This window comes from Bemisia tabaci, chromosome 2, assembly GCF_918797505.1.
Source record: "Bemisia tabaci chromosome 2, PGI_BMITA_v3".
In the NCBI taxonomy this organism is placed as follows: domain Eukaryota; kingdom Metazoa; phylum Arthropoda; class Insecta; order Hemiptera; family Aleyrodidae; genus Bemisia; species Bemisia tabaci.
In genome coordinates, this window is record NC_092794.1 from 25,629,518 (window position 1) to 25,862,836 (window position 233,319).

Consider the following 233,319-nt stretch of genomic DNA (forward strand, 5'->3'; position numbering starts at 1 on the left):
ATGGGTTGATGTTGTCTAATAAAATAATTTTAAGACGCTCGATGGACGGGGTGAGGAAGGGGAGTAAGAGGAGTAAGAAGCTGCCTTTGGGGGCGCACAGTGCCCCGGAGATTGGGCCGCGTAGCGGCCAGGGGGGGGGGCTCCTAGTTAGCATATAATTTGTAGGATTGACGGTCGAATTTAGCGATTAGGTTTATCGCAATTGGCGGTTGACCGTAAACCAACAAGATTTGAGCCTGGTTTTTGGATTTTTTTATTTTCTCTACGATCAATTAAACTCATCTCGTTCTGCTATTATCTCACCCGAAGAGCCTTTTCGCCTCTTTTACTTCCGGGATAAATTAACTGTATCGACGCCCAAATGTCGGGTGCATGGGCTCCGCTCTATCGCGCGGCCGGCGCGGCGGCGGCGAAAAATAAGAAAATCATGCCAAAGTGATAAGAAAGCGAGGTAAAAATAAATGCAGGCGGTATCTCTGCCGAGTGCCGAGTGGGTGACACTTGGGATCCGAACCGGTCGGGCTACCTCACGTCCTCGCGACGAGCAGACGGCGACGAACTGCACAGACCGTGCCACGTTCCAACGTAATGGTAGCGGCAGACTGCCGAGCCGAGGAAAAACGCCGTATGAGCCTTCAGATGCTGCCATATTTCCTTCAATAAAAGTTAAATATACCGAGAAAATTTTGAATACTTTTCTTCAAATTTTCCAGACAATTTTGTTCGCAATTTAATCCAAAATATCTGAAAATTGTATGGAAAAATATGCATAACTTTCCTTAGAAGTGCATGGTTTATCCGGGGAAATTTGGCAACTCTCGAATGATCATACGGCGTTTTTTCTTAGCACGGCAGTAGAGGAGAGCGCTGCCGTGCTAAGGAAAAACGCCGTATGAACATTCGAGACTTGCCAAATTTCCCCGGATAAAACGTGTATTTTTGATACAATTTGAGCATATTTTTCATTGAAATTTTCAAATATTTTAGATTAAATTGCGCACAAAATAGTCTGAAAATTTTTAGGAAAAATATTTACAATTTTCCCAATAAATTCGGGTTTTAACGAAGGAAATTCGGCAACGCCTGAAGGCTCATACGGCGTTTTTCCTTAGCACGGTAGAGTGGCAGAGCGGTGCCTCTCATCTAGAGGGTGGAGCGCCCTCGCCAGCGCCCGGTCACGGCCCACGGGGAGAGGTGTTCCCGGGGGTGGGTAAACAATACGTCATCGGAGACAAGCTGGAATGCCGACTTGGCGCACGGCTCAAGTTGGCATGACTCCCCCGCCCCCGCCGCCGCCGCAGCCGACATTTAGATTAGGAAAGCAGCAAAAAACAAACGGATGAGCCGTGGAAATTATCTACACCATTCCGTTTAATAGCACTCCACGGAAATCTGATTAAGGGTGGAGTTTTTGGTTCGTGTTCGTGGTATTTAGACGAATAAACATATTAGTTGGATTATTATACATTGTTGCGAAAGTGATTTTACGCCTGCACTATTCGAAAACGAACGATGCACGGAAAACCTAGCGATAAGGCCAGAACGGGATGAAAAATACTTATAAAATATCATCGAATGAAAAAAGTATAAAAATGTATGAAATAAAAATAATTTTACAAATTATTGCAATGAAAATACGTTGCTTCCCGGACGAAGGCACGTAACTTCATTCCAAGGTACCTCAGCAATTTTCGTCCAAAATTTGCCCGATTTTTACATGGAATCAAAAGAAAAATCAGTAAGATTTTCAGTTAGAAATGCCCAAAATTCCCCTCGTAAAATTAAGATTTGCGAAGGGAAATTTGGCAACGCTGAAATTTAGTTACGTTCTTTCGTGGGGGAAACGACGAATAGTCATAAGAATTGATAAATTAGATTAGGGCTGGGCCCTAGAATTGCTTTACCTCATACCCTATAGGGGCCTCAGGCCCTGCGCGGGTAGGGCCCAGCCCTACCTGGAGAGGGTCCAGCCCTAACCAGGTAGGGCTGAACCCTGAAGCAGGTGGCTGCGCCCTAACCGTTCCGGGCCTGCCCCATGGGGTATGAGGTAAAGCAATCTTAGCTACGCGGTTAGGGCTGGGACCTTTCGCGCAGATCCCAACCCCAAAGTCTTTTTTTCTTTAAAGGAAGAATAATTTAAAATGAATTGACAGATAAAAGCACCGAAAAAACCAAATGAGTGCGTAGGGGTGCTTTTGAGCCCAACTTCTCCCGTGCCATTAGATCCTCTACCTCCTTATTTCTCTGCTTCATCATTACTTATTTTCCATTTCTTTCTCTTTTTTTTAATTATAAAGAGTAGTCTCAACGAACGGCTAGGTAAGCCATTGAAATTGTAAAAAAACTCCACAAAACTCGGAGTGTATCTCGCGTAGGTAGTTTTGCAAAATTTTCTCTTTGCGCTAAACTTTTTCACTCGTCAACTTTTTTCCTATCTCTCGGCAGCTTTGAAAAAAAAGGAGGGAAAAAATTTCCACTATTTCCTCGTGATTCACGCGATAAGTTGCCGAATCTCCTTTCAGTCCGCGCGTTCAACCCATGTGGAGCTGATACGAAAATAAATCGAACGAACCTTGGTTAAAAATCACGACCTACATTCTGGACGAGCTGCTCGAGTGATTTGGACGTATTTACGCTAAAAAGAACTATGCAGATATTAATTCAATCAAAAGGAACTAAGGAGCACACCTAATTCTATACACACAGTTCACTGAAAAACCATTCTCGGCGTTTTTACTACGGTCCGTTGGTACCTTTACCATCTCACTTTCTTTACAAATTGTTGGTAATTTTACAGACTGGTAAGCTTACCTAAAAACCGGTATTTTTACTGGGTTTTTTTTTCAGGTAAGATTACCACTTTTATTGGTAATCAATTCTCGGTAACTTTGCCATTTTATCTCGGCAATTCTACCACAGTCGATAAAAAATATTGGCGTTTTTACCAAGGTCCAGTAAAATTACCGAAAAAGTTCAATAATTTTACCGAGATTTCTCGGTAGAATTACCAATTCTATAAATGGTAATTTTACCAAGAAAAAACTGGGATCAAATAGAACCCTGAATTCTTGGTAATTTTACCCTTTTCTTAGTAAATATACCGAGATTTTTTTTTCAGTGTTCCTTTTCACTCAATTCAATTTAACATAGTTCCTTTCAGCACACATAATTACGTCCATTCCATTAATTGACGCTGGCAGTTTTGTTCAGATGGCGCGCTTTAGCCACAGAGATAAGAGTTAAAAAGGCAAAATTCCCAATTTAGAAGATGATGATGACGAATCTGAGTCTCGAAGTTCAATGCTGATTGATTAGTTGGTCATATCGCTAATTTTCACGTGCACCCGAAGCAGTTCACACGAGTTCGTGATTTGCTTTTAGCCGTCCACTTGAGGTGAATCATATAGAATCGAGTTTTCAAAGTCAATGGGGCACCAGGCAAGACCGAACCAAAGTACCTCTTCGAGTTCCTTTTTTTTTATTTAAATTTAAATTTAAGTTTGAGATTCAAATTCAAAATTTAATTCAAAATTTATTTTGAGAATTTTTCCCACGACCGGATTTTTGGTAATCAACTCCTGAAGAAGATGGAGGCATTTGCGAATAACATTAGTTGAAAGGCAAAAACCCGCGAATATAAAGTAATTTTTGCGTTGTTCCAATATCACATGTATGTACATGTCAATATCTTGCTTAGCTCAGAACTTCCCGTTGAGTGGATTATGTTCTTTTCACAGGAAATTTCGAATAGGAATCATATAACCCAGCAGGGCCGAATTTACCTACTTGCCGCCCATGGGCCGCCTGTAATTTTCCGCCCCCTTCTCATTCGTTTTGAAACATCAATAGATCGTATTCGACAGTGGTTCGATGTATCGTTTGGTTCAAAACAATAGAACATAACCTCAAACAAAAATTTTGGGATTTAATTTGGAAAAGCTGAAGATGAGAATATTCCTAACAATTTCACTTCTCATTGCCATTTGGCACTCGAGAGAATAAAAATTCGATCACATGAGACCCGTTACCTAAATTGACTTTTGAGGCTGTGGTTACATATTGAATTAATCAATATCAATAAAATTTCACCTGTGTGATCTGTCGAATACGATCTATAAAAACCATTAAGTGAACGTGCCGGTGGGGGAGGGGTGTATGAGACGCGTTCACTCGTGTTGGGCACATTTTTTGTGAAAGCCCCGTCAACACTGACAAAAGTTCAGTTCCGTAAAACCATCCCTGTTTGGACAAGGTCTTTCATTTAAAAAACGAACGAAAAAATTATGAAAGAACAAACATTAATGTGGTTAAAAATTTTAACTTCCACCGCCGCGCTGACCGCACTGTATTGGCGCAATGCGTGAAGTATTTATGCAGTCTTGTAGGCGCTATGCGTTTCACGCCGACCGCTGCTAACCACACTGTTTGGCGCTATGCGTGAAGTGTTCATGCAGTCTTGTAGGCACTATGCGTTTCAAGCCGACCGCACTGTGTTTGACGCAATGCGTGAAGTATTCATGCAGTCTTGTAGGCGCTATGCGTTTCATACCGACCGCCGCGCCGCTCCGTGCCAGGTTAAATTGCGTGCTTGGTTTCTCTCTTAACTCGACTAATTAAAGGTGTTGTCTCTTGTATCACCGAAAGAAGACATAATTAGAAATTACTTTACTTTTACTCTCAGGAAATGAGAGATTTTGTCGCCTCCTCTCGTTTGTAATTTATTTTCTGAATCCGATTTTTTCTCTCTTTTTTTGATACCCCAACATTCAAAGAGATTGTAAAATTTGCCGCCCCCTGCATTTTGCCGCCATGGGCCGCGGCCCATGTGGCCACCCCCTTGGTCCGGCCCTGTAACCCATTGCTTTAAATCATCGTAAAAAATCAACCACTTTTGAAGCCAGCTCTGGGACACTCGAGCTGAGAATAACAGAAACCAAGTCATAGTTTGAACAAAAATTAGTTAGGAAAAGGAAAAGTCTTTGAGGTCAAATAGTTGTAAACTATTTCTTGTCAAAAGTTCAAAGTAGGTAAAGAAAAAATATTTTAAACATAAAAATGGTTGTTAAACTTTGTCCTTCCTTTAATTCCATTAATAGTACCTAATTCCATTCCAAGCAAATTTTTTCGATGAGTAAAAATTCACTTCACGAATTGATGATCACGGAGTGATGCCGATTTTTTGGTGGAGTGGACACTATGCAAACAATTAGAGTTGAGAGTGGGTTGCTTGGTAAAGTCTTGAAGAAATTGGGGAAACAGATGATTTGATTCGCGAGAGAAAGGCGGAGATGTACACATCGCCGACTGGGACCATACTTAGTTATTAATGACTAAAAGGAGAAAAAATTGGATGCTTAATAATAAATAAGCTTTAAGATTGCATACCATACCGTTACGAGTTGGGTACTAATAATTAAATAGTGGCACAGATTCGGGCTCGGAAAATTATTTGATGAAGTTCGTTGACCCTGCAGTTGACAATCGTGCTCTGAATTCATAACCGCGAGTTGAACTCAAAGTGATCAATGATGTAAATTTCACCGGTTTGAGACAAGATCGCCATAAACGCCAAATTTGATTGTAAAGGGGGGGGTAGGGACAATTTTCGTAGATAATACAAAAGAAAATTATACATTCAATCGCAAAAATTTGATTTCATTTCCTCTGAACAAATATTTTATCCCATGAGTTACCCATGGGTACTATAGGTACGTAGTTATGGATGTAACTTTTGAGAGCCATGTCCACCGATTTCCGGCACTTAAATCCGGATCTACCAAATTATTTAATTATATAGATGAATAAATATCGTGGTGCTCATTTTCTTCCCTAATCTAGTGGTTCATTCCCCTGATAAAGTAAAATTGGACGTATTCCTACCAAAAGGAACTATGAGCATTATGACGTGAGTCCTGTTATGCATATATTCTCATGGGTCTCCGGGCTCATGCTTCAATGCACATAGTTCCGTTTGGCAGAAACACGTCCAATTGAGGGGCTTGGAGGACAAGGCGCATTAGTGCAGTTTTTGAAAAAATTGAGATATTAATGATTCCATGTAAAAATAGTTCTAATGCATATTGTGAGAAAAATTCACTCCCAAATTTCAATTTTCAAGCACCGAAAAGTTAGTTTGAACTTTCTTTCCGCCATGAGGATCCATGAAATTTCGAAACTTCAAACACGCATTTCTCGAGATAGCAAAAACTGCACTTATGCGCCTTGTCCTCCAAACCCCCAATTATAATTTATGGGGGCGATAATTTTGGCGACTTCAGGGATGAGGGGATCAGTTTTCTCCAATTTTCGGAGTCAAAGCCAAAGCTGCCGAAAGTATCGCCTCTGCGGGCAAGTAACGAAATACGCGCGTCCTCGAGGAACAGCCTTAACAACCGCGTCACCAGTTGCCCAACCCCAACCCCCATCCATGACGTCATCGCACCACTTCTGGAGCGGGTGAGCGCACTTCCAGAACCATCCAAACGGAATCGCCTTCGTGAGGTATTTCAAGGGGTTGTTGTCGGTTGCTGGGGAAGGGGGTTAATGGAGGAATCCACAGGATAGGGGAGCAGGGGGGAAGACGGGGGAGCAGGGGGGAGGAAGTTGTAGTGGTGTTTGGGTGCGGCGACGGCGCAAAGGCGCTGATCGATGTCAGTGCCACCCCGCTGTGGAAGAATCGCGTAGCTTCGATCGGAATCGGGGGAGGATACGTCGTTCTGTGGAAGGGGCTAACCACCCCCTCATCCCCCCGTCCCCTCCCTGTCGACCCGACCATTTAAACGCGGAGCTTTCGCAGCTTCGGTGTATCGTAGGTTATTGCTCGTAGCACTTCCGCCTTTTTACGTGTAATGAAACAGATGGCGACTGCCTCGGCCTTCATCACGGGGGAGGCTTTTAATAAACCCCACGCTCTTAAGCGTAATCGCCGCAAACAGTCGCTTATTGGGGTTTCAACTGGGAAAGGGAATGTCTCTATGGGTCAGTTACACAAGTCGCATAATCGCGTTTCACAGTTGAAGCCTGCAAATAGTTAAAAAAAAAAAACTAAATAAAATTAAGGTATAAGTAACGGGAATAAAATCAATAAACCGCCAAATATGGCTGTACAAGTGGGAGAAAACCGTAATCCATAGGAACTTGAAATTGAGTAGTGCATACACCAAGAGGAAAACAAAACCCAAATCATTTATTAATATAGGAAGAGAGGACAGAAAAAGACCCAAGTCACTGGCTTATTCTGGAGTTTTCCATAGGTTTCCCATTATACTTCATGCCAGAATCAACGCAAACTGCACAGGAAAAACCTAAAAGTTCGATAAATTTGTGTATCACTCTCCGTCTCCATATTGTCAGAGAGTGACCCAAGCACCCAAATATTTTTCACATTAGAGAAAAATGTTTGTCAGAAGCCAGCGCTTTAAGGATCTGAAGTTACCGGTTAAAAAACGTTGTTTTGAAATATTTGCCAGTAATACTCAACATTTCCAGAAACATCAGTTGATCACCGGAATCACTCTGATATCGGGCAAAAGGTACAATGTCAAGTGAATATTCACCCGAAGTATTCAGTATTTTCGGTTGCATCACCTGATCACCACAGGGACACCTGATTGCGTGCGAAAATGTTAGCGTTCAGTGAAAATTCGCCGGAAGTATCCAGCATTTTCGGTCGATTCCAGCTGATCGCCACATATGTACTCTTTGGTGTCGCGCGAAAGTGCACAGCTTCAAATGAATATGTACTGGACATATTCAGCATTTCCTGATAATATTTACTCAATGCCAGGGCCGGATTCACCAACTTGCCGCCCATGAGCCGCCTGTATTTTGCCTTCTCATTCGTTTTGAAACTCGATAAAAACCATTAAGTGAACGTGCCAGCGGGGGAGGGTTGCATAAGACGCATTTACTCGTGTTGGATACATTTTTTGGGAAAGCCCTGTCAACACTACTAGCAAAAGTTCACGGAACTTTGCGCGAAAGTTAAGTTTCGTAAACCTATCTCTGTGTGGACATGGGCTACCATGTTTGACGCAAAGCGTGAAGTATTCAGACAGTCTTGTAGGCGCTATGCGTTTCACGCTGACCGCACTGTGTTTGGCGCAATGCGTGAAGTATTCACGCAGTCTTGTAGGCGCTATGCGTTTCATGCTGACCGCAATGACCGCACTGTGTTTGATGCAGTGCGAGAAGTATTCGTGCAGTCTTGTAGGCGCTAATATGTGTTACATGCCGATCGCCGCGCCGAGGGCTTCTCCTTTTCATCTCAAGTCCTTGTTATCATTTCTCTCGAAGTTCCAGGCCAAATTGCGTGTTTGGTTTCTCTCTTCACTCGACTAATTGAAGAGACTGTCTCTTGTATCACTAAGAGACGACAAAATTAGAAATTACTATACTCTCAGTAGATGAGAGATTTTGTCGCCTTTTCTCGTTTGTAATTTTTTTGTCAAAATCCGATTTTTTTTTTTATACTTATACTTAAAAAAATTGCAAATATTTGCCGCCCCTTAGATTTGCCGCCATGGGCCGCGGTCCATGTGGCTACCCCCTTAATCCGGCCCTGCTTAATGCTGTTCAGGTTTACTTTCACGCGCAATTGGAGATATGTATCGGCGATCTGCGGATGTAACCAGAAATGCTGATTACTACTGGTAAAAATTCATTTGACGCACCTGTTTTGAGAAAACGTTTTTTGGGATCTGGAGGTATAATTGCATTGAACCAGTTTTGTCAGCCTCATCTTAAAAAGAGTCATTTTTCGGCATCATCGTCACCTTCAGAACTTTACCGCGGCAGAGCGCTCCAACGGGTTAATTGTAGAAATTGATAGGCAAAGCTATTATAGACAAAGAAGACAAAATATGAATGGAGGGCGATCCTATTGGTGGAAACAGATGGTTGCAATGGATAAAGGAAGTAGGTAATAGACTAACTAAAGGCAACCGACGAGAGAACTTATAGTTATTCCATCATTTTCTCTCTTAGTCTAGGAACCACCCATTTCAACCGATAGGGCCCCTCCATACTCCCTATGTCTTCGTTGTCTATGGATTTGTCTATCAATTTCAACAATCAGCCTGCAGTTCTGGTCAAACCGACAGCGGGGTTTGAGCTCAGGAGGAAAATTGTTATCGATTTTCGCATTTTTTTTCCATTTTGAAGTGGAACATCAAAATGGCAGCGACCTCCTGGTCTACATGGACGGTCACGAATAAAGAGAATAGTACAACGACAACCGTCAAAGCGTCAAATTTTTAAAACCGCTCATTGAAAAACAGAGTGATTGACGTCAATCATCGCAATAGTGCGTGCCACAGCTTCACCCACTTCGAATTGGGCGTATTTCTGCCAAACGGAACTATGTGCATTATGACGTGAGCCCTGTCATGTATAGTATTCTTATGGGTCTCGGAGCTCATGTCTTAATGCACATAGTTCCGTTTGGCAGATATACGTCAAATTGATCAGTCAGTGATGTACACGCTTACACGGGTTGCTTCACGTGTTCCACTGATAAAATCGAGGTGGTAAAACCCGAGGTATGCGCTATCCCGGTGGCTGACGTCCATCACGGTGTTCCTCGAAGAGCTTTTGCCTCAATTAAAATCAGAATTAGAAAATTGATGCATGCTCTGGTTTACGACGAAGGCGACAAGGACGTTTAAAATAAGAGGAAGAAGCGTTTAGGTTTATCCGTCATTATTTTCACTTGTCCATACAAGTCCCAACCATCAAAACACGACTCCTCAGTTTGCTCAAATAAACCCACATCAGCTACCACAATTGGATCGAGTTTAACGGAAAGGAACCAAGCCACATCAGCTATTGCCGAGTGTAACTGGGCAATTAATTTTTTTACGAGAGAACGTTTGTTCGGATTTCTTTGAAAATTTTAAGGAATTTGCTTCGCACCATGGAGAATTTTCACTGAAATTTGCACGACTATCCGCACAACAGTTTTCATGTAAAAAATTAAATCGCCCAATTAAATTTGGCAATAGCTGATGTGGCTTGATTCCTTTCTGCTTAACGCGGTCCAATTTAAACTGGCAAGTGGCGCGCTTTTATAATCTAATCCGGGATTTCGCTCATTTTCTTCAGGGTTTGGCTGAAAATTAGATGCTCGATTCTGATTGGTCAAAATTCCATCGGCAATACAACAGTCATCTATCCAAAAAATTGACCAAATCCAGTCGCAAAAATCCGCGTGATGTGCGACAGGCAATGTCGTTTCCGCGCGAGCCGATTTAATTTGAAATCCCCGTAGAGCATCCAAAGAGCCAAGAGTCAACAAGGGAAACTTCCTATTTGTTTACCACGGCTCCGCAGACTCACAGTTGTCCATTCGCGTAGGTATGCAACGCGTAAAGCTCAAACAGTCCGAATTATTGCAAGCGCGACGACAGAGCGTCCTTCAAACTGTTTTGGAACTATGAACATACATCGTCATCCGCATGTGTCAGCTGTCATGCTCGAACGTATCACTCTGGGCGAATTATTCGTGGACGATGCGACGGAATCCCGCTCCGCCTGGCAACAGTAGCCGGCCCGGTCGACCTCCAAGTAAAAGTGTTCCCGAATGAAAGGAGGAGAGTAGGAAAAATAAAAAAAAAATGTGTAAACAAATAAATTAGCCGGCGATGCGATGGGCCGAAAATCACGAGAGAGAATGGAAAGATTAATAGGTGTGTCCTCTCGTTCCCCGATCGCGAGTGATCTCAAGGAGGAGCGAGGAGATTATTAGGACGTATTTCTGTCAAATGGAACTATGTGCATTATGACATGAGCCCTGTTATGCATATATTCTTACGGGTCTCAGGGCTCATGCCTTAATGCACATAGTTCCGTTTGACAGAAATACGTCCATTAATGCGATTATGAGCGCTTTTTCGGAGATGCTAGTTGTTTTCCGAGCTCGATGATAATGCCGGTATGCTCAACTACCGTCGCGTCGCACTATGGTCCGAATAGCCGGTTTAAGCGGCAATAAATCGAAAAAGTGAAGTTTGGAAAAAGTTAGATTTTAAGAGGTAGATCGATAGTACATACTGTAGAGAAGACTCCTGTAAAATTTCACTTCGATTAAAGCACTAATAAAGATGTGACAAGCCTGGGAAGTGCGGCGCGCGGAGCACTTTATGAGTGCGATTCCAGTTACCGAGCGGCAGTGCTGTGTTTAAGGGCTTGTTTTTGTCGTTTCACCGTACCTGAAAGTGTTTGGGCACTTGATTCACAAAATACAAGATAAGTTTAAAATGTTTTATGCTGAAACTATTCTTTTTTATCATATCTAATGCTCTAGATTAACCATTAGACATAGTCAGTTTTATCAATAAAATCGCAGAAGTAGGACCCAAAAAATATACTTAGCACCTCTGAGCACCTCGTAATTTTACTCGGAAGTTATTGTCATGACTCTAGACTATCTTTTAGTCTAGTGGCAGAACCATAGTCCACCATAGCCTCAAGTTATTTCTCATGAAAAATGACGTTTTCGCGTTTCTTATCACTTACTACAATTAGCTATCATATGCCATTGACGATGACTTTTATCATGTTCCATTGTCATATTCTAGCAAATCGAATGCATTAGAGCCTAAATCTGCCCAGGCAGAATAATACGAGTTGATGGGGTTGATCGGGACCAATTGAAACTTTGTGCTCAAGAACAGCAAAGAATCGCCTCGAGAGGCTACTTTGAGGCCCCGTAAAAGTTTTTTTTTTGACGTTTTAAGTGTTTCAAACATATAATCTATCAGTGTAGATATATGTTAGCATAAGTTTAGCTTGACAGACGAAAACAAGTCTAAACGGTTGATCGGTGGGACTTGAAAGTAAGGCTCCCGAGCAATGAAATTGTCTTAGGAAGCCACTTTGAGGTCCCGTAAACGTTTTTTTTGACGTTTACCCATGTTTCAAACAAATAGTCTATCAAAATGGATATATTTAAGCTTAAGTTTCGCTTGGCAGACGAAAACAAGTTCAAACGGCTGATCGGTGGGACTTGAAAGTAGGCCTCTGGAGCCATGAAACGTAGAAGTATTATCCTGAGCTGTCTTTTTCAAGTTCCCTTGACAGTAGTGTTTGACGAGGCTCTACTTTTAGCTTCTTATAGTCCATCCAATGTAAAATTAATTTTTAAACTTATAAAAAAAAAAAAAAAAAAAATTTCCGAGAATCGAACCCGGGACATCAAGAAGATTAGTGAGACGCGATGCCAATTGCTCCACCGCTTCACCTCGGATCAGTTACCTCAATTTAAGGTTTGTGAACAAATTATTACCACAGTTATATAAAGTATAAAAATGTTAAAAATGGATTTTTCCTGAAGAATATTAGCATTTTTGCACTCAGCGACCCTAAAAACCCCTGAAAACTCATGTTGCGAGGTTTAAACATACGTATCTGATTTAATGCCGCTTAAACCGGCTATTCGGACCATAGTGCGTCGCTGGGAGGAAAAACGCCGTATAGCTCTTCTGACGTTGTCAATTGGACGCATTTCTGTCAAACGGAACTATGTGCATTACGACGTGAGCCCTGTTATGCATGTATTCTTATGGGGTCTCAGGGCTCATGTCACAATGCACATAGTTCTGTTTGGCAGAAATGACGTATTTCTGCTGAAAGGAACTATGTGCATAGGGTTTGCGTGCAAAATAGTTTCTTCTGGCAAAAATACGTTCGATTTCGCTTGATGAAATACGCTTTTCCAGGGAACTTGGGGAATATTTTCCTTCAAACTTTATACTTAAGGGTCGTCTAATCATTATATGTCGTCACCTTCCGGCCAAAGTATCGCAAGCGCCATGCGACGTTTCAAAATTTCTGCCGCCATTTTATTTTTTAACAGAGAAATTGCTGGTAGAATATGTTTAAAAATTTTACGGAATTTTATCGGCAGCACAAAGAAAATTCAGTGAAATTTTCGGACAGCTTCGTAGAACAATTACTCTGTAAAAAAAAAAAAAAAAAAAAAAAATGGCGGCAGAAATTTTTAAACGTCGTGTGGCGATTGTGATACTTTGACCGGAAGTTGACGATGAGAGCTTTTTAAGGGTAGGGAAAAGAGTCTGAGCTTGCCTTTACAGGGTCCTCCGAGGAGGAAGAGGGATACATCCCAGTCTAACATAACCCTTCCACTTTAAAAAAAAAAGTTGTATTTTCCGATAAAAATAATTGTTTTGGTTGTTTTTTAAGCTTTTTCCACGATTTTCTGAAAAATTGGAAGGAGGCTCAGACGAGCCTTATATAATTAAAGAAAAAAGGAGGGTAAGAGGTTGTTTTAAAGGTGCTTTACAAGCGGTTAGGGGGGGGGGGTCGAAAAGTTGGCCAAAATGCCGCACCTACTACGTGAACGATCTATAAACTGAAATATCTCGACGTTTCAAGGGAAAATATTAAAAGCTCTTCTCAAACATAAATGTTAAGTCTATCGATGGAAATTTGGCAACATTCGAATTTTTCCACGGCATTTTTCCTTCAGCGCGGCTGTGAGCCGCCCAACGCTCTCAAGGGCCGATATAAGTGTTTTTCTACCTTTTTCGTGTTTGCATTTTAAGATGTCGTGAAAAAAACGAAGTTAACGAGTTGGAGACGGGATAAAAGTGGGAGGGGTCGAAGGAAGAAGATAGGAGGAGAAATTTAAAGAGAGTTGATATTACAGGGAGAAAATAGGAGAAAATAGGAATGGAAGAAAGAAGGTGTTTTCGCTCACTTGTTGCTGAACCGATGAATGTTTGCTTTACTTCTTCTCTCTATACCTACGATTTTATGTATTTTATTTAAATATTCGTTAGATTTTTAATTTCCTTTTCATCTCTCCCCCTTTTAACTTGTTCAAGAGTAGGCATGAGAATCGGGTTTATTAAGGTCTCTTGTTTTTCTACATAACTCCTTATTCTAAAGTAAAATGTGTTGTTATACTCCTAAAAGTGGATCGACCTGTTAAATCATCGTCGTAAAAGTTATCCTAGCGTTTTTTTGCAGGTGTTGAGACAGTATGAAGTTTTCTGACACTTCTTTATTCGAAAACAAAGCCATACTTTTGTTCAATATTTTGAACCAGTGATATGATTTTATGCCATAACTTAAAGACTACACGTGCACTTAGACAGCCGTAATTTTTTTCATCAACTTATTTACCGATTAAGGTCTTTCGACATCAATGCTGCCACCATTATAACACGGCCGTCGTTGAATTGCATACCCATAATTTTGAAGGCGACTTTTCCACACGCGTTGAAAAATGAGCAAGTTTGCGCAGCCCATCTATCCATTCTTAAGGGCTCGGCATGGGCGTTGCACACGGTTGTTATGGATTAATGGAAAAATCACGTGCGTCGATGACTCGGAAAATCAGTTTTTTAAAATAGATTTTATTCTAAGCCGCTCACTGTCGAAGCTGCAGTCACCGAAGTTTGAAAAAATCAATATTTTTTAATGGGCGTGACAACGTTTAAGAAGAAAAGAAAACGAACATTGGTATTCGGATATAATTTAAAGCGCTTAACATCCCACCCTCCTCCCTTGTGAGTTTACTCGTGTTGCAGATAAAGTTACTCGTTGGAATCTGAACAAGCTTTCATCAAGTCTTGATTCGATTCTTTGCTACCTCCTGATCATCAGTGTTTTACGGGGCAATTTCTGAATTTCATAATGAGGCGATTAGATACGAGGTATCGTTGGTTTGTTCAAACTCTTAATCTACAAAGATTATCAGCCCATTAAAGAATAATCCTAGAATATCAATTTACGTGCCGATCTTCATAACACACATTTAGCAAACGTCAAATCCCGGGGGATCCTTTCATTAACTAGTTGATTAATTAATTGATAAATAAAATACTAAAACACTTGATAAATGTCTCTCCTCTGAAATTCGCTGTTTTCTTGAACTTCGCACTTTCAGCTGATGTGAAACGACTGTCCATCACATAGTACTATCTGTAGTTTTACAATAACTAATTCTATAGTTAAGACTATGTATCCCAATCACGCCAATGGCCAACGAACAACCATACCGATGAACAACCACAGCAACGAACGAACCCACCATTCATGCACCTACGTGTGAACGTACATCCAAAAAAGACCTTATAGTTCACGGAAGCAAAATTTTAACTACAGTGATTTTTCCACGCCATAGCGATGAACCGGATTTTTATACTTTCAGGAACAATTTCTCTCTAGCGTTTTATTGAGAAAGAAGTTGCGAGCGGCTCAAATCACTTTTGAGCTGATAATGGAGTAAAGTTTCATTGAAATTCAAAAATATTATGCCCCAGGTGAAGCAGCGTAGAATGCTATAAAGCTTTTTCTCGGAAATACGCATTTTAAGCCATACAAATTGCGGAACCGTATCAACTGCAGATTCATTGTACATTTTGGTACTTTTTCGCCCTAAAGCCATCACCGAACACTCCAGCTTTTTAGAGTGACAGCCTTTTTTTTTTTTTTTTTTTTTTTTTTTTTACAAACGCCCCTTTTCGCATGGACCGCCACCGCCACATGTGATGAAACAAACAAAAAAAAAAAAAAAAAAAAAAAAAAAAAAAAAAAAAAAAAAAAAAAAAACGGAACAAGAGGATAATATACGCAAGAACTGCAATAACTAAAAGCAGCTCTCTGAGAAAAAGAAAAGTGAAGGCTCGCTGGTTGGAAGAAAAAAATTGTAGAGCTATTACAACCAACGATTAATGGATACGAGTCGAAACCCACTTAATTTTGGAGCTTATCAGGGTATTGATCTAGCAATGAGCCCCTCATAATTTTCACCGTGGCACTTAAATTTTGCGCCGATGCCGCAGGCGATTAAAGAAACCATCACAGTGGTCTGAAAATGTACTCGATAATCATTGCGTCACCTATTGCCCATTTAAATAGATAGCAAAATTGGGAGTAATGTCAGAACGTGAAGTGCAATTTGATTTACATCGAATTCGGAGGTCACGAGCTTGCAAAGTCGAACTTGTACCTACCAATCCCATCAGTCATCGACGAAAGACAGCAGCTAGGTTTACTTTCGCTTTTGCGTTGACGTCATCGCGTTGCGAGAAACCAACCGATTTTCACTTCGTTTAAATAAATAATTTGTAAAAAATTCAATGATGGAGCAAACATTGTGCAGTCATGAGGCATAAAGTTAAAATCATCCACCTCCTAATCCTAGGCACAATAAAAAACACCCTGGTAAAAATTGGCGATAGGAGCTGCGTTTCAAAATACTATAAGAATTCTTATAGCCGGCTAAAGAAGGCGATAGAAAATCAAATAGCTGGCTGTAGAAAGCGGAGAAAATCCTAGAGCCGTGCTATACGAGGAGATAAAACATTATAAAGGCGGGCTTTAGTTCCTATCGCCGGATTACACACTTTATCGCCACCTGCTATGAAAGGCTATAAGAAATTGTGTCAAAAATTCGTGTGCTTTGAAAATCATTAAGTTTGATACGGAACCACCTTAATATTTACAAAACACACATTATATTTTCCTCTAATACATATTTTGTTTAATCAATTAAAATGAGAATAATCCATACAGAGCGTGCAAACATTTCAAAGTCATGAGTTGAAAAACGCTGACTCCGCCAGATTAAATATTAGAGCCTAGCACGAAGCGGAGCGGCGACGCACTGGCGCCTACAAACCTAACAGGGATACTTCACGCATTGCGCAACGCGTGAAGTATCCCTGTTAGGTTTGTAGGCGCCAATGCGCGTCTCGCGCTGGCCGGCCGCCCGCCGCGCCGCAGCGTACCACGGCGCTTGAAGCAACTATTTCACACCAGAGGTATTGCACTGTATCATACGAAATTGAAGGCGCAATAACATATTAGGAATGGCAGGCATCCGTCGAAAGTACAGAGCTTTCCTCGCAAAATAAATCAAGATACTACGGCCCAAAAAGAGAGCGGTAGTCCAAAAAGTCACCAAGTCCTATATAGCATCCGTAATTAGTAACGTTTAGCATACACTTTATCGCCTGGCTATTGCTTAATCGCCATCGGCTATAAAAGGCTATAAGAAATTGTGTAGCCGGCTATAGAAGCTATTGGAAATCTTACAGCCGGCTGTAGGTCTATGGTATTTTGGAACAAAGATTCTACTGCCAATTTTTACGAGGGCATAAGTGAACAAAATGTTGTGTGTTGTGTTGATGTGAGAAACAGAACACAGTGTATCACAAATTTGGGGTTAATTTTTTTTTTGGTTGTTTTTGCATTCGGTTGAATTCGCCAAATTTTTCAGTTCAGTGGACCAACTCTTATAGTTGGAAGTATCCAAACCTGTAGCAACTAGGTTCGGAAGGCCAGGGTGTACAGAGTGTACTAGGATCGCTCCAGACTCCTTATGTCTTCTTTGTCTATAGCTTTGTCTATGAATTTCAACAATCAGCCGACGGATGCTACATCCGGAACTTTCGGCTCCTGAGTCCGGAACGCGGATGATATGCTGCCGTGCTAAGGAAGAACGCCGTATAAACCTTCAGACGTTGACATATTTCCTTCAAGAAAAACTGAATTTACTGAGAAAATTGTGAAGATTTTCCCTTAAATTTTTCAGTCAATTTTGTTCACGATTTAATCTTAAATTTAATTAAAAAATGAGCGACAACTCTTGGGTATAAAGTAACATCCTAAAATGTTATTTTGACAACATCCAAGAGTTGTCGCACATTTTTTTCATATTTTTTTTCCGGTGCGGGCATAGAACTTTGGCTTTCCATTTTCCACGTGAACCGTAGTTTTTTCTTGATGTAGCGCAAAAAAACTTCGCTGCTCTCTGATTGGTTGCACCTCGTTTGAGCCTCTTTGCCCCTGATTTGGGAACAATGTAGACAAACAAGATTGCGACGGAGTTCAAGACTTGGTAAGAATTTTTTAATCTCCAACTTTCCAGAATGAGTTTTGAACAAACTCCAATGGACATTTCTGCCGAGAATTGCATGTTTCCCGCGGGAATCTCATCGATGGCAGGAATACATTCGGCCAGGATTGGTCGCATTGGGCTTCAAGGCCCCTTCGAAAGGCGTTAACCTGTCGGTGAACCAATCAGAGAGTGTAACGCGCATGGCAACACTCTCATACTAACCGAGGCTTCGGATTGAAGGCCTGTCGAGCCGTATAATACTCCAGCAACCGTTACCAGGAAACCTCATATTTTTAGAGAAGCACAAAAAATTGTTTTCCACCATACCCAGCGCGGTAATGTGAGTAAGCTCTGCGTTAAAGTGAAATTTATTCCGTGGAATTCGCCGCGGCAACTTTTTCGCCGCTTACTCGATGATTCAGATTTCCTTATTGCAGCCACTGTATCATTGTGTCATATGAATTTAAGAGGTAAATGGGTAAGAGATTTAATGGTCTGTATTACTACTAACAAGGTTTAAAGTAGCATATAATTTTTTTTAAATTTTTAATGATCAATCGCAAATGAATCAATATCATGGCCGGATTTACCTACTTGCCGCCCTCTTCTCATTCATTTTGAAACATCAACAAAAACCATCGATTGAACGTGCCGGGGGGAGAGGGTGCATAAGACGCGTTCACTCATGTTGGACACATTTTTTGCGTAAGCCCTGTCAACACTACTAGCAAAAGTTCACGGAACCTCGCGCGAAAGTTCAGTTCCGTAAACCTACCTCTGTGTGGACAAGGCCTTTCATTTGTAAGAAATGAACTAAAAAATTAAGAAAGAACAAACATAATTGTGGTTTAATAATTTTAACTTCCGCCGCCGTGCCGCGCTGACCACACTGTGTTTGGCGCAATGCGTGCAGTATTTATGTAGTCTTGTAGGCACTGTGCGTTTCACGCCGCGCCGACCGCTGTTGACCGTACTGTGTTTGACGCAATGCGTGAAGTATTCATGCAGTCTTGTAGGCGCTAATATGTGATACATGCCGACCGCCGCGCCGAGGGCTTCTCCTTTTCATCTCAAGTCCTCGTCATCATTTCTCTCTGCGCCGCGCCGCTCCAGGCCAAATTACGTGTTTGGTTTCTCTCTTAACTCAACTAATTAAAGGTGCGCAGTCTTTTGTAACACCGAAATACGACAAAATTAGAAATTAATGAACTCTCAGGAAATGAGAAATTTTGCCACCTTTTCTTGTTTGTAATTTTATTCTGAATCTGATTTTTTGTACCTGCATTTAAAAAAAATTGCAAAATTTGCCGCCCTCTAATTTTGCCGCCATGGGCCGCGGCCCATGTGGCCACCCCCTTAATCCGGCCCTGATCAATATTATTGACCAAGTTTCGATGATCCTCGCAGTCCGTTGGATGTACGGATTCAGGACGCGGGTTTTCTTTACAATATGTGCAGCCCACTCCAACGGTACCTACCTTTCCTCTACTTATACTTTTCATGTTTTTTCTCCCCCTCCCTCTCTTCGATGTCTCTTCTCTCCTTTTTCCTCCCATTTTTTCTCTTTTTCCCCCTTTGCCGTGACCGGCCCCCTGGAAACTTCCGAATTTTCCAGTGGGCCAATCTGCCTCCGCCTCACTGCGTGTCTCTCGCTCACCCTAGTTCGCCTTCAATAATCCTGATGGCAATATGAGCGGCTTCGGAGCACGAATAGTTGCTTGCAGCAGCTTTGCCACATTTCCTCCATCACGGCATGGAACAAACGTTCATTACACCTCACTGGGTACACCTCATTAGCCCTAGTTCTTATAGTGGTATTGTTACTGAATAAGAACTATCAAATTCAGAGCCAACTGTTTGGAAATCAGTGCCCAGATATGGAACCTAGCAATTCTTCCAGTGAGTTTACGATAAAAATTTCAACGCTAAATCATTTATTGTAAAAACTACTGTAAAGTCCCATGCTATTGAGGTTATGACGAGCAGACGATTGGACGTATTTCTGCCTAACGAACTATTTACGAGTGGAAAAGATGGGGTGTGCTCTAGGAAGCTGCATAAGAAACAATGTGAAAGTGGGCGTGATTCCCTTTGGAGTAAATGGAAAAGTGGGATTTTACATTTTGTCAAACGGAGCTATGTGCCATAACTGAATGCGGCAATCAAAAGCCATAGGAATAGGAAAAGACCGTTGTGGATAGGGCTCATGAGTCAAGGCTGCGTAAGAGCGACAACGGAGACGACTTCGTTGCCGCTGACGTCACTGGCGCTTTATAATTCCCATTCATTCTTGCGGTCCTCAACTGACGAGCACACCCCTTATTCCCGACCTGCCTCTGGTTTGACAGAAATACGTCAAAATAATACAGACGGCCTACGGAACGGCCTCTCCATGTGTGAGACGTTTTTTCGTAGGCCACCACCAATCTATACTTTATCTATAGTTGAGTGTTGCCAAAGTGTTGCCCATCAAATTTCTCATCAATCGTCATTTGGCGAAAAATAGCATTGACCTCTGAATTCAAATTTTGCCTCCCTCGATTACACTGCTTAGCCCATATTTGCCCAAAACTATTTTTTTTTTCAATTAATTTTTTATTTACTTATTGTTTTTGATGCTATTTAGACAGGGTAGACACGTGTTGAGGCACAACAAAAACAAAATAGGCTTGCCTACATCCCAGACATGGATTTTCCTTTGTTGAACAAATGAAATTCCCTAAGTTACACTAACACTCAAAGTTAAAAACTGCGATGGGTCGTTAACGACCTAATGGTCATATATGGGTATTGCTGGTGCGGCCGAGTCTCTAAAAATATATCGTCTCCGGTCCCTGCAAGCGCCTTTGACTGCACCATCACCATCAGGATGTCATATTATTTCGCTCGTTTCAAAATGAGAAGAAAACGCAATCGAAAGCCGATGAGAGGTCGTCGCGGAGCTTGCCCTCGTCCTGATGTTGCCTCAATTTATTCCGCGGCGCCGACCCAGGAAGAACCGCCTAACTCCCGCAGATTCCCCATGCGGATCCGCGGTTTCGCCGCGGTTCGCCGGTGTTCCACTCGGATCGGAGCGGTGACGAAATAAGAGGGAACCCCGGACGAGACGGCAATGCTGCGGCGCACAATAGATCGAGTCGATTAGAGAAGTCGGACATGATTTTTTTCATTTAAACTGCAAATTTTGACGTTTAATTCGTCTAAATTTAGATTGTAAGGGGTGATTCTAGAGGACAATTTCACGAGGAAACCAATGGACCAATTTTTAGAATCTCAAGGTTTTGTATAAATAAAAGTATAAGCGTTTAAAGTTTTCAAACTTTGTCCGACCTCGCCTATTGACTGGATCCACTGTGCGGCGCATTATGACGCAACCGGCACACTAACCGCGGTCACTGAGACTGAGACAGGACGCACCGCTGTGCGCTTTGCTGCTCTGTCGGCCCGTCGTCGTTCTGGAAAAACGTCATATGGTCGTTCACGCGTTGTCATATTTCCTCGAATAAAAAAATCTTTTTTTTTTTTTTTAATCAAAAACTTTCTTTTGTACCGTATTTCTCTGATCTACTCAAAGAGGGACAAGAAAATTAATGAAGGGCTTGGAGGACAAGGCGCATGAGTGCAGTTTTTGCTATTTCGAGAAATACGTGTTTGAAATTTCGAAATTACATGGATCCTCATGGCGGGAAGAAAGTTCAAACTGACTTTTTGGTGTTTAAAAATTGGAATTTGGGAGCGAATCTTTCACAGGACAAGTTCAAGACTAGTATTACTTGAAGTCAGTAATATTTCGATTTTTTCAAAAACTGCACGCATGCACCTTGTCCTCTAAGCCCCTCCGTTAATTTTTCGGAGAATTTAATTTAAAAAATCCTCATAGCATTCCCTACCGGAAATTTTATCTTCTCTTCTTAATACTTATTACTATTACTTTATTAGTTATTACTACTTATCTTATAACTCAAAAATTTCCCTCAAAAGAAATCCTCTCTTGCGGAGAATTGGCGTCAATTGAATGCTTGTACGTACGGCGTTCCTCCTTAGCATGAGGGGCTGTCCGCAAAATGCGGTGGAACACGCTTCCACGGCCACAGGACAAGAATTTCAAGGGTCATGGTTGTGCTCGTAATCGGCCGTAAAGCGGCTCCTCTTAACAGAGACTCAAATATTCGGCTTCGAGAGATAATTAAACTCCATCGGAATCGCTGCGCGGGAATGTATATATAACTATGTATTTATTATGTAAAGAAAGAGTTAGGCATGCTCAAAGACAAGATACACGCCACTGGTCTCTTAGCGACAGGTGGAAGCTTTTACTTCAGGGGATTCAACACTTCCTTATGGAAAATTATACCTAAGAGAGCAACAGTCATCACTCTTTCTCCGGCTGTTGACCTAGCTACATTGTGGATGATGAGCTTCGGGTGACGTCATGAGCCACAAAAGTTTCCCTAACTTTGGCCTGTTTGCAAAACGAAACTTCCAACACGTTGTTAACTTTCAACCAAGTAGGTAGGTCAACAGTTGAATGTTGAAGTCCCGAAAGTAAAAGCTTCCACCATTGCCAAGACACTAGTAAGGGGTCTCTTGTCCCTTGGTATGCTTCGAGCACCCATACGGCCGTATTTGTCCTTCCTATGCACGGAAAAGCTTTGACACTACGATTTGTCTCAGGTCATGCAGCCCTTACAAACGAAGTACTCAAGCAAACAAAAGGTGCGTCTTATCCATTGATTGGCTTCAGGCAAAGTTTATGCTTTACAAGAAAAATGAAGAACTTCATACAGATAGTTTAGTTCGAAAAATGCCCATGTCCATTTGCAACGGTTCAAAATTTCCAATTTCGTTCCATTTTTTTTAAGGGAACCAGTCAATATATCTTTTTGAAATTTTATGTGAATAAAGTAGGAATTTTCACAAGTCAAAAAAACTGCCGTTTTTTTTCTTTGAAAATAATAAAACATGCTTTAGAGGTTGCAACCGGAGTTAGGTGTTCATCTTTTCGGATTTCGCGATCGGCCTTACCTTTCCCCAATCTTATTCGCAGGGATATGTACAAATAAAGGATCGTTATTACATTATCCTGTTTCATAAACCGCAATTGTTAAGGTCTGGCAAAAACTTTAAGAAATCCTTGCTTCTACCATTTCCACGTGAACTGTGCTCAGTTTCCACCGCTGTTAAAATCTGAAAATTGTCGAAGAAGTACCTACACTTCAAGTCACATCGAAAGTGCTTCCAGAATGAAGGTAATAAAATTGAACTGGCGGAGCATACATACGAGGAGATTATAATCTGTTGCCGAACATTTTCAGAAGGCGTCTTAAAATTTTACCCGCAGATCAGCCACAACAGAGCGTGCAGTTGAATGTTACCCGGTCAGGTTCCACCCATTCCACGCGATGCAGAGCGCGCATCTTTCGGGTCAAGTCGGAATCCTCTTCACGCTGCAATTTATTATCTAATTCTTGAGAGATAAGTCCGTTATTATTGACCAATCCTTTGCTGGATTAACGAAACAAAGAGGAATTTTCCATTCCGCGATGCCTGCCGTGACGTCAACGTCCATCCAGGTAACGTCGATTGGAATACGTCGCGATAATGTTATAAAATTATTGAAATTTTACCGCCATAAAATGTCCTCATTTTTTTTGGATACAAAAATTGCAATTTCGTTGTCGCTCTTGATGGAGTCTCAGATTAACTCAGCCATAGTTGTTTACCCATTGCTTTTCCTCCTGGTTTAAAGAAGAATTCTCTAAAATCAGTTCTGACGCAGAGAAATATTTAGACGGCAGCGTGATTATGTAAGTTTCAAAGAATATTATAAATGGAGCCATCCAGTGCGATGAATTTATTATTTTGTCGAGCGTTTATCCTCAATGAGGAATCATTCTTTTCGGCTGTAGCTGGTGTCGATTGTAAAAAACAAGTTCTCGGACAAATCTCCTCGTCAGACAAAGAGCGTTGACTCCCGGAAATAACTTTTACTCTTTAGACGTCGTCAGTGTTACGCCCCAGAAAATGCTATGTATATCGATTTATTCCCATTGGTAGTATTGAAAGCGGCTAGGTCATCGTTATCATTTGGATCCAATTTGACATAATGAAGAATCTCTATGGTGACGTCACTATTACCAGAGCCCATGGGAATAAGATCAGTGCGGGGTCCCTAAAATATATTGTCCTCACTGGTGATTAGAGTCCCTTCATACAGAGAGTTGAGACAGCGCGGCCTATGGATGTCACAAACGGGAGAAAAGATTACACTAATCGGACTTTTTTGTAATCTTTGATCAACCCATTCCCGGATTCCTGTCTCCGTCCCCTCTCTCATTCCATTTGTTCCTTGCCGTACCCCCGATTTCCCGGTCCATTCCAGTTTTTAATCTTCAAAATTGGTACAAATGTAATCTTCATTCCCGTTTGTGACACTGTGAAGGCCTAAGATACGGGAACCAATCAGAAATGGATACACATTGTCTTTACTCTCAGTATAAAGGGGCTCTACTGGTGATCCTCGCAGCGGCTCAAATTCGCGCGGAGACGCGTAGGGCGAGACTCTTATCAGCTGTCTGCTCCGGCTGACGTCACCAAGAGAGGCGGGATGCGCGGTGAGGAGGGACTGGAACACTTAAATCAATATTTGGCGTTACGCGATTGCAATTTGTCCCATTCATGAATTTACGTCGAGTAAAGGGACGTACTGGCGGGGGCTCGGCGGGGTGAGGCGGGGTGGGGGTGGGCTGGTGGGAGGCTTGAAGTTCGGGAGGGAGGGGGAGGGGGGCTGGGGCCAGAGACGCGCGAGCCGTGCGCATAAAATCTGTTGACGTAGAATGACGTCGCCAAGCGTGTGCGGCGATAATCTCCCATGCTTTAGGGGGACGGGGAACACCGCGGCGTATGGGCACTCGGATGTTGTCGAATTTCCTGCAATAAAATATTTATTTGGAGGAAAAATTAGGTATATGTTTATTTAAGATTTTAAGATTCACTGAACTGAATTTCGAATGAAATTTTCAAAATATTTATTTGTAGGGAAGTTTAAGAACGTGTTTCCTTCAGATTTTCAGATTCACTGGACTAAATTGAAAACGAAATTTTCGGAAAATTGGGGGAAGGAATGGGCGTATTGTCCAGGAAGTTCATTTTCATTGGAGGAAATTTGGAAATTAACAGGCTTGGTTCTTGATTTAAGCTTAAATGTGATTGAATCAAGAGTATTTTTTCTTGTCGATGTTTTTAAGAGTCTGGACTCTAGATCCAATGTGTTTTTTTTTTTCCAGTGTATGAAGCGCATTCCACTCTTAATTCATATCAATTAAATATTCCCGGTGCAAAAGAGACTCCGAAGAGAAATACAGTTCAGATTTTAGTCCGAGACCCCCAACTGTGAAAGCTCTGGAGAACACAGAATCCTTGCATTTTACCTACAAGAGTTTGTTCATCGTATGTTGAGTATGAACTTGTATTGAACAACAGTGTATTGAGGTCAGGGTTGGATTAAGGGTGGTAGATGGAGGGCGGTTGCACCAGGTGCCATCACAATATAAGGGTGCTAAAATGAGAGGACCAAATATGGGGGAGAAGAGCGAGAAAAATATTTGTGAGGCGGGGCCGGATTCACCTACTTGCCGCCTATGGGCCGCCTGTATTTTGCCGCCCCCTTCTCATTCGTTTTGAAACTCGATAAAAACCATCAAATGAACGTGCCAGCGGGGGAGGGGTGCATAAGACGCATTTACTCGTGTTGAACACATTTTTTGGGAAAGCCCTGTCAACACTACTAGCAAAAGTTCACGAAACTTTGCGCGAAAGTTAAGTTCCGTAAACCTATCTCTGTGAGGACAAGGCCTTCCATTCATAAGAAATGAACGAAAAAATTATGAAAGATCAAACATAAATGTGGATTAATGAATTTAACTTCCGCCGCCGCGCCGCGCACACCGCACCGCACCGTGTTGGACGCAATGCGTGAAGTATTAACGCAGTCTTGTAGGCGCTATGCGTTTCACGCTGACCGCACTGTGTGTGGCGCAATGCGTGAAGTATTCATGCATTCTTGTAGGCGCTATCCGTTTCACGCTGACCGCAATGACCGCACTGTGTTTGATGCAATGCGTGAAGTATTCGTGCAGTCTTGTAGGCGCTAATACGTATTACATGCCGATCGCCGCGCCGAAGGCTTCTCCTTTTCATCTCAAATCCTTGTTATCATTTCTCTCTAAGTCGCGCCGTTCTCGGCCAAATTGCGTGTTTGGTTTCTCTCGTAACTCGACTTATTGAGGGTGCTGTCTCTAACATCACTAAGAGACGACAAAACTAGAAATTACTGTACTCTCAGGAAATGAGAGATTTTGTCGCCTTTTCTCGTTTGTAATTTTGTTTTTATAAATCCGATTTTTTTTATACCTACACTTTAAAAAATTGCAAATTTTTGCCGCCCCTTAGATTTACTGCCATGGGCCGGGGCCCATGTGGCCACCCCCTTAATCCGGCCCTGTTGTGAGGAGTAAAAATAAATGTCAAATCTTCCGGGAAACACAAATGCTGATAAGATACTCGAAAATATGGTCCTGGTCCTCTCGCACTCGCTGCATGCTTCGGCAGAACCAAGAAAGGATATGACATCCAGGTATCGTCGACTTGACCCTTACATAAATTTCTGTGCATGAACAACAAACATAACTAGGAGTACGAATCTTTCTATCATATAAGCTCCGAGACTTCCTTTTGCGTATCTGGTAACGCTTACAATTAGTTCCAGCGTTTAACCGGGCCGATGTTCATGATTTTTGCGGTTATCGACAGTTGATAGTCCCTAGATGAGCCCGCTCTAATCAGATTTTGGAAATAGGACCCGGGTTTTTTTTTAGGTAAGAGTAGATCAGGGAGCTTAAAAGGGGGCAAAATGTAAAATTCCTCCCAATAAAAGTGGCGGGAATTTTGAATTTCGCGGAGTGTTGAATCTTGGTATGTCAGCAGGGTAAGGTAAGTAAATCTAAAGTATACTTCTTTAGTACAGACTACCTATCCAAAAGCGACGAAACGCTCCATTCCGTTCGTTCCGTTTCGTTATAGTCTTGGCGTGAAAGAAATAAGTGCCCACTTTCTTATTCGATTATTTTTAGTCCAGTCGATCCCGGCTAGAAGGAGATTTGACAAATAGGAGTCAGGTATGAATATCTTTTCATTTTTATTGGTCGTTCTTTTGTCGAAGCGGGCCTATAAGAGAGCGCGAAGCGCCCTTAGGGGGCTGGGCCGCGTAGCGGCCAGAGGGCTTAGCTCCCTAGTAGTTATCTGTTCGGAAATGACACATTAATATCCTTCTATAAGCTTTGAAAGAACCTAGACTATGTGTAAGCTTACGGACAGGTATTTTCTTCTTGCGGCTCCCCTTCAATTTTGCCGCAAAGGCAACGTATAAGTCTGGGAGCGCGGGTTACCTATTTTACCTAGTTACCTATTTTAAAAACACATTTATATCGCTACATAAGCTTTGATCGAATCGATAAACGATGTTACTGACCCATTGGTAAGTATCGTCCATTTGCAGTTCGCCTTCAATTTTGCTGTGTAGACAACATAACTACCAAGGAGCGCGAATAGTTGTCTATTCAATTTTCACATAGTTGCGTATCGTCTTCACGCCCCGAGTTCACGCCTCGCGCCATCGCGCCTTCAATTTTGCAGATGCAACGCGGACATCCATAATGTACGAATAGTTGTATCTCTGCGCCGTCGTCAACGCGCACCCTTTTCCCTCGTTCTATGCTTATATTGTGTTTGTTTCGTTTGCCTCATTTGTAGATGTGGTTCAAGGGCTACGTATGAGGAACACAGCCGAAGATAGGAAAGAAGTAATCCGGCCTGGTAACTTTCCTCCCGAATCTCGCTAGCAGCGTAGAGAAGAGTATTGCGAGTTGAGGCCTCACGATTCATGACATCGCGCCTTCTGCAATATCGACACCCATTAAGCACGAATAGTTGTATCAGGCACCGAAATCGTTTTAAGTTTTTAGCGATTAAATTATCCATTTGCCTTTGCTAAAAAATTATGATTTTTTTTCATGATTTTTTTTTTCTTGCGAGAGAAGTTAATGGATTCTGAACGTATTATTATTTGTCTCGCTCAAAGTAGCTCGAAGTTACACACAAGTACACACAAAGATAACAGAGAAGGTTAGCTTAGGATTTGTACCCACCGACGTTTTTTACACCCAAAAATCAACCGAAATGATGTGTTCAGACACTTTTTCCGACGTTTCCAGTTTAAGATTTTTTTTTTTTTTAGAATAAGGTCTTGATGGTAGATTTGCCGTTTTCGAGGTATTTGCGATTGAATTTGTAACAGGTGACACCATATGGCCGGGAAAGATACTTGCAATCGTCATTTGTTATTCCTCTTTGCCGGCGTGCATAATGAATGTGCAAAAAGTGAATGTGGCCCAGTAAATTTCAGTCTACATTTAGTCACAAAATTCAGCAACACGCTTGACTCACGTAGCAGCAGGACCCACAACAGTGTGATGTCTTTTCACGATCAAGTTTTCTTGCCACTATCAAACCTCCTAAATTTCATCCGAAATATTTCTGCTCGGAGGAAGATTTAAACGAGCATCTACAATGGACCACTAGATAAGGTACGAATTTCAGCATTCTGATACATGTTTCTTGACCAAAATTTTACGTAAAACACGATGCACACAACGAAAATTACTGAAATTAACTCCTTACGAAGATATTTAATGATTCTTGATGCGTGAATTCAAACACCCGCACGGAAAAAAAAGTGGTCCGCTACGTGAGCGGACCTGCTCGTGAATTTGAGGTACGAGCTTGAGGAACGACTGTCTGATAAAGACCCAGGTGACTCCTGGTTGTCAACCCCGTACTCAGGTCGCCTGTGGAACCCGGCTGTTCGGGTCTGAGATGAATAACCGTAACTTCAGTAATGACGAGCGGCTGGTCGGCGCCAACGAACGGGGAAAGTCCACCCCGTGGATACCGGACGCATCGACCCCCGTCGGCACAGAAGAATCAGGGCTCAACCCGCGTTGGTCCGCATTCCGCATGTCTGTCCGGCCAACTAATTACCGTTGGCGTGGTCTTTGTCCACTTACCACCGCGCGCCATATTGGTGTTTGACTTCCAACCGTTCTGACCGTTTTAAACTGCTTTCCAAGTTTCAGTTGGAATATTAATATCTGTGTGAACACTGTGTTATTTTCTGTTTTGTTTTTGTGTACGATGTTGATGTATTTGAAGAAATCTGAGACGATTCTACGAGAGCTGTAGGCAGTTAAGGATTAAGTGTATTGTCAAGGTGAGTGTGTTTATTAGGCCATTTTAAGCCCTCGAATATTCTAGATTTTCAGAATTCGTCACTCATACATTATTACTCACATTTTTATCTTTCTTATTTCATTTCTCACATTTTGCTTCACAGAATCATTCAATTTTTCGTATCTTGGATCTTTATTGTTTTTGCCCCATCACACCTGCAAAACAAGTGCACACCTACTTAATACATATATCAAGTACAACGCGAGAATATTTACCATTTGAGTTACGCATAGCTGGACAACAGTGAGGAATTTAATGTAACTAATATTCAATTTTTATTTGCATTCATTCATTTTTAATGGAATCGATGGTTTTATAATGCTTGTATATTTGTTATTTGGTAACTCATTTAGAAATCAATCAATGATAAAATCCGCAATTTGAATTTTTAAGAATACTGGCATTTCATTACACATTCACGACATTAGTAACGCAACTATTAAGTCCCACTGATTTATTGAAAGGCTGAAATCCAAAGAGAGAAAATACTGACATCGACAAACGCGTGATGCACGTTAACTTCAAAGCAAATGTGTTACATGAAACAATTATTTCCCCCCATTTTTTGCTTATTTATTTATTTATTTAGTTAATAAGTAACTAAAGGGTGACGAATTTTGAAAATTGGTAGAAAATTCATGACGGTGTTCAATGACTGATAAACACACACATCTTTGAGCTTTTGAACAGCTTTGACGCCTGACAGCTCTTTTAAAAAACTCTCATCTTTCGGAAAAACTATCAAAATCAAACAGAAACTGATACAGGAGCACCAGATCTTGATTGCGGGACTTTTTTGGGTTTCTGACTTACATCATGAACTGCGCATGAACGGGAAGTACGAAATTGCTAAAACGGATGCGAACCTGAAGAACTAATAAACTCTTATTCCTATATAGGAACAAGAGCTTTCTCAACGAATAATAACTGGTCTAATGCACAGGGAAAACCTAAGGATCCCTGGAGCAGCAGGGCTGAGAAGGGGGGGGGGGAAAGAAAAAGAAATTCGGTACTGTGATTACATCAGTCTAGCTCTGCTACAAAATTCGTCTTGGTCTGATCTAACGAACGAATAAGCCCGCATGAACGACCGGGAGTTCCGGTATTCACAGCGGACCTCCCTGGAGTGGTGAATGAGTAGGACGGTCGGCGTAGCGAGACATTCGCAGTTGTCCACTCCGGCATAGTGACCATCAAATTCACAGGTACTATTACAGTCGTCAACCCCGGTAACCCTCTATAGCGCTATATTCACAGGAACTTTCCTGCAACCGGTACGGACTAGTCCGCTCGGGTAGCAGCCCTTTTTTTTCCCGTGCGCTCATGAAAACTCAATGCTCTACGTGATTCACATCGCGCGCTAAACGTTATCATGACAGTCTTCTGCAATATAAAAATCTGGCAACCTCAATCTTGACGCTTTGGCTCATTATAGCAAATTGCTAATAGTTTGAACAACACATGATGGGAAATGAAACATTGCTCGATCGAGGAAGCTTGCTGAAACCGTTGTAGTGGGCGATTTGACTCACGTAGAGCTTTGAGTTTCTTGTGAGCGGGCAGTTCAAATTCCTCGTAACCAATGTGAAATAAAAACGTTAATATCTTCATTAGGAGTTTGTTTCAGTAATTTTCGTTTGTGTGAATCGTTTTCTACGTAAAATTCTGGTTCAGAAACATGTATCAGATCGCTTTAATTCGTACCTTGTCTAGTGGTCCATTCTCATCCGAGACGAAATAGACTATGTCCTCTGGCTTCATTTGGCGTCAAATGTCAATGTACTGGGCGCCTTGTCGCACAGTGCACGCATGTGTTTTCATGGCCCCTTTTTTCCTTCTTTTTCCTGTTTTTTTTTTCGGTGCATTAAACAGCGCAGTACGTTGCTCTCAACGGAGCATGTCACAGTAGGTACGGCGCAATACTCATTTTGAACAGACAGAAATAGCGCGAAATCTCCTGTCGGAGCCTCCCAATGAGTGCGTGCTTCCGTGGAAAATGATTTTCCGTGAGCTAGTAATGAGAACCAATTGAAATGAGACTTAGCAGTGCGGATGAAAATAGACGAGAGACTAATGGAAAACTTGCACATCACGATAGCATGCAAAAGCTCGTCAGCTAAAAGTCAGGGATGATGGTAGAATTCGAAAAAACATACCTCGTTACAGTGTTCTATTTCCGTTTTTCATCTTTTTTCAGGGGGTTACTAATCAACACTTCAAGTGGCATAATTTTTCGGAGAATTGTGTTCAGAGATTGCTCACGAAGGACGTTCTACGTTCTACGAATTAATCGATAGTATTTAACATCGATGGCTGACGAACAATACCGTCTATCTGTGAACTGACGATTTTGCAGAAGGAAGAGAATATACTTCGCCATTTTTGTAATTTTCAGGTTCGATTTGCAATTTCTCCAGACCTCACAGCGATATTGAAACGCTCCCCTGCAAAATTGGAAAAAAACTAAAATCATCAGCTTGCGTGTTTTATACTGCTGAAAGCGGCAAAGTCGCTGACTCATTTTTCCCAAAATTGTCAGTTAGGCTGTATTGTTCGTTAGCCCTCGATCAGTGGCGTGGCGTAAATGATCGATTATCAATATCTCCCCATGTGAAGCTATGGTAAAGAATCGATTATTAAGGTGTTCGTTGCGAACGCCCTTTCTATCGATCTTTTTCCATAGGTTTAAATGACAGATCAATCGATATATCGCAAAGCACGCCACGCCACCGCCCTCGATCTATTTTCTCCGTACCAATATTTTCTTAAATTTCATGATCTTTCATTGAGGAATTTAAAATGTGTATAGATCTAAGAATATAAAAATCAGAGTATTTTTCCCCACTTTTTTTTTATTTTTCGTTGACATTTCATTCAGGTTTAATTTATGTGTAAGTGCGATGTCGCTTGTTCTTTTCATTTTGTGTTTTCTGTCAGATTAAAGACTTTCTGTTTGAGTTTATAAACTCGTAATAATATGTTTTGGTTTAACAAACTTGAGAAACAAGGTGTTTATTTATTTGGTTACTTGGGCACATTGAGAAATAACATTTACCATTTTTACAACTTCGGGAAACAAAGTACCTCCCCCCCTCCTCTATGACGACCGGCATCGTCAAAATCGGAATTAATTTTAAAATCGGTCAAGATGTTTGTCTTTGCGATACAGCTTTACGCGCCGCCAATGATGTAATAGGAACAGATGCGCGACAGCTACAGAGTGATGCACCTTTGAACACCGTATTCATACTTCTCAAAATTATGTTTAATGAACAATTTTGGCAATTTTTTGCGATCTGGGAAACCTTTGACTGTGAGTTCAAATACTTACTCGTTGTCAAGAATAGTCCATTAAAACAAGAGCTTTTTGAAAAAAAAAAAAAGTTGAGTTTTTCATTTAAAATTATAAAGAGAATATTAATGGCACTTTGATTTAGTGCATGTAAACGTATGAAGGAGCGGTAATCAACTTTCCCGTAAAATATACATTTTTTTCGGAGGGGATTGGGCACATTTGAATGAAAAGAGACCATCTCCACTTTAACGTAAGCTTGGGCCCTATCATACACGTATTCTCATGGGTTTCAAGGCCCGGCAGGCCGATTATTGAAATTGATGGACAAAGCTATAGACAAAGATTACAAAAGAGTTTTGGAAGGATCCTATTGGTGGAGGCGGATGGTTGCAATGGACAAAGGACGTAGACGTAGATAATAGATTAATAACGGCAACCCACGAGAGACCCGACAGTTACCCATCATTTACCTACCAACTTAGTCAATAAGAATCACCCATTTCAACCAATAGGATCGCACTATATTCCTTATGTCTTCTTTGTCTATAGCTTGGTCTATCAATTTCAATAATCGGTCCGCAGGTCACAAATTAAGACAGTTAGTCCATCATTTACCCCCTTAGTCTATAAGAATCTCTCATTTCAACCAACATGATCGCACTATACTCCTTATGTCTTCTTTGTCTATAGCTTGGTCTATCAATTTCGATAATCGGCCCGCAGGTCACAAATTAAGATAGTTCGTCTTGATGTAAATGCGTACAATTGGGCAACATTATGGCTTATCCGGCGTTCTTCCTTAGCACGGCGGAGACGGTCAGTGATGCAACAAGAAGCGCTATTCTGGGATTAAATTCCATGACGCTACACCTGATGTGTGTAAATTGCGCTGTCAGTTGCATGTCTGGATTGTGATTTTCATTTTCGGCGGCCTTCAATTTGAGGCTCGTCCGCAGCTTAATGACTCTGGAGCAGTGATTTTAAAACCAAGGGCCCTCCCCAGAATTTAAGCTGCAGGACCCACGTTTTTGTGGAGATTATTACCATCTGCATGTCTTCATCGGCTCAAAATGAGTGTGCCCCAGGCAGAGGAGCCAGGTGGAGCCGAAGCACATGCGAAGACATTCCTGTTGTGTTAATCCTTTTCATATTTCATTTATAAAGTGCTACAACCTTGAACGCTCTTGCACATATCAGGTACCCTCTCATTTACGAAGAAGAATAAAACTTGCTTCTCTCCGTCGTCCCGCCCTTGTTTTGAAAATTTAAAGTGGCTCTAGTTGTCGTTGCTGCAACTCGACGAGCAAAGTCGAAAAGTGTTTACCTCCGTTGCAACATTTCAAAATGCATGTTTTACTCGGCTTGAGAGATTATCAACCATCTTAACTCAAAAATTTATTGTTCGTCGGTACTTTTGGATGCGTGGAGAACATTCATGAACAGTTTAATGAAGGGCCGTCAGATGATTTTATTTTAATAAAAAAAGGAAATGAAACATACGTGAAAAGCGGAGGTATGCATTTTTGAACCTTAGCCATCGATCTGCTATCGTTCCCATCAGTAGAGTCCACACCAAGTAAGTTTACGCACTTTTAGACTGCGACAGAAGATCCGCCATCTTCCTTGTTGCATTTTCTTTACATGCGAAAGTGACGTCAAACGATCTTCTGTCGCACTCTAAAAGTGTGTAAACTTACTTTGCGTGGACTCTGTCGAGCTTCGGACTGATGAAGTATTAGTGGGATTCCACTTTCTGTCTTTGGTTCGGAATATAATCACTTTTCTTTTCCGCACAAAAAAGCGATGCCGCTCAATGATTGTTCGGTATTTCTTCCCCGTCCATGGAACCTCTCTATCATGTTAGAGGCCAATGAAAAGGAAATAAACTAATAAATAATGAGATTTTTAGACGTAATATCCGAAACGCTCTGATATATTAAGTTCCAAAGAAACTTGAATGGATATTTTTACCGATGATTACACGCCTGCGCGCCTGACTACTAACTCTGGGTCAGTATGTCCCGGATTCGAGTGCCGTAGGAACAACTACTTGCACAGCATGGGTAGAAAGAATTTATTGAAACAGATTCTTTTTGGCCCTACCCCTAATCCCTGAAAATTTAAAAACGCTTAGAGCGTAAATGTGTCGACTATCCTAGTACCCTCTACTATTCCCTGGCAACTATAGGTTCCTTACAAAATTTGAGACTCATATTTGAGACAACATTTTTACCCAGAAAAATTGGTAAGGAAAAGTTTTACACTATCCTGATAAATATAATCGATAAAGTAAATCAAAGAAGTAACGCAAATTTCTTATTCAACGTCCCTGAAAAGCTCGTCTCGTTGTGAGCTGCGGGGATTACTGCGAAGATCTAAAATGACAGAGTGCCCTCAATTCCTGACTTATTAATCGAAGAAATTCTTAGAGGCATAAATAGTTGCTCAATAAATCTTGCTCAGCACATCGCAGTATCAAAATTGAGGCGTAAAAGACTCTCATATCTTGCGCTTGAATCATCCTGAATGCAACTATTCGAACCAAGGAGATATCTTTGTAGTATAAACAAAGAATTGAAGGGATCTGCAATTTTGGGCCCTCGGCGCGGCGGTCGGCATGTAACACATATTAGCGCCTACAAGACTGCATGAATACTTCACGCATTATGCGTCAGACACAGTGCGGTCAGCGCGAAACGCATATCGCCTACAAGACTGCACGAATACTTCACGCATTGCATCAAACGCAGTGCGGTCAGCAGTGGTCGGCGTGAAATGCATAGCGCCTACAAGACTGTTTGAATACTTCACGCATTGCGCCAAACACAATGCGGTCAGTGCGGCGCGGCGGTGGAAGTTGAAATTATTAAACCGCATTTATGTTTGTTCTTTCATAATTTTTTCGTTCTATTCTTGTAATGGAAGGCCTTGTCCACACAGAGATAGGTTTACTGAACTTAACTTTTGCGCAAAGTTCCGTGAAATTTTGCTAGTAGTGTTAATGGAGCTTTCGCAAAAAATGAATCCAACAGGAGTAAACGTGTCTTATGAACCCTTCTCCTCCGGAACGTTCACTTGATGGTTTTTATTGATGTTTCAAAACGAATGAGAAGGAGGCGGCAAAATACAGGCGCCCCATGGGCGGCAAGTTGGTAAATCCGGCCCTGTGAATGACCGCGCAAAGCAACAAATAAAAGGGAAAACTGGACTGCAGTGCCTCTACGTAAATAAAAGCTTTTCTTATTTTTTTTTTTTGAAAAATCGAGGAATCTTAAAGGCACGACGTGCGGAATTATTTCGAAGAATCTGATCAACTTCTGCAAATCCTCAGACACATCGCTATGCTCAAGAAAAAATCGTTAGAATTAACCTGATAGATATGCAGATAGATCTCACTACGAGTAGCACAAGAAATTGTCTCTTTTTTAAACATAAGTGCATAGTATTCCTCATTGTGAAAGAATGTAAATCCTTTCGCTTCGTGGTCTGCACCGAACAAATCTCTCTACATAATATTATTTTCATAACAAGCAGGGCCGGATCAGGCAACATTGGCTACAGCCCATCATAAGGGCGCATTACTTCGAGGGGCGCAACATATTTGGACTTCCTTCCAGACCGTCAGCAAGTACCTGATATGTATTGCATTTTAATTTTTCATGTCTTTTGTCAATTTTTATTTTCCAAATCCAGTTCATTCTGGCATCAATATATTTCAAAACTGCATAAAATCATGTTTTTTTTAAGGGTGGATCACAATTATTTCCTTTTGCATCTCACGCACCTAACATCCTCCTCTGGGTAGGATGGAGGAGGGGACACCCCTTTCGACCCCCCAAAATCACGACCATCAGGGTGCCAACCAAAGTTCAGCCCGGGGCGCTAAAACTGTAATCCGGCACTGATTACAATAGGTATTCTTTTCAGGCCTGTTGATTCCCGTTCAATGTAACAGTTGCGTAACCCAATTAACTCCTGGATGGCGTTTACAAGAATAATTTGAATATCCTCTTCCCCCCTCTCATTAGAGGTTACCCGAAAATAGCGTGAGAAGATTTGGCAGAGCCGCGAGTGATCCGAATCCGAGAGAAAGGAACTTCCTTTGAGGTGGACGAGGACCGCTGCTGCGCTGTTTACACTCTCAATCAGTCCTTCTTATCGCGGCATCCGGGTGGGAGGGGGGGCGGGAAAGGGGGGTCACAGGGAGAGTGAGAGTGAACTACCTTGACAAGGACGTTTCAGCTGCCCCACTCCGCGCCTGCGCGCGCCTTCTCCTCCCGTTTTTTTACGCCAGCGTTGTCGTTACGTCCATCGGTATGCAACGTTTTTCTTCTTGAGCTTAGACTAATAAACAGTAGCGAGCACTGGGAAAAAAAACCACATTGGATCTAGAGTCCAGACTCTTGAAAACATTGACAAGAAAAAGGACTCTTGATTCAATCAGATTTAAGCTTAAATCAAAAGGAAATCCGCTCAAATTAAGAGGCTTGGTTCTTGATTTAAGCTTAAATCTGATTGAATCAAGAGTATTTTTTCTTGTCGATGTTTTTAAGAGTCTGGATTCTAGATCCAATGTGTTTTTTTTTTTTTTTTTTTTTTTTTTTTTTTTTTTTTTTTTTTTTTTTTCCAATGAGGCGTGAATGATCGATTTTGATATTTCTTCATTTGAAGCTATTGTAAAGAATCGATTATTAAGGTGTTCGTCGCGAACACCCTGTCTATCGATTCTTCTCCATGGGTTTAAATGGCAGATCAATCGATTTATCGCAATACCTACACGTCACGGTACTAAATTGCAGCTCTCGTGTTTCGTACTCTACCTTTTATCTGTCCCGGTGATTTCCTAAAGTGCAGAACCATGTGATGAAAGAGAGAAAGGGAAAAAATTAAAATTTAAGGATAAAAAACACGTATTATATTCAGAGGCGAGGCGCGAATGATAGATTTCCGATATTTCCCCATTTGAAACTATGGTAAGAATCGATTATTAAGGTGTTCGTTGTTAACACCCAGTTGATCGATACATTTCCACAGGTTTGAACGGCAGACCAATCGATACATCGCAAAGCACGCCAAGACACTGATCGTATCCGGGCCAAAATTCGGACACAGATGGACCGAGGTTGGACTTCTGGGTGAGACAGTTTCGGTTAAAATTTTCCGTGCGTTTTGATTTTGGTAGAGTAATTCCAAAATTATGTCGGGATTCTCGACTTTCCTTCTTTTACCTCCCTAAGGGAACCCGATCGGTGGGGGGAGGGGGGGTTCTGGACAACGAAATTCTGAGCCCTTGGGATCCCTTTCGAATTCGAATAACCGAGAACAAAGCCTGGTACAGATGGCCCGAATCACCGTGTATACATACACACCAAAAAATAGTCGGCGCTGATAACAGAACCTTCTGTTCACAGGGCTCCTGCAATTTCTTTGTTACACTGACAGATATTTTCTGTTGAGAGAACAAGGCACGGCTTCGGTCGTGAGTACAGAATACGCTGTCCTCATAACGGAAACTTCTATAGGTAGCTGCAACATAGAGAGTGCAGGAGCCCTATGAACTAAACTATTTCTTTAAGTGTAGGTATGTACTCAAGATCTCCTAGTGGCCATACTCACTACGGAGGCACTCTAACGGTGAAGGGGGATTTTCGAGGAAATTCGGAAACCCTGCTTCACAGCTCATGCACACGCCTCGGGCCTCGGGCTCGGTGCAGGGAGTAATTTGCGCACTCCAGATGCCGCGTCGCGACGGCCGCGCCGACGTCGAGACGTCGTCGTCGCGCACCGTGCACCCGACCGGGGGGAGGGGGAGGGGGGTGGGCTGCTCCTGGAACCGCGTTGCGTCGCCGCTGCCGTAGCCGGGCAAGTGCTGACCGATTGACCACCACCGACACAAACCCATGGGCGATCCACATTCCAGTCCGAGTCCGAGTGCCAATTCGCCCGACTACGAAATACGACCGAGGACAGCGTTGGCCGCGCCGCCGGTTGCCACTACCGTACCAGTAAAAGGACAGCCAACGGCCCCGCAGCCCGGAGCTCCTGCGGGCGGATTGTTGATATTGATAGACAAATCGATAGACAAAAAAGATATAGGGAGTATGGAGCGATTCTATTAGAGTAAGGTTGGACTAAGGTTAGACTAAGATTCTTATAAACTAAGGAGGTGATTGATGGACTAACTGTCGGTGTCGGGTCTCTCGTGGGTTGCCGTTAGTTAGTCTATTACCTACGTCCTTTGTCCATTGCCACCAATAGGATCCCTCCGTAACTCTTTTGTCATCTTTGTCTGTAGCTTTGTCTATAAATTTCAATAATCGGCCCGCTGAGAGCGCTATGAAAGCAGCATTTATTTCTGTACGCTAAAAGATAATTCAAAATTCCAGAACGTTACGTTTCATTAGCTTCTTTGCCGTTCAATTAATCGTCAATTTACTCACAGAACAGAAAAAAAGAGAAAAAAAACCGCGGCGGTCTCTAGTTTGAATGAAACTTGAGACACGACGATTGCAAGAAATGACCCTCCCGAGCTACCTTTTTTTGAGAGGAAAATGAGACCTTCAAAAAACCATTAAAGCACTAGAAATTATATCAACCAAACTGCCTCATGGACAGTTAAAAGGTTCTCGGCAACTAGAATCTCTGGGAAAACACCACAAGGGAATCCTTGTGAAAACGGTCGGCCGCAAAATGGTTGCTCTTTGTGAAGTATAAAATTAAAAAGAGGAGAGAGAAAAATTAAGCAGACATAGATCAAGGCTTATTGCGACTGCAGAGGGTATTTAACCACCACCACCACCAAACTACCTCAATATCAAAATAATGATGTCAGCTGATATAGAAACGCCTTGATTTGTCGCTATCACTGCTCCATGAATATCTGTGTTGCCTGTCGTTGGAAAATGAAGGCGTTTTAAATCGCCGTGGGCTTAGAGCGCGGTAACGCCCGCTAACTGTTGCTGCGTTGCTCGAAGTAGATGTGGAGATAAAGTTTGGAGGGAAAAGGGTTACCAAAATGACACCCTAAGGGAGAGCACGCGCCGCGCTGGGCCACTTTGAAATAATAGCCTCCGCTGTAACCACGTAACGTTGCTGCGCTATGAACGTCAGAGCGCCTTCACTTTTATTTATATGCAAAACGGACAACCTCAGAGCAGTATTAGTTGCATCAGGTTTCGTCATCGTCACAAGCATCACCCACGTTGAGTAACAGCACGACACAATCAATATTATCTTGTGTTATTTTTGTTGACTGGTGTGGAGTGTCATCAGCTGCCTTGATTGATTTTTATCCTATGTAAATAAAACGCAAGGATCTTCTTTTTTTTACACTGCCAGGATCATGCTGTCAGAACTGATTTGTTCCATCGTAAAGGAGGGAAATCCCGTTAGAAGTTAATTTCTTTGAATGAAGTACCCAATGTAATTTCCACGCGCGATGAAGATAAGGAGAAAGGAAGCAAACACGTATTATTCAAAACGCCTCATGTGCATTACAAAAATGTAAAATTTTTATCAGTAAAATATGTTTATGCAAGAAAAAGTTATAAATATTTTTCTTGAGATTTCCAGATACTTTAGACTTTTGATTATAATTGAGGACAAAAGTCTAGAAAAAAAGGAAGAAAAATATTCTCAAGTTTTCTTGAGTTTTTATAGCATGGAAATTTTGAACGTCCTATGGGTTCTTACAAGATTCTTCCCTAGCACGGCAGGATATACTTCTGTGTGTATGAAATCACCTTGGTGTTGAAAGTCATTAATGTTTAGAGGTTCCAACCCCCCTCACTCCTCCGACCATTCGTTTATGACTGATTGGACTACATTTTGCAATTTGGAACCGCAATAAATATCTCTGGCTTCTGGCTCAGTTTAGAAACGACGTATACATTAGTATCCCTATGCACATGAGTGCTTTTATAGGTGGGCTAGAAATTGTATAGTTCTGAACATTGCAAAATGTAGTCCAACTATAGTCTCTCACACTCCTCCCTGCGCGCGCCAGATTTAAAGAAACCCCTTCTCGTAAATCTAGGCGCGGGTTAGCAGATTTCATTCTTTTTTATTTTTTTAAAAAAAAAAAAAAAAAAAAAAAAAAAAAAAAAATTGTCTCTCTTAGGAACATAATAATCTTCTATGAAAATTTAACATTTAAATAGAGGTTGCTTTTTTTTAACCAACATACTAGCAAAAGCTCACGGAACTTTGCGCGAAAGTTAAGTTTTGTAAACCTATCTCTGTGTGTACAACGCCTTCCATTCATAAGAAATGCACGGAAAAATTATGAAAGAACAAACATAAATGTGGTTTAATGATTTTAACTTCCGCCGAAGCGCCGCGCAGACCGCACCGTGTTTGGCGCGATGCGTGAAGTATTTCGACAGTCTTGTAGGCGCTATGCGTTTCACGCCGATCGCTACTGAACGCACTGTTTTGGACGCAATGTGTGAAGTATTCACGCAGTCTTGTAGGCGCTATGCGTCTCACGCTGACCGCACTGTGTGTGGCGCAATGCGTGAAGTATTCATGCATTCTTGTAGGCGCTATCCGTTTCATGCTGACCGCAACGACCGCACTGTGTTTGATGCAATGCGTGAAGTATTCGTGCAGTCTTGTAGGCTCTAAGTCGCGCCGTTCCAGGGCAAATTGCGTGTCATGTTTCTCTCTTAACTCGACTAATTAAAGGTGCTGTCTCTTGTATCACTAAGAGACGACAAAACTAGAAATTACTATTCTCTCAGGAAATGAGTGATTTTGTTGCCTTTTCTCGTTTGTAATTTTTTTTTTCTAAATCCGATTTTTTTTTTCATACCTTCTTTTCTTATCACTTCTTTCACTTTTTCCTACTTTTGAAGAAAATGTTAACTTATTTTTTCTCGACTCTTTAAAGGTCTAATGCTATTACTTACTCATTCATATTTTTTTTTTTTTTTCAAAACTCTATAAAAATAAAAGTTGCACGAAGCGACGCGACGCCAATTGGGGGAGGGCAGAGGGGCTCCCCCCTCCCTCTGTAAATTTTAAGTTTAAATTATAATCAGCAATTATTTTAGTAATTTTCTTTCTTTTCTCAAAATCTTTCTTACCCCCCCCCCCCCCCCCCCAAGATATAGCTGAAATGACGCTCCAAGATTTAGGCGCAAAAGTGAAAACTAATTTTGATATTGCTAACGTAGAAGAAGCTCTTCTAGCAAGAAAATTAGCAACCGAAAAGTGACAACAGTTTACTATTCCGGATTATTCTCATTAAAGTTGTATTATTCCATTTTTTACGTCGTTCACAAAGATGTTCAGAAATGGTTTCGTGAAGAGCGACTTGTTTTCATATTTTCGCGCGCCAGAAAAGTTGAATACCTGTACGTCATCAACATGGCGATGGTGTATCAACCTAGTACTTACGTCATCTCCTTCGCTTGATTTGATTGGCTGTTGGTTTATGTATGTTATCAGTTGTTCAGTTCATGATTTAATAATCAATAAAATGTAAACAAATCGAATTTGAATTTTTTTCTTATTCATTATTGATTTTTACCGTTTTTATTTGTTGTTTCGGGAAAAATCATTGCGTCTCGCATTCACAATGTGACAGTAAATATTTTTATTAATACTTTTCAGGTAAGAATTCTTTTTTACGTTCATTATTTAAAAGTCATCATCGATATCTCAAGAGCCACTTCCCCTGGACCTTTCATTTCCCACACAAGAATTAGATACCTTCTAATTCATAAACCTTACAGCATGCCCTGTCATTCCTAAAAAATTATTTCTCATTGATCTGAGATTCTTTAAGCTTGTATACACCCTTAGCCTAGTTCATCTCTTCCCTCACATTGGTCGGCTAAAGGAAAGGGGTCGGCCACTGTTGAGTGATTTGTAGTGTCGTATCTCTTCCTGCAAACTACTCTAGAAAATAGCTTATGGAGGACTTAATATGCAGTACTTTAAATAAGTCATACATCAACCCTGTCCAGAAAGAATGAAACAGAATATAGCCTATTTCTGTTTTAAGTACCAAGTAATTTTCACAGAATTTGGTTTGTTCTAGATCAGAGAAAAACCAAGTTGACCAAAAAATACTTAAGCCGCCTCAGATATAGAAGCTGTAACTTACTGGTTTTGATCCTCAAAAACATTAGAAGTAGGATTTCTTCATTAAACTATTTTTACTTACCCTCCTATTTTAAGGCTGAAGTGAATTTTCACCAGAAAATTGACTATGAATCGTGCGTGAAATGTCTTCAATTCTGTAAAGGGCAGAACTTCAGAATCCGACTCCTCCCGAGTTTCATTGCATCGCCTAGCTCAAGGAGTCTATTTGGTTTTACCCGTCATCTAGAACTTTTCCTTGGAGATGTATTTTTGATTCCTATTCTGAAGGCTTCCATTTTTTAAACTAATCAATTTTTTATATTGTCAGGATCTGCACCGCACCAATCTGAGGGCCTAAAAATGATGCTGGGCAGGAAGCAGAGCCTCAAAGGTGAACAAGTTTTAGCCGACTATGGTCAGGAGGAGTCGCTAAATGAAAATGCAGATATCGAATGGGTGAACAAGGTTAGTTCCTCTCTATCGAGAGTGTATTCGATGCCAGAAACTTAAGTTTGCACAGGTTTAGATTCTTCTAGAAAATCTGTTGTCATTAGTCTAGCACTGAAAGTAACTTCTAGAATCAAGATAACCATTAGCCATCGGACAAACTCTACCCGAAGGGCTGAGGAAAAAATGAATAATGGAAAGAAAGAGAAGATACAACGTCTCTTCTAAGGACTGCGCATGGAATAGTAAGAAATCTGGCGCCAGGTGAGTTTCAGTATTTTCTGATCTGATGTGCTTTGCAGGCGCCTTAGCACAACGAGCTTTCAAAATCTAACTTTTTATTTATCAATATTGAGGAAATTGGGGCTGAAAAGGGAATTTTCCAACCTTCTTACATACACATGTTTTCTAATGGAGATTTGAGTTGTTGCAGTAGCGAGGCATGAATGATACATTATCAGGCAAAGAATCAATTATTAAGGTGTTCATTGAAAACACCCTACTCACCTGTTGGTTGGTTGATCCTTTTCCCTAGATTTACCTAAATAGCAGATCAATCGATATATTGCAAAGCATGCCATGCCATCGAGTTGTTGTTATAATGCAGTTGTCGTTTGAAAGAATTTAATTCTATTCATTCGTCTGATCTGCATGGCCTGCCTTGAAACTCAATTTCTTCTTGATCATCAGTCAGATATTGCAACATTTCCACTAGAAAATGCCAGTAAATTCACTTTTCAGCCCAGTTTCTCTCAGGCGACAGTTCGATTTCAAAATCGTATTGAGCTCCAAAAGCTGTGAGGAACATCATATCGAAATTTAACTGGCACCAAATGTCTTGTTACTCTGTGTGCGACCCTCTCTATTCGCAATGCTAAATATTTTAAAAGTCCTCAAGGATTTTTTCATGTAGATTGTCACATTTTCTTTGCCTCACCATATTCTTCTTAGAGGTAGCTGTTTACCCCAGTGGCTTGACCATTGGGTGGAGGGGTCCCAATGACCTAATTCGAACCCCCTCTGCCTTGAAAAAATTCTGTTCACGCCATCAATTCTGAGCCACCAAGTAGCACAATGCAAATGAAAATATTGAAATAAAGGTAAAATTTTATGGAAAAAAGACTCACATTTTTTCTTTATGAAATTGCTATCTCTTCACATCATCTCAGCAATGAATGTCAATTTTAAATGATTAGTGTAACAAGTTCCATGTATTAGAAAGACAGACAACGTGCGATAAAAAAAAAATAAAATAAAATAAAATAAAAAAAAACCTACAAGTCCTGCAACTTACCTTAATGTCTTTGCAGTAAATTTCAATAAGAGGAGCCCCTTCAATTAGTAGATAGGCAACATAAACAACACTCCTAAGCAGAAGGTCTATTAATTTGTCCAAGTAATTGCACTTGCTTTTAATCTATGCTACAGATGCTATGCTATATGTTATTTGGGTACTTAGTAGGTGGTGACTCATTCTTTATTCCTGGTTTTTGCAGCGCTCAGTGAGGCTCTTCAATCCTTTAATAGTATTCTCATGCTCCTCTGTCTGGAATTATTTGTAAATTATAGCATTTACAATTTTGAATTTTGTAAGAATCTGTAATTTCTGTTTAAATTATTCTCTTACACATAACTGAAATGATTTTTTCTTGAAACCTAAATTATTTTTATGACTATGTGTTCTAGATGTGGGTTCGAAGAATCATGAGAACCTGCGCCCTTTTCAGTCTGGTTTCTGTGAGTCTCAACACACCCAAAACTTTCGAGCGGTATCCACCTCTGCAGTATGTAACGTTTGTGTGTGATCTAATCATCACTTTTCTCTTCACTGCCGAAATGATCGCCAAAATGCACATCCGTGGAATCTTGCAGGTTTGATGATAATCAGATTAATCTCCTCTGAATTTGACGATACTGATTTAGAAAGAAAAATTTATCAGAGAATTTAGATTGACTTTTGACCACTATTATTTCATTTTAAGTAGTTTTTTGGCATATTGCCGCCCCCCCCCCCCCCCAAAAGAACATAATGATTCTAAAAATGGCAGCAGCTAAGTAATTTTAAGGCATAGGCATCTCTGTCCTAGCCTAGTTTGCGTATGGTGATAGTATCACCACACAAGTATCACCAAGATACTCTCTGTGGTGCAGAATCAATGCTGAATTGATAATGACGTTTGAAGAAGGGTGTATAGTGTTTCAAAGTAAATGCTTTTGAACGTGTGAAACTGTGAAATGGTTTCCCCAAACATTTTAAAGTCATAGAAATTTTTCTTCCATATTTTGTACTTTTTGCGGTGGTAAATCATTGTAATCCCTTACAAAGGCCCATTTCCAAAGTTACACCGCTGATATTCTCTTGAGATTGGCAAAAATCATCTCTTTTATGATGCCATTTTGAGGGCTCCCTTTAACCTCCCTCATTCACAATGTAAACCAGATGGAACTTCCTAAGGAAACGATCTGTTTGAGAAATGGCCATAAGTATGGCCCTAACGTAAGTAGCATAATCTCAGTTCTTTTTTGTCTTAAAACACATTTGTAAAATATTGTCAACTTCAGTTAATCCTCTGTTTTTTTTTTTTTTTTTTGTTGATAGGGAGAGGTTCCGTATTTGAAAGACCACTGGTGCCAGTTTGATTCGAGCATGGTGTTTTTTTTATGGGCCTCTGTCATCCTTCAAATGTTTGAGATGATTGGTGTCGTCCCTTTGTTCAGTTACCTGTCGATTCTTCGAGCGCCCAGACCTCTCATCATGATTCGTTTCATCCGTGTCTTCCTCAAATTCTCCATGCCAAAATCGCGAATTAATCAAATTTTTAAGTAAGCATTGTAGCTACATGTATCATGTTGCATGTGTCTACAATGTGAAATTTGTGTCTTTGTGAAGAAAAAATTTGAAAAATTTCCCTCAAATTTTCGTTTGGGTGCTGTTTAAGATTGTTGTTGAGTCTTTGTACCTCAAATTTTGGATTAATCCAAAGTTGCAGGGGCAGTTCAAACTGGAAAACATGCCATATTTTGAGAAGAGTGAGGCATACTTGGCCTAAAAGCATCTTAACAAGATTTGCCTCATGCCAATGTTTGGTATTTTTAATCATGGAATTTTTCTTATTCTCTGAAAAGTTTCATAATTTTGGTACGAGTAGCCAGAGCTTTCATCAGCAATGATACAGAGTAATCAGAAATGTTTTGCAAATGTTGTGAGGATTTTTTTTTAATATAGAGTCAGGAAATTTCAAAAAATTTTACCAAACTATTGACCCTGAGCTCTACCTCAAAAATTCCATTTTTTTTTTTGGAGAAAACTTGCTTAATTTTCAATCTAGCTCCGGCTCATAACTGGATTCACACTAATTTCAAGTTTTATTCTCCTGTTTTTCCCTCAATCAAATAAATTGAGGATTATTTGATTAAAAATCATGTTAAATCAGTATGAGATTATATTAACTTGTGATAATTTAATGGATTAGGTAAATGGCTAAAAAACAGGAATAGTCACAACCGAACCATATTTTGTATTCAAAGAAATCTCGGAACTTAGAATTTATGTTCTGTGTGCTATGGAACAATACAACATGACATCATTACTTGACATGTTTTGTCTTCGGCTTTTCAGGCGCTCGAGTCAGCAGATTTACAATGTCACGTTGTTCTTCCTATTTTTTATGTCTCTGTATGGCTTACTTGGTGTTCAATTTTTTGGCGAACTAAAGAATCATTGTGTGCTGAATGATACTCATCCACGGTAAGTCAGATACATCCCATCTTTCATCATCTGCTGTGTAGCTGTTTACAAATTACCCTGAAAACTTAGACAGAAGTATTTCAGACTTGATCAATGATCTACTTCAAATGTAATACCAAAACTTCAGTTAAGTTGCCTTCATAATTTAGAAATCACGTAAATTATCTGTGTCTGGTTTTTAAAAACTTTCCTCTCTCCTTCAATTCAATGTACTAATCATTTGTCAAAAAAAAAAATTGACCCATTAAAAAACTTAATGCAACAATATTTGTTTAATGCGCAGTTTAACTCATACAGGCTTCGGTTTTTAAGAAACATAACGTTTAAAGAGACACATACAAAAAATTCAAATTTGGTTTAAGAGTTGATTTAGGAGATGTACTTACAATTTGCACATTACATGTATTGGATCTGCTGAAAATTTTTCTGAAGAATCGTAAAACATATTACTTAAATTGAATCTCTCAGTTCGAAAACGGCCCAACTAGGGTTTTTTACGATGTTCATTTTTTTCATAGAATCACTCCTCTCCTGGCTATTGTGCAGTTTTCATTGTTCCTGAAATTTTTTTTTTCAAAATGGGTCGTTTTTGAACTGAGAGATTCAATTCAAAGATATACATAGTCTGGTTATAAAGAAAATTAAGCTCTCATCCAACATCCTCCATTGCAATTTCTCTGATACAACTCTAACTCCACACGGTATGTGTGTGTCAGAGTCTGTACCATTTGACTCAGGGTGGAACGTCACAACGCTGGAAGGTGTTTTTGGTTTCTTCTGAACTTCTTCAATTTTTTTCTTGCCGGTTAAAAGCTAACTTTCAATCGCTCTTCCAATTCCAGACACGTCACACTCAACAGTCTTGCCATTCCAGATACATTTTGCTCCATGGATCCAGATTCTGGTTATCAGTGCCCACTTGGAATGAAATGTATGAAGCTTGAACTGTCACGGCACATCATTGGTTTCATTGGTTTTGATGAATTTGGTGAGTACTTGTTTTGTTTATCTATTTATTTATTTTTTGGATCAAGAAGTTATAATAAATCTTGAATCCATTGGATTATTCTTAAAAAAAAATCTTAAAGAAAGCAAATTGACACAAAAGAGTGATTGATCGGAAGTCTATACCAATAGGTTGAAGACTGCCATATCAAATATTTCATTTAAATTTCCCAGGGATTTTCAATGACGTTTTCTGAATGGTTAATGAAAGGACCAATGAGAAAGAAAATCGGCTTAAAGATACACACAAAAAGCTGCTTATATTTTTTTAATATAATGAGATTTATTTATTTTTTGGATTGAGAAGCTGTAATAGATATTGAATCCACTGAATTATTCTTTAAAAAAAAAAAAATCGGTGCATATTTTTGCTGCAGAAAACTCTATTTATTCGAAGAAATCTGGAGAAAAATTAGTGGAAATTTTAGGTTTCCATGAAGGAACTCAGCTCAGCTCTGAAAAAACAGAGAAATTAGTAAAAGAATTCAAGACTTGTAATTGCTCCAAAGATATACTGTCTGTCATCCTTGGTAGATATGATAAGATTTAAGTATAAAAAAACTCCTGTACTGTAAAATTCCATCAAATGGTCATGCTAAACTAAATTGGTCTTGCCCTGCAGCAACAAGTATTTTCACCGTCTACCAAGCAGCGTCACAAGAAGGCTGGGTTTTCATCATGTTTCGCACGTACGACAGTCTTCCTGCATGGCGAGCTGTCTTCTACTTCTGCACCATGATTTTCTTCCTCTCGTGGTTGGTCAAAAACGTTTTCATTGCTGTCATCACGGAAACATTCAACGAAATCAGAGTCCAGTTCCAGCAAATGTGGGGAGTTCGCAGTTCCATTACAAATAAAACTGCCTCCCAGGTGAGTAATTGCAAAGAGCTACAAAGCTGAAAATTATCTGAGCTTTTAATCTATGGAACTATTCGTGCTAAATTGTGATGGAAAAATGGCTTCCCATTTTTAAATCTAAAAAATACTTGGTTCTCCACCATAAATCGTGTAGGAGACTGTTGGTTGAAGTTAACACTGAAATCAAATGTAAGAGTCAGGAGGTTAATTTTTTTTTAAAAAAACAAAAAACAAAAAAAAAACATGAGTATCCAAAGTTTATGAGACATAATTGGCCCTGCAATACATAGTAGTTCACAGCGTAATTTGCAATTTCAGACCTCTGTATCTCATTGTAAAGGCAGAATATAATGAGGTAAACATCAGTTTACTCGCATAGAGTTCTAGCTAGATTTGTCAAGATAGCAAGGAACTATGTTTCCATCATTATTACTCACAGTAGAATCCAGCATTTCTAGAGTAAGCCACCTCTTTTTCTCTCCTCTACTAAACCCTTTTCTTTCTCTCATAGAAGAGACTAGCAGCTCTAAGTGCATCTTTCTTGTTTAAATACGAAACCATAAATGATAGGCACCTAATGGGTTGGATTAAAAAAATTACCTTCACATAAAATGAGATTGCGTTTTCTCAACCCATTCAATTCAATTTATCTTTAGATTTCAGCAAAAGGTTATCTATCAATATGTTTGATGTTTGTGTCTGAGTTAAATGTTTGCTAATCTGTATTTAATTTACATGGTTTTAATTTTCTTCATTTTCAATTCTTTTCAGATACTAGCAGGAGATGATGTAGGCTGGAGATTAGTGACCGTAGATGAAAACAAACACACAGGGCTTGCCCCTCCTATCTGTCAAGCGATTCTGAATTCTCCCTGGTTCGATCACTTATGATGACAGTGATTCTTGCTAATGGTTTAGTAATGGCAACAATGAATTTCAAGCATGACCAGCGGCCAAGATATGTTTTTTACGAAAAGTATTACTATTTTGAGGTAATTCCCTGTTTTACAAAATTTTCAAAAATCACTTAGATATTTTAAAATCGCTAGAATCTTCAAAAAACTCAACAAACCTTTGAGTAATTCTTTCAACCGTTTCTCACAGGAAATGAAGTCATTTTTAGATACAGGAAATTTTGAAATCTGCTTTTGAGAGAAGCTTTTCATTCATATTATTCTCGTATAAACACTGCTTTCTTGTTCAAGATATGAACGCTGTAACTTTGTGCTCAACTTTCCAATTTTTTTCTGGCAAAATGCTTTATTGCAAGAAAACCATCAACATTTATCCCTCATGTTTTCAAGATTGCAGTACTATGTTTTGGAGATTACTTACAGAGAAAATCAATTATGAAATAAATTGACTGTATTTATTAAATATAGGTTTTTTTTCATAGGTAGTTTTACATCTTTTACTTCTTTAGGGCAAATACATCTTTTAGCAGCTATCAATTTTAAATGTGGCTCAACTTTAAAGTGTTCTCACTTTGGACAGAAGTACTTTATTAATGATGTGTGATTATTTTTGCCGAAATACTTTTTCAATAATTAACTCTTGACTTTTCAGCACAGAATTTTTTTTTTTTTTTTTTATTTCAGGTTGTTTTTACAATTTTCTTCAACCTAGAAGCATTGTTCAAGATATGGTGCTTAGGTTTCCGTGGCTATTTTGAGCACTCCTATCACAAGTTTGAACTAATGCTGGCAATCGGTACAACTCTTCACATTATTCCAAGCCTATACTTGTCTGTTTTCACTTATTTTCAGGTTTGTATACTCTGCATTGTTACAACATTTTAATTTTGCTATTATTTCTTTTGTGTCCATCAAATCATCCAAGTGCATTTCATTATTCAGGTTGCCACGGTCAGGGAAAACCGGAAAATGTCAGGGAATTTGAAAAAGTCAGGGAAAACTTGGAAATGTACGGGAAAAAGACAAAAAAGTTAGGGAAAAATTGTTAAGTAACCTTTAATTGCTTTCCAGAATAGATTTGACAGTTCGAACAACAGATTTTGCGTTGAAGCTATCTCAAATTACATCTTTTAAATAATCTGGCACATCAATGATCAATGAGAATTTCACCAAAATGTGTCAGGGAAATGTCAGGGAATTTTATTTTCTAAATTCTGCAAAAACCCTGAATGTGTTTTCCACCATCAAAACTTTCAGTAAGAAATTTTTTTCCATAAAAAAAACACGAAAAATATTGCTTGACTATAGTAAAACATTGCCTTCATGAAAATTACTACCTGTTGAGCTCCTCTGAGCCCAGACACATTGCTGGACCTTGCTTGGATCATCCACCAAAAAACTTAGGTCCAGCTGCCTACGCCGGGGTCACACATCTTAAGTTCAGTTGATTCATGGAAGTTTCAACGAAAGTATCAACTGAATTTCAGATGTGTGACCTGAACCTCAGCAGCTAGAACTCAAGGTTTTGACTGCATAAGTCCAAAAACTTCAGAGATCAATGATCAATAAACTTCGGGTCTCACGCTTGAAGTTTTTTTCTCAGTTCAGTCGTTTGGTCAATCAACGGAGATATTGAATAATGAATTTCCCACAAGCAGAAGTAGGTGGACAATTGTGATAAGGTCCTATTTAGATGAAATTTCCCTTTCATGGTCAATTTTCATAGAATTTCTAATGAAAGATTTATTCACAGGTCCTTCGGATTGTTAGATTGATTAAAGCATCCCCAATGCTTGAAGATTTTGTGTACAAGATTTTTGGACCAGGCAAGAAGTTGGGAAGCTTAATCATATTCACCATGTGCCTCTTGATCATCTCATCTTCCATTTCAATGCAGCTGTTTTGCTTCCTGTGTGATTTCACAAAATTTGAAACCTTCCCTGAGGTATGTTTTGTATTTTTTTGGTTATTTTTTTTTAAAAAATGTTACTTTTATATCAATGGCTAAAGTAAAAAAAGATATATGTTTTTCTGTTTGTGACATAGCAAGTCTCCGTTAACGTTTTATTTTTTTCCTCAAGCGAACGATCTAACAGTTTCTCCAAAATTTGTCTCGGATTCTTTTTCAATAGTTCAAAAATATTGAAATAAAATTGCAAAGAAACATTTTATTTAGTTTTCTGGGAAAAGAATAAAGTATAATCAGTGATTTTTAAAGTTGTAATGGAGATACAATTTTTTTAACTCCAGCCATCAATATGTTCTTTTATGGTAAAAAGAATTCCATTATTTATACGAATTCGAAAAATCGTTGGCAGGTAGCTCTTTTATGGCGTGGTAACAAGTTGAAAACTTACTTCAGGAAAGAAAGACCTATTATTATGACCTGTTTGGCACAACAACAAAAAGAGATCACTTTGACCTGCTCAACAAGGAACATGTTAATTGTTTTCTAATTCAAGGATTACAGCATCGATTACTTCTGCAGTAATATGAATCACATAATCTTCTGAGTCTCGAAAAACATGGCCTGCCGTTATCAAAAGCTCGCTTCAATGCCAGTCAATATGGCTGGCTTTAATACCATTCAATATGACTTACGTAGTACGTATTTGCTTTTTTGAGCTTTATTTCTCTGTTTTGTAGGCTTTCATGTCTATGTTCCAAATTTTGACACAAGAAGCATGGGTTGAAGTCATGGATGAAACTATGGTTAGAACTCGAGAAACGCTCACTCCGTTGGTTGCCATTTACTTCATTTTGTATCATCTGTTTGTAACTTTAGTAAGTTGAATATCTTAAATCTGTCTTATATTGGGTATCCTTTTCTTCAAAGCAATTATTAATCACAAAAGTTTGCTACTATCATAGAATGTCATCAGGCGATGTTCGAGTATTCTCTTCTGTTACTATTTATTAAAATCCTGTTCATTTGTCAGAAGAGTAGCAAATTCAACCAAAATATGCTTAAAAGACTACACTCTGCTCTCATTAAATATATTTTTGAAAGTCCAATTCACTACTATTTTCCTTCAGTTTTAAATCCTAAAGATGGTTGAATGAATTCTTGCACAAGTGCAGCTTTTGAAAAAAATGATATATTAGTGATTTCAAGTAAAACCAAACTTAATGAAAATTCTATGAAAAATTCGCCTCCAAATTCCAATTTTCAAGCATCAAGCATCACAAAGTCAGTTTGAACTTTCTCTCCGCATAAGGATCCATTTAATTTCGAAACTTCAAACACGCATTTCTCAAAATAGCAAAAGCTGCACTTATGTGCCTTAATCCTCCAAGTCCCTCCATTAGTTGTCGACCAGTCTAGTGAATCTCCTATCTTTTTGTTTTTTCCAAATGAAATGTTTATCATATAATACAAAGCATTAACCTCTTTTTCAAAGGTTTCATCCATCAGTAATTTTGTTTGTCCTGTTCTAGATTGTGTTAAGTTTGTTCGTTGCTGTGATATTAGATAATTTGGAATTAGACGAAGATATCAAAAAGTTGAAGCAGCTTAAGTTTCGTGAGCAAAGTGCAGAAATCAAAGAAACATTACCATTCCGTCTCCGAGTTTTTGAGAAATTTCCGGATAGTCCACAAATGTCAACCATTCACAAAGTACCTTCTGACTACATTCTCCCAAAAGTAAGTAAACTTGTAGAATTTTTAAATCAATAAATACACCCAAAATAGAAAGCTGGCTTACAATGAAAAAGGTCTAAGGTGAAGGGCCATAGCAAAATCCCTCGCCACTGCTCTAACCCTGCCATGCTCTTGAGACCTAAACACACCAGTCTATTTCTCTCATTTTTTTCCTCTCTCAGTTTTGACAAAAGGAGCACTAAGTCCCAAAGTGCCACTCAAGACGTGAGCGTAGCATTGGGGGTACTCCCTAGATGGCGAATTTGACATCGGCATAGTATGGCTTGAGTGTAATTTGCCCTTTGAAATTTTTTTTGTTTATACTCTCCATGAAAGACAATTAATTGTCTATGGCATGAATTAATTTTGGATCTTAGATTCTGGGGGACACTAATCTATGTTGTAGTTTTCATAAGAAAGAGACATAGAGTACCCATTTTTTTTTCAAAATTTAAAATTTTTGGCAATCAGTTATTCAAAAAAAAAAAAAAAAACTATTTAAAATTTCCAAAATCATTCCACAGAGAATAGATTCAATTTTTAATAACCCCAAAAATATGTTGTTACAAATTTGTAGCGTTATGCCATAGAGGGTTGAGTAATTTTAAATTTTTGCCTGAAGTAAATTTTAATTGTGTGTCTTTCCTGCAGGTACGTGAAAGTTTCATGCGCCAATTTGTCTACGATATGGCAGATGATGAAAGCATCTCTGAAAGCATAAAAAGACTGAACGAAGTCTTGAATACACGTGTAATTTACCAAAAGCAAAGACCATTGAAATTGCTGAGCAATTTGCAAAAAGTTCGAACCATCACCTCTGAACTTCGGAAAGCATCAATCACAGCAATCATAAAGTAAGCCTGATCTTTTTTCCCAAAATTATGCAAATTTGGTTCGATCTTTTCCCTTTATTCACGGATATGAACTCTCTGTCAAAATAACTGAGTTGGGGCTGAACCAAATTTTTCCAAGCTTCATTGAGCGCCAGTCTACCTAGTACAACTGGAAATTTCTTCCGCTCTCAGAAGTTTAGGGATTTAAAATAACATCGTATGTGTGAGGTGTAGACCTCTTTCTACTTTTGGTTTATTAATCAAAGTCATCATTTTCTGTCTGAAGAATTTAAGTGCGTTTTTTTTCTCTTGATTTAAATACAAAAGAAAGACCAAATTAAACAAGATGTTGACGGTAAAGAAGTATTGTGCCCATTTTTTCTAGACCATAAGTTTTTTCTTTTACTTGTTCAGTGATTCAAACAATCAACGATTGATGCTTGGGGACTCAGCTGTCTTACCAATGCCTGGTAAAGGCACTCTTCACTCACAAGGGACCATTAGTAGTGCAAAGCAGTTGCGTTTGGATCAAAAGAAGTAAGAATTAATTCTTTAGCCCTATTTTTACAAACAGATTTTTTGTTGTTTCTCTTTTTTATTGTCATGATATACCACAAAGAAACAGATCCTAAAGCGGAATTATCAAGATTGAGGTATAGGCACCACCACATGGAAAAGCATTTTTACCGACATCTTGGAGTAAACACTGCCTCAAAATTTCAATTTAAATTGAAATTTCAATGGTTTGTTTAAAATTCTTAGTTCAGTAAACCTACTTTTGAAAAAGACATTGTGAATAATTTAGTAGATTCTCCACTGCACACTAGCTATTTAATTTTTTTAGTTTTTCGTCTGCTTTCTCAGTATCCAAAAATGTTGGAAGTCTACAGTCTATTTTGTATAGTTTCATTATTAGTGAAGTTTAATTTTATCTTTAAAAATCTCATACTGAGAAATAATATTGTAGGAAGATATTGCACTATTGATTGAGAAGGAAGGAAATATTGTTACTATTGTAACTTGTATTTGAACTTGCATATTTTAACTTCATCATTTTTGAGTTTCTTCCGCAGGTCGGTAAGAAGAAGCGTCCGGAGCGGCTCGATCAAGCTGAAACAGACGTACGAGCATATGATGGAAAATGGAGACATAGGTGCAATGAACAGAGTAAGTGCTGCAAGAAGTCGTCCTCACGATTTGGACATCAAACTACTACAGGCCAAAAGACAACAAGCAGAAATGAGGAGGTATCTTCATTTTTCCTCAATTTGCACATTTAATTCCTGTCACTCATAATCATAGTACTTCATGTCACTTCATAGTACTTAGTGTTAGATCACATGTCACTGGCTGTGTGGAGTCTAGCATCACATTTTAAGCTCTCTATTCACAAAATTTCTAGAAAAAGACCTAAGTTTGCAGACTGTTCCTATTGAATCTACCATTTTTTTGTGCTTTTGGTCCTTACGTTGGACCTTTAACAAAGAAAAATGATTCCCTAGCATCATTGCGATAAACGCAAGTGCGAAAGCACAGGGTAAAAGATCACCAAAGATGAAGACACATCAAATGGATCGATAGTTTCTTTAAAAGAGCAAGTCCAAAATATTGAAAATCGACTTTAGCATATCTTGATGAACATATAATTCTGTATGTCCTCTCAGAATTCGCATTCGCTATGACCGGCGACACTGCCAAAAAGTGGACGAGTTTTTCAAAGAATATACCTTTGAAAGCTTTGCAAGAATATAGTGAAACATGCCCAGGAGATGTTTGATACTTTCAAGACTCAGCCAACTTTATTTTTGATTACATAATTAGAATTATTAACCTCTCAGGAATTTTGTCCTTGTTAAATGCCAAACCACTGTTATTATCATTGTTATGTTGACCTATCATTGTTGTGGTGTCTAAGCACTGTTGCTATCACTAAAGATGTCACTGCAGATGTTCCTACCAATATATTTGATAATTTAATTTTGCTAACTCATGTGTATTCATAACCATTTTTAGGAACCAGCGTGAGGAAGATCTCAGAGAAAATCACCCTTTATTTGACACGCCTTTATTTCTCGTGCCGCGGGAGGGAAAGTTCAGGAAAATATGTCGCTCAATAGTTTACGCAAGATATGATGCTCGTCTTCGAGATCCCTTGACTGGCAAAGAGAGGAAAGTCAAGTATAAGAGTTTACAGTAAGTATTTATTCACCAAAGCCTTTAATTCACTTGCAAATCAAGGGAAAGTTGAAAGAGAGTCCATATATTTGACAGGAGGGTTTAGTTCTGCTCAAATTGTGTCCTTATTTCTTCTTTACACAAATGGATTCTTTAAAATGGTACTGAGGATAGAGTGCAGAGTGAAATAGGTTAAAAACTAGGTTGTTAAGTACTTAGTATCTAACTAAAATGTTAAAGAATTTTGTACTTCATGTCAGACTGAGTTCGTGTCCCAAGGCCATTTCATATTTTTTCACTTTTAAATAGTCTGAAATTGTTTTAAAGAACCCCACACAGAACATGGGGTCAGCGGCTCTCGATGAAAGTCGATGAAACTTTAATAGATTGATATAAAGTTCATGATTAAGGGAAAGCCAAAAAATTAGCTCACTTTTGCGAGTAGAAGCTAAGATATTCGCGATTGAACCTGGACTATTTTCTGTGCGGCGGAGGTGAATTCTCTGTGTCGCCTTACCTTACTTGAGCACTTCGGCCAGGAAACCCCCTCTCCCCACCAGGTAACTAGGATGTCGCATTGTTTACACTCACTCCTTTCATTAGGACGCTCCGTTCCGGCTGTGCGATATGGAGTTCCCTGCTTCTCGCATCTCTCCCGTTCCGGCGCCGCCGGCCGGTTTAGTCTGAAATGTAGTTGCTGAAACAGAATTGACAGATGCGGGGAGAGGGAGGGAATACGGCATTCGCACTGGCGCATAAGCACCTATCTTCACGTGAGTGACGTGAGGTCTGATCAAGAACGCCGAACAACGAGAGGAGAGGGGACTCGAAATTCTTCCGCCACGCTGCGGCATGATAGGAAATAGTCCGGATTCAATTGCGAATATCTGGGCTTCTACTCGCAAAAGTGAGCTAATTTTTTGGCTTTCCTTTAATTATGAACTTTATATCAATCTATTAAAGTTTCATCGACTTTCATTGAGAGCCGCTGAGCCCATGCTCTGTGCGGGGTTCTTTATTTTTCTGTATGATAATAATTCAATAACATTTGAGGACAATGTATTTTCTATTTCAAAGTTTTGCTTCTAAATACGATGCTCACTTTAATCGGTATTATATCGCTAATATTCAACAATAGGTTTTGTAACTTTACCTTTGTCATCATAGTAACATTCCTATCATTGGTTTACAATCAAACAATTTTCCTTTCAGTAACTTTCTAAGCCTAGTGTCCTATCTCGATTGGGTGATGATCTGTGTCACGACACTTTCATGCATTTCAATGATGTTTGAAACACCGTTTTACCGAGTCATGGAAACGCCTGCTCTTCAGGTTGCTGAGTATGTTTTTGTGATTTTCATGAGTCTGGAGTTAGCGCTCAAGATTCTTGCAGATGGAGTATTTTTCACCCCCAAAGCATACATGAAAGATGTTGCATCGATACTTGATTTATTCATTTATGTTGTAAGTAATCTCTAATTATTCTTTGATTGATCAAATGATTTATCCTAAATTCAATGTGGCTTTATATCATCTTGTATATTTTTTGTAGGTACTGTGCTAAACTTCAGCATTAATTGTACATCTGAATTGATGTGATTTAAAATTTTCACTTTTTTAATAGATCTTATCAATTAATGTGTCAAGAGGGAACAAAAGGAAAAAACTAATATTTTTGTATAAATGGATGAAAATTTGACACCAGAATATAATCATACAAAATTTCTTGCATTTAAAACAGGTCTTCTGCATTGGAATTAAATGTAGCAGAGCATTTGCAACACTGCAAACTGAGACACATACATATGTGTTTTCTTGATCTCACCATCAGTACGCAAGAGCTTTAAAAGCCTTACAGAAAATGGCACTTAAAATTGGTGTGAATATTTTTAATCCCATTCGGCATGTACCCAAGGATAAAGCTAATAATAGCTCCTGAATATGGGAAAAAATCAGTTTGAATATCTTTAAGCAGCCTGTGATAGAATGTAACATATTTTTAATATATAAGAAAGGAAAATATAAATCAAATATATACACTTTTTCAATGTTTCATTGCATTCAAGTAGTGCCCTCTTTGTACCCAACGCCTTTCATCTTGCAGTTTTTTTTTATAACCGCTGCAGATTTTTCTTTTTTTCGCCTGTATTACTTACTTAAAATTTGTCGTTTTCCAGACAAGTCTTGTATTTTTAAGCTGGCTGCCTCGAAATGTCCCACCAGGCTCTGGCCGGCAACTTCTCATGATTTTACGTTGTGTCCGTCCACTGAGAATTTTCACTCTCGTACCTCACATGCGAAAAGTCGTCGATGAGTTGTGTCGTGGTTTCAAGGAAATAGCACTGGTAACTCACAATAAAATTCTACATCACACTAGTCTAAGAAGAGTGCATTTTTATATAGAAAAGAAAAGGAACCTCCAAAAATTGAATTAAAGATGAGATATGCAGATTTCATTTTCCAGTATCTCCTTTAAAGCAGAAGTTTTTAGTTCAAATTCAGATCTGCTCTTACAGCACTCTATAATTTTTGCAAAAAAGAGAAGAAAATGTGCCAAATGATGGTTCCAAAAATTAATGTATAGCATTATTTCATCTCAGTCAGGCACCCAATATAAACCTTTTCGTGACTTGGCACTGTCTTTTTTGAAGAAACATAAAAAAAGTGCATTGAACATTATTATCTTGTGCTAATAAAAAAAGCACCTAAATAAGTACTCAATAAAATTTGAACATTTTTTTACAGTCTTATAATTTTGAAAGTGGAAAGATAGTAAATAGGCAATGTACATAATTAAAATTGCATTTCTGAAGATGATGAAGTTTATGTACCACGCATCCGTTAATAATTTGCTTTTCTCTCTTATAGGTATCAATTCTCCTTATTGTCCTGATGTTCGTTTTTGCAAGTTACGGAGTCCAGCTTTATGGGGGTAGACTTGCTCGATGCAATGACCCTGAGGTCTTATTTAGAGAAGACTGCATTGGTGTGTTCATTCGCCGTGTGTCGGTCACCAAAATGAAACTTGTACCTGGAGAAAATGAAACGTATCCATCCATGCTAGTTCCTCGAGTGTGGTAATGCTGTTTTTCATTTGGTTACCTCTAAGACTTTTTTATCCGTTTTTATTATGCTCAATATGTTACAGATTTTATTTTTCAGGTTTGTCCTTATAGTATCATTATCCTGTCCAGCATTGAGAAAATGGTTCATATAGACTTAATGTTCATACCCAGAAAGCAAATGTTCAATGGGTCAGTTGCACTGGTCACAGAATCGTGTTTCAATGCTTGATTCTCGTAGATTAGCTAAAAACAAAAAGATCTGTCGAAATAGCAACTTTCTATGTTCAATATTAACGGAGATATCGCGCTTTGAAAAGTCAGGTTTTTTACATCATCCACCGCGGTAGTGACACCCTTGGTCTCTTCCACCTTGCCTTCACACTGAGTCAGTGAGATGCACTTTTGCACTGGGTACTCAATGTGAAACTCAGATGAAAGCAAGGTGAAAGAAACCAAGAGTGTCACTACCGTGATGGATGATGTTAAAAACCCTACTTTTCAAAGGGCGATATCTCTGTTAATATTGAACGCAGAAAGTTGCGGTTTGGACAGATCTTATTATTTTTAGCTAGTCTGCAAGAATCGAATATCAAACCAAGATTCTGTGATCAGCGTGACTGAACTATTAGACAATTCATCAAACAAAAAGTTGAATGATAGCCGATCCATCATCAAAAAAATGGGACCAGTGCTGACGTCAAAGTCTGCTCTCCTCTAGGTTCATTGTCCCATTAGTGGTTTAAAATTTTTATTACAGTTTCCCAACATTGGGTCATATCTACTTTTCCTTCAGTCCTAAAAAATTGTCTTCTGGCAGGCTCCTTATTCATTTTCAATAATATTAAAAATATTTACAGCAATATTTTGAGACTAGTCACATTATCGATAATGAAACTGCTGGAAAGCATATATCGATTTGCAACATCGTAAGCTTCCTGTTGCACTTCAGTTTTTAGATGAAAATATACTCAAAATCATTTCTTGAAAATTTTCCTGTGCTTTTGTTTTGTATGGGAAGAATATTCTGTAAAACTTTCAAGCAATAGTGTTGAATTTTTCTGTTAGATGAGCTAAAATAGGAGCAGAGATTTTAAAACACTGCAAATGTGATATGCGTTCCTGTAGTTTCATTGAATTGGTAATGAAAATGATGTTATTATGGAAAAAATGGAAAATTCTCCAATTTCATGATATTCTCTCAAGCAGTTTCTGTGCCGATACTCTCTGGAATGATTTTCATGTGCTAATGTCTCTGTTTTGTATCTCTCTCTTGAATCCATTAGTTACCTGAAAACACTCAAAGTAGCGGCTGTGTGCTCCTCACAATGTACAAGCTTTCTATCTGAAGTTCACTAGCTTTTGTTTCATAATCGAAAAGCTATCCTTCTTTTTAATGGGAACCAACTGCGAATTATGCTTTTTGGGTGGAGGTGCTCTAGCTAGGTCCTTAGCACAAATTAAAAATGTGTAACCTGCCACTGAAAAAGGGCCCGTAATTTCCTTGTGCAAAATTTTTAGGGACTTGGATTTGGCATTCGAGCAGGTGGAAACTATTCAAACTCTTATAATTTTCCACAGATTACGGTGTAAGCCTTTGAAAAAAGGGGGCTTGATAGTCTATTCCCTTTTTCAAAATGTTGCGTTTTAAAAGAAAATAAGAAATCAAATAAAAGAAAAAATTCCATTTTTTCATTTTAAAATCTGAGATTGTTTAATGTAGTCGATGTATAAAATGTTTGGACATTATTAAGTTTAAAATACTCTTGAACAAAGAAAATATTATATTCATTTTCATTTTCATTAATAGGGAGTTACTGGGTTTTTTCTCATGGCAGGTGGCACTCATAGTTTTTTGCCAGCTTTTCCCCAACTTATTTACATTTTCATGGTTTTAAAAGTTGAGACAATTTAAAATCGGAATTAGTCGCAAGTAAGTCCAGGAAAAACTGTAATTTTTTCTTCAAGTGCCAAAAGTTTCAGCCAATTTGTTTTCTAGTAGTTATCATGAACTTTTTTTTCATACCTTTCCAGCTTTTTCATAGTTTCGGAAGGAGAGCTTGTTCCCCATCTTCATTGCACCATCCTTAATCTTCCTCTAAATAATGAAGCAATTTAGTTCAGCTCATAAGTCTACCTCAGATTATGAAATCTTTCTATCGCCTCTCTTTCCTCTGTAGGGTGTCTACAAGTTTAAAAAATCCAAGAAGTCAGGAAGGAGTCAGGTACTTTTATGATGGGCCCAAAAGTCAAGAAAAATGAAAGAAATCTCCTCAAAGGTTCTGTAAATAATATTTAAAAACTTGCATTGAAGTGAGTTGATTGAACAAATTTTTCTCAGAGCAGAAAGTACTGATCAGCACAATTTGACAAAATCATCAAAATCGTAATCGCACTCCTTCCTCTCCATAAAATGTTAGAAATTAACAGTATGTTTTCCCATTTGTTTATCCTAAAAACACTTAAGTCTGGAAGGAGTTTAGATCTATCGGTTTTTCTCAGTGTTTGAGAAGTGAAAAACATGCTCTCAGAGTTTTATGTGATCCATCAAAAATAATTGGAGTTTTAAGTTACATAGTAAAACTAGTGGGAGGTTTGGAAAAAATTGAAAAAAAGTTAGATTAAGGTTTTGAATTTCATTACCAAAATTCTGTAGACACCCTGATCTCGCTCAGCCTTTCTTTCTGTAAAAAATGGCTAACACCTTCTATTGCAGCATACCCTTAAATGACTCTAGTTGCTTGTTAAAAGTGGAGACAAGTTAGGAGAAGATAACAAAAAGAGGACAAAAATCCACTGGGTACCATAGCGTATCTGATTTTGCAGGCGATTATTTTGAAATGCATTTTGTTTACAAATCTGCTCTAATTACCCAGTACTGGAATGAAGGCAAAATTTTCAAAAATTATCTAAATAATTTCATGCTGAGGAATTGAAAGGTATCTGGAAAGAGGGAGTTACGTGACATTTTTTAAAAATTTAAGATTTTTATTATTGCGAGTAAAACTTTTTTCTAGGTATACTTGATCAAAAATTTGAGCTTTAGAGTTTGAAATTTTACCTCAATAATGAAGTTCCAAGTTTATTAGTATCTTAAGCTGCTACTGCTGTCTTTAATCATCTTCGAATTTCTTCATCTAGAAATTTTAAAAATGTCACTTAACTGGTCATTTCTTGGATGAAAGAATGTAACTACATACATTTTAATGTAGCAAAATTCCTGTTTCCAAACTATATTTTTACATGAAAAATATCAGGCGTTTGAAGCTGATAATTTCACCAAGTTTTCTTTGGAATACACACAAAAATCGGCAAAATTTTGAAAAAAAATCGCCTAGTCATATCCTTGCAAAAAATTAATTTGTCTAAGTCAATTTTGCAACCTTGTACTAGAGTTCTGTTCTTTTGTCTGAGAAATGACAAACTGCTTCATCCATGATATTCTTGTCTGTGGTTATGTTATAAGAAATTTTTACCTATCCCAAGAATTATTTCAAAATCTTTTTTTCCTAAAGACAAGTCAGGGATAATTTGTTTCTATTACTTTGAAACAGTTTATTTTTCCCTTTTTTTCATCCCTCTATTTGACTTGTGTAGGATTTACACTAAATCAGCTGATGGTATCATTATTAAACTCATTCTGGCTTTCTACAATCAATCGTCTCTAAAATAGGATCAAAAGAGCCTCGCCAAGTTTCGCCCTTTTTTTTATACCCGAGTTGGTCAACCGGACAGTGCTCAAATGAAAGCCTATGGTAAGGCATACTTCCATGCAAAGTTTCAACTTGAAGTGACCCTGGTTTAGGCTGTACAGCGTTGCCAATTTCCAGTTTCATGTGCTAAAATCAAGGATATTGGACTATTAGTCCGGTGCATAAGTAGACTAGTACACCCAAGTTGGTCAACGGGACAGGGCTCAAACGAAAGCTTATGGTAAGGCAAACTTCCAGGAAAAGTTTCAACTTGAAGTGAAACCTCGTTTAGGCTGTACAGCGCTGTCAATTTTCCATTTTTATGCGCTAAACTCACGAAATACTGAATCGTCATGGTTCAACAGACTATTATACCCGAGTTGGTCAACGAGACAAGGCTCAAACGAAAGCTTATGGTAAGGCAAACTTCTGGGAAAAGTTTCAACTTGAAGTGAAACCTCGTTTAGGCTGTACAGCGTTGCCAATTTTCCATTTTTATGCGCTAAACTCACGAAATACTGAATCGTCATGGTTCAACAGACTATTATACCCGAGTTGGTCAACGAGACAAGGCTCAAACGAAAGCTTATGGTAAGGCAAACTTCCAGGAAAAGTTTCAACTTGAAGTGAAAACTCGTTTAGGCTGTGCAGCGTTGCCAATTTTCCATTTTTATGCGCTAAACTCACGAAATACTGAATCATCATGGTTCAACAGACTATTATACCCGAGTTGGTCAACGGGACAGGGCTCAAACGAAAGCTTATGGTAAGGCAAACTTCCGGGAAAAGTTTCAACTTGAAGTGAATCCTCGTTTAGGTTGTACAGCGTCGCCAATTTTCCATTTTTATGCGCTAAACTCACGAAATACTGAATCATCATGGTTCAACAGACTAGTATACCCGAGTTGGTCAACGAGCCAAGGCTCAAACGAAAGCTTATGGTAAGGCAAACTTCCGGAAAAGTTTCAACTTGAAGTGAATCCTCGTTTAGGTTGTACAGCGTCGCCAATTTTCCATTTTTATGCGCTAAAACTCACGAAAATACTGAATCATTGCGTTCGGAATTTAATTTTCTCCGTCTGTAGCGTTCAATTACTATCGAGTCGTAATGTTTAGCCCATACTCATCAAAGTTATAGCCCATGAAGGTACGTTTTCCCCCAAAAATCTCGGAAAAACCCTAATTTTATGTTAAAAAAATTAATAATAAATTGGCAACACTGCTTCGAAAAGTTTACGATGGCCTTTAGTTGCGCTTCTTAACGATCTCAGGGTAGTATTCAATTCAGCTCGTAGACCGATGAACTAGTTTGTTTAATTATGATGCATTGGACTATTAGTCCCGAATTTCTTCATTTTGGCACATAAAAATGGAAAATTGGCAACGCTGTACAGGCTAAACGAGGTTTCACTTCAAGTTGAAACTTTTCCCGGAAGTTTGCCTTACCATAAGCTTTCGTTTGAGCCTTGGCTCGTTGACCAACTCGGGTATACTAGTCTGTTGAACCATGATGATTCAGTATTTCGTGAGTTTAGCGCATAAAAATGGAAAATTGGCAACGCTGTACAGCCTAAACGAGGTTTCACTTCAAGTTGAAACTTTTCCCAGAAGTTTGCCTTACCATAAGCTTTCGTTTGAGCCCTGTCCCGTTGACCAACTCGGGTAAATAGTCTTGTTGAACCATGATGATTCAGTATTTCGTGAGTTTAGCGCATAAAAATGGAAAATTGGCAACGCTGCACAGCCTAAACGAGTTTTCACTTCAAGTTGAAACTTTTCCCAGAAGTTTGCCTTACCATAAGCTTTCGTTTGAGCCTTGTCTCGTTGACCAACTCGGGTATAATAGTCTGTTGAACCATGATGATTCAGTATTTCGTGAGTTTAGCGCATAAAAATGGAAAATTGGCAACGCTGCACAGCCTAAACGAGTTTTCACTTCAAGTTGAAACTTTTTCCCAGAAGTTTGCCTTACCATAAGCTTTCGTTTGAGCCTTGTCTCGTTGACCAACTCGGGTATAATAGTCTGTTGAACCATGATGATTCAGTATTTCGTGAGTTTAGCGCATAAAAAATGGAAAATTGGCAACGCTGTACAGCCTAAACGAGGTTTCACTTCAAGTTGAAACTTTTCCCAAAGTTTGCCTTACCATAAGCTTTCGTTTGAGCCTTGTCTCGTTGACCAACTCGGGTATAATAGTCCTGTTGAACCATGACGATTCAGTATTTCGTGAGTTTTAGCGCATAAAAATGGAAAATTGACAGCGCTGTACAGCCTAAACGAGTTTCACTTCAAGTTGAAACTTTTCCTGGAAGTTTGCCTTACCATAAGCTTTCGTTTGAGCCTGTCCCGTTGACCAACTTGGGTGTACTAGTCTACTTATGCACCGGACTAATAGTCCAATATCCTTGATTTTTAGCACATGAAACTGGAAAATTGGCAACGCTGTACAGCCTAAACCAGGGGTCACTTCAAGTTGAAACTTTGCATGGAAGTATGCCTTACCATAGGCTTTCATTTGAGCACTGTCCGGTTGACCAACTCGGGTATAAAAAAAGGGGCGAAAAAACACCACTTTTTGGCGAGGCTCTTTTTCTCTCCAAAAAGCAAATTTTTCATAGAATACTGCTGTTGTCTTTTATAGCTCTTGAACATGTTTAACATTTTGATTTTTGAGTATCAATTGTGTGTATCAGGGCAAATCCACGTCGATTCAATTTCGATAACATAGGATATGCAATGCTTGCTCTTTTCGAAGTTCTGTCATTCAAAGGTTGGCTGGATGTCCGCGACATTCTCATCCGCGCTCTTGGACCAGTAAGTGGCATGACAGCCACATTATTGGTGTCGCCCGCCCGTCGCAAAGTCAAACCGTGCATTTTTGTAGTACACATTTCAATGTCATGACCTTATCGTTGTATCCACGTTACCCAACTTAGTTTTTTGATGTACCTGAAGAGAGAGCCAAATGAGTAGATGTTAGCCTTAAATGTAATACCAGAGCAGCAAAACCTTTTCAGAGGACTTCAAATGTATACCTTATAACTGTATCTCTTGGGGGGGGGGGGGATATCTAAACAGATTACAAAAACTTATACTTCAATGTTTTCCAAAACTTAAAGTTCTGTATTTTAATATTTAAGAAGGTGGATAAATTACTCACCAATGAACTTGAACAATCTATCTATCAATGAAATGACCAAGCTAATATTATTTCAGCCTGATTCCAAAAAAGATATTACAATAGTCAAATATTGAAGAACAATTTGAAAACAGGGTGAAGTCTTAAAATCATCCAAAAAGAAAAAAGAAAAAAAAAGAATCTGTCAGCTTTTAGAAGAGCACTCAGGCTAGACCTTGGGAAGCACCGTGAATTTTCCCCAACTATTCTCAAATTTGGGTGTAGGAAATTCTCAGCGGCCTGAAGGTTTTACTGCTCTCATCAGTTTTGCATGATCATTTTCATCATTGCAATATTTCAGAATTTATTATCATAATCGGTTTTTTTCATGTACACAATTGAAGGATTGTTAATCTTGTTTTATGAAAATATGGCAGCATATTTCATCAATATTAATGAGCCCAAGAAAACTAAAAACATTGAGATTTACATAGTTAGACCACTCTGTAATATTGAATATGTAGACTGACTCACCAGCATTCTGATTGCATTAATCAGAATACCATACTTCAGCTACGTTCCATTGCAGGAAGTACGCAATTTTTTAGGTCTCATGTGACTTTTGTCATTTTTGTCCAATTATCCCTTGACTTTCGCATTGGTGCTTCTAGCTTTATTATATTCTTCTATTCTATTTGGGTTCTTCATTGATTATTTCATCAGTGCCACTTAATGTTGCTTGTTTAGCTTCTTTACTCTTCTTTTCTTCTTTAACTTAATTTAGGTGTAATTACTCATAACGTTCCTAGTTATAATATCTGCACCGCATCTCTACTTTGTATGCTCTACTAGTTCATGCTATTCTATGCATTGCTTTGCTTTCATCTAATTTCTCTACTTTTTTCATTTGTAGTCAATTAACATTTTTGCATGTCTCCATGGCGCTTCAATGAAGTAGCACGTTCCCTCAAACATTTGCTGTTTGCAAAGATACATATCATTCTTACAAAGAACACTTTAAATATAGCATGGAGAATGGAAGCATTAATATCTTAATTTACAGCAGATTTTTTTAGTGAAGGAAGCAACACAAAAAATTGAATCTGGGGATCAATCAATCAAATGCGAAGAGTGTGAAAATGTTAAAGTGCCAAAAATTATGTACAGCTCAAATGAGCACTAGTGATAATACAGTCTCCTTGATTAAGCCATCAAAAACGCACGTTGCTTTTAATGGTTAAAAGTTCAATCCAAAATGTGAATTTCTTTCATTTTTTTATTAATTCAGTAAATGATTTATTAACATTGGATTGATTGTATTTACAATATTACAACAACTGAGGTGGGTTCCTGAAGAAGGATCCTTATCAGTTCAGGTGTGCTCATTCCTTCAAGCAGCAGATGTCCAGACAAACGGCTGTGTAGACGAGGCCATTGCCACCTGCCCCTTCAAATACGACAAATCCGAGAAAAAAACTCGCATGTGTTATGGGCCCTTCCTCTAGAACTCTTCTCAATGATGTATGACTGACTGACTATACAGCAAGTTTCCAACATATCAACGAAGGAAATTTTGCATAAATTAGATTCTTACGATGGGAAGAAGCCGAAAATAGTGAGGAAAATAGAGAGAGAAAAAGAATGTGAACAATTCATTCCAACACATGAATTCCCAAGGCAGTTCTTTAGCATGGTAGTTAGATGTATTTTCACACTTGTTATGCATCGACCCTAAATTTTTATCAAGTTTCTCCGCAGAGAAATCATTTGTATATTAGCTTGAAAATCGGCGTTTTACTGTAGTAAAAATGTAGTACTCCAAGTCTCTGATCAGATTCTTCTCCGGTACTCATGTAGTAAGTTATTCTTCTGTTGTGCCAAGAAAGAACGTCATATGAACTTTCTAGAGTTGCCAAATTTCCCGGGATAAAACATGTATTTTTGTGGAAAGTTATGGACGTATTTCCTTGAAATTTTCAGATATATTGGATTAAATTGCAAATAAAATTTTCTGAAGAAACAGGTATAAAAATATTCACAACTTTTCCAATAAATTCACATTTTTTCAAAGAAAATTTGGCAACGCCCCAAGGTTCATACGGCGTTCCTCCTCAGCACGGCAGTTTGTAACCGTACCCTGATCAAATCTTTCATCAGTCACCAACCAAAAGTGCTTTTCTAGTTTTCTATGTTTATTGTTCATTCATGTAGTTGTTACAAGGATCCTCATGGTATACCTCTCTTCACAATTTATTTTAGTTTATTTCTCTGATGCTATCCGTGAAATGAAAAAAAAAAAAAAAATTCAGGCGCATTACTTCGTTAAATTTTTCTATCCAAGCAAAGGCATCACAAGTAGCACCATTGTTCTAATTTTACCTTAAAAGTAAAGGGGAAGGGGGTTAGGGTAGCTGAATTTGGTATTTTCAGTTATTAAAGAAGATCCGTCCAAAGTGAAGCTTAGAAAATAAGACCAATCCACACAGGTAAGTTGTTCCCAAAGACAAGTTTTGAGAGCCTACTGCATGTTGTTGGCTGGAAGTTTATAAATGCAATGCATTTCTCATGGGAGCAGCTAATGCTGCGTCACACTGGTTGTAGTCGAGTGAAGGCTGGGTGTGCATTGCAAAAAGATGTGCAATGATTGACCTGTGTGGATTTGTCCTGTCCATAAGCTCAGAGTAGTACTTGTATGACAATCCGCTAGCTTTTTTTGTTTTGTGTTAAAAATATATTTACTTCGGAATTTTCAGCAAAATCATTCAGTTTAAGAATAATTCATAACGTAATTTGTATCTCAGGAACTAAAAATGATACCTAGAACAAATCTGTAAAAGTTCTTGTTTCTTAATTTTCTGAGCGCCCTTAAAGTTCAAGTTTTTGGAATTTATACCAGTGGTCCGCAAGAGATCAGATTTTTATGCAGCTCCTGGCAGCTTCTTTGTTCTGTTCACCAAAGAAGGAACCGAGTATGCTCATCTTTCTCCAATTTTTTTTAATACCATTTTTTGGGTAATAACCTCCATTTAAACTCTATTGGAAACATTATTGAAGAAAAAAGCCGGTCAAAGGGTCATTTGTGTGACTCTCAAAATCTCTCTCAAATCAAACCAGAATTATTCTTTTTCATGATTATGTCTGCAAAGAATTCGAAAATTTGCCAAATTCGGCTGTCTTTATGAAAATTCAACGAGATGATATGAATAGTTTGATTCCAACATCAAAATTTTTTAACTGCTTTGAAAGTTTGGACACAATTACATCCTCTTCTTTGAACAGATTCCGAAACACCAGAGCAAGTATTTTCTTTATTTACCAAGGCAATCGTTTCTCTCTGAGAGCACAGCCTAGTTAATTAAACATAGGTAGAGAAAATAGTTTTGACATTTTTGTCCACAGTCATTTTAGAGACCTCTGAAAATGTATCCCCTCTAGCACATTAATACTGAGCAATTAGGGTTAACCAGCAGATCTTTGCCTTCAACCATTTAAAAGGAAAGTGGGAATCAGAGCTGAGCTTAGTAAACTGATGAAATCTACTTTGCAATGCTCAGAAAGCCTCTAGTTGCGAAGTCTCTTATTCATAGAGTTTTTTCTTTCTTTTTTTCAGGTCCATGCCGTTTACATCCATGTTTACATTTTCCTTGGTTGCATGATTGGATTGACATTGTTTGTCGGTGTGGTCATTGCAAATTATTCAGAAAATAAAGGCACCGCTCTTCTTACCGTTGATCAGCGGCGATGGTGAGGGTTTTTAAAAATGTCACCCCTTTTATTTGATAACCTAAGAAAGTTATTTCTCCTGATGCTCGAGTAATAAGATTGTTGGACAAACCAAAAGACGTAGGAATGAATAAACCGGATTCAACCTTAGAATAATGCATTCTCAGTTTTTATCTTAAATAATTGATTGTTTAAAGATCAATTTTTATATTTAAACAAAAATAGTAAGGACAAAAATTAATGAAAAGATTTTACTCTCAATGCATATGGTTGAAAATTTTCTCTCATCGATGGTAATAATTTCAGGTGTGACTTGAAGAAACGGCTGAAAATTGCTCAACCCCTTCATCTACCTCCAAGACCTGATGGTAAAAAACTTCGAGCTTTTATCTACGATATTACCCAAAACATAACATTCAAAAGATTCATCGCTGTTATGGTGATCCTCAACAGCAGCCTTCTTTGTGTTTCGGTTGGTATTCAAACTTTGCAAGCATGTGGTGTATCTTATTTTCACTTTTTTTTAAACACTAAACCAAGCTTAGGCACAAGAAATTTTAATTATTGTGCTAATCTTATAATAAGGCTTTTGAACTGAGTTGTGTGAATGCTTTACAGTAGAAAAATATAACCGATGCCCAGACAGCGGCCATAGTTTAGTCAATACATACTCAAATTTTGTAGTTCCCAGATAGAGTGGTTGAGTTTAAAGCATTTCTTTTTACTCATAAGCAATAGAAAACTCGAGACCTTTGTAATAATCCTTTCAGTTCAATAAAAGCAAAACTGATGATATTGGAAGACGAAAAATCATAGAAACTATCATTGGACTTCAGAATCTTTGATAACATTGTAATTGTACTATTCAACAGAAAATATTTTGAAATTCCTACAGATAGTAGAGTCTAAATTCTTTCAATCTTGAATTCTCCACAGGATTTTGCATAAGTTGCAGCCCAAAAAACCACAATTTCTAAGTTTTGTCATAATTTTTGCCAAAAAAATAATTTTCTATCAAGTTGTTCATTTTTTACAGACTTTAAGTCCAAAAGAGATTGATCTGAAATCAGGTTTTGAACAATTTTGCATGAATAATTTGTTTTATCAATAATTTTGTAAAAATTTGTGTTTGAATTTGCTTTCTAGTGGCGAGAATCTGAGCCACATACAGATCCTCTGGCGTTAATTAGCACTGGACTCACTCTGGTATTCGTTGTTGAGGTTGTGATGAAGAATATTGCCTTCACGCCACGCGGATACTGGCAATCTCGGCGAAATCGATATGAGCTGTTTGTGACAGTGTTCGGTGTTGTATGGATCTGTCTTAATTGCACACTCAGGGTGAGCGATCCTTTGCGTTCCCTTTATATTTCAACTAACTAATGAACTCTCAGTCAATATCCGGTTGTTTTTCCATGATATGTTCAGTTTTTCTTTCTATCAGAATAGATGGTTTCATGATTTTGCCACTGAGAGCCAAAAAAAATGTATTGCTCTTAAAATTCGCAAAGCGACAAAATATGTTTTCTCTCTCTTTTTGATGCTTGAGAGTCGCAATTTGATCTTTACAAACAGATCATTTCAATGTTAATGCTGCACTACTTTGCCAAAAATCATTTTAACCCTTGATCTCAAGATGCGCATCTCAAACCTCAAGAATTCCATACTTTAAGATCCCTTACCTTTGTCTCTCTTTCATAAATAGTTCACTTCAAGAAGATCTCCTGGTAACTGCTACATGATCAGCATTTATTAGGAAGGGACCTAGTCCATCCCTGTGTTTTCAAAATCGTGCAATTTTTCCCTTCCTGAAAAACTCTCAAAAGTTTGAACATTTTTTATTTTTCCACCAAAAAAGTGTTAGTTTTAAGTGTAACAAGCCCTGTTAATTTTATTATTGTACATGCATTCAGTTTTCAGTACACTAGAGATGAAGTTACATAACTTTTAAACACAGCAATAAGCTTCGCTCCTTTCTGATGACCGCTGTCCACCTCTGAGTCCGTCTAAGTGGGACTGATTAAAAATAGTACAGAAATAATTTTTTCGTCTAAAATATTAATCATAAGCTAATATCCTAACTCCTCAGAAATGGAATCCTAGTGTCAAGCATAAATTTTTTAAAGTAGATAGTTATGTTAAGTATTGATATTTAGGTTAAAATTCCTATCGTTTAAATTGTAGGACAGCCAGGGAATGTGGTGTTGGTCCATTTTCTGAATTGGTAAATGTCCATAATTTTTGCATTAAAACTGTTAAAAGTCAGCAATAACGATTTTTTTTTTTTTCAAACGTTTCATTCAAAACTTAGTGTACAATCAAAATTTTTACTCAATTATTTTTTTCCTTTCAGAATGAGCTCTCGTACTCAGTCGGCTTTGTGGTTGTTATTCTCCGATTTTTCACCATCACTGGCAAGCATGCAACTTTGAAAATGCTCATGTTGACCGTCGGTGTCTCTGTCTGCAAAAGTTTCTTTATCATATTTGGCATGTTTTTATTGGTTTTCTTCTATGCTCTTGCCGGTACCATTTTATTTGGCACTGTCAAATATGGAGAAGGAATTGGACGGTAAGTCTACCTTTGTCCGCTATCCTTTTAAATTTTGTAGCCTAGAATCGAGTACAGATATTCAAGATAGTCAGTATCTCAAACTTTGGATACAGCCTTTAATGTAACACAATCAAGAAGCAGGCAGTTGTAGTTTTTCAAAAAATTGCATCTCCTACGTTTTGTGATCAAATGTATTGATTTAACACAGCCACTGCTTTGCTGATCGATTTTACAGGTAAAGATGTGTTCCACGGGTACGTTACAATTAGCTCTACCATGACTAATTTCTTCCTGTCATCTGTGCCATCATGTGATTCGTTCTTTCGAGCAAACTTTTAGTGTTGTAATATGTCCAATGAATAGCACAACTATTGTTCCTCCTGTTTTTTTGAAAAAAATGAGGATGTTTTTTCATAAATGCCAAAGAGCCGGGGAAAATACGTACCTAAAACACCATGGCAAGAACTTGTTAAGGTAAAGCCTATTTACATGCTTTAGTGGAAAAAATTTTGGTTTTTAATTCAAGGAAATTAAGCGGAATCAAATTATTATCAGCTTCATTGATTTTTTATTGTATGGCAGGATTTAGAAAACTAGGATTAATTGTATGGTTCTAATTTTGCATCCTACCAAATAATTCATGGCATTTATTATTTTGGTTTCAGCTTGGCTAACTTTGGGTCGCCTGCAACAGGTGTAGCAATGTTATTTCGAATTGTAACGGGCGAGGATTGGAACAAAATCATGCATGACTGCATGATTCAACCGCCATATTGCACTCCAGCTAACAATTATTGGCAGACTGACTGCGGTTCTTTTATCGCCTCGCTCCTATACTTTTGCTCATTCTATGTCATCATCACCTACATTGTTCTCAACTTACTCGTTGGTAAGAAGTTTTGATCAAAGTGAACTTACAATGATTTTTTCTAAAATAATTCATGATGGGTGTTGAATGCCTTTCGGCACATTCTCCGGAAATGGGGTTTCCCCAACTGATCACTTGTGTTCCGAGCTTTCATGCAATCGCCAGTTGAATCATTTTTATGAGTCTCTAATAGATTTCGATACCAATCAAAAATGTTTGCTCAAACACCAGCTCTTTCATAGCTATCTGATCGCAAAAGCACCAGCTTTGACCACAACTTCCATCATGCAGTTGCCAATCGTTCGAACACTGGTCGTCTATATCAAAGAATAACTAACTAAAACTTGGTCAACTTACAGGGAAGTAGAATTTTGTTCATTTGGAGCGCACCCTTTTCATTCCTATAATCTAATGTTAAATAACATTAAAACCTTCAGTTAATTAGTTTTTAGAACCAGACCGAAGGTATTTTAAGGATACACTAAATTATTCTCTAAAATTATTGTTTCTTTGATTTGCAGCCATTATCATGGAAAACTTCTCCCTTTTTTACTCCAATGAAGAAGACGCTCTTTTATCATATGCTGATATCAGAAATTTTCAGAACACGTGGAATATTGTTGATGTTCATCAGAGAGGTGTAATTCCTGTTCGCAGGGTATGCATAATTTAAACTTTATTGAATTTTCATGGTTTTTATTTATTTGTGAAAAGTCTATTATGAGCTCATTTCTCATCCAAATCAGATTCTATGAATTTGAATTGTGAACTACAGGTGCTGATTTGTATCAATCACCAAAAAAAGCTTCAAAACTAGTTATTTCATTCGCAGAGGAAACTTAAGCTTAATGTCAGTAATCTGTAGAAATTGAGTTTTATCAAGCCCCCATTTGTACAAGACTCCAAACATCTTCAGTCACAAACAGCATTCTTTAATCTTTTACTACCTAGTATTTTTTGCCCAGAATATAGTGAAATCAGGAAAACATCTACAATGATTCCATACTCTCAAAATGTTTGCCTCGATTGTATTTTTTGGTCTCATCATGTAACTTTTTCTCTCATAATTTTTAGAGAATGGGTCAGTTACAGTGATAACAGAATTGTGTTTTGGTGGTTTAAGCATAAAGATTAGCAAAAAATATTAAGTTCCATTTACACGCCAACTCTCTACTTCTTATATTAACTGAATTATTGCTTATCGTAGAACACGGTATATGCCTTCATCTGCTGAGGTAGATCTTACCATCATATCTTCCACTTTGGTTTCATCAATTCGTGATACTCACATTTGCAATGGTTACTCGATGTAAAATTTCAGATGAAATTAAGGTGGGGAAACAACAGTACGCCTTACCATGGTGGATGATGTCATACACAGCGTCTTTCGATGGATGATCTCTCCATTAATATTGGATGCAAAAATCTGGTGTAATCTTCCGCTGTGGAGTTACCAGTTTAATATATGTTTGATTTACCAAGTCTTCATCTTTCATAGTAATTTATTTTGTATAAAAGAGATTTATCATGAACAGGTTGCATTAGCTGCATTTTGTTTTGATATCACCCCTGAATTTATTTTGTTCTCAGGTAAAGTTCATTTTGCGTTTATTGAAAGGGCGTTTAGAAGTAGACCCACAAAAAGATCGCCTTTTATTCAAGCATATGTGTTATGAGCTAGAGCGATTGCATAATGGAGAAGATGTAACTTTTCATGATGTTTTGAAGTAAGTTACAGTTTTTTCTATTCTACACTGTTTATTCTCAGAGAATCGTTAAGTTATAAGACAGAATCGTCTTTCAGTCATTTGGGGAACTCCCTATTTTTGCTCAGTTTCCTCTGAATGGGCCAGTTGGGCTGGTAACAGAATCGTGTTTTGATGCTTGATTCTTGTAGATTAGCCAAAAATAAGAAGATCTGTCCAAACAGTAACTTTCTACGTTGAATATTAACGGAGCTAGCGTCCTTTGAAAACTTTTGTCATCCACCGCAGTAGTGCATTACATGGATGTACTACTGTGGTGGATGATGTCATAAATTGAGTTTTTCAAGGATATATCAGTTAATACTCAACATAGAAAGTTGCTGTTCGGACATATCTTATCACTTTTAGTTGATCTGCAAGAATAAAGCATCAAAACACGATTCTGTGACCAGCACAACTGACCCATTCTCCCCAACAGAATGAAAATTGAAAGGTTCTCTTGATTTTATTTTTCAGTTAAAATAGCCAATTTTTTAATGCCCTGCCTTTCTCTTGTCAACCGCCTATTTTTAAAATTTTTTGATTACATATTCATATAACATGCTAAGTAGCGTCGCTAACAGAGCAGTGGCAGGGAATTTTTTAAGGATTGTAAGGCAACTTTTCTTCAATGAAATTTTGTAAGAAATCGAAAAGTTTATGAAAAAAGTTCAAAATATTATTTCTAACAAGAGGAAAAGCTAATCAAATTATTATTTCTAGCAAGAGAAAAAGCTAATAAAAATCCAACCAATCCAAAGAGCCTGCCAAAAATATCATTACGAACGAGTTCCATATTTGATATTTTTAAAACAGGGTTTCTTTGCCATTTCGGGTTCATAAAAAATCTAAGAAAATTCCTTGAAGCTTAGTTCCAGAAAACTGTACTTCCAGAAAATGAATTTCAAAAAAATGGCTGTCACTATTATATAGTGCAAAGTTCTTTGTGTAGTTTAAAATTTAACATCTACGTTCATTTACGTAACATTTCATTTACGTTTGCTTATTTTGCAGCATGTTGTCGTATCGATCAGTCGACATCCGTAAAGCACTTCAACTAGAAGAATTGCTAGCCAGAGAAGAATTCGAGTTTGTGATCGAGGAGGAAGTAGCAAAACAAACCATTCGAGCATGGCTGGAAAAATGCCTGAAAAAAATTCGAGCTACTAGTGTTAATGTGAGTCACACACGAAAATCGTTCATGAAAACTGTTGGCAGTTATTTTAGTTCTGTTTTAGATCAACTTAAAGTAAACTTCTCCTTAATTGACTCACGTTCTCCAGAACGAAGTTTTTGTTTCTAAAAGTTTTTAAACTTTCGAAAGTGTGAAAAGTAAAGGCTACTATTTATTTTTGACTATCCCCAATGGAAAGACACATGTGGAGCGGCGCCACATTTTTCAGAAAGGCAAATTGTATCAAGTTGAAAAAAAAAATTAGCATCTGAGTACAGAAAGCATAATCCACCATTCCAATTAATAAATTGTTACTAGTTTTTTTTATTTTTTGGTAATAGGGGGCGTATTCCTTTCTTCATCTCTGTGAATCTGACAATTTTGAGCCCTCCGCATTGCACTTGAAAATTTTCGAAAGTTTTCTCTCAAATTATAGTCATCTCATCTGTCTAACATTCCTAGATATTTTTTTGCGAAACAATCCGTGGAATACTCCTCCCAGCAGTGACGTCAATATAATAATTTCGAGGTTTTTAATACTGAAGTCCTATTTTGTCAAGATGATGACATTTATGAGTTTTATTATTATTAGTTTATATTATTCACTCGTGTTTCCAATTAAATTAGCTACTTCTTATGTAAATGTATTTCATGATCGTGTTTGAAAAGAGACCCACACATAGATTTATGCAAAAAATGTCAGCATCAGCATCGTCAGATACTTAAAGCCACTCTGGCAATGGTGGTACGCGACACCTTTCTCATGAATTTATTTGATGAAAATGATGTCATGTATAATTTATTTTTGCAGAAGCAGCAGAACAGTCTGTTAGCAGGACTGAGAGCAACTAATGAACTTTTGGCTACAATGCAAGATCATAATGAAGAGAAAGCAAAGGAAATTGGTGTTGAGAGAGATGATGACAATGAAACAAAGGTAGGTTTCTTGCCTGTTTGCTATTGATGCACTCTTCCTGCCATACTTTATCCTACAATCGGAGAACTAAGCCGTGTAGTTTCTCAAAGATTTCCATGATTTATCTTCTCTATATGAAGAATAAACTGTCAAACAATGAAGTTCGTTTGCTTCTCTTTAGAAAAATATCAAGGAGCAAAAATATCCAAACTTGAGAACTATGGACAAGGAAAAGACGAGTTCGCAGCCGGGTAGGTCGAGTGCTGAAGGACTTCACCCGCAATGCCTCAAAACAGCTGATTTGGAGTCGGAGACATTGAAAACTTCCCATCATTATTAAGTTGCTGCTGGGTTATCAGTCGTCAGGGATAAGAATTTTGCTGCAGCTGGCTTTTTAAAGTACTTTCGCAAAAATTTTCTACCTTCATAATAGAGTCTTCTAAGACTCTCTTCCGTGGAGATAACGTTCTAACGTTATCTCCACGGTTAGTCACTGAGGTGGAGTTTTTAATAATTTTGCAATGCATTAGCTACCAAAGACAGGTTTTGCTGGTATCTAGCCACTACTTATGTTACTTATACTTGGTTTGGCCACTACCTATAGTCTACCTGATGAGAAATCCTGGCAACTGTCAATAATTTCCCTGCAGAAGCCAACTGGTCGAGCCGTTTTTTATACAATAAGTCAAGTTCTATTGAAAAGATTTATCTAAAATCAGCCTAAATATATTCAATATTCTCTCTTATTCATGAGGAAACCTGGAAACATAACACCTTGAAACTTCCTGTTGATTTCCATTAGATTATAGAAAACATACTCATAAAATTTTCAGGTCAAATTTTGGTCAGCTTTCAAATAGAAAAATGAAAGACGAGAAGTAATTACGGAACTCGTAATGTGGTGAGGTTGATTTTAGTAAATCTCTTTTCATTTTGAAAACCGTGAAAGCTACTTTAGCAATTTTAATTACTAACAATTCTTGAATCTCAGCAGCCTGCTAAATACAATGCTAATTTTTATTTTATTAATATAACAGTTTGGAAACATACTTATCAGAGCAATCATGCTTCAACTATCAAATTTTTAATTTTTTTTCAGGAGTGGGATACCAAGCCCCGATCGAAAACTGGTGGTGTAACGAAAGCAGTCGGCATTCCAAGATCCGATAGCGTTGGCAGTGGATCTGGTCGAAAATACCTGGCTCCTACCCTATCTGATCCAGCTTCACGCCCTGATAAGCAGTCAGCCATGCCAAAAAGTCGGAACAGCAGATCAGCCAGTAAGATTTTTTTTTCTTTGAATTTCCCTGCATACCTATTAACTTCTCACTCGTCATTAAGATTGGTGGGAAGAAAGGGTTGCTCTTTTCGAATTACATATGTAATTTTTCTCTGTCCTAATTACTGTGTTTTTGGTTAAGAAGTTTTTTGAGATTTACCATGTATCCTTAGGTATAGTTTGTGATTCTGAGAAATGATACTGGAGACTGTATGAATTTCAGTTTCAAAAATAAAGTAATTTTGCCACCATTTGCTTTATTCAATGGGGTAAATGGCCTCACCATTGATTCTTATGGGGAGTAAACAAAAATGTAACATTTTCCGTTTGCTGCTAAAGAAAACTGAACTGACTGATAAAACTGAAGTTAAAACCAATATTCTAAATTGTCGATTGTAAGTGCCTCCTATATCAATAATGGGAGAAACATCCGTATCTGTTTTTGTTTCCTAAGACTAACTTCGGATTTTAATTTCTCCTTTTCTTTATTTTGCTTCAGCTTTGAACAAGAACAGCTTGTCTCATCTGTCAGAAGGACTAGAGAGCTCTCGATCATTCCGTGATATGTCGAACAACAAAGCAATGTTGGCTCGAATGTCCCACATTAGCTCAGAGGTACGTGACTGGTGGAATGAACAACTTGACCACAGCTCAGATTCCAGCGATGATGATTGTAGTTAGCCCACTAAATGAACTGTTCCGACAATTTAAGTACAATTAGTTAGTATAAGTAATCTAAAAAACTGAATAATGAGCAGAAAATCAAACAATTTTGTATAATCATTTTTTGTAAAATGCTGGGGAGTATGGAGGGTTCTTAGAAAGTGGGAAACCAGGATTTTCTTTTCCTTTCCACAAGAAACTTCGAAAATACACTGCATTTAATTTTTAGCTGACTAAATAATATTCACGGCAAAATCTGTCTGCTCTTCTATTTAAGTACCATAAAATTAAAGAAGGAAACACAGAATTTGGAACGTAGTATGAACTATCTAGTGGAAAAAATCTTTAAGATTCTTAATTATTCAGTCCCTCCAGATGTCCAATTGACTTCCTTTTGAATCAGATGGGCAATACATGTCTTGGATTCTTTTAAAGCCATAATATCTTCTGAAAAGAGATTCCCTGCGTTTAAAAATGCCTTGCATTTATTTGTCTTTACATTAGTACATGCAGCAAGGTGATATTCCATTTTCTAAGAAAACCGCATGACGTCAATTTTCCTCCAAGTTGACATGTGGTCAACACAATTTTTGTTATTATTAATTTTAAGCTTCAGGTATTCTGAATTTTAGGATAAGTAACTTGTACATAGCCTTTAGATTTATTAAGACCACAGTACTTTCATAAAATTTTAAGTTTTTATGGTTTTATGTATTTCCTAGAGCGCGAATAAAGTGTGAAAGTTGCATGTTTTTGGAAAGATTTGCTTTTATTGTATACCACTCATTCAATCCTTGGCCAAAAAAGAAAATATGGGAGGAAAAAAAATTGCATCAGTAATTCATCTTGTTCAGTCTTTCTTTGTGAGTGTCATGTGTTTCCCAAATTAACTTACAAATTAAAATATTCATATGCAGGAATTTTATCCCTTAGTGTTTGCGAGGCACTCATTGTCAGTGTAGAAGATGTTCTCCAAGCATGTTTTGTTTTGAAGAATTTTTTTTATCAAAATTACACAAATTTTAAGTATGGGGGATATACAATAGGAAACTTTGCATATCACAAAAATTAAGTAGAGTCAAGGATAAAATTTCAAGTTACTCCTCAGGACTCCCGTGAAATCATTGTTTTGAGCATTTGTTTAGGATTTCGATGCTCGTACAAAACCTCGAAGGAAGTTTCAAATTAAGGTGGTGAGTCTTGAAATTTTGACCCAAGAGCTGCGCATTCAATTGTTCTGCTTTTTATAGAGGAAATTCAGGAGGAAATGTCCAGTTAAGATTAGTGGCCATTTTTTGCATCTTCTAGTAACATGACGAAATATGCCACTAGAAGTTTCTGAATTTTAAAAAAATTATTCAAAATACAGCGAAATTTATGCCAAAAAAGGCAAAATAAGAATGTGGAAGAGACAGTCAGTGTGAATGGCACGTGGGATTTGAGAGTTATGTTCAAAGTTTCAAATTGTTACTTTACATATTGGGGGGTCACTTTTTTTTTTGAGAAATCCCACTTTTTTCCTGAAAAATTTGGTAAGATCTTGAGATTTCATACGTTAACACAGTTTTGAATACTATGAATCCAAACAGTAATCTTCTACAGAAACGAACTCTGTTCGCACTTGTCTTGCAAAACTTTTCTCAATACAGAAAGTCATCATTACTTACTGAGGACAAGTTTTTATGATGATTTTCTAGACATGCATAATTTTTGGTTCTGCTTACTTCTATTATATTATTATTTCGTACAAAACTCCAACTGACCACTACCTCCCATATCTTCCCCAAAAATAGTTTTTGATGTTCGGTTGAAGGAAACTTATAGAAGGGAAAAAATAATTTAATACATGAGCACTTGTGTACGGGATAAATTTATTAACGCTAAAACACAGCCTGAGGCGTACCTTCCAACATACATTCATAATTATCAATTTCAGTCTTCTTTCACAAGGTTGAAATGTTCAACAGAAAAGGGATGATATGTATATCTCATACTTCTATGTATTCATGAGACATTTATGGAATGTGTTTACATATACAATTTTGGGAATCATGTCCCTTGATTTTCACATATTTCACTTTAATTCAACAAAATAATATGAACACGCAAAAATAGAACTAGGAAGACTTTTCAAGTCAATAATTCATCAGAAGAAATTAATTACCTACGTTTCGAGAGATAAAGTCCAGTCTTTAAAATTGAATGTGCACACCTTAAAATATAAAATATGGTGTTTTTTGATTGGACATACGTGTATTTTCACGAGGAAATACACAAAGTGGCATGCGAACTTTAATCAAACCTTAAATAATTAAAAACAATGTAGAACCACAAAAAACAACATCCTAATCATCTATTCTTGAGACATTTTTTAAAGAATTGTGCTGTTCATTTCCAGTTACTCGAAAAGATTTTGAATGCTACTTAAGAACAATGAAAAATATACAAGCCATTTTTGCACGACGACTTTTCAAACTGCACAATTTATGGTCCAACAAAAGCTGCTTTGTGCAATTCTAGTATTTCTATCAAAATCAAACAGTAGATGTAATTTTTCAAGGATCCGAAACTTCTTCGACCTAGTGACCACCCAACAGTGAGAAAAATGTGAAGGCAAAAGCAATAAAATGCGTGCTTTACACAAAATTTTGATAAGAGGCCCAGGGGGCATCGGAAATTCTTCACTGAGGAGAGAAAGGGGGTAATTGAACAAAAAGGACAACTCTTGGAAAATTTTGGATAAAAAGGGCATTAAAAAGGGGAATATCTATTAAAAAAATGGTAAGGCCAGGGTCTTTCTACATCCCAAGACATAGTGGGAAGGAAATTCCTAACAGCATAAAGTTATGTGAAAAATTGCTTAGTGCTTTATTTCAGATGTGTGAAGTTTTTAAGCGCCCAAGAATTACCTGGTGTAAAGGAACCGTGCTGCAATTATTTATGTGAAGAGAGTTGTGAAGCTTGTTTTCAGTGCACTCCTGAAAAATCTGATAGCTTATTTCATAAAGACAAAGGTAAGAAAGTTTCTGGACCCTTGTAATTTTTCAGTGTTAATTGAGCAATTTAGTACAGTAAAAACTTTTCTAGCATGCTAAAATGTAGTTTAAAAAATAAGAACATGACAATAAAAAAGTTATATAAAACGTAAGTAACCACAAAATTATTTTCCTCAGAAAAAAGGGCACTCATGGCCCCTGGCATAAGAGCTAAAAATTAAAAACTAATACAATCCTAAAACAGCCAAAAAATTTAAAAATAACAACCGGAGAATTGAGATATTACAAAGCAATCTAGTTGATTCATTTTGGTTAAAAAAAAAATGTCCCAAAATTTCAAATGGTAAAAAAAAGAACTTGCCTCCTTGCAGCTTAGACATGGTTGACATTTTCTTTTCCTGAACAGAGGCTAAGTCTTCCTTTAAATGTAGGAGTGGCCTGGAAAAAAAAGAAAATGGGCAATTAGAGCTGAAAAAATGTACTTTATGTCCTTTCGGTGATGAAGCTTGAGACCTTATCCCTCCCTTTTCTCCTCCTTTCAATATACGCTTGATAAACATCAATTTACACAAAGTTGAGTAGAAAAGTTGAGTTGAATTCTCATCTTTTCAAATGCAATTCAATTGCAAAGAAAAAACTATTAACAGAAGAACAATAACAGTGGCAACACCAAATACATGCAGCAGAAAATATTGATTTGCAAATGGCTTTGTAAAATGTCAATAAAAAAATTTAACAGAGGAAATTAGCTTAAAAAACAAGCAAAAAAAATTATAGGAATGAGAGAAAAAAAAAATGATAATAACAATAACTTACAATCCTGCTTTTGGGCGAGAAACCGCATTCCTCTCTCGTTCTTTTGGGGGATCCTTGAATGAGCCCAGGTAATTTACTGATCTGAATACAAAAGCAAAAACGGGACATTGATTTGCAAGAGGCATGGAAATGAAGGCTGAGAGTTTTTTAACATTGTAAAAAAAGTTTATCATCATGATTCAAATGGAAAATTTGGACTAAATTTTGCAATTAGGAACATCAATTTCTGGCTCAGTTTAGAAACAACGTGTGTACCATTAGTTTACTTATGACCTAAGTGTTTTAATAGATGAGCCGGAAATTGTAATTCTTGGTTGTAAAAAAGTAGTTCATTTGATGCTGTTCATTAAAGAGTACTTCTACAGATGCAAAATCCAATTAATTAAAATTGACATCAGTCATATGTTTGGATGTGACCAAGGTACATAATATGTTGTTAAGAAATGAATGTAATGGCTAGATAGGAGTGTAGACGATATTAATAGAGCGAATCCACTCAGTTGGCAAGCTGCAATTGGTGGCATGCACAGAGTTTCCATAATTTCTCTGCTAGGTATTCAGATTCCCTGACCTTTGACCTAAACTTCTGCTTCGATTTTTTTTCTTCTTTAAATTACACTGACTTCAGCTAAACGATGCTTGATAATTTCCTGGCTTATGCTGTGTAAATACCCTGATTTTCCAGGTCCCTGGAAACCCTGATGCAGAAGCCATTGAAAATGCCATTCAACTTAAAAACAACCTACAAGGTTTTCTTTCTCCTGCGATTATGCTCCTGGGATATGTAAATGCAATTCTTACTTATATCATTAGTTGCATAATTCTTCAAAAATATCAAGAGTGAAAACATTTCATCTGCCCCGGACCATTATTAAAGCAAATCAACACTTAATCTTGCCCCAAACCCAGCCTTGATACAATTGAATTTATACCATGGGAGGTGTAAAACAAAGATAAAACTAGAAAAATTCTGAGAGATTGCAATGAAAATGGCACGTTTTTGTATCGGCCGATTCGGTGGTACAGAGCGACTGTCGGTGAATTAGAGTGATTTTATCAGGTCTCTTACCGGCGTGGGTGGTTTAATGCCACCGATAGCTCTAGATGCTGAGGATGACCTTTGAGAGGCTTTGTTCTCTGGAGTAGAATTCTTGAATTGATAAGAGTTGCTCCGTCTATGCTTCAACGGGCTGCGGTTGTGTTTGCTGTGAAAGAAAAAGAAAAGCCAATATTCACAATTTTTGCAAGGAGGTTATTATAATGTGAGACGTATAAGATATTTTTTTTAAGGATACGTAGTATCACTACAGTAAGCACTAAAGCACCTTGTTGAGAGTTTCCATTTCAAATGACTTGGAGAATGATTTACACCATGGGAAGATTCGAAATCAACTCCTGAGCGAGATTTTAGCAAGTACATTTGGAAATAATGGTATGGAACACAAATTAAACCAATGACTATATCAGTACTTTTGCTATATGACTTGAGATAATTATAAATGCTTTTGTCAACATCAGGAGTTGGATTTTTCAACTTCCCTTGGTACGAGTCATTTTTTGAATAACATCTTGAAGATGAAACATGCAGACGTGTGCTTCAGCTTATACCTGTCTTTGTGTGCCCAATTGTCATCCCCCTTAAAAAGCTTCTTGTCTGATTATTCATCGATTACTCTTCTTCTGTTATGAAACATGAAATAACTTACCTAGTTGTAGGTGAATTCTGCGCATTATTCTCTGCCAGAGGTTTTCTATTGCGTTTCGGCGTGGAAGACGCAGCTGGTTTTATTGATGACTTCTTAGCAGTTGAAGCTTTCTGAGTAGGTGAGTTCGCCTTCGTTGAACTATTATCTGTTGCAAAAAAAAAAAAAAAAAAATAATAATAATCAGTTAGTATATTTCTTTACATAATATTCACTATGTTCGAATATTATCAGAGTTTTGAAGATACAAACTATTCCAATTTTTAAAAGAGCCACCTAAAAGCAGACTAGTAGTTGAAAAACTGCGGAAGATTTGAAAAGGAATTGGAAGACCTATTGCATTGTCCTCAAAAAAATTGGAATCTAAAGTTAGAAAACCAGACAAAACTATTTTAAACCTAAGCTTTCATTGATGTCTTTTGAAAAATATGATGTTAACCAATAGGTCAGTTGCGCTAGTTACAGTATCATGTTTTGAGTGTTTAAGCTTGGATCAGCAAAAAAAACGAGCATGTAACGCCTAGCTTTTAAGTCCAATATGATACGGATATTGTTTTTTCAAAAACACTGGGTTGACATAATCCACCGTGGTAATACTACCATGGTTTCTTCCCCCAGTGATTTATTTAGGATTAGTTATTAAGGATCATTAAAGAACTAGAATACTAGAAAATGGCCAATTTCCACCTTCTGGCCCATGTTGAAAAAAAACATTTTTGTTAGTTTAAATTTACTGTTTCTCAGAGGCGTGGCGTGCTTTGCAATATATCGACTGTTCTGCCATTTAAACCTAAGAGAGAGGATTGATAGACAGGGTGTTTGCAACGAACACCTTAATAATTGATTCTTTGCCACCAGTTCAAGTGGGGATATATCGACAATTCATCACTCACGTTTAACATTGCTGTTTCTTTATCAATCTGTCCGTCAAACCAGCTCTCAAAAACGAGCGCCACAACAGTCTCAGAATTTTTTTACTTATTACAGTTGACCATAAATTTTCAGAAATATTTGAGTTATTATATCTTAAGTGGATCCCCGTATTACATTAAAAGCACATCACATGTCACTTTTGAGCTTAACATGAAATCTGGGGTAGAGAACTGAAAAAAAAACACCTTTTCCTGGAATTCAGACTTTGGGCGTCCAATATAAGACTTAAAGAAATAAGTTTTACCAAGGCTACAATATTTTTAGATGATAGACATAGGTAACTGCGGAATACAAAAAAAACTGTGAAATTCTGAGTGGGGGCAGATTTTGGCTCTCACCAATATCCATCTCTTATGCAAAAAATTCTGGAGAATTGGGCTGGCTGATTCAGGATCTACTATTAAAGCTGCTTTAGTAATGTTCGAAATTTAGACAATACCTTTCCCCCTTAGCATATTCTTCAAAGGAACCAGAGCTTTCATCGGTCCACGCCTTATTTTTTCTGGTTCTGGATTCTTCGGCCGCAATTTCGCATCCTCCAACTTAGAGATGGGCAAGGCTGGTTGCAGATTAATATTAAGTAATTTGGTAGATAGCTGCTTCAATGCTGAGTCAGAAATTGCACGATCAGCACTGCGGCTACGCTGCTTTACATGTGTTTCCTGGAATCAGTAAAAATTGTTGCAGGTTAAAATAGTTAAAAATGTATGGGATCAAATCAGTGGCGTGGCGTGAATGATCGATTATCGATATCTCGCCATTTGAAGCTATGGTAAAGAATCGATTCCTAGGGTGTTCGCTGCGAACACCCTGATAATCGATCTTTTTTCATAGGTTTGAATGGCGTATCGATCGATAAATCGCAAAGCACGCCACGCCACTGGATCAAATAGAATGCATGGAGGTTGCTCTTCCAGTATTTCTAACGTTTTTGACATATGTAAGAACTTCCTCTTCAAACGGTAATTAATTAAAAATATTTCTACAAAAATCAATTTAATAGGTTGACAAGAAGGAATTTTTTGCAGCCAAATATGGCCAAAAACTTCAAAAGATACATTGATTCACAATCAGCTCTTCATTTTTGTCCTTGTAATTTAGAAATTTTATTTTATCATTCCCTCACTTTTTCTCATGAAATTCCCTGACTTTTTTATGATAACAAAAGGGTACTTAATTAATGTGGTCAAAACGTTGCTAAAAAAACGATCGGCTGGCCCGCTGTGAACCCAATTTTTACATGGAGCCCAGCTCCACAAAAAATTCCTTGACTTTTTCCGATTTTCTTGGTCGCTAGCCACCTTGTTTAACAGATGGAAGATGTTTTTTATAAAAGCAAGAATTACTGAAATTTCCATAACTTACTTTTGATTGGACCTTGGCACAAGGTACGCATTAAAGCAGTATGATATTAAACTTCCCACACATATTCTACTTGGTTTAATTCGCACATTAAGCATAACTGTCACCATCTCTGTCATTATGAAAATAGGGCAACCTCAGTCTCCACACTTCGGCATAGCTGTTGCACGCTATTAACGCTGCCAAAAGCACAGGGCAGGATAGGCAACACTGCTCAATTGAGAAGCGTGCCAAAACCATTACAGCACAGGAATTGATTAACATAAACGCTGGTTTTCCTTGTGGGTGGAAAATTCAAATTTTTCGTGACTAGTGCTAAATAAAAATGTTACTATCTTGGTCAGAAGTTAATGTCAGTAATTTTTTGCTGCATGAATCGTTTTCTGGGTTGAAATTTGAGGAGAGAATATGTAAAGGAATGCTTAAATTTGTACCTTGTCGAGTTATCTATTCTTTTATTTACCCCTCATGAGTGGCATGTTAATGAATATACAATAAATAATAAGTTAAGATAAAGGAAAGTTGATGAAAAAGTACCTTTTCTGGAGTTGGCTCTGCAGAGGAAAGAAGACTTAATCTTTTCTTATATTTCTGGAGCGACTCGGAATCCAACATTCTTTGTGGTGGAGTGGATATGCTGGCCGGGCGAATATTCAGTCTTAGGCTTTTGAAACTGTCATCAGAGCCGTCTCCATCAGAATCAGAATCTAGTGTTTCCCATTTTGGTTTGATTGACAAAAGATCCTCATTGTTATCTGCCGTCAGAAATACATAAAATAAGAAAATAAAACCGAGCATTTTCAAAAAGAGAGAAGACCTAGATAGATTTTGAGGGACTTCGAAATGTGCGATGCACACTGTTAATAAGAGCCTTTCCTACAGTTTGTGCTGCGACATATTTTGTGTTGTAAAATTCAATTCACATTGACAATTCAGATTTTTTTGTATATGATTATGCCAAAAATTCGAATATCACAATGAGGCTATTGCATGGTTCAGGAATCGATTTAATACCAAGTGATGCAGGCAAGGATTTTGGAGAGAAACGGATTTCCAAGCTTAGAATAGCTCAAAACAATTGTTTTTAACTGGAAAGAAAAAAAAGATTGAAAAAAGGTTGCAGTAATGAAAATAAATTTTTTTATTGGTCTAAGGCTAATGAGACGTTTGACTGAAGGTGAGTCAAGCCTAGACAACCACCGAAAGGGGGCACCACTTTGGGCAAAATCTGAAACAACGCAAAATACCCTTTTCTTTTAAGCTTGGCAGTCGCTGAGTGTATGTGTTCCGGCCAGCCCTGGCTAATAATTACATAGGATGCGATGATCTTAGGTTTCAACCACTGTGAATACTATAAGATGGAGCAGCCTATTGATTCAGAACTGATGATTTTCTCCAGAAACAACAGAAAGAATATTCAGTTCAGACAGCAATGATATTGAGAGCATGGTTGGGCTTCAAAATCTCTTGTTACAGTTGCAACCGTAAAATAAATTAATATATGCGGATGAAAGTATACACAGCAGTCAATTCTCTTTGTAATTGTAATGTCAAGAGATATTTGGGGCAATATTTTTTCTTCTGAAACAGGGTTGCATTTTTCAGTGACCTGAAAAGAGATTTCCTCAGCAAAAATTTGATTAAATGAAAAACTGAAAAATAAAAGTATCCCAACTTTTTAAGTACTTCCTGAAAACTTACCTAATAAATTTGCATAGTCTGTTGACCCAACTGAAAATGATCGACTTAATCTTGTTGCCTCGCGCAGGATTTCTACAGGTGGAGACCGGAATAGGGAACTGTTGACCTGGAAAATTTTTAAGAAAATTAGGATTAATTTGAAGATACATCTCCAATTTTCTTTCAATCACTGATGTACTAATGGGTAGTAAATCCTCAAAAGTACAATAACTTCTCTAACATGTGACCGTAAAATGGGGGAACCATGATGAGAATGAGGTAAACTAGGAAAGGTCTTCAGATTGTTTTGTATTCTTTTTTTTATCACATCTTCGCAGAGGAAAAATCTAATTTCCTGGAAGATACGTATTTTCTTCTTTTTTTTTTTTTGTTAATTTAATCCTCTGTCGGAACTTGTCAAAATTACATTTTCATTCACATTGAACTTTACATTTTGAAAGCTTTACCTACCCAATATTTGATATTGATGGTGTAAGTCGGCAATCACATAACTTGGTTAGCGACGTCGCAGACTTCCTGTCATAATTTATTTTTTAAACAGAAAACTACCTAACAGCAATTCTTTAGAACTGCCAGGATTTTTCTTCTCCGTGCAGAGAAAATTCTGCATAAACTTCAAGGAACGATATTAATTTGTTCTCCTTCAAAAAATAACATAGAGGCTGAAATTTTTCGACACCGCAAACGAGATATGTGATTGCGGACTTATGCCATTGATACACTTCAAAATACCAAAAATGGACACATACAAGAAAAATGAACATTCAGAGGTGACATACCTTGTATTTTTCAGAGAGACTAGGTGCTTTCAAATCATCAGCGGCTGTTTCCGAAATTTCATTGAAAGTATTATCTGAAGTTAAACTTGCAGTTGTTTTTAAGAAACCTTGATTCATTGAACCATATGATTTACTTGAATAATCTGAGACAGCTCTTGTTTCATTTCTATCAGGAGAGCACCAACCATCAACGGTAGACACAGACTTTGCAGTGCTTCTACCTTTTGTTGTGAGATCCTTCTTTTGATCAAAGCCTGAGAAGGATTTATTCAGTGTTTTCTTGATAACGTTCTGTATTCGAGCAGCGACAAACTCTTTGATATTCTGATCAGAGCTTAAGGAATCGCCTAGGAATACAGAGTTTTCACACTCGTTGTTGGAATTTGCTGAAATACAATGCAACGATGACAGAGCTGAGATATTTATACTTGTGCTGGATTTCTTTGAACTTAAATCGTCGGAGCCTTCAAGAGAATTGCCGTTGTTCTTGGAATAGCAAGTAACTTGCAATTGGTTTTGCGGCATAATTGGTGAGTAAAAAGAATCATTTTTTGAATCATTGCCACTATTAACATTTGATGGGACTAGATTTGAGGTTTTGCTATATTTTGGAGTTACGCCATTGGTGGTAGAGTTATTTTCATCAGAATCATCTAAAGATACAAGATCATAGCGGACTTCGATGTTGGTGTTTGTTGACTTATCTTCACTGAATGCTTTTTGCAAAACCATTTCAAATGGGTCTTGCTTTGTAAGCTCAGCGACAGCATCAAAGGGATTGTTGTCTGGATTAACCATGGTGCTTGGTGCAGGGATCAATGGTGGATTCTTATCAACTTTTTCAATAGCAGGTTTTTCCAGATCAATTAACGGGGTATCTTCCTCTGAAAAACACGACAAAAAGACAGAAAATTTAAAACTGACATCTAAAATTGTTTTAAGTAAGGTCTCATATTAAAAATAATCAGAGTTAGTCTTCGCATGTCAGACTACTTATTAGATAATTTATGAAACTTAGTTACATTCTCATAGCAAGGTAAGAATATGGAGATTATGGAAAACAAACTAAAGTTTGTACAGAAAATGTAATTGCATACTTCTAATTTGTAGATTTAATAAAAGTATAATCATTCGTTCAATAGTAAAAACTAGAACGTCTAACTTCAAAATAAAAGTTCTAAAACACGGGGAGAAAAGTATAGCAATCTAAGAAGTTTTCAAATGAACCGTCTTGGTATTTACGTCATGCCAACATTCCGTGTTGTTCTTAATAACTGAGTAACCTGCAGTTCCAAACAAGAGAAAATTATTTCTCTCCCTGTTTCTTAACTGTGTTTTCGTCCAACTTTAACTAAAAAATTGCATGATAGATAGGCATATTTTTTTTAAAACTCTAGAAGATACGAAGTTCTCATGTTTTTTTCAAGTGTATGTTAATCAAAAGACATATTGCTCCCTGAGATTGGATTTTAGGTAAGTGAAGATAGTTATGCAAGGCGGCTCTGAGAGTAGAGAAGATAAATTATTCTTGAACATGAACTAAAGGTCACTCCCACATCTTACTATTCGTTATTAATGAAAGTAAGACTCAGGTCAGTCATTTCTGTAGACAAGGTTTGAGACCTTGGCAGAGGGAAGTTTAAATGCAATGCCTTTCTTATGGGGGAACCAATTTTACATCAAACTGGTTGGGGCCGAGTGATGGTCGGGCAGGGGAGTGCATCTCAAAAACATGCGCAGTGACTGACTTGTGTGGCTCAGTCTTAGATAAAAGCAATACAGTTAACTTCCTCTGAATCAAACTCTTTTAGGGATTTGTCCAATTTTTCATAAGAACAAAAAATCCTCTAAGAGGAACTAACAATCTGGACCCAATGCACACTGTTAAAGAGCCTTTCCTACAGTTTGTGCTGCGACATATTTTGTGTTGTAAAATTCAATTCACATTGACAATTCAGATTTTTTTTGTATATGATTATGCGGATTCGGTGTTGATCTTTCGAACTGTGCAGACGTGTTTTGTAGAGCGCTCGTGAGACGGTAAAGCTTTTGGTTCGGCTCGCGGCCCGGGCATCGCGGCGCGCAGCGACCGCGAGATAACGTAAACAAAGTGCGGTTACGGCCGAAACTTCTATGTCGCTGTTGCCACACAAGTGTAAACATGGTGTGTATTGTTTTTGGAGAGACGATCAGTTCATCGGCTGTCAAAAATGCTACATCAGAGGAAAACTTGACTTCCTGAAATCGAGTCCAGCAAGAGTGAAAAATATGACGGATAAAAATCCGTTTGAGAAGAGTTCGCTCCTTTCAAGATCGCCCCAGGGGACAACCACGAGGACGAATACCGATGATAAAACAGATGATATAGCCACACCAGTATCAGTTGAAACATCGAATCAGACTCACCCTGAAATTTCAGTCAAGGAAATATTGGAAAAGGCTGAGGTGGTGATCAAAGAGGGTATTTCCATCACTCACAATGATACGAAAGCCATAAATCAGGTGCAAGGCCTTAAAAGCACGATTGAAGGACTTGTTAACATCGTTAAAAAAGAGGAAGAAAAAAAAGAAGAACAAAAAAAAATAATTGATGACCTTCAAAATAGATTGCTCGCGCTTGAAAAAAAGGAGCAAAGACATTCTGAAACTCGGAGAGAAATCCCCCAGCCTCAAGCAACCTACTCAGGGAAGTACGCAATTCTTAGCAATGATGGAGAAAACAACGAGGATGATCCAATGGACGATGAAGACCCAGAAGATCAAATCGTGGAAGAAGAAACTGACTGGATACTTTGCAAGCAGAAGAGGAAGAGAAACGAAGGAAGTGACTCATCCCCACAAACAACTCAGGCTAAGAAAGGAAGGAAAGCGGATACAGCGCGGTCCGGAAGCAGAGGAGGTGCCGAGAAAGTCGCCACATCTAGTAAAAACACCAATGGTTCGTTCAATAGCTCTAATGATAAAGATAAAAACAAAGGTACTAAAAATACTGAAAATAAAAAGGAAAATGAGGTGAGCAAGAAGCTAGTTCCTCCTCCATTTAAGGTTACCCAATTAAAATCAATCAGCGAGGTTAAAAAATTTGTTGAAAACATCGATTCTGATAAGTATAAATTAACAGCATTAGTTGGCAACGTCTGGAAAATTAATACTGCAGACCACGAAACTTATAGATAAGTTAGAGAAAACCTTGAAAAACATAATGCTAAATGGTACACATTTTCAGACAAACATCTTCGTCCAAAGGTTTTTGTAGCTAAGGGGATGCATTCTACCACTGATCTAGATGAAATTACAGAGGATCTTACATCCAAAGGTTTTAATATTGTTAAAGTTGTTAATTTGCTAAGCAAAAAAGACGAAAATGGGAAGAGGAAAGGTCTTCCATTACATCAAATCATATTCGATAACAAAGATGATACTAAGAAAATCTTTGAAATTAAATTTATAGCACATCAGAAAGTAGAAATAAAAAATGTTAAGCACAATCCGGCAAGGATTCCTCAGTGCCACCGTTGCCAGGGGTTTTTGCATACTCAAGCATTTTGTCATAAAGATCCTAAGTGTGTTAAATGTAGTGGACCTCATTTGAGTTTCTTATGCGCTGAGAAGAAAGTGGATAGTCCAAAATGTGTGAACTGTGGTCAAAATCACACAGCAAATTATTCCGGTTGCGAGATCGCTAAGTTTTTCAAAGAACGTAGGCTGGCAGATTTAAACAAGAAAAAACAAAAAAATAGTGGTAAAGAAAATTCAGGAAATAAATTAAGTCAGAGACCAGTCAGCAAAAATGTATCTTTTGCTAGAATGGCTAGTGATGGTAAATCCAACGATAAAGAAAATTCCGAGAGTCTGATGGAGAAAATACTTAATTTCTTAAACGAACAAGCAACTATTAATGCTCAAATTCTTTCTAGGCTTGATGCTCTAGAGGGAATACTTCTTGGCAACGATGGCACATAGGGTGCCTCATAGCAGAAGGCCAGGACCTCCTTCGAATAGTTTCAAAAGAATTCCTGGTAGTCACTTTGACAGGGATAAAATCCCCACTTACGTTGAGTCTAATTTAAATTGTATTGAAACAATTAAATTTGATAAGATTAGAATTGTAGCATGGAATGCTAACGGACTGACGGCAGAGAGGAAACTAAAATTATCAAATTACATAGATTTTTACCAAATTGATGTGGTTTTGTTGTCAGAGACTCACTTTTCCGACACTAGTCACTTTAAGAAGCGTGAATTTAATGTCCACTGGGTTAATCACCCTTCTGATAATGCTCGCGGGGGAGTCGCTATCATGGTCAGAAAAGAATTTCAATACTTTATATGCAATGAAACTAAATCTGAAGCGATTCAATCGATAGCAGTTACTATGAAAACAGAAGTAGGGGATATAACAATTGCTTCCATTTATTGTCCTCCTGGACCTAAGATTAAACATAATGATTTTTCGGAATTCCTAAAAACTCTGGGGAACAGATTCATTGCTGGCGGGGACTGGAATGCTAAACATATAAGATGGGGTTCTAGAACCACCCTAACAAGAGGAAGAGCGTTGAATTCTGCAGTAAGAAGCATTAATGGAGACTATGTCTCTTTTGGGAGTCCCACACATTGGCCGACTGACCCAACAAAAAAACCAGATGTAATAGATTTTTTTGTAGTTAAAAATATTGCTATGAACTCAATAGATTGTGGTGAAACCGATATAACTAAGGAATTAGACTCTGATCACTCTCCCATTAATATGGACATGTATAATTCAGCTATTTTAAAAGAGGTAACCACTTCAATAACAAATAAAAAAACGGATTGGAAAGCATTTAGAGAAGAACTAAATTCAATTGTTACGTTAAAAAATCCTATAGATACACAACAGCAAATTGAAGACGAAGTCGCACTTATCACTGAGCAGATCATTACAGCAGCAAAAAGAAATACTCCAATTGTTAGACGAACGAAATTAGCCCCTAAAGTTCCTCATGAACTTCTGGAAATAATTAGCGAGGCCAGGAAGGTTAGGAAATTATGGATGAAAGAAAGAACTAATGCACTAAAAAATAAATTAAATAGACTAAATAGAGAGGTCTCAAAAATGAGCTGGTTTTTTAAAAATAAAGAAACTGAAAATTTTCTGAAACACTTAACACCTACGGCCCCTACTGATTATTCCCTCTGGAAGGCGACAAAGTACCTTAAAAATCAGATTTTTTATTCACCGCCCATATTAGATAAACATAATGTTAAAGTAAAAGACGATGAAGGGAAAGCTAAAGTTTTCGCTGATCATTTGGAAAGTATATTCACTCCTAGGAAAAGTCTTAAGGACGAATGCGATCTTGCTGACAAATTGCTAGAAATAGAAGAGCGAGACAATTTGGAAGTTCCTAAAATTACAAAAACAGAATTATTTGATCTAATTAAATATAAAGTTAAATTAAAAAAAGCCCCGGGCGCTGATGGGATCACTGGTGAGATTCTAAAACAGCTCCCAATGAGAGTGATTGCCAAACTAGCCGAAATTTTTAATGCAATTATTACAACAGGATATGTGCCAGAATCCTGGAAGACTGCGGAAGTAATTGTTATCCCGAAACCAAATAAACCCATGGAAAAGGTAGATTCCTACAGGCCGATTTCATTATTATCAGTGGTAAGTAAACTATTTGAAAGGGCTTACTTAAAAAGACTATTGCCAATTTTAGAAGAAAGAAAGATAATACCAAATCACCAATTCGGTTTCAGGGCGTCACATTCTACCATAGAACAAGTGCACAGAGTTGTGAGTCTTATAGAGAGAACATTGGAAAATAAAGAAGTATGTTCGATGATTTTTTTAGATATTTCAGCAGCTTTTGATAAAGTCTGGCATCTGGGTCTTCTCTTCAAAATACGAATTTTTTTACCATTTAATCATTATAAGCTAATCAAATCTTACCTGGAGAACAGAAAATTTAGAGTTAGATTTAATAATTGTTATTCAACATATAGAAGAATAAAGGCAGGAGTACCGCAAGGATCATGCCTGGGCCCATATTTATACAATATCTTCACTAGCGACATCCCAAAACCGAAGAGGGGCTTTATCGGCACTTTTGCAGATGATACTGCCTTAGCAGAAAGAGACAAAGACATATTTATCTCTAATCATAGATTACAAAAAGCTATCGATGAAATGGTTGAGTGGGTTTCTGACAATGGCGCCACGCTCAACGCATGTAAATCTGCTCATACTGTTTTTACAAATAGGAAAATACCACAATTACCAGTTCTCATAGAAGATGAACAAGTTCCTTACGTTACAAGCGCTAGATATTTAGGAGTTTATTTAGACTCTAGACTTACTTTTAAAGATCACATCAGAATCAAGGTGAAAGAATTGAAATAAAAAGTATAAAAAAATGTATTGGTTGTTAGGCAAAAGATCAAAATTGTCAAAGAAAAACAAAATTTTGCTGTATAATCAAATATTAAAACCTATATGGCAGTATGCTTCACAACTATGGGGTTGTGCAAGCAAATCTAATATAAATAAGGTAGAAAGATTCCAGTCGAAGGTTCTACGAGAAATTATTGGAGTACCATGGTTCGTAAGGAACGAAGACATAAGGAGAGAATTAGAGGTACCCACGGTTAGACAAGTAATTGCTGAGACAACGAAGAGATATGAATGTCGTATTGAAAAGCATATCAATGTAGAGGCTTTAAACCTTTTAGATAGTACAATACCTGTGAAAAGGTTAAAAAGGTGGGAGACCTTTGAACTCCCATCAAGATTTAAGTAGTCTGTAAGGTATGAGTGAGAGTGTGAATGGAGTGTGAATGAGGGTGAAAGGAAGAATGCAAAACCATTAAACTAAAAACCTTTATGTTATAATACATTTAAGAAAGAAGGCAGAGAATTTACAATTCCTGTTCTTTTAGATAATCATAGTATTATCTAACGTTAACATATAAATTAATGCAGTTTGTTAAGTTTTAGTTTTAAGCCACGTAGATAGATACAAGAAACACTTGTAGTAGTTACGATATATTTAAATAAAATTTCTTTTTAAAAAAAAAAAAAAAAAAAAAAAAAATGATTATGCCAAAAATTCGAATATCACAATGAGGCTATTGCATGGTTCAGGAATCGATTTAATACCAAGTGATGCAGGCAAGGATTTTGGGAGAAAACGGATTTCCAAGCTTAGAATAGCTCAAAACAATTGTTTTTAACTGGAAAAGAAAAAAAAGATTGAAAAAAGGTTGCAGTAATGAAAATAAATTTTTTTATTGGTCTAAGGCTAATGAGACGTTTGACTGAAGGTGAGTCAAGCCTAGACAACCACCGAAAGGGGGCACCACTTTGGGCAAAATCTGAAACAACGCAAAATACCCTTTTCTTTTAAGCTTGGCAGTCGCTGAGTGTATGTGTTCCGGCCAGCCCTGGCTAATAATTACATAGGATGCGATGATCTTAGGTTTCAACCACTGTGAATACTATAAGATGGAGCAGCCTATTGATTCAGAACTGATGATTTTCTCCAGAAACAACAGAAAGAATATTCAGTTCAGACAGCAATGATATTGAGAGCATGGTTGGGCTTCAAAAATCTCTTGTTACAGTTGCAACCGTAAAATAAATTAATATATGCGGATGAAAGTATACACAGCAGTCAATTCTCTTTGTAATTGTAATGTCAAGAGATATTTGGGGCAATATTTTTTCTTCTGAAACAGGGTTTAGTCCAGTCATTTGAGGATAATAATGACCCCTATGCGGTTTTAAGAGCGGAACTTTTTTTCTCACCTGATTTCTCATCCATAGAGGGTCCTTAACGAGAATCCAAATTTGCGACATCGAAAAATTATGGGAACCCCCCCAAAACCCCAAAATCGCAAAAAACGGCCAAAAATCGGCGATTTTCTCTCGTTTTTCGGCTAATATCGCTAAAATCGCTGGTTTTTTGAGTAAGTACGTAAGGACTAATCTGAAAGTAGATAAAATTACGGACATTTTCCACCCGGTCCGAAATTTTTCTGATGAAAAATATGCCTACTAAAAGGTTGCCAAAAAAAATCCCAAAATGTTCAAAATTTCACTTTTTTAAGGTTTTTTGCTTGTAATTTTTTTCCAGCAATTTTAGGAGGTAAGTGTATACGTCCAAATGAAAGTACATCCAAAATGCTACAATTTCATGTATCAGACTTATCCCTAGGGCGTAACGAGACGGCTCCGCGGCGTTGCCAAAGTTGCGATCTCCAAGGGCATTTTCCGCGGCGGTGCATTTCACGCAACCGCTCCACTCTCCCACCGGTCCAAGTGAGAAAACACGGGGTTCGGGGCCGCATCTCCTGCTATAATAGACCCCCTTTCTACCTCATGGACGCCTTCTTATTTGTATACCTCTCCCCTGCCTTCGAATGAAAACTTGTCCTTCACACTTTATCCAGGCTTAGGACTGGCGCAGAAACGGTGTAGTTTAAGTACATGTTTTACGTTTCTGGGCGTGTTTAAAAAGTTTTTTTTTGGGGTTTTTTTGGGTTTTTTAATTTTTTTTTAATTTTTATTAGTTTTTTTTTTGGGGGGGGGATATTTAATTAATGAAAAACCTTATACATGGTTAAATACAAGTGTATCGGATTAAATTTTAAAGTCATATTTGCTGTTTAATGCATTTAATACTGAAGATCTTTTACCGCCGTAATTTTGGTCTTTTAACATTTGATGGGCTCGCTTCCTCGGTAATGTCGATCTCATGTTCAGATGGTTCTAATAGAGCTGGTTCAAATTCCATAGCGGCTAGATTCACTGGCTCGATATTCTCCTCTGATTCTGTAATTTCAGTTTCATCTTCGGAAAATGGGACAATGTCCGGGTCGTCCGCGTCTTCTTCTTGCTCTTCTCCATCTGCGATGATTACGTCATCAGGAATGTTTGTGCACGAGTCACGGCAGTTGGCACATATTATTGTACATGGCAGGCACTTTTTCTGCAGGTACAAGCTGCCTGACATCCTTTCTTGCATTTGCAGGAAATCATTTTAGAATTTCTTCAGGAGCAGGAGGTTGTAATGTTGTGATTGGTAGGAGTCCGTGTTTGCTAAGTTTCCAACCCCAATCACAAGCGTTCAAATTTACACCTCTCCACATTTGAACTTGATGGTATGTTCGCAATGAATGTTGTTTCAGAGCCTGTTCTGTTGGTGGCAAAGCCGCAAGATTTTGTTTGCTTCTGAATGCTGTTTTTATGAAGCATTTGTACCTCAGCTCATTGATAGATATCTCTTCAGATCCGGTGTAACCATACAAATAAAGCATAAACTTATGACCGGCGTTGGAAACGCTTTCAGCTGTAGCGTTTGCGTCGTTAAATATTTTTATGAATGATGTAAAGCTTGGATTTTTTGTTAATAAAGTCAGAAATTTGTTTTTGCCTTTTCCAAAAAGGGCGCAGTTCGTGTCGCAGCCGCTGAAAGCGTGTAGGAAAAGAATGTTGTCGGCGATAGTTTCATTGCCAATACTGTCTCTGTTATACACTTTTCGAGGCATTTTCCCTTTGCCTGGCTTCATAAAAAAAACGTTTTGAATATTTTTGGAGTGGAATGCCAAGAGGACAAAGAGATCTATGTCTTCACCGACAATGAACACCGAATTTTCAGTCACCAACGCCTTTTCAATTGCTTTATTCACGATCAAGGTGTCTGCATCTTCCACTGCTTGCAAAACTTGAATACCTTCCGCTTCGAGATGATTTTTCATCATCCTAATTAATCGATTTTTATTTTTACTATTGGCTAAAAACTTTTCTTGAGACACGGTTGGTACCATACTTTCATTGAAAAGTATGTCTAAGGACATTTTTTTTCGTTCTCTTTGCATCCTTTCTACATGTTTCGTGTTTCGCTCGATTGCATTTTCAGGATATCCATCAAAAATGACCATAGAATCAGCGGAATAATGCGCTTTAACGTACTTGACATAGCTCTTGCAAATAGATAAGAAGGTGCTATTTCTAGGCCATACACAACGGTGCAGCAAGAACCCACCATCAACAACGAACGTTGCATTTTTTTCCATTATAACAGCAGAGCAAGGTGTAATCTTTCCATAAAGAGATGACTTTTGGGTTTTCCTCATCCCCGCTTCGGTAAACAGGGAAAGAGGAAACGGTGCAAGTTCAAAGGACAGAAAGCTTTTCAGTTCATCGTCCGATTTTTTGGCAATGCACATTCTACTCAATATTAATAGTGGATCAATAGGAATGACGTCACCATCAACTTCGATTGATGTTTTAAGGCAACTTAAGGGCTTGCAGCGATTTTTTCCGCTGAAATTTCAGCGATTCGAAGTCTATATCAACAATTTTTAATAGCCCGCTAATACCTAGTTCCTCAGCCTTATGACAATCAATATGTTCATCAGCTATTATGCCAGAGTCTATACACATAAGATCTTTCAGCTCTGGAAACGGAGAATGCTGATCAAACCAATCTTTGAGCACCTGCGTATCCTTATTATCACGCTTTATCCGCGAACTCCGTAGCTGCACATGCTGTTCAGATGTTTCAAAATTCACGCCGCAAAACTTCTCAACGCTATCACAAACATTATGTAAAGATACCATTCCCATGATCCACGTTGCAAGTGTACTTTCGCTAAATCCTCTGCCACGAGTGAGTCCACCACTAGTTTTCATACTTTTCATAAGCGACTGCTCAATCAGCATATCGGACCAAACCGCACTCCAGAATTTATCAGTGCGCCGAACTGTAAATTTGCCTCCTTTAGTAAAATTTTCGTATTCTACAGGGTCCATTATATTTTCGAGATCGTGCATCTTCTGCAAGTAAATTAAACAGCCTCGGGTGTACGGGAAGCGCCCATGATGGGGAAGGGAGGTGGGCTATTCTGCTGTGCTAAGGAAAAACGCCATTTATAACAATTCGAGAGTTGCCAAATTTCCACGAATAAAACACGTATTGTTGAGAAAAGTTATTCATATTTCTCCATGAAATTTTCAAAATCAAATTGTGGACCAAACTTCCTGAAAAATTTGAAGAATATTATTCAAAATTTTCCGAATAAATTTTGCTTTTTATTGAGGGAAATTTGACAACATCTGATGGCTCATACGGCGCTCTTCTTAGTACGGCAGTAGTAGCAGGAGATACGGCCCCAAACCCCGTGTTTTCTCACTTGGACCGGTGGGAGAGTGGAGCGGTTGCGTGAAATGCACCGCCGCGGAAAATGCCCTTGGAGATCGCAACTTTGGCAACGCCGCGGAGCCGTCTCGTTACGCCCTAGGGATAAGTCTGATACATGAAATTGTAGCATTTTGGATGTACTTTCATTTGGACGTATACACTTACCTCCTAAAATTGCTGGAAAAAAATTACAAGCAAAAAACCTTAAAAAAGTGAAATTTTGAACATTTTGGGATTTTTTTTGGCAACCTTTTAGTAGGCATATTTTTCATCAGAAAAATTTCGGACCGGGTGAAAATGTCCGTAATTTTATCTACTTTCAGATTAGTCCTTACGTACTTACTCAAAAAACCAGCGATTTTAGCGATATTAGCCGAAAAACGAGAGAAAATCGCCGATTTTTGGCCGTTTTTTTGCGATTTTGGGGTTTTTGGGGGGTTCCCATAATTTTTCGATGTCGCAAATTTGGATTCTCGTTAAGGACCCTCTATGGATGAGAAATCAGGTGAGAAAAAAAGTTCCGCTCTTAAAACCGCATAAAGGCCCCATATGACTGGACTAGTTGCATTTTTCAGTGACCTGAAAAGAGATTTCCTCAGCAAAAATTTGATTAAATGAAAAACTGAAAAATAAAAGTATCCCAACTTTTTAAGTACTTCCTGAAAACTTACCTAATAAATTTGCATAGTCTGTTGACCCAACTGAAAATGATCGACTTAATCTTGTTGCCTCGCGCAGGATTTCTACAGGTGGAGACCGGAATAGGGAACTGTTGACCTGGAAAATTTTTAAGAAAATTAGGATTAATTTGAAGATACATCTCCAATTTTCTTTCAATCACTGATGTACTAATGGGTAGTAAATCCTCAAAAGTACAATAACTTCTCTAACATGTGACCGTAAAATGGGGGAACCATGATGAGAATGAGGTAAACTAGGAAAGGTCTTCAGATTGTTTTGTATTCTTTTTTTTATCACATCTTCGCAGAGGAAAAATCTAATTTCCTGGAAGATACGTATTTTCTTCTTTTTTTTTTTTGTTAATTTAATCCTCTGTCGGAACTTGTCAAAATTACATTTTCATTCACATTGAACTTTACATTTTGAAAGCTTTACCTACCCAATATTTGATATTGATAGTGTAAGTCGGCAATCACATAACTTGGTTAGCGACGTCGCAGACTTCCTGTCATAATTTATTTTTTAAACAGAAAACTACCTAACAGCAATTCTTTAGAACTGCCAGGATTTTTCTTCTCCGTGCAGAGAAAATTCTGCATAAACTTCAAGGAACGATATTAATTTGTTCTCCTTCAAAAAATAACATAGAGGCTGAAATTTTTCGACACCGCAAACGAGATATGTGATTGCGGACTTATGCCATTGATACACTTCAAAATACCAAAAATGGACACATACAAGAAAAATGAACATTCAGAGGTGACATACCTTGTATTTTTCAGAGAGACTAGGTGCTTTCAAATCATCAGCGGCTGTTTCCGAAATTTCATTGAAAGTATTATCTGAAGTTAAACTTGCAGTTGTTTTTAAGAAACCTTGATTCATTGAACCATATGATTTACTTGAATAATCTGAGACAGCTCTTGTTTCATTTCTATCAGGAGAGCACCAACCATCAACGGTAGACACAGACTTTGCAGTGCTTCTACCTTTTGTTGTGAGATCCTTCTTTTGATCAAAGCCTGAGAAGGATTTATTCAGTGTTTTCTTGATAACGTTCTGTATTCGAGCAGCGACAAACTCTTTGATATTCTGATCAGAGCTTAAGGAATCGCCTAGGAATACAGAGTTTTCACACTCGTTGTTGGAATTTGCTGAAATACAATGCAACGATGACAGAGCTGAGATATTTATACTTGTGCTGGATTTCTTTGAACTTAAATCGTCGGAGCCTTCAAGAGAATTGCCGTTGTTCTTGGAATAGCAAGTAACTTGCAATTGGTTTTGCGGCATAATTGGTGAGTAAAAAGAATCATTTTTTGAATCATTGCCACTATTAACATTTGATGGGACTAGATTTGAGGTTTTGCTATATTTTGGAGTTACGCCATTGGTGGTAGAGTTATTTTCATCAGAATCATCTAAAGATACAAGATCATAGCGGACTTCGATGTTGGTGTTTGTTGACTTATCTTCACTGAATGCTTTTTGCAAAACCATTTCAAATGGGTCTTGCTTTGTAAGCTCAGCGACAGCATCAAAGGGATTGTTGTCTGGATTAACCATGGTGCTTGGTGCAGGGATCAATGGTGGATTCTTATCAACTTTTTCAATAGCAGGTTTTTCCAGATCAATTAACGGGGTATCTTCCTCTGAAAAACACGACAAAAAGACAGAAAATTTAAAACTGACATCTAAAATTGTTTTAAGTAAGGTCTCATATTAAAAATAATCAGAGTTAGTCTTCGCATGTCAGACTACTTATTAGATAATTTATGAAACTTAGTTACATTCTCATAGCAAGGTAAGAATATGGAGATTATGGAAAACAAACTAAAGTTTGTACAGAAAATGTAATTGCATACTTCTAATTTGTAGATTTAATAAAAGTATAATCATTCGTTCAATAGTAAAAACTAGAACGTCTAACTTCAAAATAAAAGTTCTAAAACACGGGGAGAAAAGTATAGCAATCTAAGAAGTTTTCAAATGAACCGTCTTGGTATTTACGTCATGCCAACATTCCGTGTTGTTCTTAATAACTGAGTAACCTGCAGTTCCAAACAAGAGAAAATTATTTCTCTCCCTGTTTCTTAACTGTGTTTTCGTCCAACTTTAACTAAAAAATTGCATGATAGATAGGCATATTTTTTTTAAAACTCTAGAAGATACGAAGTTCTCATGTTTTTTTCAAGTGTATGTTAATCAAAAGACATATTGCTCCCTGAGATTGGATTTTAGGTAAGTGAAGATAGTTATGCAAGGCGGCTCTGAGAGTAGAGAAGATAAATTATTCTTGAACATGAACTAAAGGTCACTCCCACATCTTACTATTCGTTATTAATGAAAGTAAGACTCAGGTCAGTCATTTCTGTAGACAAGGTTTGAGACCTTGGCAGAGGGAAGTTTAAATGCAATGCCTTTCTTATGGGGGAACCAATTTTACATCAAACTGGTTGGGGCCGAGTGATGGTCGGGCAGGGGAGTGCATCTCAAAAACATGCGCAGTGACTGACTTGTGTGGCTCAGTCTTAGATAAAAGCAATACAGTTAACTTCCTCTGAATCAAACTCTTTTAGGGATTTGTCCAATTTTTCATAAGAACAAAAAATCCTCTAAGAGGAACTAACAATCTGGACCCAATGCAGTTCGACTCAGAGAAAGCTTACTGGACCACATTAAGCAGAAAGGAATCAAATCACATCAGCTATTGCCAAATTCAATCGGGCAATGTAATTTTTTACAAGAAAACCGTTGTGCGGTTTTTTGTGCAAATTTCAGTTAATTTTCTGCATATTACCAAGCAAATTTCTTAAAATTTTCAAAGGGACTCGAACAAACATTCTCTTGTAAAAAATTAGATTGCTCAGTTAAATTTGGCAGTAGCTGATGTGGCTTGGTTCCTTTCTATTAAACACGCATCCATTTGGGTCCAACTGTGACAGATTTTATTGCGCTTCATGAAGAGAATCTGTGATGGAGTCTTCATAATAAAATTATTTATAGACCACAATGTGTTTGTGCTGCAATAATCTCATGAGGCAGCAGTATAGTAGAAACAATGAGGCTGAGACTTCTTTTTGAAGTCTTCTTTCGAAAAACAATTTCTGTTTGAAAGTTGGATTTAGTCCATTAAACAAAAATCTAGGTACACCCTTAAAATCATCTATGTAGTAAAAGTCTTCTGCATACAATTTTTCAAGGGAAGAAATATAATTCCTAAACTGTCAAGTACTTGGCTTGGTGCATCTCTGTAAATTTTATATACAAGCAAATACTGGATTTTAAGGTAATGAGAACTATGAACAAAGAAGACTAATGCTGTAGTAGAGCCTTCCTTGACTTAGATAAAACTTATTATAATGAAAACAACATATAATAGGAGTTACCTGGGTTACGGGAGCACTTATTAGAAACATCCATTATTAGATCCTTTTTCCCAGCACGATGGAATGCTATGGTTTTCCACAAGAGTCTGAAAGGAAGAAAGAATAGGATTGATTGAATTATTTTTCTTTCTTACTTTTACTTCTTGAGAAGTTTGATTTTTTCTTTTAGTAGGTAGATTAAAAAATGGAGGGGTTATTAATACTACAATTTGGTGTTGGTAAAATTTTCATTCCTGCTATACATGATGTTCTAACTGTTGGACTTTATGGGCCTCATAAACTTAGCCATGTCAGTGTCAAGAAAGAAGTAGAGTAGACGAAGAACTTTTCATGACATTGACTTTTATTGGAGAATGCTGTACAGCACTACTGTTGAGCCAACAATCTGGATGGTTTCTGGCTTTTTCTCACTGCACAGACACACTGCATATTTTTGAGTTTTTCTTTGATCCATGGAATGCAATGCATTCGGTCCTCTGCATTTCAGCTAAGGCTAGGATTGCATGTAAGCACTCGCAACCCACCTCAGGAGACAGGTGATAGATCTGATCATTTCACTGAAATGCAAGAAACAGGCTGGACCATGCCAGTGAATCAGGATAAATGATAAAATAGTCCATTTCAATTCGCTGAGGTTCGGATAAAAAAGAAGCACTCATGAAACAAAAACCTAACTTGATGAGAAGTGAGAGATGAACTCGCAGATTAGGGGCTGAATAGAGAATAAGGATAATTTCAGCGACACTTGATGAGATGTTATGGAAAAAGTCTATTTCTTTCTTGGAGATAAGTAGAACTGGGGAAATAAAAGAAGAGACATATGTCACATCAGAGAACAGTACCATTCAGCATAAATTTAAGTAGTAACAGATAAGCCAACTGATGATAGATGCATTCAGGTTGATGTGACATATGTCTCTTCTTTTCTTTCCCGAGTTCGACTTGGTACATGATTCAGATGGCACAATAGATACTTAAATATCGACCACGAGAGGATTTGACTTCAGTTGAAATTACAAACCGCAGATAACTGGAAGATAATGTAAGAAATGAGGACCAGAATTAAAGCTCAATGATACAGGCAAAGACCATAGACAACCTATGACTATTTTGCTAGGGATATTAAGAAAGATTTGCCGAGAGAGTAGGTCAGCTGTGCAGAGAAATTGGGCATTCACTTAAATAAAAACAAACATTTAAAGCGGTAACGGGTATTCTTTGCGCAACGAATCCAACCTCTATTAATAGCAAATGGATGCAAGAAAGTAATTTCACTTTAGTAAAGAATAATGGGACATTTCACAGCAGCATTACTGTCGAGGAAAAGTTGAGTTCGAAGATCTGAACCATTGCGATAATGAATACTATCTGCATGGCATTTTTTGGTCGACAGATGCAAGTGACAAGAATTTTACTGGTAATCAAGAGAGAGAAAGGAGAATGATGAGTAGAAAATTTGTTTTTATTTGAGAGTGAGCATGGGCACACAAGATCAGTGTGCCTGTGCTGAGCGTAGACCAAAATTGGACCTGTCAAAAAATGAAGAACACGACGAAAGAGAAGAGAGTCAATGGTAATTTTGAAACTTACGGCTTTGTACTCTAGTTGGAAAACTTCGGTGGCATAAATTACTTCTTCCAAAATTTTAAAACGAGGGGCAGCTTATCAAAGATTGGTCGATGTCGATGACCGTTTCGGTTTGAAAAACAGAAGGAAATTCAAGGTTAAAAATGTTTTCATGTAGATAGTAGCAACTGCGCTGCGCAGAAGGCGTAAATTGAGCCTCTGCGCATGCCTCTCAGAACGTAAATAAACAATTGAAGAACGATGTTTTTGTCACGGAGCATTCCTTCGGGCATTTGCATGAGATTGTGGATAATTATTCATTGAAGTTATACTTTAATTACAATTTTAAGTGTCTTTAAATTTATCACATGGTGGGCTTTTTTACACTACAATCAGATTCTGCTTGAAACGCCCTTATGTTTCTTTAGCCTCGTGATTGGCAAGTGTGCAACTCTGAGTGCAACAGGTGGTTGGTCGTATCTTCAACAACTTTTAGCAATACATCTCTTTAGTCTTTAAAATTGATAAGTTATATTCTAATTATTACTTATTCATGAAATTGAACCCTAGCTCTTTTGACTTACCTTTGATAATTGAATTAAGTATGTCATCATCGTAATGGATCAGTCTTACCTCCCGGATATCATTGGAACTCTCTGTGCAATTTTCAGTGTTGCACTCATCATACTAATTTTGGTCTACCGATATAAGTTTTTCAAGCACACAACGCATCAGTATATTCAGAAATTAGGATGTAAGAAAACTAGGTGAGTGTAATAACTTATCATAAGTTTAGTACATTTAATATCCATGCGGATCATGTGAGAGTGAAACCTAAAGCCTGAATTTAAGGGCCAAGGAAGCTGCCCCTTTTTTGCGCATTATATTTTGGGACATGGTATCTAAAATTTTAAAATGATTACAAAGTAGACAGTCATTTAAGTTCGGCTATTATCTGTGATAAATAGCTAATTGGACAAGCACCCAAGTAAGAGCTGTCATCATAAATTCAAATGGTAGGGATCGTCATAGAGAAGAAAAGAGCTGGAATTTAAATTGCGGGCCGAGTGGCTCTGATTGGCTGATCTGCCTGGTGCCCACTTTCTGGAGTCCTTATGAAATATATCAAAGGGTTAATTTTCCATGGAAAACATTTCAAAAAGAAGGAAAAACTTATTTTTTGTAGATTTCAGAAATCAGCTCTCCAGGTTATTACTTATGACGAGATTCATGGGTAATAGGTAATACATGACACTTTTTTCTCAAACACACTGAACAGCTCAACCTGGAATTTTGTTCTCTCAACTTTAAATATGACACTTGGTGTCATGTAAAAATAAAATTCCAGGTCGAACTGTTCAGTGTGTTTGAGAAAAAAAGTGTCATGTACCTAACTCATGAATCTCTTCATAATAACCTGGAAAATTGATTTCTGAAATCTACAAAAATTAAATTTTTCCTTGTTTTTGAGATGTTTTCCATGGAAAATGAACCCTGTGATATATTCTCTAAGGGCTCCAGAAAGTGGGCACCAGGCGGATTAGCCAATCAAATTTTGAATCTCCAAAATTGATTTTTGAAGAAACTAATTTTTGTAGTGGATTATTCAATCATATATCTATTTTTTTAATTTTTTGAATTGATTTTTTTTTTTTTTTTGAAATTTGTTACCTCCTTTTATACCATTCTCACCTCCATCATGCTGTATTCTTTCAGGCTAAGTGTTCATCTGATTGATTCTGGTGAAGTTGAACTTGGTGAAGTTTGTATTCATCCAGAAATAGAGCAAATTCTAGCAGACGATAAATGGATTGGCGATGCAACTGGTCTCATCCCACACTGTCTTGCTGTTTTAAAGACATGCCATCTACTCACCAACAAAATTGCAATGCTGAGCATGTCCGACATCAACTGTCAAAACTCAAAACATGCAAGCCACGAAATTGTTCAAGTGAGTGTATCTCCTATTATTCTATTACAGAAAGTCAAGAAATTTTAATGATTAAGTTTAGGCACCATATAAACATCTACATAAGTATTAGTTAAATTGTTTGAACAAACCAAAGATGCTGGAAAATTTAATTAAATAAAAATTAAAAATGACACAGGGAATAGTCATGAAAAAATATTTCATTCAATTCATGGCAACTAAAGAGTACCTAAAATCTTTTGCTTCATTTCATCAGTCATGCAGTAAGAATCAAACTGCAGTTTCATCATTAATGCTTTCAAAGAAAAACAAATTTCGGGAACAGATGGGTGTGGACTACATTTTGCACATTACTGCAGTGCACTCCTCCATTTTTTATCTATCTGTGACGGAGTTTTTAGTTTTCAAATTGCTTTCTCGTGAATTCATCATACTAGTTTCACGTCAAAAGTGTATAAACATTAAACAACTATCTATGTTAAAGAGAAGAATTTTTTTGTACATACAGATTGCGCGTAAAATCACTCCTCGAGCTGACGACGTAGTGCGGAGTATGTATCCACCCCTGGATGTTTGTCTTTTAGAAGCCAGAGTTGCTGCTTTGATTTTAGCTGTCACTCATCTCGCATTGGTGTCCAAGCATGAGCTCTTCAAGAATAAATCGAAACTATCATGGATTGATGAAGCATTGACAGAGATGAATTCTCACTCCTTGGTATGAGTCAAGAATTCATGAACAAATTGACAAAAATAATAGGATAACCCCCCTGCTCGAACTCTTTCATTGATCATTGCTGCCCTGGGGTCATTCAACCTTTCTCTTATTTGATGAAAAAAGCGTGAAGAGTTCAATATACAATTGGAGGATCTGAGAACCGAGGCCCTCTATGTTACATTCAAGTTATTTTTAGCGAAAGTCACCCACCTGTCCTTATATCTTTACCCGAGAAGACTCCTTTAAAGAAATTCAGGGCCAAGATTAATTAAATCTTTTTCATATTAGGTTCCTCAAACCCTTCTTGATATGAATTTAACTAGAATTCTCTATACCAAAGGTATTGCCCCAGGATATGATAACCCCCGTTTTTTGTTTTATTTTCAAAGGACCCCAAAATTATGGGTGCGTACGATAAGCGGGTAAATATGATAATTTTTCAACTCATCCATCTATGTACACTGATGAAAATGATGAAGCATTGTTGAGGTGAAGGTCAAATAGTGGTATTTTTACATTGTTCCAAGATGAATAGACAAATACTATGTCCCTTCAAATCTCGAATACTCACCTTCCCAGCACAGCAGCAGTGCCATCACTCCATACTTGAAATAAAAGTGCCAAATATTTTACATTTAAGTGCCAATTTTCTCAAAGCTGGCACGTAAAAAGTTCCCGTTTTTAAATGTTTCTTTCAGGAGGTCTTAGAGGATACAATATTTATAAGTAACAAAAAATGGGATTTGCATTTCTTTGATTTTTGATTTTTTGACCTTTATCCTTCCGGTGTAAATGTCAAGTGAAAGGATACCCACTGCCTTAAAATAATGCATGCATTGCTGGGCCTTTTGTAGGAAAATGGAACTCTTGAAAGTGGCTTTCTTTATTTTTGTGGGGCATATAATCTTCTGTGGAACATGATTTGGATTTTCCATTATTTTAATAATATTCAAGAGTCTAACGAACGGATTTTGATCATTGAATGAGGAACTGATGTTTTTTTAAGTATAATTTTTCTCACTAACATTACTGTAAGTACATTTCCTCACAGTCTCATTTTTTTCATTCTGCTCCGTTTGGTAACCCAGCTGTTACACATCTCTCTAGCCGTTGTTTTCTTTTTGATAAGTTACATAGTTAACTTAAGTTTCAAGCTTATCTTATTTCGACTTTTCAGGTGCTCCGAGAGGCAGCCCTGGCACAAGAAGCCAAAAATAGGATCCAGCATCTGATGCCTCTAGCTGATTTACTCCAATCTTAGAGAAACCTGCATGACTAATAAGATACATGGTTTACATTGTATTGTAAAACACTATTAGGTATTTGATTATCAACAGAAAGTCCATTATGTAGCACTTAAAAGGAATGCCTGACTCAGGCTTGAGGAAGAAAAAATGTGCAGAATGACATTCCCACCAAAAAAACTCCTCCCGGACATGTTTGACTTCTCTAGCACTACAATCCTCTGTTTTAACTCAGTCCAGACCATGACCTTATACATATCAGTTAAATTGGCATGCCAAAATAGCCAGACCGTTCCTCTAGTTTTTTAGTCTGAAAAGATTTAAGTTTAGAATGATAGTTTTACAAGCTATATTGTTACTAGTTTACTATGTTTTACTTCGTATCTTTCTATTATTTAGTTTTGTTCTTCTTTTTTTAAAAATAAGTTATATTTTAAAAATATATATTTCTGTATTTACATTGTTGGAGAACTTTTTTTTTTCAAGGATGGACTTATTGAAAAGGAAAATATCGAGACCGTGCAATTCCATTTCAGACATTGCAGATTTCTGGTCACATTTTACTTTTTGGAAGGATGAATAATCCTAGTTATTGGATAAAATTTTGGGTAGTTTCTCTTTGCCTTTTCAGAATATTCAAAGAAAATGTTACAAAGTATTCTTCTAAAAAATTATTTGAAATAATTGGTAAAATTCTTTGAAAAAATGAAGAAACTAAGAAAAACTGACAGAAATTTTGAAACACTGCGATCAAGATCCAAGTTTTTTTAGTTTCACCATCTATAAGTGTCCACCTTAATCTTTGTTCTATCTTTCTTTCTCAACACTTCATGGAGGTATGCCATCCTTCTTAATGTAAATCAAAATAGAAGTACATACATTGAAAATTATTATAGCTGAACTTGACCTGGATGAATATTTTCAGGATGCAAGGTATCCCAGTGAAGAGACTAAGTAAGTAAGTAAGTAAGTAAGGCCGGGCTGGCCGGCGAGGCGCCCTCAAGGGGCCAAGGCAACTGGCAACTGCCGTCGTGCACCCCGAAGTTGGACCGTACTCCTTAACATATCTTCGTACTATTGACACATTGAGTATCATCTATATTCCCGCAAGGCTCAGCGGCCGTCTGATAGCCAACGGAAGGTCTTATCAAAGACTGTGGCAGACGCTGCAGAGCACGGACTTTCGGAGCACGGCCATGCCTCCACCGAGTTGGACTGTGTTGTTGCAATCTACACTGATAGGTAGCGCTGGCAGTCGCGCACACTACGAGTGATTACCGATATTTCACAACCCAGTCGAACAGTGCAGACGGATTACTTACTGGGTGACTATGTCCCTCCCGCACCCTGTAACCTCGAAGGGTCAGGGTATTGGAGTGGCATAGTCGTCCACAGTCACGATGACTGATATTTGAGTGTCCTCAAATATCAGTCACCTCCGGGGATTGAACCCGGGACCTCAGTGTTGGCAGCGAACTGCCTTGACCACTACACCACTGAGGCTGACCAGTGAAGAGACTACTGTAACTAGGGTATACACCATTGCCAAATTATGCTGAAAATTAGCATTATCCCCATGAGACTCTGTAAAAATGCTGATTTGTCAGCACAATTTTGCAAATGCGTTTGTAACTAACTATCCTCCATTATTCCTAGCTGTTTACGTTAGAGATCAAAGTTTCTCAAGGAAGGCAAGGGACATGAGTAGGGAAATTCCTGGAGACTCTTCAAAGTATGAGTGAATACCTTGAAGAACGCATGAGAGTGTTGTCTATCAAAATTTTGAACAAACGATACATCATTTGAGTAAAGTAACTTTATTAGTAAAAAATATACACTAGTCACAGGAAATTCTCTCAAGCTGACCCCTCATTAGAATAGAGGGGCTAGCAAAAGTAAAAGGTCACAGCTCAGCTGTTTTGCGATAGAAACTGAAAATAAGAGTGCGGTTTGAAACAAATAATGATACATTAAAAAAATAAACAAATAAAAGGTACTATAAATTAAAGAATAAACAGGAAAGACAGAGAGTTACTTTACACATTTTTGTATAAAAAAAGATTATTCAGCAGAGTACATAGGCATCAGTGTTGCGTAGTGACCAATGATAATTATAAAAGAAGGGCAACAATACCCCCTCAAAATCTGTGCTTTTGTCGACATCTAAACTGAGCTGTCAGATTTTATGAAGAGCACATTTATGAAATCATCCAAAAAGGATGATAAATTCAACAACTCAGCCCGGTGAAACAAAAATATTCATGCATGGCCAGCTGAAAGGATAGGACACAGGGAAGCGTTCTGAGAGATACCGGGGACAGGAAATGAGTAAACTTGTATCGATAATTAAATCCTTACTTCAGTAGTTAACAATTTTAAATTTTCAGTGATTCTTCTCTCCATAGACAAGCTCCTGCAAAACAGCTCGGTGCTGCCAAATGTTGACTTCTGTAACTAGAGGGGTATTTGTCGTATTCACTTCTTTCTGCTTCGTGCTTTTTCTGCAGCAGCGTTTTTCTCGTTGTTCTTGAAAATTTTCTCTTTCAAATGCTGCTTGTAAGCTAGGATGTCACCCTGCCATTTCGTGACAGTGCCATTCTCACAGACCCAAATCTCTTCAGCAACCTGCAAAACACGCAGTAATTATTTACAAGTTATACAGAAACATAACACATGACACTTTTTTTTCTTATTCCCATTTAAAGTCTGATTATCACATTGTGATCTTAGATTTTTATACAGCAATTCTTGGGTTGGAAGTTGATTCTCATAGATAAATCCACATTCACCACAGAGGGAGCGTCAAGAGAAAATTAAGCTCAACTTAATTTTTCAGGCAGAATTTTTGTGATTCTAACCTAACCTAGCAGAGGATTATTTATGTTGGCCAGTGAGATTTGACCTTTAATCACTTAAGATGATTTCATGATTTTTTAATCATTTCGTAATGGAGAAAAGTAATGTCACTGAATTTATTCTGGTGTCAATGAATACATTAATGGATCATCAAAGTTGTAATGATGAGGAGATGAATATTGTAACAGATTTTACCTGGCTAATGAGTCGGAAATCGTGACTAACAAGGACCATGCCTCCTTCAAAATCATTGATGGCATCTGCCAGCGCATCGATGGTTTCCATGTCCAAGTGGTTAGTAGGCTCATCCAGAAGTAGAAGGTGAGGTGCTTGCCATGCAAGGTATGCAAAAACAACACGGCACTTTTGACCATCACTCAGTTGTCTAATGGGGCAGACCTACCACAGACAAAGAAATATTGAATTGAACTTTCTGTTTCATATAAAACGTAGCTTAAAATTGAGATGACTCAAAGAACTCAAATATTTTTATTTTTTGGGGGGAAATGCATGTTAAAAATACCAGCTTAGGTTCGGCTTGAATATCCCCCCCCCCCCCCCCCATGGAACCTTACAAGCCCCTGGAAGAGAATTAGTCAAATTAATCCAGCATAAAAAAATTTACGATCAGCATATAAAAAAAAATTTGTAAAAGGTCAAGCTCAGTTATGGTATTTGCACACACAGGTGCAAACATTTCTTGACCACACAACCAGGAGGATTGCAAGCAAAAAAGAGAAGGCCCCCCAAAACAGGTCATGAAAATGGGCAGGCCGGCGAAATCACGTTTTATGTTGCAACACAGTAAAGAAAACCATGTGTTTTGGCCAAGAACACAGCTATTTACGCGTACAGGGCCAAACAAAAGTCATAACTTCGATGTTTCAGAGAAAAAACGGTTTTAAATAAAAATTAAAAATTGGAAGGTAAAGAATTTCATGTATACCTGTTTGTACAAATTGAGAAGAGTTAACAAAATGCAATTACCTGTTGCCTTCCAGTAAGCCCGTATCGACCAATGATTTTCCTCATTTCTTCTCTTTCCTTGACATCTGGGAACGATTTCATCATGTATTCTAGGGGAGAAAGATCTAAGTCTAGGAGCTCGTGCAGATGCTGATGGTACTGGGCAAATCGTAAATGCGAGTTTTTCCGTATCATTCCTTCCGTTGGAACTAGCTGTTGAGAACATTTAAAAAAACTAATAGAGACACTTCATCGGCAAAAATCAACAATTTGCTGTCAGGTATTTAATGAAGAAACTAATCTACTATCAAAAGGGATAAATGCAATACAAATTTATAAATCACCGGATGAATGTATTGAGTTGAGGAAGATACGGACTAATTACATAAAATGATTGAAGAAATACATTTTGAGAGAAATTGCTTCTGATTATCACTACAACTCTACTGTCCCAATCAAGAATGCCGTAACTCCACTCTCCATTCACTGATTTCTTCACTGACAAAATTTTCTTTTAACTTTTTGCAAGGAAACCAGCAAAAAAGTATTGTATATTACGAGACCAATCCACATAGGTAAGTCACTGCATATTGTTTTGATCTATTGAGCACATCATCAAAGGCTTTTATTTCCCCAGTTTTTGCTCATTTTAAGGTGCTGTTTAAGTTTAATATTTTTATTTTGAATTTCTGATTCCCTCTTGTACACTTCCCATCTTTTTTTGTTTTCTCCTTGTCAGTGGAATTCTTTCCCGTGTAATACGTAAATAAAAAAATAAATAAATGGATAGATAATTTGATAAATTAGAAAATGAAAAATTTAGAATGGAGTTGGGCAGCAGTTGGTAAAAAGGTAGACTCCTAAGGTCTACTAAACTATGATGTCAGTGTTATAATGTCTAGTAAATCATGTAACTGCAATTTCTGAAATTTTGGGATAATTTTGTACGTGTATCAAAATCCGTCCAATAACTAATAGCACAGCTAAATCAGGCTACTTAAATAGTAATGTTAATAATAACCATACAATTGTAAAATCGGTAGACTAATGATGGTTTCTAATTAAAAGTAAAAGATGAGTCGTAAATGAGTTACAAGATCTTCAACCTTCCTAGTCTAAGTGACTGTTAGTGTTTGTTATTCACTCCAGCATATGTTCATCAAACTGCACTATGGTCTGCACCACGAAAAGTGGCACAGGCTATATGCAGTAAGAACATTATAATATCAGGGTTTAAAACTATTTTATTCCATAGTCATTACAGTTCATAGGTTTTTTATGCCATGATTACTTAGCTTTGAAGGAGCACAGGTAAAAACAGATTGGTAGGGCACACGCTGAACACTTTTTATAAAATGTAAGGAGGTTCAAACTAGAGAAGGAAACTTACATCTCCATAAAGTAGTTTTAAAAGAGTACTCTTTCCGGCTCCATTCGGGCCTACAAGAGCTAACCGGGTGTCTAAATCAATTCCAAACTCAAGGTTCTTGTAGATATACGGCGAATCGTCTGAATATCTGAAAGACACATTCTGCACCATAATGACAGGGGGAGGGATTGTTCCGCATGATGGAAAGTAGAACGTCAGTAGCTTATCATTGGTGACTTTTTCTGTTAGACCTTGCGCCACCATCTTGGCCAGGGTTTTCTCTTTACTCTGGGCTTGACGGGCCAACTTGGCACTTCCGTGACCAAATCTTGCTATGTAGTTCTTCATGTGGGCAATTTGGTCTTGCTCCCAGTTGTACTGTTTCATTTGGTTTTCTAACAGTTCCATTCTAGTTCGAACAAATGCATCATAGTTACCCTGGAATCAAAATTAAGTGTGTTGTGAGAGAGGCTCAAATGCATTTGAAGTTTTTACATTAATTTTGTCCATCTTAAGGCATTGATCAATTGATGGTTCTTACATTTGAGGTGTGAATAATAAAATGTGCTTTCACTTCAAACATATGAGAAGGAAATTTAAAGAATACATATCTTAGGTATCATAAAAATAACGATTTTAACACCACAAGTTTTTTGGACTCATTTGGTCCATCATTAGGGCATTCACCAACTACCTGCTATTACACATAATTAAAACACAATAACATGTTTTACATGACACTAAACGTAATTACATAATTTTTTCATTATGGCACTAGCCTGAAATTTTGGATCTACACAATGTACACTCCCTAGTTCTCTCTTTTAAAAAAAAAGGGGGGGGGGAATAATGGAAAAAAGAAAATGAAATTTTGCTGAGCTACTTACGGTGTAGTTTTTCAGCCGTTGCTTGTCTAAATGAATTGTGTTTGTACAAACTCCGTTGAGGAAATCTTGTGAATGCGATATTATGACAAGAATACGTTTGTACGTTTTCAGTTCCTCCTCTAACCACACACAAGCATCTAAATCTAAGTGATTAGTCGGTTCGTCAAGAAGGAGTAGATGGGGTTTCACATACAATGCTCTGGCAAGAGCAATTCTCATGCGCCAACCACCTGAGAACAAAATATAAGTGTTAAAACTCTACCTGTGAAGTAATGAGCTGAAAACATTGGAAGCATACTCGGGGGCAGAATACTTCAAGCTTCCACATTTTCACGTCCCCGCAGGCCAGCTTTCCACGAAATTCCCCACCAATCTAAAAAAAGATGACCTTCCCCTTCTGTTATCTTTTGATATTTGACTTTAGACCCTTCTAGATGTTCCCTCCTTCCAAATTTTTGGGGACTTTTCCATATTTTCACTTGTCCGCCCGGATGCGTGATCGAGCATTTTCTGCACTCTTGCTAGGGTGGTCTGCATTTGTCCCCAAACCGAATTAAAACGCAACTTCTACAAATGGGCTCTGCTTTGCATGAAGTATGAAGTCAAACTAGTTGAGGGATGGCTCTCACAATTCATTGAATTTGCTGAAGCTTATCATTCATTAATCTCCTTCAGGGTTGTGTATACAAGCACATTAAAACAGTAATAAAGTTAGTATCCTATTGCACGTAGATTTCTTGGAGATGGCATATTTTAGGATTTTACCTCTTTTTAAAAAGATTAAGAATTTTTTTTTTTTTTGGAAGTTACTTCATACATATTTTTTTCAAAAGAGCATTAAAAATCTCAACAGTAATCATAATGATCAATATCAATAGCTCTACCTCTAATCCATTAACTGGGTAACTTATTTTATGCATAAAAAAAGTTATCTGTAAAAACAGGGGAAGTGATCTTTTTTGAAAATCACTGTATCTCCTTGACATTTCCTTCAAATATGAATTTCTAAAGCTCATCTTTAGAGGAGGATTAGTTCTATAATACATTTTTGAAAAAATCCTATTTGCTGCATGGACATCAAAGTGCACAGCTTTGAAAACTTTGAACGGGATTTTTTCAAAATTTCATTTCAAGATTGGGCGTTTAAGCACCCCTGCGCCCCTAAAGCAAGTTTTAATTGAAGTCCCGAACATCTTTGGGAAGTTATGTCCCAGTTGGTCTCATCAATCACCAAAACCAGTGGACAGCTTTGTTATCAGATTCGATCAATCAGATCCGTTGGTTTTCGATAGGTCGAACCTTTTTCAGAACCACCGTGTAAGGTAGTACCAAAATCACGCACCAATGTTGCAAATTGTTAGTCACCAAATCGGAAGTTCCGAACTCAAATAGAATGATAGCTTGAAGGTTCGGGCACAAAAGTAGTACTGAACCTCTAAATAAAATTCACTCCTACAGTACAACTGCTACTACTAGTGATATTAAATCTCTTGTTTTTGCTGAGAGGACAGGTATGAATTCTGATCTCGAAAAAAAAACAATGGCTCTCAGTTTTGCTTGTATTTTTTGGGTTGCTGTAGACTGCTATGAAAAATCTTGAAAATTGGAACATATCAGGTATTAACAAACAAAAGAAATCCACCAATGTCTGATAAAATGCAAAAATACTGTACCAGAGAAATCTTTTGTTTTCTTTAATTGCATTTCTCGGGTGAAACCTAAACCGTTGAGAATATTGGCAGCTCTTGCTTCAGCAGTGTCAGCATTCATGTCGTCTAACCTCTCGTAAACATCCATCAGTTGTTCTTGAGACTCTGTTCCAAATCAGAGAAGAAAATAAATTTAGTAAACTTATCATCAAAATTAATTTGTGCAAACAATCAGAAGAGGAGAAAATTCAAAGTAAAAAAGATTGTATGTAAAGAAATGTAAAGTTTTTAGAAATTCTTGAAAACAACCTTTGAACCATTAAAAATGGATCAGGGGTGCAAAACTTCCACGACCAAACGAACAATTGCAAGTCGCAGTTGGTGGCACAAAAAAATGTGAAGGCAACCAAAAAGGGGTTTTTTTAAATGTGAAGGCACCTAAAAAGTGAAGAAAATGTAAAGGCAGCGCGACTTTTTGTGAGTGAAACTATGCTAAATTACTGTCAGTGAAGGAAACTGTGAACTGTGTGTTTTATGGGAAAAAAATAGAGAAGGGACTGCAAAAATACTGTACCAGAGAAATCTTTTGTTTTCTTTAATTGCATTTCTCGGGTGAAACTTAAACCGTCTGCACTGTCTTATGAGGACAGTAATGGATCAGTTGCGCTGGTCAAAAAATCGTGTTTTGATGCTTGATTCTCGTAGATTAGCGAAAAATAATAAGATCTGTCCAAACCACAACTTTCTAAGTTCAATATTAACCGAGATATCGCCCTTTGAAAAGTCAGGTTTTTGACGTTATTCACCGCGGCAGTGAAACCCTTGGTTTCTACCTCTTTTGTTCGATCAGTGATGCAGAGGAAGCGACGCAAAACTTCAGCGATGTTAAACGTGAACAAACTTAAGAAACAGACGGATTTGCACTTTAAAGATCTTCTTATGAGAAGATAATGCACTCGCCGCGAAGAGATTAGGCGGTCAGTCAGTTAACCTCAGTTTGTTTACATTCAACGTCGCTGAAGTTTCACATTGCACGCTCTGCATCACTGATCAAACAAAAGAGGAAGAAACGGAGGATGTGACTGCTGCGGTGGATGATGTCAAAAACCTGACTTTTCAAAGGGCAATATCTTGGTTGATAATGAACGTAGAAAGTTGCTGTTTAGACAGATCTTATTATTTTTAGCTGATCTACAAGAGTTAAGCATCAACTATTATGCTTCAAAAATTTATCATAAATTTATGTAAAAACTATGATCTTACACGTATTCTGCTAGAAAGAGGCAACTTCAGAAATAGATTATTGGATTCTAGAATTCAACAATAAAACCCTCTTTTCCTTACCATCATCCTCATTCATAACCAGAGTTTCAGCTAACTTTTCCAGCCTTACTCTCTCTTCGTCAACTTCCATGACGCACTGAAGAGCACTTTTATCAGACGCCGGCATCTCTCTTGAAAGGTGGAAAATATCAATGTGGTCAGGGATTGGAACTTCCCGGTTACCAACAACTGCAAGCAGGGTTGATTTGCCTGAAAATGATAAGATAATTAAAGGCATTATGAAAACGTTCATGCTATCGAGTTTCTCAGACTGACTGTGAACAGTCAACATTCCTTTCCCTCAACCAATTGTCTTAATTCATCCATTCACATCAGAGTTCTGTCTCTTCTTCATAAGCCAAATGCGCCTAAAAAAGGGGAAGGGGGGCGCTGAGCCTAGAAAAATTGACGCACCCTGTCAATTTTCTCTAAGCTCTCACTCGCAAAGCAGAAGCAAAGTTCTTGACGCACTGTTTGTAGTGCAACCCTGCAACAAGAAGGTTCGACAATGGGAGAGAGACTTGGAGCAAAAAAATATTGTGCCCCATGATGTGAATGCAAAAAGTTAATTTGGCTCCTAAACTATTGTAAATGGCTCATAAAAATTAGGATTTCTGGCCGAGGTTGCTTCTAAAATTTTAGAGGGAAGGTAGAGCACTGTTTATTTGTTTATATTACTCATTTATTTTCAAAAGAAATTTCAGACAAACATTTTTTTCACATTTTAGACAAAAAATTAATGAAAAGATTTTTAAATTCTTCAAAAGGACAAAGAAGAAGGAATTACAGTTGAGAAAATTGAATTATTCAAAGTTAAGAAGAAAATGGTTGTTCAATTCAAAACATCTTACCTGAACCATTGAGTCCAAGAAGACCATATCGCCTACCACAGTTCAACTCAAGAACAGTATCCTGAATCAGTTCACAACCATGAAACGTAACAGAGAAATTTTCGATTTTAATATCACGAGACCTTGGATGAACTGCTAGGGAACCTGTGCAAGACCTAGCCTCAGCATTCAACCTGGCATCCATTTCCAGCTTCAAACACAATGCCTCTGAAACAGAAGGATAGGTACATTAAAGAACACGCAATGAAAACCTCACAAAAAATGACAGATTATTTTAAAAATTAAATATCTGGTTGACGTATACGAGAGATAATGGGCGCTGAAGGAACAATTGTGCATGATATCATGACCAAGCAATTGGTATGGTATGGGCATGTGCAGAGAATGGCTGATACCAGGTTGCCCAAGACGGTGTTCGAGTGGGTCCCTCCTGGTAGGCGATGGAGAGGGCGTCCAGCCAAACATTGGGTAGAGGGCATCCGTGAAGAGATGGAGAGATGCCAGCTTCCGGAGGATCTCTACCATGACAGATTCCTGTGGCGGGTAGGCGTCGCAAAGCGCCCTAGCGTGCTGTAACAGCGACTTATATATACATACAAATATCTGGTTGATACAGATCACTCTTAATCCTCCAAGGAATGTGACTGACAAATTACTTTGTATTTTTGCTGCATTCACACTTGACATTGGTTTCTACAGATGATGAACTATTGCTAGCCTTTTCCCAGCAATTATCAAAGCATTGAGAGCAGAAAATGATGAGAATTAAATTATTTTATTAAATGTTGAGGAAATTTTTTCTGACCTACCTAAATGCTTAAAATAATATTCTTTATGACGGAATTTCATTCGAGGCTAAGAAATTCCAGTAGAGGACTCATAAATAATTATACGAATGGTGCATTAGATTGCATAGTGCTAGAACTGGTGAATGCTTCATTAGACAGCAACACTTGGATTCTGAAATCGGTTTTAAAATATAATGAACAGCCTTGTTGGGTTGATGAGTTTGCATTAATCACAGGAATAGATAAGTAGGCACAGGAGAGCAGGCAAATACTAGAGAACTCTCTGACATTTTAGAACTACTTCAGATTAAGGTATGTTGATAGCAGTTCCTGGCTTCTTACCTTCTGTACAAGGGATGTCTTGGTTGCAAAAAGTTCCAAGGTTTCCCCAAATTTCAATCAACCCTCCTCCTATTAAACCAAAATTCATGACCCTTTCCCCTGAAGATTAGAAAAGAAATAACAAAACAATCTTGTACCCAATAATTGTACTATTATACCACTAAAGCACCCTATATTTCACTGGGTTCACCTGTTTTGTGGGGGTTCCCCTTTCTTCCTCTTACCGATGGGCCTCCCCCACTTCACGCAACCGGCATGGTCAAGAAGTTTCTATATATCTAGCAGATGCCATTTTAATGGAAATGCGGTTCTGAAGATACTGAACTTTAGGTAATGAGAGGGGAATTTGACTGATAAGAGACTAATAAAATTTACCTTCAGCACTGAGCTCCCGTCCATTTTCTTTCCCGTTGACTTTGGGATCATCCTTCTTAGGAGGGGCTTTTTTGTTTTTACCACCTAGTTGACGAGCTTTGGCAGCTTCCTTCTTCTTTAATTGTTCCCTTTTCTTTGCGTCAGACGGCATGGTTGCTCTGAAGGAAAGAGATCACACACAACAAAATGAGAAAATTGGACATGAAAGTGAAAATTCAGTTTAGCTAATTGATTTCATTTTCGTTTCTTCATGATGTAAAGAAGTCAACTCGAGGAGGAAAAAAAGAATTGATAACGCTGCCTTATCCAGCAAAAGATTAGGTAGGTAGAATTGCCAATTATGCATTTGAAGGAGGTGAAAGTTTGAAAGATTAAGTCAAAGTGGTGAGAGCCATACAGTTTTATGATAAGGAATGTTAGCAGTGATGTACTCTCGATTTGAGACTAATATCATTTTCACAGTCCCCGGATAAATCTAATCAATTATTCCTTGTTTACATTCTCAGTCAGTACCCACTTACGGTGAAGAACATGTTTTAGCAACTGAGACAAGCATCAACTATTCTTTAGAGATGTTTCAAGTATGATAAACGGACTCCTTTCAGGTATAAGATGGGATAAATATGGGGGACAATACATGAACAACTTGAGCATTAACAGTTCTAGGATCATCATGATACGGTCGAGACAGGAGACAAGGCGTCAGTGAGAGAGGCTGTGGCAGTGTTTGATGGGCAATCAACCTTCAACAAATGCTATGTTCGTAATTGACATACTAAGAGAGGATAGAAGCGATTAGTTGACGAGATATTAATTTAGTTTCAGAAATTCCGGTCCGGAAAAGTGAGAATTAGGCCATGAGGAGTCCTCACCTTACTGAGCTGCTTAGTGAAAACAAAGTAAAGGAGTAGAAGTTCTTAAATTAAATCCTATTTAGAACGTCGATTGAAAAGAGAAAGCTGAAAAGAACTTACTTACACTTACGTTATACGAGAAATAACAAAATTCCTGGGAAATCAACACATGTAAAATTAATTCGTCAGTACTTGGAGTACTTTACGAATTGAAGATTTGAGAAAGAGAGAGAGGTTACGTACCTACGGCACGGTTTATGGTTTACGGTGTATGCTGTGTCGCGGATCGAGATCGATGGCCAAAGTGTGAAACCACGTATCTCCATTGCGATGTGTCAAACTTGCCTTAATTATTTTACTTCTGCAAAGGTAGAAAGCATATTTTAAAGCTTGGAATTTAGACAGATTATTTTGTTAACAACGAAGAAAAATCATGGAATTTTTCAAGAAAGTGCAGTCTCTGGAATCTCAAAAAAATAATAGAGCCTGTCAGGGAGTCTGAAACGTCGCAAACGGAGATCTGTGGTTTTACACTTTGGATGGTCATGTTCTCTGTGATCCCGTTCCGTGATATCATTGGTCTGTCCCCAACCCAACCCCATGCATGCCTCATGTCCATTGTCCACAACAAGAAATCAGTTGAATGAATGTCGAATATTTTCTTTAATTAGTTAGTGCGCAAATAACGGTGATTATTTATGTAATACAAATAAAGTGCAAGGCAGTAATGTGATTTTATGACAAGTTAAACCACTTTTACTCACGGTACGCACCATTCGTTCATCCCTTAGTGCCAAGTGTCAAGTCAAGGAAAAAATTTTCTTGTGTGAACTAATATGACATTCAGTATTTTCATACTGTTATGCAACAATTTTGTCAAAATCTAGTCTTATAATGTCGCGTATTTACAGGAAGTACATCAAGCTTCTAGAGAAATGGCCTCAGGACTCTACTAAATCAGGAAGGTAACAAGATTTTCTTCCTTCTAATCATCGATCTTAATATCTTGATGTTATGCTGTGGATTTGCACCTGTCACCAGAATTCTCGTAATCTGCCATTTGTTGAGTTAGCAGGAGCTTAATTTACTCTTGAATGAATGAATAATGATAGCGGTGTATCCTCTAAATCAATGTCCACACTAGAGCAAACTACTGCACCGCAAAACAAACGAGCATTCAGGTGTGAGCTCATGCAGTGCAGGCTACTCAATTTTCCGCAACACAACTTGCATCATATAGTGCATGAGCACCATTCTGTGCCATATCAGCAAGCAAGTTCAGCCAAATTTCCTTTGATTAAGGTTAAGAAATCGCCTCCAGAGCACGTATCGCTACTCCGAGCGAAATTTTCTCATTCTCTGTGCTGTGCTATTCATACTACTTACTTACAGCACAAAACTGCTGAATTTGTGTTCAAATTGTGTGATCAGACTGATTGCTCTAGTAGGGACGGGATTTAAAGTATTGAGGCCCATGAAACAGTTGATAGATGTTTCAATAAATTAACCCATCCTTATTTGACGAGTATACTCGTCATCGCGCGCGTGGGACATATCTCAGTTGACGAGTTAATTCATCTATCGGCGTTGCTATGCGATTTTTTTGCCAGTGGTTTTTCAATTTTCCGATAGATGGCATCTCAAGCGTTGGAATGCCGAAAATGGCGCGAATTAACTCGTCAGCTGAGATGATGTCCTAGGCGCCCGCTGATGAGTAAACTCGTCATGTGAGGCGAATGGGTTAAGAGGAGGATAATCAAAGGTTACATATAATTCTTGATCACGCGAACATTTTTGGTGAGAAAATGCGGAGGCCTTAAGGATCTTCTAGAACTATACTTTAAAAATTGAAGTTAATTCGTATTGAATTGAAAGGATAATAATCAATTTTACATGGCAGCATCAATAATTGCGTTCGGTTTTTGTAACAAGTTTTAAGCCCCCATACGGACAAAACTATGTCTAGTACCTTAATCAAAGAAGGGATCACAAAATTGTGGAAGTGTTTCTCCAATTTTGCCATTAAAATTTTTCGCGCTATATTGCGGAAGCTTAAAAGAATGTGCACCCCTGGATTAATCCAGGTGTTCAAAAAGTTCTGTGTGGAAAAAATTAGCCGCTATTGTAGGCTTGGAATTTTCTTATTCTTAGCAAGAATCCTCTCTCCACATACCTATAGGTTTTTTTATGCACTGAACCACCAAACTTTGAAAATCAGCGAGTTTTTCTGTTTATGTATCTTAAAATATCCCTACTTGTTGTGGCTGATTTCCTTATGCCATGCACGAGCAGGAGCTGAATTTTGTTGGTCCTTTCACCGTACTTAAATATACTTAGGATGAGTCGCAACTGCTTTTTAGTCCGCCCCCAGGCTTCTGACTGATCGGTGGTGCGGTTTGGACGTATCGATAGATTTTGCACCCATATGTGAAAGAACAGACAAATTTCGGTGGCAGAAGCTCACAAGAAAAGGTCAAACTTCTTAGTTCTTTTGGACAATTGTGGGTAACCAATCTATTTTACTGCCAGGCTGTGATCAAACTAGTTTTCAGCGGGCTGCTAGTTTAGCCAAATAATCTGTACGATCTTTGAGTTTTTGACCAATATACAGCTAATCACCTTTTTTAATAAAAAACGATTGAAAAATGCCCCCAAAAGTAAACAAACTATTTCAGAACTTCCTGTGTAAGTGGGTATTTTCTGCGTTATGGCGTCAAATTCTGACCACCAATTTTTTTCTCAAGCCGGCAGTTGCCAGCATTATAAAGTTAAACTTAATTTATTTCTTTGCCCTTGCTGTAAGTATCTCTAGTTTGGTAATCACCTTCTGTTTATTTTTGTTTTTCAGAGATCTTGGTACGCATTTACGTGAGGAAGTCAAAAAAGTGTTCGGTTCAGGCGTCAGTTTTACAGGTAATGAGCAGCAGTGTGAAGAAAATTACGCTAGTTTGAAGAGGATCGTTGATAATCATTATTTTGAGAAGTACCCTCGCACCTACAAATCTAGTGCTTCAGGTCTGAGCGCTGAAGACTGCAAGGCAGCCATAAGTGACGACTTCTTGGAATACCTTGAACACGAGGCAAAACCAACCTGGAAGCTCTGGCTAGAAAATTTAAGAAATAAAAACGTCTCGAGTCCTGCAAGTCAACCTCCCATAAATCCTTAGTTTTTGTCCACCCATATTGACTTTTGTAAAACATATTAATTATTGTTTTTATCATGTTCCTGGGTTTGACTGTACTTTCAAAAGGCTCAGGAGTCTTTTCTCCTATTCGTAGGCTGAGCTGCTCTGTGAACCAGCCTCATGTTCCTGTCATGGCAGATGAAGTTGTCAGCTATTTAAGCCCTGTAAGAGGCCAAACCCTTCTGGACATGACGTTTGGTGCTGGTGGTCATACCAAACGTTTGTTAGATGCCGTACCTGATCATGATGTAACTATTTTTTGTTTGGATCGGGACCCTGTTGCACACTCTCTAGCTCAAGAAATGGCTAAAAAATATTCTGGCAAACTTATACCTCTTTTTGGGAAATTTAGTGAAGTACCCGAACTCTTGATGGCTCATGGTGTACATTTTAATAGTTTTGATGGTATTCTCTTCGATTTTGGATGCTCCTCGATGCAATTTGATGTTGCTGGAAGAGGGTTTGCTGTTTCCAAAAATAGTTTCCTTGACATGAGAATGAATCAAAATTCAGACACTCCTACTGCAGCTGACATCCTTGCCAATGCAGAAGAGAACGAGTTGTACAAAATATTCAAAGTTTATGGTGAGGAAAAAAAATCCAAACAAATCGCAAGAGCAATCATAGAAGCTAGGTATTGCCTCAAAAAAATTCAAACTACGCAAGATTTAGGTAACTTAGTATGTTCCGCAACAGGTAGTGATTATTATGAAGACAAGCTTCAGAGACAAGTTCACCGAGCGACTAAAGTGTTCCAGGCATTGAGAATATTTGTCAATGATGAGTTGAATGAAATAGACTTTGGTATGGTCATTGCTGATAAATACCTGAAAGTTGGAGGAACTCTAGTCACTTTGTCGTTCCACTCACTTGAAGACACCATTGTCAAACGGCATATCAGAGGCAATATTTTAGAATCATCAGCAAATCCATTGCCCCTGAAATATGTTAGCAGCTCTCTTTGCCTTAAAGCAGAGGATATCTCTGATATTTTCCGCTCAAATTGGAAAATGCTAAGCAAGCATGTTATACTTCCAAGCCCTACTGAAATAGAACAAAATCCTAGGAGTCGCTCAGCAAAATTGCGAGCTGCTGTCAAAATTCAATAATGTATTGTAGAAAAGAATTGTTCATTGTTTTTGTTTACCTACTTGTGTGCTTATAAAAACACATTCTCCTACAAGTTTGTTTTATTTTTTGACTTTTCTAATCTTTAATTACATTTTTACCCTCAACATTAGTATGCAACCTGTTCAATCAACTTCATCTACCAATCTGGATCATCCCACCGAAATTTCTTCCAGCATGCGTTCTGGCTTACCTGTAAAGAAATTACTTGTAAGCAGTTGATTCTGCTATGTTAAGGTTAGGCTTAGTCATGAAGGCAGAAGGGCCAAAAGGTAAAAATCTCATCCAGTTTTTTTGGCGTAAAATCAATATTCAATTTGATCATCAAACAGATATTTTCATTATGAGAAATTTATTAAATTGTAGTTGGATAAAATTCTTTGTTTGGCAGAATTGAAATGAGTAATTTTCAATGCACAAAGAAAGAAATGCACTTTATTACTGGAGCATAATGATTACAATGTATATTTTTTTTCTTTTTTTTTTTTTTGGAAGAATCGTCTTTTATAATCAGCCTATATTTTTAAATACCTAAGCCTTTGTTTGATGTCTGAATTGACCGCTTGAAACAGAAAAAAAATGAGCCTCTTTCCTCCCATGCTCTACCTATAGATTTAGACTGTAATGTCTTTATTCCTTATATAAACGACCTCAGTTGGCACTATAATCTAGTTGGCACTTATGTCTTGAGGAAATCTGTATCTTGAAGGGGAGTCATTAGTTAATTTTGATAATTTTTTTTTCTCTGTTCTTCTGTCTGATCGAATTCTATTACATGCGTTCTTCTGTAATTCAAATCCAAGAGCTTCAAAATCCGATCATTTAATTTGTCAGTGATGCAACATTTTATGATGCACGAAGTAAATTCAATGCAGCACCCTAAGAACGCCACTGCAATGTGCATCCAAAACTTTGAACAGATTTTTCTCAGAACAACATTTTTTTATTTTCAGGTAGACAATTTTTCAAGATCTACTTGATGTGTTCCCAAAAAATGGTAATTTTTTTCCTCTTAAAATTTCAACGTTTTTCTCTAATTACAGGCGAGAGGAAAATTACTTATTACTTACTGCTCTTCAAAAAACAAAAACAGTCCAAACAAAGGTCTGAAGTTAGGGTGAAATTCTCTTGAAAAGTGCTCAAAATTTTATGAAAATTTTAATTTTTTGAATTTCCAAATATTCTCATGACCAACGCACAAAGAAATTTCCTTTAAGAAATCTAAAAGTAACAAGAGATTTTAAAAATTAATCCTGTAGAATCTATATGGAAAGTGCACCTCAGCATCGGTAAATTTTAAATTGACTCATGACTCCGCTGAACAGCTCGACAAATTTAAGGACTTCTCCATGAGGAACCACTCAAGCAGAGTAGGTATTTAAACGTAGGATCGTAGCAAAATCATTTACATTGGCTCTGCAGGATCTAAAATGAAAGATGGGAATTAATGGAGGGTTTTGATGGACTGCTTCCTAAAATAACTTGTTGAATCCCAGTTCACTTTTTCAAGTGATGGCTCCATAATGCCTTGAGGTGAATAAACATAGAGAGATTCTGATACTTACATTTTGAAAAAGAAAATAAATTACTTTAAGTCAAACTTGTGAGTTACTTTAGTCCTGACTTGCAATGTTTCAATATTATTCAGGCACCTACCGGCCAAAGTATCACAAGTGCCATATTCGACGTTTCAAAATTTCCGTCCCCATTTAATTTTTTTACTGTGAAATTTTTGGTTGAATCTGTTTGAAAATATGACTGAATTATATCGGCAGCACAAAGAAAGTGTTCAGTTCAATTTTCGGACAGCCTCGACTAAGCTTCGTTGAACAATTTCTCTGTATAAAACCAAAATAGCGGTGGAAATTTTGATAAGTTGCATGGCGCTTGTGATACCTCGGCCGGCAGGTGACGGTATCTCAGCCCCAGCACGAAAATTTCAAAAAATTTTCAGCAAAATTAATTAATTTTGCATCGGCGTAAGGAAGTTGCAACGGCGATAGAGCGGAAATGGCCCGAGCGGAAGCCATTATCGCATTTGAAACGCTGCGGAAGTGCAATGATCAGGACCGGATATTGGTTTTTGGCGCCAAAAATTATTGGGCATGGACACTGAAAGTGGAACTTGCAGTGACATGCCGTGGTGAATAGAAGTTAATTATTTTAAATGTGTGTAAAAAAGAATTGAAATATCAACCATACATCGGTCATTTTCAATACTTGAAAAAAGCTGGAGATAATACCCAAAATAAACAGATCTATATTTTACTACGTCAACAGTGCTGCGAGAATGGCCACCTGGCCAATACCCCAATACCCCTACCTGGCACCGTTGCCATGTTTTTGTTGTCTAGTTCATTCATGGCTTGATTGTTGATTGGCTCGATTGATGTATTTATTACCACCGATAACGCATTGGAACAGATTCTAAAACATTTTAAACATGTGTACTTTAATTTTTGTGTGAAAGAATAAGTGACCTTTTTGTCTCGGCGTCAGACAAAGTTGAAACCTTTGAAGAATGGGTCCTGCACCAAGTTCGCTGATGGCTTTTCTATGACAAACCCTTATCAACGCACACATCTGCATACATAAATCCTGGAATTTCACCCGGAATTTGTAAGTACAAATCCCTTTATCTGTTTGGTATGCTAGCAACCAACCAGACATTTTGTCCTGGCATCAATTCACCTAATCTCAGGAAGTGTGAGGAAGGAAAATCAGTTACATTCTGCGTAGTGAGGTCATTTTTTTACCACTGGTGGTCTAAGTAGTACTGTTTCGTTTCATTTAAAGGTAGTTTGCCTTGCACACTATTGCGAAGGATCCATGCACCATTACAACATGAAGACCACAAATAGGTGACAAGATGAATTTGGCGTCTGAACTGGATTATATATAGTTGATTGTTTATCTTGTCCATTGAAATCGGTGAATGTGAGTTGCCGAGCCTTGTGAGACGAACCGTAACAGAAGCCCTGCTGCCTCATGCATTCACAGTATCAGAAGTAGTATGATGATCTGCTTGCCTAGATGAAGTTACAACAATTGCTGCTCGAGCTGTCAGATTTCATCCTCTTTCTTGAATAAAGTGAGGTTAGGTTATATCTATGTTCTATAGAACTCCATGAGCCAATGTTTTTTTTTTTTTTTTTGTAGAGTAAGAATATTTAGCTGAAGCAAGCAAACCTTGAGATAACATTTGCAAATTTTGCCATAATTTTGGGTTCTCATACATTTTTTGTTAAAATAAAATACCCATCAAATACGCTAAGGGGTATATTTCAGCCGTGTCTAGGAGTGTTCAAATGAATTCTTGCTGGAACGCTATCGGTATCGTCGTAAACTGATACTGGTAGTTTTACTGATAGTGGTGATAATATCGTTAACAGCCAGCCTTATCGAAGTCCTTAAAGCTTGCTCTCAATGCACTGTTGCCCTGTGTATTGGTTTGTCAGATTGCCTGGCGCGGCGGTGCGTAAGATAAATGTATACATGGCAACAGCTTATTTTTGTCAGCTCCAAAAACTCAGATCGTCATTGGTAAGAGCGCTCATATTGTAACTTTTTCTTAACAGAATTGTTTTGGTAGCTTACCGACAACCGATAGAACAGCCCTAGCTGCGCTCCTCTTGGAATCTATTTTGAAATTAGTAAAGCTGCAAGTATGCAATCTCCAAACTACTTGTCCAATTTGACTACTTCAATGTAATATATCACATAATCAGTCATCTTCCTCCATCGATGGGACCATGGCTACTTCTAAAAACTGTCATGCAACCATCAGCTGGATCACGGCTGATATCTGGGACCTGCCAACAAAGCGTGCCAGGTTTGAGGGTAAAGGAGGTTGCGCTCAAGGAGCTCTTTCCTGATTCAGGTGCGTGAAGCAGATTCTCTTTCCACTGAAATAATAAATCTAAGGGTGAAAAAAGCAATGTGAGCCTCTGCATTGGAGCTATCATTTATCGGTGATTATTTTATCATTTTCTAGTTTTTGAGAAAGATCTTTTTTGATGTTTCAGAGTCAGCAACAATGAATAGCGGATCAAGTGGGTTTGATGATAGAACGGAGGAGGATGAATTGACTCTGCCTCGAGCATCGATAAACAAATTGATAAAAGAAATAGTACCTCACATCCGAGTTGCAAATGAAGTACGAGAGCTCATCTTAAATTGTTGCACAGAATTCATCCACTTAGTGTCTTCCGAGGCCAATGATATTTGTAATCAACAACAGAAGAAGACAATAAATGCTGAACATATTTTAGCCGGTAAAATTTTAACCACTTTTCACACTATTAATGATGATTTAAGTAAACGGTGTCCCCTACATATATCTGAATCTAATTTAGATGCAACTTTCTTCATTTCAGCATTATGAAAAGTGTGTTTTAATGCATTGAAACCAAATCCTAACAAGGTGGTTAAACACGATTTTAACTACACAAATTTTTTTAGGTTCCAGAGTTAGATTTAGAGTTGCGGGCTGAGGTCCTGGGTGACAAATTGGTGAAAACAAGGGACAGCTTTACAAGAAATGATCTCTTCTTTGCTTTCCAGTCTTGCGACATCGCCAAGAGAAACCCTCACAAAAAAATTCGAAGCCCTCATGAGAGCGGTAAATTTTTGTAAAATTGTAAATCCATCCCTATTAGGCTCCTAAAACGTTCTCTCTCGGTATGGCAATGTGCAAAACCTCTTGATATATCTGCAGAGCAGGAAATACAAAGATCTTATAAACAAAAGGAGAATTTATGGACCATTTACACTCTCAGCCATTACGCATGGGTGTATAAATTGATGTTTTTATTACCGGCACCAATTACTTAACTTTTTATTTCTGATTTCAGCTTTAGACAAATTAGGCTTTGAAGATTATCGCAGTCATGCTGAGCTCGTCCACCATAACTGTAAAGCATTAGCTGCCAAAAGAAGGAGACAGAGTACAAGACTTGAAAATCTAGGTATCCCAGAAGAAGAACTTCTTCGGCAGCAGCAAGAATTATTTGCCAAAGTAAGTTGTTGTCGCCCAGATAAGTAAATTGATTTTCAAATTTAGAGTTACTCAGATGTTTATCAAGTCCGACAGTAACTATCTATATTTAAGCTCTGTACAGTGAAAACAGAAAAAAGTCATCCTAGGATGATGGGTCTAGCAATTGAATGCCTTTAAAGTGAATTTACAATTATTTTTGTAAAAGAAATCTTCAAAGCAGTGAGCCCAGCAGATCAAGTTCCATTAGTACTTTAATATTGATTGATTGTTCTCCAACATCAACCAATTTTTGATAAGTGATAGGTGAAAATTCAGATGAAAGTGCTGTGGTAGGTGGAATGCCAAAAGTTCCCTTAAAAGTACATCCACTTAGTTACATAGTGATATCTTAATTTGAATGTATGGTATAAAGATTAAAATGGGTCGGATTTCTGCATTTGGATGAGTTTGCCAGAAGAGAGGGATGTACGTAACGTCATGCCAAAATCGTCCGTCAAATAAAGAAATTGCGCCGTAAGTCAGTGTGATTCATTAAAATATTGAGGAGTAATTCACCTAGGGTATCTATCCTGAGTGAGAATAAAGTGGCTCCGCAACCTTCTGGACAATCCTCAAACTCATATCGAAATGATAATTTTCTGTTGTGACAAAGTGTTTGTTGTCATAGGCCCAAATGGTCTAATAAAATCAATTATTTGAATGAATTGCAACTTTGAAACTGACCTGAGACTGCGCGATTTTATAATTTGTGTTTCTGGAGAAACAAAGAAAACTTTCAAACGCAATTTTCTGAAATTTTGTTTTTTGCCTTTGTCCCTGTTTGCCGGCAACTAATTCAATTTTAGTTTGTTGAATCCAAAAGTATAGGGTGTCATATTCTCAGTATCCTCTAACGTTGACAATGACAAAGAATCAGATGATTATTAATTACGAGGAAACTAATTTTCCATTCTATTTTATAAGTCATCCATTTTTTGTATCATATTTTTTTTATTTATGTATACGAATGATAGTTCAATTGAAGTGCGAAAAGAAGAATGACAAAATAACTCAATTAAACTAGTAAATCAGTGCACTGAATTTTCTTATAACAAAAGACAGGAAATTTCGAAATTTCTGGTCTTCTAGATATGTAATCTGTATTATCTTAGGTAATTTGGTTTCTTAAAACTTTGGTGAATTTAATTTATGTAAAGAGATACAAGGCATGTATAGTTTTTGTAGCATTTACAATATTTTTAAATAAAATTTGTTAAAGTAATGTTCAAGTAAAAAAGAAATCATCGATTTTTAGGCTCGAGAAGAACAAGCAGTCGCTGAAATGAACCAATGGCAAGAGGTGCAACAACTGGTGAGCCAAAAATCTAATGTGGACGATGACGAAGAATCAGATGATTATTAATTACGAGGAAACCAATTTTTTCCATTCTATTTTGTAAGTCATCAGTTTTTTGTATCATATTTTTTTTTAATTTCATTAGCCAAGAAGCAAATTCTAAATGAAAGTATTTCTGTGTAAAGTAATCAACGGAAATAGAGATGCAAAAGAACCCCGCACAGAACAAGGGGCTCAGTGGCCCTATATAGATGCTGATTAAACTTTAATAGATTGATATGAAGCTCATCATTAGCAGACAACCAAAAAATTAGCTCATTATAACGAGTAGATGCCGAGATATTCGCGATTGAAGCCGGACTATTTTCTATCATGCTGCAGCATGGCGGAAGAAATTCAAGTCCCCTCTCCTCTTATTGTTTGGTGTTCTAGATCAGACCTTACACGCAGCTAGGTGCTCATGCGCTCGGCCGGTGCGAGTGCTGTACTCTTTCCTTCTCCCCATATCTGTCAATTCTGTTTCGGCAACTGTCATTTCAGATTCAACCGGCTGGTGCCGGTGCAATAAGGGATCGGTCTGCTACATCATCTGGTAGGCGTCGCTCTTCATGATATTCTCAATCTCTTTCAGCCATGCCATGCTTGCTGGTGGTGTGAAAGGGGGTTTTTCGGCCGAAGTGTTCTAGCAAAGGAGGGCGATGAGGAGCGCCCATTTACCTCCGCCGTACAAAAAATAGTCTGGGTTCAATCACAAATATCTCGGCTTCTACTCGTTAGAATGAGCTAATTTGTTGGCTTTCTGCTATTGATGAATTTTACATCAATCTATGAAGGTTTAATGAACATCTATAGAGGGCCACTGAGCCCCTTGTTCTATGCAGGGTTCTTTCATGAAACTTTATAAAATTAAATTTTTTAAAACTTCTGCAATGGACTCAGTTTGCCACAGCAATGCATAGAAACAGTAGGCTCTTAATTTTGAAATTTCAAAGAAAAAAATGTATCAAGTTGAATTTTGAAGTTTTTTTTATCAAATTCTTGGATTGAAAAATCGTTGAAAGGAGAGGTATCGATAAGGGCTGTATGTTAGCTCTCACCAGCTGAGATTTCCTCAACTCAACGATTTTTTGCTCTTTTATTTTACAGGGTGCATCATGATTTGGTGATTTCCAGTCTCTCTTCAAGCCTGATGTTGGTCTGAGTAGTCCAATTTTTTGCTAAAATTGACCATCAGGCCTATGTTTCGACCAAAATCCGACCTATAAAGAAACCGGAAATGACCAAGTCATGATGCATTCCTCATAATATAGACCTTCAATGAGGAAAAAATCGTAGATTTGAGGAAATTCAGGGCAAAAGGAAATTTAATGAAACGTCATTTTGCACCTCCGAGCAGGAATCATTTCATATGTAAACTGCAAAATTCAATCATGAGAGATTAACTTTCTCCCCACAATTTTGCTAATCTTTAGGTATTTGACTTGTAACCTTCAGTTTTTCCATCAGAAAATAGAATCATTCGATTTCCTGTTCGGAGGACATAATATCACATAAAGAAATAAAATTTGTGTTTGTCTTCTCTTCTACTAGTCAAACAATATCCCCCAAGACTGCATCAGAAAATAATATAAGTAATAAGATTTGCAAAGGAAAATGTTTATAAGTGAAAATATCTCTCTTCTCTCCAACGCACTTTAAAAAATCTCAATAACCTTTTTCAATTTTATTTTATCTCTTTTTTTTTATTTGTTTCACTCTTTACTCACTCAGTCTAGTTCACCATTTTCCTTTTTGAGAAAACGTCCCTAGCTTTTATGGAAATTGCCATTTCAAAGAAATTGTTTGGTCCTACTTACAATTATCACTGATGCAATCCTAATTTGTAGGATATTATGTCAGGTTTTAACTGAAATTTGTTTAAACCTTTCAGCTCTCAGTTCCTGTTAAGTTCAACTCTAATGTTTGTGCTCCTCTTCTCATAGCTTGCATTTTGTGGTGATTCAAGACCTTTCAAAATTGATGTGAGTTAGCTCCAACTTAGAATTTTACTTAGAATCAGTATGTTTTGTTTTGATTCAACATTGATGTTCTTTTTTCTTGTGAAGGAATGAAAAGCAAGAAAATTTTGCAGTTGAGTACAAATAGTTCATCGATTTAGGGTGTGAATCGCCAAACCTTACACTCAAGATTTCATCAACTCAACTCCTAAAATTAGGTGTTGCATTGACTCCGTTTATGGACTTAATTTTCATCATTGTAAGGGTACCTTCTCGATGTTTTCTCATAATGAAAAACATCCAAGGTCACATTTTGCAGAAAAACATTAGTTATCCACCAAGGAGGAATGAATGCTTTTCTAAGCAAGAGGAATTTCAGCTATTTGGGAGGTTAAACCAGAAAAAGACATATTTTTTTACAACACACCTTTAGATGTTTTTTTAAGTTCCAAAATTAAAAAAATGACACTATCCTGAAGATATTAAACAATAGAACTCGTGGAGTACTAAAATGCAGTTTTGGAATTTTTCCAATTGGATTGGAAAAGGGAGCAACAGCAATGAAAAAATTAGAACCTTTCATTTTGACTTGCATACTTACAGTTAACTTTTAAATGAGATTAGTTCTATCAAGGGATATTTTTTCCCCCATTTGTTAATTTTTCATCTTTTTCTTGCGTTTTGTCAATCTAAAGATAGATTATTTTCAAGTCTTTTGTGTGATTTTTATTAAAAATCCAATTATAAATTTCCACTCGGTCTTTCAGCCGTTAGCATTCCTCTTTTACTTTGCACTATGTTCCAGTAGACTTGATTTAGCAGTTTGAAGGATTTCCAACATGTTGCCTTCTACACTTCTGCTTCTCTGGGAAGTAATCTCTCCCTTGATCCCATATCAGTCTACATGACAAATGGAGGGTCACATGAACAAGAGTGTCGACAAATTTTCTATCTGCCTTTCCTGCCTAAAGATTTTTCCTCGTTTTATACCCTATATTAGCCAAGCTATGGAACCAATTTTTTAGAGATTTTTTTGCTGAATGAATTTTGAGTACCCCTTACCTAATTGCCGTAGTTTGGATGATGGCATGTCTGAAAAGGAGAAAAAATTTTGAACCAGAACAGATAATGTTGGCTACCTGAAACAACCTCTTTTCAACCAGACCTGTTTTTTGTGCTCTTGCTGCGTTAAAGGTCAAGTACACATAGATCGTGCATTCAAGTAGTCATGTCGGAATGACAAAATCTAGTATATCCAATTCATCGCATAACTCTTTTCTCAATCTTCATTGACAGCAATTTTATAATTTTAAATTTTTGTTTTTGTACTTTTCCATTTGATTGAATGCTATTGAAAAATATTAAACCAAAATCACCATGGCAATTCGTGCGTCAATTAGTTAACTAATTTTCGACAAGTTGTTGTTTATGTTTTTAGGAATGGTGATTTTGAAAGGATATGAATCCTATCATTTATTAATATTGCCTTCAAATGAAATTACCTATTGAGGGTTATAATCCAAGCGCCACAATGTGTGTAAATTATGTTTCTCTGTGGAAATTTTTTGCAAAAGGCAGTAGATACTTTAAAAATTTCCGGAAGCCATCTCATGATTCAGGCATTTGTGTTCTCTGTTTTGGCAAATTCTTATGTTCTAATAAGTTGCCAATAAGTTGTAGTCTTCCTGGGTTTACTCACGTTCTGATATGATTTCAAGTGACCTCATTATTCAATAAGTAGTTTTTCGACTGAGTGAATTTTTTTTGACAGGTTTGTGATAGCAGTTTCTCAGAGAAGTGGACCAATTTTTATAAAATTGTCCAGAGGTATTTATTAGCCATAATTTCGTTCAAAGTGACCGATGCAACTAGTAATTGGATGTATTTCTGCCAAACGGAACTATGTGCATTAAGTCATGAACCCTGGGACCCATAAGAATATATGCATAACAGGGCTCATGTCATAATTCACATAGTTCCGTTTGACAGAAATGCGTCCAATTTATCTTCTGGTTTTTCCTGCAAGCATTAAGTTTAATTAACTTTTTCAATGTAACAGTTGATCATTTATTTTATCATGAGATCATTCTGGAATTTTCTTTTCTCTATTGTGTTTTACTTAAAATTTTAGAGGAAGTGTTTATTGTGGTGCTGGAATTTAAATGCTGACCAGTGGTTTATTATTAGTTGTTTGTTTGTTTTTTTTAAAAAAAATTGTTTTCTTTGTATTATCAGTTGTAAATAATTCATAAATTAATTTTAATCTCAGTACGTAATAAAATGCATCTCAAATTAGCTTTCCATGCTTTCAAGAAATTATTTCCTTACTTCTTAATGCCAGCTGCATAGAATGAGCTCTGTTCTACCATTCTTTAGCAATGTGTTAAAAGTGCAAAGTTTTGAAAGGAGAATCAGGGGTCAAGCAGCGTTTAAAGTATATTATTAGCATTTTCTTGTGCTAAAGGTCAGATGGCAAAGGTACTGTAGTAGGTGCACCCATTTGATCAGTGTTTGCTGAAAGAAGATGATTGTTCCCTCTGAAGTCGGGAGAGGGGAAGCCTGTGACGAAAATTGATTGTGACGAATCGCTTCTATCGACTATTGGAATTTTCTATTTTTCCTGAATGGTCTGGCCATAATCAATCTGGATGGTTAAAGTTTCATTGTAAATGATTCTAGGAAATCTAATCTAATTTTAGTGTTGGAGTATCCTAGAACTTTTGTTCGCTCCAATTTTTTTTTTTTTTTCGATAATTAGATATTGGGTACCAAATGAACAGTTTAACTTTGAAATCTTAACATCATGAAATCCGGTATTTCTGGCAAAGATGGTAAAAGTTTTAAAATGTGGTACAATTCTCCAGATCGTAAATTCAGAATAATGACAATTCGTATTTTGTTGTTTTAGTCTCAATGGAAGACTTTTAACTCCTCTTGATTTCCAGGTGTTTTTCTTTTACTTAGTGGTAAATTAATTGTTACAAAATCGGTTCAAGTATTTTTTAATTTTTCATATCTCTGAAGGTTTACAAATATCTCGCTTTCCCACTTAATTTATTTTTTTTCAGAGTTTTATTGAAAATTAGGATCTAAGGATAATAATAACATTATCTGTCAGTTTTAATACAAAAATTGTAACCGAACACCTGCTGTGAGCTGCTACATATAACGAGTGTATCTTTCCATTACTTCACCTATGATTAGAACACTTGAACTTCAAAGAGAGGTGCGCATTTTAAATTAGGGTGGAATGAAAAAAACAGCTGGGTAACATATCATTTGTGTATGGCATTATATTAAGTTTTAATTTTTGGCGGTGAGGTTGCAGGAAAAAACGAAACAAATGTACAAACTCTCAATGTCTTAGATGCTTTTAACAAAGGAATTGACAAGTAAAGTAAACTGCTACTATCAGCCACTGCCTCACAGCATAGCATATCATATTTTTTCCACTATGAATTAAAACAAAGTCAAAACAGCTTTCTTTGAATTTTAATTTTATTGAAGCAACCTGAAAGTCTTCTCTACAGACTTCGGCCACTCGGAGGAAATGATATTTAGCTGCATTAAAATATATTGTTCCTGGAACTGATGTAGTGAATCAACTCAGGGTGTAGGAAAATCACTTCCAAAAAGTTCAACTTTCCTAATGTATGTCATTTATTTTTCATAATTTCTCAAAAATTCATTTTTCTTGCATAAAATTCAAATTATCAGAAAAGGTCCTCACAAACTGATTTTGCGTTATGATGAGGTAAATTGTAGGATTAAATTATCTACACAAAAAGAAATTTAAAATACCCATCACTTTTGAGTATGCTTCAAAATTTTTTTCCTCTTCGAATGTACAGACACTGCCGCTAATTTCAGTAAATCTACAGAGAATACATAATTAGAGGGTTAAAGCAACAAAATCCCAAAATAACTTCTTAGTTTTGAATTCTTTGTAGCTTTAAATCAATAAATTCCTAATTCTTGAGCTGTCTAGGACAGATAACAAACAAAAGAGACTTCACCTTACACTAGACAAAATTTGAGCCTCTTTGATCTTTGGCACTTTAAGTATTGCAGTCGGTTTCAAAGGTAGTTATCCAAAGGATAGGTACAATGCATTTTTTAGTCTGGACTCTTCACTAAAGGTAGCTTTTTCTTAACTTTAAAATTTACAGGTTTCATAACAGTTGTCATAGAGGGTATTAATTCAAAATCTACATTGTAAAAATTTTTTAGGCTAGTTTTTGAAAGAAATCTCTGCTCTTTTTTCTTTGAGCTAATAGTTGTATTCTTCAACATTTTTGAAATGTCTGGTCCTTGTCCTAAACCTAACTCTGTACTTTTAAAAGTGCTATTATTAGTACAGATTTGAGCAATTTCTTTGGTTTCTCCCTCTGTTCTTTTGAAAGAATCGAGATCCTCCGGCTTGGTTTCATCCTCCTGCACAGGAAGATTTTTACGGATTTTGGAAGTGTCCAATGTTTGGTCGTGAATGGATACATTTTGTTTAGAGCTCAGAGGAAGAGTGTTTCTTTTACTCCTAATTTTTGAAACATCGGTAAAAAGCGTCTCATAATTGGCATGCTCATCCTGATATTGGGAGAAAGTTGGACGAGTTTTTGGCTTTTCACCTCTCACTGATATAGTTGTGTTTTTATGTGTATTCAAAGAAACTGGTTTAATAGATTGATGCTTGGGCAGTGACTGTCCCGAGCTTTGTGGCGTCTTAATTATGGCACTAGGGGAATTTTTTCCACTAACTTGTGCTCTAGAGGAGGAAACAGAACTGGTTGTCAGTACTACTGATACAGCTGGCGTCGTCAGCGATGGAAAGACAACTTTTCGAGCTTGTTTTGGACTCTCAGGAATAGCCCGAACGAAACTAGAATGAGTCTCTAGACTTTTCTGTCCAGAAATTTCATCTTCCAGAATCTCTTCATCCTGCTCACTATCTGTGATACCTTCGGTTTGTCCAATGTGGAGTGAACTGTGAGGCTTTCGTTCGTTGAGAGGTAGATTTACGTCTTGATTTGGTAATTGAGAGTAGCTAAAAGGTTTAGGTGCGGCTCCTCCTGCTAGAGACCCTGGATGCTTGTTCCCTTCAAAATATCGCAAACTTGGCTGTTGGAATGATGGAAACTGCCGCGTTGGGTTCTGACTTGATTGACTGCTTATGTGGAACCCATGGTGGAAGTTAGGCGTACCAAAGCGTTCTGATGTGAAAGTAGGTTTCGAGACGGGGGCCGTATCAAAGTGGAACTGAGGTGGTTGACTGCTTGGAGGATGGTAATTACTGATAGCAAAGCCAGAGGGCTTTGTATTAGGGAAAGGTGCTGAGAATCTTGTTGCTGACTGAGATGGTCTAGCTTGACCCTGAGCATCCTTTTGTTTTGGGGTCGGCCCGCTGAGAGGTCTAGGTGGAGGTTTTACCGCTGCTTGAGCAGGTAATTGTTTAGGTACATCATGGTGCTTCAAACTCTCTTGAAAGGCATTGTGCAAAGCAAGTAAGGCTGCAATCGTTTCCGGTGAACTCTGCGGAGAATATTCTAAATTCTGAGGGTAGTTGGAATTGTATGGGGTGGTTTGGGATGGACTCGGTGGATATTGAATCGTTTGAGGTACAGTGATTTTAAAGGTTGGTCTCGATGTAAAGCTAACTCTCGCCGTTGTAGGCCGTGGAGTTGTTGTTGTGGTAGTGGTAGTTGTTGTAGTGGTGGTGACCGGAGGCAAAGTTGAGTCATCATATTCATCCACAAATTCTTCGTCAGCATTATCTGATTTGCATTCCTCCTCATCTTCATTGCACTTTTCTTCCTCTTCTTCTTCTTTATCATTGGTACCAACTGATTCATTTTCAGGTTCAATTCTACAACGGAAAAACATGAATAAATAAACATAGAATAAATAAAACGATTAAAATAAGGTATCATGGATGAGAAACGCTAGATAAAGTATCAATAAAATCAAGCTGCCAGTCATTTCAAGTGAAACTAGTTTCAGAGTAGGTAGAATTTTTTGTGAAAAAATTGAGCATTAAAACTCACTTTTGCTCTTCAATATTAGAATTTAAAGGTCATTATTTCTCGTGTTACAAATTTTAATGGAATTTCTCAACTTCAAGAGAGATTTTCTCAAACTTACAAAGGTGTCAAGTAACTCCTTCATCCTTTATATCTCTCAAATCTCATTCCCCTATTTGATGGTTCATATTCTTCCACTTATAGAAAAACTTTATGGAAGTGAAGGATTTTCATCAAATTTGAATTTTTTTATTCTCATATTAATGGAGGAAAAGTCAAACCAGGAAAATTAATAATGAAGAAAAATGGAAAATAATGCTCCCTATTAAAGAACATTACCTGCCATTTCGATCATGGAAATTTTCAGAAAATATCCTTGAATGGAGAAAAAAAAAAAATCTTCGATAAAGTAAAGTGTGACATTGTTGTAAATAGAGAGTGTTTCACTATTTTGCAATCAAGATTCAATAAAACTGTGGACTCCGTCACTGGTAAGATTGAATCCGCAAAAAATCAAGGTTTTATATGGGTATTCATGGAGTACCTATAAGTTTAATTACATTTTTTTGACTTTTGCATGGAAATGTGTCCGTGATTACAAGTACTCGTAGGTTTTAAAGGGAATTTGCTTGGATCAATAAGTAATTTTTTTGGATCTCACTGTTATTTTCCACTTTCAAGAAATCGATTAAATTTACTCCGGTAGAATTCCCTTATTTTAAAGGCACCTTTTCAGTTATCCTGGAATGTGGTTTTTTTTAAATTAATTTGAGATTCATTTAAAATTAAAGCACTACTGATCCCGATAAATTTTTGCTCTTGTTCGGTTATGATTGAGGCTTTTGCAGGTACATATCTCTGACAAAAGGGTATAACAAAGAAAAAGAAAGTAATCAAGTAGCAGAATAATTTAAATAAAAGTAGCATGATTACAATAATCAAAAAGGAACTGTCTCAAATGAAGGAGTTCTAGTGTTTTCTCTTAAAATTTCAGGTTGTGATAAGTGTTTTAAGGACTTACCCAAAGCCACCTCCGCTATTGCCATAAAGCTCTAAATTGAGATCAAAGTAACTTTCGCTCTTGCTACAGTCTACCTCATCTAGTCGTTCACAAACTCTTGTCTCTTGATCAAACACTGTGCCATTAAGGCATAAAAACTTGATGTCTGTCACTTCTCCTGAAAAGTTAAAATAAAGGATCGCTTAGTGAAGGAAAAATACACATATAATTTTGAAAACATGTAAAAGGACTTGCATCACACCTTTTTCAATCAATCTGCATTGAAATATCGTTCCTTGTGTGCGTTTGGACATCTGATATCAATGTGCTCTCCTGTACACACAAGAAATGTCTTGGTTACGGACTCTGATGTAGAAATTTTTATCGGATTGTGAGACTAATTAGTCTCACAATGAGAGCCGCAATGAAAAACTTTGTAAGGCCGCAAATGAGTTATTCCACAATCATTGCAATAAAGAAACTTCGTTCAACGAAATGTTTTTAGCTTCGTAATGAATACCACCGATCAAAATGGTAGTAAAAAAACGTGTTGTGCATCCTTCATCCCTGGTAAAAGTTGGCGATAAGAGCTGCGTTTCAAAATACCATAGGAATTCTTATAGCCGGCTAAAGAAAATCATATAGCTGGCTGTAGAATGCTGAGAAAATCATACGGCCGGGTTATACGAAGCGATAAAAAATTATGCAGCCGGGCTATAGTTCCTATCGCCGGGCTTTACACTTTATCGCCTGGCTGTTGCTTTTTCGCCATCGATTATAAAAGGCTATAAGAAGTTGTGTAGAAATTCGTGTGCTTCGGAAATCATTAAGTTAGATACGGAACCACCTTAATATTGACAAAACACACATTATATTTTCCTTTAATACATACTTTTTTTTCATCAATTAAAAGGAGAATAATCCATACAGGATGTGCAAACATTTCAAAATCATGAGTTGAATAACGCTGACTCCGCCAGATTAAATATTAGAGCCTAACACAAAGCGGAGCGGCGACGCACTGGCGCCTACAAACCTAACAGGGATACTTCACGCATTGCGCAACGCGTGAAGTATCCCTGTTAGGTTTGTAGGCGCCAATGCGCGTTTCGCGCTGGCTGCCCGCCTGCCGCGCAGCGGCGTGCCACGGCGCTTGAAGCAATTATCTCACACCAGAGGTATTGCACAGTATCATACGAAACTGAAGGCGCTCTAATATATTAGTAATGGCAGGCATCCATCAAAAGTACAGAGCTTTCCTCGCAAAATAAATCAAGATACTACGGCCCAAAAAGAGAGCAGTATTCCAAAAAAAAACTCACTAAGTCCTAGCATCCGTAATTAGTAACGCTTAGCATACACTTTAGCGCCTGGCTGTAGCTTAATCGCCATCGGCTATATAAGGCTATAAGAAATTGTGTAGCCGGCTATAGAAGCTATTGGAAATCTTACAGCCGGCTGTAGGTCTATGGTATTTTGGAACGCAGATTCTACTGCCAATTTTTACCAGGGATGACATACAAATCCTAAGTAGGCAGGTACAGTTATATATTTAATTTAAAACTAACTGCTTATTTGGATGTTGGAATCAGCTTCCGAGGACGAGTTAAAAAGGAAAAATTAAATTGGAACAGAAATCGGAAATAGAAAGGAAATAATGATTGGCATTAAAAAGAAAAAAATATCAAAGTAGTAAGGTAAGTTCAACATCGGTACAATAAGTAACTATGTAAGTATATAAGTTTGAAGAAGTACGTAAGTAATTAATAAAGGTAACACCTTTTTGTCCGAGGGTGCAGACATGAAACATTTGACACCCTGTTTCAATGTCAGCGTAGTATCCACCAATAACTTTGTTTTCGCATGAGAAATTCGTATCTGGTAGATTGTCGAAGTCCAGAAACTGGAAAAGAGAGGAATGAGAAAAACGCGTAAATTATTTTATGTTGAGAAGACAAAATAAATGGACTCCTGTCTCGATGTTTTCTTTCAAAAGAATCGCTCTCTGTTTTATTTCAAGCAAAACGCTTACTTAAGGCAGAGAGAAATCTCTCTTGAAAATTTCAATAATATGCTTGAACTAGGTACCTAAATTCAAAACTAAGATTTTCCAACAAACTGCATGCTGATTTCTCCGATACAATAATTGTTACCCTCTTCTTCAAACCACCCTTGTTTTTTAATGATTAGTATGGAATAGTACAAAGTGCACTGGCATACATTTGTGATATCTGCAAGACGCAGTGCCAACTGTTACTGACATTGTCTCTTGCTAAATTATGGTCATCTCAATTTATGGGGAGGAGAAGAGGTCGACTGTTGTAAATTATCGTTCTTAATGTTTTGTGTTTTGAAAAAAATTTCTCAAAATTATCAATTTCAAAAACTACTCAAGCGCTGATGAATGAAGAGACAAGTTGTAAAAGCCCTGTTGTAATGCAATGAAACCCCTCCGACTCACATCCCTTCAAATAACATGTTAATATTTTGAACCTTTTGTGTCGTGGTGAGTCTTAGGGATGAGTCGTTGAAAAAGATCCTTGAAGTCAATGAAGAAGTAAATTTTCGGCCATTTTTCAAAAACTTCCCTGCACCCATCAGACCTCTTAATGTTCTACCGTATGCTAGACCCCCCCCCCCCTTCTCATCAAGAAAGGACGAGATGACAGATGTACCACTACAGACTTTTTTTTTTTTATTTTATGTCGGACTAGGTGGTTTTAAAATTTCCAAGGAAACACCCAGATCCGTAGTAACGTTTTACCTAACAACGGAACGTCACAAGAAAAATTTGGAAGAGCTTAGTGAAACTAGAAAATTTTTTATTGAATGACACATTTCCTGTTTTGTTTTGTTGGTCCGTCATTAAACAAACGGGTACTAAGTAGTGCCGGTTTGGCTTCAACAGAAATTTGTTGAAAATCTGATTCTGACAGGTTTCACTGGTTTGAACCAAGTTACCTAACTAAGCCACCGCCCGCGCTTACCGCGACAGCACCGATCGATCGATGGTCGATGGTTAAAGATTAGGTACCACGAAATAAAAAAAGCACACTTACTCCGGGCTTGACAGCCAGCGTGAGGAAGTTGCCATGTCGCCAAAAAAAACACAAGACGCCTGGAACAAAAAAGAAGACATCAGTTTAAGTCACGGAAAAGAGACAAAAAACTAGAAACCTAATCAAAAAACCAACTCGAATTTTTTTTTTCATTACCTACCCCTTGATGAAACAGAAATGCACCAAGTCGCATTTTCTCCACAAAAAAAAAAAAAAAAAAAAAAAAAAAAAAAAAAAAAAAAAAAAAAATGGGCCTTACCACTCGCCCATTTGCTATCCAGTCTAATAATCAAAATCGAGACCTCGTATTTTGAATGTGAAAATACCCGTCTAACTTATCTCTAACATGAAGTCTTGAGGAGGTCTAAAACGGCAAGCCTCTTTTCGCTGATTCGATCTTGATGTGACTGGGTTCATTTTCGTTAAATTCGGTCCAAATGCACGGACAGGTACGCATACGATTATTACGCTATTTGGAAGATTCAAGAAAAAGAGATTCGTTCGTACGTATAGAAAAAAGTATAGGGCGATGACGAACGCAGACAGACTTCGTTGAAGATGACAACGCCTGAGTGACGTAACTAAACTTGCTCGACGGATACCCGAGTTGCATTTTCAAGAAATGAAGGCGCTTTTGTTTTCCTTAGCGCTTGAAACCGTCATCGTCACTAAGCAGGCCTTGCTCTTCAGGTCACGCCTCTGTGGTACCTGGTACCCCTCTTGAATACTACGTTACGATTTTCTAGGAAGCCTTACTCTTTGACGTTTTCCCCTATATATATTTTTACCAATGTTATCAACGATTTTTCAAAAATTTGAAGCCGAATTGTTCCATGATGTCACGCCTCACGCGCTCAGTGCCAGATCATGCCCCTCTCCCCATCAAGCGTGACTTCACCCCTTTCCGTGCCAGAGTGTTCCAAAATCCGAAACTTTCAATATCCGCTCTTGAAAGTTTTCCGCGCCCTTTCGAAGCGAGTGATCTGGGGTCCATGGGACTGAGCCCCTGACTAGATGCTAGTTTTAAATATGGAAGGTATGTCACGCTATTTCTAGCACATTCCCTCACATTTCTTGGAATGGACCAAGTAGATTTCCATCATCCCTGGAAGTATTTTCAGAATTCGCTTCGGAAGGAGTAGAAAAATCATGGAAGTTTTCGAGAATTGACGCTGAGTGCTTATTTCTCCATTTAAAAATGAAGTACCTATGACAGGAAGAGGGCGTCTGTCGCAAATCGAGTCACATGGTTTAGGAGTCTCACCGTCGACACTTTGTCTTAGCTTCTATGTAGACGGATCTATTGCGCATATGGACGTATTTCTGCCAAACGGAAATATGCGCATTTAGACATGAGCCCTGAGCCTCATAAGAATATATGCAAAACAGGGTCATGTCATAATGCACATAGCGCCGTTTGGCAGAAATACGTCCATATACACTTAAATGCGTCCGCATTCAACGAACCACAAAGGTGCATAAAAACCGGGCAAGCAACAATACCTACCTACCAAGAATGGTCTCCTCGCATTTTTTTTTCTCTCTCCCTCTCTCAAGGGGGCCTTCGGGATATTTTATCCTTGCGCGGACAGAGGTAGAGACAGAGGTGTTTCCGCCATGCAAGACGGTAGGGCGGCGAAAGCCATTGCGCAAACGCTCACTCCAGAAGCTGGAAGCCTACCTACGTCCACCTTGAACTTACTCGGTGAAAGGAAAAGTGTAGCGTCGACCGTTGTCACATTGTAATACCGCGCCGCGGAATTACCTCGCGACCTATTTCGCTCCGGTCCGGAGACAATTGCCGCCCCGCTGCCCGCGGAACATCCTATCTCCAATGGGAACTCGATGCAGATACGTGCTTTCTGCAAAGGGCCTTACGCCCCCTCGGAGCACACCTCCGACGAAACCTGGCAGCTCGGAGTGGGTGCGGTCGGCGCGGAGTGCGACTACGATTCGAGGTTTCTTCGCTGCCCAGCACGTACAAGTGCAAGACTTCAGCCTCGCCGTTTCCGACAGGGCCCCAGCCAGCGAGTTGATTGTTTAAATTCATAGACAAAGCCATAGACAAAGATGACATAAGGAATTTGGAGGGATCCTCTTTGGTGGCAGCGGGAGGTTGCAATTAGGTAATTGACAGAGGAGGTAGGTAATAACCTAACTAACGCAACCCACGAGAGATCCTATAGTTAGTCCAAAGACATAAAGACGGAGCAATAAAAGCAAAAAATGAAGCTTCTAGAGCTTCTTTTCAATCACCTCTACTATTGGCTAGAGGATTGGCGGCGAAATCGGGACAAGTTTGAAATTCAAATGTAGGGCGGGAACTTAATAAAATTGCGGAAACAAAGTATTTTAGGTTGATTTTTGCCCGAATTCCGGTACACACTCATATTATTTTAACTTTAGGTTAGTTTCAGTCCGTCGTCGACCGATTAATTTCATTTGGGAGTAACGTTGATCTAGAACTGTAACGGCCTGTTTGAACCTGCAGAACCACCATGTGCAGAAGAAAAACTAACTTTATCTGAGATTACTGCCTGTTACCGAGCAAAAGTAGGTGTATTGTATTAGGACGCAGACCGAACTTTCTTAGTATATTCGTTTTAGGAATTTAAAATACGTTTCAAAGAAGAAATGTGCAAAAATCAAGAGGACAAGTTCAAATCAAATTTCCGTTTGCCGCCATGGATTCCCGCGCTCATTTACACACTCACACAAGCGCGCAGCGCCGAACCTAGCTTCACTTTTTCCCCGTGCTTTTAGATACGAGCGCTCCGTCTTTATGTCTTTGAATTAGTCCATCATTTATCCCCTTCTTCTATGAGAACCACCCATTTCAATCAATAGGATAGCTCTATACTCCCTACGTCTTCTTCTTCTATAGCTTTGTCTATCAATTTCAACGATCACCCTGCAGAGGAGGTGGTGGCGGTTCTGGCATTAGGTATTAGCGGTGTTCCATGAGAGTGTCAGGGTGCCGTTTCCAAGTGTCGACGGTGAGACTCCCAAACCAAGGAACTCGATTTGCGATAGATGCCCTCTTCCTGTAATAGGTACTTCATTTTTCAATGGAGAAATAAGCACTCAGCGTCAATTCTCGAAAACTTCCATGATTTTTCTACTCCTTCCGAAGCAAATTCTGAAAATACTTCCAGGGATGATGGAAATCTACTTGGTCCATTCCAAGAAATGTGAGGGAATGTGCTAGTAATAGCGTGACATACCTTCCATATTTGAAACTAGCATCTAGTCAGGGGCTCAGTCCCATGGGCCCCAGATTACTCGCTATCGAAAGGGCGCGGAAAACTTTCAAGAGCGGATATTGAGAGTTTCGGATTTTTTGTATCATCTGGATGGCTGCGAAAGGATTGCGCGAGCAGTGCCCCCTTCTTTACCTTTTTGGAGATGCATAGGATTGCGCGAATTATTCTGCGGGCAGATTATTGAAATTGATAGACAAAGCCATAGACAAAGCAGACAAAAGGTACATGGAGAGATCCTATTTGTAGAGGCGGGTGGTTGCAATGGACAAGAAGAGTAGGTAATAGACTAAGTAACGGCAACTCACGAGGGACGCGATAGTTAGTCATCATTTTCTCCCTTAGTCTATAGGAACCACCCATTTCAACCAATAGGATGGCTTCATACTCCCTATGCCTTCTTTGTCTATCGCTTTGTCTGTAAATTTCAATAATCGGCCCGCTGGTGCTGAAAACTCACATGTTTGCGCGAGTATTCAATATTCAACGAGGGATAGCGTTAATCTGGCAACCTTAGTAGTTTGTGGTAGGTAACTAAATCGCAGATGACTGTTCATTCCCTCCTGTGACGAGTATGTCGCTCTTCGATGGATAGTCCTCGCAGCACGAATGGTCCAGACCAGAGAGTCTTCATGGACATTTAAAAAGTGAACTAGGGGTCTGTGGCCGCTACGCGGCCGCCAACCACTGAATAAAACCACACGTAAAAAATCCTAGAACAACCATGTTCAAGTTTCTTATGAGATGAATGGATTCAAAACCCGACGGGTGCGCCCGATAGAAAGCGTACATTTATCTCTGATTGCAACGTTATGCGCCACTTTTAGATTTTATTTTTAATAAATGTTATTAAACAGCTACACACAGTTTCTCTGAAAATTTTCCGCGGATTTACCTGAATAAAATAAAATTATTGTATCAAAAATTTCGACGCGATATTCTAGTTCGTTGTATTTTCTTTTAATGTGACAAAATAAATAAATAAATAAAAAATGACATAACATTCGAGTTTCTGAATCGTTACAATGAGGATACATATTTCCCCTTTAATTATGGTAAAAACTGGAGCAGAAAGTCAAGAATGATGACACGCAGTCCTACGGTCTTGTAGGAGTTAATATGCGTTTCACGCCAACTGACCGACTGTACTGCGTTTGGCGCAACGCGAGAAGTATTCGCGCAGTCTTGTAGGCGCTAGTATGGGCTTGACGCCGGCCGCACTGTTTGGCGCAATGCGCGAAGTATTCCAAAGGTCTTGCAGGCGCTTATATACGTCTAACGCCGGCCGCACTGTGTTTGGCGCGATTGTTCGAACTCGCGTAGGAGTACTCGCGGCATCGAATAATAGAGCTTATGTGTTGTGTTTCGACGCCGTATGCGCATTCCAACTTTGCCTCGGGGTATTTTTTCCGAGAAAAGTTAGGAAAGTTCATTATACTCACGACCATCTTTATCTTTTCACTTTCAACAACAAAAAACTAACAAACTAACTAACAAACTAACCTAAACTGATGTTAATAAAAATAAAGCGTTTTTTTCCCAACTGTTTCCTGTTCTGCCCAACTTCTACCTTAAATTAACTTCATTTTAAATTCGCGCATCCTTGTAGCAGATGTTAAGGTTTCTATTCGCGCATAATCCTCATGTCTTCTCAGACCTTCTGCGCAATCCTGGATTACCGATCTGGACATCAACAGCTTTCCTTAACGCGACAAAAAACAAGAAAATCGGTCCGGCGGTTCTACAGAATTAAGGATCGCAAAGTTTCGACACTTAAAGTTTTATTTATATGTATATAGATTAAATTGGATCAACTATTCGGTGGGAACAGCTCAAAATTGCACCTGAGACAACTCAATTTTTTTGTCGACAGGGGAAGACGCTTTTAGTCAAAATAATAATTCACGGAATTTTTTTTTCCAGTGAATCGAAGACTAAAAGTTCTGTCATCTACTTACGTCATCGACCTCGTTCCAAGATACTCAAAATAAGAGCTCGCTTTTTGCCCCTTGGTGCACCAACTGTCAACGTCGCGTCGTCGTGCCGTATCGGGTTATGGCAAATCAGCGACAAAAAACTCATCTGACTCCTTGATTTTGCATCGATTCATGAAATGCAGGAAATTGGGGCACCGTCTGGTAAACGGAGAGTGAAGGGACGGAGGTGGCGTGAGGAGGGGGAGGGTGGTTAGGAAGGCGGGGGCGGGAGCAACAAAAAAATTGACGCGGCCGGCGCCGGACTGGCAGTCGTCGTTCATCTCGTTGCTTCTATACTGCCGCGCTAAAGAAGAACACCCTATGAGCTTCCGGAGGTTGCCAGATTCACAGAGAGAAATTTTAATACAACAGTTGGGTGGGTAGACTGATTTAGTGGCTACGTCATTCGATATAATATCGAACTCGTGGTTCAAACCTAAACAAACCAACATAACCTCATGCATTTTTCATCATGACTTAACGTGACACGGGAAATTTCCATTATAAGAAACACTTGGACCGCATTTTACCATCATGGTGCAAGGGGCGCGAATCAGAAACAAGGTGCCGAGTTTGTTTACATTTGAACCAAGGGTTCGATATCATATCGAATGATGTACCCACTAAATCAGTCTATACGGGAAGTAAAACACAAGATAACCCTTGCTTTTGGTTGACGATTTTCAAGAGAAAAATGACAGCTGGTTTTCTTGAAGGAATTTAGTAGAAAACGAGGGGTGTATACGAACGTCGCAATCGGAGGAAGGCATATTTTCCCACTCTTTTCATCGTTTGCTGCGCTAAATTCACCGCAAACTGTGCCAAAATTAATACAAAATTTGTGTTGGTTTGTGTTTCACTTCCCATATTAACAAAAAGTAACACAAGAACACAAATATTTTTATCAGTGTTTCCTTTTAATAAAGCATGCGAACTTCCTAGGAAACTTGAGTGAATATACTAATTCCGATTTTTCGGAGAATTTCTTAGGCAGTTTATATCTCACGCTTTCGGAGAAAATATTCTAAACTTTCCTTTGAAATAAATATTTTACCGGGAGAAATTTGACTACGTTTGACTGTTCATACGGCGTTTTACCTTAGCTGTTCGATGCCGGTCGGGAGGCCCAGATGCTACAAGCTGAGCAGCGGGTCGCGGCGGAAGTGAACCTAATTCTTCTCATGACCTACTCAGCTTTACGTGATTTTACTCCTTTACTGCACCTTCGAATTTAACAGCGATCGATTCGTGAACGGCCGGCGCGGCGCGGCGTTGGCGTGGGGTCGAAGAGATGGAGCTAAAATTGGAAAATTGATCATCTTCCTCATTCTCTTCTGCTTCTCAATCTGTATCTTTAGTCTCCAGTTTCCTTGATGCTCTTGCCAGCGAATTATTTCTCTCGTCTTCGTTTCCCATTTCGCGACTCATTCCACTTCTCTGTTTTGCCTTCTTCCGCCTCTTCTTTTACTATGGAGTTTACATGAACAGATACATAAGTCGTAATGTAAGTGGGAGAGCTGGGCCACTTTAAGCATTTTCCAGTCCGAATTCGAGACTCTGCCACGCCGGGTCACTTTTCGATACAGACGATGTCCGATACACGGGACCCCATCCTGATGTAAACAAAGATCACAGGAAATTACAACGTATTCTACATCTCCATTTTGGATCGAAAATGTATCGAAAAAGTGACCAAAGCTCGGCGCTCACCGGGCTCGGAACTCGTCGACCCGAACATGGCGACAGCTCTCCCATTCACATTACGACTCTATGTACTCTATGATATGAACTAAGGGATATAAATAAAGTAGCCATTAAATCAGTCTATTTACCGTTCTTTACGCGGGATGTCACCAATTCAAATCGCCATTTAAATTGGATAAAATGCGACTTACGCACTAATGTTAAATGTCGAAAGCGGACATGTCAGGTTTTCCGTAGACCCTGGGCTCCACGAGAATACGCACGCATGGGGCTCATCAGGAAATAGACTCGAGTTCGAAGAAGGGAGCGATTCAAGTGAAATTTACGAGCGGAGTGGTTTGTCGCCGCGCAAGTAATGAGGGGTAAAGGATACGGGGTCACTGGGTGACTGGGGGCCCGCTCGAGCCGGGGGCCGAGCGGCGGTCGGCGGCCGAACCATATTGACCGCAACCCATACTGGCCGGCCGCCGGGCGGGCGTCCGCGGTTATACATTCATAAATTTAATGGGGGTAATTAAGTATAATCAAGGGGAGGGGGCGAAGTGAAGTGCGATTCATAAACTTCGACCGGCGTGCGACACTCGCATAACCTAATCCGAACAATCAGATTAGGCGGTCGCTGGACCGCGCCCTCGCGCGACGCACAGAGGACCGAGTCAGTCGGAGAGGTCGGACAAAATTTGGAAACTTTAAACGCTTATAACTCCGTTTATTCACAACTTTGGGGTTCTAAAAAGTGGTTTCATGGTTTCCTCGTGAAATTCGCTTCAAGAAGCACACATTGAAATTTAAAATGTGACGGGAAAAACATCATAATTTGCAGTTTTAGCAGAAAAAATAATGTGCGACCTCTCCAATTGAATTGGTCCAGTGTGCGACGGAGGCTGACCACCTGAGCGCACGTTGTACAATCACAAGAGCGACTTCTGCATGTAAATCAAAACGAAAGTGAGTCAATTATCCTATCGCCGACCATCCGACTTGACAACGTCGCTCGAAAGTGAGAGTATTAGGAGTTTTTTCTTGCTCGGCTCATTCCGGGCGTTGCCAGATTGTGCCACTTAACAAAGCACTTAAATACATGGTGAGTGTACACTGAAGAAAATATTGTGTTCATCTATTACTTTTGGTTAGTATACACGGAGAAAAATACTTGGACGGGCCCGAAGTTGAGGTCATATGGATCTCTGAAGTTTTCGGATCACGCATCCGAAAACTTGAGGTCCAGCTGCCGAAGTTCGGGTCAGACATCTGAAGTACTTAGGTCCATACCGAAGGGTTCGGGTCACACATCTGAAGTATCCGGTACATACCTAAGTGCTTCAGATGTCTGACCCGAACTTCGCCAGTTGGACCTCAAGTTTTCGGATGCGTGATCCAGAAAACTTCAGAGATCCATGTGACCTCAACTTCGGGTCCCATGCACGAAGTTTTCCTCTCCGTGTATACAGGAAGTGAAACACAAACCGACTCAAATTTTGTATTGGTTTTGGTGCGGTTTGCGGTGAATTTAGCGCAGAAAACAATGAAGAGACTGGGAAAATGCATTCCTTCAATTGCGACGTTTTCGGCAGATTTTGAAACTTCGACAAAAAATCCACTCTATTCCGCTACGGAATAAGTTACTATTAGCTCGTCAGTTTTTGTGGCAAAAGAAGGTATTAAGTTTCATTAGAATCCCGCGATATCGCATCCTAAAAATGGTAGATTGAAATTTTAGACATAGCTTTTATACTGGAACTTTGTCTCATGAACTGAAAATTTCAAATGCCACAATATTCTGATTTGGTTTGACATTTTTGGTCGTGCTTTGTCTAAAATGTTTGCAGAGTCCTCCTCTTTACATTAGTAACTCAATTTGGAATGTTTGTTGGCTTAGGTCCATACATATATTCGTTACATATCAATCTATCAAAGTGTCCGCCGAAGTGCACTGCATTAAAACACAAATCTTGGAATTATTTTTCGGAGACTTGAACGCAAGGGTAGAAAAGTAAGACAATTCAGTGGCTTAAACTGAAGCACTTATATAGTGGTAAAGTGTGATATCTAGGGGACGGTTACAAGTTATAAAAGTGATCACAAGCAATTTGGACGAGACTTCTTCAAATAAAAGAGAGAATCTGCTTTGAGGAGGGGGGGGGGGGGGGGGGCTACTCCAGGACTGCAAACGGTAACCTCATTGTGTGATACCTTATTGAAAAGAGCAAAAAAGACAATTATTATTAAGTCAGAAATCAGAGGTCGCCATCGATCACCATTCCAAAACCGCAGCCGGTTAAAGATAAAAAGGTAAAGGAGGAGGTTTTTTACCAACAACGAAAATGAAATTTGGATTCCGGGGTTTTTTTTTGCAGAGGAAAAATGAATCCGCCGTCAGAATTAAAATATCTTTAACTGTTTTCAAGATGCGAAAATGGCAGAAAAGTTAGTATCTCGGTTGTTTACCGCGGAATTAAGATTAAACTTGGTGTTCGAGTGATTCTGACCCCAAACGTGTACTTTCTATGCCAAATATCTTCCGGACACTAAGTTCCATTCTTCTCCATTCATAAAAGCGACCCCAAAATTGAACCCACGACGCAAAGTGACAGATTTATAAATCATAATGTAAGCAACATGATTGAGTGAAGCAAAGGACTACTGCAGCTTTACGAGGGAGTCCACCTACTATACCGAGATAGGGCCAATCATATGAGCAGTGTTGTCAGGTTGCCTAGGCTTTTTAATTTATAAACATTTGTGCACGAGTATAGCAATCATGAGGTGTATGCCTGATCTCTGCGAAGACCAAAAAAAAAAGAGAGAACGTTTGTAATGGAGCTCTTGTATGTGTCAGGAATTTGCGATTTAAAAACAAATAATATCTGCGCAAAATAATTTTGCGAGAAACACAAAAATACCACTGGTTTTCTCTGAAATCAACTCCAAAGCTCAAAAAAAGCTCTCAATGTTGAGGCTGTTCGGATGGGATATTCTCACGCTACCTGGAGAGTCCACCTCTAATCAAGACGAACTCTCTGTGCAAAGATAGGGAGCAAATACATTAACAGGGTTGCCATGTTTCAAGTTTTGGAGTTCCCAAACAAATTGGCAACCTTGTTAATGCATTTGCTCCCTATCTTTGCACAGGGAGTTTGTCTTGCTACAGAGGTGGACTCTCAGGGTAGCGTGAGTTATCCCCTCCATTACGGTTTCAACTTTCTGAGCTTTCTTTGAGCTTTTGGAGTTGATTTCTAAGAAGACCTGTGGCACCATCATGTTTCTCGCGAAATTTTACAAAGAAGTCTGTACTTAAATCGCAAATTCAAGATTTCTGACACATGCCTGAGCTCCATTGATGTAAGCACCGTGACTAATATATGCGTTAGTCTTAGAATTGTGTTTTTGTGGTTAAAGTCTATAGACTAGCAGCAAATGATGGATTCTGTTAATAAACCAAGTTTCTATAGCTCAACTATAAACAGATGTCTCGCCCATTAAAAACATAGCAAATTAGGATGATATCCATCATTGCATCGGTGCATCTGGTCTTTTCTAGTATGGTCCTTTGAAATATGAGTAACATCTTCAAAAAAGTATTACTTGAGCCAAAATGTTCGTTTTACACACAGGAATAAAACTCGATTTTCTGGACCGATAAGTTCAGCGGCCGTTGCTCGACTCAAAGAACTGGACCGTCGGTCAGCCGCGCTAACTGGACTCATTGGCTGACAGAACCGAATTCGGTTTCGGTGAAAGGAGCCATCAGTCCATTCGGTTTTTCGGTTCACCGAACCAAAAAATTTCGGTTTATGCGAAACATATTCCGTTTGAACCAAATTTTCACCGCCTATGTTTTCCTCAACTTTCGGAACGTAGAGCTGAATTCTCGATTTACCAAACCGAACTTGTTTCTGTCAACCGAAAATTTCGGTTCACGCAACCGTGAGCTCTATATAACCGAAAGGTTCTTCACACAGGTAATGAACCAGGAGATGGGTCACACAGGTTCTTTTTTAGCTCGACAAACCGAAATTAATCCGAAAATATTGAACATTGGGTGTTGATTTCACGGGACCATTTTTTTGTCCTCGGCGCGATAGGAGTAAAAGTAAAAGAGAAGACCACTTAAGTTGACTGGCTAGCCCGGTGGAGTCCAACGATCCACGGATTGCCCGAGAGTGCAGTGTTTTCGAGGAGTTGACCTGGAGAGAATGTTACTTCATTTCGACGAATTTATTGCTTACCTTAAACCGGCGTACCAAGACCCTCTGACACAATCGCTATTTTCAAAACACCAACAGTGTGGCAAGGACTAGGCGGATCGACCATTGATGTGGCCCACCTATCGAGACCCTTACATCGTGCATTGCCGAAAAACACGTCCCAAATCCTCGGTGACCAGGGCCTATGTTTTGTTTTTTACATGTTAGAGCTTTACTCGGCAATCATGAATTCTCATTTGAGGAGCTTGGAGGACAAGGCGCATGAGTGCAGTTTTTGCTATTTCGCGAAATACGTGTTTGAAGTTTCGAAATTACATGGATCCTCGAGGCGAAAAGAAAGTTCCAACTGGCTTTTTGATCACTTACTTTTCTTCCTTTTTTGCCCGATGCAAATTTGAAAAAGGAGGAAAAGTAAGTGACCATAGCTCCCGATAAAGAAAACAAAGAAGTATTTGATGCTTAAAAATTGCTACAACCAGCGCTTAAGCTTCCAGACCGAAGTGCGTTTAATTTTTGAGGGTAGGAAGCAGCCTGAAAGAGTGCTCAACTGAACTAAAATACTCGTGCACTTTAAATTTGAGCCGGATAAAGGTCAAAAGTCGCAATGTTGCCGAGACGGGCTAATTTCCAGGGACCATGTTTTACCGTGCGGCGACTAACAGGCAATATATATAAGTGCATTTCTTCCATCCATTGGATGCAGATCTTCAACCGGGTGACGTACGAATTGCGGATACTCGTATCAGATAAAATTGTGCGAAAATTACGCTGAGGATGCCAGCACAATGGAAAATATACCCCAGACTATACGCACAACTTTTATTGTTACACAGCTCATCCCATGCATTTTCTAATTTTCCACATTCTTGGACGACCACGAAGGGGATAATCACGCGGGGGGGGGGGGAGGGGGGTGTCGATCGATAGAGGGTGTAAGAAAATCTAACTCTAGTGTCCCTAATGAAACGACAATCTCCGAAACTGTCGATAATCTCTTTTACGTATGATGTCTGTCTTAATGAATTAGTTTTCTCTTCGTTAAGAAAAAAAATTCAGGAGCCAGTTCTTTAAACAATAGAAATTTTCGATGACAGTTTATTAGATTTCTTTTCCCTCCTTAATTAAGTTAGGATTTTTCGAGCCTCCTAGACAAAACGGAATTCTGGGCAACTGAGAAAAAAGTGTCGACGGACGCAGACAATTTGAAAATGCGTGGTACGGACTCCGCAAATGTTGTTTCTTGGGGTGTATTTTACGAACTATATACAAATGCTTCGAGTGATTTTCGTGCGATTTCAACAACAATATGTCTAACCCAGTGGGCTGTGTGCCAAGTGTGCAACAAACCCACTTTTTTCAAAAAGATGGGAAAAAGTTTCAAAGCACAAAGCTTGGATCAGGTGCTCCATCTGCCTCGAGAGTGGCAACCCTGCGGTGACTGCTGAGGTGAAATTTATTAACTAAGAGCGAATCGCTCTATCACTGAGCAAATGAGCGAACCGACTCACAGTGGAACAAGTCAATGGAGGAAATCGGACATGATATGGAAGCATTAAAAGCTTCTTCTTTGATACGGAACGCGAAGATTTAAGAGTGGTTTCATTGGTTTTCTCGTAAAATTTCCTCAGGAAAGTAGTCGTTAAAAATTTTAATGTGACGAATAAACATTAAAATTTGCAATTTTAGTAAAACATTTCATGTCCGACCTCTCCCGATGGTTCTCCTCTGTACGACGCGGCGCAAAGTCTTAATGATGCAACACTCAGCGAGCAAGTGAGCAGTAAGTCCAGTCTCAACGTCCGAACCTCATGTCACAGTCCGAACCTCATGGAATTGTTAGGTGAAGCTGTTTGATGTTGAACTCATGTCCAGCGCCAGCTGTCGTGTATCTATCGATCGTGTGGATATTAAAACAGAACGAAATTTTGAGGAAACGTTTGGTAGAGTTCGATCGTTTAGAGGCATCAAAACTAATTCTTTCTCCGCAGCGTTACGATACGATAACTGATCCGCTCTCCAGGATGTTTGTTGCATGTTGCATATGCGGCAAAATTGAAGGCGGACATTAGGTGGACGAATACCAATAATGCTGAATCATTTCATCCTCAAGCTTGCACTGAAACTCATTTAAATTCATTTTGCGTCTCTAATTCTAATTTTTGAATTTTTCTTATTTTAATTTTTCCGCAGAATAATATGGACCCATTATGATTCTACCAGCCTGTTACAGTATTCGGGTCTCATGTAGAGTGCTTTTTCTTGTCCTATGTATGGGTTAAAAAAGTTATTTATCAGTTTCATCAAATTTAATGAATTTTATTTTTCATTTTAGCACCCTTGATCTACTAGTGCTTAGTCCAGCCGCTCTTCATACGCCAACTTTTAATTCGGTCCTGTCTGTGCCTTCATTTCACTTATCTTGGAGATCAGTAGAAAATTCAACTGCAACTGACATTTTGACACTGTTCTACCGATCGTTTCCATGAAGGATTGATCCGAGATTAAGTCGACCGCGTTAAGCAGAAAGGAACCAAGCCACACCAGCTATTGCCAAATTTTATTGGGTTATTTAATTTTTTACATGAAAACGGTTGCGCGGATTTTTGTGCAAATTTTAGTGAATTTTCTGCATAGTATGAAGCAAATTCCTTAAAATGTTCGAAGTAATCCGCACAAGCATTTTCTTGTAAAAAATTAAATCGTCCGATTAACTTTGGCAGTAGCTGATTTGGCTTGGTTCCTTTCTGCTAAACTCGATTGACTTTGACACTGTTCTACTGATCGTTTCCACGAGGGATTGATCCGAGATTATCGTTTCACTTATCTTGGAGACCAGTAGAAAATTTGACTGTAACTGACATTTTGACACAGTTCTACCGATCATCTCCATGCATGAGGAATTGGTCCGAGATTAAGTGTTAGCTCGCGCAGGTTACAGCTTGAATCCAAGTTACGAAAATCTGTGGGTGTACTCGTAAAAGTTGCTCTTGTTTCTGACTCCAGCTCTGGCGCTTCCATGACCTGACTAGCGTTTGTCAAAGATCCCCGTCAAGCGTTGACGCCTGTCATCAATCTAACAAGAATGGATTATAGACACGGCGAAAGGTCGTTCTCCATCTCCGTATGCGCTCGCTGAGCCTAAGAATCATTCCGAGTACAAAGTGAACGCGCGCTCTCCGACCGCCATTAGCCGTTGTTATTCAATTATTTTTCAATTAATACGCCTGCTCTTACGAAATTAATACTGGGCTAATTGAAGGCCCGTCCCGTCTGAAGCGATCTGTAGGCCTCCCGCTTTTTGTTTTAGCTGAATGACTCTCAGCTCCGAGCTCGTGATTTATCGATGGACATTTGTGTGCAGTTCTCGAAAAGACCCAGAACGGGGAGGGGGGGGGGGGGGGGAATGGTACATAGTCTCGTGGCAATTCGGCGTGATATTACTGCATCACTGTGACAATGTTGAAAACGTTTCTTTAAAGAAATATTGCTTTGGCCTTAAAACTTGTTGATGCATTCTTGAGAGAAGAATTGAGGGGTTCGGAGGACAAAGTGCAGTGGACAAGGTGGATAAGTGCAGTTTTTGAAAGAATCGAGTTATCAATGATTCCAAGTAAGACTAGTCTTAATGCATAATCTGTGAACAAATTGGCTCCCAAAGTTCATTTTTAAGCATTGAAAATTCAGTTTGAACTCTCTTTCCGCCATAAGCATCCATGAAATTTTGAGAGTTCAAACACGTATTTCTCGGAAAAGCAAAAACTGCACTTAAGCACTTTGAGTCCCTATGATTTTTCTGTATTTAACACAGACGACTTATGATCGGTGCACAAACTACGCGACGCCGATCCTTTAATTGCTTATGCTCACCCCCCCCCCTTCCCCCAAAATAGTCATTAAATGATACCAAAAATATTCTCAGCTCATGGGAAATTCTTGACCCAATTCAATTATATATCGGTTTCTAAGTCAGATAGGTCGCCATAAGTCTTCCAAATCATTGTCGACAAAGCTTTCCTAAAATATTATTATTTACACCGCAAGCTTGTGACTGTTTTGATTTTGGAAAATTTGTAAGTATTTGTGAAGGGAGAAGAGGGGACGTCACTTATCATTTGACATAACCTCATAACGAGTCATTTTTTCAGGTAATTCGAGGATTTGAAATCAAATTGAAACATTGAGTATCTTCAATAGAAGATTCATTATTATGTCCATATAAACGGTTACTTTTTAGTCCGCGCGTTTAAGTCTCTGAGGCATGACCAATATGCCCTTCCGATACGGATCACCTGAAATTGATGAAAGGCTCAGTTGTGTTGGTTTTCTTTTTCAGTACCGGCGGAAAGTTTGAAACAGGTTTCCGGCCAATAAAATACGTAAAGGTCTAAAGGGAGGGAGCGGGGAAGTTCGAGCCAGCTCAAGGGGTACGTTACAGGGGAGGAGGGTGTTCATGGCTGCATTGAGTAACGCTAAAACCGGTATATTTAGCGCTAATTTTTCGAAAAGCTAAGATGAAAAATCTACGCGAGATGATACCAAAGTATACATCCGAAAACGCTAATTTGAGGTGAAAGAATCGGACAAAGTGTTCCGTAATTTTTTCGGGGGAATAGACTTGAGGTACGAGTATGCGCTGAGAGGAGGAGAAGGGGTAAAAAAGCCTGATTTTCAGCGTTACGTGTTATATGAGCGGCCTTAGCTGTTTGTTGGAAGTTCAAGAGCATCTATTCGTAAAGTAGGTGATACTGATTGCTGGTGAATCCTAATTTATTTACAGAGAGGCACCCAAAGCGACACAACTGCGGTCTTCAAACTACCGCCAGGTTTGTCGGTCGCTTGAGTTTATGAAGATAAATAAAGATGAATAAACTAGTACCCAAACGACGGGGTTTACGCAATATTTAAAGCACAATTTCGAGGTGATTCGGCCAAAAACACGTGGCCAATGCTAGCTTTGCGAGTAGGAGCTCTCGATTTTCATGTAAGCGCAGGGCTATTTGGACGGGTAAAGGTATTTCTCGAATACATTTTTATGCAACGCTTTAGAGAAGCAGTTATTCTCTTCCCTGTCTCTTTCTCATTTTATTAATTACAAAAAAGGCTTCATGGGGTGTCAGGCACCTCTGCATAGAAATTGGTATCAAAATCGTACAAGAAGCTTTTAGTCAAGTAAAAATATTGATAGCTATACCTACTATTCCAAAACATTTGGAATGCATTTTAAGATTAGAAATTAACATTTCTAGATCGAGTTGAATTGCAAAAGTTAGGTATCATAAATTTCTGCCTCAGAAATAAAATGTGTTTTTCTTTCTTCAGGTCGGATTTGTTGAAATGAAGCCCTGTAGGAGTCCCATGAACGGTCTAAAACTGGTGAAACACTCAGAAAGCGGCATGGAAAATTAATACGCTTACGCCAATGGTAAACTAGAGGAGAAGAAGTAAAAGATCTCCAGGTCTCATGATTTCAAGAGAATATTTCAGTTCTTCGAAAGAAGTAAAAGAAAGAAAGAAAAAGAGGGGAGACAAGTCTGAAAATTTAAAATAGACACTTACTTGTTATTAAGATGGCCAGGTGCATGCTGGTCTTAGGCCCAACCGGCCAAAATGTGCTCTGTGAACAAATTCCATACCAAATGTTAACCAAAATGTTTAGCCCATTACATATTACAACACGCTATCAATAGTCGCAATAATAATAATTAAGGAGGACAGTAAAACCACACGCAAAAATTTGTACCATTGCGTTCGAAGACTCCGTGGCGTTGTTCCGCTGAGGAAAGGCGCCAAGGAAGAAATGTTAGTTATTGCACCAATCATTCATTTGTCGTGTTTTCTTTTTTTTTTTTTTTTTTTTTTTTGTATTGACCGTAAATATTTCATCACGGCTTTAAAGCGGATTTCAATCGAGAGTAAGTTTTTTGAGAAATTCTTGCAATTTACTAGTATTTTCTACTTCGGGCGTTCTTTCCGCAGTGTCTTCGGAATTCTCATTCATAGTCTGGTAGCAAGAACTAAGTTTTGATTTTTTTGTTTACTAAGTCACTTTTCCCGTGGACTATCACAACTGCTGGAGCAATTGGTATACCAAAGCGGTCCATGTGCGTCTAATATATCGCTTTAGCGACCATGAAACCATCGGGAAGGTTATTTTATTTTTTTATTTATCAAGTTGGCAACTGAAAAAAAACGCTGATGAGAGAGAAATCAGCGCGTATTTTTCTCAGCTCTCGTGAATGTGGCTGCGGTGCGTCGCTGCGGCGTTAGTAAAAGTCGAATTGAACATAATTCCAGCTCCACAGAAAGTAATGGAAAGTATCCTACTTTTTTACTTTAATCTACACGAATAGGCTTAGACGTTCACAGACACTTTTTTATCCACTTACGGGAGCAAACAAATTCCTCGACAGATTAACCCAGTGTTTTTTTTTCGCAGAGCTCCAGCGCGTGAGACACCAGTTATTCTATTTAATTTCATTCAGCATTTACAGTGAGAGAAGAGAAATGAGTGCGAACAACATTGCATTATTTAGTTTCCCATCTCTTTTTCTTTCCTTTCAAGTGGAAGGAAAGCTCCTGTGCTGTGTGAAGTTTACTCACCGTCTAAAATAATATTGTAGCAGTGTTGCCACATAGTGAATTTTGCTTATTCAAAAATGTATTTACCGTTCGGTTTCAGTGGCAATTATATATCCGAGTAAAACTGTCAAAAGCACTTGAATGGAAAAGAAAAACCGTTGTTTCGTGAATTTGAATTTTATGAGAGCATGCGTTGCGCCGTGCTAAGGAAAAATGCCGTATGGACCTTTAGGCGTTGCCAAATTTCCTTTGATTAAACTTGAATTCCTTGGTGAACTTATGGATATTTTTCTTTCAATTTTTCAGATAATTTTGATAGTAATATCACTTAAAGTTCCTGAAAATGTCAAGGAAAAATATTCTTAACTTTCCTCAGAAATAAACGTTTTTTCGGTGGAAATTCGGCAACTCTCGAATGTTCATACGGCGTTTTTCCTTTGGCACTTTTAGTAGCCTGGGTGAATTATTTTTTTAATTTTTTCTTTAAACGACGACCAGTATATGGACAATCTTTGCACATTCCCCTTTCAGTATATGGACGTTCTTCATTACTTTAACCCTCAGGTCGATGAATGGCCCATCTAGAAATTCGTCGAAAAAGTTAATCACATTGCGTCCAGGGCGTCAAAACGCACTGCTGAACATATTACTCACTATCATCACAAGGTAAAGACTAGGATTGATCTCTAAAAGTCACTTCATAGCCATTCTATGGCCAGCTTTGATCCAATTTTACGCTTCAATAGCGTTTTCTGCGCATACACTTTCATAACTTCATCCCCTTAGTTTGGGGATAAATTGTTGGGTTTGCATTGTATACTCATTATTAAGCACAGAATAAAAGATCTCGCTTCAAGATCTTCTAAAGAATATGAATAGGTATAATTTCCTGCCAGGCAAGATGTGTAGTTAACACGAGATAGAAATCCTGAAATAGATAACTATAGCTGCGCGGAGTATGTCCCCTTGCCTATCTCGACAATTGAAGGCGAAATTCCGATGCGCGTAACAGTCATTCCCTCTTACTCTTAGTGCCCTTTAAATCATCCGTTGGAAAACGCCATGGCGCAAATTGGAAAATAATTCGAAGCTGTTGATGCATTTTCAAGCTCACGTCTTGAGTGGCACGGCGTTGCAATTTCAGCGATCACTAATTGATGGCACATCATTGGAAGAAATTTTGCAACGTAGGAACGCTCATACGTCTTTATTTCCGAGCTCGGTTATTCGGAGCCCTGTAACGGTGCGGGGGAGCCAATCAGAACGGGAATTTAAGGCATCTATTCTCTCACTGTGTAAGCGCTCTAGCATATAGCTTGGAGGCTTAAAGGCTGCCGCGTGTGACGCGACGGCATGGCAGGAGCATTGTGAGCACATTTAAACGTTGTCAAATTTCTCCTCCTAAAATACACATTGCCGAAATGTGGAAAATTGAGCTGTGGAAAAAAATACTGGGAAAATCGTGAGTATTATTTTCCAGAATTTTCAGAACATTTTGTTCGTAATTTAACCTGAAAATCTGAGAATTTCAAGGGAAAAATGCGAGAATGTTGCAAAAAATACATGTTTCATCACAGGAGATTAGACAAATCTCGAATGTTCGTACGGCGCTCTTCCTTAGCACGGCAGTATGTCCGTAAATACGACTTCCACGGCCGCACAGTGGATCGAGTCAATTAGAGAGGTCGGACATGAAATTTTTTACCAAAACTGGAAATTTAGACGTTCATTTCGTCACATCTTGAACTTAGATGGGTGCTTTCTGAAAAATTTACGAGGAAACCAATGGAACCACTTTTAGAACCTCAAAGTTTCGTATAAATGGAGTTATAAGCGTTTAAAGTTTCCGAACTTTGTCCGACCTCTCCTATTGGCTCTAGAGTCCCTTTATACTGAGAGTCAAGACAATGTGAATCCATTTCTGATTGGTTCCCGTATTTTAGGCCTTCACAGTATCACAAACGGGAATAAAGATTACATTTTAATCGATTGCAAAGATTATAATCTGGAATGGACCAGGGAATTACGGGTTCGGCAAGGAACAAACGAAATGAGAGAAGGAACGGAGAAAGGAATTTGAGAATGGGCCGATCAGAGATTACGAAAAACGTTCAATTTCCGTAATCTTTATTCCCGTTTGTGACTCCATGAGGGGGTGTTGTCTTGACTCTCAGTATAAAGGGACTCTATGTCCCGTAAGTATGGCTTTAGCGCCCGGCCGGAGATTTTTTGAAGTGTGACTAGCGGAGGTTTGGCAAGATTGGAGGGCTCTTACGGCGTTGCTGCCGAGGACGGGAGGCTGGAAATTGGACGCGGGAAATGAAGCGACAACGGAACGGGGCTCGGAGCCTGCGCGGAGCGTGAGGCGCATCGACGTCGTCCGTCTGAGGAACGTCTAATGATACCGCAGCAAAACGGAACGGCGGATAATCAGGAGCGAAGTGTGCTCGGCGAGGCGGCCGAGGCAGGAGGGAATGAGCTCTAGATGCGGATGATGTAACGTTTATAACATATGAGCCGGATTCGATCCGAACCCCGGCGGATTATCTAATTTCCCTCGGTGCCGCATGCTCCCGCCCCGCGCGATTCGGCGTCCACGTCCTATCCGAAGACCTGAGACCCTCCGCTGGCCTCTTGGCGACAGGTGCAAGCTTTTACTTTAGGGGATTTAACGCTTCCTTGTGGACAATTACACGGGAGCAACAGTCATCTTGCCGACTGGGTGGATGATGAGCTTCGGATGACGTCAGGCTCAGGAGCTTGAAAAGTATACCATCTTCGGTTTGTTTGCAAAACGAAATTCTCAACACGTTGTTAACCATTCACCTAGTAGGTAGGTCAGCAGTTGAATGTTGGAGTCCCAAAAGTAAAAGCTTCAACTATTGTCAAGATACCAACGGAGGGTTTCTTGTCTCTGGTTCTATCTATTGATACCCTCTTCAAAACCTCTCAGAACGGACCACCAGATAGAGTCAGGTCCATTGCTAGGGGCAAATAAAGTACGGCTTGGGGGGGGGGGGGAGGGATCCTCAACTATGAGGGCGCCAGAAGTTCCCTCATTCCTTTTATTTACACAATTTTCCAGAGATTTCTATGTTCATTCTTCTTCCTCTCTTTATCACTCTTCCTCCTCTCCTTCTCCTTCCTCTTCTTCTTCTTCTCCTCCTCCTGTTCCTTCTTCTCCTCCTCCTGTTCTTTCTTTTTACCTCTTCTTTTCCCTCTCCCTCTTCCTGTTCTTCATCTTATTCTTCTTTTTTCCTTCTTCCTCATCCTTTTTTCTCTGTTCTTTTATGTATTCTTCATCGTTCTTCCCCATCTCATTCTTCTTCCTCTTCTTCTTCGTACTCCTCTATCCATTTATTAGGGAACTCGGTAAGAATTTTACGTATTACTAGGGATCTAACTGGGATTTTTCACGTTCCCAGGAACGATAACTTTTCCGCGAAAACAGAGGACTCTCGGCTGAACTTTCCTTACTTGCCCGACGAAACTTGGCTGACGGAAAAAAAAAGAAGAAAAAAACCACAATCCTGTACATTTCTTGAGACGAGAGAACATAATTACATTTCAATGTTGTAAATATTTCACTTGTAAATGTATGAAAAATTCTTGGCGGTGCTAGAACCCTCGGTTTATAATACATACGCAGAGACTTGAGAGTAGAATCAAATAAGTTTTGCTCTTGGAGCCATCGTTTTTTAAAAAAGTGACTTTAGTTATTTTAAAACTTCAGCATGTTTTCTGAAGTCCTCATACTCTATGAAAGTCGATTTTAATAGTGGTCAATCTTCGTTTTCAAAAAAAAAAATTTTTTTGGCCTCCTTTATCACTGGAAGTTAAATTTTTTGTCCGTACCGTAGACCAACTAAACAGGCTTGTTTTTCCATCAATACGTGCAATAATACTACCGTTTTAAGTTTTTTTGCACTCATTGAGCTATATTCTTGTAGAAGAATAAAACAAAATACCCTTCAAAGTTTTTACTTTCAAAATTTAGCCCCCAAATTGCTCTAAAGTCCGATTTCTAGAATTTTGCGCCATCATTTTTCTCCTAAGAAAGCCAGGAAATGTATTTAAACGCTTAATTTTAATTAATTTCTTTAGAACTAACTTAGAAGATGTGGTAGACAACTTTTTTAAAGAATTTCTACAGGTATGCTCTTCTTAAAGCTACAAATTGTACAATTTTTTACTGGTCTACGGTACGGACAAACGGGCTACGGTAAGGACGAAGAGGCATTCGTAAATATTACTGTATGCAAGGGCCGAATTATAAAGAACTGAAATTCATTGGGGAATAAACTGCTAAGTTATAGCATAGCTTATAAGTGCCACTTTCATAAATTATTACAGGCAATAAAGGTAAAAAGAGTAAGTAAATCAGTTTTTCAAAAATAATGAACTGCTTTTGTTTTAAAGTAAACGCATTAAATAATTAGGGACAAATCTTAGAAGCTGAGTTCTTAAAACAAGCTTGACAACGTTAGAACGTTTTAGGTGCACTTTTACAAAAAAAGAAAGAAAACAAAAAGGTAACTTTATCGAAAATGTGGTCACAAATCACCTTAAATAAATATTTAAAGGACGATAAGAAAAAAATAAGTTAGATATTAACGAGTAAATATTAAACGAATAAATTGCTATGAACTTCAGACGAAAAAGAGGACTCAAAGTTCTAAAAGAAAAAATGAAAAAAATAAAAAGATGGCGATCCTTATGCAATCATCGAAAAAAAAAGCCTCCTTCTTCTAAGTCGCGTCGTACTAAAAAAAATACGTCTCTCTCTTTTTTTTTTAATTCCAAATTTTGGTGATAGATAAAATAAAGTAAAGTGGGATGATCTATCAAACAGCGCACCGATTTTTGGATGACTTTCGCATTTTGTCCGTACTTACCGTAGACCCGGCCGCATCGCGCGTGAGCTACGGGCTACGATACCGGACGGCTACGGGCTACGGTACGGACGGCTACGGTGCGGACAAATCGTGTGATTATTGGCAACGGTGCTCGGGCATATTCACGCATGTGGTTGAAATTCTGGATTTGAGGTTAAGATATCAGAGCGTATCAAAATATACCAAAATTCGAGAGTTTGAAGTGATTTATGCATTAAAAAGGTAGGTATACGGTAAGGACATCCTAGATGGTCGTTAAACCTAGAAACTCATAAAAAACGGTCAAAATTTACCTTTTCATTCCGGTTTTTTCCTCCTCTCGGCTACAACGTGCACGACAGTTACGAAAACACAAAAAAAAGTAAACAAAGTTCTTCAGTGCTCCACTTTAGCGGACGAAATGATGCTGAAAACAGGGGGCTACGGTACAGGACGCGAATTTCGCAGACAAGGCTGCTTGACGCAAAGACGGTCAATATTTTCACTTATTTGGATGAATATAACTGAAAATAATAAGTTAGGTACAAGTTGAGTGTGAATTTACAGCAGAAGTGGAAGTATTTAGATGCAAGATGATGGTTGTGAAGCGTTAAAGTTGCGCACTTGAGTCGCAGACAGGCTACGGTACAGGACATTTCAGCTGTTTAGGGCCAAAATTCTGATATTAAATGGCAAAAACTGCCTAAAGCGATGTTGGGACCTGATTAAGCGTAAAATTTTGAACAAATTTAAAAAAAAAGAAGGTCAGATTTTTCCATTTTGAAGGGCTAAAAAGTCGGGAGACATGGTAGAGCAAAACTTATTTGATTCTACTCTTGAACGCCCGGGTAGAAAAGTAAGACATGCAGTTCGATCAGGCACGTCTACTGGCAGTGCTGGGTGGTATTTCCGTCTATGTCAATGCAAAATCTGCAAAGTGGGTTGCGTATTGGATAGATATTTACTCACAACGCCGATCCACTTGCATAAGATGGTCTTCCACTCAGCATAGCACAACGTAGACCTACGAAAACAGTCGTATGGATGGGCCTGCGCTCTCCATCAGTGGCGTGGCGTGAATTGCAATGTATCGATTGTTCTGCCATTTAAACCTATGGTAAAGAATCGATTATTAAGGTGTTCGCTGCGAACACCCTGTTTATCGATCTTATTCCATAGGTTTAAATGGTATAAAAATCGATTTATCGCAAAGCACGCCACGCCACTGCTCTCCATCCGGAAGCGCCACGGTTGTTTACACTACGACACCTCAATTTCTCCACAAACGGTAAAACACGTGTTTAGTTTTTCGTTAGTTGTAACTCTTCGGCAATTTTGACGAGTTGCAAAGGATTCTCCGTCTTGAATTACGATGACTTTTGCAGTAAACTCAAAATCGAAAACTTGGCGGATACTGCACTTCTCCTTCATATGGCGGTATGGTTCTCTTATTTTATCTCCTCATTTTAAAAGACAATTTTCCTATAACTCCATCGCAGGTGATGATCTAATCATAATCTTTGGTAGTTTTAGTGCTAACAAAAAAAATTGACCTATTTACTGCAACACATAGAAATACCAATGACCGCGGATATTTAAAAAAAAACGAATAAATACATACGTAGATAAATAAAAAAAAATTAAGATAAAAAAAATAAGCGAAAAAAATAAGTTAAAAAAATGCAAATAAAAGAATAAGTAAAAATAAAAAATAAATCAAAATAAAAAAATAAGTGAAATTAAAAAAATTAATAAAAATAAAAAACGATAAATAAAAATTAAAAATTAATAAATAAATAAAAATGAAACAAATAAAATAATAATAATAAAAAATGACCGCGGATAATCGAGACTCCACAGTACGTGCTCCTTGCCGGACGGACGCACAGTGGATCGAGTCAATTGGAGAGGTCGGACATAAATTGATGACTAAAACTGCAAATTTTTAGGTCTATATCGCTACATTTTAAACTTTAAGGGGTGCTTCTTGAAGACAATTTCACGAGGAAACCATTGGAGCCACTTTTAGAACTTCAAAGTTTTGTATGAACGGAGTTACAAGCGTTTAAATTTTCCAAATTTTGTCCGACTTCTCCTATTGACTCGATCCTCCGTGGGACGGCGGGAAGGCGACTCAGTGCGACAATAACCGAGACGAGTGCGCAGGCGCAGGCGTAACTCCGCGCCGGACTATTCTCACGTGCCCGCGGCGCAAACGTCGTAACTACCGTCGAAAACCCGGGCGGATACGCGGTTTCTGCTCGCTCGCCGCTCGTCGTCCTCGATGCCTGAGCGTCGTCGCTGGGCCTATGCCTTGGGTTGCGTCCGTTAGAGCCGATGACCTTTCGCCAAGAGAGAACACTCAACAGACCCGGCAAGCACAATAGCCTATAAAGCGTCTATTTCCTCCCCGCAGCCGCCGCCGCCGCGCGGTCCGTCTCCATCCTTGCTCTGCCCTCCCGGAGACAAAGTGTTTCAGCCGTCCCGAACCAAAGACAATGTATTTCACGGACCCCGCACTTCCTACACGGGTGAAAAAGAATCCTAGCGCTTACTAGATTCCTGATTATGTATGCGTGGACTCTATCCAGAATCAGCCTCACTGCACTTCGAGTCGCCCAATGGGCCGCTATGCAAGGTCTGTGACAGGAAAAGGTGGCACATGTTTTTCCTTCTAAGTCTCATTTAGGTAGAGTGCCTGTATAACGAGAGTATAGACAGGTGTGAAACTCCGAAAATCCATCAGGCCTTCACCGATGCCTCCGCGAATAAAGTTTGGACCCAAAAGAGCAGCCAGCCTATGAATTCAGATTATCCAGAATGATTAATAATTACAAGTGTTACAATTGTAATTGGCTCCTTTGATTTGCAACCGTGCCGATCTGGTCTGTTGAAATTCGCCTAAAGAGTTCCTTAATACTGAAAGCTAAGACACAAGAAATGCATTTCTGATTGGCTCTCGTAGGTATTTTAGTCTCCCACAGTGTCACTCACAACCCGGAAAAAAGATTACATTTTCACCCATTGCAAAAGGACCGGGGAACTAAGGTTAGGTATGTCTGGGAACGAACAAAGTGAGAAAGAGAACGGAAGAAATGCACTCGAAAATGAATTAATCAAAGATACAAACAAACTTTTTAACTTCAAACTGCTACTGTCATCTTCATCGAGCACACACGATTCTCAGTTTTAAAGAGCGTCGTATCGAACGCAAGAAACTTAAGGTTCTTTATTTCGTGTCTTCTGGTATCATGGAGGAAAAAACGCTCGGTTACATTCACAGATGAGGTCAGTCGTGCGAATCAATCGCCTTCGTTATAAGAACCAAGTAGAGAGCCGAGTTGTCTGGGTTATCAAGTGACATTTTTTTTTAAAAAAAAGGAAAAGAAAGGAGCAATATGAAAAAAGTGATCTATTTAAATGAGGAGCTTGAGAAAATCACGCTCATGCTGGATGGACGGCACCGGACGATACGAGGTTCTTTTCTGTTTTGACTCGATCCAAATGAATTATGGACTGAAATTTAAAAACGTCTTAATGTAGGTTTCATAGATTGAGCCATCACTCTTGATGGTTAGACGGTTACTAAACGACATCATTAAAAAATAAAATTAAATAAAGATCAACATGGAAAAAAGTGATCCATTCAAGTGCGAAGCCTGAGAAAATCGCGGCCATACCGATGGATGGCAATAGACGATACGACGTTCTTCGAAGCCGAGCATCACGTCCGCTTGATGACGTCCAATTATATACACATAGCGTCTTTTTAAAATAAAGTTATTAACAACTCTTTTCCTCTCGGAGAGACGTCTGGATCCCGGTTGCGTCACTTGCGTCTGAGACAGACGAAGTCAAAGGATCTGGGGCGAACAATCAGAGGATAATCTCCGCCTCCGAGCTGCATTTTTCTCCCCGTCGCGCTGAGGAAAAACGACGTATGAGCCACCAGGCGTTGCCAAATTTCCCTCCGAAAATCACGAATTTACAGGCAAATTTATGATCATTTCTCTTCTAATTTTACAGAGAATTCCATTCGTGATAGGATCTAAAAACTCTGAAAATTTCAAGGAAGAATATACATAGCTTTCTTCAAAAATAAATATTTTCTGAGAAGAAATTTGGCAACATTGGAATGCTCTTACGGCGTTTTTCCGTAGCACGGCAGCGTTCGGGCTGAGGCTGAGGCTCAAGTGAGCCCAATCAAGCGCGGTATGCAAAGCTATTCAGTGTGCTTTGAATCTGTCCGTTCGCTCATTAAACGTCATTCACCATCGAACATTATTCAATAACCCGCCGTTAACTGTTGAGCAAGCTGCGCCGGCGCGTCGGGCGACGCAACGAATTCATTACACACCTCCGTAGTTAGAACCGGCGGGAGGACTTTCCTGTAGAAATTAGCGCGGGTTATCTACTCCAGCCCCGTCCCGTCTCGCAGGGCTAACGAGCGGGCTGTCCGCGGACCCCTCGATCGGCGCCCCTCATTCCCGTCGATGATCCGTCCAAAATTCAACGCACTCTATACTCGAAAGCAGGGCAAATTGGACCGCGTTAAGCCCTGGATAGACGATCAAATTCCGAACCAATTCCGATCAAAGTAGACATGCTGATGACTGGTGGTCACCATCTACCATCAAATTTTGACGGGCCGCACTTTTTTGTTCAAAGTAAGATCAGAACAATAAAACACGATAAAATTACGAACCAATTCTAACCAAAGTAGACCAGCTGATGGCTGATGGTCACCATGCAACAGTCTCCTTTAATCAAAATTGGACGGGCCGTCAAATTTTGATCAGAATGGAGTGCCACCATTCATCATTTCCTGCCACAGGAAACATTTCTGCCAAGTTTTCATTATAAAATGAAGCAAATTAATGAGTTTAAGACTGATGACTCCCGACTCTTTGATGCTACTTTGATCGGAATTGGTTCGGGAATTTGATCGTCTATCCAGGGCTTTCAGCAGAAAGGAACCAAGCCTCATCAGCTACTCCCACATTTAATTGAGCAATGGGTCGGTTGCGCTGGTCACAGAATCGTGTTTTGATGCTTGATCCTTGCAGATTAGCTACAAATAATAAGATGTATCCAAACCGCAACTTTCTACGTTCAATATTAACCGAGATATCGCCCTTTGAAAAGTCGGGTTTTTGACGTCATCCACCGCGATAGTGACACCCGTGGTTTCTTCTAGAGTCCCTTTATACCCAGAGTTAAGACGTCTCGATTATCAGCTGGCCTAGGCTCGCCATGGTGTCACAAAAGTGTGCACCCAAACGAACAATATTGAGGGATAAGGATAAGGAATCCTGGGATGTCTGTCATCCAAAAACACTATCAACCAAACTGATCAAAAGCTGACCGAGGAAATTTCAATGAAATAAAATTAGATTGACTTGTGATTGATTTCTTAATATATTTTCATTTTGGTGCGATGAAAGTAACAATTGAATCTTGATAAGTCACAATTAGGTTATGTTTCCAGTATTTTTGTTTACATTCGAGGCACCGTCATCTTGCACTCTTTTGTGTCTCCATGAGCGAGAACCAATGAGAATTGGATTTTTTTAGGTCACTTTCAGCCCAACCAAACCCGACCAAAATTGAGATGTCGTAACTCCGGGTATAAAGGCACTCCAGCTACTGCCACATTTAATTGGGCAATGGGTCAGTTGCGCTGGTCACAGAATCGTGTTTTGATGCTTGATTCTTGCAGATTAGCTAAAAATAATAAGATCTGTCCAAACCGCAACTTTCTACGTACAATGTTAACCGAGATATCACCCTTCGAAAAGTCGGGTTTTTGACGTCATCCACCGCGGTGGTGACACCCGTGGTTTCTTCCACCTTAGTTCCATCAGTCAGTGACACACTGGTTAGTAAACATGAAACTTGGATGAAAACAAGGTGGAAGGAACCAAGGATGGAATCAATGGAATCTAAACGGAATAAGGCGGAACTGGGTGAGAAAAGGCGGTTGCCACCCCTCTTTAACGTGATGGTGAATGATGCGATGACCCCTGTGCGCTAGGCAATTTTAAAACTCACTTCAGAGACTCACTCTTGATGAACTTGACACACATCATAGATAAGCGAATCGCAAGATTAATTGCTTTCGTTGGATTTTCGAAATCGATTTTTTAATTAACTTTTTAATTAGTTATCTTAATTTTTTATTTAATGCCATTTTCGACTCAACCTTTTACACTACAATAATTGCTCGTATAGCTCGTGGAGGATCTGTAAAATCCGTCGTTGAGTGAACGTCTCTCGATAGAAAGAGCGGAGCTTGGGAAATTGAGAAAAGGTTCTCGTTGACTCACAACGAACGGGAACGGGACAATATGACTTGCAGCTCGATAAATGGACGTATTTCTGCCAACGGAACTAAGTACATTAAGACATGAGCCGTACGGCCCATAAGACTACATGCATAACAGGGCTCAAGTCATGATGCACATAGTTCCGATCGGCAGAAACGCGTCCAAATAATAGCTGGTCACCTTGATCCGAGCGAAATCAATGGAGGCATGCAATTTTCTGGACAGCTGACAATGAATTATATTTGTATTGAAGTCGAGCATGCAACGGCCCCGCCCCATCGTTTGTCTTTCCCTCTTTCCGCAAAATTCACCTACTAGGGATCGCATTCGATAGTGGATCGATGCATCGTTTTGTTCAAAACAATAGAGCATGATCTCAGAAAAAAATTTTAGGATCTAAGTTAGAAACTCCTAACAATTTCACCATTCGTTGCCATGTAGTACTCATAAAGATCAAAAATCAATGACGAAAACCTGTTTCCACAGATTACTCGATTGACTTTTGAGGCGACGTTAACATGTCGAACCGATCGATATCGATACTATCTCAGCGATAGAATGCCTGTTTGATGTATTGAATGCGATCCATTGTTCGCAACGAATCCATAAAGTGGGCAAAGTGTGTGGCGCCTACGCCCTCTTTCTCCGTGGTACTGTCTAAGAACCAAAAGGATTCTATGAAAAGGTAAGAGAACAAGGGGACCGCAAATATGAGAACACTAACGCTAAAAAATCAAGTTTTTTCACCCCCCCCCCCTCCGATTCTGGGACGCATTCGTAACGCAGGTTTATACCCTCTCCGTGAAATCCTAACGCTTCTTTTGACCCGCCCTCAAAAGTAGAAAAATCACTAATACTTGACCTCACCTTTTCAATTGAGTTTTTTTCTATGTGAATAAAAAAAAAGAATTGAAACAAAAATGAAAGAAGGAAATAAAGCGAAAATAAGCGCGTGTAAAGAATTACCTTCACAGTGAAAATTTCAAACGTCAATCCCTAAACGAGGTATTCCGATTTTATGCATGCATCAGTAACGAGAAATTTAAAAGTCTTACGCACAAAAAAAAAAAAAAAAAAAAAAAAAAAAAAAAAAAAAAAAAAAAAACGAAGTCCTTGTAAATCAGATCGAACACCAAACCGGTTTCGGAAGGGGTTTAAAATTCAACGGTGCCATTCATCATAATGTTTTGAGCCGTGCTTTTGTAAAGCTCCTCGTCGTGAAAACTGCAGTGGCCACTAAGAGAACTATATGATGAATATTAAAGGCTGAACACAACGTTTGGTCCGTGATTCGTCCCGCATAGAATTCGTTTTTTTTTTTAAATTTATTATAGAGCTCGCAAAAAAAAGTTAAAATATTCCCATAGAAAGTTGATCTATACATCTATTTTTAATGAAGAAATATGCTTAATGAAGTATTGTGTAATAGAAAGTCACAGAGACTTAAACACAAGGTTAAAAAAAAAAAAAGATTCTCCATTCGAGTGCTCTAACACTTTTTTCACTCGGGTTTTGAATTATGAATCTCCCTGTAAGGTACTGTGGTAATAGAAAGTCATGGAGACTTAAACGCAAGGTTAAGAAAAAGAGATTCCCCATCCGTGTGCTCTAACACCCTTTTTACTCGTGTTTTGAATTATGAATCACCCGGTAAGGTATTGTGGTGGTAGAAAGCCATGAAGACTTAAACGCAAGGTTAAGAAAAAAAGATTTCCTCTCCGACCATTCTGACGTTCTCATCAAGGGCGAATCACCGTCTTAGTTATTTAAACAAGGCATCTAAAGGTCTGGAATTACATTTCGAGGAAGAAAGAATTTGTCAGTAAAAGTAACTTTATCTCCCTTTTTTCGGAACAATAGCTACAGTGTTGTACTATACGGGGAAAAGGGCTTTTTTTCTTGACAGAACGAAATAATTCATAAAAACGATTTTCCGAGCCGCGTTGAAAATTTCATCTAAATTTCCGCCGGAAAACATTCTTTACAATCTTCGAACATAAGTTGAAATCGATTTAATTCATTTTCTTGCCGACATAGCAGATTCCAACACTGTATTAAATAGGTTCTTAACTGACCTCTACACGTATTATGAGTACGCAAAAAGAAATGAATCATACCTAAATACCATAAGTTTTTAGAGCATTGAGGCTATTCTGCTACACAGCTTTTTGACCGTTTAAAAGTGGAATATTTAGTTTTAATCTATTCGAGGAAACCATGTACGTGAAAACGTTATGACGAGCACAAATAGGCTGATGATAGACATTTCGTGCTTTTTTAAATTTATTTACTGTGAACACAACAGATTAAATGTTTTCAAATTGGATACATATAGGTACAGCTATTCCTAAACAAAGCCATGTATCAGGCGAAAGGAAGAAGTTCAGCCCCGCATAATAAGAAAAAGGAAGAGACCTTGGCCATGCATGACGTCACATAATAATTGAGTTTTCTTGGAAATTTTCCGATATTCCTGGAAAATTATCAGTAACAAGAGCTAAATTTGAGGCGATAGGTTGATTCTAATAAAACGTACGTTATTTTTCAGGAAAGCGAGGGGGAAGTGGACAGTTCATAAAATAACCCAGCCGTAACAGGCCAGCATAAGGACCCGTTTTGTGAATATTAATTGGCAAAATGTAGACTTGTAAGTATGGCATTCTCATTCAAAATCGTGATAATTTCCCCTCTTGAAAATTTAATTTATTTCAGAAAAGCTGTTTACCCTGAAAGTAGTCTAATTTTTCAAGAGGGTGCAGATATTATTACTGTTCGCGAGTTATAAAATTGGACGCGACGCGTGGATGCAAACGCAACATGAGAGAGATGGCTTCGCTTTGCGGCACGCGCTCCGATGACGTGAGAGGATTACACGTCTGTAAGAAAAGTAAGACGTCGCGATGTGTTGAAGGGAGGGAAATCAACCTGAGGCCAATCAAAGAGAAATCAAACAAAATGCCAGCTGTAGCTTACGTCGCGTCGTTGCCAAACAGCCGCAAACTGGATGCGTCCATGCTAAAGTTTACGCATCACAGCAAAATAAACGTATCTACCAATCAACCATCACTACATAGAGCGCTATCGATTGGAAATAATACAATGGCCTTATTGCTCACGAGAGATATAGACAACTGCGTGGACTTTATAAGTAACCCGCAAAAGGTTAAAATATAGTCATAGTTAATATTACGGTTTTTAAGTTACCTTGACTTATTGTAAACAGAGTTTTTGTTCGAATTTATATTATTTTCATATTAGCTTTTATTTATTTAATTACTATCCCTTTTTTTGTTGGTTTCATAATTTTATTATAATATGTGTTTTATAAATACTACTTCTTCTTAGGAAGTTAAAATTTTTTATATATGATACATATCTTATAATTTCCTTAATTTTATTATTTTTCATAGATATTTCAAAGTTTATGTTTTATAGATAGTTATGTTTCATATAGTTATGTCAGGTAAAATCTCACAAAAATCACGTTGGGCGTATCAGGAATTTCCACACCTTAGCACACAATTTGCACTCTTTAAACGTAACTTTTCAAATTTATCAAATTTATACATACTGTTAAGTGTATTGAGTGTATTAAGTTAAGCTATTAAGTTTTTCTGCCTCCCTGGAATTTAATCAGGTTTGCCTCAGATTACCTGACCTGAGTAAACAAACGATCTTGCGTGAACTGTTTTTTACGTATGATGCCAATAAGTTTCAAGCTTTTGTTACCTCCTTATTTCCCTATGTGAACAAATGCCTTTAACCCATTGAAATCATACTAAGAAAGATATCGGCGGTTAAACTACCAGACCACGTATCTCGGTTCTCGACGTTGTAGACTTCTTGTCATACTTTTTTTTTTTTTACATGGAAAACCACTCAACGTCAATTTTCGAAAACTGCCATAATTTGTCTTCTCCTTGCGATGCAAACTCTGTGATAACTTCAAGAATGAAATTGATTGGTTCTCCGTCAAAAAAAATAAAATGGGAGCTGAGATTTTTAAACACCGTAAACGAGATGCGTGGTCTCGTAGTTTCACCGTCGATATGTGAAATTATAGTTGTCTATCATACAGTTGGCACCCATGAAAAATCTACCAAGTCGGGTTTATCTCTCGTGTACAACATAACCCATTCCATTAAAGTTTTTCAGAAAAAACCCCATCTAGGTACTTCAGCCCTGGATTATGTCCATACACCAATGAGAGACCTCCTATTTTTGACTGAATATTACGATTTAATATATGTGCTCAAAGCAGATTTTCTCAGGTTATAGTTCCACGTAAGATTAAAAGACAACGTTAAGTGAAAGTAACCGGCCTGTTGGTGGTGGATGATTTGCAGGTGTCTGAAGTTGTGTGAATTTTACTTTTAAGCAGAAACTGCTGAGTGGACTGAGCATAAAAATATTCTTGGTTTCTAAAGTGAACAATTATTAGAGGAGATAGGACCGAATTACCTGATCTACTAAAATATACAAGTGTTTAAAAGGGAAGTGCAGCCGAATGACGTCACAGGACGGCAGATTTTCTCACTTTTAAATATATTTTTCTACAATTTCCTATACCTGGAGGAAATACTGAAAAATACTGCGAACTCAGCTCATTAAACACCCTCAGATGAAGAAAAGAAAAATTTTCGTGCAAATCCTCCATTTCTACAATAGAGATTGTCTGATGATTTAGTGCGGTGCTCGGATATTAGGCACATACTGTATGAGAGTTAGTTAAGTCGACCATTTTTTTTTTCTTTTTTTCCCCTTCTTTTTTTCTTTTTTACAAAACTGAGAACCTACTTCCAGACTTACTTGGGCATTAATTTTCAAATTTTCTATTTTAAGAATTTTTCTGCACACATTTCGATGATAAATTGCGTATAAGTCTGATGCTTTGAGCAAACTTTTAACTTAAGGCTTGAATATTTGATCAAAGATGAAAACTTACCTTCCGATGGGAAGGAACACGGGTGAACCTTCTTACTTTTGCTTTTCCTCCGGGCCGCGGTCATTGAGCTTCGTTTCATTGACCCGCGGCAAAAATCACCAAAAATCTCGCCAAAACCAGGCAGACCATGTGCGCCCCGAAGATCTGTGACGAGTGACAACGTACGCAACGGAACCTCCCGATCTTCACTTGTCTCAATCTCGCCTGTCTAACGCCTGTAAAAAGTTAGACACAAACAAAAAAGAACGTTAGACAAATTTTAAAACCGCATAGTGCGACACAAAAAACAATAAACGCACTGGTAAAAAAAACACATTGGATCTAGAGTCCAGACTCTTGAAAACATTGACAAGAAAAAGGACTCTTGATTCGATCAGATTTAAGCTTAAATCAAAAGGAAATCCGCTCAAATTAAGAGGCTTGGTTCTTGATTTAAGCTCGAGTCTGATTGAATCAAGAGTATTTTTTCTTGTCGATGTTTTTAAGAGTCTGGACTCTAGATCCAATGTGTTTTTTTTCCCAGTGCGCGTGTACTTCAACAACTGCAATCACTTCTATGTACTTCTTTTACAGTTATTCAAATTTAAAAATCTAGTGTCGCTGCGTTCGGGGTTCAAGTTGGTGCATTCACATTTTATCTGACCTTCAATGGTCATCAGGTGACGGTGTATCGGGTTTCAGAGGCGCGGCGTGCTTTGCGATGTATCGATTGATCTGCCATGTAAACCTATGGAAAATGATCGATAAACAGGGTGTTTGCAACTAACGCCTCGATGATCGATTCTTTACCATAGCTCCAAATGGGGAAACATCGATAAATTGATCATTGACGCCTCGCCACTGTCGGGTTTCTAATCTGAGCGATGCCCCTCGAAAAGGATTGAGTATGGTGACATCCTTTGGGCGCGGTACTCTTTTTTATCCAGAAACTTAATATCAGCGTCCATGAGCGGCTTGTAAGTAGTGCAATAGTGCCGATCTAATGGGGAAAGGCCGCACGGACATTTAAACGTAGCCATATTTCGTCTGATAAAATAAGCATTTACGAGACAATTTGTTTTTACTTTTAACCGAATTCACTTAAAAATGGATGATGGCCCCAAAACTACAACCTTCAAAACACGATTTTATCTTGCGCCTACCTTGTTAGAGACGTATTGACATTAGCATAGGCGGATCCGGGAGGGGGGGGGAGGAGAAAAGAGTCGCCGCAATTTTTTGGAATCTCAAAGCCTCCTCCCCATGTCAAAACTCAAGGCATCAATGGCACTTATCAAAGGAGCTCGCACTGCAGTGGGCTTGTACCACATAGTTTTTTAGTGGCCGGCCAGGTTGGCCTAGCGGTCAGCGCGTCTGACTCTAGACCAATAGGACTGCATTTTGCAATCAGGAACTATACATTCCGGCCCGGTTTAAAAACAACGTATGTGCCATTAGTCTCCCTATGCACATAAGTGTTTCTTCAGATGAGCCAGAATTTATGGCTCCAAATTGCAAAATGCAGTCCAATAGGTCCCGGGTTCGAATCTCGGTGGTGGCGACAAATTTTCACGGAACTGACGTGAGGATCTGCAGAAACAGATTCTACTCGGCCTTAATCATTGAAAATTTGAAAGCCGGAGCATGGATATCCCTATCGCCCTGTTGTCTACGGACATTAAATCTCTCTCTATAGTTGGCTGTAGACTTCTGATAAGAGGTGTAAGCCATTAAACTTGCAAAAAAAAAAAACCAGTTTTTTAGTGTAAATAGTGGCGTTTTTCCTTAGTACGGCAGCATAGGGCTCAGTGTTCATACTCACTAAATAAAGGTACTCTACGCGCAACGCCAGGGGGTCTCCCTCAAGGTCAAATTCATCACATGGTCCGGAGGCTGGATGGCGAATCTCGCCCTTATCGAAGATCCATGGAGCGATGAGTCACGATGACGCGATGACGTTAGACGCCGCGACGCGACGCGACGCAACGGGGGCTACGATTAAAGGAACGGCGAAACCGGAGGTAGTAGGCAGAAATGTGTGGTCGCCTCGCCGCTTAGGGAATGGAAACACAAAGGGGGAGCGCGGAACTTTCTCTTTCTGGGCTAAAATCAAAGCTCAACTTGAGGCGGTCCCCGTTTCCGACCCCGCCACCGGCATCGGCATCCACATCACCGCCTCCTTCGGCAGATTATTGGAGCACTGCAGAGTTTTTCGGTTGGTCCATTGATCCGTTCATCGAATAATCGAAAATTCAGTGATCGATTAGTAATAGTCGGAAATTCGGGTGATCGATTGATAATAATCGAAAATCCAGTAATCGATTGAAAATAATCGAAAATTCAGTGATCGATGATTAATAATCGAAAATTCAGAGGCGGATCCAGCAATTTGAAAACACCGGATTCCCTCCATTCAAACCTATGTTAAATAATCGATTTTTTGTCGGAGTACAGGGCCCCTCCAAGAATCGATACATTTCCGTAGGTTTAAATGGAGGGAGACAATTTTGCCAATTCGCTGGATCCACCGATGCGAAAATTCAGTAATCGATTGATAATAATCGAAAATTCAGTAATAGATTAAGAACAATCGAAAATTCAGTAATCGATTGAAAATAATCGAAAATTCAGTAATCGATTAATAATAATCGAAAATTCAGAGGCGGATTCAGCAATTTGACAACACCGGATTCCTCCATTCAAACCTATGTTAAATAATTGATTTTTTGTCGGAGTACAGGGCCCCTCCAAGAATCGACACATTTCCACAGGTTTAAATGGAGAGAAACAATGTTGCCAATTCGCTGGATCCGCCGATGCGAAAATTCAGTAATCGATTAATAATAATCGAAAATTCAGTAATCCATTAATAATAATAAAAAATTCAGCAATCGAGTGATAATAATCGAAAATTCGGCAATCGATTGATAATAATCGAGTCGTAGTCAATCGATAAATCGCTCATTGTGCATATTCTGAAACTGCAAATTTTCAAAATAAGGGCCTGTCTCCTGAGGTGTGCCCGCCAGGGTCCTCAGGACCGTGTTAATCAGCATTTGTGCTGAATCGGAAAATAAAAATCCATGTATGCTGTAAAGTTTTGTTGATAATTTGGCAAATTTGGACTCAATCATTTCCATATTCTCTCCTGAAATCCTACATTTCTATTAGATATCATAACTTTCGGGCTTTGAGCTAAAGTTTTCAAAGGATTTGTGCTGATTTTTTCAAATTTGGCCGAGGAACTGGGAAGTTTTTAAGTTTCGATTGATCGATAGTACCAGTTGATCGAATTTTTAACAATCGATTATTCTACCAAATCGAAAGACATTCGATTAATCGAGCAATTGATGGCTAATCGAAAAACTCCATGTGACAGCCATTGTTCCCGGCCTAGTTTTTGCCGCTGTCGGACGTCCTGCTCAGCACACTTCGGAGCACTGGGAGTCTCGCACTGGACTCGTTTCATTGTTTCAAAACCGTCACATCGACAAATTCAGGGCAAATGCGACTTAAAGTCGAAGCGATTCGTTAATATGGTGCACTCGCGGATAATGCAATCGCGGATAACACGATAGCGAATAAGACGATCGTAGATGACTAGATCGCGGATAAGACGATAGCGAATAAGACGATCGTAGATGACTAGATCGCGGATAACACGATCGAGGATATTCGCGCTCTAATCCATAGTTTGCACGATCTTCACACTTTTCTGAAAATGATTGATTTTCAAATTCAAGGCGCGGGTAATCTATAGTTGCGGTAGACTTTTCCCGAGACGACATATTTTCGCTGCGAACTTCAGATTAACCTAACTTCTTTACTACGACTGGAGTGCTTAAGTGTGAAAATTACTCTACGCTCTGGTATTATTACCTCATAATTCTGGGTTTCTATGGACCCTGCGGTGCCTTTCACACATTTTCCGGACAGTCACATTTGATGATTTTTATTTGACAAGAAGTTATCATTGTGCGTCTGGAACTTCTCCTTCAGATTATTTTCCTGCAGATGTTTAAAAATGGGAAAAACTTTCGTTAAAATTGAACCACGTACTTCAAAAAGTGCCCAACTCCGGGGGATAAAAAAATTCGGCGGATGGAAAATGTTTTTAGCGCATGTCATTTTCAGTTCCCAAAAAGAGCCCATTGGCCCGAAATATGAAAGTTTTTGGTCCTTCAATGGCGCAATAAAAACGTTCTAAGCCTTGGCGTTGCACTCCTCGAAACAAATTAAGGTCGAGATTATTTTTTCGATGTAAAATGAAAAAATATTAGTGATCTCCAACTCGAGAGGTCACTTGGTTTACATGGTCCCAAGTCCAGGACCCAGGTCCCACTATGTGGGATATGTGTATAAGTGTATTTCTTTATGAAAACACATTAAAAAAGAGAAAAAAATTAACGAAATCAAAGATGAGCGTGACCATTTTTCAGCGATGAAACGGAATTTTCCTATTTCTCGAGTTGGGCAGTTTCCGACGCGCAAATCATTCCATTCCGACGCACGATAATGAGGGTCGTCTTATTCTGGACTGGTGAGTGCTTCCTGGGCTCCTCTATTGGCAACCTACTCGGATCCAAGCGGAGCGACTTTCAGAGGAAAGCACTCGATTCAAGGTACAAATTACACGGGGCGACCTTGGGAATATTATTCGAGACAAAAAATAGAGCGGACCGGAGCGGAGTCTGTTTCAGAGGACGAGGGAGAGAAAGAGGGGGAGTCAGAGAGAGCGTAATCTGTCGCGGTAACATGCAACTTGACGCGTGGCGTGGCATGCCCGAGTGTCGCAACCGCGCGGTATCACAGTGTCATGCCGCGACGGGGCGCCGCACCGCACTAGGCCAGGACCAGAGCCTCCAAGTGCCATGTCTCCATAAGCCTTAACCGTATAAACACTCAGGTGAACCACTCGAACATCCCATCTCTTGGTATTTAATTACTGATTTTAAGGTTTAGAAACACCAGAGCCAGGAGACCTTCCGACCAGAGCCTCCAAAAGCCATGTCTCCATAAGCCTTAACCGTATAAACACTCAGGTGAACCACTCGAAGATCCCATCTCTTGGTATTTAATTACTGATTTTAAGGGTAAGAAACGCCAGAGACAGGAGACCCCACACTGGCCTCTTGGCGACAGGTGGAAGCTTTTACTTTCGGGGATTCAACAGTTCCTTATGGACAATTATAAGGGAGCAACAGTCGTCACCCTAATTTCGGCTGTTGATTTACCTAAATGGTGGATGATGAGCTTCTGGTGACGTCAAGAGCCAAACAAGTTTCCCAACCTTCGGTCATTTTCGGCTTGTTTGCAAAGCGAAACCACCAACACGTTGTGTAACATGAACCATGTAGGTAAGTCAACAGTAGAATGCTGAAGTCCCAAAAGAATAGCTTCTACCATGGCCAAGATACTAGTGGAGGGTCTCTTGTCTCTGGAAACGCCCTAGCAAGAAAGGCTACAACGGTGTTGAATGGAATCCTCTGGGATCCGTGGATTTCCGAAAAGAACAAGAGGAGAATTTACAACGTCGTTGTCAAAAGTTCTTACACATGGATGTGAAGTTTGGCAGCTGAAGGAACGGACACAGGGAATGCTGAAGGCAATGGAGATGGATTTCTGGAGGTCTGCAGGAATTTCTAAGAGAGATTGCGTCCGCAAGGAAAGAGTGAGTCAGATTATGGGGGTCGAAAATGACATCGTATTCGACGTCATGACAAGACAGCTTGTCTGGTATTGTCATGTCAATAGAATGACGAACGAGAAGCTGTCGAAAAAGATGCTTGATTGGGTTCCTCCTGGGAGGAGACGAAGGAGACGCCCAGTGAAACGCTGGCGACAGGGGATAATGGAAGAAATGAGGGTGTGCCAACTCCCTGAAGGGCTTTGGGAGGATAGGGGACTTTGGCGGCTAGGTGTCGCAGAGCGCCAGAGAGCGCTATAAAAGCAGCTTTATATGAGTGTATTTTAAGGATAAGTCCATACTATTAGCTCCAGAATGCTCAGTTTGAACAATCGGAACTATTCCTGGTGGCCGGAGAATTAGGAATGGACGCAGTTCTCGAAGGGCCGGGCTAGGCCTGGCCCCCAAGAACTTAAATTAGTATCACCTAAGAGACAAGACACCTCCCACTGGCCTATTGGCGATAGGAGGAAACTCTTACCGTCCCATAAAAGAAAAAACCACACCAATATTTCATTATTTCAATTTATTGGGGTTAATTTCTTATGTTTTTCTTGTTCTGCTAATTTTACGTTCTCTAACAGTTTGGGGTTTCCTATTTGGTTTGACCAAACATTTGTGTTGAGTTTTCTGTCTATGTGGGAAGATCCAGACCCCGTGGGAAAGTGGGGGTCAGACCACCTACTGACTGGCAATGTCCACACGAGAAAAAACAGAAAAACAGACAGGAAAGGTAGGGAGAGAAAGTTAATTGTAATTTATTTATTAAAAGAATATGTTTTTATGTCTCAAATGGGAGTACTTCTTTTCCCATTGCCCAGTGAATTACGGAGAAATTATTAGCAGCCGCTAAAAGCCGGCGACACCTGTTTGTCTTAGTTTTTATGGTCTCCTGCTCTTGCATAACGACGATGAACATTACACCGAGTAAGTTATACGGTTGAAAAACCTGTATTTGTTAACATCAGGGGTGGCCTGGCCCACCAGAAAACTGGAAAATGTCCCTGGGGGCCCGCGATATAATGCGCCCCTTCAGGATTTTATCTCATAAACCGACAATGAAGTTAACAAATCGTCACCTTCCGGTCATAGTATAAAAAGCGCCGTGCGACGTTTAAAAATTTCCGCCGCCAAAAAGAAAGAGAGTACGAGTATTTGCTAATTCGTCGTATTATTTAAGTAATCATGGTCTTAATTTACAAATTAATACCATATCGCGTCACTTCAACTTTATTAAGCTCTCTCAGGCTTGAATCCTTCAATTCTACGGGGGTATTTTTAACCTGTGGCGAGGCGTGAATGATCGATTATCGATATTTCTCCATTTGAGGCTGTGGTAAAGAATCGATTACTAAGGTGTTCGTTGCGTACACCCTGTTTATAAATCCTTTTCCATTGGTTTAAACGGCAGATCAATCGATACATCGAAATTCAAAAAGCACGCCACGCCAATTCAAACATTCATAGTCTCAGACCTATGATTAAGTATCACGTCCAAGTGATTAAAAGATACTCAGGAATGGTACAAAAGGTTTGAATGTAAGTTTTTGACCGGCACAAACCATATTTTTTTGATTTTGCATGAAAAATTTAGGAAAGTATTTACTATGAGTTTACTTATAAGTTTCGAACCTAAAAAGTATTGGTTCATCCTGAAACTGTACCTCTCTCTGCTCATGTGAATAAACCAAATTCCGAAATCAAGAAATATTCGAATAAAAATATTTCGTATTTCATAATTTAATCCTTTGTATTCATCACAGTACCTCCTTCGCTGGATTTGGGGGATTAAATGGATTCTTACGACCCCTTCTTCTTCCAAATCTAAACGCTAATACCATTACGTCATTTGATAATACGGCCCAGTGCCACTTCCTCTAAGCCGCTCCTTCATGAATCAAAACTGAAACTCTGCAGTTATGTTGTTTTACTCTCGTTCTTAATACCCACTAGTACCTTCCATTGAAAAAAGGAGGTCCTACAGGTAAGTTTCTAAGAGGTAGAGTTGACAGCTTCTCGTCTCTTGCACCAGAAAAGAGGAGCTGAAGTCGAAAGCTGCGTACTTCCGATTGCGACGTTACGAGCCTCCTCTCTTCTTTTGTTTTTTCAAAGAAAATTGATCATTCGTATTTCTTGAAATTTTCGACGAATTTCATTGGTTCCAAAACATTCACAGAAAATCTCAAACGGTTTTCTTGGGTAATCTCTTTTTAAAAAAAACATAAAACATGACCGGAGGGTTTGAAACTTCGCAATATGCGTACACATTTTTTAAAGACATCATAGAGGAATGTTATTTCTGTGTGTTTTACAAGAGTAGGAGAAGGAAACATCAAAATCGGAGGACGCCGAGTCGCTGTTCAGAGTGGACCGATGCACTTATTGTAGAGTCTCGATATCCGCGCCTAGGTTTCCCGCGAATCGGTTTATCCGCGGTTCATTTGAGCAGCATACCGGCTACAGTTTTATGTCTGAAGCGCATGAGAAAAGTGCTCGAAAAAGAAGCGAATCAATGTACAAAATCTCTATCAGAAAACCCTTCCACAATTGATGTTTCCATACTGTGTTCGGCCGCTTTTCGTCGTTTCATATTATCCGGGATTTTCAATAAGCGCGGTACCTTCGGCCCCAACACCGCGCGGATAACCGAGACTCTATCTCAGTTACCTTAAAAAAATTGAAAGGTAAACTTTCAAAGGGCTTCAATGTCCGAAATTTCTATCACAGAACTTTTCCACAACTGATGTTTCCATACTTTGTTTGGTTGCTTTCTGTCGTTTCAGGTTTCCCGGGATTTTTGATAAGCGCGATACCTTCGGCCCCAACACCGCGGATAATCAAGACTCTACCTCGATTATTTTTAAAAAAATTTAATGGTAAACTTCCGTAGGGATTCAATGTCCGAAATCTTTTTCAGAGAACCCTTCCACAGCCGATGTTTCCATACTTTCTTTAGCGCTTTCCGTCGTCGATAGGAAAGCGCGGTACCTTCGGTCCCAACTCGCGGATAATCAAGACTCGACCATAACTACTTTAAAAAAAATTTAACAGGCTAAACAAACCTTAAAAACGCAAGTATCCTTTTTGAAAAAAATTCGGTTATCCAGGGCGAAAAGCGAGCACTTGAAGGAACACTGAGGAAGAATGGGAAGCACTGATTTCGGCGGCACTGTCACGTGTAAGAGCGAGCACTGGAACTGACACTCGGGGCCCCCCTCGCACTACGCGCACTGAAGCTTCCGCGAGCGACCGCGTCTACTGGGCAACTGACATGGCGGCCCGCAAGTCTGCACTGCGGAAGAAATTGGCCTATTCCCTGTGCGGCTGCCTCTCCGGTCTCCGCTCCCTCTGGCTCGTCTCTCGCGCTGCCGCTGCGGCCGCGGGTGGCTCCAGCGGTGCACCGCACTGCTACTTGCTGCTTTGCTGAAGAAACGAAAGTGATACCTTTTGACATTGTGTAATAAGCCCTCTTTCTCTTTCGATAGCGCGCAACACCGCGCGGTGGGTCGCTACGCACTCCGCTTGGACACACCGGCCTCCACCGAGATATTCCGGGGGGGGGGGGGGGGGAACTTTGGTGAGCAGACTGATTATTGATATTGAAAGACAAAGCGATAGACGAAGAAGACACGTGGATGGGTACATGGATCGATCCTATTGGTTGGGACGGGGGGTTGTCATAGATCAAGGGGAAAACTAATGGACGAAGTATGGGGTCTCTGGAGGGTTGCCGTCAGTTTGAGCCTATTAACTACATCCTTTGTCCATTGCAACCACCCGCTCCCACCAATAGAGCTCATCCATATCCTTTTTTTCATTTTTATTTATAGCTTTGTCTACCAATTTTAACAATCAGCCTGCTGCAAGCTGGTAGACAAAGCAATAGACATCAGTGGCGTGGCGTGCTTTGCGATATATCGATAGATCTGTCATTCAAACCTCGAAAAAAGAATCGATAAACAGGGTGTTCGCAGCGAACACCTTAGTAATCGATTCTTTACCATAGCCTCAAATGGAGAAATATCGAAAATCGATCATACACGCCAAGAAGACAAACAGAATATGTCGGGATCCGAGGTAGGTAAAGGCTGGGTGAAGGCCACGAGAAACCCTAAAGATAGTCCATCATTTTTTCCCTAAGTCTATAGGAACCACCCATATCAACCAATAGGAACGCTTCAAACTCCCTATGTCTTCTTGGTCTACAGCTTTGTCTATCAATAATCGTCCCGCAATGGTCTCATTTCAATGGTTCTCATGGGGGGGGGGGGGGGGGGGGGTCGTTGTGATGAATCTAAATTTGCTGAGGAAGGGAAACTTTAAATAAGCATCCTGGTGATAAAGCAGAGGTGAAGGGTGTAATTTTAGTCAAAACTTTGAGAGAGTAATACAGTTCAACGATCAATGCATTTCTCGGAAAATTAATATAATTGCAATGAAAATCAGTAATAGTTTACTACTCATTGCCACAATAGGCAAGTGAGCATTAGAAGTAAGTTAAGATGTGAGAGAAACAAGCAAGGCGCCCTCAGTTAGTGCCCTTATGCGACAAATTCTAAGCGCCTTAACGCTAGGATGCAACTATTCGAGCTCCATGGATGTCCGTGTTGCATACGCACGGTAGTGAAGGCGTTTTGACTCTCGCTTCGCCAGCGGCGCCACTATGGTCCACAGACCCTATTTAACGGAACTTTAGTCAAATTTTGAGGGTGGAAAAAATTAAAGTTTGGCACTACAGTTTTATCATACATACTCTCATGGATCGTCACCTAAGTTTTCATCGACTAATAATGATTTATAAGATTGTGACGGACCCTAACAACAGAGCGCGCGGTAGGTCTTCATTAGCTGATTGTGAGCCGCATTCGGTGGTGCGTTACAGGGTGTTTATTTTACCGAGTTACGCCTCATCTATGTAAATTTTTGGGCAACATGGATCCACCTGATGGCAAGTGACTTCCTTTTCACCCCGTTTCATTAATTTTGAACCGAAATTTGTATGCTTTTGAACGCTCCAAACATACGCCAAAAAATGCTAGAAATCAGTGAAATTCGTAATTTTTAGGAAGCTCTAACTTTTTTTTAATTCTAGTTAATGCTTTGCGGATTGAAAAATCTTGTTCAACATATCCTTGACTTTAAAATGATGCCAATTTAAATTGCGCCTTTTTGCGCCTAACGGTCGAAATTAATTTTTTTCGGAGTGCACCTCCGTACATCAAAATGTGGAATATTCCATGCATTTTTGGCGTTTTTGCGACTGTTAAATTTTTTCTAGGTACAAAATAAAAGTATTCCGATGTATTTTGATCTACTGAGTCCGAAAATGACCTTTGTTTTTTCTTATCACCTCTCACTTTTCCGAAAAAGCAACTTTTTCCCGGGAAAATGAGCAATTTTGACGTATTTTTGTCATAATTGCAATTCATGTTGATAAATTATACTGGACCCGTGATAAAGAGATTCTGTCATGTATATTAAGCTGCTAAATCCGAATATGACATAGGTTTTGGTTTATCACCCTCCAGTTCTCCGATAATGCCGATTTTTCCGCGCCTTTTGGGTAAAACCTTTCCCGGACTCTAAGTGTGTTAAAAATACGGTTTAAAATTGATTTCGATGTTTGATATATCGATTCTTATGTATTTTGACTTGCTAAACCCGAATATGACCTTAGATTTTTCCTATCACCCCTCATTATCCCGGAAAATTCAATTTTCCTCGGAGAACGAGCTTTTTTGGTATTTTTGCGACGATTTTCCGTATTCTGAGGAAAACGGGGGGTTGTAAGAGGCAATTTGAGGTCGAACTCCGGTTGAATGTTTCTTAAGACGTCAGAGAAGACCTAAAGAGGAACTTGGAAAATCGCTACAACTCCATAGAATAGGAAAATTGGCGCAAAAATACCGAAAAAGCTCGTTCTCCGAGGAAAATTGAATTTTCCGGGATAATGAGGGGTGATAGGAAAAATCTAAGGTCATATTTGGGTTTAGCAAGTCAAAATACATAAGAATCGATATATCAAACATCGAAATCAATTTTAAACCGTATTTTTAACACAAGAGTCCGGGAAAGGTTTTACTCAAAAGGCGCGGAAAAATCGGCATTATCGGAGAACTGGAGGGTGATAAACCAAAACCTATGTCATATTCGGATTTAGCAGCTTAATATACATGACAGAATCGCTTTACCACGGGTCCAGTATAATTTATCAACATGAATTGCAATTATGACAAAAATACGTCAAAATTGCTCATTTTCCCGGGAAAAAGTCGCTTTTTCGGAAAAAAGAGAGGTGATAAGAAAAAACAAAGGTCATTTTCGGACTCAGTAGATCAAAATACATCGAACTAGTACTATTTAGTACCTGGAAAAAATTTTACCTACATGTTGCAGAGGTCAACAGTCGCAAAAACACCAAAAATGTCCATTTTTCCGGGTAAAATCGGCTTTTCCGGAAAATTTAAGGGTGATGGACCAAAACGGAGGTCATATTCGGATTTACCGCCTAAAAATAAATGAGAATAGTCTGATCTCGACAGAGAGACACTTTTGTTATTATTTTTATACATGTCAAAATAGGGTGGAAAAAATCTTCAGTCTTAAAAGCGCCAGAAATCACATTTGAGGTTAAGTTTCTCGGTCAGGATGTTAATATTTTGTTAAACTAAGATGTAAAATGAAATCAGCGACCCAAAAAACATAAGATCCAACACCTTTTATAACGGTGCAGTGCATTTTCGAATAAAGTTCCGTTAAATCCAGTCTGTGGACCATAGTGGGCGCGGCACGACACCGCCGGGCAAAACTACGAGGACGCAAAAGGACGTAGCTCCTTCAAATCTTCGTTTATGCTACAAAAGCATCTTTTAGGCATGAATTTTCTGAACATAATTTACTAAAACGATTCATATTCCATTTTCTTTGGGCATGTATAGTTGTTCTATGAGTTATGCGCAACACATCGCGATATTAATACTGAAGTATAAAAGATCTTTACATACTTACCTCGTGTGCAACTATTCGTGCCAAAACGATGATTTTATAGTATAAACGAAGAATTTAAAGGTGCTCTGTCATTTTTGGTTCTCGCAGAACAGCCTGCCGATGGGCTTGAATGAACGGGCTGGAAAAAACAACTAGGAGTCTCTTTGGAGGACTTCAGCTTGGTCGGTTGCATAAAGTTTAAAGACGTGGTTTAAAATCCGAAGATTTGAGTTTTATCGAGTCATCTATACTTACCTTCAACAATGTATAAAGAACAGGAATAGTTATTTGCGGGCCTCACATCGTCATTTTCCAGATAAAAGAGCGTGATTAAAATTTAACGCGCAAAATTCTTACTCAAAATTTATAATTTTACCCGCGAATCATTGGGAATACTGCATTGTAAATTTTCCCAGACTGGTCTTAAACATCAGCAAAATTTTGAACAGAGATCGCGCTGATATTTCTGTGCGAAAAAAAATATTTGTGTAAATAAATATTGCAACCTTGCAGTGGAGTTACGTTTCTTCGTCCAGAGAATAGCGGAACGTTCACCGGGCATCACCTTCTGACGAGCAAGAGTTTGAAATTTGATCGTACGGCAAGATCCTATAGGGTAACCGCCACATCATAATCGTATAACCCAAACTGAATATCCGGACGCTGTGCGGTCGTTGCTGAATTTGCAAGTGACGCAAGAACGCCTTCATTTCATTGTATATGCAACGGGGATATCCACCGAGCACGAACAATTGTATCCAGGCGTTCACATCAACGCTACACAGCCTGGCTTTGCGTCGTAATCCGAGAATCGATGTTAATTTTTATCAAATTTACCTCATTCCTCTGTCGCCAACATCAGGTGGGTGCATATAAAAGTGGATTTTCGAAGATAACGGAGACAAGATGGGCTGGAATTCTTGCAAGAAGGGGTTATCATGATACATGTAAGGAAACCGTGGTTTCCGCCCAAAATATCCATGAAAGTTTGTTCAAGACTCGATTCAGAGGTTGAAAGTTGAGCTACACAAACACTGTCACCACTGGAACTCTGTCGCCGTAGTTTTTGCTCGCTATAGGCCGTAATCCGTGGCGATTTTAAAAGTTGGCAACATTGTTGTCTCTGCAGTTAAATCCATCAAAAATATCAATTTTAGGAGAGGCAAGATTCCTCACCGAACATCGATTATTTACATGCATTTAAATGGAGGAAAAACAGTTTAGGGTCAGGGAGTCAGGCCAGCGTTACGTAATTCGAAAGAGGGGCTGTAGAGCTACGTTACGGGTGCGTTACAGGGGGGAAAGGGGGTCAAAAAATCGGAAAAAGTGCGTTGTGTGATACGTGAACGGTATGACTCCCTCCCCCCAAGTCCCCAAATATCGGGGGCGGCGAGGGCGGAATTTTCAAATTTTTGCAAGTTTTTTTCAAAAATTTTTTTCCCTGTTTCGGATTTGTTACAGAACCAGGCTCGACTCTTCTAAGTTTATCAAGAAAGCTTACTGAAAGCTTACTGAACCTGCGTCTTCAATGAGATTTTTTTACTTCTTCTTCTACTTATTTATATAATTTGGTGCCTCAAGCCACCCGACTAGGATGTGAATAAATTTTGAGATTCGGATCGGAGGTGGCGCGCGAGCGGGGGGCGTGGGGGGGGGGGAGCGGGGCTCAAGGCCGAATCGTGTGGCGCGGGCCGGGCGACGACAACAAAGGCGACGTCATCGCTATCGCTATCAGCAAAGGGTGAAGGTCTGGGGCCGCGGCGAGCCCCAGCCTTTCTATTTTGGCATTTTTCAGGTATCTGGGTCACCGCTTCTCGCATCCTGTCCGCTGACCAGTCGCCGCCGCCGCCGCCGCCGCCACCGCCCGCACAGACCGATACACACTCCGCGGTCCACGTCGACGACGTAGACGTAGACGTAATGGCGGGAGCCCGCGCACACCCTCTTCGACTCGGCCCCGGCCCCCGGCTCTGCGGGCTCCGGCCCAGCCCTTCGTCGCTGACGAATCGCCCTGATCACATCCAGAACAGCTGATTCCGGGCGTGCTTGGAATTTTTTCGCTCGCTCGCGCCTCACGCGTCCTCTCACGGCTTTGTAAACTATTGGCTGCATGCTGATCGTGGTGACGTCACAATGGATCGTATCCAATACATCAAACAGCCATAGAGTACATGGAGTCGTAATGTATGTGGGAGAGCTGGCGCCATGTTCTGCTCGACGAGTTTCGAGCCCGGTGTGCGGGGCCACTTTTTCGATACATATTCGATCCAAAATGGCGGTGTGGAATATAGCCGGGTCCCCGTGTATCGCAAACAATCGATTATGTATCGAAAAAGAGACCCGGCGCCGCGCCGCACAGGAATCTCGGAATCCGGGACCTGTAAAATGCTTAAAAGTGGCGCCAGCTCTCCCACTTGCGTTACGACTCTATGTAAACAGCAAGCCCTGCAGTTACCCCCTTTGTTTATGGGAACCACCCATTTCAACCAACAGGATCGCTCCATACTCCCTATGCCTTCTTTGTCTATAGCTTTGTCTATCAATTTCAACAATCAGCCCGCAGAGGAGGTGGTGACGGCTCCAGCATCCTGATTATTGAAATTGATAGACAAAGCTAAAGACAAAGATGACAAAAGGGATATGGAGGGAACCTATTGGTGGAAGCTGGTAGTTGCGATGGACAAAGGAAGTAGGTAATAGACTAACTAATGGCAACCCACGAGAAACCCCACAGTTAGTCCACCAGTCTCTCCCTTAGTCCATAAGCACCACACATTTCAACAAATAATTAGAAGTAACCTCCTCCACCACGCACCCTCCACCTCCTCAAAAAAATCTCTCTTAGTGTAAATATACTTTTTTATCACAGGATAAAATGAGGTGAAGGCTAAAAGTTGTACTCCTTCCTCTGCCCCTCATTTAAGTATAGCTAATTTGATTCATTTTTGTTGACTAATTGTCTTCTTCTTCTCTTTTTTTTAAACTTTGGAAGCTATATCGAGATAAAAACTCAAAATTGAAATGTTACTATCATTTTCTCCCGAATAATCGGCCTCAATAAAATGCACGCGCTTTTTATTAAGAATCGCTCAATAAAGTATTGTGTAATAGAAAGTCACAGAGACTTAAACGCAAGGTTATGAAAAAAAATTCCCCATCCGAGTACTCTAACACTCTTTTTACTCGTGTTCTGAACTATGAATCACCCAGTAAGATATTGTGGTAATAGAAAGTCATGGAGACTTAAACGCAAGGTTATAAAAAAAGATTCCCCATCCGAGTGCTCTAGCACTCTTATTACAAAGCGCATTGTCACTCTAGTCATTTAAACGAGGTATCTAAGATTCTGGAACTACGTTCTGAGGTAAAAAGAGTTTGCTGGGGCAAGTAACCTTCTATTATGATTAAGGGGAATAGCAAAAATGTTGTTAGACGGGGGAAATACCTTTTTTATTGACAGAGCAAAATCATTCATGAAAACTTTTTTTCTCGAGTTGTGTCAAACACTAACTACGTTCCCCTAAGCTCATCGAATTTGACGTCTTGACCTCTGGAATCGACATTTCTATTCAGTAGCCTCGAGGGAAAAAAACAAAAAGTTTTTAATTTATCATGGTATTTTTCAACGTCTATTTTCAACAAATGTTTTCTAAAAAGCATGCTATGTTGGCAACACCGATTTTCCTCCATTTAAATAAATGTAAAACAATCGATTCTTGTTGAGGCAGCTTACATAATCGAAAATCGATATTTTTAATGGATTTAAATGGAGGAAATACAGTGTTGCCAACTTTCGGAACCGCCACTGTTCACCGCGTCCGCACTGTTACTCTTGGATTCTGTGGGAGGAAGCCGACAAACTCGATCATCTCAATACAAACGGCGATGCCTCTTATTCCTTCAATCCGACGCCTCGTTTTCGAAGAAATCGTAATTGAGCGAGAGAATATCGCGATGAACCAGGGCAAGACACTCGGGGCAGGGAGTAACGCTCTTCCAATCGCCGCACAGAGGGCCACGCCAAATCAACGAGGGTATACGCCAGCGCGGCGGTTAGGAGTACTGCCGCACTGAAAAACAAATCTCGGTGTATTTACTAAGAAAAGGGTAAAATTACCAAGAATTCAGGGTTCTATTTGATCCCGGTTTTTTCTTGGTAAAATTACCATTTGGGGAATTGGTAATTTTACCGAGAAATCTCGGTAAAATTATTGAACTTTCTCCGTAATGTTACTGGACCTTGGTAAAAACGCCAATATTTTTTATCGATTATGGTAGAAATACAGAGATAAAATGGCAAAGTTACCGGGAATTGATTACCAATAAAAGTGGTATTCTTACCTGAAAAAAACAGTAAAAATACCGGTTTTTAGGTAAGTTTATTAGTCTGTTTTGGTAAAATTACCAATAATTGGTAAAAAAAGCGAGATGGTAAAGGTACCAACGGACCTTGGTAAAAACGCCGAGAATTTTTTTTCAGTGCGTGTTACTGGAAAAAGCAGAATCTCCGCCCATGGCAGCAGTCCCTCTCGAGTAACAGAAGAAATTGAGCTTCGATAAGATCTTATAACATGGATTCTTGAGGTCGATTTTGAATTATTTTCCACTTATAAAAAACTCTCTCGCAGTTGATGAATCAGTTGAAATCTTGGTCTTAGAATTTCGGCGGGCCCATGACCCACGAAATCCTGTCTCGCAGGGCTTCTCCAATTAAATAACTTAAACCTTGGAGGCCCCTAAGAAACATTCTCTCGGGCTCCCACCGAAACATTGGTATTCACTATTACTAATAGTCTATCCAAAGGGTCCACGGGAATTGTCTTATTTAAGGCCCGCAAAACGAAGATTTCATTTTACCGAATTTTCAGTGTGAGGTTCTCAGATTCCAACATTCATTGAGGGCCCAATATCCGAAAATTTTAGGGGCCCTATGACACCCAAAATTCAGTCTTAGGGCCTTTCTAAATCTGTCTTTTAAACTGCACGGGCCTCTAGAGGATCTGGTTGGATTTCTAGATAAGGTAAAGAATAGAAAATAGTGATCATAAAAAAAAATCGCCCAGAAGGACCCGTGGGGTCCCCGGTTAATCCGGCCCTTGGTCTATGTGGCCTGTGAGTACGGCTTCTACGGTTTTTACTTTCTCGCTCCCATAGGGTAGAGAGGAAGTATTGTCATCCTCCAAAAAAAAAAAAAAAAAAAAAGTTGAAATTTCATCATTTCTAGACGTTTTAAGGTCCCAGGAGTAAAAATAACCATACTTGAAAAAATGTGTGTCCGTCCGTGTGGCGTCCCCCAAATCTGTCTACAGCGATATCTCAGAATCTATCTGTTCGATTTCATTCAAAATTCTCACAGAACACCATATTTATGGTCTCCTTATGCACGTCCAACGATTTTGGGGTACGCTAAAATTTGGGGGGGCTAGGGTCAAATTGGGTTAAAGGTCCATTTTCAACAAAATCACACGGAAAGCTCATTTTGAGGGACCGTAAATTTTGAAAAATGCCTTTAATTCTTTAAAAGTGGGCATCAAGCACATCACCTGGGTCATTAATTTAAGTTCCTAAAAGATCTTTGGACTAAACTCAAAATTCAAGGGATTACGAGGCCCAAAAGTAGGGCACTTTGCTCCGCGACATCACACAAACAACTCATTTTCAAAGACTGTAAATTTGAAAAAAAATGCCTTTCATTTCTTCGAAAGTTGGCATAAGAGCACCACCTGGTTCAATAATGTAAGTTCCTATGAGGTCTTTGGACTAAACTAAAAATTGAAGGGTTACGCGTCATATAGCGAGGAGAGCACTTCGGTCACACGGAGAGCTCATGGACTGTAGATTTTGAAAAAATGCCTTTAATTCTTTGAAAGTTGGCTCAAAAGCACCATCTGAGTCATTAATTTAAGTTCCTAAAGGATTCTTGGACTAATCTCATAATTGCAGAGGGGCCGATAGGAAACGCTCAATTCTCTGATAAATGAGTCGGAACGCTTCTAGATAATAGCAGCAAACGCTTTGAGTCAGGTGAAACCTAGGAATTCAAATGCATTATATAATGCATCATATACTATTTCCAAAATTACTCCGTAGGTATACACCAAGCAAAATTAGACAACTAATTAGGTAGGTACTTACAATATATAGTTACTATGAGTTATCAAGCTGACAGAAGAACTGACACTTACATCTTTATTAAATACTAATAGGTTTGTTGTTAATGAATTTAGAATCCCGGCAGATTCCATCTTTCGCGGTTCCTTTTTACGAGGTACTAAGTACAAATATAATATAATAATAATACGGCACAAATATGACTGATTTAATGCTTGTTACTTAATAAAGGAGGTTATAAATTGTTAGAACGACGTGTTGACGTTTGTCAACAGCAGCGAGGAGATGGCGCTCTCAGCGCTCTCTATTGTTTTCGCTTTGAATTACAGGGATACGCGGTAAGGAGATGGCGCTCCTGGCGGGCGTGTGGTGAACCTTCCAGCAGGTAGATTCGCCCGCCAAATTTAAAATTTGGGAGATGCTAAGCGAAAACCGTTTAGTTTTAAGACTATTTGAACATCGAATAGTCATTCTACCCATTCAAGTAGATATTTGATGGCTTTTGACCGTGCTTAGGGAGAGATTATAATATAAAATCGTATCTGAAGTATGATGTCAATGAATCTAATGGATCCTAATGAATCGTAGAAAAGCTAAGATTTTTACGGATCGCCATCTTTGACAGGAGACTTTGTTAATCAATTACATATTTAATTGAAGATGCCTCATAAAATCAACAAGTCGAGTCCGAATATATGAATTCATCACATATCGCGAAGACATTTACAATAAAGTTCAGTGGTTTGAATAAAAATTTCATAACTATTATCCTGTGATCAAAATCCCAATCAAACTTTATGATTTTGTAAAATTGGCAGTATTTTTCTAAATATTCCAGTAAAAGTGTCAATGCCGGCGCGAAGCGCCGGCTCGAGCGAGAAAGTTCCGTGCGGTCCCCGCACCAATCCGCTAAGCGGATGGGGGGGGCGAAGCCCCCCAAATGCCGGCGCGTAGCGCCGGTACGCGGCGCGAAGCGCCGGTACGCGGCGCGAAGCGCCGCGCATAAATTGGCCGGAGGCCAATTTTTTTTCATTGAAATAGCCAAGACAAGACTTTTTTTCTCAATCAATAATTATTCTCTAAAAATGCCCTCAATTGAAGCCAAGGGCCAAAGGTTAAGCATTTTAGAAAATGACGTAATTTTTGGAAAACTTACAAGTCATGAGAGGGAAGGGGAGGGATATCCAGCTCTCCCTAATCACCTTGACGACGCCTCTTACCTTACTTATGTGCCAAAAAAATCGTAATAAAGTCTCTAGCCTTCGCTGATCGCGGTTTTGTATTTCCTACATGCTCGACTTTTTGGCCGACACTCCTCCTGCTCGAGAGGACAAGTTACTCGAATCGCCCGCTCTTGTATAGGAACTCCCCGTTTCTTGTTTCCAGGGGCAAGCAGTAAAGTTCGACAAGGAGAAATTGTGACAAGCCGTTCTGAGCCAAGGCTAGCCAGGGTCAGGAACCTATGAGGCCGGACATCTGGACACTCACCGGCGACTATTATGCCGTGAGGAAAAACGTCGTATGCACCTTCAGGCGTTGCCAAATTTCCTTTGATAAAACACGAATTTCCTGGTAAATTTATGAATATTTTCCTCCCGATTTCTCGAATAACATTGTTCGCAATTTCACCTAAAGATTCTGAAAATTTAAGGGAAAAATATTCATAACTTTGCTCAAAAATAAACATTTTATCGAAGTAAATTTGGCAACTCTCGAATGTTCGTACGGCGTTCTTCCTTAGCACGGCAGTATTATTCAGCCGCGGTAGGAAATAACGCCGTTCAAACATTCGAGTGTTGCAAAATTTCCCCCGATAACGTGCTTAATTTTGAGGAAAATTAGGGGCATTTTGCCTCGGAGATTTCTAGACGCTACAGATTAAATTGCGAGTAAAATCTTTGGAAGAGTGTAAAGACGAATACTCACAAGTTTGCGAGAGAATTCTTTTTGTATCTGAGAGAATCTGGCAACGTCGGAAAGCTCATACGGCGTTCTTCCTGGAGACTCGGGGGTATCCTGGATCCTGCATGCTGCCGATCGCACTATTTCATGAGTGATCAGAATGAGCTCCGGCTCGGGGCTGCGCTCAAACGGCGGCCGCGCGGCGTGAAATCATGATCAAAATCCACCATTGATCTGATTAATTATGTCCTTAAGCATCCCGAGTCGGAGCCCCGACAATTGACCGGAGTCGAAATAGAGCTGTGGTCACCATTGCTTCACACAAAGCAGAATGGAACGAGCCTCGCCGCCTCGCGCAGTGGGCTTCAAATCTACTTTCAGGGCCGGATTCGGGATTCTCAGGCCCCCAGGCACACTGCCGTGATAGCGAAGAGAGCAGTAAGTACAAAAATGAACTTTTGAGAAAACGGGCTCAGAGGCTTCTGATCGGAAAATTTTATTGAAAAAAGGCCTCCGTTCTTTGTCAAAATGGAGAATTTGTACGCAAATTTTGTATTTCTTCATCTGAAAGTGCCTAAAGAGCTGATTTCACAGTATTTTTTATAATTTTTTTTCGGCTATGGTAAATAGTATAAAAATAGATTAAAAGTGAGGAAATGCGCCGCCTAGTTACGTCATCTGGCGGCATTCCCCATTTAAACGCATGTATTTTAGCAGATTAGATCATTTTGTCTTATATCCTCCAATAAGGCCTTGTCTCCACGGGACGTTTTCATGGGATTTGTCCCAAGTTCGAATCGCAGGAATGAAACTTCTGGGATTTTTCCCAGTTACCGTCTCCACGGGACGGGGCTCATACAGTCCTGTGACTAGTTTTCGCGGGAAGATAAATTGGTTAAAGTCGAGTGTTTAACCGGGATTAAAATAATAATTGCACTCAATTGACAATTAGACACATTATTTTAACTAAACAAACATGAACAATGTAGTAATGAATAAAATATCGCACAATTCGTTTTCACTTCTTCTTCTTCTCTCAGTGGGTCCTAGGGGTACAAGTACCATACTTGGTACTGGGAAAAATATTGATTAACTCAATATTTTTCCCAACTTCGTAGGTGGGATTTTTCCCTGGGACAAATCTCGTGAAACGGCTCGTGGAGACAAGGCCTAATTGTTCAATTTATGAACCAAGGGTATCCTCGTGTTCAGCTCACTTGGTAGCGTCCATTCAAACACGGAATTCATCAAATTTCAGACACCTGCAAAGTCTAGATTACCACTAATCGGCCGCAAGACACCTAGAAATCGTTTGGATGATTAAAAATCGACTGATTTTATTTCAATTGCATAAAAAGGGGTTTTTCATTTTCAGGCTAGGCTATTGTTAGGCAAGACAGCCGCAAGTGCTATCTTCAGCATGCTTTCCTGGTTGCGTTTTGGGCACACGTTACACGACAGACACATTTTCAAGTTAGAAATTGGCAAAAGAGGGCGGCACTTTACTTGAAAGCATTGTTTTCATTGACTCTCTGGAGGAATAGAGTCACTTACTGCTGTCTTGCCTGAAACTATACGTCATTTTTTGCGCACTTATACGGCAATCTCATGTGTCTCGTTTTCATGAAAATAAAATGGGAAATAAAAAATTTGGGTAATTCATCAAGGTTACTAGCGTGTTCGAACTTGTATTAGTATAGGTATTTTCTGCTCCTTTTTGAGATGGAGGAAGACTAACAGCTAGCAGTAACCTCACCAAATGACGTCACTGATGTTAGACCTCGTTCACACCCGTCTCTCGAAATAAAAGGGGTGGAAGTATGTACTTAGTGGTAATAACTGCATCGTACACTGTTGTGCTAAGGAAAAGCGTCATCAAAGCCTTCGGACAGTGCCAAATTTCTTATGATAAAATTTACAAATTGTTCGGGAAACTTGAGTTCATTTTTTCGGCAATTTCCTAGGAAATTTATTTGCGATTTCACGTAAAGTGTTTGAAAATTTCAAGAAAAAATATTCACTACCTACTTTTAAAACAAAAATTACATTGGTGAGAGATTTGGCAATATTGCAATGTTCATACGACGTATTTTTTTAGCACGGCCGTATACAACGAAGATGCTCAGCTCGGCGCTAGCCCTAATTTAAGAGCTCGGCTACTTTCACTCATGGACGATTGCTCCCGTGTGCTCTCCGGTGGGGGCGCGGAACAGCGGCTAATTGGCTCATGCACGTCAATAGGCGATGTGTTTTGGTTATACTTTGATAGGTTAATCACATAATTAACGAGATCCAAGCTGACGTAACACTAATAACGCTCTGGGGGCGGGGGGGGGTTGTCGAGGAGAACGTTACGCCCTTTAGTTTTTGCGCCAAAAACGCCGGAAAAGTGCGTTACATAATTTATGAACGCTTCCTAAGAAGGGTGGGGGGGGGGGGGGGGGTTGCGAAGGACCTCCCTCAGGAAATTGTGAAAAATAAACCACATTTCAGATTCATCTTGAGATTATCACATTATCATCAAAAATATAGTATTTTGTATTGTATTTTGAAATAAGTTTATTAACTTGTACTCTTCTTCTCATTTTGAATTGTATAGCACGGCAATGAGGGGGTAATATTCGCAGTCCTCATTTTCTGGGACAGGGAAGGGGCTAATGATACTATCTAACATTCTCGAAGCCAGGGGCCCTGGACTAGAAACATGTACAAAATTATGGACGCCCTCCTCCCCTGTATCACATTTGAAAATTTTTGGATTTTTTGCAATTGTCAAATTCGGATTCCGGTGGTTGATTACCTACAGAAACATTTTTATTTAGAGCCTCTGAGCGATATTGAATTTTGAAAAGGGGGCGGAGTCATGTCCCCCACCTTTAGGAATTGATATACTCTGAGCAGGAGTAGGACGATGCTGGATTTCTTGGTATCAGTTTGGAGTGAAATTTTACATACTTTCTAGATTTGATGAGTGATTTCAAAATATTTATCGGAATCCTAGCTTTGAAAGTCACGATTGATCCCTCTATTACTTTCCGTAGGGAACGGAGGGGACTTTGAGGCCATGAAGTTTGGAATTTTAAAGCTAGTTCTAAGTCTCTGACTCCTGCCGACCCACAATAACCAACAAAAAAGCCTAGTACAGATGGTCTGAGACACCCTGTATACTCTGGTAGGTTTTCTCAAAGGTGATGAATTTTTTCGCTGCATTGCAGTGAACAAAGGGGGAAGGGAGAATTGACTGAAAGAAGGTCACAGACTAATTAATTCTGACACTTAATGTGTAAATGCATCTAATCTTTTCTGTTTGTCTGTCGTCAGATTAACTCTTCTGTTTTCCATCTCTAACAATGAGAGCCTATGCTACGAAGCTTCAAGGAAACTTTATTCCATTCTGTTATCAATCATTTAAGTAGGGCTATTTATGAATCTGCAACACCAGAGGCATGAAACCAACCATTTTAAGGGTACGATCATCATAGGAAATCAAACTTTATCGGGCCCTTCTTAGGCACTTCTGAATAGATTAGACTATGAATTTGACGGAGACCTCCCAGGGTCTGGTCTCTGGGCAAGAATTATTGTAACTCTCAGCTAAGATGACCCAGAGTATAAAGAAACTGGTGAGACACTGACATTAAAAGACATTTGGAGTAGGTAGGTAGGTAGGTAAGTACCTAGACCACAACATGACAGTGAATCTCTGGTGATGTATAAGCGATTCTGAAATTGATAAACATACCAAAATGGAAGGTTTGAAGCATCCTAGAATTTCAAAGACTCAACAATTTTGTTCAGTGTAGTGCTAGTAATAAAAAGGCGAGAAGCAAAACATAAACTGTTGGCGAAAACTTACAGATACTTTGATGGCACACCTTGGGACGTCGACTTGTACACAAGGAGATGAAACGAGGGAACACCGGATTGAATATTCTTTGGAGGGATGTGGTTAATGTAGGAATTAAAAACCACTTCACACTTTACAAAAAATCGAGAACCTCGAGCAATTTTAGAAATTCAAAGGACTTCTTTTCACAATACTCACAAGAAGATGAAAGACCACGTTTGTTTACATCTGCCTGTTATCAGAATCACGCGAAATGTAAACAAGTCGAAAGTCGCACTCCTATTGGTTCCCGCCATTTTCAGTGGCGCGCCCGGCAAAAAATACAAATTGACGCGCCACTTTTCAAATATAAGCGGGGGCTACTCAAGTTGCGCGCACACGGAAAATCAGCTATACTCGTACTTGTGCCGTTTCGGACATTATGATCTATCTTCGTTGGGCATCAGTACTTCACCAGTCGGATTAAGAACGAATCGAAACCTTAGATGATGTATTGAGTTGGCGCATGACCCATTGAGTTATGAAAAGGACTCGCTCGCATATGGTAAAGATGACATGAATATACAGGGTGTTTCAAAACTTTCAGAGCACCCGTGGCAAGCTTTTTCCTCGTTTTTTTTTAGGTCGCATGAAGTCAGGGATCGCGGGGTTGAATGGAGAATCGACTCCGAGGAATCCAAATCCCATGGCCGCGAACCTCCTTGGAAAAAGTGAAGGGGGGGGGGGGGAGGAACATCATCCTGTAATTCGAGGTTTCCGACCGAATTGCAATTCAGTTGCGTCCGACTTAAAAATTATGGAAAATTTCACTAGGAGTGGACGCCTTAACTTCAAACAAAAATTATATGATTTAAATTGTGCCCAACACGTGCTGTGTGGAATGCCAATCACTCCAATCAAAAAAAAAAAAAAAAAAAAAAAAAAAAAAAAAAAAAAAACCTGAAAATGAGAAAATTCCTAGCAATTTTTCATTTCATTACTGTTATATACTCATCAGAAATTAACAATTATTCTCTCCATTACTCTTAAATACTCATAAGAATAAAAACAACTATCTAACCCGTTCCCTCAGATCACTCAATTGACTTTTGAGGCTATGTTTGCATATCGAACCAATCGATATCGATACAATCTCACCTGTTTGATGTATCGAATACAATCCATAGAAAATGGAGACATTCCGCACAACAATTCACTGCGGCATTCACCACCCTCCTATGCCATTTTTTCATAATACACACTTTACCGAGTTCCACTTTTGGTTGTTTCTTCTGGCTGATTCGACGATTCGTGGCGCTGGGGCTGGTGCGGCGCCGCGACTACGTTCACGCGTGAGGGCACAATGTCAAATTCCTGTAGCTACCTGCGCCGGGTCACGGGTCAAATGCATTCTGCCACGCAGCAAAGTTGACAGCTTGTGCAGGTATAACCACCGGCAACTCAATGTTAAATAAACATATTTACGCAACCAATTTGACAACCTCGTCCGCGAGCCGAGTACGAGGGGTCACCGCAGTACGAATGCGTGCTTTTTACATTCGATCCCACTGTACGCCTGACCCGGCGATTTCTTCACAGGCCCCGGCCAAGTCGGCCAATCAGTGGATCGAGGTGCTACGAATTGAAAGCTCCGTCGTCATATCAATGAATATCGATAATCGCCTCATGATAGAGTACCTTTCTACACGGTGCGGGTACGGACACCTGGCCCAGCGGCCCCGTGCAGACTCTTTCGGCCCCGAAAATGACCGCAGCTTCAGATGGAAGACGGATTTGTTGCCAACTATCCACGCATTGGCGGATCCAGCAATTTGGCAACACCGGATTTTGTCCATTTAAATCTATGGAAATGTATCGATGTATTTCCTAAAATTTTCATCATGGATGCTTCAAAATGCGTCCAAATAGAGTTTAAATTTCAAAATTTTTCCGGATCTATTCAATGCAAAACTTCGAAAGAATTCATTGCTGAAAATAAAAAAAAATAAACGTCATTTTTCGGCAGAAATTAATGGAAAATCTTCGTCATGGAGGCCTCAAAATGTGTCTAAATAGAATTAATATTTCAACAATTTTCCAGGGAAGACCCCCCCCCCCCCTAGCAAAATGACCGAGGTACACCTGTAATCGACCTCTGTATCGAATGCGACGGCGGGAGTTTTCCCCGTCATGAATCCTGCACTAATTTCTCTGAATTTTGTAATTTTTTTGGTTGACAATGGTGCTTTAGGCTCATGAGCAGCCCGGTTGATCGTCCTCTTCTGGGCTAAAGTTTTAAAATCTGTTAAGATTTTTGACAGTATAAATCGGTTGACCTGACAGAGAGCTTAACTCCCTTTTCTTTTTGAACAAACGATTTACTTAAACGGTCGTATTCATAGTAAAAGGGCGTATGAGGCTTGCAATGCTGCTGAGATATTGTGACATTTTTTAAAGCGCTTGCAGCAGATGAAATTCATTTACAGTCGACTAACTTCCGTACAATTGTGAGGAAAAATTCGGAGCAGATTTAGGGAAAAATTCATAGTACTGTCAGATAATTTACTTAAATTAGAGAACCACGTTGCACAATCTTAGCAGCATTGAAAGTCTCATACGCTTTTTCATCGAAAAATACCTCAATTGTCAATTTTATGCTCATTCGAATCAGTTCGCCTTCGATAACTTGAGTAGGCAATATAGGAGGCTTAGGAGCAGTAATAATTGCTTGCAGCAGTGTGGACACGTTTAGTCGGGCTCGGCATATCATTGGCGGACCATTAATACTTTGGTAAAGTATACCTAGTATTTTGTGATCATTAGGACCAGTTTGCCTTCAATAACGTGAGTAGGCAATACGACTGGCTTAGGAGCAGTAATAGTTGCTTGCAGCGGTTCGGGCATCTTTATTTGTCTTGAAGCTTTACACTATTCTCCTGACCAGATTACCTTCAATAATTTGAGTGAGTAATTTTAGAGGTTGTGGTATAAGTTGGGGTATTTTAGTCAAATGCATACTTATATCTAATGCTAGTTTCTAATATTGGCCAGCAGTTTCCTTTCTATATTGCTGTTCACTTCGTTACAAACTAAAAAAATCACTCAAGGATGAGATTTGATGACAGTTTGAAATATGATAGGTGCATATTTCCTGGTAGGTATAGATAAATAAAAAATGTTTCCTTCATTAGTCCTGATTCAAAAAAATATGTTTCATTTGTTGTTACAGTGACGACTGATAACCACAGCATGAAAAATAATTTAAAATCTAAAATTTAAATGTGTAAATAAAAATTTTAGTGTGTGACGTTCATCCAAAAACCAATGAACATAGGACAACATTTTCAAAGTCGGGCAGAAAAAATCTTGGTGATCACCAAAAAATAATTCTAAAACATTGCTGAGTGAGGAACTCAAATTCAGTTTATTTACAAAATAAATAAGTAAATACAAAAGAAAAAACAGAGAAGAGGTTGATTAACTATTATTTCAAAATCTGAATACATATTTCCCACCGGTACTGATAATACCTACTGGATGAAAAGTAAGACACTTGGAAGTCCACAATTAGAAGACTAAAAATTAATTTGTTAGATTTATAAGAGAAATGACACAAATAAGAAACTACATAGAAATGTTTATGATCTGATAGAATAAAGGTTAACAAAATGCTTGAAATCTTCTTGCAAGAGTAGACTGATTTGTAAGTAGATGGAGAAAAAAGAGAAAAAAAAAAGATGGTTTAACATTTTCATTGTACACATGAAAAAATGTTGTTCCTTATTTGTTTAGGAGCAAAAAATGATACAAATTAAAAATTCTCTGCCTTTTAATAGATGCAGCATAAAAACCACTAACAAGCTTTTCAAAAATCATAAAAAAATTCATCACCACAAAAAGTTAGAGGGGATGCACAATAAAACATATTTTCTGATTAAAATTTTACATGAAAGGCAAATTGAAAATCTCTAAATTCAACCAGTACATGAACAATTAGTGTTTTCCACGCTTGTTGATTCATATATTTTCCTTTTATCAAAAAGTCACAGCCTGCTTGGGCAAAATTGAGCATTAAACAAATTTCAGTGCACCTTATAAATAAATAAACTTCTTAGCTTATTGAAATTTTTAACACGATTTGACATGTACCGTGTTTCAGAGATTGAAGAGAGATTTTCACACAGCAGACTTCAGTTAAACGTCGAAAGTATTTTCTCTCTACAGTATTTTTTACCTTCGCTGATTTTGGTCTTTTTCAATGAGTAGGAAATTTGAATTGATTGCTTATGGTGGACACTACAAATGCTAAAATTCTGCTAGTGAGTTAATTTTAAAAAATTAAAATGTGTTCAAATTTAGCTCCATGAAATTTTGACAAGAAATCAGCGGTATTGTCTTTTTACTCTCATCCTGTCCAGTGGTTGACTTGAAGAAAAGTTAGATTAAAATGACTTAAACAATAATAAGAAACTTTATAATAAGAACAAAAATTAAACAGAAACTTAATCCTGGATTTTGAGGATAACTTTTCCAACACACTTCTTGTCGTCTAGGAACTGTAGTGCTTCATTAACCTCTTCAAGCTGGTAAACTTTGGATATTGAAGGAGTGATAAGGCCTTGTTCACACATATCTATTACATCTTGAACAACTCTCCTGGATGAACAAAAAAAAAAAAAAAAATAAAAACATTTTTACTATGGATTGAAAACTCGATGAGAAAGATGGATTTCTTCCCCCATTGCACATTCATTTTCTAGATGGAAAAAAGCCATGTTGGTTTTTTAATCAACTGAATGACACCCTGCTAAAGAAACCGTGCTTCAAAATCTTTAATGTTTTGATGAAAACATTAGACTATTTACTAGGCGATACCTTGGAAAAATGTGGCTCAATAAGGTTGAAAGGTTCCAGTATGAAGATGTGGATATAAATTGTGATTCCTCTCTTTTGTGAAGTAATTTAGAGTCAATTAGCATGAAAAATCTTGATAAATTATGGTCCATACTTTAACGCCGAAAAGGCACGGATAATACATAAAAAAACTTAAAAAACAGTGCATATTTGAATTAAAAACTCAACGTTAAGAATGTAAATATTGGGAAGGAAAAAACTGACCTAATCTTGCGCCTAAAAAATAAAAACATCCCCAGATTCCCCTCACCTTGGCTGTGATCATTAGGCACTTTTTGCAGCCCTAGGTAACAGCTGGACATATTTATAACTGGGGTCGCCCTAATTGCGTGTATGTTGCCTAATTTCTTTTCAAGTTTTATTTTTTTTAACTGAGTATCCAACAATACAATGTCTTGAAATTGCCTGTAAATTTCCCCTGCCTCATGAAGAATATACTCACAAAACTTTGAGTAAGAATCTTGATTAGGTACTGCATTCTTTAAAAAAATGAACATGAACATGAGAGAAAATTGGGCAATGTCTGATGTAGTCAGGCTGATTCTGGTTGAAACCGTTTTGCTTACTCTCCAATTGGAGATGTTTCTACTGCAACATTATGGCTTTTTTTATGCTGTTTATACCATTTGCAATTGTGCATTGTGCATTAAAACCAAGATCAGAGAAAGCCAGGCTGGGATACAAAAAAATCTATTGATCACAAGTCCACTTTCGATCGCACGACTCCTCTGCCTTGATTAATGATCTGTGCAGTCTTGTAATGATAACAGCTGTAACGTGATGTGGCAATGCATCAGTGGTGTTTCATTCTTGTCCTGTCTAGTGGTCTATTCAAGACAGTCAGAAAATGACTGTTCTCTCAGAACATGTTTAGAACTGTAAAATATCTTTCTTTCAACATTCATAGAAGTTCATTTTTCACAGCATCTAGGTATAGAATTTTGGGCGTATAGAATGTATAGAATTTAAGAGTTGTCGATTTTATTCTTATGTGTATTATAAAATTTTTGCTTTCAAAATCTGGAGAGTCATTAGTCTAACTCCATCTATGTATTTTGTTCACCTTGCAAGCTTATCCAAAAAGTTAAAAACCACAAATAATGTCCAACTCACCTATAAATTTTGAAACCAGTTTGTCTGTAATTAGACAGTGAGACTCCTATTAGACTAAATGAAGGTAATTCCAAAAGACTACTTAAAGGGACATCCGATAGCTTTTGGGAGGCAAAGCCAGCCATTAAAACTTTTCCTTCAAGAGCAACACTGTAACAACAAAAAAACAAAGATTTATAAGAATTTTTAATAGGAAGTTGTAATCGGAACAACTATCGCAGGAATTTTTCTCACAAATGGAGGAAGAACAATTGTTTCAATTTTCCTACTATAGTTAAACAGAGATGGTCAAAAACAAATAATGCTAAAGAGAAAACTTTGATTTGTATGGGTGCAAATTTTTTCACTCCAAAAACAAATAAATGTCATCAATCAAAAAGTAAAAAATATCAAAAGAAGGCATAGGTTATGATTTTTCAGGAAATATTTTTCTTGTCATTGGAGCCACTAAAAAATGAAGATAGTGAGTGACTTCTTTTTTAAAAGAGGAAAACAAGTTGAAAGTTTAAACATACATTGTGTCTTAGGGCTCTTGAAACAATTTAAGCTAATGCTTTGAAGCAGAAAATTGAGCTTTTAAGGTACAAATTTTTAAATTCATTTTTCCTCATGCAAAGTTGACCTTTGAGTGAAAATTTTATCAAAACCGTTGACATCAAAATCTTTACAAAAAGCCCATTGCCTCCTTTATTCACAGAGGGATTCAATTGAACTGTAGAAGAAATGAAAAATATAGTGAACTTTTATGCTTACCACTTGACAGCGTCTTTAAAAATTGCTCCACCACATGTATCCAAGACAATATCGGCACCCTTATTCTCACTAACTTCTTGAACTGACTTGAGAAGAGTCTTTGGATTGTAAGTAATGGCAGACCATGCGCCTTTATCACGAACTAGGGTAGCTTCGTCTTCTGTGTCACTAATACTAATTACCTGTTAAACAACATTAGATATATGAGGGTATGCATTAAATGAAAAGTGTAATATGCAAAGAAAAAAGCACAACATGAATGTAGCACTGGCATGCTGTAAAATCAGTCCCAATGGTTGCATGATTCAAACATCTCAGTGTCCATCTCTTGCCCTAAATGAATGCACCATAGAAGACATTGTCCCTCCATAAAATGAAGTAGTATTTGCCATTTAAAAAAAGTGGCCCCGGTGTAAGGATAAAAGGTATGATAAAACATTACGACACTTCTGAATGGCTACATGTTGAGCTTGTTACATACATGAACTGCAAAGTTTACGTTCATGGGCTCTGTTGATGAACTGATCGAATACAATGATTGACAATTGGAGAGAAGTCCAATTCCCGGTACAATACGAAGGGACTTATTTTTCCAAGATCCTAGTGGCTACAGCTTTGTTCCTTACTATTAATCTGATACTGTCCAAATCAGCATTGAAATAAAAAAAGAGAGACACTGTTGTACTGCTGGAACTAAATGCTGAGAAAAAATAAATAAATAAAAAAAAGTCAGCAGTATGCTTACAGATGCTAAGGAAACAGCTGAGTCACAGCAGCACAGAGGGATCCTACTCTTTTCAATCACCTTCAAATGTTTTAATTGTGCATTTAAACTCTAGCTTCTAAGAGTAGTTTCCTTGAAAGTTCACAGCTTCCCACTAAATGAGGGAGAAAAGTTCCATAAAGATATACCTTAGAGTGTCCCTTGAGTATCCTTTAGGATAAGGATGTGCTCTGTGGTTGGAAATGAATGAACCAATTGTCTATTCATGAAATTGAATGTCACAGGAGAGTACAGAGGTAGCAATCGGATGATTTGTCAATTATTTTCTCTTTATTTACTTAGTCAGAGATAACATTCTTACCCCTTCACCATGAAATTTTGTGGATAGCAAATGAGCATAATTGTTTTATAAAAAAGAATTTAAAAAAAAGATTATATTACCTTGCCTTTATATACATTAGCCGCAACATCTACAGCAGCTAGCCCTAGACCTCCAGTCTGTGCTGTGATGAGAACAACATTTCCAGCTTTGACTTGAGCTCTTCTTCCTAAAGCGATTAAAGCTGTAGCATAACTGTCACCTAGAGCAGCTGCTGTTTCATACGTGAGCTCACTTGGTATTTTCCAAACATCCTGATAAACAAGGTACAATTATTAAGTTATAGAAATGGATAAGTTCATGGGGACGATTTTTAAAATATTTTATTTAATGGAAAAAATGTGGACCTAAAACTAAAGGAATCCTTCTGTAGGAAGGCTATTGCTGCGCCATCCAAAATTAATAAGTAGTTTAAGTACTCAGATTTGCAACCAACCCATCTCATTGCCAGTCTTATAACAATGAAACCAAAACTCTTAAGATCAAGTTTCAAAAGACATAGATAAAAATGATTAAATTGAAGAGAAAGGCGTAATCTTCTGATTAAACAGCCTCATCAAAAAGTATTTTGCTGATAGGTACCATAGGTGAGGGTACTGACAATCTGCAAGAAATATTTTTTAAATGAATATAATAGATATATGATAGTAAGTACCTTCTCGCTGACAATGCACTCTTCTGAGAACCCACCGAAGTCTTCTTTGCTCAGTGCAAGAACGCGGTCGCCAACCTCCAAAACATCATCATCATCTTCGTCCTCGTTGTTCGATTTATCATGTCTTTCAAGAATCTCTCCTGCAACCTCAAAACCGGGTATGAATGGGAGCTTGACTTTGTCCTCGGAAAGACCTTGCGTTAACAATCGATCAGGTGCATTCACTGCGCTGCAATGAACACCAATTCTGACCTGAAATATTGATGGAGAATTAATACTTTTTTTTACAGATAGCTTCCTCACAACTGAATTTTGGTTGCCTCTGAAGCAATTAAAATGGTGATTCAGTCCGCTGAGCCATTTCCGGAAATTTCATTCCACACAAATACAAATTATACCAACTAAATTTTTCATACTTGCGTGTGTTCTCAATATTAATGACTTAAATCACAAGTCATGTGCCTTGACTTGCTCTACTGCAAAATTTCTACCTGGTTTGTGATTTATCAATTAGGAAACTAATCAAATAAACTTCATAAAAATGTGCTTGACATTTTCCTCAGTCAGAACTCAATATACCATGAATGCATCAAGCAATTGAGTTTGCTTATTTTTTGGAGAAAGAAATCAAGCAATTTTGATAAACTTTGATCAAAACATGTCATTCGGGTTTAAGCTTCGATATTTATACGTAGATACTACATTGAAAATTGCACCAGTGACTGGGTGAAAGTTTCATGAGACTGAGCGTTCAAAATAGGAGTACTTTTAAAACATTTGCAACAGAGCCTAGAGATGAAGCAAGAGCTTTTACTGCTACAATGTGAAAGTTGTTCAATTGATTTAGAAGCAATGTTCCGCCGTAGAAAGTTAGTGAAATGACGTACCTCGCCTTTTTTCAACTTTTTGCGACTTTTGATTTCCTCCACGACTAATGCTTCTTTAGGTTCCTGGAGAATTGCTGCTTTGAGTGAAGCATACCTTTGACTGCAGAGGTTTGAGGAAGCAAATTTTACTTGCGACTGCCGTTGCAAAAATGACCTTACAATGCGGGGAAGAGCCATCACAAAGCTAGCATAAGAAAGAACTACAAGTTAAACATTATTTGTTAGACATTGAGGGTAGCATTGGATTTAAAATTAGCAAGAGACGGATTTGGCCCTGCTATAGTTACCTTCTAATTAATTAGTGACTAATTTTGGAGAAATAATTTAAATTAATAAGGAATTGAACGATAAGTCTCGTAATATTTACACTGCACACTTTTATAACCTCAAACCCCTACGGCGCCACAATGTTTTCCGATTATCACCAAAAACCAGCGTCCCGAATTCATCGAAGATCAGCTTGGCGGGAAATTCAAACATATCAGCATTCATGAGTTGTATTGCATTTTGCAAAAAGGAACCAAGAGCATTGCAATGTTGCTAAGATTGTAAACCTTCATCCTGTAAGTTAAAGTAATGAAATAATGAAAAAATGTGAAATTTACATGGTAATTTTTGTCTCAAATTTCCAGTTTTTAGGGTGTAAAATAGAAAATTTTTCGTTTTTTCTGTTTTCTTTTAAGGTCACAAAAAAAAAAAAAAAAATAATAATAATAATAAATATTATCCGAGTTTCTGAATCGTTCCAATAAGAGTACATATTTTCCCTTTAATTTAGGTAAAAACTGGAGCAGTTAGTCAAGAATGATGACACGCAGTCCTTTATCATTCCTTCACTCTTGCAGGCGCTAATGTGCGTTTCACGCAAACTGACCGTCTGGACATGCGTTTGGCGCAATGCGAGAAGTATTCGCGCAGTCTTGTAGGCGCTAATATGAGCTTGACGCCGACCGCACTGATTGGCGCAATGCGTGAAGTATTCCCAAGGTCTTGTAGGCGCTAATATACGTTCAACGTTGCGCGTCGGCCGCACTGTGTTAGAGTATCCCGCGTTAGAATAATCGCGGCATCGAATAATAGAGCTTAAAAAGCCCGTGCTGTGTTTTGACGCCGTATGAGCATTCCAACGTTGCCTCGTTTCTCCCGATTAAATATTTTTCCCGAGAAAAGTTCTTTATATCCGTGACTATTATTCAATCTTCTCACTTCATTTATCATCAGAGAGTAAGACATCGATGACTTGTCAACAAACTAATATAAACTAGCGTTAACATAAAAATGCGTTCATTTTCTAACTGTTTCCTGTTTTGCCAAACTTCTACCTTAAATTAACTTCATTTTAAATTCGCGCATTCCTGTAGCAGATTTTAAGGTTTTTACTCGCGCAATCCTCATATATTTTCTTAGACCTCTCTTGCAATCCTGGATTACCACTGAGAATCGAACCGTGGAGCCCACTTAGGACCAGTTTCTGTAGTGAGGGGGGGGGGGGGGGCTGTCGAAATATTTCTCCTTTCACAGTGAGCCAGAAAAAGATTTCCAAAAAAAAAAAAAAAAAAAAATAATGTCTTCAAAAGTAGCGTCAAAGGTATATCTGCCGGAGACATACTCAACATTTCCGGTTGCATCAACTGATCGTCGGAAACACTTTATGATTGCGCGGAAAAGTTACAGCGTCAAGTGAATGTTTACTGGAAATATTCAGCACTTCCGGTTACAACAGCATGATCGCCGGAGACACTCTCTGACTGTGCGCGAAGATATACAGAGTCAAGTGAATATTCACCGGTAATAAAGAGTACCTCCAGTAAATGTTCTTTTGACGCTGTGTACTTACGGGCTTAATCAGAGTGTTTCCGGTTATCAGCTGATGTAACCAGAAATGTTGAATACATCCGGTGGATATTCCCTTGACGCTTCTCAAGACAACGTGTTTTGGGATCAAGAGGTATCAGTATGCTTTGGAAAAACTTTGTCTGCTTCATTTTGGTATGAGACATTTTTTCGGTATGGTCGCCATCATCAGAGCTTTACTGTGGTATAGCACTCCAGTTCCGATTAAGCCGACAAAGAGTTTTGAGATCAGGAAGAAAAGCTACATTGAAAATAATTTGTCGGCCTCATTTAGGCGCGAGAATTTTTTCGACCTTTTTGTCACCTTTAAAGTACCCTATTATGCGGCAGGAGACCCCAGCTTCGGTTAGACTGGCAACTTGAGGTCAGTCAGAAAATTCTGTCGAATTAAAAAAAAAATCTGTCCATTCTGAGGTGGGATACCAAAATGACAGCGACCTTCCTGACTATTAGAGCCCCCCCTACCTCCCGGGAGGGTGGGTTGGGTTGAGTCGCGTAGCGGTCAGGAGGCGTTCGTTTGTCTCCTAGTTAGGGAATCTTATGCATGTATAAAGGTCTCCTTCAAACTGTTTGGCATGCAACACCCATGACACTCGTGCTCGGTTCATTAAGTGGAGTTAGTCAGCATAGTAAAAAGTTAAGTGATGGCAGGCTGATAAAGTAGGAAATCCGTCAAAAACTCAGGATAAGTTTGTTTACAGGTGAGTCTACTTTAATAAATATAGACGCATTTAAACACACGAAGACTATTTACTTGGGAAACTTCGAAAAAGACATTTGAACAGCATTCATAAAAACCTGACGTTGGAAAACACGATTCCAGAAGTGATCTGGGTAGTTTCCAGATGCAAACGAACGGAGGTAGCGCAACATAAGGGTCAATTAAGACCGCGAGAAGGGGATGCTTTAATAACATTTTGCATTCAAAGGCTCGGAAATGGTACAGACCATCGATTCTCTTTCCGATTGCTTGTGATTAATGGAGTGTCACGCTATAAACCCTTTTTAAGAGATTGAGGGGGAGAGAACGATACGTAAATGGGAGCAAGAAAGATTATAAAGGAAGAAGAGGAGAGAGATAAAACGAGAGGGTGTAGAGAATGGAGAAAATGAGAAATTTTAGTGGGGAGACAGTGGGAGAGAGACCGATGCGAGAGGATAAAAATGTGCAGATGAAAAATAGTATAAAATACTTATCCTTTAAATGGGTCAAAATATGCATTTTTGAAAATTTGGCAACTTTAGGGGGCTCAATAAAATTACTTATGCATAATTAGTTTCATCGCCACCTCCAACGCGAGATAGGCACTCATTTTCGTTCGCCAGCCAATGCTCACTGGCTTGGAGGAAAGAGGTAGCCAAACGAGTTGAAATAGGTGTCAATTTACATCGAATTTTAAATGAATCCTGCGCTATGTGACAATCACACCGAGAATATCAGGCGGAAGGGGGCTCCGAAGACGCAAACAGAGTGTAAAAACGATTTGATCACGAAGAATGCCAACTACGCGGCGGTTTAACTCATTAACTCCTTAATCCTCCCATTTAACTTCAACCGCGTCATTGCCAGCCCTCCCATGGTGTCCTTCAAGGCTAGAACGGTGGTTCCTCTGCATGAATTTTCCAGAGGATTGAGGGTTTTTCAATTGAACCAATCATAACATAACTATGCACGAAAAATTGGACCACTAGTTAAAATAAGGATTGAAGTAACACAAGAGGTGTTCGCACGGGACACGTTGAATACATTTAAAATTCAAAAATTACCTACAAACGAACAAATTATCGTTTTCAGTTTATGTCAGAATCAGGTGGTCCAAATTTTAAGTTCGCGAGAAAACCAATATTAAATATAAGTTACATTATAAATGACAAAGAGGCTAGTTGGACCGCATTTAACAGAAAGGAACCAAGCCACATCAGCTATTGCCAAATTCAATTGGGCAGTTTAATTTTATACATGATAACGGCTGTGCGGATTTTTTTTGCAAATTTCAGTGAATTTTCTCCATAGTGCGAAGCAAAAACCTTAAAATTTTCAAAGGAATCTGCACAAACGTTCTCACCAGGTAATTGCCCAGTTAAATTTGGCAATAGCTGATGTGGCTTGGTTGCTTTCTGTTATAAACGTGGCCCAGTTCGTCCAGCTAAAAATAACTAGAGTTTACCTAAAAAATAAATCCATCATTTTCTACTACATGGTCCCTACAAATTTGTCGGAAATTATTAATCATAGAAAATTTGTTTCGATTATGAGGCACGCTAAAACTAGTAACTCCAATTTGGCTCGAGCCAATTTGTTTTTTTTCCCCTGTGAAAAGGTCAGATCGGCGTATTTTAACAAAATTCAAAAGGCAGTGAAAGATATTAAAGTGGTTGACATGAGGTGAAATTTACTTGGAAGAAGTAGCAAATCTCCTAAATATCTTGAAAAATGTCATTTTTATCAAGATCGTACAAAATCATAACCAATACCTATCAAATTAAAATCAATATTGATTGAATATTGATCGGGGAATATTGATTTAATCTACCTCATCCCGCGTAAACATTTGCGAGAGATCCGATTCAGTCACTATTTTTTTAGAGTCAGTTGGTAATTTCATTTTCAGATGCCTTAGACTTTTTTATACGCAGTCCCAAGTCCCAATGACAAAAATACAACTATTCGCCCTGAATGGATGTGTATGTCGCATGAGCAAAATTAAAGGCACGCTGGCGCGAAGCGTGAACTTGCGATGCTCCGCTCCATGCCGCTAGTGAGGTTTCGCTCACATTCGGGAGAAAAAGTTATAAAAGTTAAAAAAGAGGCCGGATTATACCTCTCCTATCTTTGGCTGTGTTGCTCACTTAGCCATACGTAACCCTTGAAACATCGCTGGCTAATAAAACAAACGGGACGAACTCAACATGGAAATAGAGCAAGGGAAAGGACGCGCATCGATAACGGCGCAGAGATACAACTATTCGTGCTTGATGGATGTCCGTGTTGCGTCTGCAAAATTGAAGGCGCTTCGCGGCGCGAGGCGTGATCTAACAATGCTCCGCTCTATGTTGCCCATGAGGTGTCGTGTGTTGTTCATAGAAGCAGCAAAGAAGTTGATAAGAGAGACCCGATTAAGTCTCTCCTATCTTCGGCTGCGTTGACACTCGATTTCTTTTAAATTTTATGTCTGATTCCTTTTTTACAATACATATGTAGACCTATATCTAAAGGTCGCATGTACCGGCCCCATACAACCCACAAGGCATGCGTTTTAATCAAGCACCTGGTCATTTTGACCGGACTTGGGCATCGAAAGGATTAATAAAAAAACGTTCTGGAGTCCACGCCGTGACAAAAAAAGCACTGATTTACGCAAAGAAAAGTTAACCTCCATTCAATATCTCCATGCAGGGATAGGGTTGCATACATCAGAGTGAGCAGACTTCCTTGGCGCCTCCATTCTTTCTTGGAGTGACAGCCTTGCTCATGTATCAGCCCTACCGCAGCAACGAGAATTTAGCTGGACATAAACATTAAACATATGGGGATGAGGAAGACTCCGATCTCTGATATACCAACGTGATTTTGCACTTTCTTTCGATTGCGGTCGTTACTCTATAGGCTACTTGGATCCAAAAGTTGATTCTATTTATTGAGGAAGAAGAAGGAAACAAAAGGAGAAAAATAATTGTTTTCTTGGCAAGATTTTACTCAGGAATAAATAGTTATTAGTTAGTTATTTTATTATAGATATTCAGCATCGTAGACTATTAACGTCTTTACAAAGAATTTGGAAGATGGGTGTATATATAAAAATCTAGATTTTTGAATTAAGAAGGGCAAAGAGTTTCAGAAGTTTGGTTGTTGATAAAATAAAAAATCAACGACATACGACGGAGAAAACGCAATGATTCCTTGTTTTAGAAGCCTTCATTTTGCGACGTAGTTTACAGCTTCAATCTTAAGAATTGAATTAAGTAAGTTATCAGATTCGGTGAATCTGGCTCGAAAAAGTACTCGAGAGTTAGTTTCAAAAATGAGCATAAGCGACGACAATTATTTTTATATGAGAAAATTAATAGCATTCACAACGTTGCCAATTCACTCTCTTCTTTTGATTTTTAGTGAAGTTTGTATATTTATTCTGAAGCAGCGGTTTTATGCCGCGGTCATCACTGCGCCTCTGACGCCGCGCCGTCATCACGAGACACTTAAAACGCCTTCATGTTTTCGCTTATGCGATACGAGCACTCATGGAGTACGAATAATTGCTTCCAATCGATGGTATCAACTTTGTATTTCAACTAGAAGGGTTCTTACACGAATACCAGCATTTTTCATTCAGAGTGATGTCGGTGGGTCGTATGACAACTTATTCCGGAAAAATAAAACACGAGAGTAATAATTACATTTTGAAAGTACCGTACCATTTTGGCTAAAAAAGGATGGTTGTCTCCTCAATCCTCTTAGTACAAATCAATCCTGCCACTTACCATTGTTTGCAAATTTTTCAGCTTTTATAGAGCCTTTGCTAAATGTGCGTGAATAAACATAATTGCGACATAGTTTGAGATGCAATTGAAACATTTTAATTTCCAACCTCTGTAATGAGTTTTAAACGAAATTTGATGAATATTTGGAGCAAGAATTATACTCCTCTTGTGAGTTTTCCCCTCGAAAACGGAAATTCCTTCTATTCAGGTTTATTTAAAACTCCTCTGGATACGACGACCGTTTAAAAGTGTTATTCGAAGTAGTGGGGCCGATAAGTGGAAAATATCATAACAATCGTGCACTTCTGGAAGAAAGTATGAAAATTTCAGGGATTCATCTCTACCCTATAGACTTTCGATTTAGACATAGACCCCAAAAATCTGAGCCCCCTGGGGGGGCAGGGGGGCCCCCAAATTTTGAATTTCGTATAACTACTGAACGGCTAATGTTAGCGTAATTTTTTTACAGCAGGACGATGGGAAATTTTATTAGGAACAAAAATGGTTCTTATGAATTTTTCTGTGGGATCGATATTTAAGGCGTGAAACGGGAAAAACCATCGGGGGACGGGGAGCCGGCCGTTCTGAGGCAGATCCGCGCGCTGCGCTGCCTGCCCGGGACGCGCGCGGCGGCGGAGTACGGTGTTCCCGACGAAATAGCCGCTTGTCTCGGTTTAATCTCAACGGTGCGCAGTTTTAAAAATAATTATGAATTTACTGTACTGCCTAAATACTTTTCCATAGTGATATAAGCCCTACTTTTTATTAGTAACACATAAAAACAAGCAAAAGGCGAAATACTCCAATGCAAAAGTGCCGAGTCAATAAGAGGGGTCGGTCATCGCGCATCACGCGTCTTGTTTTCTCTGAATACAGAGCTTTTCCGATCTCAGTACAGAGTGTATTACCCTTTCCTCACGTAAGTTTTGTAAAGGATTACATTTTTTAAGATATTAGAGCGAAATAACAAGTTTTAATATACGATTTTGACCCACTTTTTAATGACTATTGGAAATGGCGGATCCTTGATAACTTATTTTTAGTTTATTTTCCACGTTACTTTCGGCGAATGGGACCATAAGCTGCTTACATAAGCAAGAATTTTGCAAAACTTGATGCTAAGACATTACTTGAGGAGTAAAGAGGGGGGCTTCACATTCCCTTCGCCACCAAGGATACCAGATTTCCTTCATTTTCCTCCAATATCGTTTTTCGTTCATGTTAATTGGTTTCTCGCAATTGCACAGGTTACATACGAAACATTCCGACAATGTTCTTTTCTCCTCTTTTTTCCTCCAGCCAGTCAATAGAAGTTTTCATTTTCATGAACTCCCCACTCTTTCAGTTATTCAACAAATATGCATATTTCAAAAAATAGAACAATACATTATAATGAATAATAAAATAGTGTATTTCCTTCGGAAAATACACTAAAAGAAGATATCTGAATCCTATCGCTTCTTTTTATCGAGTCACCCTTGAAGATATTATTGGTACTTTCCACGAGACATAAAAAATGGAATGAGTAGTAAAAAAATCCATGTATATTATTTTTCATTTTGTTCTACGGAGTTTGGAGTGGAGTTGGTAACATTTGTATTGAAAAAAATATTAATGTAGGAGGAAATTTATTTATCATGCAGGTTCTGATCCTTTAAAGAACTTTGAGAAGGACCAGTACGTCAGGAAGAAATTCATTGCATTTCTTCTTTTTCAACCCACCAAATCTCGTACCGATTTTTGATTTGTAAGTATGTCGGAGAAAATTGTCAAGAAACGGGACTTGCAAAATATGCAGTGCACAAAACGTACACCTTAAACTTTATCGTACAGTATAACACTGATCGAATTAGCTTTAGAGATTATCAAAAGGTTAATTTCTCGTCAAAATATCAACAAATCAGTCAAAATCAGTAATCAGTAATCAGTTGCAAAATTACCGAGATTGCGGGATATCGAATGATGCGCGATTTAATTGACGACATAAGAACAGGATAGGTCCCCAGTAGGCGCGACTTCCTATGACTCAAATGGAACGTTTTTGCAGATTAGCGGATATTGGCGGCTATTTATTACTTAATAATATTCTTTGTACTGTACAGGAAGCAGTCCAACGAATGTTTTTTGGGGGTCTTTTATCCCTATCAAGCTTTCTCAAGATTCTTTTGGCGTTTTTTCGGAGCAAGTTTTGAAGGTGGTTTTGGTCCTCTTAAAAAATGCCTATACGTAGCAATGATGTACCAATATGTTCCTTAAAGAGAGGAGAATAAGCATGTTTTTATGTATACTCATTTTTTACAAAATTAGTTTCCCTGTCTTAAAAGTCTGGCTGGAAGCCGTCTCCCGGGAACTTTAGGGTATGTAAGCATATTTAGATATCATTCTGGTGGCGCAGCACCGAGAAAAAGAGAGAGAGAAAAAAAAAACACTTTAAAATAATTTTTCAGGTCATCGTGGTTAACAAAAAAGATTTGTGATTTTTAGTCCCCCCCCCCCCCTTCACGAGACAACTGTGCGTCAGATTTTATTCCGTTCAACTGATGTCTGATACAGTTATCTCGGATGCTTTAATAAAAATTGACAAACCCGTACAACAAAACATCCCCGAACTCCAGCACTTAGCCCCTTCTCCTTCTCCTTCTTTTGCCGTGCGCTCACTTGTATACATATATTACCTGCAAAAATTAAGCCCTATTTTAAGGCTTTATAGGTAGTACGATACATTTATAATATTTTTAAAACTGCGCACCGTTGAGATTAAACCGAGACAAGCGGCTATTTCGTCGGGAACACCGTACTCCGCCGCCGCGCGCGTCCCGGGCAGGCAGCGCAGCGCGCGGATCTGCCTCTAGTGGGGCGGATTGGCATAACAATCGTGCATTTCCGGATAAAAGCATGAAACTTTCAGGAAGTCTTCTACACCGATGAAGAAACGAATTTAGCCTGGGTGCCCAGTTCTATGGGGTCCCAGGGGGGCAGGGGGGCGGGGGGACCCTAAAATCATAAAATTCAGGTTTTTCTGTGAGAATTTTTGTACACAAGGGCATAAAACTGATTGAGTTTGCGGAATTGACCAGTTCAAGGCCACCTCAATACATACTGGAACGATTTCACCCACTAATCGCCCAATTTTGACCAAAAGGGTGCTTGGAGGGGAGGGGGGACCTGAGATTTAAAGCCCTGATTTTCTTGTGAACTTCGAATGCGTAGTTAAGGTTTATAACAACTAAATCCATTAAGCATTATAATTTTATACTGCCGAACTATTTCAAAATTGATACAAAAAATTCGTCATGGCCGTGGGGGGGGGGGGGGGGGAAGCGAAGCGCAAGCGCACACCGTGCGAAGGTGGCGCAGCGTGCAATAAGGCTCTCCTAATATAACGTCTATGTTGTGCCGCATTTTATATACCGCATTTTCGATCGTTGCACGTATCTTACGCTCGGTGAAATGGGGGGGGGGGGGGACTCATTTTCAACCGCTATTATAAAAATATTTAAAAAAAAAAAAAAAAAAAAAAAAAAAAAAAAAAAAAAAAAAAAATGGAAACGAAAAATCATAACATCCACCGATTCCAAGAGATTATAATTGAGTATGTCCCATCTCTTTTTGGATTAGAAATCCTTTTCGGTAACATCAGGATAATTTGCAGTTTCCTCCTCATTATCATCATTACCAGTGTTATAGTTTCTCATGTTTTTCGTGCACTTCTTGTAGCCGTTCCCACAAGCTTCGCAATATTGTAGAGCCTCGTGCATTTTAACAGTGCCCCCTCACATCTAGTGTTACACTTTCGGTAGCTGCAACTCAAGTATGTTGTACCTAATGATAGGTTGGATTCACATTGAAAAGGCCATTCTGAATTTCTTGAAGAACTTTCAAATGACAGTGTCTGTATTGAGACTCTCATCGAAGCCAAAATGCGGCATCCTTAGGACGTGCGCAGTTTTCAAGTTATGTCCATCATACAAAAAGGACAAGCCATGCACAAAATTCACATCAATTGACCCTGAGAGCTTCATTTGATGTTAAAAAACAAGCATGTCCAAATTTTGTTGTAGATTTTAAGAAAAACAATGAGAACGGAGCTTCTTCCGCTTGAAGAACGCAACAAATGAGGCAGAGAATCAAGCCCTCAGTATTTACATCGGAGTCTTGCAATTTAGCTGGAATAGTGCCACCTTGAATATCTGATATCACTGCGAAGCTCCAACTTTGAACTTTACGTAAAATCTTTGACGAAAATTTCTTCTTGGTTTTCCACTTTTAATCGTTGCACGTATGTCAGATGGCTACCAATTCATTTGTGAGATATGGTAAATCTCAAAGTACTGGATACCTTAATTTACACCGATTTTTTTAATGGAAAATTCATTGCTTATTATGGTGAGAGAGAATTTGCCGTCATATAGGCTTATGATAGGCTCATGAATAATGTAACTGCAGGGTCAATAATATTGGAGTAGTTGTCGGTTCCAGAGAGAATCCCAGGTTCAGAAAAGAGGATCAGCCAAGAAAACCAACTGCATTGACCATCTCTGCCACTGTGAACACAGATGTTATGGTGATATCACTCGCCGCTTTTGGTGAGCTCAACTTCGACAGATTGTAAATAGCTTTTGGTACTGGTACGGAATTTGAATGATTTTCGATCCATCAAGTTTTGAGTAAAATTGGTGCTGCAAGAGCCGCACCTCATTCGCTACTTCATGTTTTTATCGGATCTGATACAACGTCTGCACTCGATGAATATGGTAAAAAGTCGATCTGAAAAACTTTATATAATTTCTCCGAGGTCTTAAAAATTTTTAAGTCCTGTCAAACAAGCTCGCAGACGCTGTTGAGGCTCTAGTGTAGTGACATCGAACAGTTCGTTGTGGCTATGTATATGGTCAAAACTTCATATCTGAAACCTTCGCGAATAAAGTGCTGTAAAGAAGTTTCTATGAGAAAACGTCGGATTTTGATGAACTGCCACCCATGCACGCAGCTTTGCTACAGCACGTTTGCGATGCCTTTACCAAGCAGGATATTGTTGAGAGGAAGTGTAAAAGAAGAACAAGAGGAATCTGCTCTAACACAGTAGTAGTACATGGGAAACTAACATTGGTTGGTAATGATGATAATGAGGAGGAAACTGCAAATTATCCTGATGTCACCGAAAAGGATTTCTAATCCAAAAAGAGATGGGACATACTCAATTATAATCTCTTGGAATCGGTGGATGTTATGATTTTTCGTTTCCATTTTTTTTTTTTTTTTTTTTTTTTTTTTTTTTTTTTTTAAATATTTTTATAATAGCGGTTGAAAATGAGTCCCCCCCCCCCCCCATTTCACCGAGCGTAAGATACGTGCAACGATCGAAAATGCGGTATATAAAATGCGGCACAACATAGACGTTATATTAGGAGAGCCTTATTGCACGCTGCGCCACCTTCGCACGGTGTGCGCTTGCGCTTCGCTTCCCCCCCCCCCCCCCCCCACGGCCATGACGAATTTTTTGTATCAATTTTGAAATAGTTCGGCAGTATAAAATTATAATGCTTAATGGATTTAGTTGTTATAAACCTTAACTACGCATTCGAAGTTCACAAGAAAATCAGGGCTTTAAATCTCAGGTCCCCCCTCCCCTCCAAGCACCCTTTTGGTCAAAATTGGGCGATTAGTGGGTGAAATCGTTCCAGTATGTATTGAGGTGGCCTTGAACTGGTCAATTCCGCAAACTCAATCAGTTTTATGCCCTTGTGTACAAAAATTCTCACAGAAAAACCTGAATTTTATGATTTTAGGGTCCCCCGCCCCCCTGCCCCCTGGGACCCCATAGAACTGGGCACCCAGGCTAAATTCGTTTCTTCATCGGTGTAGAAGACTTCCTGAAAGTTTCATGCTTTTATCCGGAAATGCACGATTCTAGGGGTATTTCTTGCTAATCCGCCCCACTACTCAGAACGGCCGGCTCCCCGTCCCCCGATGGTTTTTCCCGTTTCACGCCTTAAATATCGATCCCACAGAAAAATTCATAAGAACCATTTTTGTTCCTAATAAAATTTCCCATCGTCCTGCTGTAAAAAAATTACGCTAACATTAGCCGTTCAGTAGTTATACGAAATTCAAAATTTGGGGGGCCCCCTGCCCCCCCAGGGGGCTCAGATTTTTGGGGTCTATGTCTAAATCGAAAGTCTATAGGGTAGAGATGAATCCCTGAAATTTTCATGCTTTCTTCCAGAAGTGCACGATTGTTACGCTTATCGGCCCCACTAGTATCATTTTAGAAATCTCGGAAATTTTTTAAGAACTATTTCCGTAAGAAAGTATTATTTTTTTAACAAAAACTACTTTTTCAGGACTTTTTCAAACACTTCAAGTGTTAATAATGTATAGTTAATCTTAAAAGAGCTTCATACCAGGCACAATACTTTTTTTTTAGAAGAATACTTTTTTTTACTTTTGTAAGAAAGTGTTTTCTAACAAAAACTACTTTTTTTAAATATTTTTCGAACATTTTAAATGCTAAGAAATTAAATTTAATTTTGAAAGAGCCTCATGGTATGCATAATACTTCTTTCTTTACTTAAATATTCCCTATTGTAAACTTCAGTAAAACAATATCCAAAAAGGGATTCCTATAACGTACATATTATTGGTGCTTTTTAGAAGTTGTCTCTTTGGAATTTATGAGTTTTTTTCCTCACTCTTTTTTTAAAACCAGTCTTTGCTGCTAGAGTGGAGAAGTCCAATGAAGCTTTAACGCTAGAGAACCAATCATAAAACGGCATAAACATTGCAAAACTCTTTTATACGGTATGATACGATACGATAACGGCCGATAAAAGTTACAACCGATGATGGAGAAGGAGAGGGTTAAAAAAATGCATTTTTATATGCACAAAACGTGGCAACCAAGCAGAGCATCGGGAACTGCATCAAGTGCCTAGTTATTCAGTATGTTCGCCACATAAGCTGCAGTGGCTGCAGCCGTGTAACTGTGACGTCACAGCCTGAGGATATGCCACGGAAAAACCGAACGGCGCGGCGCTCCAACGATGACGTCAACACCGCCGTGCTGACGAAAAACGCCGTACAAACATTCAAATGTTGTCTAATTGCCTCTCAGAAAAGATTTATTTTCGGAAAACTTTATTAATTTTTCTTCTTGAAATTTTCAAACACTTTAGATCATATTACGTGCAAAATTACATGAAAAATCGGAAGAAAAATATTTTCAAATTTCCCCGAATAATTTGTGATTTTATGAAGGAGATTTGGCAACGCTTGAAGGCTCATACGGCGTTCTGTCTTAGCATGGTAGGACACGCCACACGTAATGTGTCTCTCGGGTATCGGGCCATTCAGTTCGCAACTTTCCAAAGCCGTCCTCACACGGTCTGTTGATAAAGGACTGTAATTATACCATTTCAGATGAGCTTTTTCACCTTTGTAGCCACATGTTTTCCAGGGCTCCTGAAATAGGTATCAAAATCGGATTTTTCTATTTAACTTGACGAAAAATGATCCACTGAAAATTTTACCGCCCTAAATTAAGGGCCTTTTTTTCATCGTAAATTGATAATCTATGCAATCGTTGACCGTTAACCGTTGATAAATCACAAAAATATGCTAGTCCGAAGTTACGGCCGTGTTAGGTTTTAGAGTAGTAACTTAATTTATGAACTGTATGCATTTTGGATCGAGTTTTGAAGCCAAGGTTACGAGTTGTGTGATAAAATGAAAACAATTTACAAGGCTCTAAATGGGAAAAAGTGTTGGTTTTTCAGTACAATCTGGTAACGATGTTTGAAACGCTTAAGAGCACATACTATCGCAGCTCACGTCCGAATGGACAACATTTTGCAATAAGGAGCTACTGTTTTCGGTTCGTCCATGAAATCACCTATAATCCTGGCGAAACTAATGTCATAAATGACGTTCCTATAATGGCCGAATAGTATACTGCCGTCCTAAGCAAAAAGGCCGTAACTCCACTCAAATTCTTTTACTTTTTCCAGTACGTACTGCTTTACTACAAAAAAATGCAATCGCCCCAAGGTTTTATATTTTCATTTTGAGTTCCTAATGGTGTGCCACAGTCGTATCAGAAAAATGAAGGATAAATATTTGTTAGATTTTTTGTAAAACAGTATTTCGTCAGAAAAAATTGACAAAGTGTCGAATGGAGATAGGATGTTTTTACTTTGGACGGCAGTATCTGAATGTAGTGTCGTATTTGTACCTAGTGTATGAATAATATCTCCTCATTGCAAAAAAAAAAAAAAAAAAAAAAAAAAAAAAAAAAAATTGTATTAAAAAAATAGATACTGCTCTTTTCTGTAAGAAGGCTCACCAGCTGTGGCAACAGTGTCAATATTTTCGTCAAAATCTTAAGATCACGCAGTCAGAGTAAAGTGGAAATGACGTTACGTGCAGTCCATTAGAAGTAGCGGCCCGCTGAACATAGGCGGAAATGGGCTGATGTGACGTCATTTCCGATTTATACTAAGGGTGCAATCGTAAGATATTAACGAGAGCTAATCGACAATTAATATGACTAAAGCTTCAAGACACGTTCAGGACTCGGAATTTTTGCACATGCATGTAGACGAGATGTTCGTATTGGAACAATGCGAGGCAGTTGGTAAGTGATTATTACCGATTTTTCTAGCGGCCAAGAGAAAAAAATAGAGGAAATATAAATATTTGAAAAGAGACAAAGTATTATTTTTGAGAGACTTACCATGCACGAACTTTTTCATTTTGAGGTAATAGAAAGTTAAGTGAAATGCTTTTTAAATTCAAATGACATTCATTTCTTGGATTGGATGCAAATTTTCCAGAAAATCAATTTTCAATTTGATTTTTCCGGGAAAAATCAAATTTTCCGAGTAACTAACACATCGAGATAGATACATACGTCATTTTTGGACTCGGCAGCAACCAATAGTACTACTCTTTCTGATAGCAAGGTTGCTTTAGTCAAACGATAATGAGTAAATTTACAGAATTACCTGCGTATGAAACCCAGCCGATTGTCTACCAGGAGGCGTGAAAAAATTTCGTTACCTACGTGTAAAAAATTGGACGTATTCAATGTCTTTTTTTTTTGCCAACTTTGTAAATTATTCTAGGTTTCGCATCACAGGCGAGGAAAAGTTTATTGTAGGGAGAATCTACTTTATCGAACTAACCGTTATTTCAAAGTTAGTTGAAATTTTTCGAAAATTTAAATTTTCATGAATAAAATCGGTCGGTGGTGGATGAGTTTTGAGCTTAGGTACTTTACAGACCTGATACTAAGAAATGTATAGAGTATGCACCATCCGACACCTATCGAAACTTTTTTATGCCTTATTTTGGACGCGGAAAAACCGCGACTGAGTGATTGATGGATGGATTTGGTAGTTTGATTGAAGGATATCAGGAAACGCATTTCGATAACCAATGTGCGAAATCACGTATCTCCGTTGCGGTGTTTCAAGATGTCCGTTCTTCTTCTATTTATTGGGAAAGAAACAAGCCCTGATAGGAATATTTCGCTAATGGGAAAGAAAAATCAAGGGCCTGTTTTTTAAAAGAAATTACGTTGACAAGTTTTGAAAAGAAAAAATAAAGTATGGCAAGAAGTCTGCAAAATCTTAAACGAAGCTAAGAATTTTGCACATTGGCCATCGATTTGCTGTAACTGAGGGAGTACTGCGGGTCGATTTTTGGATTGTTATCGAATAACGTTGATCGATAAATAGCATTGCTAAGATAGGGATTTATCGATCGAGTTCATTCGATAACGATTCAAGTATCGACCCGCTGAATTATCTTGGTATTCTCCCAGATCGTGCACCAGTTTTCTAGAGAGTCGAATTTTTGCCCAATTTTATAGAGACAATTTTATGAGTTTACGAAACATCATGAATTGAAGGAGTTTCTGGAATTATTCCTCGAATTTCACGAATTAAAAAAATGATTATTTTCCTCATTCCAATATTTCATTCTAACTCCACCAAAAAGACTCAAGACAGAAGCAATGAGATACTTTACTGCAACTGACATTGATCTGAAACATACCTCATTATCTGTCCTTCAGTGTCCTTTCCCCTTGCGAAGTTCTCGAAACACTATAATTGTGATCCTCTTTGACGATTGTTTGTATTTACTTTTTTATTCTATGAATCTGTCGAGAACATGGAGAACGTCGATAAAATTCGAGTAATGAGTTTGTTGATATTTTTACCTCTCTTTTTTATGAATTGATTTTTTTTCCAATTCAGACAGGTGTTACAGTTCCTCAGTGACAAAAACTGAGGTACCTTGCTTATAAAACATTCTGATTGACTCATGTAAAATGTCCTTTCAGTACTACGCATGCATTAGAAATATAATAAAATGGAGAAGCTTCCGGCGAGCTCAAATGGAAACTTGTTTGGCTCTTCCTAAATGAGGAATTTTTCGAATAGAAAGTATAAGACCAGCTTCCTGTCGGCTTGACAGGAAATTATCCATATACCCTGGGCCTCAGTCCTGAACCTACTAACGCAATCAAGGCAATGCAAAGAGTCACTAATTTAAGATCATTATTGATGCGCTATAAGTCAATACCATTTCATTATTCTCATTGTAAATACAAGGCTACGTTTTGAGAAAGGATTCGATTTTATTTGAAAAATAGAAAAGTTCATTCGTTGAAATGTTGGCGAAATTTCACAGTATTTCTGAGAGAGCAAAATTTTCGCTGCAAAAAATTCAGTATGATCAACTTCCGACCTGATAATTTTTTGCTCCTTTTTGAGAGGAGATTTAAAAATAAAATATTACCAACTGAACTTTTCGAAAATTGGGGTCTTTTTTCTCCAAGTGTCTGGAAAAATATTAAATGAAACCACCTGCAGGGAATTAAATTGATACTTGATTCCTATTCAGATTTTTAGACAGGAAAGTGCAATTCATGGAAAGGTACCGAGTCCTTAATTTTTTTTAATGTTGATTCTTCGAAATAACTCTGCAGACCAACTCTGTCGTGCTGAGGAAGAACGTCGTATGAAGATTCTAACGTTATAAAACTCCCCTCCTCCTCCCGATAAAATTTTTATTTTTGAGAAAAGCTTGAAATAATTCGCTCTAGAGGTTTTGCACACTTTGGATTAAACCATGATTAAAATTCTTGGAATAATTGAAAGAAAAATCTTCACAAGTCTCCCTTGAAATTTGTATTTTATCGACAGAAAGGCAACGTCGAAATGCTCATACTTCGTTCTTTCTCAGCATGGCAAAATTAATGAGCAATTCCCAAACCTTTTCGCTCCCATTTCAAGATATTCCGTTCCTCTCATTCAATAACTGAAATAGTCCTTTGATCTTCCACGGGAGCGAGAACAGTAGTGTAGAAAGAATTAAACATTGAGTGGCACCGTTGCACAGTGGAAGTTTTGAAAAATATAGGTATTTGTCCAAAAAATGTTCTAAAATGTCAAAATAACCTGTCGTAGGAGAAGCCTAATTTTTCAAACCAAAGAAAAATAAAGTAATATTCCAAAAAAGCTGTGAATAGTTTTACTTCTTCCATCGTTGGGCCACCTGATTGTCTAAAATGTCAAATGCATTGAAATGCAACTTCACGCACCATATTCACACAAAAATGAACTCAAGCATTTTTTAACTGGACTGCAGTTTGTAATAAAGAAGTATCATTACTATACTAAGTACTAGTCCTATAATCTCTGACTCATTTTGAAAAAACAACGTATGCGCCAACAGCTCTTTATGCAGATAGGTTCTTTTGTGGATGAGCCAAAAATAGTAAAACCTTATTAATATGTGTATTTCAACCTACTTTTTAGGATAACTGGGGAACTTTCCTCATCGAAAACTTAAGTGTCACTCTTTAAATGGACCACATTTTGAAATAAGGAACTACAGTTCACAGCTCATTTTAGAAACAAACGTATGTAACACTGGTTCTCTTATGTAGACCGACAGGTGCTTTTACGGATAAGTCATAGAAAAGAGTTCCTTATTGCAAATTTTAGTCCGATGAAACTGCCAAAAAATTTGTCTATTAAAAATTTTACCTCTGCATGTACTTTCTCCGTGGACACATACATTGAACTACCTTTTGCAATAAGAAACTAATATTTCTGGGTCGTTACACAAAACATATGTGACACTAGTTCTCTCATACAGATAGGTGCGCTTGTGAGTGAGTAAAAAATAAAAGTTCCCAATTTCAAAATGTAGTCTAAGTAGTTAGAGGAACGGAGAACCGTACTATATTTTTGTGTTTTTAGTGTTCGTGAATTATAATAAAAGAGAAAAATACTGAAACAGGAACTGTTTTTTTTATTGCGGAAGCACAAATTGAATATTGGCGGTGTGAAATGTAAATACAGGATTTATTATTGGCAAAAAGAACGTTTATAATAAAGTTATATAGTGGATGGATGACTTTATTAAAAGGCAAACTTTGGACGCCAAAGTGCTTGCATCTTAAGTGAGAAGCAGAATCTAGCACCCGCCTGGTTGATGACTAAAACCAGAATATACAGCAAGGAAGAAAAAAGGAACAGTCTGCATTCTGTAGGAAAAAGTAATGAAATATGCGAGGCTGGTTGTATTGATTTTGAAATAGGACGCTGGAATTTTATAAATGTTTGAAATAGAGTTGAAACACTTCACGAAAAAAGCCCTGGGTCAAAATTACTCACTTCACAAAAACCGCGGCTGAAGCGCAGCCTCAGGGGGCGCATGAGTGAGAGTAGAGATCTTCTTTACGTGACGACAAGCTGAAAATTCGAGAGAAAAATCTGATAGCTGAAAGCAGGGAATCGGCGATTTCGATTACGGTGTTCTGCAGAAATGTCTGTGGCGATAATATCATTTGAAGTGAAATTTGCACGGAAAACGCACTAGAAAATGAGTCTATCGAGTTCGACTAAAGTTGCTGGAACCACAATGAGTTTAATTATGAGATGCAGTTCAAACGCGAACAGAGAACACTTTGGATGAGGCAGTCGAGAGGAAACCGGATTTGGCGGGTTCAACCCGATGTCGAAGGGTGAGTCTGAGTCTAATTGCAAGTGCATCGATGAACTTGAAAAAACCGGATTTATTAGGACCGCTGGAGGATGACGTTATCTGGAAGTTCAACGGTGAGTTCAACGGTGAGTAAACGGTGAGTAAACGGTGAGTTTAACGGTGGACAAACTGACTTCAGACGAGGAGACCACGATATTCAGAACTGAAACAACAATCGAGCTTGCCGGCACCGATGAGTTCATGGGCGAGTTCAACGGTGAGTTAAACGGTGAGTTAAACGGTGAGTTGAACGGTGAGTTTGACAGTGAGTTAAACGGTGAACGAACTGACTTCAGACGAGGAGACCACGATATTCAGAACTGAAACAACAATCGAGCTTGCCGGCACCGATGGGTTTATGGGCGAGTTCAACGGTGAGTTCATCGGTGCGTTCATCGGTGAGTTCATGGCGTTCAAATGAGCTGCTGATCAGCGATCTGGACGTTGTAGCCGGTAGCGTCATCGGCGTAGTAGTTGACGGTGCGGTACTTTCCGTCCGGCATCAACTGGGAGTAGGATCCGGTCACCCTGTCCCCGTAGCGGTGCTCGGAATGGGACTTGGTGTCGCCGGAAAGGGGATCGTTCACCGCGTAGTTGTAGTTATACGACGGGATCTCGTCCTGGTAAACCGACTGTTCTTCCTCGCCCTGGGGTCGCGGCAGACAGGAAACGACGGCGAGTACACTCGCGAAGAGGGTCACTAGAACGATTTGCCTCATTTTCGCACTTGACACAACGCACTCGAAATCAGTTCGACTATGAGTCGGACTCAGCTGCTGCATCGGACTTATATACACGCGTGTTCGATGCCTCGTTGCCAGATTTATCACTCGAATTGATGCGCAGCAGTTTTCATTTCACCGGCTTCGTCTGTCACAGACACCTTTCGGAATGACTCAGGGCTTATACGGGGTGTGCCATGAAAGAAAACTGGTTCGTTAGTCGGTGAACCGATAGCCTCGATGCAAGAATCGTCACCTTCCGGCCGAAATATCAAAAGCGCCATGCGACGTTTGAAAATTTCCGCCGCCATTTTATTTTTTTGCAGAGAAATTGTTCAACGAAGCTGACCGAAAATTTCAATGCATTTTCTTTGTGCTGCCGATAAAATTCAGTGAAATTGTCGGATAGATTCAAC

General features: G+C 38.7%; 10 protein-coding genes across 15 annotated transcripts; 5 read left to right on the plus strand and 5 right to left on the minus strand.

Moving 5' to 3' along the window:
- The first annotated feature begins 41,966 nt into the window (after positions 1-41,966).
- On the plus strand, positions 41,967-79,776 carry na (sodium leak channel non-selective protein na). The gene is given in 32 exon segments (XM_019044613.2): positions 41,967-42,125; positions 42,928-43,064; positions 44,733-44,918; positions 45,646-45,869; positions 46,666-46,794; positions 47,637-47,782; positions 48,422-48,669; positions 49,429-49,534; positions 49,537-49,649; positions 50,256-50,423; positions 51,325-51,516; positions 52,218-52,355; positions 53,010-53,216; positions 53,865-54,067; positions 54,461-54,583; positions 55,120-55,293; positions 56,060-56,239; positions 57,434-57,686; positions 58,400-58,567; positions 59,091-59,299; positions 65,671-65,791; positions 69,706-69,839; positions 70,125-70,290; positions 70,965-71,159; positions 72,172-72,389; positions 73,037-73,260; positions 73,761-73,897; positions 74,830-74,966; positions 75,999-76,161; positions 76,970-77,095; positions 78,174-78,354; positions 78,853-79,776. Coding segments are annotated over 31 exon segments (5,256 nt in total). The 5' UTR covers positions 41,967-42,125; positions 42,928-42,959; the 3' UTR covers positions 79,035-79,776.
- Positions 79,777-80,870: 1,094 nt separating this feature from the next.
- Positions 80,871-106,302, minus strand: LOC109032465 (uncharacterized). The gene is made up of 12 exons (XM_072297029.1): positions 106,159-106,302; positions 104,569-104,654; positions 101,948-102,831; positions 101,170-101,275; positions 89,307-90,190; positions 88,528-88,633; positions 87,364-87,581; positions 85,904-86,126; positions 84,535-84,679; positions 83,898-84,033; positions 82,829-82,909; positions 80,871-82,450 (listed from the first exon to the last, which is right to left on the minus strand). Exons 2-12 carry the CDS (start codon positions 104,600-104,602, stop codon positions 82,385-82,387), a joined length of 2,883 nt encoding a protein of 960 aa, XP_072153130.1. The 5' UTR covers positions 104,603-104,654; positions 106,159-106,302; the 3' UTR covers positions 80,871-82,384.
- A 133-nt stretch (positions 106,303-106,435) lies between these two features.
- LOC109032520 (transmembrane protein 98) lies at positions 106,436-110,481 on the plus strand. The gene is made up of 4 exons (XM_019044698.2): positions 106,436-106,901; positions 107,851-108,085; positions 108,573-108,779; positions 109,957-110,481. Exons 1-4 carry the CDS (start codon positions 106,753-106,755, stop codon positions 110,038-110,040), a joined length of 675 nt encoding a protein of 224 aa, XP_018900243.1. The 5' UTR covers positions 106,436-106,752; the 3' UTR covers positions 110,041-110,481.
- Positions 110,482-111,821: 1,340 nt separating this feature from the next.
- Positions 111,822-122,554, minus strand: LOC109032502 (ATP-binding cassette sub-family F member 2). Of its 3 annotated transcripts, none has more exons than XM_019044670.2 (10): positions 122,414-122,554; positions 121,430-121,587; positions 119,925-120,131; positions 119,095-119,283; positions 117,775-117,915; positions 116,102-116,331; positions 115,236-115,652; positions 113,867-114,058; positions 113,075-113,278; positions 111,822-112,648 (listed from the first exon to the last, which is right to left on the minus strand). In XM_019044670.2, the coding sequence occupies exons 2-10, from the start codon at positions 121,578-121,580 to the stop codon at positions 112,499-112,501; spliced, it is 1,881 nt and encodes a 626-aa protein (XP_018900215.1). In that variant the 5' UTR covers positions 121,581-121,587; positions 122,414-122,554; the 3' UTR covers positions 111,822-112,498. The 3 variants fall into 3 exon arrangements, with proteins under 3 accessions (XP_018900215.1, XP_018900214.1, XP_018900216.1); XM_019044669.2 differs by having other exon boundaries at positions 122,408-122,554; XM_019044671.2 differs by having other exon boundaries at positions 122,404-122,548.
- A 152-nt stretch (positions 122,555-122,706) lies between these two features.
- LOC109032510 (ubiquinol-cytochrome-c reductase complex assembly factor 2) lies at positions 122,707-125,506 on the plus strand. Its single transcript, XM_019044679.2, has 2 exons — positions 122,707-123,248; positions 125,132-125,506. The coding sequence occupies exons 1-2, from the start codon at positions 123,178-123,180 to the stop codon at positions 125,448-125,450; spliced, it is 390 nt and encodes a 129-aa protein (XP_018900224.2). The 5' UTR covers positions 122,707-123,177; the 3' UTR covers positions 125,451-125,506.
- Positions 125,504-126,651, plus strand: LOC140223708 (probable methyltransferase-like protein 15 homolog). Its single transcript, XM_072297031.1, has one exon. It carries the CDS (start codon positions 125,504-125,506, stop codon positions 126,575-126,577), a length of 1,074 nt encoding a protein of 357 aa, XP_072153132.1. The 3' UTR covers positions 126,578-126,651.
- Positions 126,652-128,932: 2,281 nt separating this feature from the next.
- Positions 128,933-137,223, plus strand: NC2beta (negative cofactor 2beta). Of its 3 annotated transcripts, none has more exons than XR_002008924.2 (6): positions 128,933-129,215; positions 130,622-130,870; positions 131,450-131,613; positions 132,890-133,030; positions 134,862-134,952; positions 135,737-137,223. XR_002008924.2 is itself a non-coding variant. In XM_019044620.2 (5 exons), exons 2-4 carry the CDS (start codon positions 130,633-130,635, stop codon positions 132,995-132,997), a joined length of 510 nt encoding a protein of 169 aa, XP_018900165.1. In that variant the 5' UTR covers positions 128,933-129,215; positions 130,622-130,632; the 3' UTR covers positions 132,998-133,030; positions 134,862-137,223. The 3 variants fall into 3 exon arrangements, 1 of the variants encoding a protein (XP_018900165.1); XR_002008925.2 differs by having other exon boundaries at positions 135,954-137,223; XM_019044620.2 differs by having other exon boundaries at positions 134,862-137,223.
- Positions 137,224-138,203: 980 nt separating this feature from the next.
- LOC109032470 (uncharacterized) lies at positions 138,204-203,608 on the minus strand. Of its 2 annotated transcripts, none has more exons than XM_072297030.1 (7): positions 203,395-203,608; positions 178,874-179,088; positions 161,706-161,763; positions 145,002-145,060; positions 143,722-143,845; positions 141,964-142,120; positions 138,204-140,788 (listed from the first exon to the last, which is right to left on the minus strand). In XM_072297030.1, exons 3-7 carry the CDS (start codon positions 161,728-161,730, stop codon positions 139,045-139,047), a joined length of 2,109 nt encoding a protein of 702 aa, XP_072153131.1. In that variant the 5' UTR covers positions 161,731-161,763; positions 178,874-179,088; positions 203,395-203,608; the 3' UTR covers positions 138,204-139,044. The 2 variants fall into 2 exon arrangements, with proteins under 2 accessions (XP_072153131.1, XP_018900164.2); XM_019044619.2 differs by lacking the exon at positions 203,395-203,608 and adding an exon at positions 187,601-187,850.
- A 3,157-nt stretch (positions 203,609-206,765) lies between these two features.
- Positions 206,766-213,190, minus strand: Drat (Death resistor Adh domain containing target). The gene is made up of 6 exons (XM_019044618.2): positions 212,790-213,190; positions 211,903-212,154; positions 211,310-211,501; positions 210,145-210,326; positions 209,392-209,541; positions 206,766-208,020 (listed from the first exon to the last, which is right to left on the minus strand). Exons 1-6 carry the CDS (start codon positions 212,964-212,966, stop codon positions 207,867-207,869), a joined length of 1,107 nt encoding a protein of 368 aa, XP_018900163.1. The 5' UTR covers positions 212,967-213,190; the 3' UTR covers positions 206,766-207,866.
- Positions 213,191-231,426: 18,236 nt separating this feature from the next.
- Positions 231,427-232,978, minus strand: LOC109032416 (larval cuticle protein A2B). The gene has a single exon (XM_019044535.2). The coding sequence runs from the start codon at positions 232,961-232,963 to the stop codon at positions 232,595-232,597; it is 369 nt and encodes a 122-aa protein (XP_018900080.2). The 5' UTR covers positions 232,964-232,978; the 3' UTR covers positions 231,427-232,594.
- Between the last annotated feature and the right edge of the window lie 341 nt (positions 232,979-233,319).

Coding starts and splice junctions, on each gene's coding strand:
- LOC109032465 (XM_072297029.1), bottom strand. CDS start 104,602: ATGGATGTTTCTAATAAGTGCTCCCGTAACCCAG. Junction 101,276..101,947: donor GTCTCTCTGAAAAATACAAG/GTATGTCACCTC, acceptor AAAATTTTCCAG/GTCAACAGTTCCCTATTCCG. Junction 82,910..83,897: donor GCATTAAACCACCCACGCCG/GTAAGAGACCTG, acceptor TTTTGTATTCAG/ATCAGTAAATTACCTGGGCT.
- LOC109032520 (XM_019044698.2), top strand. CDS start 106,753: ATGGATCAGTCTTACCTCCCGGATATCATTGGAACTCTCTGTGCAATT. Junction 106,902..107,850: donor TTAGGATGTAAGAAAACTAG/GTGAGTGTAATA, acceptor GTATTCTTTCAG/GCTAAGTGTTCATCTGATTG. Junction 108,780..109,956: donor AGATGAATTCTCACTCCTTG/GTATGAGTCAAG, acceptor TCGACTTTTCAG/GTGCTCCGAGAGGCAGCCCT.
- LOC109032502 (XM_019044670.2), bottom strand. CDS start 121,580: ATGCCGTCTGACGCAAAGAAAAGGGAACAATTAAAGAAGAAGGAAGCT. Junction 120,132..121,429: donor ACGGGAGCTCAGTGCTGAAG/GTAAATTTTATT, acceptor CTTCTGTTTCAG/AGGCATTGTGTTTGAAGCTG. Junction 113,279..113,866: donor GGCTTACTGGAAGGCAACAG/GTAATTGCATTT, acceptor TGTCTGTGGTAG/GTCTGCCCCATTAGACAACT.
- LOC109032510 (XM_019044679.2), top strand. CDS start 123,178: ATGTCGCGTATTTACAGGAAGTACATCAAGCTTCTAGAGAAATGGCCT. Junction 123,249..125,131: donor GACTCTACTAAATCAGGAAG/GTAACAAGATTT, acceptor TTTGTTTTTCAG/AGATCTTGGTACGCATTTAC.
- LOC140223708 (XM_072297031.1), top strand. CDS start 125,504: ATGTTCCTGGGTTTGACTGTACTTTCAAAAGGCTCAGGAGTCTTTTCT.
- NC2beta (XM_019044620.2), top strand. CDS start 130,633: ATGAATAGCGGATCAAGTGGGTTTGATGATAGAACGGAGGAGGATGAA. Junction 130,871..131,449: donor TGCTGAACATATTTTAGCCG/GTAAAATTTTAA, acceptor TTCTGATTTCAG/CTTTAGACAAATTAGGCTTT. Junction 131,614..132,889: donor AGCAAGAATTATTTGCCAAA/GTAAGTTGTTGT, acceptor ATCGATTTTTAG/GCTCGAGAAGAACAAGCAGT.
- LOC109032470 (XM_072297030.1), bottom strand. CDS start 161,730: ATGCACCTGGCCATCTTAATAACAA. Junction 145,061..161,705: donor CCTGGCCATCTTAATAACAA/GTAAGTGTCTAT, acceptor TTTTTGTTCCAG/GCGTCTTGTGTTTTTTTTGG. Junction 142,121..143,721: donor CTGCACCCTCGGACAAAAAG/GTGTTACCTTTA, acceptor TTAACTTTTCAG/GAGAAGTGACAGACATCAAG.
- Drat (XM_019044618.2), bottom strand. CDS start 212,966: ATGGCTCTTCCCCGCATTGTAAGGTCATTTTTGCAACGGCAGTCGCAA. Junction 212,155..212,789: donor AAAAGTTGAAAAAAGGCGAG/GTACGTCATTTC, acceptor TCAATATTTCAG/GTCAGAATTGGTGTTCATTG. Junction 211,502..211,902: donor AGTGCATTGTCAGCGAGAAG/GTACTTACTATC, acceptor CTTGTTTATCAG/GATGTTTGGAAAATACCAAG.
- LOC109032416 (XM_019044535.2), bottom strand. CDS start 232,963: ATGCAGCAGCTGAGTCCGACTCATAGTCGAACTGATTTCGAGTGCGTT.